At 43.3% G+C, this 265,530-nt stretch overlaps 1 protein-coding gene and 2 pseudogenes across 2 annotated transcripts; 1 reads left to right on the top strand and 2 right to left on the bottom strand.

The window, feature by feature from the left end:
- Nucleotides 1-33,971: 33,971 nt before the first annotated feature.
- Nucleotides 33,972-262,106, top strand: SIL1 (SIL1 nucleotide exchange factor). Of its 2 annotated transcripts, none has more exons than XM_059698515.1 (10): nt 33,972-34,156; nt 98,590-98,682; nt 104,639-104,774; nt 178,750-178,870; nt 188,610-188,709; nt 196,666-196,857; nt 204,162-204,283; nt 258,129-258,225; nt 258,653-258,817; nt 261,582-262,106. In XM_059698515.1, exons 2-10 carry the CDS (start codon nt 98,608-98,610, stop codon nt 261,936-261,938), a joined length of 1,365 nt encoding a protein of 454 aa, XP_059554498.1. In that variant the 5' UTR covers nt 33,972-34,156; nt 98,590-98,607; the 3' UTR covers nt 261,939-262,106. The 2 variants fall into 2 exon arrangements, with proteins under 2 accessions (XP_059554498.1, XP_059554497.1); XM_059698514.1 differs by having other exon boundaries at nt 98,570-98,682.
- On the bottom strand, nt 86,608-86,752 carry LOC132236346 (small nucleolar RNA SNORA48; annotated as a pseudogene).
- Nucleotides 245,140-250,463, bottom strand: LOC132234426 (large ribosomal subunit protein eL33-like; annotated as a pseudogene).
- Nucleotides 262,107-265,530: the final 3,424 nt, after the last annotated feature.

The following is a 265,530-nucleotide window of genomic DNA, read 5'->3' as shown; positions in this document are numbered from 1 at the left end:
TAGTACTCAATAAATATTTGTGTGTTTTTATTTTTGTTTATTGATTTTAGAGAGAGACAGAGGAAGAGAGAAAAAAGAAAGAGAGAGAGAGAAACACTGATTTGTTGTTCTACTTATTTATGCATTCATTGGTTGCTTCTTGTATGTGCCCTGACCGGAGATGGAATTAGCAACCTTGACATAGTGGGACGACTCTCTAACCATCAGAACTACCTGGCCAGGGCCTTAATAAATGTTTGTTAAAAATAATGAGAGGACGGATGGAAGAATGAATGCTGAGCTCTGCATTAGGCACTGAAGTACAAACATTAGCGGTACCATCCCAATACATAAGGAGAGAGGGACACTCAGAAAAATAATCACCTATCAGCCAGCATAGTGACTGTGAGGATGGTAGTTGTAGAAGCTGCAGTGGGTGCCTGAGTCTGCACTGTGAAGACAGGGAAGGCTTTGTTCACTCACTACTTTAACAATTATTCATGGAGAACCCACCAGTACTAGACTCTGGGTTATAGTGGGAAATAAGGTAGGCTTCCAGTTGGGTGTGGGAGTAAATAAAAAGGTAGTAACAAAGAAGATAAATGCTGTCCTGGGGAAATAATAGACAGTGGACACAGAAAGCAGAGGCAGCTCGCCCAGTATGGGGGATTCTGGAAGGTACAGTGGTGAGGTGAGTTTAGGCTGAGATCTGCCTGAAAGGTTAGTAGGAGTCAGCTGGGGAAAAAGGCAGGAAAGAGAGTTCCAGGCTAAGGGAACAGCATGTAAAGCCAAGAGAGAATGGCAAGTTTCAAGGAATTGAGTAACAATTGAGCAAGAGGAGTGGGTGGGAGTGGGGTAGAAGAACTGCCAAAGCCAGGTTAAAAATTATGCTTTTACCTTGATGGCTTGGGAAACCATTGACAATTTTTTTTAAAAATATATTTTATTGATCTTTTACAGAGAGGAAGGGAGAGAGATAGAGAGTTAGAAACATCGATGAGAGAGAAACATCAATCAGCTGCCTCCTGCACATCTCCCACTGGGGATGTGCCCGCAACCAAGGTACATGCCCCTGACCAGAATCGAACCTGGGACCCTTCAGTCCTCTGGCCAACGCTCCATCCACTGAGCCAAACCGGATTTGGCACCATTGACAAATTTTAAGAAGGGAAGTGATAAGATCAAATTTGCATTTTATTTTATTTATATTTAAAATGTTTTTATTGATTTTTAGAGAGAGAGGGAAAAAGAGATAGAAACATCAATGAGAGCAAAACAGATTGGCTGCCTCCTGCACATGCCCTACTAGGGATCAGGCATGTGACCTGACTGGGAATCAACCTGGTGATCCTTTGGTGCAGGGGACCATACCCAACCAACTGAGCCACACTGGCCAGGCACATTTGCATTTGAGAAAAATTACTCTGGGTACAGTGTAGGAAATGGATGATGTAGGGCCAGAGTGGCATTCTAGAGACCAGTGAAGGAGTAGTTCAGGCAAGAAATAGTGGCCTGAATGATAATATCAGTGGGGCTAGAGGTCATGTTTGAGTCAAGACTGAGGATAATTAGTTTTCCTATTGAAAAACTTGGGGAGAGAGGATGCTGGCATTCCAGAGAGAGAAAATGCATACCCAAAGATTTCAAGAACTTGGCATGTTCTGGGAAGCATATGTAGTTATGTATTTTTAGCTTGTAGAGAGGGCAGAGGGGTAGTCGTGGGAGATGAAGTAGGGAGGAGCTAACCTTTGCTGATGAGCCTTCTAATCCCAGGGTGAGACCAGACCTCTTTTGTTAGAGTTGGGAGGACAGGGGAAATCATCCTCTACAGACACCTGAATTATCTGGAGGGTTTCCAGAGGGTTCTGGTCTATCCAGGCATTTTCTGATCAAATACATATCCTGAAAGACAAAGGCAAATAGTATCCAAGGAAGTGAAGGTGGATGTGGGAACTGGAGGAAGCAAGTGGACCAAGAGAGGTAGTGGGGAGAGGGGAAGAGACTGCCTGCTAAGCACAGAGAGGTGAGCAAGGCTGAATGAGATGGGTCCCATCAGAACCTGGAAATTCCTCCTCCAGAATTGTCCAGTCTCTTCACTCACTCTTCTTTGTTCTGTCTCCAGACCTCAAAGGCCTTCTACAGATATCTAATTTTTTTTCCCAAAAGAGAAAACAACTAGTGTAATGTTTAAGAAAATGGGCTCTGCATCTTTCTTGATTTGTAACTTAGAGCAAATCACTTACTGGAGTTATTTTCCTCACCTGTGAAATAGGGACAGTAATAATGTCTTACCTCATAAGTGCTGAAAGGTTGAAATGAGGTAATGTGAACAGAAAGTTTACCTAGTGAAGGCTCTCAATAAATCTTTGCTGTTATTAAGATTTTGCTATGAGCCAAATGGGGTGGTGGGGTGAGGGTGGGGTAAGGTGAGGGGAGAGAGAGAGAGAGGGAGGGGGGGAGGAAGAGAGAGAGAGGGGAGAGAGAGAGAGGGGAGAGAGAGAGAGAAAGAAAGGGATGTAAATGAGGAAGGCTGAGTGGAAGGGGAGTGAGTTCCAACCTATGCAGAATTCTTCAATGGCTTCCATGGCCTATGGGGCAAAATCTTTCACAAAATCTGGTTCCTGCCCCTGTTCTGCTTCATCTGCCACTGCTCCCAACCTCACTTTACAGACTAAACATGACATTACCATCTGTGATTTCAAGAGCATGCAGGTTCTTCACACCTTACATGAGCTGCTCTTGTGGAGACAAAAAAGTACCCTGCCTTCATATCAAATATCAGGAAGCTTTCAGAGACATGGAGCAGATGTTGGGAAGAGGCTCAGGGTGAGTACATTGTGAGGGGGATAGGGGACAAAAGGGGAGAGAGCAGAGAAAGGTAGCATGGCTCAAATAAATGGCATTTGACATAGCACAGTAGCTCTTCAATTAAAATCGTTTCGTCATAACATTGATGAGATGCCATAGGAACTTAACTCTTGATTATATCAATTACCCTATGGTAAAATTGGTTTCATTATTCATCGTTTTGCCAGAAGTCACAGAACCTATCAGCAGGCCAATGGACATGCTTGTTTGGATAGTGAGGCTAAGACTGAAGGAGAGGCAGAAAAGGGGAAATGTTTAGGGGAGTCCCAGCATCTATCTGGCCTTTTACAACTTCCCTTGTTTTCTTTCTCCTTCCTTTAGGGTCCAAGTTCCCTGGAAGGGAAATGCAAGCCTGGGAGTATTGCCTAGAGACTTATTTGTTCCTTTTAGGAGCTAAGGCCCTATGATACAAAGGTCCCATTACTATGCAACATGGTGTGGAAAGTGACTTATAAAGACTTGTGCTGGAGGGTTGTGGGAGCCTACAGGTGCATGTAGCTAACCTGGTCTGCTATGCCACAGGGGCTGCTGTGAGGATTATAGGAGTTAATACATGGAAGCACTTAACGCAGTGCCTGGCAGAGAGAGCTCTCATCACTATTATCCTAGCGTGGACAGGGTCTGTTTCTCCGAGGAAGTTTGGCTACCTTCATTGGATTGTGCTCTCTTAGAAGAAAAGGGTTATTATCTATCTTGTTTTCTGTTATATAGACAATAGCATATCATACTGCTTGGCATAAAATCACTACACATTTGTTGGATAGATGGATTAATAAGTTCCCATTTTCCCAATAAAGAAACCAAGGCTGAGAGTTCAGGGGATTAAAACTATCCAGCTAAGTTAGTGGCAGAGCAGGAACTGATATCGAACCCTCCTAATCAGAAAGATGCAGGCCCAGAGATTTTTTTTTTTCTTAATTGACTTCAGAGAGGGAGGAAGAGGAAGAGAGAGAGAAAAACATCAATGATGAGAGAGAATCATTGATTGGCTGCCTCCTGCACACCCCCCACTGGCGACCAAGCCCACAACTTGAGCATGTGCTTTGACCGGGAATCAAACCATGACCTCCTGGTTCATAGGTCAACACTCAACCACTGAGCCACACAGGGATTCTTAGAGCTCAGTCCCAATGTCCCTGGAGCCCTTCCTTCCTTCCTTCCTTCCTTCCTTCCTTCCTTCCTTCCTTCCTTCCTTCCTTCCTTCCTTCTTCTTTCCCTAAAGCTCTCCTTTTCTTCCTGTCTCTTCCCCTGTAATTAGTTCTTCTCTTTCTAGATTGCAGATTTTGCTGCTTCCTCTTCCCCTTCTTTTCTTCCTTTCCCCTCTCCTTTCATAAGCCTTGCTCTTTCCTCCTAAATTGAAGGGCAGTAATGTAGTAAAACAAATTGCTGTCTGTCAACAGAATACATTTCTTCTGTATTCATTCCCATGCAGAGAAGATTTATCCGGGTCCCTCACCCTGCACTATTATGTAAATGTGGTAATCCAGTGAAAATATGATCTCTGAGGATAAAGTCACCATAAAAACTATCAGTTTCGCACTGGGGTTTGGGTTTGGTTAACTCACTCACTGCCTTGTCTGCCTCCTATTTTTCTCCCTCTTGGGGAAAACTGGACAGGTGGTGACAGCTTATGAAAGATGCTTTCTGCCCCCCTTAGCTCCTCAGAGGTCAGCTGGAGGATCAAATGGTTGTAAAGTGCCCGAGGAATTATAAAGTGCTACATAATTTAAGGATGTTATTATTTCTGTTGTCATGTGGGTCATCTCTGTGCCTCTTCGGTGTGACAGATGTCTACTCTGTCTGCAAGCCTGGGCTAACCCCACACTTGGGGCATCTGGACTCCTTCTGCCAGCTTGTAACTGTAACGAATGCTCTTTTCCCCTCTTTCTAGGTCGCTTCTGGGCACCCCAGAATCACATTGATGTTTGTTTGTCCTAGGAGTGTAATAGGAAGGAAGATTTTGAGGGGGACAAGAATCCTCTGAATAGCCCTCCACATTCTCACCCTGAGGAGCGAAGTGGGGCAGGTTTACAAGAGCCATGGGTAATAGGAAGGAGGCTAGGGTCAAAGCTAGTCTTCAGGGCAGCTGTACTGAGGGCCTCAGGATTGCTTGTGCTGTCCTAGGTTCCTCAGAGCTGTGCTACACTGCCCCCCATTCCCAAAATGCAGATGAGTCTGGTGGTTAAGAGTCCAATATCTGCGGCCTGGGTTTGAGCACCAGTCTGCTACTTTCAAATTATTTCCCCTCATTAGAAAATGGCAGTAATAATACTATCTGCCTCATAGAGTTGTTGAAGTAATAAATAAAGCAAAGTTTGTGAGGCACTTAGCATGTAGTAACATAATTTTGTTGTTATTGTTTTGTGTTTTTTAAAAAATATATTTTTATTGACTTTAGAGAGGAAGGGAGAGGGAAAGAGAGACAGAAACATCAATGATGAAAGAGAATCACCAATCGGCTGCCTCCCACACGCCCACCACCAAGGATCAAACTCACAGTCCGGGCACACGCTCCCGACCAGAATTGAACCCAGGATCCCTTAGTCCACAGACCGATGCTCCATCCACTGAGCCAAATCAGCTAGGGCTTGTTGTTGTTTTAAGTGTTGCTCAGAAGGCTTTCTACATCATGGGCCCTGACCCTCAAAGACCTGGCCATGGATGGGGATACAGACCTTGCCTAGCCACCTCCTCCAGGAAAGAGCCTGTAGGTCTGGGTTGTGCCTGCTTCCCTTGGGCTGAGGCTGTTTCAGCCTAGCTGCTCCTGGAGACTGGAGTTAAGAGACTGGAGGAGGCAATGGAAAGGCAAGAAGAGTCTTGGGGAGGTGGGTGTCTCTTATGTAGAAATTGCAAGAGTCAGAGCTGAAAGTAGGGGAGGTAGCGGGGGTGGGGGGAGGAGGGAAGAAGATAGGATGTCTCTAAACTGCCGGAATCTGGATGGGACTACAGCTCTAGGGTCCTGGCACTTTCTGCCACCCCCAGTCTTGGGGATGAGTCAGTAGAGGGAGGAATGATGGAGGTGTCATGCTCCACCTACAGAAATCAGGCTGTTCCCCAAAACAAGGTTGGTGGGAGGGAGAAAGAGATGCAGAGGCTTAGGGGCTGAGAAGAGCTAGGAACAAGCGGAGACTGGAGGCACTCCTAAGGCTCTGCTCACCTATTGAGAGACCAGGGAGGCAGGCCCCATCTCCTACCTATTGTGCCAGCATCACTGCCCATCCTGGCCAAGAGTAATCAATCCACAACTGCTCTTGACTTCTGCCTCTGTGCTGGGTTGGCTCTATCCAGTTTTCTCCACAAGAGAGTGCTTCACATGATTTTGGTCACACACAGTGGGGGAGGGGACAAGGGTTCACTAGTCCCGTTTCACCTGGCCAACCTTTAAAGCAGTGATGGCGAACCTATGACACGCGTGCCAGAGGTGACACGCGAACTCATTTTTTTGGTTGATTTTTCTTTGTTAAATGGCATTTAAATATATAAAATAGATATCAAAAATATAAGTCTTTGTTTTACTATGGTTGCAGATATAAAAAAATTTCTATATGTGACACGGCACCAGAGTTAAGTTAGGGTTTTTCAAAATGCTGACACGCCGAGCTCAAAAGGTTCACCATCACTGTTTTACAGCCTCCCTCTGCCCCTGAGCAACTTTTCTGTGATTCTATTTCCTCCCTCCCTCCCTCCCTCCCTCCCTCTCTCTCTCTCTCTCTCTCTCTCTCTCTCTCTCTCTCTCTCTTTCTCTTTCTCTTTCTCTTTCTGTCTTTTACAAAATGCCCAATCCCTCAGCCTTCTCCCTCCTCAAAGTCAGGGACTTCTTTCTCTATGTCCTTGGAGCTCAACCAAAAGTTAGGCATATATGTATGGATGTGGCTTTGGCCCACAAACACTGTTTCTTCTTCTTCCATTCTCTAGTTACTCCTGTTCCTTGACTCTTTTTTATGGTTTTCATTTAGTGAGCACCAACTATGTGCCAGGTATCTTTACAAGATAATTTATTTAATCCTCATGATGACCTAATGCACATTTTTGCAGATGAGAAAATGTGCTCGCTCGGTGAGGTTAAGTAACTTGTCCAAAATCACAGTCAACAGGTGCTAGAACTGACATTTGCCAGCAAAGCCCTCAGACCTTGTTATAAGAATAATATTATTCTTTTTGTTGTTGTTGTTAATCTTCACTTGAGGATATTTTTCCATTGATTTTTAGAGAGAGTAGAAGTGGGGGGAGAGACAGAAAGAGAGAAACATCGGTGTGAGAGAGGCAGATCAATTAGTTGCCTCCCATAGGAGCCCTGACCAGGGCCGGGGATCTAGCCTGCAACTGAGGTATGTACCCTGGAATCAAACTTGGGACCCTTCAGTCCGTGAGCCAATGCACTATCCACTGAGCCAAACTGGCTAGGGCTAGAATAATATTATTCTTATAAGTACCGCGCGCTAACTGATTGCGCCACTGGAGCTCCAATAATATTATTCTTTTAAAATACAATAATCAGACTTTTTGGTTGTAACAATTACATGCAGATTTTTTAGTAAATTTTTGAGTTGCCCATTGAGATATATATATATATATATATATATATATATATATATATATATCTCCTATATAATAAAAGGCTAATATGCAAATTGTCCCCAAGAGCGGGAGTTCGACTGACAGGGAGTTAGACATGCGCTGACCACCAGGGGGTGGTGCGGAACATGGCAGGCATTGGCAACGCAGCGCTGGCAGTGGGCTGCAGTGGACGCACTGCCAGTAGGCCCTGACAAGAGTGAGACCGTGGCAGGATGGTGGAGCAGGTGAGCAGGTGGCGTCAGGCCAAGGCAGGTAGGTGCAAAGGGAGGCCTCAGCTGGCAGCAGCTAGGGATCCTACCTGTGCACAATTTTGTGCACTGGGCCTCTAGTATATATATATAATATCTTTATTGAAATACTGCTGGCCTGGTGCACAAATTCGTTCACAGGTGGGGTCCCTCAGGGTGGCCTGTGGGGATTGGGCCAAAACCCACAGTCCAATGCCGCCTGCTGCTTCTGCCTGCCACTCGCACTCATCCCGGCCCTGCTCTGCCTGCTGGGGGCTTGCACCCAGTCAGTCCCAATAGGGAGATGTTTGCACTGCTACAGTTGTGCTCACCAGCCATGAGCTCTGCATCTGATGCCCACCCAAGGGGGGGTGGGGGTGGGGTCCTGGGATGCAATAGGCCCTCCGGGTAGGCAGTGGGATGACCTTGCCAGCTGGGGATCCGGATCCATCCCGTTGATGTTAGCGCCAGTTGTCAGGAGCCATCCGGCAGCTGCTTTTATATCCTTTCTTCCTTAAGGAGTGTCTAGAGAGGGGAAGCGGCTGTGATGCTAGAGGCTGACTTCCAGGAAGCCAGTGGTGCTGTCAGGATCGTGCTGGTGGTGTCAGTCCGTTGGTGCCTGGCCAGTTCTCCGGAGATTGTACCTGCAGGACTACTGAGGGAGCGAGTGGCTGCTGCCCAGCTGGTGGGCCACCGGGACAGGTAGGTCAGCTGAGTGGCACTCTTGCTGTGGGAGTGCATTGACCATCAGGGGCAGCTCCTGCATTGAGCATCTGCCCCCTGGTGGTCAGTGCGCATCATAGCGAGTGGTCGGCCAGTTGTTCGGTCATTTGGTAGCTTGGTCGTTTAGGCTTTTATATATCTAGATAATGTACATACTATACAATTAATTTAAAATGCATAATTCATTGTTTTTTTAGTGTATTTCAGAGTTGTGCAGCCATCACCACAATCAGTCTTAGAACATTTTTATCAACCCAGAAAGAAACCCCATATCCTTTTGGAGTCAGTTCCCATTCAACCCTCAGCCTTAGTGAACAATTTCAATCATCCTTTCGCATTTAGAAGGAGGGAGTTAAGTTCACTTCTCCAATCTATATCCCCAGCTCCCATATTCTTACTCTCTCACCAGCTCTTAGGAAGCTTATAGGAAGCTAAAAACCACAGGCAGGAAAACTTTCTACTAATCTATTTTCTGTTTCTATAGATTTGCCTGTTCTGGACGTTTCCTATAAATGGAATCATACATATGTGGTCTTTTGGACTGGCTTCTTTCATTTAGCATAATGTTCTCAAGGTTCATTTATGTCTCAACATTTATCAATACTTCATTTCTTTTCATTGCCAAACAATATTTAATTACTATTAAAGAAATGGAGTAATAATATTCCATTGTATGGATATTGTTTGAATACACCATATAATATCACGTTATATTTATCCATTTATCAGTTGATAGGAATTTGGATTGCTTTCTCTTTATGACTGTTATAAATAATGTTACTGTGAACATTCATGTATAAATTTTTGTGTGAACACCTGTTTTAAATTCCCTTGGGTATATATCTAGGAGTGGAATTGCTGGGCCATATGGTAACTCTATGTTCAACCTTTTGAGGAAATGACAGACCGTTTTTCAAAGCAGCTGCACCATTTTCAATCCTACCAGCAACGTATAAGGGTTTCAATTTCTTCACATTCTGTTCAACACTTATTGTTATCTATCTTTTTTTAATTATAGCCATCCTAGTGGTATGAAGTAGTGGCTCACTGTGGTTTTATTTTTCATTTCTCTGATGACTAATGATGTTGAACATCTTTTTATGTGCTTATTTCCATTTGCAAATCTTTCTTAGTGAAATGTCTATTCAGATCCTTTGTGCATTTTTAAATTGGGTTGTCTTTTTATTGAGTTGCAAGAGTTCCTTAGATAGCCTACTTTCAAGTTCCATATCAGATATTGATTTGCAAATATTCTCTCCCATTTTGTAGGTTGTCTTTTCACTTTCTTGATGGTATCCTTACAAAAATATTTAACATTAATGAAATCCAATGTAGCTTTTCTTTTTTTGGTAGCTTGTGCTTTAGTTGTCATATCTAAGAAGGCTTTGCCTAACCCAAAGCCATGAAGATTTACTCATATTTTCTTCTGAAAGTTTTATAGTTTTAGCTTTTACATGTAAGTCTATGATTTATTTTGAGCTCATTTTTATGTATGGTATGAGGAAGGGGTCCCAGTTCATTCTTTTGCATGTGGATATCCAGTTTTCCCAGCATTCTTTGTTGAAAAGACTCTTTTTTCACCATTGAATTATCTTGACATCTTTGTTGAAAATCAACTATCAATCTGAGGGTTTACTCTGGAGTCTCAAGTCTACTGCATTGATTTACATGTCTATCCTTATGGCAGTAACACCCGGCCTTGATTATTATAGATTTGTAGTAGGTTTTAAAATCAGAAAGTGTGAGTACTCCAACTTTATTCTTCTTTTTTAAGATTGTTGTGCTATTCTGAGTCTCTTGCATTTCCATACGATTTTTTTTAGGATTGTCTTGTCAATTTCTGCAAAGAAGCTAGATGGAATTTTGTTAGGAATTGTGTTGAATCTGTAGATCAATTTGGAGGATAAAGCACTTGCTCTTACCCAGGACATTGTACCAGCTATCAATCCCAATGCAAAAGGAGATAGGAGGAGCATACAGAGGAGAGAGAAAGGGGGAGGGGCAGCAAAAGGAGAAGGAGAAAGAGAGAAAGGAGAATAAAAGGAGTAGGCATACATATGGAGCAAGTGGGAATGAATCTAGATGCAGGGAGGGCCCAGGCCAATCAAGAAGCCAAATCTTGGGAACACTAAATTCTTCCTTACCAGATACATCTTCCATTAACCAATTTCCATCCATATGTCAGTAAATGGTATAGCTTCTTTCTTCTCAAGATCATTGCTTCCTTTCCCCTAGGATTTCTTCCAAATACCTGGAGATTATTGAATGCCTTATATGCCTTGATTTGTGGGATTTAATGAAAGCTCCCTGTCGAAAAGCCCCATGTCTCAAAAGAGGAAATAAATGAATCTCATCCACACCCCCCTTTCTGCAGTAAGAAGAGTTATAGCCCCTTCTTGGTGAATAGCAGGGAAGTTGGCCTGCCTTCGGGCCTCTGGTATATGGAGGGTGTGCCTGGGTCTCCAAAGGTGCTCTGAGGTGTGCAATGGTTTAAGGGATGGGGTGACACTTTTTTATAGCTTAATGATCTGGCAAACTCAGTTAGGTCCAAAGTGTGTTACTACAATCATACTTTCTGTACCTCACCTAGACCATCTTTCTTGCTAAGAGCTGGTGAAAGAGTAGGAATATGGGAGCTGGGGATATAGGCTGGAGAAGTAAACTTAACTCCCTCCTACTAAATGGGAAAGGATGATTGAAATTGTTCATTTAGCAAATAATTTAACCTGCTGTAGGAAATCTAATTAAATGACAATTCTTATCGCAACCCCTGAGAAGAGCAGCTCTGGGCTTTGTGAAGACCAGGGCACAGTCTCTTCTGAACCCAGTCAAACAATCATCACCAATAGGAAGCTAAAAGCCACAGGCAGGAAAACTTCACTAGGTTTCCCTGTCTCTTCCCACCTATTCACCCATCCCTCATATCATCAGTCAATTATCTGGTTAGTTGAGCCTTTTCTCTGCTCATTGTAATATAAATAGCAAGCATTTTATGGGCCCTCATTAAGCAATGTGATCAGTATCAATTACCTAATGAGACTCTGGAAAGTCATGATTTAAAATTCTGTCCTTAATTGTGACTCAGCTTTGTCTAGAGCCAATGTATAATTGTAGTGACATCCAAACTAATGGCACTCCAGGTGTGGGGCCTCTGCTCCCAATCTGGGTTTGCCCCTGGGGAAAATTTATCCTCTGCCTAGGTTCAGGAGGTGATGGGTAGATCTGCCCAGTTCTGCCCTGTAGCCTCATGGATCCTGGGCATGGAAGAAGGAGGGTGAGTCCAGAGGAAAGAGCAGGGACAGAGGAGATTATTAGCTCTTGAGGACAGGGACTTTTGTCTGTTTTGTTCTCTGCTATTTCCGTAGACTACTTGGCACATAATAGTAGGGGCTCCATAAATATTCGAATGAAGGAATAGAATACTGGGATGGTCCCTTTAGCCAGCAAGCCCTTCTCTTTGCAAGTTTAGATGTAGTTCCCTGAAGACAAAGAGATTTTTGCGTTTAGTGATGATCTTTCTAGCCTGAAGATTTAATAATTTTGCCCCATTTGGCTTGGTGGCATCAGACATAAGTATTCAATATTGACAGTCTGGAGTGTTTCATCTTTCTCTCTAAACACCCCCTGTCCCCACCAGACAGCCTGGTTAAGGATTATAGCCTGGCATTTCCCCAGAGAAACAGAGGTGGTTCCTTTTCTTCCTCACTTTTCTTAGCTCCTCTCCCTTTGATAAGAAGCAACTTGAAGGCACTTGCCAAATTTATTTGTCAATTTTCAGTTGTCAATTATTCTGTGCCTCAGCAGCATTTAATCCAATTGATCACACCCTTGCTTTGGAAACACTTTCTTCGCTTGGCTTCCTGGGCACTAACTTTCTCATGGTTTTCTTCCTGCTTTCCCAGTAGCTCCTTCCCCTATCTTCATGCCCTTTACCTGTTCAATGTGCCAAGAATCCAACTTTTGTCCACACTCATTTCTAGAGATCTTCTGTAGCATCAAGCTTTTTTTTCTATGTCCCAACTCTCTCAATTAATTAATTAATTAATTAATTGATTAAGGTATTACATATGTGTCCTTATCCCCCATTGCTCCCCCCCCCCACTCATACCTTCATGCCCCTGGTGTCTGTATCCATTGGTTAGGCTTATATGCATGCATACAAGTCCTTTGGTTGATCTCTCCCCCTTACTCCCACCCTCCCCTACTTTCCCTCTAAGGTTTGACTGTCTGATCGATGCTTCTGTCTCTGGATCTGTTTTGTTCATCAATTTATGTTGTTCATTATTTAGCATCAAGCTTTAAGTACTTTCTATACTGAAGACCTCTAGTTTATATCTCTAGTTTGGACCTCTCCTCTGAGTTCCAGACTCAGATATCTTTTTATTTTGTTGCTCAAATTGTTCCAATTTTGATTACTGAGAGATCTTTCAGTTGCTCTTATTCCCTGTGACATATCTTCATCATTGGGTTTTTGTTTGAACCCTTGCTTTCTTTCTGGAACTGCAAGATACTTTAGGGCAGTGGTTGGCAAACTGCGGACCCTTGAGTGTGGCTCTTCCACAAAATACCACATGCGGGCATGCACGTACAGTGTGATTGAAACTTTGTGGCCACATTAGGGGCCAAAGAGCCGCATGTGGCTTGTGAGCTGCAGTTTGCCAACCACTGCTTTAGGCTCATCTATAAACACTGAGTGGCCAGATTATTATGACAACCTGACGTTTGTAGGCAAATTAGCTATAATTTTGCACTGAAGTTGCTGGAGGGCCAGACCATTATAAATAGGGAGGCAGGTTGTTTACCACTACAGTATGAGTGATTTTTTTCTGAAGATATGGGTAAACAATGCGATTTAACAGCCTTTGAACGTGGGATATACATTATTATGACCGGCCAGATTATTATGACTACCCCATCAGTACTTCATTGGGCCACCTTTTGCCTTCAATACTGCGGCGAATCTTCTTGGCATTGACTCCACGAGATGCTGAAAGGTGATGTGAGTAGTCTGACACCATGCCTGATGAATAGCACTGTCCAGTTCTGTGAGATTTGATGGTTGTGGAACCAGCTGCCTGATGGCTCTTTTAACTTCGTCCCACAAATGCTCAATTGGATTGAGATCTGGTGATTGTAGGGGCCACCTAAGCAAGGTAAAGTCTCCCTCATGTTCTTGAAACCACTCCTGCACAATACGAGCACCGTGGCATGGAGCATTGTCTTGTTGGAAGAAGCCATCTCCATTGGGTACGCCAACATGATAGTATGAACTTGATCAGCAACGATACTTAGGTCTGTTGTTCTATTCAGACATTGTTCCACACAAATTGAAGGGCCCAAATGATGCCAGGAAAACATGCCCAAACCATAGCACTGCCCCACCAGCTTGAAGGGTTGTACTCATGCATGTGGGGTGCATGCTTTCATGCTGTTTCCGCCAAATTCTCACTCTGCCATCTGCATGATGCAACTGGAAACGTGATTCATTGGACCACATGACTTTTTTCCAATGCTCGACTGTCCAATCCTTGTGTTCCTGTGTGAATTGGAGACGTTTTATCTTGGTAACTGCAGACAGCAAAGGTGTTTGAACAGGCCTTCGGCTTCCATATCCCATACGATGCAGTGTACGGCTAATTTGCCTACAAACGTCAGGTGGTCATAATAATCTGGTCACTCACGTTCAAATATATTCCACGTTCAAAGACTGTTAAATCGCATTGTTTACCCATATCTTCAGAAAAAAAATCACTTCTACTGTCGTGGTAAACAACCTGCTTCCCTATTTACAATGGTCTGACCCTTTACCAACTTCACTGTGAAATTATAGCTAATTTGCCTACAAACATCAGGTGGTCATAATAATCTGGCCACTCAGTGTTTATAAAAGCCTAAGCAACTGTTATAGCAGAACGACTAGAACGACTGGTCGCTATGACGTGCACTGAGCAGGCAGGCAGGTGAGTGGTTAAGGGCAAGCGGTCCCGGATTACGAGAGGGCACAAACCGGGCTTAGGGACCCCCCCCCCCCGTGCACAAATTTTGTGCACTGGGCCTCTAGTATTATATATTTCACACCACAGCCCTAGAATCAGGCATTTCTCCAAGAAGCTCTGGTTTCTTTTATAAAAAAAAGTTTCACTACCTAAAATTATATTATTTCTTTGCATTCTAGCTGTATCTCCCACTAGAACATTAGGTCCTTAAACAGGACCTTTTCTGTTTGTTCACTGCTATTATAATACATATATTATATATATACATATATATATACATATATATATTAAATGTAATAATACTTATTATATATAAACTATCTCTATTATCTAGAATGTTATCTGGCACACAGGAAGATATCAATAAAAGTTTAGTGAATGCATGAATAAATGAATAAGGCCAAGAACTATGCCTTTTATATACATGCATTCTTCATGGTACTTTGACACTTGTAAGAATTTGATCAAAGAACATATGAATAGATAGATGGACATATGAATGTATGAATAAAAATGAATAAATGAATGACTATAAACAGGTGGATGAATTATTGGATGTATAAATGAATTGAGAAACGGATAGAAGTTGGTGTTACCATTGTGTACTCCAGTTATTCATGACAGAAACTGGGTGGTAAGGGGCCTCATTGTTGATTCCTTTCACACTTTTCTCTCCCACATTCAATCAACTGCTAAGTCCTACCAATTTTACATTTCAAATATTTCTTAAATCCATTTCCTGTTATTCATTTCAATTGCTATTGCCCTAGTGCAGGCTCTCTTCATCTCTTGCCTGGATGCTGCGACAGCCTCCTCACTCATCTCTGTGCCTTTAGCCTTGTTCCCACCCCCACCACCATCCACATTCCATCCACATAGTTAGAGGGATCATTCTAAAATACAACTACACCTGTGTCACTCCTCTGCTTAAATCCTTAGTGTGAAATCTAAACTTTTTAGCATGATATAAAGTACCTATGATGACCTGGATCTTAGTCATCTCTCTAGCCTCTCTTCTGTCATTTTCCACTGTGCACTGCTTTGTATGCCTCAGAAATACCAAACTGCTTGTAGTTCCCACCAGGGATCATGGTGCTTCCCTGCTCTGTCCTTTGCTCATACTAGTTCCCCTGCCTGGAATGCCCTTTTCCTCACATCCACCGCTCAGAATTCTGTGATGATGCTTATTAGCAGGGCCAGGACTAGCATGCAAAATTTAAGGAGAGTTGTGCGAGAGTGAATACATCCTTAAATTTTGTGCCTTAAATACCTCGCTTGACTTACCCTAATGCTTTTCTAGTATCTTCTTCTGGACTGAGAGCTTCCTGAGAGCAAGAACTTTCTCTTTTATTCCTATAATCTCTAACACAATGACTGGTGCCTAGCAGATGCTCAGTAAATGTGGTGGTGGGGGGGGGGTGGAGGGAGGAGAGGGTGGATTAGAGGTCCACTGCCTGGGCCTTCAAATCTAGACCCTATCTCTTACTAGCAATGGGAATCTGAACAAGTTTCTCAGTTTCCTCATTTGTGGAAAAGAAATAATATCTCCAATATAGGATTGTTTTTCCATTTTAGGGGAAATTATTCATTTCATCAAAAATTTAAAATTTGTTGACCTAAATTTCTTTTAAAAAAATGTTTGTATTGATCTTTAGAGAGAGAGGAAATGAAAGGGATAAAAACATCGGTGAGAGAGAAACATCATCGATAGGCTGCCTCCTGTATGTCTCCTACCTAAAATTCTTTATAGTATTTCCTCATGACTAAATTTTCTACTCTACCTGTAGATATGTCCCCTTAAATTTTTTTTTTTTTTTTTTAGCTCAGCTGGCATGGCTCAGTGGTTGAGTGTTGATATATGAACCAGGAGGTCACAGTTCATTCCTAGTCAGGTCATATGCCCAGGTTGCAGGCTTGATCTGTGCAAGAGGCAGCCACTCAATGATTCTCTCTCATCATTGATATTTCTATATCTCTCCCTCTCCCTTCCTCTATGAAATCAATATATGTAAAACAATTTTTAAATTATGAGTATCTTTTGAAAAATATGTTTTTATTGATGTCAGAGAGAGGAAGGGAGAGGAAGGGTGAAGGAGAGAGGTATAGCAGCATCAATGATGAGAATCATTGATTGGCAGCCTTCTGCATGCCCTCTACTGGAGATTGAACAGGGGCATATGCCCTGTCCAAGAATCGAACTGTGACCTCCTATTTCATGGGCCGACACTCAACTACTGAGCAACACCAGCTAGGCATGAGTATCTTTTTCTTTTATTTTAATTTTAAAAATATGTTTTTATTGATTTCAGGGAGAGGGATAGTGAGATGGAAACATCGATGGGAGAGAGAAACATCGGTCTGCTGCCTCTTGCACGTTCCCAATTCAAGATTGAGCCTGCAACCCAGGCATGTGCCCTGACCAGGAATTGAACTGGTGACCTCTTGGTTAATGGGTCGATGCTCAACCACTGAGCCACACTGGTTGGGATCTTTTTATTTATTTTTTAATTAATTTTTAGAGAGGGAAAGGCAGAGAGAAAAACATTGACAGGAGGGAGATACATCACTCAGTTGCCTCCCGCATGTGCCCCAACTGGGGATTGAACCCACAACCTGGGTGTGTAGCCTGATGGGGAATCGAACCCATCACCTTTTGGTGTATGGGACAGTGCTCCAACCAACTGTGCCACACAGGCCAAGACTAAACATTTTTTATATAAACAATATTTATGCCTTCTCTTTTTCTTTCTTTTCTTTTTAGAGAGAGGGGGAGGGAGAGATAGAAACATCGATAAGAGAGAAACATCAATATGATCCGCTGCCTCCTGCATGCCCCCCGCTGGGGATTGAGCCCACAACCTGGGCACGTGCCCTGACTGGGAATCGAACCAGTGACCTCCTGATACATGGGTCTATGTTCAACCACTGAGCTACACCAGTTGGGCTTTTTCTTTTTTTAAATTTTATTTTTCAATTACAATTTACATTCAATATTATTTTATATTAGTTACAGGTGTATAACATAGTAGTTAGACAATTATGTAATTTATGAAGTAATCCCCTGATAATTCAAGTACTCGGCACCATACATAGTTATTACAATATTATTGACTGTATTCTCTATTCTGTACTTTACATCCCTATGGCTGTTTTGTGATTACCAATCTGTACTTCTTAACCCCTTCACCTTTTTCACCCAGCCCCCAACTCCCTCCCATTAAGGCAGCCATCAGTTTGTTCTCTGTATTAGTTTCTGTTTTGTTTGCTCATTTATTTTGTTCTTTACATTCAATTTGTAAGTGAAATCATATGATATTTGTCTTTCTCTGACTTATTTCACTCAGCATAATACCTTCTCGTTCCATCTATGCCTTCTCTCTTTAAAAAAAAAAATGTTATTTCAGAGAGGACGGGCGAGGGAGAGGAGATAGAAACATCAATGATGAGAGAGAATCACTGATCAGCTGCCTTCTGCACACCCCCCACTGGGGATCAAGCGTGCAACCCAGGCATGTGCCCTTAACCAGAATCGAACCCTGGACCCTTCAGTCCTCAGGCTGATGATCTAGCCACTGAGCCAAACCAGCTAGCTCCATGTCCTCTCTTTTTGTTGCTGGAGCTTATTAAAAAGTTTTTTTGATCTTCTACAGTACCTCTATTTCTAATTCATTAATTTTTGCTTTTGTCTTATGATTTCCTCCTTCTACTTTTATTTTTTTCCAGCTTTTGCCCTTTAAGTACCATTTTACTTGCCATCCACAATTAATTTTCTTTCTTTTCCTTTTTATTTTATTTTTTGTTAATCTTTACCTGACGATATTTTTTCCCATTGATTTTTAGAGAGTGGAAGGGAGGGGAGAGGAGTAGTGAGAAAGAGGAGATCAAATCTGCAACTCAGGTATGTGCTCTTGACTGGGAATTGAATCCACAACCCTCCAGTGTGCAGGCCAATGCTCTAACCACTTAGCCGGCCAGGGCACTAATTTTCATTTCTAAATATCTCCATTTTTATTTCGTTTTTGACCCATGAGTCTGAAAGTGTTTCCAAATGTATAGGGCCCTTGTTATCTTTCTGTTATTAAGTTCCATTTTGTTTTTAGAAAGTAGTCTATTGATTTTTTTTTAACATATCTGATGAGATCTGCTCTCTGGTCTTGTATGTGACCCATTTTTTAGGTGTTCCATGGGTGCTTGACAAGATAATTGTTGGCTGCCTGATAGGGTTATTGTGAAGATAAATATTAGATAATACCTATAAAGCACTTAAAGTAGAGCTTGACACTTAGTAAGATGTCAAGAAGGGGTGGCTTTCTTTGTTGTTGTTTTGTTATTGTTGACGGATGGCAGTCTCAGTTCCTCTGTATATCACTAGGTGTCCTGGGAACTAGGAAAGTTGAGCTTTCTCCTTCAAGCTAGTGCTCTACAGTTCAGTGTCTATACTGGCTACAGGATCAATTAATCTTTGACACACAGAAAACACTATTTGGCTCCTTATAGTAGAAAAAGATCAGCATTCGAGTCAGACTGACCAGTGGCCCCTCACTAGCTGTGTGACACTTCTCCTCCCCCAAACGTCACTTTCCTTACTTGGATATTTTCTTGGACTTGGGCTGGCACAACCTTTGATAGCCTTGGTTTGTGTGTATTTTTCCCTCTCACTGAGCCTGCAGGGACAGAGAGGAAGGGAAGTTAGGGTTATAATGTTGAAGCCATGTCCACTCTCCTTCCTTGGACTTCTCTCCTTAGGAAACCTTCTTCTCATCCCTGACAGGCTTCTCTGATGCTCCTCCCTAGAACGCAGCTTGAAATAAGCCCTGACTGAGGGAGAGGGAAGGGAAGAGGATATTGACATATGCAAATTAGCACCCAGCCTCCTGCCAAGTTAGTGTGACACATGTCACCTTGGAGAGAATTTCTCTTTTATCTTTTACATGAAGCAGCCCAGTTAATTTTTCAGGCCACTAGTTACCATATTCCATAGATGACAGCTCCGTAGACCCTCAGTGAGAGCATTGTCCTTGGTGGCCACAGAAACTTGGGATTTGCCTCTGCTTATTTCTTGGGTCCCAGGTGAGATGAACATCTCAGCGGCACTGACTTTGATTTCTCCTACTTGCTCTCCTTTAAACCGCAGTCCCAAGTATGCCAAGTGGGTTGGCTTGTTTTCCTATCTTTGAATCCAAGGTAGAGGAGGCATGAAACACACAGAGGGCAGAGCCAAAGGGGGCAGAATAAGGGAAGCTCTCGACAGAGGGGTTTCCAAAACACCCTCAGGCAAAAATAGTCGCTTTGCCTCTATTCTCCCCACTACCTCTAGTTCATTTGCCTCCTACTCTAATTCCCACACAGAGATCAGACAAGATTGATTATCTCTACTTCTGTCTCCAGTCTGCCAGAGTAAACTATAGAACCATGCTCACTGGCTTCAATGTCTGATTTTCAGCCACAATCAGATCTTCAATGTCCCTTTGTAATCTTCCTTCTCTTTCATTCTCCTGTTATGGGTATTTGGGCCAGTTTTAGCTATTATGAATAAAGTTGCTATGGATAGTTTCATACATGTCTTTCTGTGGACATGTTTTCCTTTTTTTGAGTAAATATCTAGGAGTGGAATTGCAGGTTATAGGGCACTTGTAGGTATCTATTTAACTTTATAAAAAAGTGACAACAATTTTTCAAAATATTATACAAGTGGTGTCTTTATTAAAAAGATCTCTGGCCCTAGCAGGTTTGGCTCAGTGGATAGAGCTTCAGCCTGTGTACTGAAGTGTCCCAGGTTTGATTCCGGTCAAGGGCACATGCCCAGGTTGAGGGCTTGATCCCCAGTGTGGGGCATGCAGGAGGCAGCCTATCAGTGATTCTCTCTCATCATTGATGTTTCTAGCTCTCTCTCCCTCTCCCTTCTTCTCTGAAATCAGTAATATATATTATATATAAATGATTAAATATAAAGATATTTGGCCTTGGCTGGTGTGGCTCAGTTGGTTGGTGTGTTGTCCTGTACAACAAAAGGTGGCAGGTTCTATTCCCGGTCAAGGCACATACCCAGGTTTTGGGTTCCATTCCCAGTTGGGGGCATGTGTGGGAGGCAACCAATGGTTTTTCTCTCACATCAATGCCCCCCCCCCCCCCGGCCCTTTACCCTTCCTCTCTCTTTCAAATCAATGGAAACAAATCCTCAAGTGAAGATTGAAAAAAAAGAAAAAGATCTCTGGGTTCTGTGCTGGACTTACTGAATCAGAATATTCCAGGAAGAAAGGCCAGATAACTGTATTTATAGAAAGTTCCCCATATGATTTAAAAATATATGTTTTATTGATTTCAGAAAGAGGAAGGAAGAGGGAGAGAGAGATAGAAACATCGATGAGAAAGAAACATCAACATGATCAGCTGCTTCCTGCATGCCCCCCGCCAGGGATTGAACACACAACCCTGGCATGTGCCTCGACGGGGAACGGAACTGGTAACCCTCCTGGTGCATTGGGTGATGCTCAACCAGCCGGATCCCATATCATTTTAATACAGCTAGTTTACTAATTGGCATTTGGAAATCACTGGACAACACTTTTTACTTTTTTGTTTTCTGTTCCTTCTTCAATAAATGTTATTCTGGCTTCCATGTCCCATGCATACTGGTTGCAAATAATGAAATAGTTGACTAGCTTTGGTTTAAGCCAGTGATTTTCAACCTTTTTCATCTCAGGGCACACATAAAATCATTATTAAAATTCTGTGGCACACCAAAAAATAGATCATATTTTTTGCTGATCTGACAAAAAATGGTATAATTTTGATTCACTCACACCAGATGGCTGTTGTTGTGTTGGGTGTTGTCATTTTTTAATTTGACAATCTAAGGGAAAAGAGTTCAGTGCCTCTGACTAAGTAGTCAGGTATTGCACGTATTAAAAATTCTTGCGGCACACCAGTTGAAAATCACTGATTTAAGCAATAAGGACATTTCTTTATCGCACATAACAAGAAATCCAGAGGCAAGTAGCTTCAGGCTTGGTTAATTTAGCCACTCAGTAATGTCATAAAGGATCCAGGCTTTTCCATTTGCCACCCTCAGGGTATTTGTTCCATTCTGGGGCTTGTCCCCTCACAATATAATATGGCTGCCACAGCATGAGCTCACATGACAATTTCCAAGGCAGGAAGTAAAAGAGTTGAAGCTCTCTATTGTATTGAGGAGGAAAATCTTTACAGAAACTTCCAGACTTTCTCCTAAGTCTCATTGTCCAGAAGTAGGTCACTTGTTTACCCTTAGGTTTAAAGGGGTGGGGAAAGGGGCTCTGAGAAAATCTTTGGCATTTTTGAGCCCCTGTAGTTGGGAGGGAGTCCTAACCAGTAAGGAAGAAGGGTGGGAAAATTGCTTTTGGGTAAGTAATCAATAGTGTCTCCCCCAAGACCTCACTAAAACTGCTCTTAGAAAATCACCTTATCTGCTAGATCCAATGACTTCTCCCAGTTTTCCTTGTACTTGACTTCTCTGTGATGTTTTACATTGGTAGCCTCTCTCTTGAAACTTGTTTTCTGCTATACATTCTCTCTACTTCTTTGATCACTTCTCCTTAGCCTCCACTCCACTACCTTTCTGTTCTGTATGGGTTGGTGTTACCCTGGGTTTTTAACCAGGCACTGTTTGGGGGCACTTCTAAGTATTCTAAACCAAGCAATCTACCCTGACCATGTGACCAAGATCCAATGAGATCTGTTTGTGGCCTATCCTTTGAACTTTTGTATTTGGCCATGGACTTCCTTTCCTCTATGGTTCTGATTCTCCCTCTGCCATGTCTCTGTCTCTTCTTTCCATTACAGAGCTATTCTCTTGATAAGGTTCTTACCAGCTTTTTCTTGAGGACAAATTTTTAAAAATAAATTATTTATAACCTCCTATAGGATAGACCCTAGAACTAAAGGGGGGTCCTTTGTATTCCCACACTCTCTGGAATTTTGGAATAGAAGCCAGATTGTTCCAGAACATAAAGGGATGGTGAATTTGGAGTACCAGAGTTAGAGAGAAGAGAGAGAGAGAGAGAGAGAGAGAGAGAGAGAGAGAGAGAGAGAGAGAGAGAGAAGAGAGAGAGAGAGAGAGAGGAGAATCTTCAAAGTTGGGTGATAGAAGAGTTGAGAAGGACCTACCACTTAACCTATAGAATATGCAAATTGTCCCATGGGCAGGAGTTAGATGTGCACTGACCACCAGGGGGTGGTGTGGATCATGGCAGGCTACGGTGATGCGGTGCTGGCAGGTGGCGGCAATGGAGATGCTGCAGGCCCTTATGGGCCCTGATGAGAGTGGGACTGTGGCGGGATGGTGGAGCAGGTGAGTGGATGGTGCCAGGCCAAGGTGGGTGCAAGCTGGAGCCCCGATCACCCTGCCGGTCACCCCACAGGTTGGCCCTGATCACCAGCTAGGCCTAGGGACCCTACCTGTGCATGAATTTTGTGCACCAGGCTTCTAGTGACTACATAAAAGAATTTGTATAGACATTCTAGAGCTGACTTTTTAAGTGAAACAATGCATTGTGACCCTCCCTGTGACTGTACAAATTTTTATTGAAAACTTCTGAAGCCACCATATATGTGTTGTTACAGACACCAGTGATAGGGGCCACAGGTTTAAGAGGCTGGAAGTGTGGACAGCCCCACATCTGAGTCACATCTGACTATCAGAGCCTCTCTGATAGCTCAACCTCTGACCTCAAGCCACTTCCAGCCTACTTTCCTTGTATTAGCCAGAGTGATCTTTCTAGGACACAAACCCAGGTTATTTCCATGTTTAAATCATGTAATGGCTTCTTGATCAGTGTTACTTAAGCCTGGAGACACATTCTCAGGGTCTTCAGTACCCTTTAAGATATTGATTTTTTAATTTCAGAATCAATTAGAAAATGTAAGCATAGTCTGTAATACTCTGATGATCACCTTATAACCAAACACTTTGAGGAGTTTTTAGTGTTGGTTATACTTGTATTTATTGATTGAGTAGGTGCCAAGTGATCTTCTGAAATGACAGCATTTAACTTTTAATGCTGTAATTATTTTTATCTCATTGTTCACGGTTATATCCTCAGCACCTAGAACAGTGCATGGAACATTGTAGGTGTTTAAAAAAGATTTCTGCAATAAATGAATGAATGAAGTGTCTCAGACTGAGTTCAGATATCCTTGGGGATTCTCTAGTTTGAGATCTCAGCATGGCATGTGAGGCTCTTCACTTCACAATCAAGCCCAGAATACCCAACTAGTAATTTTACTATACAGCCTGGGCAGGATATGGAGGCGTAGTCCTTTTTAGAAAGTAAAAAAAAAAAATAAAAGTACAAAGGATTTATGTATGTTTAGACAGGGCAGACATGATATGCAAATGACTTGCAAATATAATGCAAATGACACAAGTCCTCATGCAAATGAGCATCCTGTCTTTGGCATCAACTGCAGGGTTATTCACGAATTTGCCTGTAGAACAGGCAATAAATCTTTTGAGGGCTTAGATTCTTTAGTGGGAATGTGTGTGTATTGGGGAGGTGGGGTAGTGGGAAAGTTTCTCTCAGAGGAGTCAGTGTGGTGCTGTAAGCCTGCAGCTTAGTATGAAGCCTAATACAGTATGCAGCTTTATATGAATTTGTACCTATTATGATATTCCAAAGCCTGGCCTTTCAGAATTGGCAGAAGGTGGGGGCAACAAAATTCAACTCCTTATACCCTTTCAACTTTTTGGCTATCTCACATTTTCTGTCCCACCCATCTCCCACCATCCAAACTCTGGTTTACCAGAGTAGAGAATAGGTAGCCAGAAATCCCTGGTCCCAGGTTTTCATCATGAGGACCACCAAAGAGCCTGTGATAAGAACTCTTGTAAATCATAGCTGAAGGAGTGTAAGAAGATGACGTGGAGTTCTGCATTTCCTAACCTCATGACAAGAATTTAGCTGAGATTCTGCTTAGACCTATTAGAAAAGATGGTTGGTTACAAGAAGCCTGGGGGCTTTCTGAGAAATATAGCTGCTTAATTTCAATGCCAGTGATGTAGTATCTGACAAAATTGGAAGCTTACTTGTAAATCGAAAGGAAAAAAAAAAGTCAACTATGATAATTTTCATTATTAAAACATGTTTTTCCCTGTCTTTGATGTGAAAGAAGAAATTTGGCTACACAGATTCTTCTCCAATAATTATAAAATATTGGGCAAATGAAATAAAAGAACCTCTAGCAGACATATTTTAACATAACTCAAAATCTGTTTTTCTCTCTGACACTTTGCTTTGTAATCAGATGTGGACTTAAATTCTCACCTTCTACGTATAAAAATGTGGGCAACCTACTCAACTTTCCTGAGGCTCAGTTTCCTCATCTGTAAAATAGGAATAATAGTAGAATCCTCATGAGGTTGCTGTAAAGGTTAAATGAAATACAGTGGGGCCTTGACTTACGAGTTTAATTCGTTCCGTGATGGAGCGCGTAACTCAAATTACTCGTATGTCAAATCATAAAGTGAACGAGTGAGACACGTGATGTTGTGGCGTTCACTGTGACGTTCGCTGCGCCAACTAGCGGTGGGTATCTGAAGCTGGCTCGTAACCCGAATTTTAGCTCGCAACTCAAAGCAAAAAATCGGCCGAGAGACAGCTCGTATCTCGAAAAACTCGTTAGTTGGGACACTCGTAAGGCAAGGCCCCGCTGTAATGCATATACTTAGCACAGTGCCTGGCTCTTAGTAAGCATTCAATAAATGCAGCTACTTGCAATGGTCATCTGTGGATTTGTTGCTTAGAATCCATTCACTCTCCATCTGATAACCATGTTCCATTTTCTTCTGAAGAACCATCATTCTGTCCTCAGTTCATGAAGTTCTAATGAAACTGACTCCATCCTCAGCACCAGAAGTAGAAAATATGACTTAGGTTTAAATCAATTATACCATTCCATCCTTCAGGCCATATTGATTAATTAAAAAATGGGCCTTAACCGGTTTGGCTTAGTGGATAGAGCATCAGCCTGCAGACTGAAAGGTCCTGGGTTCGATTCCAGTCCAGGGCAGGTACTTTGGTTGCGGGCACATCCCCAGTAGGGAGTGTGTAGGAGGCAGCTGATCGATGTTTCTCTCTTATTGATGTTTCTAACTCTCTATCTCTCTCTCTTCCTCTCTGTAAAAAATCAATAAAGTATATTAAAAAAAATAATCACTAAAAAAAAAATGGGAACATACATAGAGTTACCATATGACCCAACAATTCCAGTACTAGATATATAGTCAAGGGAATTGAAAACAGGTGTTCAAGTAAAAATGTGTACACTAATGTTCATAGAAGCATTAATTATGACAGTAAAAAAATGGAAACAGGGTAGTTATGCATATGTCGTCAGTTTGGCTCAAATAAACTTTTATAAAATTATTTTAAAAAACAGAAACAACCCAAATGTCCATCATCTGATGAATGGATAAACAAAGTGTTGGTATATACATACAATAGCAACATTATTCATCATAACAAGAAAGTACTGATTCATGCTACAACTGAAAATATTATGCTAAGTGAAGGAAGACAAACACAAAAGGCCATATGTTATATGGTTCCATTTATATGAAATATCCAGGTAAGCAAATCTACACAAACAGAAAGTACATTAGTGATTGCTAGGAATTAGAGGTAGGGAGAATGGGGATTAACTGTTAATGGGTATGGAGTTTCTCTTTGAAGTGATGAAAATGTTTTGGAATTAGATAGTGGTGATCATTGTAAAGCATTGTGAGCATACTAAAACTATTGAATTGCATATTTTAAAAAGATGAATTTTATAGTATGTGAATTAAAACTAAAATAAAAAAGGTCACATGACTCAAGTAGGCCAATGAGAGCCAGTAAGACTCAACCCAATTCTTTGGAGCCATGAAGGGAGCAAACCAGTTCCCTTCTTGCAGGACTCCAACTTGAGAGAATATAGTCTTAAACTGCTGACCTATTTTGCTATATGTAGAACCTGAGATTAACTCCTCCAAGTCAACTGATAGAAGAGCCAAGAAATGAATGAATCAATATCAAGACCAGGTTATACGTTGTAGCAAGAATGACTAATCATCCCAATTTGCATGTGACTTTCCTGATTTTAGCACTGCAAGTCCTGTGTCCCATTTTGGTCACCCTAGTTAGAGCTCTAAATCAGCTGTGCTTGAAACTCAGAACTCTGCCAGTGGACTATCCAATTACATGAGTCAATAAATTCTCCTTTGTTTTAGCAAGTGTCATGGGTTGGGTTTCCCAGAGGCTGGCACTGAGACAGAGTTTAGGGTTTAAGATGTTTATTAGGGAATAACTCCTATGAAATGAAGAAGACAGAAGCAGAATATTGGGCAGAGGAAGAAGTCAAAATGTGATGTAGGACCTTGGCCAATCCAGCAGAGAGCTATGGAATTAGTATTGTCCTTTAGAAGGTGCTACATTGAGTCTAAATGGCTGGGCCATAATACTCTTTCCTGCTTCTTTTCACCAGCAAATTCTAGTCTCGGCCTACATATATATATATTTTTTAATTTTAATTGATTTTAAAGAGAGATAGGGAGAGAGAGAGACAGAATCATCTAGTTATTGTTCCATTTATTTTATGCATTCATTCATTGCTTCTTGTATGTGCCCTGACTGGGGATTAAACCTGAAATCTTGGCACATTGGGACAACACTAACCAATTGAGCTACTTGGTCAGGGCCAAATGTTTCCTTTTTGAAACAAATGTTTTCCTTTCCTGAAGCCCTCAATGATGTTAAGTGCCTTGGGGTATGTGTTGCAATTTGATTAATTATTAATTATTGTTATTATTATTTTTTATGTCTGTCTTACTTGTAGCCCATTTGTTTCTTGAAGGAAGAGACTATTCTCGTTATCTATAGTTAACAAACTACCCAAATCTTAGTGGCTTAAAACAGAGCTTGGCAAAATTTGGGCCATGTGCAGATCCAGCCCACAGCCTGTTTTTCTATAACTGAAAACCTAAGAATTTTTTAAAACATTTTTATGGGATTGTTAACAAACAAACAAAGAAACAAACAAGAATAATATGTGACATGGCCCACAAAACCTACAACATTTACCATCTGATCCTTTATAGGAAAAGTTTGCCAGTCCTAAATGTCGACCTATTGAAGGTCAGGGCACATGCCTGGCTTGTAGGCTTGATCCCCAGTCGGGGCATGAAAGAGGCAGCTGATTGATGATTCTCGCTCATCATTGATGTTTCTATCTTTCCCTCCCTCTCCCTCTCTGAAATATATATATATATATATATATATATATATATATATATATATATATATTAATATGTTAGTGGCCCAGTGCATTAATTCATGCACATTGAAAGGAAATTAATTAGGAGAAATATTTTAATATTGCTATTCGCTCTTTTTCTATAATAGAAGTGTTAGAGATGAAAGAAAATTAGTAAAATGTACATGAAAATAATATATAAATTGATTAATAAATAAACAATAACATGATATAACAATAAATATTTTCCATGAAATTTTTACTGTCAGAATCTTCATTTATCATTAATTTTTAAAAATATGCCAGGTATTCTGGAAAATTTATATCATTTGGACAAACTTTACCTTTGCTGCAACATTGAGTAAATTTCCCATCAGATGGTGTTTCATCAGAGAAATTTAGTGAGAGGCAAAATTGACATGTAACAGTAATTCCACCACAACTATGTTCAATAATTGCATCCTCATTTACTTCATTTTTTGCTGGGAAGGCAGTTCCTACCAGTATTGGTAGTACTTGTTGATAACAGTTTTTCAGACATAGTCTGTCGACGATGCCGCTTTTTTTCGGCCACAGAGATACATTGTGCCAATAGCTGGTCTTCAGACATATTTTGGTGACAATGCCACTTTGTTTCGGCTGCAGAGGTATGTTGTGCCAATAGTTGGTCTTCGGATATATTCTGTCGATGATACCGGCTTCTTTTGGCTGCAGAGGTACAATTGGGGCCAGCTGGCCGGGGAGTGACAGTGGGAGATTGGTCTGCCTGGAAGGGACCGCAGGAGGGCTTCAGGGCATGTCCAGCCCATCACCCCGGCAGCCCCAGCTCCTGCCTCCAGCCTTGCAGCCCTGCAGCCCTGCCTGGCACCCTGCCTTGGCCTGGCACCACCCACTCACCTGCTCCACCATCCCACCGTGGTCCCACTCTCATCGGGGCCCATCGGGGCTGGCAGCACCTCCACTGCATCGCTGATGCCCGCCATGTTCCATGCCACCCTCTGGTGGTCAGCGCATGTCATAGCGAGCGATCAAACTCCCGGTCTCCTGGTCAAACTCCCAAGGAGACAATTTGCATATTAGGTTTTTATATATATATATATAGACACTCACACACACACACACACACACACACACACACACACACACAACAACAACAACTATTTTGTTACATCTCATTGTGTGTCAGGTATTCAGGAAGGGTTTGGCTGAATGACCCTCTGCTCTATGTGATATTGACTGGGACCTTTTAGTGACACTCAGCTGGAGCCTGGTCTGGTCTGGACAGTCCAAAAAGGCTTCATTTATGTCTGGTACCTTGGCAAGATGGCTGAAAGGCTGGGTTCACCTGGGCCTCTCTTCCTTTCTATGCTGTCTCTTCCTCTGGGTGATTGGACTAATTAAACCAGGGGTCCTCAAACTACGGCCCACGGGCCACATGCGGCCCGCTGAAAACATTTAGCTCTTAGCACAGCACCTGGCATAAGGACTCAATAAATTATTAACTAATGGACACACTCTAGGAGGTAGAGTCTGACCTATTTGTAATATGGAAATATTAGATTTGGAGCTAAAGGTCTACTTGGACCCTTAGAAGCCTTTGTTCTACATGTTCCATTTTGGGGCTACTACCATGGGCCCAGCACTGTCATGCATCTCTAGGAGTATTTGAACTTCAGTTTCTATTTTGGTTAATGAGGGTCAATAAACCCCGCATCCCACAGGATTTCTATGAGAATTAAATGGTATGACAAGTGTAAGAAAGTGTTATAAACTGTAAAGTTCTATTTAATGTTAGGTTGTTATTATTGTCATTGATCCCCTGAGTTGGGTGTGGACAAGGCCAAAGGCTCTAGATCCCTGCCCTGGAGAAGGACCCCTCAACTCCACTCCATTCTCCAACTCTTACCTCTGCCAGTTCCTGAGGAATAGACATTATGAGAATGAAGCAGTGTTCCTATGGCTATGCAACCCAGTTTCAGCTAGGGAAGATTTATTTCCCCACAGTGGTTCTAATGATGGTTCGATGGGTCTCATGATTCCATAATGATCTTGGTGCCAATGCCTCCCACCCTAGGCGTCTCTCCAGAGGCTGTGGGGAAATGCTTAGGCACACTAGCTAAACAAATAAGAATGATTAGTTGCATGTGACTAGCCTCTTGTCGCCTGAGCCAGCCTATTGTGTGCTCCAACATATGAAGCAATAAAGATGCCGCTGAGAAAAACTACATTGAATTTGTCATCCTCACCCTGCTCAGAGGATGCAATTTTCCTTTCCCCAGAAGAGCTTCCCTGAAACCTGTCCCAGAGACACTTCATACTGTTCATTTCCTGTGCATCTCATTTTTGACTGGAAGGAGGGTTTGTCTGCCTGAGTAATACCTCTTTTTCCAACCTTTCCACAAAAGCTCCTATACAGCCTGGGCATGATGTGTAATGTATGTGGCATGTATAGGTCAAGGAGTGGGATAATTACTTAGATTTAGGGACATAAAGCAGGATCTCCCGTGTGAGTTTGTGAGTATATACATTTCTGTGATTTAACTTTGCCCAGCCTCTAGCACAGTGGTTCTCAACCTTCTGGCTCTTTAAATACAGTTTCTCATGTTGTGACCCAACCATAAAATTATTTTTCGTTGCTACTTCATAACTGTAATGTTGCTACTGTTATGAATCGTCATGTAAATATCTGATATGCAGGATGGTCTTAGGTGACTCCTGTGAAAGGGTCGTTCGACTGCCAGGGGGGTCACGACCCACAGGTTGAGAACCGCTGCTCTAGCACAATGTATGTATAACCAAAAAGGCATGGAAAAGAGTAGTACCAGTAGCTAAGAACTATTCGGCACTTACTTTGCCAGGCTTTATACATATCATCTTATTTAATCTCTATTTTATAGATAAGGAAACACCCCTCTAAGGTTGCTTAGGGCAGTGGTTCTCAACCTTGGCTGCACGTTAGAATCACCTGGGAATCTTTTTAAAATCCTGACTTCTGGGCCTCATCCTCCAGAAATTCTGTTTCTTTGTTATGGGGTGGGGCCACAACTGTTTTAGACCATGAAGAAAGTCACTTTGCAGGAAGAAAATGAAGCATATATACAAAAAAAGGAGCCTAAAGGAGCCACACCACAAGATGGAGGGAGAGAGAGACAATCATGCAGATTTCCAAGAGGCTGGTCTGGAAGCTCCTGGAGCCCAACTGCATTTCTGTTCATCAATCCCATCTCTGTTTTGTTCTCCCTAAGTATGAACAGACCTTTGTGACTCTATTAACCAATAGCATATGGCAGAATGATGCTATGTAACTTCTGAGATTAGGTCATAAAAATACCATGCATTTTTACGTATTTGTTCTCTTGCGATGAACAGCCACCAAGTTGTGAGGAGGCCAAGCAGCTATTGGAAGAGGTTACTTGTCAGTGTCCTGGCTGACTGTACCAGCTGAGATCCCAATCAACAGCCAGCATCAAACTGCCAGCCATGCTAGTGAGCATCTTAATTTAGTCAAGTCACCCCAGCTGACAGTACATGGAACAGAGTCAATCTTCCCAACCAAGCCCTACTCAAATGCTAGATAAATAGAACTTTCTATGATGAATGATAAAAATGTTCTCTAATATGAACCACCCAATATGGTAGACATTAATCATATGTGGCTATTGAGCACTTTAAATGTGGGTATTGTGACTGAAAAACTGAGTTTTAAATTTTATTTAATTAACTTTAATAAAAACACTACATGTGGCTATTGGCTACTGTATTGAATAGTACAGTTCTGAAGAATTCAGAGAGGAGTTTTTGTTTTATCTCTAAACGGGGATATAATCATCTACCTGGGCTGCCTGGAGCAAACAAGATGATGAATGTGAAAGTTTTACTCACATAAAGGAGACAGCAATGTGAACTAGAGGGCTCATTCTTACAGCTCTTTGCTAATATTTTTGTTTCATGGCCCTTGCTGAGCTGTTTTGATTTGATTTGTTTACATTTCTGTGTCTCTCATCAGAACCTGAACTCTTTGAGGTTAAGAACCTGGTGGGACTGTTTCACACCTGAATTCTCACAGCCACTGGCAGGCATGTGACTTGATCCTCATGTTTGGAGTGCACAAAATGTTTGGAGTCCAGAAGAGATTCCTGGCAGCAGGATTTAAAGTATATGGTGAAAGCTAGTGGGGAATAGAGGAGTAGGAGCAGAGAGGAGAAGGCAGAACAATAGTGGCGAGACAGAGAGCTAGGGATCCTGCTCCCCACACTCTACATTCTAATCTAGGCTCATCTGGAGAGAGCAGGGAGCCAATTCCTGAGGCTGGGATATCAGGCTTGTGGGAGATTAATCGAGAAAGGCTGATCAGAGGAGAAATGATTTACTCAAAACATTTTGCTTGCTGAGAAAGGCCAGCTTGATCATATAAAGCTCTGCCTAACCAGGTGATGTGGTTTCCATTGATTGATGGTGGCCAGGTTGTAGATGATTCCTTAAGCTCTCTAATCTTCCAAGCTTTTGCTCTCCTGGGGAGGGGAAGAGGGAATGTGGAAGATCTCTAACAGAACTGCAAGGTAGAACCGGTTGTTTGTTACCTTATTTAAAAGGAAAATGTAAACTTATTTCTGCTCCATTCCAAGAGTAATACAGGGAAATAAAGAGAAGAGACTACTGTGACTCTACCCACCCATCCATCCACCCAGTATGGCCTCTAGGGTTCAAACTTCCCACCTTTATAGTGATCCTCCCTGTTTGGGGGCCATGAAAATAGAGGCTGTCTGCTTAGGCTTGGCCCTACACACTGATTTCAGCATCTCAGGAGACTTGAGCGCAGAGCTAGTTTCCCTGGGAAGGTTCTCAGTCAGGACTTTCCAAGGTCTGGGCCTGGGGGGACACATAATTTCCCTTCCCACACATTTGAGGTGGTTAGATCTATCCCAAGAAGGAAGCCGGGCTTATGAGTGCTGGCAGCTCTGTGTCCAGCTGGACACTTTTCTTGGCCTATACATTTATTTATTCATTCTAAGATTTGAGATTATTCTATTTTTAAGCATCTTGCAGCACTTTATAACTTTCATCAAGCTTGATTGTAATTTACATGTTCAGTAATTTATCACTGATGCAAAAGATATTTGTTGAACTTTTATTATCTGTCCTTTGGTACCAGGCAAAGGAACAAGTTAGAATTATTCCTGGTTCCAGCTATGCTTGCTGGTATCCTGAATGTTCCCTAGGAAAAGTGAGCTATTCTCTGTCCTTTCCCACCCAGTCTCAGGGATGTGTCCTATCTAGACCTTTCTAATAAACTGGCACTACTCATTCAACCATTGCTCAGGGGCTTGTTTTTCTCCCTCCCCGGGCTACTAATCAAGGTTGGTTCAGTGGCTGCAAAGTCAGTCTCCCACCTTATTGAAGTAAACATAATAAAATGAACTGCTAGAATCTCACATAATACTTAGGAAAGGGAAAGGAACTCCAGAGACAGGCTGTTGGCTTGCTCATGGGGAATACCTGCTGTTTGGGGAGGTCACTGCTTGTTTGGATGCTACTTTTCTCCACTCCTGAATGACCAGGTATCACTATCTGCACTCTGCCGGCCTGAAGGAGCACCCCATTTTATTGGTCAAGTGAGGTAAGGGGAAGGCCTCACAGAGTAGTATCATGAAAAGAGAACAGGGCTTTTGGAGGCACCCAAATCTGGCTTGAATTTCTCGTTCTACCACTTTCTGACTGTCTGACCTTGTATAAATCCTTTAACTTCTTTACACCTCTGCTTCCCTATCTATGAAAAGGGGATGGCAATTCTGCTATTAGAAACGTACAGAAGTAAGTACAATGTAGATGCAAGCAGTTGGCACCTGTAAAATAACAGTGAGTGCAGAGCAGATTACAGGTGCAGGTGACTTTTATTTTCAAAATATTTGGTCGTTGTCAAAAATTCACACAGTACACAGATATATAAAGTAGGTGACTTGCAGGTGGCCTATTCTGCATGCATTTTCAAAGGACTATTTATTGAGTCTCTCGGCTTTATCCCAAACGAAGACACACCAGCTTGATTTATTTTTACTCCCCACACCCTCCTTTTCGAGGATCCTTCCCCTAGAAAGAAATTAGGCTGTTAGGCAATCACAGAAGAAAATTCCAAGTTCTATTTTGATTTAGCTTAGAAGCAAAACCAAGCCCGCGGACTTCTTTTCTAGTCCGCCCTCTTTCGGCGGAGGGATACAGGAAAAAAGACAGTTCCAGCAGATTTGCGTAGGGAGACGCTGGGCGGGGGAAAGGGGCCGGAACTTAACAGAAAACCGGAAACGGGCGGGGCTAATTATTCTAGTGCCGCCAGCTTCCGCGAGGCGGCCGCCCGCCGCTCTGGAAGGCGGCCATTGGGTGAGGCGACGAACGACGTAGTAGCCGGGCGCTCACGGGTTCAGCCTGTCGCCGTGGCGTCTGCGCATCTGAAGCTGGTTGCTGCTGCGGCCGCCTGGAATTGTGGGGGTTGTGTCTACCCCTCGGCTGCCCGGCAGGAAGCCGAAGGTAGGGGCGGTGAGGGCCGTCCAGCCCTGGCGCTGGGCGGGGGGCTCAGGGCACTGCCCGGCCTCCTCCCGCCAATGGCCCCGGCGCCTTCCCAGCGCTGTCTGGGGCCCCCACACGTCTTCCCTAGTGTCTCCGAAGCGGGACGTCCCAGTGGGACCTGCGCTCCTCTTTTAGTGTCCGCAGACCTGTTCTCCCAGCCCAACGGCCGCCTTCCCCGCCTTTCCCACGCAGAACGTCTCTAGAAATCCTTCTTAAATGGCAGGAGATGAGGCCGTGGGGGTCCGAGACTGGCTCTCTGGCCCCGCATCTGTTTTAGTCTCCCTCCCTGCTCTCGTCTCCTGGCCTCAGTTTGTGCCTCTGTCTCTAACCGCTCCAGTGTTGACACTGGTTCTTGGTCGAGACCGCTGTCATCTCTTCACCATATGGAATTACGCGCTACCCCCGTGGTATTTCTACTCCTGTCTTGTGTTTTTCTTCTTCCTGGTGGAGGAAGTCATGCCTTTAAAGTAAGGGGTCACAGACGTTGGTGTGTCTCAAATACCTTGGAAATTGTGCCTATCCCTTGTCTCAACTTAGGTATTTTGGATAACGTGGAGCTCGAGCACCCGCAGTCCTCCCCAGATGGTTCTGATTCGGGTGGTCCCGAAATCCTGGCTTTCAGATTCTTTGTTTCGGAAGCTAGGATAGGTGAGCCCCTGTAATGTGGCTTCAGGTGGGAAAGACCAGGTGTCAGGAAATGCCCTGCACCTGAGAGGCCCGTGGGGGCTTCCTTTGCACTGTAGAGCTGGAGGGCGGCTTGATGCCTTTAAACATATATATTGAGGACGCATACAGTTTTCTAATAAATATTTTTCAGTGCCTGGCTTCAACCAAGCCCAGCTGGCTTTCTGATCTCAATTAAACAAAACTACAAACTGCTTTGGGCTTTGGGGTATTCTATTAACCCAGACTAGGTGGGCAGGAGGAGACTGAACTTCCATGTCTGCTAACAGAAGAAACTGATGTGTTTATAAACTAATAGTGTTTGTTTTGACAGTGCAAAAGATGTTTCATATCTGTGTGTCTTTTTAGCTCTCACCCCACCCAAGCTTTTTTCTTTTTTGGTAAAAACGTAGTCAGATTTGGGGATTGAAGAGGATTTTGCTGGGATCTAGGGAATGAGGGTATCACGATTGATGTTTGTCTACATGGATCAGGACTTGGTCTGTGATTTCAGTTGAGAACATGGCCTTTAGGTTTTTTAAGAAGGTGTTGCCACATCAGATTTAGTTTAACCTTTCCTCTGGGTGTATAGTGAATTTAATCTACTAACATGTGTTGTTCTGATGGAATTGGCTACAGAAAAGATTGGCCCCATTTTACAGATGGTGGGAATAGAGATGATGAGGTAACCCAGGAATGAAAAGTTGCCTTGTACTGTGAGTCATGCTCCCCCTGCTCCCCACTCCCCACTCCTCACCCTCTTTCTGCTGTCTTTGAAGGCCAGCTATTCTCTATAGAGGCCAACTTTGAACTCTGGTTTATTTCACTGGCTCCAAGAAATTAAGTGAAACTGAAAAGTAACAAAATGGGTTTTAAAAAATAAACAGGCCAGTATTTAATGCTTTGGTAAGTGTTCTCCTGTAGAGTGGTATGTGTAGGTGTAGGTGGTGGGGGTTGAGGGTGGCATCATTTAATGTGATATGGCCTTTATCCAAAGCAGTTTTGAAAATTCACTTCTGAAATTGTTTCCAGAGACATTAATACATAGCACCATACTGTATTTAAAAAAAATTTGTTGTTACCTCAAATAGGCACCTGATTTGTTTACAGATGATTTAATAGTTCTTTTGAAGTGGACATAATGCTTTTTTGGAGTGTGGTAAACCTGAGTTTTGATTCTGAGTCTAGTCTATCATTTATTACCTATTCGACCTTAGACAAGTTATTTCACCTCTTAGGCTTGGTTTTCCACTGCATAAAAATGGGAATAATACTTTGAAGAGTGGTGTGCTCTCCTAGGGGCACACCCACTCGAATCGCCTTTTTGAGTGAATTTTCTTTCTCCTAAACTTTTTTAAAAAATTGTTTTTATTGATTTCAGAGAGAGGAATGGAGAGGGGGAGAGGTAGAGAGGGATAGAAACATCAGTGATGAAAGAGAATAATTGATCAGCTGCCTCCTGCAAACCAGGAATGGAACTGTGACCTCCTGTTTCATAGGCCAACGCTCAACCACTGAGCCCCACTGGCCGGGCTCTCCTAAGCTCTTAAGAGTCCCCAAGAGACTTGCAACCAGGGGAGCAGTGAGCATTGGCAGCTCATCCCGGGCTAAACCCCTGATCCTGGCCCCAAGGCTCTCTTTTCTCTGACACCAGTGAGCTGACAGCACCCTCCCCTTGGCTCACTTTTCCATAACATTTCTGGGGAGCCAAAGGCCCTGCCTAGGCTCTCTCCTGTTGCTTCTTCTATCCTAGGTCCTTCATTATTTCACCGTTCCCAGCTTTAATAAATGTACTCTCAAAAAACAAATGCTTTGAAGAGTAGTTAAATGAAGTAATACACATGAAAGGTCTTGGGAATAGGAATGCAATAACTGTTTTCATCATCAAAGAATGAAGATTGGCTATTAATGAGATTATTAAAAAATGACAATCTGTAAAGGCAAGTTTTTTTAAAAAATATATTTTATTGATTTTTTACAGAGAGGAAGGGAGAGAGATAGAGAGTTAGAAATATCGAAGAGAGAGAAACATCGATTAGCCGCCTCCTGCACATCTCCTACTGGGGATATGCCCGCAACCCAGGTACATGCCCTTGACCGGAATCGAACCCAGGACCTCAGCCTGCAGGCTGATGCTCCATCCACTGAGCCAAACCGATTTCGGCTGTAAAGGCAAGTTTTATCTTTTTCCAAATAGATGATGCCTTCCAGTTCTCTCTTTATTATGTTTGTGGACTCATGTTCTTCTCATCTAGCTTCTTGTGTGTGTTTTTTCTTCATTATTTTCTATCTTTTTCTAACTGAAGCTTTGCTTTGGAGGCTGTCTGCCAGTGTCTTGGAGTAAGCCGCTTTCAGGAGCGCTAATCTGAACATTTTTACAGTGTCATCCCCTTAGTCGTGTGTTCCTGCGGATTTTTCTCTGGGGCCTCAGGTGGTGCTGAGGTCATACCCTGTAGTTCTCTATCTCCTGGATTTGGTGTTAATTTGGAGACCTGTCCTTGTGGAGCTAATCTTTTCTTTCTAAGCGAGGATGAATACTTTATCCCTCTCTGAGTTGGTTTTAAGCTTCAAGACAGTCTTCCACAGCATAGAGCTTCTTATTTTAATTATATGTGGCCCAAAGGAATATCCTGCCCTTTTCTTCATTTACTGGTACTTTCACAAAGGGTTTCACTGCTGAATAGGGGAGGAGAATACTAGTAGCCTGTTGCTATTCAGGCTGGGCTTGGGGTAACCTCTGATTCCAAATATCAACAATAATTGAGTTTGTCTTTGGGACAAAAAAACCTCTAAACCAGTGGTTCTCAACCTTGGCTGCACATTAGAATCACCTGGGAATCTTTTTAAAATCCTGATTTCTGGGCCTCATCCTCCAGAAATTCTGTTTCTTTGTTTTGGGGTGGAGCCACAACATTAGTAACAAAGAAACAGAACTAGTCAAGGTACTCAGGACACATGTGAAGAATCTCCCAGAATTTTCCTGGCTTGTTAAGGATTTACACCTGGTGTCCTCACTTATGCAATTTTCTACCTTGGAGACAGTGAGAATTCAATAGCAGTAGAACTATGTTCAGCCCAGACTGGTAGTTCTTTCAGGTTCTCTGAGGCAGTTCATTGACAAGGATAATGGCTGTGATGGCTGGTTATGTCTGCCCTCATTCATATTCATTCCTATTCATTCTCTCTCTCTCTGCTTTTTGCTTTTATTAGCATCTATTATATGCTGGATTTACCCCTGGCCCATAAAGTTTTTTGTTTCTCCAGTTTCACCTGGGATATCTTTTTCTTCTGTGCAAATCCCTCTTCTGGATTAGGAACAATATGCTCTTTTTCAGTAATTTCATTGTGGCAGGGAAAGCTCATATAGGGGTTTATCCATTCATGATCTCTGTAACTTCTGCACCCCATCTTGGGTGCTTTTGTTCACTTAGATGTGGTCATTAAGCACCTAAACGTCAAGTTCAGCATTACTCTCTGCATTTTTAAGCATGTGCAGCAAAAATTTAGCACTCTTTTTGGACTATTGACCCTGTGTCCTGTCCTACCATTTGACCTGGGCATACCTACCAGTTCCACCATTGTAATGGCAGAATGGCACACTTTGCTTATGCAAAGTGACATCTTTCAGATACTTGGTGGCTTCTCAGGTAGGCTTCTCATGCATATCCTTCTTGGTGGCTTCTCCTGCATATCCTTGATGGCCTTGCCCTCAGTCTCTTAATAGTGCCCTTGGCTTTGGTGTTTGAGGCTTTGAGAAGTGTCTTAGTAAGTTATAGGCTGCTATAACAGAATGCCATAGACTGGGTAGCTTAAATAACAAACATTTATTTCTCACACAGTTCTAGAGTCTGGCATGGTCAGGTTCTTGATGAGAGCCCTTCTTTTGGTTCACAGTAACTGCCTTCTTGCTGTATCCTCATGTGGCTCAGAGAGTAGAGTGAGCCCTGGTTTGGTCAGCTCTCTGAAAGGGCACTAATCCCCTCATGGGGCCTCCACCCACACGATCTACTCTAACTTTAACTACCTCCAAAGGCTCATCTCCAAAAACAGATCACATTGGGAATTAGGGCTTCAACATATGTATTTGGAGGGGGATAGACACATTCAGTCCATAACAAGAAGGAAGTGGCATAGTCAATGCATGAGAACCATTCCATGCCAATGCCTTGGTGGAGGTTAGGGGCAGAGAGCTCTGAGTCTAGGGCTGGGCAAATGGCATATTTCAATCTTGGCTCAGGAATGCTGCTGAAATACAGTAAATCCTTCATGACAACCATCATGTTTCTTCGGGTTGCCTCATTAGTGAAATTAAAATGCTTGTATTGATCTCTCTATGAGGAGGGTGAACAACCATCCTAGTTTTCCCAGGACTGAGGGATTTCCCACATGTGGGACTTTAGTGTCTAAACCAGGAAAGTCTGGGGCAAACCAGTACAAGTTAGTTATCCTACCCATGACTATTATGCAAATTAATGACAGTCTTTATGGAAACTGGGTCAACCCTTTGAACATCAAATGTTTCTTAACCTTTTGCTTATTATCACTTTTTGAGACTTTTTCTAATCCCCCCATGCCATCTGAATTGTAATACCACAGATATACTATATATTTGTTTATGTACTGTAATATCTATGATTTTTCTTCCCCAGCAATCAGTTTTCACCCCCTTGGGGGTGATATTGCCCTCATTGAGAATGAATGTCTTATATCCTCTCTCTGATCTTTAATAATAAAAGTGTAATATGCAAATTGAGTGAACGACTGAACAGCAGAATGACCATAGCATCTGGATGACCACATTATGACACCCACTGGCGCCAGGCCAGCCAAGGCAGGTGCAATGCAGTTGGTCAGGGGCCCGGCCATTGCCCCATGATCGCCCTGCAGAAGGAGGCCTGGCCACCGGCCAGTGGGGTGATCAATTGGAGGGCTCCACGATTGCCCCAAAGAGGGAGGCCCAGGCCACTGACCAGTGGTCTGTAACGAGTGGGCGGTGCCTCCCTCTGTGGGGGCAATGGATCATGGGGCTCCCAGACTGTGAGAGGGCTGAGCCCCCCCTCCCCCCCTCCACCAGTGCAGGAATTTCGTGTGCCGGGCCTCTAACATAGTCATTAAGGCTTGTTTTCTATATAGTAGATCCAGCTGTTACTACAAGCTTTTTCAATGCCTCAAACACCAAACTAGTAAAGCCAGGAAAGCATTATCTCCTCTAATTCCCACAGTAGTCTTGTAAGATAGTTGGTATTATCCCTATTTTATAGATGAAGAAACAGGCTCAGTGAGGTTAAGTTCTGCAGCGAGGCTTTAAACTCAGTTCTGACTCCAAAGTTCTATTGCACCGTGCTACTGTCTCCCCCCAACCCCCTCACCAGGAGTCTTGCAGTTAACAGGGCATTTGACCAATCAGCTTATTTTCTCAAGGCACTACTAAGTACCACGCCCAGAGGAAGATGTTGGGGACACTAATGTGAAACAGTTCTTGCTGCTGAAGAGCTCACTGTTTTTCCAGGGTGGGAATGCCTTAGGGCGAAGAGCCCTTATTATTTTTTCCTGCTTGGGTTGTAGCTAAGCCATGGCTGGTTGTCATGGAAAGATTTGAGCTAGTTGGCCTTTAGGAGGGTCAAAACTGAATTCTACCTTACTACAGGGTGAGGCAACATTAGGTTTATGTGAAATAATGCAATAATTAATAGTAAATTCTGTATTTTGCATACTCATAACTGTAAACTTACTTTTGCCCCACTCTGTATATCTATTTTCCAACCAGCTGAGCTGTTTTTTATTTCTGAGCATAGTGCGTTTAGGATGTAACCAAAAGAATAAACTCCTTAGCCACTACATATTTGTGAGCATAAGGATTTCTGTTTTGCTTATTGATGTTCTTTTTCTTGGCTAATCCTCACCTGAGGATATTTTTCCCCATTGATTTTTTTTAAAAATATATTTTATTGATTTTTTACAGAGAGGAAGGGAGAGAGATAGAGAGCTAGAAACATCGATGAGAGAGAAACATCGATCAGCTGCCTCCTGCACATCTCCTACTGGGGATATGCCTGCAACCCAGGTACATGCCCTCGACCGGAATCGAACCTGGGACCTTTCAGTCTGCAGGCCGACACTCTATCCACTGAGCCAAACCGGTTTCGGCTTCCCCATTGATTTTTTTAGAGAGAGTGGAAGGCAAGGACTGAGGGTGGCGGAAGAGGGAGAGAATATCATCAGTGTGAGAGAGATACATTGATTAGTTGCCTCTGGCATGTGCCCCAACTGGGGCTGGGGATCAACCTGCAACGCAGAAATTGAACCAGCGACTCCTCAGTTCCCAGGATGATGCTCTAACTGTACTGAACAACACTGGCCAGGGCATTTTTTAAAAAGTGTTTTAAGTTTTTATTGATTTAAGAGAAGAAGGGAGAGGGAGATAGAGATAGAAACATCAGTGATGAGATCGAATCATAGATCAGCTGCCTCTTATGCACCCCCCTCTGGGGATTGAGCCTGCAAGTTGGGCATGTGCCCTGACTGGGAAAATGGAACTGTGACCATCTGGTTCATAGGTGTACCATCAACTGTTGAGCCACACTGGCTGAGCTTATTGATATTCTTAATAATTTGGAGCAGTTGTTTGCCCTTTTGTGAAGTTATTCATGTTATCTATTGAGAGATTTGGAGAAGAAATGGGATGTGGGTGGAGGTGAAGATGGGAGGAATGAGTTTTACCTGGACTTCTCCAGAGAGGCTGGAATTAAGTTTATCCTTTACTAGGGGCCCAGTGCACGAATTCGTGCACCTTGAAAGGAACCATGGGCCACAAGGCTGCAGTGGGCACAGGGGTGGGTCTTGGCCCATCCTCTCCGCCCCTGCCCGGCCCCTCCCACCACAGCCCGAGGTCCCCTGTCTGCCAGCAGCAGGTGTGAGCAGGGGGAGGTGGAGAAGCCCTGAGGGGTGATTGAGGCCCGCTGGTAGCCCCTACCCTGCTCCTTTAGCACCTGGGAGTGGTGCTACTCCCAGTGGCCCCTACTGCCGCCACTGCCAGTCACTTTTTTTTTTTTTAAATATATTTTATTGATTTTTTACAGAGAGGAAGGGAGAGAGATAGAGAGTTAGGAACATCGATGAGAGAGAAACATCGATCAGCTGTCTCCTGCACATCTCCTACTGGGGATATGCCCGCAACCCAGGTACATGCCCTTGACCGGAATCGAACCTGGGACCTTTCAGTCCTCAGGCCGACGCTCTATCCACTGAGCCAAACCGGTTTCGGCGCCAGTCACTATTTTTGGTGCGATCAGGGCTGGGCTGGCGCCGGCAGCGGGTGCAAGCACTGGGTGGGACCACGGCGTGTGGGGCTGACACCTGCCATGTTCTGCACTCGCCACCTGGTGGTCAGCACATGTCATAGCGAGCAGTCAAACTGCTGGTTGGAGTGCCTGCCTGACTGGACAGTTTGCATATTAGGCTTTAATATATATAGATTGGTTTTATTTTCTTTCCAATCTTGGACTTTCGAGGTGGTCCATTTACCATCTGCTTTTCTGTTGCCTCCTAAGCCTTTTTTCACAGCTGAACCTCCTGGACTGGAGGTTGGAGCCTTTGGGGAGTGTCTGATGTTTAGCTCATGTCACATGTCATATGCACAGAGAAACTGGAAGGAGTATGTTTTTGGGGTCTGCTTGCTGGCTGTGCTTTCACAGAGAGAGTTCTTGATTACGCCTTTTAATGACCACTTGTCATCCCAGGTAGAGGGATATCACAGCAGTCACTGAACGATCCATGTCTAGTCACTTCTCTGTGCATGTATTCTGCCTCTTCTGTCTTGTGAGGGGAGGAGTTCTAGAAACTGGAATAATCTGAGATGCATTGCAAAGGTCTGGTGAGGAAGACTAATGCCATTTTAAATGGACATTTCTTTACTTTTGGCAATAGTTTCATGCATATACCTTACATTTCTGTGAGGCTCCCAAGGTGAGCAGCAGCCACCTGACCAAACTCTATATTAGCAGGCTACAGTTCACTGGAAGTTACATAAGGTAGGGCAGTCAATATCTATAAGATTGATTGTCATGCTTTGAATCCAGTGGATAGTAGACATTGGAGGTTTAAGGGGCCAGCTTATAAGCAAGGTATTTAAGGTTGAATTTTGTGACCCTACCCATCTGATAGTTATGGGGAGTTGGGTTTGATTGTATTCATGAAGCAAAGTCTCCATCTGTGGGTTCAGGTCCTAAAGTCTAAAATAGTATATCTGGACTGGAAGAAATCATCCTCGGGGTCTTCATATTAGTTTCATTGAAGAAATCAGGCTGTGTCTGGTTCATTTGTAGTTCCTTGGGTGAATGAAAAGTCAATAGATAGTCTTTCAGGTCTGTCATTGCTTAATGTTGTAGTTTTGCATTTGGTGGATTCTTATTTGACTACTAGAGGCCCAGTGCACAAAATTCATGCATGGGTAGAGTCCCTAGGCCTGGCTGGCGATCAGGTCCTACTGGGGCCTTCCAGCTGCCGGCTGGGGCCTTCCTTTGTTTTGTGCCGCCCCCTGGTGGTCAGTGCATGTCATAGCGGGCGATCGATTGAACTCCCTGTCTCCCAGTTGAACTCCTGAGGGGACACTTTGCATATTAGCCTTTTATATATATATATAGACTAGGGGCCCGGTGCATGAAATTCGTGCACTGGGTGTGTATGTGTGTGGTGGGGGGAGTGTCCCTCAGCCCAGCCTGCCCCCTCTCACATACTGGGAGCCCTCAGGCATTGACCCCCATCACCCTACAATCTCAGGATCGGCCCCTTGCCCAGGCCTGACGCCTCTGGCCTAGGCGTCCGGCCCGGGCAGCAGGGACCCACAGCTGCAGCGGCCCCGCAATCGTGGGCTTCGCTTTAGGCCCAGGCAAGGGGCCGCTAGCTCCTGGGACTGCCAGCTTCGACCGTGCCCAGCTCCCATCGCTGGCTCCACCCCTACTTCCTGCTATCACTGGCCAGGGCGGAAAAGGCACCTGATTCTACTGTCAGTGGCAGGGGGCTTCTTCCTGCTTTCCCTTTCGCCTCCCTGCATTGTGCCTACATATGCAAATTAACCGCCATCTTGTTGACAGTTAACTGCCAATCTTAGTTGGCAGTTAATTTGCATATAGCCCTGATTAGCCAATGAAAAGGGTATCGTCGTACACCAATTACCATTTTTCTCTTTTATTAGTGTTGATGACAAAACTGAGCCTCAGAGAAATGAAATGGGTGGTATACCTTTTTTAGGGCCATCAGTGTATTAATGGCAGAGCTGAGACTCAAGCCAAAGGGCTCACAGAGGGTGGCCATAGAATTTGTTAGGATTATTTAAAGCCTTGTAAAGATACAAGAGACAATTGCAGTTAAAAATCTCCAGAGAGCCAAAACCGGTTTGGCTCAGTGGATAGAGCGTCGGCCTACGGACTGAAAGGTCCCAGGTTCGATTCCGGTCAAGGGCATGTACCTGGGTTGCGGGCATATCCCCAGTAGGAGATGTGCAGGAGGCAGCTGATCGATGTTTCTCTCTCATCGATGTTTCTGGCTCTCTATCTCTCTCCCTTCCTCTCTGTAAAAAATCAATAAAATATATTAAAAAAAAAAAAATCTCCAGAGAGAGAGAAGACCCCTCCACTGACTCTCTTGTCCATTATACTTACAATCCTCACTGTTGAGGGTTTTAGCTTTCATGCCGATTTTTCTCCTATTTGTGTTGAAGTTTTCCTCTTGCTCTCATCCCTGATGAAATAGATTTGAAGTTTCCCCATTTTAGAAACAAAGAAATAGCTCTCAGGCCTGACTGCTGTGTGTTCTGTAAAGAACAGGGCCAATGCATCAGTGGACCTTTTCTGGCGACCCAAGCAAACCTTTAATGTATCTCAAAGAAAAAGAAACTGAAGGAATGAATGATAGGTCAGAGTGGTTTAAAAACACTTTGGAGTCAGCTCACTTGGTTTCATATTCTGCTATCTACTTAATAGCTATCAGATAGAGAAGTTACTTACTTTTCTCTAAGCCTTAATTTCATGATCTGTAGAATGGGAAGAGTAATACTTGCTTTTGTAGCCAATTAGTTGAGAGAATACATATGAAAAGTGCTTCCTCTGGCACAATGTAACTGCTCTGTATTATCATCAGTAATGACAACAGCAGCAGTTGCCAGTTCCTGATCCAAGACTTGGTTAGAGGATAAATTATGCTGACAAGTAAGTTTTATTTTAATCATCACATCATTGTCTGTCTGTCTTTGTTGGTTGGTTTATTATTCATATCAATAGTCACAGGTAGCTCATACTGAATAACTACAAGTTGTGAATAGTTAGGAACTTTGCAGCTTCCTGCCGTCATTTTCCTTATTCCACTCATTTCTTACCTTTCTGAGGGTCTCTTTAACCGCTGATTTAGCCAGCAGGTCCTGTTTCCTGGGCAGTGTCTGACAAGGGATTTTAATGGAGCATGGGTGGCTAGTCCATAGCCTGCCTGGGGCCCTCTGACAATGTGTTCTTGTCTCTTGCCTCTGCTCTTCAGAAGACATGAAGCAATTACTTCATTAAGGGAACTTTGACATCTGTCATGGCTTTCTTCTGATTTGTATGTCCATTTGTGGTCCTTGCGCAAGGTCTGGGAGGCACAGTTAAATACCCTAACCTGGACTTTATCAAGTTGACTCTCTTTCCCTTTGAGATTTACAACTGGTTCAGTGTAGAATTGGGGGTAGGAGTGGGAAGAAGCCCCTAAATCTACTACCCCCACATTATATTGATCTCAAGCTGAGTTAAAAAACAACAACAACACCCTGCAAGCACCATAAAGATAGCCTGAATGAAACAAAGGAAAACCTCACTATTTGGGGGGAAGACTAGTCTGAATTGGTTTAAAAAAAACAAATTAAAATATTTTCAAAGAAATGCCATTGTCTTAAATTTTTGCAACCATATGCAGTATTTAGCTTACTTAGTCTTTCTCCTCTTTCCTGTAACTGCTCCAGAGTTATTACCAGAGCCCCCTCCTATCTCCTGCTTCAGCTTCCTCCAGGACATTGTGTGCCGTTGCCACTTGGGGTCTTCCTAAATACTGTGCTGAAAGAGAACACTCATGTTTAGAAGCCTCAGTGGCACCTACTGGCTGCTGAATAAATTCCAGTGTTTAGTAGTCCTGGGGTTCCATGCCTATCATGATGTATCCCTGTCCTACTACTTTAATTATATCCTCTACCATTACCCACATGTACACTTTGCTCCTGATAAACTGGTCCGTGTGGTCCTCTAAGCATGCCTCTGCCAGTTCTTGTGCCCAGAGTAACCTCTCCTTAGTTTCCTACTTTAAGCTGCACAGTTGCCTTCTTCAGCAAGCCTTGACAGGGACCTTCTTATTTGTATCCACATAGAAACTCTTTGATTATAGAATTCAGCGTACTTTATCCTGTTTAGTTTTTTTGTCTCTTATTATATGAGCTTCTCAAGGACATGGGCTATGCTTTATTTTGTGTGTGTGGAGCATAATGCTGAGTATAACATGGACATAACAAATGCTTGTTGAATGAATACGTGAAAGCTTGAGATATAATAGTCCTGTTCAAATCCCAGTTCTTCCTTGAAACATTCTTTGATTCCCAGCCAGAGAGGGAAGGGAGAGGGAGAGAAAGATAGAAATCTCCTGATTTCAGAGAAGAAAGGAGAGGGAGAGAGAGATAGGAACATCAATAATGAGAGAATATATCTGTCCAATTTTCCCAACACCATTTATTGAAGAGACTATCTTGGCTCCATTGTATGTTCTTGCCTCCTTTGTCAAATATTAATTGAGCATATTGGTTCGGGCCGATTTCTGGGCTCTCTATTCTATTCCATTGATCTATATGCCTATTCTTGTGCCAGTACCAGGCAGTTTTGAGAACAGTGGCTTTGTAATACATCTTGATATCTGGTATTGAGATCCCACCTACTTTGTTCTTTTTCAGGATTGCTGCAGCTATTCGGGGTCTTTTTTTATTCCAGATGAATTTTTGGAGAGTTCGTTCTAGATCTCTGAAGTATGCTGTTGGTATTTTAATGGGAAGTGCGTTGAATTATAGATTGCTTTGGGTAGTATGGACATTTTAATGATGTTGATTCTACCAATCCGTGAACACGGTATGTTCTTCCATCTGTTTATGTCTTCCTCTATATCTTTTTTCAACGTCCTGTAGTTTTCTGAGTAGAGGTCTTTTACCTCTTTAGTTAAGTTTATTCCTAGGTAGCTTAGTTTTTTTGGTGCGATGGTAAACGGGATTGTTTTTATAATCTCTCTTTCTGAAAGTTCACTATTGGTGTATAGAAATGCCTCAGATTTCTTGGGGTTAATTTTGTATCCTGCTACATTGCCAAATTCATGTATTAAGTCTAGTAGCTTTTTGATGGAGTCTCTAGGGTTTTGTATGTATAATATCATGTCGTCTGCAAATAAGGACAGTTTTACTTCCTCTTTTCCAATTTGGATGCCTTTTATTTCTTCTTCTTGCCTAATTGCAATGGCTAACACTTCCAGTACTATGTTGACAGGAGTGGTGAGAGGGGGCATCCCTGTCTTGTTCCTGTTCTTAGGGGAAATGGTGTTAGTTTTTGTCCATTGAGTATGATGCTGGCTGTGGGCCTGTCATATATGGCTTTTATTATGTTGAGGTATGATCCTTCTACTCCCACCTTACTGAGAGTTTTTATCAAAAATGGGTGTTGAATTTTGTCAAATGCTTTCTCTGCATCAATTGATATGACCATGTGGTTTTTTTCTTTCAATTTGTTTATGTGATGTATCACGTTAAATAATGAGAGAATAATTGATCGGCTGCCTCCTGCACGCCCCACATTGGGGATCAAGCCTGCAACCTGGGTATTATGTCCTTATCGGGAATCAAACTGTGACCAACTGGTTCATAGGTTGAGGCTCAGCCATGGAGCCATGCAAGCTGGGCAAGCAGTTCAGTTCTTAAGAGTAAATCTTATTTTTCCAACTGGATTAGGAATTCCTGGAGGGCAGACACTGTCCCTCATTCCTCTCTGTGTACCCAGCCCTCAGCACAGTTCCTAGCTTATAGAGGGTGTTTAATAAATGCTTGTGAATGTAGGAATCCTGCTACTTGGTCAGCTATTGTTCCTACCAGTTGATCAGCCTCCTTTGTCTTCACTGGTGAGGGGTCTCCAGCTCAGATGTTTCAGGGCCAGGTAGAGAACAGTCAGTGTGAGGCATTAGAGAATGGTGGGCCGGTGTCAAACTGGAGTGCTCATGTGCTCTGTGGGGGCAGCTGCTACTCAGCCCATCATTATAGGTAAATGTGGCTCTATAGCCTCATCATCTCATGTTATAAGAAAAGTCAGAAATCCAGATTTTTGTGAAACCCCTAGGGCAGGGGTCCTCAAACTTTTTAAATAGGGGGCCAGTTCACTGTCCCTCGGACCGTTGGAGGGCCGGACTATAGTTTAAAAAAAAACTATGAACAAATTCCTATGCACACTGCACATACCTTATTTTGAAGTAAAAAAAACAAAACGGGAACAAATACAATATTTGTATTTGCATGTGGCCTGCGGGCCGTAGTTTGAGGACCCCTGCCCTAGGGGCTACCAAAGCATGTCTGTGGTTGAGATTTGAACTATAGGCTACCTATTTGTGACCTATGGATAGAGGCTTGGATTTTACACATTTAAATTTCTTGTATAAGAAGCAAGGGAGGGGAGGGCATGACCTGAACACTTTCGGGGGAGTTGTGGTGAAAACCTAGCTTTGGTTGAGAGTGTCCTGTAATTTTCTGTGGGTAGCTAATTAGTCTCTTCAGCTGAGCCTTGCAGAGCCCCATCTATGGTCTGGTTTTATTATCCATTGTATTCTGTCCCTAAAAATATGGTGATTTATTTTATTTATTTATTTTTGCCCAGCCTCCAATGAGGGAGGTTTGACTATTGTTCCTGCTTCTATTTCTAAGGCCCTGGTGCTCAGGCTGATACAGCGTGAAGTCCCAGAGATCATTCCTGTTAATTGCTTCTCTGAGAAGGCACTCTGGGTAAATAAAAAAAAATCAAAATGGAACTACATTATACAAAATCATTGCCTAATTGTGGTCAGCCACAGGGCAAAGCAGTACACTAGCCATGAGGAAATCTGCACCTTCATGGAACCTTTTGCAGGGCAATATCTTATCCTCTGGCTGGCCTGCTCTTTTCATAGGCCCTGGCAGTGCTTGCTTGTTTGGTTCTAGGTTTCAAAGTGTCGCCACCAGTGCTTTCCCCATCTGAGGCAGAAACTAGCTGATTGGAAATATCTCTGGAAGAATATATGAGAAACTGAAAAGAGAGGGTATCTTTGGTGAGGGATTCTGGGTGGCTGGAGAATGGGGGAGGAGGGAGGCTGACTTTTCACTGTATACCTTTGTGTGCTTTTTCAGATTGGAACCATGTGCATATATTGTCTTATTTTTTTAATGTACCTGAGCAGACCCAAGTGTAGTCTCTTCTTCAGAATTCACGCTGTTCTCACTTTATTCCTGAGTATGGGTTTCTCTGCAAACACCTACATCGAGTCACTACAGATTATGTTTTCAAGGTGACAGTTTGCTTCTGTGCTCTCCAGAAGTGTCTTAGGGTTTTTCACCTGGCAGTCTTTTGAATAATAATCAGTTCTAAAGTATGTTCAATAATTTACTGTTTTCAAAGGCTTTCAGATGCATTATTTAGTCTGTTCCTTACAACATCTACTAGTATATTTCATGGAGGTAAAAAATTGAGGTTTGAAGAGTCTAAATGACTTAGGGTCATACAGTACTAGTCATGGTAGAGCAGTGACTAATCCAAGTAGTCTCATTTTTTTTTCTAATCCTCTCCTGAGGATATGTTTATTGATTTGAGAGAGAGAGAGAGGGAGGGAGAGAGAGAGAGGAAGAGACAGAAAGAAACATCGATGAGCTGCCTCCAGTACACACCCTGACTAGGGATTGAACCTGCAATCTAGGTATGTGCTTTGACTGGGAATCAAAACTGCAACATTTTTGAGGAACAGGATGATGCTCTAACCAGCCAAGCCACCAGCTGGGGCCAGGTAGCCTTATTTCATATTCATGCCCCTAGCTCTTAGTTCTTGTGGCAGTGAGGTAGTGCTCTTTTTTTGGAATTCTCTTAATGGACTTCCAGAGCTGTTTCATTTGGGGTAAAAGTGGAGATGTGATGTTCCCTCTTTCTTCTTTTGGTTCAAGCCTTTATCATATTAGGACACTCAAGTTATGTAGGCCTGTGTTCTGGAAAGCAGTGTCAGTAGGAGGTTTCTACATTTTCTAGATGGGGCTTCTTTGGGGCAGTACCTTTCAGGGAAGCTTGAATTGATAGCCTGATTTCCTATTTCTTGCTGAGTATTATTGCTGCTATTAGGCAGAGGGCTTTGTTTCCAGGTTACAAATCTTTCTGGCAAAGAAGTAAGGAATAGAATTGGAAGGACTCATGTAGTCCTTGGATATAATTTAATGCTCCTGAGAGAGTAAACATTGGATTAATATCCTGACAACATATGGCTTGGCATGTAGGACACTCCTGGGAGACCCTCCTTACCACACATAGCCTGCCTTTGCCAATGGCCCCTTCCCACAGGTCTTTCTAGCAGCTGTTGTGCACCTGGGTGAATCATCAGCTTTCCTAAGCTTCAAAAAAAATGTTAACTGATGAAAGTTCTCATATATACAGCAAAAATAAACAGACAACCCTGAGAGACTTACTGAGAGAGAAAGACAGTATGTTTTAGTACTACTTTGCTTCCCCTGAGTTTGTTGAGGGTATTTACTCCCTTTAGAAACACGGGCTGATTCTCACCACTGGTCTCTTAAAAATACAACATTGAATATCATCTTGCCTTTTTTACTCTGCTGCCCCTGACATCCTGGGGATGGAAGATCTCTGGAAGTTCTAGAGAGGCAGCGAGCAACATGGAAGGAAGTCTCTGTTTGCTACTGATGACCAAACAGAAATCCTTTTTATCTTTTCTATTCTTACTTAACTCAGAATTAGATTACCTTCAAAGATAATTCTGTGCATTATGGTCACAATTCAAGAGTAGGAGAGGCTCCTGGTACCTCCTTTGACATCTCTGAAGAGGACTTGTTGGGGACACGTACAGATCATGCTCAGGTTGGCTGTTCCAAAGAGAGTTGTCCCAGAGATAGGTACCAGCTGATGGCTTAGTTAGGCTCTCACTGGTGACAGCTTTGTAGGTCTGGAAACTCAACTAATTTACCCAGGGTTAAGTTCTAGTGGGCTGTCTCAAGCACAGGTTCATGAGACCATCAAGACATAGTTCCAGTTAACTATAACTCTAAGAAACTGCCTAGTTGGTTTGTGTGGATAGGTAGGACCATTATCTCCTCTATAGAAAAATTTAGCTGGGAAGTCAGTTCACCCCGGAGGAAAACAAGGTGAAGTATAGTGGAAAGCTCTTGGCTGTAGCATCAGATATACCCAGATTTAAACCATGTACTAGCTATAAGACTTCAGATGAATTACTTAACCTCTCTGTTCCTATTTCTTCATCTGTAACAACCCTATGTTCATAGCAGGACTATTTACAATAGCTAAGATCTGGAAACAGCCCAAGTGCACATCAGTAGATAAAACTGTGGTACATTTACACAATGTAACTACTCAGCAGTGTAAAAAAAAAAAGAAATCTTCTTACCTTTTATGACAACATGGAAAGGACCTGGAGATTATTATGCTAAGTGAAATAAACCAGTCAGAGAAAGACAAATACCATATGGTTTCACTTATATGTGGAATCTAATGAACAAAATAAACTGACAAAATACAAACAGAGGCATGGATACATGGAATAGATTGACAGCTGTCAGGAAAGGGTTGGGGAGCTGGATAAAAGGAGGTGAAGGGATTAAACAAAAACAAACAAACAAAAAAACAGCCCTAGCTGACTTGGCTCAGTGGATAGAGCATCAGCCTGTGAACTGAAGGGTCCCAGGTTCGATTCCGGCCAAGGGCACATGCCTGGGTTGCAGGTTTGATCCCCAGTTGGGGGTGTGCAGGAGGCAGCCAATCAATGATTCTCTCATCATTGATGTTTCTATCCTCCCTTTCTCTCTGAAATCAATAAAGAATATATTATAAATAGGAACAAACCACAACAACACATAGACAAAAGCAACACTGATGTTAGCCAAAGATAAAGGGGGGTGGGAAGTAGGTGGAGGTGGGCAAAAGGGTGGTGGGAATGGGCACAGAAAGAGACTTTGCTTGGGGCGATGGGTGAGTGAGACAGATGATTAAGTGTGCAAATGATGCTTTGTTGAATTGTACACTTGAAACCTGTATGGTTTTGTGAACCACTGTCACCCCAATAAATTCAATAATAAAAAAGAAAAAAACACCAAAAAACCTCCAAAACCAACCCTGCAAAAATATGCTTCTCAGTCTGTTAGGGCACCAGGAATGTCCCCTAAATGTATACACACACTTTCAATAATTATAAAGGCAGTGTTATTAAAATACATTTCATTTTCAAATTTGAGCTGTAAGCTGTTAAAGTGTGTATTCATTTTTTGGGGACATCCTATATTTGAGAGAGAATAATTTTTTAATCCTCACTGGGGGATATTTTTTCCATGATTTTAGAGAGAGTGGAAAGGAGGGGGAAAGGGGATAGAAGAGAGAGAGTGAGTAACATCAGTGTTAGAGAGCCATAACATTGGTTGCCTCCCCAATGCTCCTCCAACTGGGGTAGGGAACCTGCAACCCAGGTATTTATCCTTGACTAGAGTCGAACCCACAGCCCTTCAGTTTGCAGGTCGATGGTCTAACCACTGATCCATGCTGGCCAGGATGAGAGAGAATAATTTTTATTGTGTAGTTTCCCTTTTATGTATTCTTTGAAGACCATAGCCCTTCTTTTATCTTAGGTTACAATAGGAAAAAGTAGTTTCTAGCTCTCATCAATCCTTTCCAACCTAAGGAGCCTTTCTGGTTACCATTCAATCTATAATGCTTTGTTGAGCACCCATTATGTGTCAGGTACTGCTCGGCCATGGGAATATAATGGTGAGTGAGACAGATACGGTCCTTGCCCTCAGTGACACTACTCCAAATCACCTCCTTAGATGGGTTTCTTCTGTGGATAACTGGTCTTGTTCATTCTTTGTTGCTTATACTAATTTCCTTCTGAGAGGGTAATCTTTTCCCTAGACCTAGGGGACAGTGACCCTTTGTGCTGCCTGGGCCTTGCCTGGTGGCTTGTCTGCTACCAAGCGATGTGCTGAGGTTGAAGGAGAAAGCCCCATGGGCTCCTATTGCCTCGGACATACATGTCCCAAGAGCCTGCACTTGGCACTCTTGAATGTTTCTTTTCTCCTTACACACAGATTATAGTGTTCACTGGTAATTTAAATTCAAATAACCTTCCACCTTCTCTCTGCCTTAAAAAAAAAAGAAAAAAGAAAGAAAGAAAGAAAGCCTTGTGTATTATAGGGTAGAGAACAAAGCAGGCCAGGCCCAGTCTCCTGGTGGGCTTTGTTTTATCGAGTGTGTGTGTGTGTATGTGTGTGTGTGTTTTGGTTGTTTTTGTTAATCTTTACCTGAGGATAGTTTTCCCATTGACTTTTAGAGAGAGGGAAAGGGAAGGGAAGAGAGAGAGATATATAGAGATAAACAAAGATATGAGGGAAATACATTGATTGGTTGCCTCCTGCATGTGCCCCAACCAGGTCTGGGATTGAACCTGCAACCCAGGTATGTACCCTTGACTGGGAATCAAACTCTTGACCTTTTGGTGTGTGTGTGTGTATGTGGGGGGGGGGGGGGGGGCGGGGTGTGTGTGTCGATGCTGATGCTCTAACCACTAAGCAATCGACCAGGGCTCATGTCTTTTTTATATAGCCTTGCTAAGGGTTGCCTTTACTTTAATAAGGCTAATGTGTGATTCAGGCATATTGATATTGTGCAGTAATAGAATCTCAAGTCGTCCTCTACCTTGTTGTCATAATTATTATGACAGGTAGATTCTGGGCTTTGGCTGACAGGAAGTGGAACTTGTTTCTCCACTTTAGACTCTGGACTATATCATGGCCCCTAGTGGGCCCTGGATAAAGAAGGCCCAGCTGCCAGGTTGATAGATTTCTCAGTTTCAAAATACAGGCCTGAAGACTGCCTTACCCTCCTTCCTCCTCCTTTCCCTCTTGCCAATTTTACCAGCAGTTGCCAAGAAGTGTGTGGGGGAAGCAGGTAGAATGGCTCTCTGGGAACCATTTATTTGAGAACTCCCAGTGGATAAATGCATTTTCCTCTCCTCTTGCTGTGGTGTGTTGCATTGTGATTTGGTACTGCTTGTCCCTCTGCAGTAGTGAGGCTTGTATATGATTCCTTCAGCTCTGTTGGAGTTTTCAACAATAAATTGCTTGCTTGTTGGTTTTTTCCCCAAATTCCATTACCTTCCCAGGAGGGGGGGAGTGTGTCGACAATTAGGGACCTAGTTGACCCTCTGTTTCTGGCTCTGTGACTACTGCAAGCATGGTGTCTGAGCCCAAATAAGCTATGTTTCCCACTCTTGCTGGGACTGGGCACTTGCTTCAACGGATTTAGCTTTAAGAGTCATACTAGACCCAGCCATTGTGGCTCAGTGGTTGAACATTGACCTGTGATCCAGGAAGTCACGGTTCGATTCCTGGTCAGGGCACATGCCCAGTTTGCAGACTTGATTCTCTCTCATCGATGTTTCTATTTCTCTCTTCCTCTCCCTTCCTCTCTAAAATCAATAAAAAATTATATTTTTATAAAAGAGTCATACTTGAGGTTTGGCTGGAAAGGAGAGAGCACTATGTGATTATTGCTTATGTACTAGTTAAACCTATCAGCCAACAGATGTCAGGTTCAGGAAAAAAGTGCAATAATCTATAATAAGAGCGTAATATGCAAATCGTTCAGACGACCACACTATGACACGCACTGGCGCCAGGCCAGCCAAGGCGGGTGCGATGCGATTGGTCGGTGGGGCCCGCCATTGCCCCGTGATTGCCCCGCAGAGGGAGGCCCAGGCCACCCTCTGCAGGAGGATTGATCTGGCGGGGGGAGGGGATGAGGGGGCCGCGGGGGGGAGCTCCACGATGGATCACTCCAAAGAGGGAGGCCCAGGCTACCTGGTAGGTGGAACTGTGGCAGGTGTGCGGGGGCCCTCCCTCTGTGGGGCGATCAGTTGCTGGGCTCCTGGACTGCAAGAGGGTGCAGGCTGAGCTGAGCGATGCCCCCTCCCCGAGTGCATGAAGTTCATGCACCTGGCCTCTAGTGCTATTATAATGGCATAATAATTATTTATCATTATAATAATCAGCTGGCATAGTTTTTGATAAGAGGCAGATCCTGAAATGAGTGCAGGGGAAGGGTTAACCTTGCAGGAGATGCTGTGTGGATGTGTATGATTCAAGTATTGAGTTGGTACCCTCTCTGCATAGCCAGAGGAGCTATGGAGACTTCAGCTGGGGTTGTTTGCCCTGCAGGTACTGCCTCTCTCATGGTGTGATAAGCACACACCATTCCTTGGTTTAAGTGCTCTAGGTTGCTGGATTATCACCCTAGCACCCAGCAGCACTGGATTCTGGGAAAGGTGGATTTCGTTTCCCAGTCCATTTGGGATTTTTCAGAATAGCCAGCCTTTTCCCCATAGCTACAAATATTGAACTCTATTCCCAGCAGTGAGCTGTGCCCCATACCTGACATAAGTCAGTTGTACATACTGGCTGTGCTCATGGAAAGAGAGCCTCTCCTTACCCCAGAGCTTGCCAGAGCTGCATTCCCATTCTGAGTAGGAAGGTGATATTGAAGGGGAAGGAGCAGAGCTGGGCTCTTAAGTGACTCACAAAGGCAGCACTGGAGTAGGAGAAAGAGTCTTTGGATTCAGGCACACCTGGGTGTACTCCTGACCTTGCCATTCATTAGCAGTTGAACAGATTGTTTAAGCTTGTTGAGCCTCAGCTGCCCATCTATGTTTTGTGCTCATCTATGTCTCATTTGTTTTTCACTAACAGTCCTGTCTCTGACGTATCTGTCACCATACCTGCCACTAAACAGTGCTCAGTAAATGCTTCTGATCCCCTACCTACTCCCTGCTGCCTACTCTGAGTAGTAAAAGGGAAAGGACAAGACTTCAGTTAGAGCTTTATGTGAGCTTATTTAGGCCCTGGTGTTGCTTCTCTGAGCCATGATCCTAGAAGCTGCCTCATCGGGGAGACTTAGATATTTAATGTTTGGGCACATTTCTGCTTTATCCAAGGAATAAAAAAGGATTTAGAATCCCTCAAGGAAGGGTTTACCTGCTTATGCCTCAGGCCCCTGGAGCCTTTGGGTGGTTCATTTGGGGGCATTGCTTACCCTTGGGAAGTACTTGTTTTTTTCAGAGATTGCTAGTTGTTTGGCTCAGTCTCTTTACTGGACAACGTTTTAAGTTTTACTGGATAAAGGTTTAAGTGTTTCTATCTGGCCGGCCTTTGCTGTGGACTTTTATTTTGGAAGCCTGGAGTACTCAGACAAGGTGATATCTTTTTTTTTTTTTTTTGGCTATAGGCCAGCTTATCACTATGGCTACCATCAGCCTGAAGAATGGCTGGACATAGAAAGTAACTTCTGTCAGAAATTTGGGGAAGAAAAAGAGGGGAGGGGAAAGAATAATTTTGCCTGAGGTTCCACAAGGGGAGAACAGCTTCTCTAAGCAGAACCATTTGATTTGGTAGAGCTTCATTTTCCTTCTCTCTGAAATTTTGTTCTTTCAGTGAAGAACTGTTATATATATATATATATAGAGCAACTGTTACATTCCACAGTAGAACAAGCCCAGAGATATTGTTGTGACCAGATCAGATAACAGTACCTGCTCAGAGTGTATTGATGAACATAGACATTAATAAAAGTATAATCACACATACGTGTATAATTACAATTGTAATAAGTGTATTGAAAAAAAGGAATGTGTTCACTAATAGTTTGGAAGCCGATGTATATCTTTCTATGCATGTATACATAATACATGATTTTATGAGAATGAACAAAAAGAAGAAAAGGAATGTGGTGTGAGAACATTTGAGAGATTTGACTTGGTTTTGGGTTAAGAGGGTATCAGGGAATGCTTCCTTGAGGAATGATGTTTTAGTTACCTTGTGAAGAATAAACGGGTGCTTATGAAATAACTCCTTATGTGTTTGAGCCTGAGGGTCCAGCCCTAGGGTAGGGGTGGGAGGGACAAAGAAGCATGACTGAGGAATTGAAAAAAAAAGTGTGGCAGGAGCACAGACAGTGAGAAGAGATAGATACAAGAAGAGGCTGGAGGACTGGCAAGGGCAGGCCAGGTCAGCCATGGTAAGGCATTTTGTATTTACCTGGAGAACAGAGGAAGTCTTTGGTGGTGAGATGACTGCATTTGTAGTATGAACAGATCACTCTATCAGATGTGGATTTTGATGCGGGAGTGAATGAAGATCAGAAAACAAACATTACTGTAATAGGTTGCTGTTTTCTTTCAGTCAGCTAAATGGTAATCTTGAGACCGACTCCCTGAAATAGAAACATCATGAGTCTGGCACATAGTAGGTGCTCAGTGAATGGTGAATGTTATAATGGCTTCAAATAATTCAAATCCATCTGGGAGAGAAGCTACAGGTGGGACCATAGGTGCGGAGAAAGGCTGGCTAAAGGCATGGAACAATGAGATTGAATTTGGCTTGTTAGGGAAAGTTTTGGGGGAGGGTATTTGATGAGTGACTGCTTCAGTTAGAGAGAAAGCAATGGGCAGAAGGCTTGAGTGGTAACCAGGAAGAACTGCTGTTTCTTTTCCCTGTCAGGGAAGAGTGTGAAGTTATTAGAGCAAAGTGTCTGAGAATCCTGGCTCTTTTAAGTCTGGCTAACCTGTGTTTCAGCTCTGGGTCTGCTGCATACATCCTGTGTGGCCTTGGGCAAATCATTTCCCCTCCTTAATTGTCTTTGGTGTCCACATCTGTACCATGGAAATAGTAATAACTATTTGTAGTGTTGGTTGAGGATTAAATAAAATAATGTATGTAAAACACTTAGCATAGTGCTTTTCATATAGTACATATTCAATAACTGATACATTTAAAAACAAGCATTTCTTTTGGGAGATAAAACTCTTCTAAACTTTTGTGGCCAGATACATTTTTTTGAAAAATCAGTCTGCATCTTGGAATCATTATCAACTTCCCTCAATAAAATCTTAAGGAGCATGCCACTCTCCCGCCTCATACTCTCTGCTGACTTAGCATCATGCTTAGAATAAAGTTCTCATTCCTTAATGAGATAATGAAAAGCTATGGTTTGCTCTGAAAGAAATAGGCATGCCTAAGCATTTGATTGTCCTGATATGTAACCTGTATTGTGGACAGGAAGCCACTGCAGGACAGAATATGGAGAGCCAGAAAGGTTTTCTTTGGTAAAGATGTCAGACTAGGGTGCATTTTATTTCCCTATTTGTTTAATTTGCACACAGAATATATATGAAAAACGGGGCTAGATTCAGAGGAAGGAGGGGTGAAAATTGGTAGAACAAATATCAATAACAAGATATGTAGATGACACCATATTACTGGTAGGAAGTAGCAGTGACTTCTGATGAAAGTGGAGGAAGAAGGTGCCAAAGCAAATTTGCACTTGAATATCAAGAAGACAAAAATCATGACTACAGAAGAAGAAATACACAACTTTAACATAGACAATGAATTCAGTGAAATTGGAGGTAGCAGCCAAGAAATCAGGAGAAGGATGAGACTCAGAAGGGCAGCAGTGGAAAAGTCAAGAGCAAAGATGATTGTTAGAGACCAAGGCTAAGATCACCCACACCCTTGTATTCCTGATTGCTATGTATGGATACAAAAGTTGGACAGTAGAGAAGGCTAATAGAAGAAAAAAAAGGATTCGTTTGAAATATGATAGGAAGGAGAGCTCAGATACCCTGTCTGAAAGATGAACACGTGGGTCCTAGAGCAAATTAAGCCTGAAACATTGCTGGAGGCAAAAATGATAAAACTGAAACTGTCCTACTTTGGGCACATCCTGAGAAGGTAGCAGGGTTCTTTGGAAAAGATAGTAATGCTGAGAAAAATAGAAGACAGCAGGAAAAGAGGAAGACCAAATATGAGATGGATTGATTCCATAGAAGTCATAGGCATGAGTATACAGGAGCTGAGCAGGGCTGTTGAGGAGAGTACATTGTGGACATCACTCATTCATAGGGTAGCCAGCAGTGATTCAACAGCATGTAATTAAACAACCCTACCCTAGTTACAAGCCTTTGCTTGCATGCCTTGGCAGCTGCATTTCCTACACTCTGCCCTGCACCTTCAATGTTTTGGCCACAGTGACCTTTCTGCTTTTTGAAAAGAGGGGCCTTTGCTCCAACTATACCCTCTGCTTGGAATATTCTACCCTCATCTTTACTTGATTGGCTCCTTGTTATTCACATCTCAGGTCTGCTGTTACTTAGGAGAAAGGATCTTCCTTCCTTTCCTCTGGTATAAAGTAACTACTTCTGTCACCCTAACACAGCCATCTGATATTTTTCTTGTTTATTTTCTCCTTGTTTACTCTCTGTCTACACCCCCCCCCCCAAACCCCCAAACAGAATATAAGTTCCAGGAGAGTAGGGACCATGTCTGTCATGTTCACAGCTATATTCCCAGTGCTAGGAGCAGTGCCTGTCATATAGTAGTAGATGATGAAACAACATTTGTTGAATGAATCAGTTTGTGAATAAGAATGGATTCTGTAATTACTCAGAACCTGAGTACAAAGGTGTTCCTATTCATACTGTTGTTGTTTTTTTAATCCTTACCCAAGGATATATTTTTCCCATTGATTTTGTGAGAGAGTGGAAGGGAGGTAGGGGAGAGAAACATCAATGTGAGAGAGATACATCAATTGGTTGCTGGGATCGAGCCTGCAACCCAGGTACCTGCCCTTGACTGGGAATTGAACCCCTGACCCTTTGGTTTGCAGGCTGCTGCTCCAAGCACTGAGAAACACTGGCCAGCGCCATACTATTTTGCTATCTATCTATTTATTTATTTTGGATTATTCTGGTAACTCATCTGATTTTTTTAAAAAAATCCTTAATGTTTAAAGTACTACAAGTGTCTCCCCCCCCCCCCCATTAATCTCTCCCCGGCCACCCCCACCCCCCAGCACATGCCCTCTGTGTCCATTAGTTATGCTTATATGCATGCATACAAGTCCTTTGGTTGATCCCTTACCTCTCTTGCCTTCCCTCTGAGGTTTGACGGTCTGTTCGATGCTTCTCTGTCTCTGGATCTATTTTTGTTCATCAATTTCTGTTGTTGATTATATTCCAGAAATGAGTGAAATCATGTGATATTTATCTTTCTTCGACTGGCTTATTTCGCTTAGCATAATGCTCTCCATGTCCATCCATGCTGTGGCAAATGGTAAAAGTTCCTTCTTTTTTACAGCAGTGTAGTATTCCATTGTGTAGATGTATCATAGTTTTTTAATCCACTCACCTGCTGATGGGCACTTAGGCTGTTTCCAAATCTTAGCTATTGTAAACTGTACTGCTGTGAACATAGGGGTGCATAGATCCTTTCTGATTGGTGTTTCTGATTTCTTGGGATATATTCCTAGAAGTGGGATTTCTGGGTCAAATGGCAGTTCCATTTTTCATTTTTTGAAGAAACTCCATACTGTTTTCCACAGTGGCTGCACCAGTCTGCATTACCACCAGCAATGCATGAGGGTTTCTTTTTCTCCACATCTTCACCAGCACTTATCCTTTGTTGATTTGTTGATGATAGCCATTCTGACAGGTGTGAGATGGTACCTCATTATTATTTTGATTTGCATCTCTCGGATGATTAGTGATTTTGAGCATGTTTTCATGTCTCTTGGCCTTCTGTATGTCTACTTTCTAAAAGTCTTTTTAGGACCTTTGCCCATTTTTTGATTGGATTGTTTAACTTCCTTTTGTTAAGATGTATGAGTTCCCTATAAATTTTGGAGATTGGACCCTTATCGCATATAACATTGGCAAATATGTTTTCCCATGCAGTGGGCTTTCTTGTTGTTTTGTTGATTATTATTATTATTTTTTTTTTGCTGTGCAGAAGCTTTTTATTTTGATGTAGTCCCATTTCTTTATTTTCTCCTTAGTTTCCATTGCCCTTGGAGCTGTATTGGTAAAGATATTGCTACAACATATGTCTGATATTTTGCTGCCTATGGATTCTTCAAAGTTTAAAAAAAAATTTTTTTTTATTGATTTCAGAGAGGAAGGGAGAGGGAGAGAGAGATAGAAACATCATTGATGAGAGAGAATCACCAAACAGCTGCCTCCTGCACAACCCCAACTGGGAATCGAGCCTGCAACCCGGCATGTGCCCTTGACCAGAATCGAACCAGGGATCCCCGAGTCCGCAGGCCGATGCTCTATCCACTGAGCCAAACTGGCTAGGGCTCTTCAAGATTTTTATGGTTTCCCATCTTATGTGTAAATTCTTTATCTATTTTGAAGCCCTAACCGGTTTGGCTCAGTGGGTAGAACGTCAGCCCTGCGGACTGAAAGGTCCCAGGTTCGATTCTGGTCAAGGGCATGTACCTCGATGTGTCTCTCTCATCGATGTTTCTAACTCTCTACCCCTCTCTCTTCCTCTCTGTAAAAAAAAAAAAAATCAATGAAATTCTTTATCTATTTTGAGTTTATTTTTGTATGTGGTGTAAGTTGGTGGTCTCGTTTCATTTTTTTGCATGTATCTGTCCAATTTTCCCAACACCATTTATTGAAGAGACTGTCTTGATTCCATTGTATGCTCTTCTCTCCTTTGTCAAATACTAATTGAGCATAATGGCTTGGGTTGATTTCTGGGTTTTCTGTTTTGTTCCATTGGTCTACTGTATATGTCTGTTCTTGTGCTAATACCAGGCAGTTTTGAGAACAGTGGCTTTGTAATATAGCTTGATATCTGATATTGTAATCCCTCCAACATTATTTTTCTTTCTGAGGATTGCTGCAGATATTTGGGGTCTTTTTTAATTTCATATTAATTTTTGGAGAGTTGATCTAGGTCTGTGAAATATGCCGTTGGTATTTTAATGGGGATTGCATTGAATCTATATATTGCTTTGGGTAGTATGGACATTTTAATGATGTTGATTCTACCAATCCATGAACACGGTATATTCTTCCATTTTTTAATGTCTTCCTCTATCTCTGTTTTCATTGTCCTGTAGGTTTCTGAGTACAGGTCTTTTACCTCCTGAAGTTTATTCCTAGTTATCTTAATTTTTTTGTTGCAATGGTAAATGGGATTGTTTTTTTAGTTTCTCTTTCTTTGAGTTCATTATTGGTGTATAAAAAAGCCACAGATTTCTGGGTGTTAATTTTATATCCTACATTGTCAACTTATTTATTAAGTTTAGTAGTTTTTGGATGGAGTCTTTAGGGTTTTCTATGTACAGTATCATGTCATCTGTGAATAATAACAGTTTTATTCCTTTCCCAATTTGGATGCCTTTTATTTCTTCTTCTTGTTTAATCGCTATGGCTAGCACTTCCAGTGCTATGTCGAATAGCAGTGGTGAAAGTGGGCATCCCTATCTTGTTCCTTTTCTTTGGGGAAATGGCTTAGTTTTTGCCCATTGAGTATGATGTTGGCTGTGGGTTTGTCATATAAGGCTTTTATTATGTTGAGGTATGATCCCTCTATTCCCACTTTGCTGAGAGTTTTTATCAAGAAAGGGTGTTGGATTTTGTCAAATGCTTTTTCTGCATCAATTGATATGATTATGTGATTTTTGTCTCTCAATTTGTTTATGTGATGTATCATGTTTATTGATTTGCAGATATTGTACCATCCTTGCATCCCCAGAATAAATCCCACTTGTTCATGGTGTATGATCTTTCTGATGTAATGCTGGATCTGATTTGCTAGAATTTTGTTGAGGATTTTGGCATCTATGTTCATGAGGGATGTTGGCCTGTAATTACCTTTCTTTATAGTGTCTTTATCTGGTTTTGGGATTAGGATAATGCTGGCTTCATAGAAAGAGCTTGGAAGTGTTCCTCCCTCTTGAATTTTTTGGAATAGTCTAAGGCGGGTAGGTTTTAGTTCTTCTTTGATGTCTGGCCCAGGGCTTTTGTTTGCTGGAAGTTTTTTGATTACTGCTTCAATTTCCTCCATTTTTTAATTCTTTTTGGTTGAGTTTTGGAAGGTCGTATTTTTCTAGGAATATGTCCTATTTTTCTAGGAATATGTCTAGGTTGACCAGTTTGTTGGATTAGAGTTGTTCATAGTATTTTGTTACAGTCCTTTGTATTTCTGTGGAATCTGTTGTTACTTTGCCTCTTTCATTTCTGATTTTGTTTTTTTTTGTTTTTTTAATTAAATCTTTATTGTTCAGATTATTACATTTGTTCCTCTTTTTTTTTTCCCCCCATAACTCCCCTCCTCCCAGTTCCCGCCCCACCCTCCGCCCTCACTCCCCTCCCACTGTCCTCATCCATAGGTGCATGATTTTTGTCCAGTCTCTTCCCACATCTCCCACACCCCTTTCCCCCCCAAGAATAGTCAGTCCATTCCCTTTCTATGTCCCTGATTCTATTATAATCAACAGTTCATTCTGTTCATCAGATTATTTATTCACTTGATTCTTAGATTCACTTGTTGATAGATGCATATTTGTTGTTCATAATTTGTATCTTTACCTTTTTCTTCCTCTTCCTCTTCTTAAAGGATACCTTTCAGCATTTCATATAATCCTGGTTTGGTGGTGATGAACTCCTTTAGCTTTTCCTTATCTGTGAAGCTCTTTATCTGACCTTCAATTCTGAATGATAGCTTTGCTGGATAAAGTAATCTTGGTTGTAGGTTCTTGGTATTCATCACTTTGAATATTTCTTGCCACTCCCTTCTGGCCTGCAAAGTTTCTGTTGAGAAATCAGCTGACAGTCGTATGGGTATTCCCTTGTAGGTAACTGAGTTTCTTTCTCTTGCTGTTTTTAAGATTCTCTCTTTATCTTTTGCTCTTGGCATTTTAATGATGATGTGTCTTGGTGTGGTCCTCTTTGGATTCCTTTTGTTTGGGGTTCTCCGTGCTTCTTGGACCTGTAAGTCCATTTCTTTCACCAGGTGGGGGAAGTTTTCTGTCATTATTTCTTCAAATAGGTTTTCAATATCTTGCTCTCTCTCATCTTCTGGCACCCCTATAATTCTGATGTTGGTACGCTTGAAGCTGTCCCAGAGGCTCCTTACACTATCCTCGCATTTTTGGATTCTTTTTTCATTTTGCTTTTCCGGTTGGATGTTTTTTGCTTCCTCGCATTTCAAATCATTGACTTGATTCTTGCGCTCCTCTGGTCTGCTGTCGGGCATCTGTATAATATTTGTTATTTCAGTCCGTGTGTGCTTAATTTCTAGTTGGTTCCCCAATATAAGATCGAGGGTCTTATTAGTTTTCGTGTAGATCTCATTAAGTTTATTGGCAGCTTCTAAACAGTTCTTGAGAGACCTTAAAAGTGTGGTTCTGAACTCTATATCTTCCTTTGACAATTTTGTCCTGTTTCTTTGTCTCCGCATTTTGTTATGCTTCCTTGGTGCACCCCCTAGTGGTCTTTGTTCGCAGTTTTATAGTTAAATCTTGATTGTTGTAGCTAATTCCAGGGAGGGTTTGACCTCCAGGCCAAGTGGCTATGAGAATCAGCTGTGTCAGCAGTGAGAGAACTTCTGTCCTCTAGGGAGGTGCTAATCTAGCCTTTGCCTGAGGCTATCCGGCAAATGCCTCTGTGCAGGGCTTGGGCGGGGCGGGTCGCACAGGATCAACAGGGTGGGCCGGAGAGAGCAGTTATGGCGGCTCTCAGTCCTGTCCCCAGGGGCTCTGCCCCTCTGAGTCCCAGCACCCGCTGCAAAGCTCGGAGAGAAAGCTGCACTCGCTCTGACCAAAGCCAGACAGTCCCGCTTCTCCCGTTTGAGTCTGGGTCCCTAAAGACTCGCCCGAATCTGGTGCTCAGAGTCTGCGACTCCCTCCCGATTGAAAACAACAACCGTGCCCTCCGCCGCCAGCCCGCTCCGCGCACTCCGCACCTCAGAATTTGACTTCAGCACTGCGCCTCCTCTGAGTGTCCGTGTGCGTTTCTCTTTCCTCCTAGTTGTAGGACTTCCACTCAGCCAGCGTTCCTGTGGTTCTGGGTGATGTCCCTTCCGTTTTTTGGTTTCACTTTTGAAGTAGTTGTTCAAAGCAGCAAACTCCGGCGTTAACCTATGCCGCCATCTTGGTTCTTCCATTTCTGATTTTGTTTATTTGGGTCCTCTCTCTTTGCTTCTTGGTGAGCCTGGCTAGGGGTTCATCAATCTTTATCTTTTCAAAGAACCAGCTCTTAGTTTTATTGATCTTTTGCTTTTATTTTTGTCTCTGTGTGATTTATTTCTGCTTTGATCTTTATTATTTCCTTCCTTCTGGTCACTCCGGGCTTTTCTTGTTGCTGTCTTTCTAATTCTTTAAGTTGTAGAGTTAGATAATTTATTATCTTTTTTTTTTTTTAGGTAGGCCTGTAATGCTATGAGCTTCCCTCTCAGGACTGCTTTCACGGTGTCCCATAGATTTTGGATTGTTGTATTATCATTGTCATTTGTTTCCAGGATGTTTTTAATTTCTTCTTTGATGTCTTTGGTAACCCAATAATTGTTTAATAACATGCTATTTAGTCTCTAAGTGTTTGAATTTTTTGATTGTTTTTATTGTAGTTGATTTCTATTATTATGCCATTGTGGTCTGAGAAGATACCTGATATGATCTCAGTGTTCTTGAATTTGGAGAGACTTTGCCTGTGTCCCAATATGTGGTCTGTCTTTAAAAATGTCCTATGTGCACTTGAGAAGAATGTATATTCTGTAGCTTTGGGGTGGAATGTTCTGAAGATGTCAATTAAGTCCATCTGATCTAGTGAAAAGTTTAGTATTGCTGTTTCTTTGTTGAGTTTTTTGTCTAGAGGATTTACTAGTATCCAGTGTTGTCAATGGGGTTTTGAAGTCCTCTACTATGATTGTATTGCTGTCAATTTCTCCCTTGCTATCTTCCAAAAGTTTTTTTATATATTTGTGTGCTCATATTGGGTGCATATATGTTTACCAGAGTTATATTCTCTTGTTGTATCGATCCCTTTAATATTATGAAGTGACTTTTCTTATCTCTTGTTATGGCCTTCACTTTGAGTTCTATTTTGTCAGATATAACTATTGCTACCCCAGCTTTTTTTTTCATTTCCACTTGCCTGGAGAATATTTTTCCATCCCTTCACTTCCAGTCTGTATGATGTGGGTCTCTTGTAGGCAGCATATACTTTATATGGGTCATGTTTTCTTTCTTTTTTTAAAAAAAATATATTTCTTTATTGATTTCAGAGAGGAGGGGAGAGTGAGAGAGAGATAGAAACACCAGTGATGAGAGAGAATCACTGATCAGCTGCCTCCCACATGCTCTCCACCGGGGATCGAGCCCGAAACCCGGGCACATGCCCCTGGCTGGAATCGAACCTGGGACCCTTCAGTCAGCAGGTTGATGCTCTGTCCACTGTGCCAAACCAGCCAGGGTGGGGTATGTTTTCTTATCCTTTAAGCCACTCTATGTCTTTTGATTGGATCATTTAATCCATTTATGTTTAAGGTTATTAATGATAGATACTTGTTTGTAGTAATTTTTATTCTTTATGCTTGTGTTCCTTCTTCCCTTTCTACTTTTTACAACAATCCCTTTAGCATTTTTTTGCATTGCTGGCTTAGTAGTGATAAACTCCCTTAGTCTTTTTTTGTCTGCGAAGCTCCTGATTTCCCCTTTAATTTTGAATGATAGCCTTGCTGGATAGAGTATTCTTAGATTCAGTCCCTTGCTTTGCATCACTTTGTATACTTCATTTCATTCTTTTTTGGCCTGATGTGTTTTTGTTGAGAAATCATTTCATAATCTAATGGGAGATTTCTTGTAGGTAACTCTCTGTCTCTGTCTTGCAGTCTTTAAGATTCTCTCTTTGTTGTTAACATTTGCCATTGTAATTATGACGTGTCTTGGTTTGGGTCTTTTTGGGTTCATCTTGATTGGGACTCTTTGTGCTTGTGTGACTTTTTCTCCCCCAGATCAGGAAAGTTTTCTGTCATTATTTCTTCAAGTAGGTTTTCTAATCCTTGCTCCTCTTCTTGTCGTTCTGGCACCCCTATTATATGTATGTTACTTTGTTTCATGTTGTCCCAAAGCTCCCTTAGACTCTCCTTCTGGTTTCTATTTTTTTTTTCTCCAATGCCATTCAGATTGGGTGTGTTTTCTGCCCTGTCTTCTAACTCACTAATTCAGTCCTCCACTTCTTCTAGTCTACTGTTGAAACCTTCCATTGTGTTTTTTATTGTAGCTATATCATTCTTGATTTCCTCTTGATTCTTACATAAGTTGTTGATTTTTCTCATCCAGCTGGTTTAAACTGTATGACCCTTGCTCTGAATTCTGTTTCTTACATGTCACATGCCTCCTTTTCATTTAGTTCCTTTTCTGACGATGCCTCCTTTTCTTCCCTTTGGGGGTTGTTTCTTTTCTCCCCATCTTTGCTCTTACCAAAGGGTCCAGGTGCTGAGTTGCGTGGGGCCTCCGGTTGAAGCGGTGGGCTTGGCGTGAGGGTAGTGCACTCTGGGACTTGCAGGAGCCTGCGGCCAGGGAGGCTGGCATCCCGGAGTCTATGGGTCTGCAGATGATGTAGCAGGTCTTTGGCTGGAGTGGGGTCCAGTATGGTGTCTGAGGTCAGTCTGGGTAGTGGTAAGGCTGGGCTCCTAGTCACAGCAGCTCTCCCCTTCAATATGGCATGGTTTCTGTGCCAGAGCCAGCCACCCTTGGAGTGCTTGCAGTGGTAGCAGGGGCTCCCCATCTAGTAGAGCCGGGTCTGCCAGCCCCTAAGACTCCTGCAGGTTCTAACCATCACACACACACACACACACACACTCTCACACACTCCCCTTGCGCTCCCTCACTGCCGTCCTCCTAGCCCCCATTTTGCCTTTCTCATCTGATCCTGTTTTGCTTTTTTAAATAAATGTAATCAAGATGGCTTTCTTGTTCATTACTATTAAGTGTTTCCCTGCCCTATCCCCTCCCCCCATATTAATTGGAGCCTTTTCAGGAGAGGCTATTTTTCCCTGGCTTCATTTTATGTGGCCTTTCTTCCTGGTATTTTGTTATTAAAAAGGGGAGTTTGTGGTTGCCGAGCTTTGGGCATTGATTTTTAGGTTTTCTGTTTATAAGGAAGCAAACTTTAGTGCATTTATTTGGAATAAAACAAAAACAAAAGCTTACCAAGATATGGCAAATTTATCTCTGATTTCCTACTGACACTTTTTGCAATACTACCTAAGTTCTTTGGCAAAGGCATTAGATAGGAATTGACAAATTGACAGTGGCCAGATAGAAACAACTTGTGTAATGCGAGTGAGTAGCAGAATGAGACATGGAGAGGTCAGCAGGGATAGTGCTGCTTCTTGGCAGTGGCTTAGTTTTTTTATGGAAAATATTAGTATGAGTGAGATCCTTGCAGAGGGCCTGTAACTTAGGGAACTACAAGAACTGTAGGGAAGGGGGCTGCTTGTGTGCCCATCTGGTGAGGCCTAGGCAATCCTTTTTCTTTACTTTGTGAGGGAAGTTCTCCAAGTTCCTTGGAGAAAGGAGGAAGTAGGACTCCATCCACCTTTGTAGAGATTTCAGTTCTCAATATTATTAGTGTTAGAAAACCTGGTCCTGGATTTAGAGTATAAAATCCCAGGCCTCAATATGGGCAGGAGAGGGTGTCTGGAGCCAGCAGAGATGGACTTATATTCCTTTAAAGGTTCTGTATTTTTTGAGAACTATTGCCCTGCAGAATTGTTACCCTGCAGATACTCATTTCCAAGGCTCCCACTCAAAGCTGCCTTCTCTTCTCCTTTCTTTAAATAGATGGTTACCTTAATCTTCCTTAGATATTATCGACTCTTCACTATTTATAAAGCTCTCAAATGAAGGACATTGCACAGCCTCCTTGTCAGCTCTCTCCTTTGCTTATTTTCCTTATTCGAGACACCTTGTGTCTAATTCAGAGTATTTGGTCACTCTTGCTGTGACTTTAAAGTTAGTGTCTTAACTTGCTATAGTTACTGACCATCCTCTCTCTATTCATCTGGAGCAATGCTTTTCAACTGGTGTGCTGCAAGAATTTTTAAAACATGCAAAACCTCAACATTTAGTCAGGGGCACTGACCTCTTTTCCTTTAGATTGTCAAATAAAGAAATGACAACAGCCTACACAATGGCTGTCTGGTATAAATGAATCAAAAGCATACCTGTTTTTTTTGCCACATCAGCAAAATATATATTTTTTGGTGTGCAACAGAATTTTAGTAATTAGTTTATGTGTTCCATGAGATGAAGGGTGAAAAGCTCTGATCTGAGGTAATCTTTAATTTATGTTTAATTAACATATATAAGTTCACTTTTAGTGAGCCCCCCTTCCCAGCCCCCATTTATATGCAAGAATTTCAGCTGTAAGCCAGTAAGACAAATATTTGAAGATTCTGATCCCAGAAGATGGCTTTTTGGTAGACAAGTGAGCTCCTTTTTCTGGACTAAAAAATTCATCATTAAGCCTTTTCTCACTTCTTTCACTTATTCCTCTCTTTAGCCTTTTCTAAGCTAAATATGACTTCTATTCCTTTAATTTTATTTTTACTTGCTCTATTTCTTAGTCTTTGCATTGTTTCTGCTATTTTTTTTAAATTTTTATTCAAAGGAGTGTTCTCTTTTAGAATCTCTCATAGCTTTCTTCCTGCCAGGTTTGTAGATAACATGTTAGGCATGTTCCCCTCCGCCCCCCGTCCCCCAACTTATTTTTTTGTGATTGTAGAAATGTGTTTGGGTAAAATGCACTGTTACACTATTCCCATTTTGACTGTAATACATAATTCTGTAAAGGTGAATGAACCAGGGAGCCCCCAAAACAGAGATGCTCCTAACCTTTAGAGGTGGTGCTGGCCTAAGTTTCTGTGATGCCTAATCAGGCTACATTTTATTTTTTTGGTTAAAAAATAAACAAACTGCATCTTTTTATTTTTGATTTACATTGACTTTCTCTTCTTAAATCCTGAATAACTTTTAAAAAATATATATATTTTATTGATTTTTTATAGAGAGGAAGGGAGAGGGACAGAGAGTCAGAAACATCGATGAGAGAGAAACATCGATCAGCTGCCTCCTGCACACCCCCCACTGGGGATGTGCCCGCAACCACAGTACATGCCCTTGACCGGAATCGAACCTGGGACCCTTCAGTCCACAGGCCGATGCTCTTTCTCTATCCACTGAGCCAAATAGGTTATGGCCTGAATAACTTTTTAAAAAACAGTTGCTAATCTTTGTGTTCACAAGAATTTGGAGGATCAGGCCTCTTAGCCTACCTCTATATTCTTCACCTGTGCTTCTGATAGAATAATAAACTGTGATGGTAACAGCTCTCAAATGTTTCTCTTCTCTTACACACACACACCTACACATATGAACATGTTCATTTTCTGAGGAATGGACACTTCTCTAAGAGGAATTCATTCTGTTTAATGCAAATGCCCTTCATTACATCAAAATTCAGTAGTCTTTGAAAAGGATAGAATTAGTGAGCCGCCCCTCCCGCCCCCTGCCAAAGGCCTCAAGCTCTTAAAATAAACCTTAAAAAAAACCTACTACTCAGAGAACTTCAGCAAAGCAGACAAATTTGCAACCTCAATGTAGTAAGACTCTTCTTTCTTCAATTTATTTCTCTCAATTTATTTTAACATCCCCTTTCATGGTCTTACCTTTCTAGAAAGTGTATTCCAGCCTTCCTTTTTGGCTCTTAGCAGAAGCAGCAGCAGGGCTTCTGGCTCTAATTTATAGTGTACATTTCCTTTCTATTCCCTCTCTTTCGCCCCCTGTTGCACACCTCCCAGCTTCCTGCTGACTTCTCCTCAGTAAGAACAGTGTCACCTCCAGTGACATATAGTTTTGGAATCTGATGTCAGTGGTACTAGCTTAGTGATTTGGGAGCCCATTTTGTGCATGTGCTGCTAGATGAGGAAATGGGGGCTTTCTTTGTCTTTGGTACCGTATTTCTTTCCCCTTGCCTGATTAGCCTCCAAGAGCCCTGTTGCCAGGGGAAATGGAGAACTCTTTACCATGGTTAATTCAGTATTCTATGAAGTTATAAAATAGTAGTTCAGAGCAAGATGTCAGGGAGTCTCAAAGTTTCTATGGAAGAAGTGACCTTTTAGTGACATTTTCTTCAACATCTTTGGGGCCCATTTGAAGAGGGCTAAAGCAATAATTAGGACTTAAGCAAAGAAAACTACTTTGGAGCCAGAATCTATATATATAAAAGCCTAAGCGACCGAACGACCCGTTGACCAGTTGCTCAATGCAGAAGCTGCCCCATGGTGGTCGGTGTGCTCCCACAGCGGGAGCACCGCTTAGCTGACCGACGGGTGCCAGATGCAGGGCTCACGGCTGGCGAGCCCCACTGCAGCGGTGCGAGCCTATCCCGATCGGTACTGACTGGGCGTGAGCCTGTGGCAGGCACAGCATGGCCAGGATGAGCTGAAGTTGTAGGCAGGAGCCGCAGGCAGCATTGGACTGCTGGTTTTGGTCTGATCCCTGCAGGCCATGCTGAGGGACACCACTGGTGCACAGTGCACCGGGCCTCTAGTATTTTATAAGAAGCCTCCTGCACCCCCCCTGCACACTCCCATGAGCCTGAGCTCACAGAAAATCAGAGACATAATAAATAGGATTTTGAGCTTTGTTCTCTTCATACTTATTCCTTTCCTTTTTGCATTATTATTTTTGGGTTTTCTTCCCGATATTGGGTATTCTCTGTTATTTCCCTGGTGATAGAATGAGGATCTTAGTGACAGCCTGCTGAGATTTAGGCAGGTAGAGTGAGCAGAGGTTGGCTGCCTTTAAGAACTGCTAAATGCAGGGGTTTTGGTTCATCTGGGGAAGGGATAAATTTTCTTTCTAGATCCATTTGCATTCCCCCAAGGATTCTTTGGGACTGACTGTATATTCCAGATGTTTCTCTCTGAGAAATGAAAAATTTTCTGGATGAAATGAAAGAGCATTTTTAAAAAAAAATATATTTTATTTTTCACAGAGAGGAAGGGAAGGAGACAGAGAGTTAGAAACATCGATGAGAGAGAAACATTGATCAGCCGCCCCCTGCACACCCCCGACTGGGGATGTGCCCACAACCAAGGCACATGCCCCTGGCCAGAATTGAACCCGGGACCCTTCAGCCCGCAGGGCGATGCTCTATCCACTGAGCCAAACCGGTCAGGGCACAAAAAAGCATTTTTGCCAGTTTTTCTGAGTAGTCAGAGGCTCAAGTCAAAGATATGTGGACTTGTCTTATTTTTTGTTAATAATCCTCACCCAAGGATATTTCTTCCATTGATTTTTAGAGAGTGGAAGGAGCAAGGGAAGGAGTGGGAGAGAGTTAGAGATGAGAGAGAAACATTGATGTGAGAGGGACACATCAATTAGTTGCCTCCTGCACATGCCCCGACTGGGGTGGGGATTGAACATGCAAACTAGGTACGTGCCATTGACAGGGAATCAAACCCGCAACCCTTCAATGTGCAGGCTGATGCTCTAACCACTGAGAACACTGTCCAGGGCAGCATTTGTCTTTTTTTTAAAAAAGTTACATTATTATTGATTTCAGAGAGGAAGGGAGAGGGAGAGAGAGATAGAAACATCAATGATGAGATAATCATTGATTGGCTGTCTCCTGCATGCACTCTACTGGGGATTGAGCCTGCAACCCAGGCATGTGCCCTTGACCAGAATCAAACCTGGGACCCTTCAGTCTGCAGGCCAATGCTCTATCCACTGAGCAAATTCAGCTAGGGCACATTTGTCCTCTTAAGGTTTTCTTTAGGTAACAGTAAATTTGGGCCACAGTTCATTTGGGAGGCCCACAGTTCATTTGGGAGGCCATTGGTTTTTTATTTTTATTTTTTGCTTTTAATATTTATTTATTTATTTATTTATTTTTATTTATATTTATTTATTTATTTTTATTTATTTATTTTAGAGATAGAGAGGAAGGGAGAGGAGAAGAAAGAGAAAGAAACATCAGTGTGAGAGTGACATTGATAGGGTGCCTCCTGCACCCCCCCAGTCTCTAACCAGGGCAAGTATCCTGACCAGGAATCAAACTGGTGACCTTTTGGTGCTGCGACTATACTCAACTAACTGAGCCACCTGGCCAAGGCAGGAGGCAGGCAGTTTGATTTATTAGTTAAGAGCTTGGGCTTTGGAGTCAGATCGGTTTTCTTATTTTGTCTCTGCCACTAATTAGCTTGTGACCTTGGAAAAATGACTTAACCTCGCTGAGTTTTAGTTTCCTCATCTGCAATGGGATAATGATAGTACCTATGACTTAGGGTTGTTGTGAGCCCAATATATAGGGAGTAAATACTCTTTAAATGTTAGCTGTAATTGTTATTTTGAGATACTGATGGAAAATCAGAGTGTGAGGCTTCCTGGCAAGGGAAAAGGAGGAAGTTGCTAGAAGAACCTTGCAATTGAGGGAGAGATAAAAGTATCTAGCAAAAAAGAAAAGTTGGAGAACTCTGGATACTCTATTGAGTTACCTATTATTTTACTACATTAGTAAGTCCCAAGTCTTTGCTAATTCACCACCGTGGTTGTTTGCCCAGAAACCCCAAGTTGGTTACTGGCTCCTCAGCCAAGATTGAATAGCCCCAGCAGCCCCAGTGTCTTCCATTACCAAAACATCGTTGTTTTCACAAAACATACTGCTATATTTCACCACGTGTACTTTGAAGTGTTATAAATAATTAAAGCTGAACCATACTTGTCAGAATAAGTTCAAAAAGTGCATTTTGGAGCTGTACCTTTGCCCTGACAATGTGTTTATTGGCTTGCCTATTAATTCCAGTATTGCTTAACTCAAGGCACCTCTGCATCAGCCTGTTCAAATCAACACTCATCCTGAAGGTTTAGAGAGAGGGGCTCAGTGTGACTCCTCTCTTGTCCCTGGGAAGTCATCAAGTGATGAACAGGGGGAAAGGAGGAGACTGAATTGCTTGTGGCTGATGCTCCTTCTCATATGTCTGACGTGTGAAAAAGAATACATTGAAGCTGTATGGTGCAGAGCAACAGAGGTTAGGAGCCTCTCAGTGTTTTGGAAAATAGTCAAGTACAAGTAAATTAGATGAAAACCTTTGTTAAATAATTTGGTTTGTTTTCACATCAAAATGTTGGACTCTGGGCTATTTCTCTCCTTACCTGATAATTAGAACAATAAGATGTTACTTTGGCCTCTGATAAAGCTTTGCTGTGATATGGGGTAAGGAAAGAGGCTTGTCTGGGGACACTGCACAGACGGTTTGTCAATGCTGATTACTTCAAGCCTTGGCAGGGTAACCCAGCAGAGTGCTCAGGTCTGTCTTGGGGAGGCTGTGTGCAGAAAGGAGCAAGGCATAGGGCTTGAGAATGCAGGCCTGGAGTCACAAGGACCCAGATTCAAAGCTTCACTTTGCCACTACTTGTTTGTTTCCTGTGGCTGCTATAACAAGTAAACATAAACTTGGTGGCTTAAAATGGCAGGTGTATATTCTCTTCTAGTTCTAGAGGCACAAGTCTGAAGTCAGTATCACTGGGCTGAAATTGAAGTGTTGTCAGAGTGGCATTTCTTCCAGAAGCCTTAGGTCAGACTCTGTTCTTTGCTTCTTCTAGGTTCTGGTGGCTGCTGGCATTCCTTGGCTTGTGGCCACATCACTCCACTCTTTAAGTTCAGCATCTTCAAATCTCTGTGCTCTGTCTTCATATTACCTTCTCTTGTGTACTGTGTCAAATCTTCCTCTGCCTCTTTCTTATAAGGACATTGTGATTGTATTTAGGGTCTACCCAGATAATCCCAAATAATAATTTTTTAAGACACTTAATCAAATCTGCAAAGACCTTTTTTCCTTATAAGGTAACGTTTATAAGTTCTAGGCATTAGGACCTGATATTTTTGGAAGGCTATTTACCACATTGGGTAATTTCACTAATATATGTTTGTTTCCTTATCTGTAAAATAAAAATGGTAACTGTATCTTCTGCACCTGTTTCTATGAAGCTTAAGTGACACCTTGTATGCCAAACACTTGTCACAATGCCAGGTGTATAGTTGTGCCTAGTACTTAGTATTATTATTATAAACATATATGTTATACATTATTATTGTTTAGCCATCTTCTGTCAAAGGGAGAGGAATAGTTCCTTAAGAGTTATTTGATTTGAGACAGTTTCTTCCCCACCTCTACCCACCATGGCCCACACAGCCCTAGAGTCTTTGGTTATTACTCCCCACAGTCAGCAGATGTGTGCCCAAGATCACCTTTTTACCCAGTCCTCCATTTTCCAGCATGAGCTGGTCTTTGGGAAAAGGCTTTTACCCTTCAGATCTGAATGTTTGTGTCCCTAAAAATTTATATATTGAAGTCCTAACCCTTAGCGTGGCAGTATTTAGAGTAAGGACGTAATTAAGGTTAAAAGAAGGTGGCTATGAATAAGCCAGAAAGAACACCCTTACTAGAAACCAAAGGAGCCAGAACCTTGATCCTGAACTTCTCCAAAACTGTGAGAAAAATAAATGTCTGTTGTTTAAGCCACCAAGTCTATGGTATTTTGTTATGGGAGCCTTAGCAGACTAATATAGGGGGTATCACTTGGCTTATACCCACTTGTGCCCAGATACTTAAGGAGAAGCTTGGAATCTGGAAGTATTTTCATTTACTGTTCAAGGCAGTTTGCTGTGTTGCTGCTTTCCCATGGATAATTGTAACTCCATGATGAAGCATGGAAGAATATTATTTTTACAGCGGTATTTAGTAGCTGATAGCTATTAGCCAAAAGGTACATGTCCCTAGTGAGGTACTGTAAATACATTTTATCTGTTCTATTGCCTGCTATTTCACGAAAACATCCCTGAAGCATTTTAATCTTGTTTTTCATAGTTGTCTTCAAGTGAGGAATTGTTCTGATTTGCAACTTTGGGGGATAATTACTATGTTCATTAATTTCTGTTCTTATCTTTCCTTCCATTTATTACTGGTTTCTTGAGAAAGTTTTTCCCTAAATATACACGAACTGAGATAGGTCACTTGATTAAAGGGGTATTTTACAACACTGGTTTCTCTGGCTCCCTTGGCACACTGATGGGAGGGCTGTGTCAGCATCTTCATAGCTGGGGTGACAGTCTCTGCTCTGGGCTTAGATGAATAAGAGGCTTTTGTGGCGGGTGGGGCTCTGACCTCAAGCTCTATTGCAGAATTCCGCCCCCCCCCCCGGGGGGGGGTATTCCTGGGCAAGGGGCAGAAGAGGCTCACCTGGTGTTTTTATCAGAGATTCATCGTAGATATGAATCAAGCATGGGTTATGTATAGGACATTGTGCATGGCACTGTGACAGATACGGTTTTTGGCTTATAGGGCTGCTCAGTACATACCAGTGCTGATTAAGTGAATGTGTGGCTGGATGTAGTGGCCTCAGTATTCAGAGAGACTGAAGGGGCAAACCAGGGAGACAGTGACTGGGGGCTAGTGGGTGAAGAGTGCTGTAACCTCTATGGAAATGTAACAGAATTAGGAGCTGCTTCTTGAGGGCCATGATGACCTAGCTCTTGGAACTGCAAGAGGAAGTAGTAGAGGAGGAAGGCTGTGTTGAGAATGGTTAATTTTGCATTTAATTTTTTAAAAATATTTTGACCTTGTGAGTCACCTCTTCTTTTCATTGTTATGTATGTTCTATGTAAGTGCACATGCTTCATAAAATGTGGTCACCCAAGACAGTTGAAGGAAAAAATGGAAAAATAGTTTAGACAAGTTGGCTAAGGATAGGGCAGAGGCAGAGATATATGTGAGTGAGATGCCTGGGAAAAGAACTCTTTGAAGAAGGTGAGAAAGCAAAAGCCAGAAAAAGAATTTGAATTAATACGGAACTGAATGGGAGCCCAGCTTAGAGAAGTTTGATCTGGGCTAGATATCCAGGGAAATAGCACTGGAGGGAATTTTGTCTGTAAGAATGAGGAGGGATAGACAGCAGTTAGCTTGGGATACTGGGGGAAAGGGAACACTGGGAAGAATGGTATAATTTTCTTACCTCCCACTCCATGCGTCTCTCAATTATGACGTGTCATGTCATGTGGCAATTATATGTTTATATGCTTTTTCTCCTAAAAAGTAGGTGAGGGAGCTTGATTATCTCTGTATCTCAGTTACTTAATACTTCAGTTACTTAATAGTGTTCATCACATAGCAGGTGCTGCACAGAACATGCTTGAAGTTAAGGCCTCAGTAAACTACCCATTATGGACTGAAGTATGAGGGATAGGGATAGGGATGGGGTAGAGGGGAGATGAGCACATAATTGGCTTTAGGGGTGACTCAGGATAAAACTGAGAAGTGAGCCTGACACAGAATCTAAGTCATCCTTCAAGAATTTACTAGCCCAGCTGGTGTGGCTCAATGGTTGAACATTGACCTATGAACCAGGAGGTCATGGTTTGATTCCCTGTCAGGGCATATGCCCGGGTTGTGGGCTCAAACCCCAGTTTGGAACATACAGGAGGCAGCTGATCAATGATTCTCTCTCATCATTGATGTTTCTATCTCTCCCTCTCTTCCTCTCCCTTTCTGAAATCAATAAAAAATATTAAAAAACACACACGAAGTTACTAAATATTTCTTTTGTGTCAAGCATTGAGTTAGCTGGGCAGAATGGATGTGGTTCGTGTCATTATGATGCTTAAGGCCTAGCAGGGGAGGACATCTATATAAGAAAATGTAATAAATGCTATAATCAGAGAAGTACAAGTGCTGTGGCAGTACCTAATCTGGACTAGTGGGGAGAGCCTCCTAGAGGAAGTGTCTTATGGGATAAGTAGGAATTTGCCAAATAAAGAGGAGGGGAAACAGAGTTCAACAGAGGGTCCAACATGTGCAAAGGCCTGAAGGTAGGAGACCAGCTGTCTTAGGGCATTGGGAAAAAAGTTCCTTAAGAGCCATTTGTACACAGGAAGAGGAAAGAGATAAAGCTGAAGATGCTGATCTGGGTTGGATTATGGAGGGCCTGGTTATGGAATTTGGCCTTTATCCTGAATGCCTTGGAAAATCATTGAATGTTTTCAAGTAGGAGAGGGTAGGAGCAAATCATGCTCTGGCTGTAGAATAGGCCCTCTAACATTTAATCAAGGTGGATACTTGTAATTTGCTGATCTTCTACCACAAGATCCTTTGATACTGCAGCAGAGTCTGCCCATTTGCTAAATCACTGTCTGAGTGCAGGAGCCTGAAGTGTGTGTGGAGAGTGAGGCCTACCGCAGGCCTGAGTCCCTGGTATCTGATCTCAGGCCCAGTGCCCAAGGCTGTGTTGCTTAACGTATGGTTTTCAGGACAGTAGCTCTCACTTCAGCCCTTTCACAGGAGCTTAAAATTCCTCAGCCACTGTACATTCTTCTGCTCTGTGCTCTCAACAAATTGAAAATTTTTATGACAATGTGAAATCAATGGGAAAAGTTTTGAAAAGTAGGATTGAGAAATAAAGACTTCTTTGCCTTTTCTCTCTGCAAGGGAATTTGAAAAATATAGAAATTCTGAGTTATATGTTAAATATCCTTGGGGTTTCATTTCCTTTCCTTTTGAAAGTGTTTTACATTAACCAAAATCCAACGGAGATGCTTGTGGGAAGATAATTCCTTTTGGCTGGAGCTTAAGCTCTACATTGTGAGTTTTTTAATTTTCTTTCGTCAGTAGTGGGTTGGGGACCCAACAGTGTAGTCACCAGAGCTCATCACAATCCTGTTGCTGGACGAGTTATCCCTGTGAATCTGTATGTTTGCCCCTTGCACCTACCTAGTGAAAGCCGAATTAAATCAATTTTAAATCAAGGAGATGAATGATGAATTTTTTTCTTAGAACAGAAACTAAATAAGGTCCCAAAGTACTAGATACAATAAAAAGTGAAGTTTTTATTTGCAGGTGTGCTATTAGGCATGGCTTTAATGTCAGGAAAACAGGAGGTTCTTTTAAAGTAGTATTTGGAAATAGGCCATCCTCAGAGAGATGAAGAAGAGTGCTTTTTTCTCTGCCCCTCTTCTCTTTTGTAGTTTGCATATGCCTGTGTGTTTTCAGTACCTTGTACAGGTACATAGTACCTGTAGGTGCTTGGATACATTTGAATAAAGGAAAGGATGGTTTTGATCAGGTCCTTTTTTCTCTCCTGTTGCTCCTTCCTTCCAGCTCCTCAGCTTGCCATTTGTTCATTTCTTCATCCATTTATTCATTCAACATACATTTATTTCTTCTGGGCTAGTTTGTGGGCCAATGATAAGGAATGGGATGAAGGGAAGTTTCCATTGAGTTGAGACTGAAAGGCATGGCCAGATTTCCCCTTCTTTAATATCTATTTTGTCCTTTGAAATTTATTTCTAAGCTACTATCAGCACTAACATCATCCTCTTGAAAATTGCCTTTTTACAGCTGCTTTGGTGGAAGGAAATAGCTTCCCTTATGATGAGGGAAGGCGGCAGAGTAGGCATTAAGACTCTTCCACTTAGTGGCTACCCCCATACTATGTTTCCATGGGGTGGGGTTTTGGGGAGCCAAGCTTGCCTCACCTGGGATTTCATTCTCCTAATCATATGTCTGGCTCTGGGCTCCAAAGGCATTGGAATCTCCAGAGGACTCATGCAAGGCACCATACCCTTCCTGCAGCCCACATTACAGTTGCTACTGTGATGGAATGGGCTCCTTGAGTGCAGAAAGTGGATTTTATTGAGAATATTTCAGAGGGGCTTAGAAGGCTGGATTTTGGATATTCCAGAAACCCCGAGCTGAACAAATAGATTCATTAAAGCTGTGTGCCTTCTGTTTCCCCATTGTTCTACTCGGCCTGGGTCTTGCTTCATTGAAAGCCTGCTTGGGTTGCCCTCACCTGAGAGGTGGGGGGTGGCTCACAGCAATTTGGGCAGGTGAGTAGGAAAGGAGATAGTAGATAAAATTGACAGTAGTTGGTGATGGATGGGTAGAGGGTGGAAAGCAAGATTGGGGAGAAAGGAGGGAGGTATTGAGGAGAGCTCCTTGGATTTCTGGCTTGTGCAGTAGAGCTAGGCAATGCTAGAGGATCACGAGTGTGGGGAGAAGAACTTGAACTTAGCTTTGAACTTTACTGAGTGTGAAACATACCAGAGGATAATAGAGCAGGTGTATCCTTTAGGGAGAGGTGACACAAAAACTGTGTCTAGAATCTTAGGCTGCTTTCCTGTTCAAGTTATCCACTGGGGTTTTAGGCCACTGTGCAGGGGTAATACCATCTTACTCCAGATTCTACCGGTTCTTTTTATTAATAGATGCTGGGAATTTGCAAGAGCAAACAAACCACTGAACTGTAAGGCTAATAATTTGTTCATATGCAGAGTTCACAAATAATGGTGACCCTCTTATCTTAGCAGGTTTATAACAAGCTTCCTTTCCCCCTCTCTAATCTCCCTTTTACCAAGGGGCTCTTTTGAAAAGGAGATTCCAGAAATTTGCTAAGACAGGGCAATGAGCTATGTGTTTGAAACTCATCTGGCCTTTCTGCAAAAAGAGTTCTTGTGTATCGTTATGCTATACCCCATAAGCATTTTGCTCCAGCTGTTGTTGGAATAAATAAATGCTTGTTCCCAATTTCATGCCTCCAGGTCATCAAAACACACTTGTCTCCGGATGCCTTTCTCATTGCCTTAGTTTGGCTGATTCTTTTTCCCCTTTTAATCTTTAAAGCTCACCTCTTCCAGGAAATTCTCCTTGGCCTCTAGCTTCTGACTGAGATAACTGTTCTCTCATGCCTCAGAGACCTCCAGCTATTTCTCTCAGGCTCTTTTAACCCTGTAGTAGTTATAGTGCTTATTTGCTTACTGTGTAATTACTAATTTACTCATCTATCTCCATTGCCCATCTGGAAGCTCTTGGAGAACAGGATCCCTATTTACTTAGTCTTTGTATCCCTAGCTCTTGGCACATGTCTGGGATGCAGCAAGTCTCAATAAATATGTGTTGAAAGAGAAATAATCTGCTGGTTTGAGGTGGTGTCAACTGGATATATGTTCTGTAGTAGGCAGTAAGGATTTCTTCATCTTTTCAAAGTGTACAGATTTTTGGTCTTTTGGTAACTCTCCTATATGGGTCTTTCAAAAAATATTTTTCTGGATTTGTGTGGTTGCTAACAGCTCATCTGGGGTTGAAATGGCTTTGGTGTGGGTGTGAAACTGCAGGTAGTAAGTGAGCAGTGTGTTTGCATGGGTATAGTGCTCTTCTGTTTTTCTGGATGTTCTCCACGTTTTCATGAGCTACAACCCAAACATCTGGATTCTCTGAAGTGAGGGCTTGTGCCTAGTTGTTGATTGGAATAGTTGCCTTTCAGGGTAAAAGTCTATAATATTAACCAAGCTTCTTCTACAGTGTTTTCTGTGTTGGCATAACCAGGGGCTGCAGTGACTGTTTTAAAGAGAGCTGCCACAAGTGGAATCCCTGAGCCGTGAGAGTCAGGATAGAATGATTGGGAAGAATTGCCTCCTACTTTGTGGCAGGGCAGGCCCTTTAGGCAAAATAGAAGAAGGTGTAGGGAAGGTGATGAGTTACAGAGACAAAAAAGTAAGCTCAACCGAGAGGTGAGGTGGTAGTTTCATAAGGAAACTAGGAAGAACTTGGGCCTCTGCTGTAAAGGTGAGGCAGGGGGAGGGCCTTTTGGCATCTCTCACACCCTTGATACTCTTAAAATGATAGTCTTACTCATGACCCAGAGCATCTGCTGCCTATAATGTGGGCTCCAGATGCTTACTGATCCTTGGCCAAACGTGTGGGTAGCTGGCATGTCATCCCCTTTTAGCAAATCTGGTGCTGTGAGAAGACTAGCTGGCAAGTCATCCCCATGGATCCTACCACGGCAGGAGAGACTTCCTGGGGTCCCACTGGCATCCCCATCACAAGCTCACTCACTGGAACTCAGAGTCCCTTGGTAGGCTCCAGTGTCAATGTTGCTGTTGGCTGAGCTATACCCCTGTCAGTTGCGGGCTGATGACTCCTGGCAGGCTGGGATTTGGTTGGTGGCATCTTGCAGAGCCCCTTGACCCTACCTGCTGTTGTATCCATCTTGTATACATCCTTGCATGTCTCATGATATACCACTCTTAAGAAGAACAGATACTAGATGGGTGTATGTGTGCTTTAAAACAACAACAAAACTTTAAAAAAATAAATTGTAGCCCTGACTGGTGTTGCTCAGTGGTTAGAGTGTTGGCTTGTGCATTGAAGGGTTGCAGGTTTGATTCCTAGTCAAGGGCATGTATCTTAGTATACTGCTACCCTTCTTAACAGGCCCTGTTATGACTAGTAGGCCCTGGGGTATGTGGTATGAGGGTACCTATTCGAAACTCTGGCCTTGAAGTTGGGCCAGGTCAACTTTTCCATACCTTTTTTTTTTTTTTTTTGCATTTTCTCAGATATATCTTCCTCCTCCTCCTCCTCCTCTCCTCCTCCTCCTTCTTTTATTGTCTAAAGTTTTACATATACTTTTACCCCAATTGATCCCCCCCCCATCCATTCCCACCCCCGAGGGCAAGCCCCTACGCCCCAGTGTCTGTCCATTGGTTGTGCTAATATGCATGCATACAAGTCCTTTGGTTGCTCTCTAACCACACCCCCCTTACCATTTGTCTCTGGATCTATTCTTGTCCATACCTTTTTTTGTCTCTATAGCTCCATCTTGGCCACTTGTCTAGGCAGCCAGTCAAAGAGTTGATGCAGAATGGAAGCTGCACTGGCAAAAGGGCCAAGTTGATAAGTTGGTCTTTAAGCCTGCAGTTTTTCCTTTGTGCTCTCTCTTTCCTTGGGTTACTGGGTGGATGCTCTATTCTTGGGGGTTGCTGAACAAGAACAAGGCCTTGAGCCATCCCAGGGGCCAAATCAAGTCAGCAGACAAGGGAGCTGGTTCTATATTGAGAATAATATTTAAATATTTTCTTATATACCTAGCATTTCAGGAAGAAAGACTCCATTGAGCTCAGCTTTCCATAATTCTAATTTCTTACTTGATCATAGAGGTGGCCACACACACGTTTTTTCAAAGTAATAATTCATATATGTGTGCTTCTGTTTACAGATATTTTATGTACCTGTTTTCATATATCATCAGTCTATATTTTCACCTATTTTAATGACAGTATTTTCCATTGTGCTCTTTCAGATAACCCTTTTTTAGGTTGTTGATTTTATTCAGTCAACAAATATTTATTGCCCAGGCACTAGTGCTGAGCAATGAAGATAACAGCAGTGGGTTAGGTGGACAATTGTCCCTGCCCTTGTGGAGCTCCTAGTCAGGAGGGTTCTAATTATTACAGGCCTGTGAAATGGCACTTTCCTGACCACCTAACACAGCCTTGGAGAGGATGAAGAGGTTGTGTAGTTCTAGCCTGGCTCCTATCGCTGCCTTTTTAAAAGCAAGGGAGGCCTTGGCATGACAGTGGCAGTTCTGCTTATAACTGGGCTTTCAGGGAAGCCCAGCATGAGGAGCCCTGGGACCATGCAGATCAGCTCTGAAATGGGACTGCTGCATCAGGGAAGACTGCCGTTTCCTAGGCAATAATACTCTGCTTAATATTTTTAGTGTGTGGTCATGGCAAAACTAAATGTGGTTTCTGATCCCAAATTGGTAATAAATGTAGGCATATTTAGAGTCAGAAACAATGCATTTAAAATTCTCTGCTGCTTAATTGTCCCGCCAAGTGCTGAGTTTAGGTTTCTTTATTTCTTAGCTACCTACTCAGACTCCCACCATCTCTCAGAGAAGGCTCCCGGATTTTCTCTGGGTGTTAGGTGGGATTGTGAAAGCCATGAGTTAAGGCTCCCTGAGCTGTGTTGAGAGGTATCTGATTTTTGTGTTTCCGCCCACCTATATAAATGTGTACATTAAAAAAATTCATCTACCTTTTAAGTTTTTAAGAACCTGGGATTATAAATAGTCTTGGACTCTCAGGCATGTTAAAAATAAAATACGATCTTTCAGTTACTGACTTACCTGGAAGACATAGCCAATGCCAACGTGGTGGTAGTGAGTTCTGGGCTTGTGACCCATGCTGCTGCTGTTTCTGTAAGTAAATGCTATTTCCTTGAGGTTCCTCAATTAGTTTAAGGAGCACCCTAATTGTTGCTCATCTCATCATTTCAAAGTCATAATTTGTGTCTCAACTTGTAGGACAGTATCCATTTTTTCATGGCATAGTCCTTAAGAGGGCTTTTGTTTTTAACATTGTACTGTCTGAGACTCAAATGTGAAAAGCCATGCTATCTATTGGTTGCGAACAGGACATCACCTGAGGCAGTGTTGGTATCTTTTCTATATTCCATTTCATAGTATGGTGCCCAGTGTGGTTAGGGGACTGAGGCTGATGCTAAAATATCTTTCTGAGGTACCTGTTTCTAGGGTGTGATTGCTGAATACTTGTAATCCAAAGTGCCAGGGTGACTAGCAGAATAAGGATTGGTGTGCATATTGATTTGCAGATAGTCCATTCGATGCTGTGGACTGGAAGTCATAACTTCCCTATCATAGTCCTACTAAGAGGCCTTGACCTTCTCTATAAGCATGAAGACAGCAGGGGTAAGGACTGATGAACTCTGATGGGTTGTGTGGATAAATGTGTGAAAGTCCCTGGTATTTGGAAGCAGGCTATAGAGAAAGCCCGTTGTGTCGACGTCAGGTGATCTAGTTACTATTTTAAAAGGAGAGGGAAAGAGAAGGCCCTGGATGACAGCTGACCCTGTCTAGTATAGTCTAAGCAGTCTAGGTCTGTCCCAGCTGCTCCTGCCCTCCCTCCTCCACCATAGAAGTAGGAGATCAGCAGCAGAATTTGGAGACAGGCCTGAATCACCAGGAAGCTGGGCTCTAAAGTGGCTGTTCTCAGCCTGAAGTGGCTGTTCTTCAGTGGGCACTGATGCAGTGAAGTCAGCCAGTATCCAGAGGTTTCAATGGAAATGACTCTGTAGCCACCTAGAGTATAGTTCAGGTGTGTGTAGGCAGACCTGTGGCTCAGGAAAACTGGGTTCTGAGGAGAGGCTTGATTATTAGAGCAGAAGACAACTTTTTTTTTTTTTTTTTTTTACATATTTTATTGATTTTTTTACAGAGAGGAAGGGAGAGGGAAAGAGAGTTAGAAACATCAATGAGAGAGAAGCATTGATCAGCTGCCTCCTGCACACCTGCTACTGGGGATGTGCCCACAACCAAGGTACATGCCCTTGACCAGAATCGAACCTGGGACCCTTCAGTCCCCAGGCCGACGCTCTATCCAGTGAGCCAAACCAGCCAGGGCCAGAAGACAACTTTTTTTAAAAAAAATATATATTTTATTGATTTTTTACAGAGAGGAAGGGAGAGGGATAGAGAGTTAGAAACATCGATGAGAGAGAAACATCGATCAGCTGCCTCCTGCCCACCCCCTATTGGGGATGTGCACGCAACCAAGGTACATGCCCTTGACCAGAATCAAACCTGGGACCCTTGAGTCCGCAGGCTGATGCTCTATCCACTGAGCCAAACGGGTCAGGGCAAGAAGACAACTTTTGATGAGGGTGAAGCTTTCGTTGCATTTGTTTATCTTGACCTTTGCTTAGAACAGCGGTTCTCAATCTGTGGGTCGCGACCCCTTTGAGGGTCGAACGACCCTTTCACAGGGGTCGCCTAAGACCATTGGAAAACACATATATAATTACATATTGTTTTTGTGATTAATCACTATGCTTTAATTATGTTCAATTTGTAACAATGAAAATACATCCTGCATATCAGATATTTACATGACGATTCATAACAGTAGCAAAATTACAGTTATGAAGTAGCAACAAAAATAATTTTATGGTTGGGGGTCACCACAACATGAGGAACTGTATTAAAGGGTCGTGGCATTAGGAAGTTTGAGAACCACTGGCTTAGAATATGCTCTAACAATAGTTGATACAAGCTTCTTGAGTCCTCACTTTGTGTCAGGCACTGTGCTGTATGCTTCAAATCATTTCAATACTGACAACCATCTTACAAAATAGTTACTGTCAAGTGTCTTTTCAGATGAAGGAATTGAATCTTGGGGAGGTTAAGCCCATAGCACAAAGTCCCATAGCTATTTGGGGAGACCTGGGTCGAAATCCAGGGCCCACATTTTCATTACATGGGAGTGGAGGTGGAGTAGAGAGGAGCTTCTGGTAGCATTTGTTGATATCATCAGACACAGTCGTATCACTCTCAGGACCTCAGTCATGGCCAGGAAACAAGTATAAGGAATTGGTCTCCTTGCCCACAATCTACTAGGAACTTGCAATCTATGGCCTACTGGAAAGTACATTGGCCAGGTCTGGGGTGTTTCTGTAATTTCCCTGGCTAGTTACTGGTGAGCTTAGGTAAGCCCCATTCGCCTTTTGGGCTCCATTTTCTTTATCTGCTATGTAAAAATAATCTTGTCCTATATATTTTCTGGATGGGGAATAATGGCATATCAGGATTATAGACTAGTTGGAAATGAGCTTGGATATTGTCTTGGCCAACTTACTTACTTACTTACTTATTTATTTATTTATTTATTTATTTATTTATTTATTTATTTATTTATTTACCTCAGGCATGAAACACCTCTGGCCACCGATACAGACATCAAGCTAGGATGAACTAAGGACTGTACATCTGCTTTGCCCCTGATTTATATAACAGCAACACCATCAATCAAGTGTCTCCTTGCCCATTGCCAGGGGGTTCTTGGCCAACTTTTACCCCATATAGTTCTCTTTTCCTCCCTGATGAGTTCTTTCCAAACAGTTAGGTATATATGAGGGGAGTGCATGGTGCTGGGCTCTGTGAGGGGGAGCAAGGATGCTTTTGCTTTCTGTACACTAGGAAACCTGAATGATGGAAGGTGAAGAGGCCAAGCCGTACAGGGTGCCAGTGACCTCGATGCAATTTGAGTTACGGGCATTCTTCCTCTTAAATGTGTGTGTCTCTGCTGTGGTCAGGGCTGAGCCAAGGGCATTCAATAATCAAAATATGTGTGTATGCATGTGCACACGTGTGCATGTGTGTGATGTGCAGAAACTTGGGGAGAGGTGGGTCTCTCTACAAGAAGGCCCTGTTAGGCTCATTTAAAAATTTCTCTCCTGATACAAAATGTATGCCTTTTTATTCTCACTGTTGCGGAAGAAATAGAATGAGTCCAGTTTCTGTGGCTGGTTTCATAGACCACAGAACGGCAGCATGGTCTGTGGAAAGAACATGAGTTTTGGGGCCACACTGGTTTTGAATCCTGACCCTACTATTCTCTGGTTGTGTAAACTTGGTCAAGTTACTTAACCCCTCTGAATTTCAGTTCCCTCATGGGCAACATGAGCAGCATATTAGATCCCCATCAGAGGGTGGTTGGGAGGAGCAAATGCGTACAGTGGTTCTCAACCTTCCTAATGTCGCAACCCTTTAATACAGTTCCTCATGTTGTGGTGACCCCCAATTTCATTGTTACAAATTGAACATAATTAAAGCATAGTGATTCATCACAAAAACAATATGTAATTATATATGTGTTTTCCGATGGTCTTAGGTGACCCCTGTGAAAGGGTCGCGACCCACAGGTTGAGAACCGCTGGTTTAGAACTTTGCATAGAAAGTGCTCTGTAAATGTTGACTATGTTATTATATGACATAATTTATTTTCCTCTGGGCTGCCCAGATACTGCATTTGAATACTAGGGGACTAGGTGTCACAGGTATTTCTCTCCATCTCTCCCTGCAGGTGTTACAATTATGATTAGTATAGCTCTAACAAGTATAAGGACTAAAGCTTCTGAGCAGTCTGAGGCATGGCTGAAAGCTCAGAGAAGGTGGAGTTTTGTCTGATGGGAGTTTGCTCTTGTAGAGTTTGCTTCCCTGCCCCTCTCTCTGCTGGTGTGAATGTGCCCACCACTGTCCAAGGATTCGTGTGTTGAGAGGTAGCTCTACACCATCATAGGAACTTATTATATGGCATCAGAGAATACCTCTGTAGGACCACTGGAGTCACTTTTTTTCTCTGTTATTTTTATGACTAGTGAAAATGTTGGGGGGAAAAATGAATTTAGAGAAGTGGCTCCAAATCTCCAAACTTCAGTGGACCCACTCGACATTTCAAAGTGTTCTACTCATGTGTCTGTGTCTCTTCACATGTGTATCCTTTTGGAAGGCAGCTGTGCTCATTACTATACCACCAATGCCAACTTGTACCCTCTTTTGAAGGTTTCCTGGCAGCCTCATTGCCAAATCCAGGGGATTTTTTCATCCTCGCTCTAACTGATCTCTTGACATTGTTGCCCATAACTTGATTTTCTCCTCTCTTGACCTGTTTAATTCTTCACTATTCTTGTTGTTCCTTGTTGCTCCTTTTTTTCTAACCTCAAGCCCTGCCTTGAAGACATTTCTTAGCACATTGTTTCTCTCTAAAGTTTCTCCCTGAGACAGGGATTTTATGCTTGTTGCCTCAGTTATTACCTCTGTTTTGATGACACCAAAATTCTTGTGCTGCATTAGCTCTCACTACCTTTTTGTCTTTAATAGGTATGCAGTCGCCAGGGCCTTCCTGGATCCACTGACAAGCTATGTGCCTAAAGGCATTGAACTCTGGTCATTTTTTATATAAATAGATTTTGAGTGCTTGCTGTGTCTTCTGGATCATTAGCAGTCCAAATGAAGAATGAGTTTTAAGCTTTGTTCCAGCATTCAGATTCTTTGAGAGCTGTGACTGAGTAGGACAGGTCTGGAAAGGGCTAGGCTTGACTCGCTTTTATTTAATCACTGTTTGTCACTTGATTTCTTTTGGATGGAACCACTGTCTTTTGTCTTTGAGATTGCAGTTTTTGCTAATATGCTTAGCTATGTTCTTAAAGATCTGTCCTCTTCCCTACTGGGATAGGGATAAGATTGGTTATATCCCCTACTTTTTGGAGTGTAGAGTACTGAAGAGGGACCAGGAATGCCACATTCCTATTCCATTCCATCCCATGTTGCGCTCCTTCTAGGGCTCCAGTTGTAGCTGGGCCCGTGGAGACCTTTTTGATTCCATGTGCTCTCTTCCATGTGGAGTCAATACTTACTTGTTCCTGTGTTGCCACTGGAAAGGCCCTTCTTGGGCTCTCCCTTGCAGGCTGCAGAAGTGGATTTTGGCTTTGTAGCTCTCTGGTCAGGCAGAGGCTTGGGTTAGTTGTGAACTTTCTATCCTCCACCAACCTCCTCTAATTACTTTTCTGTAGGGCAGCGGTTCTCAACCTGTGGGTCGCGACCCCTTTGGCGGTTGAATGACCTTTTACAGGGGTCGCCTAAGACCATCCTGCATATCAGATATTTACATTACGATTCATAACAGTAGCAACATTACAGTTATGAAGTAGCAACGAAAATAATTTTATGGTTGGGTCACAACATAAGCAACTGCATTTAAAGGGCCAGAAGGTTGAGAACCACTGCTATAGGGCGTGGCTCTAGAGTTAAGCCTCAGATTGACCTGTGGCAGAGCCACAAACAAGTCCAGTTTAGAGGGTGGAGCCCTCTTAGCATAATTAAGCTTGACCTTATGGCTGCCCCCTAGATCCTTCCTAGGTAGCTAATGGGCTGTGGGAGATGCAGCAAGGCTGCCAAAACAAGTGAAACTCACAAGAACATTGTAACTATGTTGACCTCTACCTTATTTTTCTCTGACTATAAAATAAAGCCTCAGCTTGCTGGCTGGATCCTTCTCTGTGGCCTCATCCAGGCATAGGTGATACACTGAGCCCCAGCTATATTTCTCTTTGTCTTTTCTTTAATCCTTCGCCCTGCCCCGCCTCAGGCTCACTGAATCCTTGGCTGTGCTGGCGCTGCACACTTTCCCTCTTAGGTACCTTGGATTTGTTGAGAGCAGTCCCCATGTGCTTGGTCTGAGTCTTGACTTTAATATTTGGGGCAGATACTGTTCCCATTACATAAGTGGTCAGTGGTTTAAGGATGGTCCAAGTCCAACCTTCTGGCCAGGTAGGGGTTGGACAGGTTAGAAGCCATATTCTTTTGCTGTTCAAAGGCTCTTTTATTTATTTTTAATTTTTTAATTTTTTAAAATTAAATCTTTATTGCTGAGATTATTACATTTGTTCCCCCCCCCCATAACTCCCCTCCACCCAGTTCCCACCCCACCCTCCTCCCTCACTCCCCACCCACTGTCCTCATCCGTAGGTGCACGATTTTTGTCCAGTCTCTTCCCGCATCTCCCTCACCCCTTTCCCCACCAAGAATAGCCAGTCTACTCCCTTTCTATGCCCCTGATTCTATTATAATCACCAGTTCATTCTGTTCATCAGATTATTCACTTGATTTTCAGATTCACTTGTTGATAGATGTGTATTTGTTGTTCACAATTTGTATATTTACCTTTTTCTTCTTCTTCCTCTTCTTAAAGGATACCTTTCAGCATTTCATATAATCCTGGTTTGGTGGTGATGAACTCCTTTAGCTTTTTCTTATCTGTGAAGCTCTTTATCTGACCTTCAATTCTGAATGATAGCTTTGCTGGATAAAGTAATCTTGGTTGTAGGTTCTTGGCATTCATCACTTTGAATATTTCTTGCCACTCCCTTCTGGCCTGCAAAGTTTCTGTTGAGAAATCAGCTGACATTCGTATGGGTACTCCCTTGTAGGTGACTGATTTTCTTTCTCTTGCTGCTTTTAAGATTCTCTCTTTATCTTTTGCTCTTGGCATTTTAATTATGATGTGTCTTGGTGTGGTCCTCTTTGGATTCCTTTTGTTTGGGGTTCTCTGCGCTTCCTGGACTTATAAGTCTATTTCTTTCACCAGGTAGGGGAAGTTTTCTGTCATTATTTCTTCAAATAGGTTTTCAATATCTTGCTCTTTCTCATCTTCTGGCACCCCTATAATTCTGATGTTGGTACGCTTGAAGCTGTCCCAGAGGCTCCTTACACTATCTTTGTATTTTTGGATTCTTTTTTCATTTTGCTTTTCTGGTTGGGTATTTTTTGCTTCTTCGTATTTCAAATCGTTGACTTGACTCTTGCAATCCTCTGGTCTGCTGTTGGGAGTCTGTATAGTATTTGTTATTTCAGTCCGTGTATGCTTAATTTCTAGTTGGTCCTTTATCACAACCTCGAGGGTCTCATTAGATTTCTTGTAGATCTCATTAAGCTTATTGGCAGGTTCTAGAAAATTCTTGAAAAACCTTAAAAGTGTGGTTTTGAACTCTATATCCAGTAGTTTGCGTTCCTCCATTTCTGTCATTTGTGTCCTTTTTCTTTGTCTCCGCATTTTTTATGCTTCCCTGTGTTGATAGAGTGGTTTTCTGTGCTAAGTGTCCTCTAGGGCCCAGTGGTTCAGCTTCCCCAATTACCTGAGGAGGACACTCTTGGTGCACCCCCTTGTGGTCTTTGTGCATAGTCTTGCTGTAGTTAAGCCTTGATTGTTGTAGGTATCACTGGGAGGAATTGACCTCTAGGCCAATTGGCTGTGAGAATCAGCTGTGTCTGCAGTGGGAGAACTTCTGTGCTGGAGGCACCCCTCTGGGGCAAGACTTGCTTCAATGGGGCTTTGGTGCTCCCTGAGTCTGCCCCCTGAGTGTGTCCTTTATGGTTCCACGGAGCTGTAAACTGGATGGTCCCACTCTGACCTCTGGGTTTCCTGGCTCCTGGATCTCTAGGGTGGTGCTAATCTAGCCTTTGCCAGAGGCTATCCAGCAAAAGCCTCCCTGCAGGTCTTGGGCGGGGCAGGTCCCACGGGTTCAACAGGGTGGGGCTAGCAGTTATGGCTGCTCTCAGTCCTGCTCTCAGAGGCTCTGCTTCTCAATGTCCCGGTAATCTCTGCAAGCCCCTCTGAGAGAAAGCTGCCCTCGAGTTCCGACCAATGCCAGACAGTCCTGCTTCTCCCGTATGAGTCTGGGTTCCTAGAGACTTGCCCGGAACTGGAGCTCAGAATCTGAGACTCCCTCCAGATTGAAAACGACAACCGGGCCCTCAGCTGCCAGCCCGCTCCGCATGCACCTTAGTATTTTACTTCCGCACTGCGCCTCCTCTGAGTCTCGGTATGCTTTTCTCTTTCCTTCTAGTTGTAGAATTTCCACTCAGCCAGCCTTCCTGTGGTTCTGGATGATGTCTTTTCCATCTTTTAGTTGTATTTTTGAAGTGGTTGTTCGAGGCACCAAACTCAGGTGTTTATCTATGCCGCCATCTTGGTTTCTCTCCTCAAAGGCTCTTTTAATTGCTGTCTACTTACTGACTTTTTGTTTAGTTTATATCTTGGGGGGAGGATGGGAGAAGCCTGTTTGTCTGACTATTCCAAATTTATTTCTCTTTCAAATTATTCTTTAAAAATCCATTTCTTTTTTTTAGCCATTGCACATTGTTCTCTGTTGTCAGGACTGTCCTTTCAGTGTTCTCTTTCCATTGTTTCTTCCGCTTCATATTTGCCTGCTCAAATTAGGCAGTGAGTTTCTGTTTGTGTAGAGGTGAGTGACTGTGTGTATGTGTGTGTGTGTGTATGTTTATATGAGTTTGTACAGCCCATAAATAGCAATAAATGTGTGTGTGTGGGAAGAGCTCATCCTCTAACTTTCAGTTTGTAAAGCAGAAGATTGTTTTACAGCTGTTCCTGCAGCTGGCATTACAATATAATTGTGGTGAAGATCTCTGGACATTAGTATGCTGTGAAAAGCACTGAGTGGGCTGGGTCTGCCATGGGGCTCAGGCGAAAACTGGCTTGGGTCTCTGTTTTTAGCTGTGGTGGGGATCAGGGTGTCTTTCTCTAATATTTGTTTCCTTTTCCTCCTGGAGTAGATACCCAACAAAGGCTTTGGTCCTAAAGTTTGAGGTGTGGAGCCAGCTAGAGGGTGTGTAGATTCTGCAGGAGGCAGGAGCTCTGAAGAGTGGTTCCAGGGTGTCTGGCCTGGGCCTGACTGCCTTTGGGTCCAGGGGAAAGTCATCATCTCTGCTCTAATGAGGTGTGATAACTAGGTGTCAGGTATTGTACCAAGAACTTTCCATGCATTGTTTTATTTAATCCTCCCCAACATCTTTTTGAATTAAGAGCCCTTATATATCCATTTTACAGATGAAGAAACTGAGGCCTAGTGAAGTAGTATCCAAGGTCAGATAGTTAGGGATTGGCAGAGCCAACAATTGGCCTTAGGTCTGTCTGATTTTAAATCCAGGTACTACACTTTCTACCTAATGGTTTTATCTCTTTGCTTTAATTTTCTCCTTATAAGATGAATGTAGGAATTCTTGCTCTTTTACTTTTCCCAAAAGAATTGGGGAAACAAATACATGGACATACGCTGTAGGTTAAGAATGTGTACATTTTATAAGATGGAGTCCCAAGTGCTCCTAGGCAGGCTGCTGAGGTTGCTCTGCCTGCTGAGGATACTTGTGACCTTTTCATGTTCTCCCTGTATTCCAGTCCTGAGACTGGAGGGCAGCCACTGTCGATGGGGTCTGCCAGCAGTCCCAGTCTTCCTCCCTTTGTTGGCTTCCTACATCCTTTCCTGCCTTGAGAGAAGACAAAAGTTATGGGAAGATGTCTTATTTACATAGGGCCCAGTCCCCTCCCTCAGTCCTGTCTGAATTGAGTGGAGGACATGAGGCGCCAAGGGAGGTAAGGGCTAGCCAGTCCATGGGCTGCCTCCCACCCATGTCCCTATCTGCTCCGGCTGCAGTAAACTGGCAATTCAAATGGCTGAGAACATCCAGCCTCAATTTAAGTGGAGGTACAGCCTACAAATGGCCAGTTTTGAGAGGAAAATCGTCATCTCAAGTACCCTATTATCTCTTTTGTCCCAAAGCCCAAGAATATTTAAGGAAAGAATTACCGATGGAACATTGAAATATGTTCCCTTGTACTGAATGATAGTGTTTTAAGTCAGAAGAAGGACATAAATGTAAAGGTGTAGGTCTGTCCTCAATTGAGAGCCAAGGATGACAGATGGGAGGGTTTGTTCTGCTGGTGTACAGGGGCAGATGATTAGGTGAACCAGGGTTAGTGGGTGGTAAGTGGTTTGGGGAGGGCACTAACCTCAGGTTGTGTGCCAAATTATGCCTCAGTGGGATGCCATGACTTTGGCTTTATTTTTGTCAGGATCTTAGGCTTTTGTTGCTGTTGCTGTCCAGGTCTCTGCTTGATGAGGTGGACCATCCTGGCAGAACATACCTGTGTGCCACTTCCCGTTTTCCTCTTTCCCCCTACCCCCAACATAAAGCCCAGGAAAAACAGTATTTGCTTTCTACCTGCTATATCCTGAATACGGAGGAGACCAGGTGACATGGATGCAGGGCAGGTCTTAAGAGGATAGAGGACACCATTACCCATGCCCTATGTACCCTCTGGTGCCCCCCTGCAAAGCTTGGGAAATTGTGTCACACTTTTCTCCCAGCCTCGCTTCTCTCATGCACCTACCCACCCTCCATATTCTCTCTCCCTGTTTCATGGAAAAATATATGGAGGCAGTGCATTCATTAGTCAGGTGGAAATGAAGGATCCATTTGCAATTGATCTCTCATTCTTAGTATTGGCAGAAAATGCTTCTGAGGGTGTACGTGTGTATGTGTGTGGGGGGGGGTAGGGGAGGTGGAGGCACTGGGAGCCCTGTAGAAGCTGCCATTTCTCTTTTCCCCCACTCCCCTTACGGCTCTAGGAGTGAGGAAGCTGCTGTTTGTGAATCATTTGCCCCCGGTCTCTTCTTCCTTTGTCCCTTCTGGGCCTCCTGCTCCTGTTAATTTTTCTTCTTTGCCCTTGATTTCTTTATTCTCATTTATCTCTTCCTCCTCATCTTTTTTCATCAGAACCAGTTTCAGGGTTTATTATTATCAGGAGGGAGCATCTAACTGTGTGTGTGTGCGTGTGTGTGTGTGTGTGTGTGTGTGTGTGTGTATGTATATATATGTGTGTGTATGTGTATATATATATGGACAATCTCATGTAGGGGACAGGAAATCTGTGACTTTGGGACATTCTTTGTTCTCTCTTATTGTATGTTGTCCTCATAATGTTGTGAGTCCCCAGTTTCATTTTTTTATTCCCCTTTTCCCCACAGCCAAGGCCACAGGGGTAAGAAAGGTATCTTGGAATTCATCTCCCTTTCCAACTTTCTCACTCCTGATGTGGAAGCCTCATTCCCTTGTTCATCCTCATCCAGCCTGGTCCCCCCGCCTCCTCACACCAAGGCATGGCCAGGCACCTGTCCAGAACCTAGTGCCATGCTGTGAACTCATTCCCTGTCTTTCAGTATGATTGGTGCCCCAGGGAGCCAGGTTGCTGAGGGAAGCTCATGTGGCACTCAGCCGATCCATTTTGTCGACAAAAAAGGAGGGGAGAAGCTGGCAGAAAGAAAAGGCTTTTGCTGCTGGGTGAGTGTAGCAGCTATTTATAGCACCCAAGCCTTTGCTTTTCCATTTGGCTGTGCTTTTTTAGCTTAGTGCTGGTCCAGCAGGGCTGTTTTCTTTCATGGCTCCAGATGTCCTTAGGGAAAGATTCCGTCTGCCCCTGAAAAGGGGTGAAAGGGTGGGCTGGGCAAGTGGGTAATAACTTCTGAGAGTGGATGCAGGCAGGGCTTTTGTCCAATTATGTCACAGGACCAATTTATTGAGATGGAACATGGAAAAGTGTGGTAAGAACAGGAAAGAGAAAAGGTAAACATCATACTCCTAAGAAATGTTTTCCCATAATTAAGCCTCTATTGAGTAAATTGCCTAATGAGGTGTATTGGGTCTGAGTGATCAACACAAAAACCTTTTATTTTTATTTATTTTTTAAAGTTTTGTTGTTTTTTACTTAGGGATAGGATATTTTTATAAAATATATTTTTATTGATTTCAGAGAGGAAGAGAGAGATAGAAACATCAGTGATGAGAGAGAATCATTGATCAGCTGCCTCCTGCACATCCCTCTACTGGGGATCAAGCCCGCAACCCGGGCATATGCCCTTGACCGAAATCAAACCTGCAACCCTTTAGTCCGCAGGCAGACACTCTATCCACTGAAACAAGCCGGCTAGGCAACAGACAAACTTTTTAAAAGGGTCTGGGCAGCCACCCTGGTTTCCTATGCTGAGTCATTCCCTCACTCTGCGGAAGACATCGTTCTCTTATCTATTTCCACCTTTTAGCTATTGTGAATAATACTGTTAACATTCACATGGAAATATATGTTTGAGTCACTGTTTTCATATCTTTTGTGTAGAATATATACCTACGGCTGGAATTACTGGATCATACGGTAATTCTATGCTTTGATTTTTGGGAAACTGCCAAATTGTGTCCTATAGCAGCTGTACCATTTTGTATTTCCACCAGCTATGTATGAGAGTTTCAGTTTCTCTACATCCTTGTTAACATTTATTGCTTTATTTTTTTTATTGTTGTTTAATTTTAGTGGATTTAAAGTGTTATCGAATTGTGGCTTTGATTTGTATTCCTCAGTGATTAATGATGTTGATTATCTTTTCATATCCCTGTTGGCATTTGTGTATCTTTTTTGGAGAAAATCCTTTGTCCATTTTAATTTGGGTTGCTTGTCTTTTTTCTTGAGCTGTTCATATATTCTGGGTATTAAACTTTGATCAGATATGTGATTTGCAAATATTTTCTCCCATTTTGTGAGTTGTCTTTTCATTCCCTTGATATTGTCCTTTGATACACAAAAGTATTTTAATTTTGATGAGTTTAATTTATCTATTTTTTTTATCACCTATGTTTTTGGTGTCATATTTAAGAAACTACTGCCAAATCTAAGGTTATTATGATTTCCTCTATGTTTTCTTCTTAAATTTAGGTCTTTGATCCATTTTGAGTTACTTTTTAAAGATTTTTTATTGATTTTTAGAGAGAGAGAGAGAGAGAGAGAGAGAGAGAGACATACATCGATGTGAGAGCAGAACATCGATTAGCTGTCTCCTGCACACCCCCAAGCAGGGATTGAGCCTGGGATCGAGCCCGCAACCCAGGCATGTGCCCTGACCAGGAATTGAACCAGTACCATTTGGTGCATGGGATGATGCCCAACCAACTGGGCCACAGGGCTATTAACACATATTGAGTTACTTTTTTGTATATGGTATAAAGGAAGGGTCCACTTCATTTTTTTTTTTTTAAGATTTTTTTTTTAATATATTTTATTGATTTTTTACAGAGAGGAAGGGAGAGAGATAGAGAGTTAGAAACATCGATGAGAGAGAAACATCGATCAGCTGCCTCCTGCACATCTCCCACTGGGGATATGCCCGCACCCAGGTACATGCCCTTGACCGGAATCGAACCCGGGACCTCTCAGTCCACAGGCCGATGCTCTATCCACTGAGCCAAACCGGTTTCGGCAAGATTTTTAAAATTGATTTTTAGAGAGGGAGGGAGGTAGAGAAACATGGATGTGAGAGCCATATCAATTGGCTGCCTCCTGCATGCCTCGTACCAGGGATCGAGCCTATAATCCCGGCATGCGCCCTGATTGGGAATCAAACCAGCTACCTTTCAGTGCATGGGACAATGCCCATCCAGCTGAGCCACACAGACCAGGGTTGTCCAGTTCATTATTTTGCATGTGGATATCCAATTGTCCCAGGACAGTTTGTTTAAGAGTCTGTTCTTTCTGTATTGAATGTTCTTGGCAACCTTGATGAAAATAATTGACCATATATGTGGTTATTTCTGGGCTCTGAATTGTATCCTATTGGTTCATATGTCTGTCCTCATGCAGTACCATACTGTTTTCATTACTATAGCTTTGTAGTAAGTTTTGAAATCAGGAAGTGTGAGTCCTCCAACTTTTTTTTTCTCCAAGATTTTTTGGCTGCTGTGAAATTCCACATATATTTTAGGATAGTTTTTTTCACTTCTGTAAAAAAATATCATTAGAATTTTGATAGGGATTGCATTGAATCTCCATATTGCTTTGGTAGTATTGTAACCTTAACTCTCCAATCCATGAACATGGGATGTCTTTTTATTTTTGTGTCATTTTAATTTTAACAGCTATTAGGGTCTGTACTTTTATTTGTCTGGCTGTTTGAAAAGTGACGTGAAAGGCTTTGTAGCTTGAAAATATTGAACTATGTTGGTTTAGGGATGCTGATGGCATCTGTCTTCAGGCATAACTGCAGGTATGGTTTAGAAGTCAATGGTTATAAAGGCTTATGCAGATTTGGGCCCATGTCTGTCCACATACCAATCAAGGGTTAGTTTCCTTTTCTCCTTACCATAGCCAGTACCACCCAGTACAACCTGATAAGTTGATAATGAGGAAGGAAGGGACCAGGGCTGTTACAGCTCATGTAAGAGTTCTGGTGGCTTAGTTCCAACAAAGGCATGTCTCCCCTTGGGTGGCTAGACTCCTTATCAGAGATGGAGGCTTCATTTACATTGATCTATTCCTGTGGTAGAAGACCTATAATACCTCTATGTGGGAAATGTCTGACATGACATTCATTGAACAAGTGACATCATGGGAATCACAGTGCTGGGGGATCAGGCATCAGGGAATTAGGCACCAGCTTCCTATTGATCTTCTGTTTTCTGTGTTTATATTCATCAGGTCTCTTTATGCCTCTTCAGGGCCTGCCCCTATCTAGGATGGCTCCTCTGGGCATGCTGCTTGGACTACTGATAGTCTCCTGCTTCACCTTCTGCTTCAGTCATCAGAACCAAGTAAGTACCTTATCACAAGAGGGATCTTTTTTTGGTCCTCTATGCCACCAGGGCTGCTGTGGAAGTGGGGTGAGCTTTTATGTTTCTTATATGAATGTGGCCAGCGCTGAGTCATGGAGTCTGTGTATTTCTTTCCCTCTATCCCTGAATCCCCTGACCTCTGTTTAAACTTCATGATATAATTTCCCTTTGGGGAACATATGGTGATGATGATAATAATCTATAGTAATAAAAGCGTAATATGCTAGTTAGGCCGGACATCCTTCCAAACATCCTTCCGGACGACCTTCTGGACGAAGCTGCGGTGGTGGGGGCCGAGGCAGAGGCGGCTGAGGTGGTGGCGGGGGCTGAGGCAGCCACTGTGGTAGTGGGGGCCGAGCCCCTTGCACGAATTTCATGCAGCAGGTCTCTAGTTTTAATAATAAGAAGTTTACCATGTACTAGGTGTTGTCATTAAGTGCTTTATGTCTATTCTCATTTACCCCTCCCCAATAATACTATGAAATAGACAACTACAATTATTATCCTCATTTTGAGAAGGAGGAGACTAAGATTCAGAGATTTTAAATAACTTGGCCAAAATCATACAACCAGTTTGTGGCAGAGCTGGGAAGGTCAAGATTCTCTCCAAAGCTGGCTGATTGTATGCTGAGCACCATGTAAGAATGGTTCTTCCTCTACTTCTCTCTTCTTGTGCTTTCTCAAGTCTGTCTATAACTCTGTATCCTTTTTCCCAGCCTCCCTTTATTAACATAGACCCCATTGCTTAGGGTTTCTGTTATTGCCACAGGCTGGAGCAAAATGCCCAAGAAGGTCCTGAGCTTGAGCAGGCTTCTGGCTCCCTTTCCCCTGGCCTGCCTCAGTAACAGCCTGCCCTTGACCATCTCCCAGTGCCCTCTTTTTTCCCTCCCTTGGGAAGCCTTGATTGTCAGCTTCATCCACTTCTGGCCACCTTCCCTAACCCCGGGGGCTCCCACTAAATGGTGGGTAAAGTGCTGGAAGCTTTGGAGCAGGAGGGCTTGAAGTGCAAATGACAAATGAGATGAATTTAATAACAATCCAGCTCAGCTGAAGTTCACCTCTGACTTGTGACAAGCTTCCACCTTCTCTCTGAAGTCATGTTTCTCTCTGCATTTCTCCCCGCTTTGAGGAGCAGGAGACAACGTACAGTTAGGAGTCTTGAATCCTTTTGAACTTTTAATGTCCTCTGACTAATCTTGTTGATACTGGGGTTTTGGTCTCTTCTTCAAGAAAAATGAGAATGAGATTCCATTGGCCCCTGATGGTGGCACTGGCCACAGCATGAGGGTTGGGGCTGTCTTTGACCTGACCCAGAAAAGCACCCAAGTGTCTCAGGAGATTAGGGCTATTCCCCCTACCCCAAACCTGCATCCCACAAGGATCCAGGTGCTCCCCATTGTGAGCTTTAGCAGATGTACAATTAACAAAAGCATGCTGATGAATTTACTTACGGACCGTGTGTCAATAAGTCCCTTTTGGATAAGAGTCCAACCAAATAGATAAGCTTTCAAAGCCATAATTATTCTGGCCCATATATATTAGTTCTATTGACTCTATTTTCAGAAAAATGTTAATACTGACTTTCATCACCAGAAGCTGCTTTTATCCTTATGTCTGTTCCTAAGCTATATCAGTTTGTCATCATCTTTCATCATGTGCTAAGCACAAGTAGGAGTTGAAGCATCTTTTCTCTCATACTATAAAAATTGCTGCCCTGCTGGGGCATTTAAAATCCAAATTATACAGCCAGCCACCTTCACAACAGTGAAAGTGGTTAGTGGGGGAGGTGGGGATGGTCAGGATCCTTTTTTCAGAGTTCAACAACTGCTCCTGGAGACCTGGAATTGTCCTCCCTGAGGGCATTTGTGAAGGTTAATGGCCACCCAGGAAAAGTTGGCTGTGTGTATCATGGCATGATCTGGAGTCAGCCTCCCTTCCTGGCTCTTGCTGTGGCACCTGAGGTGCCATATCTTAGGTCTGTGTAGATGCTGAAGTGATATGGTTGCATTTATCTGAATAAGAGGCGCCTTCAAAAAGGTGGTGAGTAATGAGGGAGGTAGTGGAACCCAGTGGAAGGAACACAGACCTTGGTAACGTCCTTTTGGCATTTGACCATTTCTGAGCTTTGTTTCCTTATCTTAAGAGGGTTGGTATGTCCCTCTTAAGATTTTAGTGTAGATCAAATGTGATTATATATAAAGTACCTAACATTTGGGATTGGCACAGTCAGGTCAATGGATGGTCAGTAAATGTCAACTATTATTTTCAGTAAGGGGGTAGCTGCTTCTAGGGTTTAATTTAGGGCTCTGTCAGACACACTCCTGTCCCAAAATCTTGCCCTGGCAGTCTGTCTCTATTACAGCATCTATCATCCTACCATTAGAGATTCGTTCATTCTCTTGGATCTTGAAGCCTTTGATATTTAAGAATTTCTTATACAGATACAAGCGCAAGGAAGTGTGACATAGTAAGCTGTTGTCAGCTAACACCTTAGCTGGGATTTCTTGCAGTCAGCTGAGAGGAAATTGGTATTTGGAGTGATGGTGTCAGGGAGAAGAGAGGGCTGAGGATTTCAGCATGGAAGGGAGCCTCCCCTAAGAAGCCAGCTGAGAGGGCACCAAAGCATGGGATTTACTTCAGAGCTGACCAAGGGCTGTCTGGCTTCTCTCACCTCTTGGTCCTTCTCTCCTGTTCAAGACACTGCCCAGGCAGAGAGAGGCTAGTCTTGCTTTTTCTTTTCTTTGAGACTGTGGTTTCTCACTTGGTCCATGAAAACCCTCTCTTGGCAAGGGGGCTGTGCTGATAGACATGCTAAGTTAATCTCATGGCCCTCACTTCATTTCCTCAGTATCTAGGGTACAGCCATTAGGACACATGACACAGAAGTGAGTCAGAAATGATGCCTGGGCTTTGGAGCCAGGCAGTCCTGACCTTAAATCTCTGTTCTGCTTTACCCAGCAGTGTGATTTTTCACAGACCCCATATCCATACTCATCTGTAAAATGGGTATAAATGTATGTGCATCACAGATGAAACTTGGACGAGTTGTGAGCACAGAAGGCACTTTAGCCCAGTGCTGGGCATATGGTAAGGGCTTAGTAAATGGTAGCTGCTGTTACCATTACAAGCTCATCCCTATGATGTTGCTTTTCCTCAAAACCTATTATGGAATTCCTTTCTTGAACTGACTAATTTATGGTATATTCATATGACTGAACCTCTGTCAGTGCTTGCCAGATGTGATTTGGGCAAACAGTCCAAAGCCAGATTTGGTGATCAGACAGGGGAGCATCAGTTTTGTAATACACCCACTAAAAACTGAGGTATGCTGTAAAATAATGATAGACTGTGTGTGTGTGTGTGTGTACGAGTAGCTGTGGCTTAACATCTGGCTCAAAAGTGATAGCAAGAGGAAATAGAAAAAACACACATTTTGAGCAGTGACAGGATTGTTGCAAAAAATGTGTGGCCACAGACTTGAAGCATGTGGCTCAGTGTTTCATGATTCTCCTAACCCTCCTTCTTGAACCTACTCTGATAACCTTATTTTAAAAATCTAGAAAAAAAAGGGCTCTGGATACTTAATGGACAAGGTGGTCTTTTTCTGGAATGTGTGGCTAGGACCTGGCTTCCAGCAGACTCAGCTAATTTGGGTTTGTCTTAGTCCAAGGCATCCAAAAGACATATCTGCTTGTGAGAGGGGAAGGAGGCATTCCTTCCTTCCTTTGTTCTGTGATTACAAACTAAGCCCTTTGCTAAGCATGGAGGATATAGTGGTGAAAGAGGCTGACAGAGTCTGTCCTCAGAAACTCAGCTGTTGGAAGCTTGATATCCATGCCCTCAGAATGCAGGGTGCCACATGCCAGTCTGTCTGCTCTTTAGTATGACAAGCACATTTTCTTTCCTGTTCCTAGTTTTCTTTGAGCTCAGATTTGTGCAAACTTCAGGTTGAAGGGGTAGGTGGGGTTTGTGGGGCCAGGCTGCCTAGGTGACCACAACCTAAACCTGATCTGCCTAAATGATGCCATATGGTGTAGTCTCTGTTGGATATCATAGCACAGACTCATCTAATCTGGAAACTATGACTACCTTTATAAGTAATAAGAATAACAGCTACTGTGTACACAGGGCTAATGGTTTACAAGGTAGTACTTCATCTGATATACGAGCTAATGTTGTTATTATCTCCACATCATAAATGTGGAAACTGATGCTTAGAAAGTTAAGTAACTTTCCTGATGTCACAAGAAACTGGGATTTGAACTTTAGGTGATCTGATGCTGAGCTTGAGTTCTTAACTATTATGCTATAGTGAGTGCCTCTCTTTACTTATGACATATTTTGAAAGGCTCTTCTTGCCCAAGGTAGTTTCCTTACCAGTTCTTAATAAGATCTAAAATCCTGCCATCTGAATTTCATGCCTTTATTTCTTGTTAAAATGTGAAATCCTTAGGCTTTACATTGTTATCATCAACACCTTAACATCTTAACCTTTCCTCTGACATTGAATTAAAGATGGGATCTGAGAGACCCAGGCAGGTGGGGATGCATATCTGGAGCTGGGGCACTGCTTGAAAGGGATGCATTGTTACCTCCCAATTTAAGGTTAGAATTGTTGGAAACAAAAAATGAAATCTATGTAAAGTAACTAGCACAGTTTTGGGTTCATAAGAGGAATCCATTAAAAATACTTATTATTAGTGGAAGAATTGGGAGGTGTAGGAAAAGTGATCATGGGGGAGGTGGGAGGGCTGAAATAACATCCCTGTGTGCTAGTGTGGGTTCCTCCTTGCCCTCCCAAATGTAATTTCCCAGAGCTCTGAACCCTCTGGTTCCAATTTCCTGAGGCATTATAGCTTTTATGCAAGAACAGGTTTAAAAATGGGACAGGAAGGCTGGGAAGGAGCAAAATGAATAATACTTTGTATTTATCTTGCATCTTTGTCTCCTGAGCTCAAAGTACTCCATTGACACCATTTCATTAGTCCTCCATGCTCTCCATGGGGTGGAAGGAAACAGGTTTTATGAAGAGATTTCCAACCTGGGCTTCTTCCTCCCTCAGGCCAATTGGACTACCAGCTTCTCACTTGTACCTCTTACACATGGGTTGGAATGTCCCAAGTGATCATTTATGCCCTGTAGGCATCCTAGGGAATTACCAGGTCCTTTCTGTGCCATGCTAGGCTGCTTAGGAATCAATTGGGCCTCAGCTGCCAGCTTTTGTACATCTGGGGTGGCCATTTGAGCCTTATCTCCTGTTCATATATGTTTTTTTCCTTTTTATAAATATATATATTTAAATTGTAAGAGTAATAGATATGAATTTTATTTATTTTAATTTTTAAAAAATGTATTTTTATTGATTTCAGAGAGGAAAGGAGAGGGAGAATGAGATAGAAACATTAATGATGAGAGAGAATCATCGATCAGCTGCCTCCTGCACTCCCCACACTGGGGATCGAGCCCGCAACCACGGCATGTGCCCTTTACCAGAATCAAATCCGGGGCCCTTCATTTCGCAGGCCGACACTCCATCCACTGAGCCAAACCAGCCAGGGCATAGATATGAATTTTTAACATCCAACAGTGTATAGTAGCATATCAGGTAAAAAGTAAAAAGGCGCTTATTGTCTCTTTTTCCCAACCTCTGTTCCCAGTAAGTTTCCTTAACCCCCTGGAGATATTATGGAACTTTGTGGACTTTTTCTGTATGCATGTATAAAAATGCTGTATACACGCAACACATACTCTGTTCATTTAACCGTATTGTTTCACTTATATTGATTGGTTCTGAGGCTAACCTCGTGAAAGGTCCAAACATGGCCGGAGAGGGGAGGAGGAGCATAGAGGGAGAGAGTACCATCCTAGGCCATTTTCTTTCTGCTTGCCTGGTGCTTACCTGTGGTTGGTCATGCTCTGTTTTTTTTCTCTGAAGGAGTTTGCGCTGACCAATCCAGAGAAGAGCACCACCAAAGAAACAGCGAGAAAGGAAACCACAGCAGAGGAGGAGCTGGACCCTGAAGTCCTGGAGGTGTTTCACCCAAGCCCTGAGTGGCAGGCCCTTCGGCCAGGTACTAAGCCCGCCCTACCCCCATGAAACACTCTAAATTCAAATTGTATATGTCCTTTGTCCCCACAGGGCTCCTTTGAAGGAGCAGCCACTCTTTGGCCCGCTGGAGGGGAACAGTGTGGTCCATCACAGTGGTGGCTGCTGCTGCTGGGCTCAGGGACCTTCATTTTCCAGCAGAACAGAGATTTCAGCCTCTAAGTGCCCTGGAAGGAAGGCAGGTGGTGGGTGGCCAAGCTTTCTGAGCAAGTGATTGAAAACGTTCTTTCCTTGCACTTCTGAAGCACAGGAGAGGCAGTGACATGTGCCTTGCTCTGCAAATGCTATTTTGGGCTCTTCTGCTCGGCTCAGTGCTGCTGAAATATTGTTCACAGGAGAGTCCTGAGCATTGGTGCAGGGCAGGAGTGTTCTTTTGCGAAAGGAACCTGTGCCAAGAAACAGGGGCTGATCCTGGCCTGGTTTTTAAATGGGGCGTCCTCAGAAAGAACAACTTTCTAACCCTTTTTTGAGTCCAGCCCAAGGTTTAAAATAATAATGAAAGCCCTGGCTGGTGTGGCTCAGTTGGTTGGATCTCATTCCATACAATGAAATGTCACGATTTTGATTCCCTATCAGGGCACATACCTAGGTTGTAGGTTTGATCCCCGCCTTGGTTAGGGCTCATGCGGGAGGCAGCCAATCAAATGTTTCTGTCTCTCTCTTCCCCTCCCTCCCTCCCTTTCCCTTCCCCTCTCTCTAAAAATCAATGAAAATGTCCTCAGGTGAGGATTAAAAAAAAAAAAGATAATAATAATAATGAAAGTAGCCAGCAATTGTGTTTATCATATTCAGGTACTGTGTTAGGTGCTTCATGTGTATAATCTTGTTCCATCTTCACATAATAGGACCTATTATTTTCCTATAAAAGCATTGAGGCTCAGAGAGGTTATGTAATTTGACCTGTGTTATTCAGCTAACTTGTCCTATGTCATTGATCCTATAGCCTGGACCTACCTTCTTCCCATTTGTCCTAGTCCCAACTGTCCTTGTTCCACCATGATGACACTTGGGCCTGTTCTGAGGAGTAGGTGTTTGCATTCTGCACTGTGGCAAGGTAGATGGTAAGTCCTGGCAGCTGCCACAGTGTAGTTGCATCAGTTCCTTGCTGATATTCATCACCATATCCTCCCTGCCTCCATTGCTGCTGTGTTGGCGGGGACAGCATTTGCTGTGCCAGCCAACTTTCTGGTGATAATATCACTCCTGCTGGGCTTGCATAGGAGTAGTTGATGCCACAGAAGAGTGATGAAGCACCAAGAAAGCCAAGTAGGAACTAATGGTGTTAGTAGAGGGAAGTTTTAGGAACAGAAGTACTGGGTTCAGCAGACCCAACCTCTGACTGCCCTCCCCTAGCTTCCTTGAGAACTGAGCCCCCTGGTCCTTGAAGACTCAAACTAGAGTTGTTTTCATGGGTAAGGAGTAGAAGATGTGGGCTGTATCTACTAGTTTTATGTGATTAAAAGTGCTTGTACCACTTCAACCAGGCAAGTGCCTGGAGCAGATGGAGATCAGTATCCTGTGGCTCCCACTCCTGCCCTCTCTAATTTTGTGGCACCTTCAAGGCCTGGTCTGCATTGCAGAACAAGCCTGAAAATTCTGACCCAGGGCCCCTGCCCAGTCTTTTGGCCAGTGGTGCTACTGTTAATGGCTAAATATAGAGCCCTCTCTGTAGCCTTGGGGATGGAGAACCAGGGCTTGTATGACAAGGGCAGGCTGAGGGCTCTGAGTGCCTCCTGGAGAATTAGAGTGGAGCATTGATTTTTACATCTAACTTGATGCCCCATTGACATCTCTCTCTGTTTTCTAGTTTCTCAAGAGCCCTTTGTAAATTATTCTGCCTCAGATTTTCCCTAGAAGCTGTCCCAAAGGCTGGTGTGTTTTGTTGAACATAGACACTTAGGCACTACAACCCAGGGGGCAAAGCAACTCTGGTTTCAGTAGTGTCTGCCCCATCTTAAGAGTATTATTCTGAGTCTGGTGCTAGAAAGTCTGATTAATGGAGATAGATAAGACTCTCTTAGGCCCTGGTATAGGATTGAGGTGTTCTGTGTGTATATTGAGAAGGTTTTGCATGTATGTTTGTTGATAGGAAATTGACTTCTTTTTTTTTTTAAATTAAATCTTTATTGTTCAGATTATTACAGTTGTTCCTCTCCCCCCCCCCGCCCTTAGCTCCCTTCCACCCAGTTCCCACCCCACCGTCTGCTCTTACCCCCCCCCCACTCTGTCCTCATCCATAGGTGTACGATTTTTGTCCAGTCTCTTCCCACACTCCACACCCCTTTCCCCCCGCAAGAATCGTCAGTCCACTCCCTTTCTATGCCCCTGATTCTATTATATTCACCAGTTTATTCTGTCCATCAGATTATTTATTCACTTGATTTTTAGATTCACTTGTTGATAGATGTGTATTTGTTGTTCATAATTTGTATCTTTACCTTTTTCTTCTCCTTCCTCTTCTTAAAGGATACCTTTCAGCATTTCATATAATCCTGGTTTGGTGGTGATGAACTCCTTTAGCTTTTTCTTATCTGTGAAGCTCTTTTTTTTCCTTAAATAAGTCATTATTTATTTATTTATTTGTTATTTTATTTTTATATATTTTATTGATTTTTTTACAGAGAAGTAGGGAGAGGGGATAGAGAGTTAGAAACATCGATGAGAGAGAAACAACGATCAGCTGCCTCTTGCACAACTCCTACAGGGGATGTGCCCGCAACCAAGGTACATGCCCTTGGCCGGAATCGAACCCGGGATTTTCAATCCGCAGGCCGACGCTCTATCCACTGAGCCAAACCAGTTAGGGTGAAGCTCTTTATCTGACCTTCAATTCTGAATGATAGCTTTGCTGGGTAAAGTAACCTTGTAGGTTCTTGCTATTCATCACTTTGAATACTTCTTGCCATTCCCTTTTGGCCTGCATAGTTTCTGTTGAGAAATCAGCTGACAATTGTATGGGTACTCCCTTGTAGGTAACTGACCATTTTTCTCTTGCTGCTTTTAAGATTCTTTCTTTGTGCCGGAACCAGTTTGGCTCAGTGGATAGAGCGTCAGCCTGCGGACTCAAGGGTCCCGGGTTCGATTCCAGTCAAGGGCATGTACCTTGGTTGTGGGCACATCCCCAATGGGGGGCGTGCAGGAGGCAGCTGATCGATGCTTCTTTCTCATCGATGTTTCTAGCTCTCCCTCTCCCTTCCTCTCTGTAAAAAAATCAATAAAATAAAAAAATAAAAAAGATTCTTTCTTTGTCTTTTGCTCTTGGCATTTTAATTATGATGTGTTTTGGTGTGGTCCTCTTTGGATTCCTTTTGTTTGGGGTTCTCTGCGCTTCCTGGACTTGTGAGTCTATTTCTTTCACCAGGTAGGGGAAGTTTTCTGTCATTATTTCTTCAAATAGGTTTTCAATATCTTGCTCTCTCTCTTCTTCTGCCACCCCCATAATTCGGATGTTGGTACGCTTGAAATTGTCCCAGAGGCTCCTTATATTATCTTCATATTTTTGGATTCTTTTTTCTTTTTGTTTTTCTGGTTGGGTGTTTTTTGCTTCTTCATGTTTCAAATCTTTGACTTGATTCTTGGGATCCTCTTGTCTGCTGTTGGATCTCTGTAAATTATTCTTTATTTCAGTCAGTGTATGCTTAATTTCTAGTTGGTCCTTTTTCATAACCTTGAGGGTCTTACTAGATTTCTTGAGGGTCTCACTAAATTTATCAGCAATTTCTAGAAAATTCTTGAAAAACCTTATAACCATAGTTTTGAACTGTATATCCAATAGTTTGCTTTCCTCCATTTCTGTCGTTTGTGACCTGTTTCTTTGTCTCCACATTTTTTATGCTTCCCTGTGTTGATAGAGTGGCTTTCTGTGCTAGGTGTCCTATAGGGCCCAGTGGCTCAGCCTCCCCAATTACCTGAGGTGGACACTCTTGGTGCACCCCTTTGTGGGTTTTGTGCACAATCTTGTTGTAGTTAAGCCTTGATTGTTGTAGGTATCACTGGGAGGAATTGACCTCCAGGCCAATTGGCTGTGAAGACCAACTGTGTCTACAATGGAAGAGCTGCTGTGCAGGAGACACCCTTATGGGGCAGGACTTGCTTCAGTGGGGCTTTGGTGCTCACTGAGTCTGCCCCCTCAGTGTGTCCTTTATGGATCTGAGGAGTTTGTAATCTGGATGGTCCCACTCTGACCACTGGGTACACTGGCTCTTGGATCTCCAAGAAGGTGCAAAGTCAGCCAGTGCCTGGGGCTACAGAGAGATCTGCAAATTCCTCCTCTTTGTATTGGGTTTGGAAGTGCTCAGACGAGGCCCAGCTGTGAAGCAAGGCAGGCTGGTGCTGGTGTGGCCTTGGGCCTTTTATTGATAGCTTTGGGGCTCCCTGACCCAGTTGCAGCTTGTTTGACAGATTTTAGGCTGAGAAAGGACAGGCCAGTCATATGCAAAAACCACTGTGCACAGCTGGGTGGGGTTGTAAATTGAGTAGGGCGGGGTCTCAGGGAATCTCCAGGGCAGAGCAAACAGCAGTGGCTGCCAGTCAGCCCTGCACCGGGGAGGTCCCAGTACAGGAACAATGACCCTTGCGAGCACCTCCGTCTGAAAGAAAGCCAACCCCACATTCCTGCCCCGATGCCAGGCAGTCCAGTTTCTCCCTGTATGTGTCTGGGTCCCCCCAAGTCTCGCCCAGCACTGGAGCTCAGAGCAAGTGGGAGCTTGTATTTCCCTCCCGATTAAAAAAGCGGCACACCCAGGTGCCAGCCCATTCTGCACCTCCTACCAGTCTCAATGCGCTTTCTTCTTTACCTCTCTAGTTGTAGTACTTCCACTCAGCCAGCTTTCCCTACTGATGTGGATGATAGTTGTTATGTATTTTAGTTGTAATTTTGATGTGGTTGTGGGAGGCAGCAAGTACAGGTGTTTACCTATGCCACCATCTTGGTTCTCTGAAGTGCTGATTTTAAATGGTAATTTTTCCATTAGTGCCACCCCTTCAACTTGATTGTTTTATTATATGCCAGTGACGGGACATGAGTATGTAGTCTTCCTGTCTTTTGTGCCTTAGATGGGGAAGAGAATTTCTGGTGAAGAGAGACTTCCCTCAAGAAATGCTCTCCCTCTCTCCCTCTACAGAGGTTTTCAAAAAAATATATTTTTATTGATTTCAGAGAGGAAGGAGGAGGGAGAGAGAGAGATAAACATCAGTGATGAGAGAGGCTCATTGATTGGCTGCCTCCTGCACTCCCCGCACTGGGGATCGAGCCCACAACCCGGGCATGTGCCCTTGACCAGAATTGAATTTGGGACCCTTCATCCACAGGCTGATGCTCTTATCCACCAAACCAAACCGGCTAGGGCTCTACCCACCAAACCAAACCGGCTAGATTTTTGATGAGGGAACAGAAGGGGTTAGCACAGCATTTCCTGCCAGAGTCAGGGACATGGCATAAGAAGATGGTGGTGTGTCTTTTGGGGATTTTTAAGAAAATGGTAAAGTGGCTAGCTTATGTTGAACCTAGTTTAGTATCATCTGTCTCTGAAGGGAGGATCTCATCTCTGTTGTCCCCAGGCCTCCAAGGAGGAGATACTAGGGTACGTGGTCTGGGCTCATTTGAAGGCAGATTTATAGTTATGTGTTGGAATACCAGGGGACCAACCCATGACTTCATGGGTCTTCCCACCAGGCCAGGTGGGAATTAGGCCCCAGCCACTCAGCCCTGGAGCAGCTGCAGGTCACTCTCCTGAAGTAAGCCTGCCTCTTTTATTACTGTCAGCATCCTCACTGTGAGCCTCTTGTTCCTGGAAGTGATTTTCTTCTCTCTCTCTCTCTCTCTCTCTCTCTCTCTCTCTCTCTCTCTCTCTCTCTCTTCTGGTTTATTTTGGGATCTGTCTCACCTTATGGAAGCACAGAAAGCATTTAAATGTGGATTCAGCATCAACTGTTCACAAGCAAGCAGAGGAAAGCTGTTTGCTGGCAAGTCCTGTGGGTTCTGGGCATGGAACTCAGGAGTTTGTCCTGGGACTGAGGACCCCTAAAACCTAGGACATTGTGTCTATGTACTTGTTATTATGAAAGCTGGTCACAGCCATGAATAGTGGGGCTTGTGCTCCCTGGGTATTTTCTGAGATCCTATTTTGTGCCAGACACTGTATTGGTAGCTGGAAATACAGATAATAGATCACATTTAGTAAGCATCAACTGTGCCAGGCATTCTTTGAGGGCAGGTGCTATAACCACCTTTATTTTTATAGACAAAACTGAATTTCAGGGAGGAGAACTGACTTAGCCAAATGACCAATAAATGGTAGAGTCAGAATTCAAACTTAGTTTTGTCTGACCCTAAGCTTGGGCTCCTAACCACTGTGCCATCTGTCTCTTTGGATAGCAAATGGGACATGCCCCTGCCTTCCAGCAGCTCATAGTCTCACAGAGGACACAGAGACAGAAAAAGGCACTGAAGTGTTTTTGGATGTTTTGGTGGAAGTGTCTCAGTAAGGGCACAAGGGAGGGGGAAGGCAAGGGCCTTCTATCTCTACCCTTGAGATCTTGCTGGAGCAGTGAGTCAAATTCTAGGATGATAAACTTCCACCCTCATCTTTAGTTCTCTATTTGAGCTGTGTGGTCTTGGTCAGGTTGATTGGAATCTTTGAACCGTAGTTTCCTCATCTGAAAATGGGGATGAAAATACCTACTTCACAAAGATGACGTAAGACTGAACAACATTAACATGTATAAAATGTTTCACACAGGGCCTGGCATATAGGAAATATTCAAGAAGTGGTTATAGTTGTCATTTGAAAAAATATACCTTTGCTGGCTCCCTTTCCTTGAAGACCTGAAGGAGAAGTGGAGGTGACAAGACAGCCTGGGCAAAGGGCTCCCTTGTCTTGCCCCATGTGGGCTCAGGGAAGCTCAAACCTAGGGTTTCTTATTGACCTGAGCTGACTTTCAGGAGGCCATGAGAGCCTCTGAAATATTAGCATTAGCACAAAGAGCTCTTTTGATGGGAGCACGCAGGAAGTCTGTGCAAGGACACGTTCATGTGAGGGGGTTAAAAAAAAAAGGGAAAAAAATCCAAATCATCAACTGATGAGAGCAATCCAAGAATTATAGAGCACCAGCCATCTGGTCAGATCATTTCAGATCTGCACAAGCAATGGGAGGGAATTGAATTGTATAAACCTCATTTATAGTAGACCAACTACTCTGTTTCAAGTATTTAAGAGAGGAGTCTGATTTCCTGAAGGCCCTAGACATCTGTCTGAAGGAGCACTTGTCTCTGTGAAGCCTTTAGTTCCTTGCAGCTTGGATGGGGCTGTGTGATTCTCTAATCCTCCAAAACCAACTGAATGTTCAACAATTCACTTCACTTCTGATACTATCTACCTGGACTTAGTGTCAGATCCCACAGTTTAATGGCTTAGTGCCCCATCTCTACTTCAGATGTGTCGAAAGTTCCAGGCCACTTGAACTTTTTTGATTGATCAGCTATAAATTAGGGGTCCCCACAACCCCCTTCTCAGGTTTGACAATTTGCTAGAACAGCTTGAAGAACTCAGGAAAAACACTTTACTGATTTATTGTAAGGGTACAACTCAGGAACAGCCAAATAGAAGAGATGTATAGGGTAAGATATGGGGAAAGAGATTCATAGCTTTCATGCCCTCTCTGGGCACACCACCCTCCCAGCACTTCTGTGTGTTCACCCAGCCGGAAGCTCTCTGACCTTATTCTTTAGGAGATTTTATGGAAGTTTCATTATATAGCTATGATTGATTAAACTATTGGCCATTGGTGATTGAACTTAATCTCCAGCCCCTCTCCCCTCCCTGGAGGTAAGGGGATGGGGCTAAAAGTTCCAGCCTTCTAATCATAGCTTGGTCTTTCTGGTGATCAGCTCCCACCTTAAAATTATTTAAAGGCCCCTCACCAAGAGTCATCTCATTGGCATAAACTTGGGAATTAAAAAAGATAACATTCAGGAAATTCCAAGGGTTTTAGGAACTCTGTGCCAGAAACCAGGGATGAAGATCAGATATATTTTTTATTATACCACAGGCTGCAGTTGAGGTAGTACTAAGGGGCAAAGCTCCCAGTACTCTCTGTTCCCTCCCCAGCTCTGTGGTTTGGAGGGAGGTGACCTTCCTTTTCTCTCCTGGTCTGGAGGGATCTTCTTATGGGTCATTTCATTCCCCAGGATGATCTACAAGAGTATGATCTGCTTTTGTTCTTCACACACAGGCACAGTCCCTCCCCAAGGCCCATGAGCAGTGGTGTTCATACCTAAGCTCCTGTGGCTCATCAGAGTGGTACAGTGAGACTTCTTGGCTGCCACCAGGAGGTAATCACCTGAGGGAAAGGTATAGGATGGGGCCTCTGTTGAATGATCTTTCACCCTGGCTCAAGTGCAGTGCTGGAAAAGTGTAGCAGGAGCTGGATAGAGGAAACAGCATGTCTTTTGTGTGTGTGTGTGTGTGTGTGTGTGTTGTGGGATAGTTTGTCTCCTCTCTTGAACACAAGTTGCTGTCTTCAGCAACTTTTTAGGATGAGATGTTCAACAGAGCTTATCATTGGTGCCTCTTCCTTCTGCACAATGCTTTCTTCACCAACTTTGAAGGCTTTCAAGTCTCCTGAGGATTCTCCAGTAACTTATTTGTTCTTTTCCTCTTATACTTCCGGCCCATTTCCCCCATTATTGCCACCTCCCCAGCCTTCGTTCATAATTCTCCACTCTGAGCATCTCCTTTGCTCCTTGGTAATATGAGTTAGTCAGGGGGAACTCTCTAGGGCAGTGATGGCAAACCTATGACACGCGTGTCAGAGGTGACATGAGAACTCATTTTTTTGGTTGATTTTTCTTTGTTAAATGGCATTTAAATATATAAAATAAATATCAAAATATAAGTCTTTGTTTTACTATGGTTGCAAATATCAAAAAATTTCTATATGTGACACGGCACCAGAGTTAAGTTAGGGTTTTTCAAAATGCTGACACGCCGAGCTCAAAAGGTTCGCCATCACTGGTTTAGATCTTTTTACTTCAGAGAGATCTCATTTCCCATATGTGGAATTCTCTCAGGATGGCTGACCACTGCCCTGTAGCAATCAAATCCCATACCCCACTGGGGGAACAGATGGAGGCCAGGGCAGGAAGGCCTGTGACCTCCTTGGCAGCCACTGCCAAGGCTGAGCCCACTTTGAGACTAGCTGGCCGAGCTCTGCACTGGCACCTGAGCATCTCTGTCTGGGGTTTGGCCTTCATTACAAGGATGGAGCAGGCCAGGGTCCAGTTTGCAATCTGTGGGCTTGAGTGGGAAGGGAGAGCAGCTGTTTGCCGTCTGCTTTCTAATAAGTATTTGTATGTTTAATCCTCTCCCTGGGCCCCTATCTTCTTCTTCCTCTGTTTCCTCCATCCACCTATTCTCTCTGAGGTTTAATAAAGAGTGTTTAGCAGAGTTGCATAGTTTCAGCTCTCAAAGATTGGATGCCCAAACTGGCTGAAATGAAAAACATTTCATTTCAGTCTGGAGTAGGAATAATGGAAAACTAGCTACCAAAACCAGTTTTAGCCTTCATACCTAGGGCTTGGCTTTAGTTTAGACAATCTATGAAGCCCTGACTTCCCTTCTTTCTCTAATATTGGCCTCATCCTGCTGGCTAAGACTGTCCAAGCTATCTCCAAGGATGGGACTATTTAGGGCTGAGACTAGCTCTCAAGGGCTGGACTGGAGCTGGAATGAGAGGTCCTTTTCTAGAACCTGTTCCATTCTTAGTTTTGTCACAGCACTGGAGGTAGGAACTAACCAGTAACTTAAGAGGAGATAATATTTGAGTAGGTAGAGAATAGGACAGGCATTAAACATGAGTGGAGGGGGAATGACATGAATAGAGACATAAAAGTGAGAATATATCTACTTGGCTGGAGAGGCAGGGATCTGTAGGGGAATAATGGGATGGTGGTAATGGGAAGTATAGAGGAGCCCTGGGAGGGAGGGGAGATGAGGAGAACTGACAAGGCAGTAGATCTAAAGATGTGAAAGTAAGTGTAAACTCTGAGTGAGTAGTTGAGTTCATTCAGGGGCTGTGCTATGAATGGGAGATGAAATGAAGAAAGACAATATAAACTCCAGGGTTTGAGAATAGTAGAAAGAGAGAACTAAAATGGTAATTTTAGAGATAGCCACATTAAAAAAACTTATTTATTTCATATTACATTTGTTGAACTCTTATAATGTTTCAGGTATAGTGCTTGATGCAGGAGATACCATGGTGGGAATTGACCGAGACTTGCCTATGTAGGCTTGTGGTGTAGGAGGACCCCCAGACAGGAATATAGCTCTGTGAGAACACAGAGGAGGGGCCTTGAAGGAAAGATTTCCCAGAGGTAGGGACATTGAAGCTGAGTAGAGAGAGATTTTGTGTATGTTGGAAGGCAGAGGGCAGACGAAGTGTTTGACATATTTGAATTCCAGCGAGGAGATAACTTATTAGGCAAAATTGTTTAGGTGGCAGATGCAAAGTGTTGGCCTTGTGAATATGTTGAGCCTTAGAAATTAGAAGCAGAGGCTAGAAGAAAACAAGGAAAAGTGTGAGAGATATAGAAGGAACTTAAGGAAGCTTTCATTAGATGTCTTCAGTTTTCTGAGCCAAGCCAAGGATGGGGCTTCTACCTTGGATGATGAAAGACAAGGATTCGATTGGGTGCTTGAAGAATGGAGATGTTAGGAAGAACCTTTGTGAGGAGGTGCTTAGATAATCAGGAGGTTAGAACTAACCATTGCCCAGCATCAGGAAGTGCCCAGTTGACATCTGACATTCTGACTTGGTGGTGGGCCAGGATCAGTGGGTTTGGTGACTTTCTAGAGCAATTTGATCCCTGGGCAGTGGATAGCTGGAGTGTGAGGAATGATGGATAGATCATTAAGGGATTGTCTTTGGAGATCTTGTCTGTCTGGCCTATGGGGCAAGCTGAGAGCTTTACTGGAAATTCCTATGAACCTGCTCCAGTCTTCCCTCTTCTGTAACAGGCAACGTCAAGACTCTTGGAGGCTCCTGCAATGCCCAGGGTCACAGAGGGGGTGATACCTCAGCAGTGACTGACTGATCTTCTAGGCCAGTGGTCGGCAAACTCATTACTCAACAGAGCCAAATATCAACAGTACAACGATTGAAATTTCTTTTGAGAGCCAAATTTTTTAAACTTAAAGTATATAGGTAGGTACATTGTTATTAACTTAATTAGGGTACTCCTAAGCTGGCCTTTGCTAAAAACATCCTCAGACTGATTGAGGTACATTCGCTGAGGTCGACCCCTTTCAACTCTCCCATCCTCAACTCATGCATGAATTGCACGTGCCTCCCCCGCACTGCGTATCCCTCCGCCCGCCTGCGCCATCTCCCGCCGACAACCCCCACTTCTTCTAACGCCAGTTCTTCAAAATAGACTCACCCAGGCTGAAAACCGACTTCTGCGCATGGGCCACGAAGTTTCAATCGCACTGGACATGCTCGCCCGCACATGGTATTTTGTGGAAGAGCCACACTAAAGGAGCCAAAGAGTGATTTGCCAACCACTGTTCTAGGCAGATTTGAAAAGAACTTGAATGAATCAGAGCTTATGTCAGGGATGGGCAAACTTTTTGACTCGAGGGCAACAATGGGTTCTTAAACTGGACCGGAGGGCCGGAACAAAAGCATGGATGGAGTGTTTGTGTGAACTAATATAAATTCAAAGTAAACATCATTACATAAAAGGGTACGGTCTTTTTTTTTTTTTTTTTTTTTTTTAGTTTTATTCATTTCAAACAGGCCGAATCCGGCCCGCGGGCCGTAGTTTGCCCACGGCTGGCTTATGTGCAGAGGGCTCTTTTGCAAGCCTTTTGTTGCTTGTGCTCTAATCCAGCTGATTATATTTCTGTTCATGTTAGGGTTTTGTTTTGTTAATGTTCATAAACTAATAGGTTGTTGATCTTGCCTTATTTTCTGTAATATGTTGGTTTAGGCAAACAAAGATTGAGCTGTATTTTAATTTCTTTAATTCGAGAATAGTGTTTCTGTTCTGTATAATGCAGTTGTTTGGAAAGAGAGAACTATTTCTTTGAATTAAAGTTTTCAGTTTTATCCCTCTATCTAAGCACCAGTTATCTGTGGCCATAATTAGTTTATCTGGGCGGAGATGCATTTTTATGGAATAGTAATATGGTGTATTTGTACGTTTTTCTTTTTGCCTAGGAAAAAAGAAAACTTTCTGTCTCCCACTCCAGAAGCCCCCTGAAAATCGCACCAACATCATCTTGTTTTTTCATCCTGGTTTTGCCAAGTCAGGCTTTTAGACAGAGGGCGAAGAGATTGTCTAATATCTCATGGTCAAGAATGACGGAGGCAGCCAGGAACTGTAGCCTAGCTGTTAGAGAAGGGAGGAAAACTAACATTTTTGGAGAAAGCACCTTGTGCTTGGTGCTTTGTGTACATTACTTAAGGGGGCTTCAAAGTGCTCCATAAAGGTCTCTTGGAGCTCATGGTTGGTCAGTGAAGGGGGGGCGGGGGGGCGTGGGGCGGCTCAGATCCCATTGCTTTTTCTAGGATTTCCTTTCTTCTGATGATAGAAACTATAGGCTCATTGATTGAAAGTAGTTATTTGAGGTCTAGGTGGGAACAAAACAATTTTGGGGGAAATTATTCAAGAGAATGCAGAATTATTCAAGCTGCCCTATCTTCATTTCCTAGATTAGATCTCAGGGTCTCAGGGATAGATCCAGGTTTCCCTAAACACAAAGGAGTAAGTAGTCCTGTGTACAGAGTAATTTGAGGGCTATAAACTGGCTTTAGATTCCCACTGGGTTAGACTGCAGATAGAGAGGCTGGAGGAATTGTTCTCTAAATACCATTCTCATTTTAACCTCCAATATTTGATCAAAATGGCTAGCTGAGAATACCTTGAGTCAGGTATAGAATGGTAGATTTCAAAGGGAAGCAGCTTTTTCTTGCACAAAGCTGGTAGTAATAAGGATAGCCAAATGAAATATTTGATTTACAGGAGCGCATCTTAGTGATGGGGTTGGGGTATGCTTGGCAGGGGTATGTGGGTGTGTGTGAAGGGAAGTTGGAAGAAGTAAGAGAAGACAAATCAAAGGAAGGCTGAGTCTTCACCTATTTGCTGGCATCATCTAACACTGCTTATGCATGTCAGTGAAAGTCTTGGTTCTGTAGTGACAGTTTGAACTGAATGTTCTTTCTCTCTCTCTTGCTCTCTGTTTTTCTCTCTCATTTTTATGCTCTCAGCTCTTCTCCCTTGTTGCCTCCCTTGCCCTCTTGCCTTCTTTCTTCCCTTGCTGTAATGGCCTTTACCTGCGGCTGAGTGGCAGGTTACAGGTATGGATAGACATGGAGGTGTATAGCTGGTGGAATATTTTCTCAATTCTGTCAACATCAAAAAAATTACTTCCAAGCCAGTTCTTTCAGCCACATATTTTGCTGATCAGTTAGAATGTGAGGAAAAACACATTAGCATTGCCAGAGAAGGGATTTGGGAAAAATCACGTCGGTGGAACTGAGTGATCTAAAGTCATAAGCATAAAAAACAAATCCTGGAGTGCAGCTGGAGTTCTTCCTGGCTTGTTTCCCACAGCCCTGTCCATTGACACACACCCCCTGTGCTACATGAATGAGTTATGTATCAACTTTGCCGAAGAGCCTAATGCTGAAGAGGAGGTACCGGCTTGTGTTGGCTCTCATTGGACGCTTCTAGGCATGACATAGAAAAGAAGTAACCTCAGTAGGGTGCATTTTTTTAAAAAAATATATTTTTTATTTATTTCAGAGAGAGAAAGGGAGAGAGAGGGAGAGAGAGAAAGAAACATCAGTGATGAGAGAGAATCTTTGATCAGCTGCTTCCTGCATGCCCCCTACTGGGGATTGAGCCCACAACCTGGGCCTGTGCCCTAACCAGGAATGGAACTGCAACCTCCTGGTACACAGGACTGCACTCAGCAAGCTGAGCCACACCTGCTGGGCTTTTTTTTCTGTTCTCTTCTTTCCGCTCCTGTCACCTCCGACCCTTTCCCTCCCCTCCCCTCCCCTTCTTTTTTTTTTTTCTTTTCTTTTTTGTCCTGTTACCACAGTGTCTCAATATACTAGCAACTCCCTTGGAAGAGAGTTCTCTTGATTTGAGCACAATTACATGCTCATATATTTCCCATCTGCCGGTACTAGTCAGGAGTGAGGTCTCAGGAGAACAACGACCTCATCTTTGTCCTTAGCCCAGGAAGGCATTTCTTGTCAAGAGAAAGAAATTTATGGATGTATAGTAGAACTTGGAAATTAAATCAAATTAAATTTGGTTAGTTTGTTTCCTTTGAAAAAAGACAAAATTCTAGAATACCCTTTCTTCAAAGAGGCGTGTCCTTTAGAGAGGGGATTGATGGAGGGCAGAATCCAGGCTGTATTTTGGCATCTGGTTGTTGTCACAGTTACTTGAAAATATAGACAATAGAGTGTTGTAGAGTCAGTCTACCTGGGTTCACACCTCAGCTCTGCCTTTTATAGGTGGGTAGTCTTGGGCAAATTACTTAATTCCACTAAGGTTTAATGAAATATCCTATAATAATAATATCTGTAAAATAGGGATAGTAATAATAACTACCTCAGAGGGTTATCCTAAGTAGTAAATAAGACAAGCATATAAAGTGTTTACTCTAGTGCCAGGTGCATAGTTATAGCTCAATAAATATTAGCCTCTGTTGTAATAAAAATGAGTGGATACCAGACAAACCTAAATTGAGGTATGATCTAAAGAATAATTGACCAGTACTCTTCAATTATGTCCAAGTCAAGAAAAACAAAGACTGAAGAGCTATCACAGATCGGAGGAAACTAAGGTGATGTGACAACTAAATGCATTGTGGTATCCTAGGTTAGGTTCTGGGACAGAAAGAAAGAATACTAAAGGAAAAACTGGTGAAATCTGAATAAAGTATTTAGTTTAGTTACCACTGTTGTACCAATGTTAATTTCTTAGTTTTAATAATTGTTTTATGGTTACATTAGATGTTAATATCAGGGAAAGCTGGGGGAAAGGCATATAGGAATTCTGGAGTCTTTTTTTAATCTTTTCTCTAAGTCTAAAATTATTTCAAGATTTAAAATTAAAATAAATGATTATCCCAGTGACCTGTTAAGTAAAGGAGAAACTGACCAGGGTAGAGCCGTGCATAGCAGATCACACCTGCCTCTGTCTCGCCTTTTGTGTCAGAGGGAGGGCTCTTACTAAGGGGCCCTAACGCCTGCCTCTTTAGCACCCACACAACTGCTGCATCCTGACTAGAGGTCAGTTTTAGGAAGATAATTGGTCAGTTAACTGTTCAGACACAGCCAGATCTGATCCTGCATTGGTGCTGTAGAGGGACTGGGAAGGAGGCCACTCATTTGGCAGGGCTGAATGGTCAGGGCACTTGTCCCTGTGCCTTGGAATATAAATGAGTTCTTTCTGTTTTATCCCTCTGTCTAAGCACCAATCACTATGGCAATATGTTTGCAGGTTGTGATGCTTACCCCTATGCTCATGCTTACTGTTTGATCATCCAGAAGAAAGAAAAATAAGTTCAAACCCAGCTCTACAATAATTTATCGTTTTCTTTCCTGTTTTAAGTGCCTTGCTTTTGCACAAAGCAGGTATTTTGCTTGTTCTTGGGTGCAGAAGGTACATGTGCTTTTCTTATGACTGATGTGGCCATCTCTGTTATGCCAATAGCATGGTTTGTAGAAGAAAGCCATTATTATCATTGGGAGAATGTGAATCTTGGAGTTTTTATTTTTGCATTGAAGTCAGCTGTCACAGGGGTCTGGGAAGCATAAAGTCTTTCATTCCAGCACACAACTCCCTTACAAGTATTTATCCTTGGACGACCATATTTTCTAAGTTAAAAAAAAATCAATGCTAAAAATTGTTCTTTGTATTCTAACTCAATGACTAAGGTATACTGCTTTTTGGTATTGATTTACGGATTTTATTGTCAAATCCTTGGGATGTGTGTGGATTACTCAATAGTGTGACGAATGGCTGGGCTCTGAATTATGTACTGTATTATGGGGAGTTCATAAACCATATTTCTCTATAGATTACTTTAGGCATAAGACTGGTGAACTGTCATTTCTCTTTTAGTCACATGTGACTAAAAAAGAAAAGGAGGGGAATGGTGGTATGAGGCAGAAGTGTTTGGCTCAAGATTAAACAGCAAACTACCTTTGAAGGCTTGTGAATGCAAAGGCTTGAAGTGGACAGACCTTGGGTATGGATTGGGAGGATTGGGACTACTGGGGCTAGAGGAGAGAGAGAGACTGCCTCAAATCATACCTTTGCTGCATCTTTGCTCAGGCTGTAGTACCAGTGGAAAGACAGCTTCTACTCTTTTGGGGCTTCTGTTCAATCAAATAACAAGTGGCCTGAGGCCAGGGAATCCTGGACCCTAAGTAGGCCTTCCACGCTCCTGCTCCCCATCCCCCACCAGCTATTTGTGCTGATGGATGAGCAAACCCTTTACAGACAGTTTGGCACTGCTTGGCTTGTGGAGATCGTCTGTCTCTTTTGAATGAGCAACTTTATGTTTATGGCTCCTTTTCCCTGTACAGAAATTGCTTCTGCCTTCTGATGGAAATGTTTACTTTTCCTAGGGAAAGGCACTGTTCTTTGGGGTAATATCTGCTGGCCCAACCCCATCCCTTGTGGGAGTATAAGCCTCTGCCCAAGGGTGAACTAGAGGAGGTGGCCGTTGGAGCGTGCACGGTTGCCACTGGGGCAGCCATCTGCCAGTTTTTCGGCTCACAGCCTGCCTCTGAGCTGGCTGTTGGGAGTGTGCACTCTTGGGCCTACATGCATTATGCACAGCCTATTCCCTAAATGGGCTTTTTAAGTGTATATAATTCCTTTCTACTCTGTTCTTGTATAGTCTGCCTCAGGGCACCATTCAGAATCTCCTCTAATTATGCTAGAGCTCAGCTTCTAGTGTCTAGCATTTAGAGTTTCTGGTAATCGCTGATTTTTTGTTTTTGTTTTTGTTTGGATAGATTTCTAAAATTGCAGTGAGTGATTGATTTATGATTATAGGAAGATTTGTTTTTTTATAGGGAAATTATCAACACTGAGATGATACAGTTTCATGGCAGTGGTATTTTGACTTTAACCAGAGTCCCAGTCTAGCTCTTTTAGCTTCTTCCAGAATGGACCCTTTGCAATTTTGCTCTAGTATTAGAATGAAATCTGTGCTTCTAATTACAGACCACCACCTTCTACACATATTGCTCCCCTCCTCCCCATTTTCCCTTCCTGAGATGGAGGAGTTTTTACACATGCTGCTTAGAAAAAGGAAATTCATAATGTGACTCAGTCCTCACCCACAGATCTAGGATTCTGCCATCCAGTAAATGTTGGCAGACAGGCTATGTGTATAAAAAGCATGTCATGCCTCCCTGTCCCTGTTCTGCTCACCTCATTGTGTATGCCTCTTGGGTGGAGTTTGGGGTGTCCAGCTTCTTGTCTCTTCTACTTTTCCTTCCAAGCAACCCCTGCTTCTCCTATAGGGCTGTCCTTTAGTATCTGTGAGGTATAATGAAGTCACATTCCAGGAACCTCATAGACATGAGAATTCAAGTTCTGCGGTCTTTGAGCGCTTGCTCTGTGCCTACCCCTGTGTTGAGTACAGTGAGAATGTAGCATAGTGCCTTGACCTTAATCACTAGAGTTCACATAGGAATCCATTTTGAATAGGAAAGTAGGTAGCCCCATCATTCCACTCACATGTCTGGATGTACAGGTGTCTTCGTGTCTGTCATTACAGCATTGACCTAAGTCATTGAGGCTTCCAGGCTAGTGCCAGGTGACATTGGCTCTCCTTTGCCTTCTGATGGGGGAGAGAAAAGGAAAAAGGAACACTGGGTTCTGGAAAATCCTTGGTTATGAAGACTTGGTTAAATATGTTTTCTTCTCACTCATGCCTAGGATGGTCAAAAGAACCTAAGATAACAGAGTAAAGGGCACAGTGAGACTTTGGGAGACCAGAAACAATAAGAAATCTATAGGGGCAGAGAGAGAGTTGCTGGCCTACCACCCTGTTAGAACAAGAGAAAGGAGTCTCTTTCTCAACCTGGCCATCCAGGGAGGCCCATGCTGGGCCCACTGCAGCCTAGGAGAGAGTGGTGAGTCCCTCAGAGACTGCTCCCTAGGAATATTGTTACTGCCTCTGAGGCTTATATTCCCCTCTTCATATAACTACACAACCACAGGAAAGCAAAGGTTACTGAGCTACTTGGCTCCTGCATCAAGGATACTTAACTACGTGGGAAGAGAGTTAAGGTAAGTCTGAGTCAGACCACATGTGGTTTCTTTTTAGCTTAGCCAATGGGAAGCTCTTGTTTTAGGAATAGCCTCCCCATCCCCTGAGTCTGTGTAGGTGTGTCTGTTGCTGAGCCTCTCCCTCTTGTCTGATCTTTGTAGGTTTTTCTCCCCATCTTGGGCCTTAGCAAACTGACCTGCTGAAAGATTCTGGAGCCTTCTCAGGCCTGCAGCATATAGGGCTTAGCAATGACAAGATCAGTTGTAGAGCTGCATTTATTGGATGTCCTTTAAAATGAACTTTCCCATACTCCATAAGTGCCCCATGGGGGCCTCTTCAAGGGTCTTGGCTTCCCTTGAAATTCATGCCTGTGTTGACTCCCACACACAGTCCTCTGTGTGTGTGTTGATAAATTGGGAAAGGGAGTGCGGATTTGCTTTTCTCTGCACCATAAATACAGTGCTGCTAATTTCATTCTTCACATTCTGTCTCTGAGATGAGCAGGGTCCTCTGTGCCCATGTTTATTTAGTACTGCTGTGTTGCTGGACTCTCCTGGCAAAAATTAGGCTAATGTCTCCAGTGACTGCATTAGCCACTGAAATGAGGCTCTAAATTGACGGTACAACACCCAGTCTCTCTCCAAGCTATCACTTTGTTCTGGTTTTATTATTCAAATCATTCTCTCAATGATTCTCTGCAGACTGACGGGCATGCAGGTTCAGTGCAGCACATTGTACTAGCTGAAAGACAAGATCACCTTTTAAGAGGAGGGAGAAAGGAAAGTGGGAAAATGCAAAAGATGAATGCTGTGGTGCAGAGAATCAGGAGTTTGTCTGTTCTAAGAGCTACTTGGCTGGCCTGTGCAATGCCTAGAGATAAGAGAGGAAGGGATCAGACCTAGGATGGGGTGAAAAGGGTAGTAGGGGGGTAGGGTAATGTCATTGCGTTAGCAGCATCTGTGCCTTAAAAGTTCCCCACACTTCCTCCTCCCCTTTCATGTTTACTGAGCTCTTAAATGGATGCCTGACAGAGTGTTGAGAACTCCGGGGTGGGAAACCAAAGATCAACAGGATAGAATCTTTCCTTCAAGAAGCTGTTAGTCTTATAGTTTCACTGTCATGGGTGTATGGGTGAGAGGACTGAGAGAAAGATTTAGGTTTTTGATTTTTGCGTTGTGGCAGTCAGACGCTTAGAGAGTTGGGAATTTGGGTCTTACATGTTTGCTTAAATTTTTTTTCTTTTCTTTTTGCCTGAAAGAAATGTTTTTAAAGCAGAAAACTTGGAAAATACATAAAAGCACAAAGGGAAACAACAACAGCAAAACCACCCGTATTCCATTATGCAGATGTAATGATAACATTATAACTTACTTTCTTTCAGTTGTGTTTACAGAAGTGTCGTCATTCTGTCCATAGTATTTTGAGGCTGATCTTTCCCTTTAGAAACTGGGAGCTACATTTTGCAGTTTTGAAAGTTAGAGACTCCAGCATGTAATGAGGTACGCATTGAACATTTTCCAAGTGTTGGTCTTTATCAGTTGTCTGAATATACCAAATTATGCTTAATTGATTATTACTATTGTACATTTAGGTGGTTTCTAGGTTTTCATTATTTTTAAAAAAATATATTTTATTGATTTTTTTACAGAGAGGAAGGAAGAGGGATAGAGAGTTAGAAACATCGATGAGAGAGAAACATCGATCAGCTGCCTCCTGCACACCCCCCACTGGGGATGTGCCCACAACCAAGGTACATGCCTTTGACTAGAATTGAACCTGGGACCCTTCAGTCCACAGGCCAACGCTCTATCCACTGAGCCAAACTGGTTACGGCAGGTTTTCATTATTATAAATAATTCTACAGTGGACATATTTATATATGTACTAGAGGCCTGGTGCATGAATTTGTGCACAGGTGTGGGGGGTCTAGCTGGCCTGCCCCTATCAGGGCCGATCGGGCTGGGTGGCTTGGGGGAGGGGATGCCAGAGGTTGGCGGGCTGCCTCTGCCCCTGATTGGGATGGGGGCGCTGATCTGGGGCGGGGCCGGCCCGGGGGAGGGGCCAAGGCTGGTTGGCCAGCCGGCCGGCCCCACCCCCTACTTGAACTCCTCATCGAACTCCTGGTTGATCTCCCGGTCAAGGGGATAATATACATATTAGCCTTTTATTATATAGGATATACTAGGGGCCCAGTGCATGAATTCATGACCCTTGAAAGGAACTGTGGGCTGTGAGGCTGCAGTGGGCAGAGGACGGGTCTCAGCCCATCCTCTGTGACCCTCCTGCCACAGTCTTGGGTTCCCTGTCTGCCGGCAGCCCCACTCCTGCCACCGCCGCTCCTATGCGCTGATGGCACTGGGTCCGCTGGCTCTGGAGTGATTGGGGCCGGTGCCAGCAGTGGGTGCGAGAGGCAGCTGCTGGCCCTGGTCACCCCTCAGGAGCAGGGGGAGGTGGAGAAGCCCTGAGGAGCGATCAGGACTGGCAGCCACCACTCGCACCCACTGACAGCAGGTGTGAGCACCTGGAAGGACCGCAGCGTGCAGGACCAAAGAATTTTCAGTAACCACCAGAGGATCTCTCTAAATTTTCAGTAACCACCTGATGACAAAGACCGGTGCCCCGCCTTGGTCTGGCACCCCCCATCACCTGCTCCACCATCCTGCTGTGGCTGATGCTTGCCGTGTTCTGCATGCACCCCCTGGTGGTCAGTGCACATCATAGTGACCAGTTGTTCAATAGTTTGGTTTGGTTGTTCTGCTGTTCGGTCTATTTGCATATTAGGGTTTTATGTATATATATAGATTTTATGTGCTCTCTGACTATGTTCTTAGAAGAGATTCACCAAAGAAGTGCTCATCTTTTATGATTCTCTTGCCCAGCATCTCAGCTGGAACAACCTCTTGTCTGGGCTAAGATAACACCATGGTTTTAAAAAAATTTTTTTTTTCTTTATTGATTAAGGTATTACATATGTGTTCTTATTGCCCCATTGCCTCCCCACCCCCACCCCCCCCGACTCATGCCCTCACCCCCCTGTTGTCTGTGTCCATTGGTTAGGCTTATATGCATGTATACAAGTCCTTTGGTTGATCTCTCCCCCTTACCCCCACCCTCCTCTACCTTCCCTCTGAGTTTTGATGGTCTGATAAATGCTTCTGTCTCTGGATCTGTTTTTGTTCATCATTTTATATTGTTCATTATATTCCATAAATGAGTGAGATCATGTGATATTTATCTTTTTCTGACTGGCTTATTTCACTTAGCATAATGCTCTCTAGTTCCAGCTATGCTGTTGCAAATGGTAAGAATTCCTTCTTTTTTACTGCAGTGTAGTATTCCATTGTGTAGATGTACCACAGTTTTTTAATCCACTCATCTGCTGATGGGCACTTAGGTTGTTTCCAAATCTTAGCTATGGTGAATAGTGCTGCTATGAACATAAGGGTGCGTATATCCTTTCTGATTGGTGGTTCTAGTTTATTGGGATATATTCCTAGAAGTGGGATCATTGGATCAAATGGGAGTTACATTTTTAAAGAGGCGAAATAATAACAGATCCCACATAAATACAAAGGATTGTTAAGAAATACTATGAACAACTCTATTCCAACAAACTAGACAACCTGGAGGAAATGGACATATTCCTAGAAAAATACAACCTTCCAAAACTCCATCAGGAAGAATCTAAAAATCTCAGTAGGCCAATAACTATGGAAGAAATGGAAGCAGTCATCAAAAAGCTTCCAGCAAACAAAAGCCCGGGGCCAGACGGCTTCACAGGGGAGTTTTACCAAATATTCAAGGAAGAACTAAAACCTATCCTCCTCAGACTATTCCAAAAAATTCAAGAGGAAGGAACACTTCCAAGCTCATTCTATGAAGCTAGCATTACCCTAATACCAAAAACAGATAAAGGCAACACAATGAAAGAGAATTAGAGGCCAATATCCCTCATGAACATAAATGCCAAAATCCTCAACAAAATTCTAGCAAATTGGATCCAGCATTACACAGAAAGATCATACACCATGACCAAGTAGGATTTATCCCGGGGATGCAAGGATGGTACAATATCCACAAATCAATAAATGTGATACATCGCATAAACACATTGAGAGATAAAAATCTCAGTCATATCAATTGATGCAGAAAAAGCATTTAACAAAACCCAGCACCCTTTCTTGATAAAAACTCTCAGCAAGGTGAGAATAGAAGCATCATACCTCAACATAATAAAAGCCATATATGACAAACCCACAGCCAACATCATACTCAATGAGCAAAAAACTAAAACCATTTTCCCTAAGAACAGGAACAAGACAGGGATGCTCACTCTCCCCACTCCTGTTCGACATAGTACTGGAAGTACTAGCCATTGTGATCAGACAAGAAGAAATAAAAGGCATCCAAATTGGAAAAGAAGTAAAACTGTCCTTATTCGCAGATGACATGATACTGTACATAGAAAACCCTAAGCAGTGGTTCTCAACCTTCTGGCCCTTTAAATACAGTTTCTCATGTTGTGACCCAACCATAAAATCATTTTCGTTGCTACTTCATAACTGTAATGTTGCTGCTGTTATGAATCGTAATGTAAATATCTGATATGCAGGATGGTCTTATGCGACCCCTGTGAAAGGGTCGTTTGATCGCCAAAGGGGTTGTGACCCACAGGTTGAGAACCGCTGCCCTAAAGACTCCATCAAAAAATCATGAAACTTAATAAATGAATTCAGCAATGTAGCAGGATACAAAATTAATGCCAAGAAACCTATTGCATTTATATACACCAATTGTGAACTTAGAGAAAGAGAAATTAAAAAAGCAATTCCAGAGAAACCAAGATGGCCGCATAGGTAAACACGGGAAATTGCTGCCTCGCACAATTACTTCAAAAATACAACTAAAAGATAAAATGGACATCATCCAGAACCACAGGAAGGCTGGCTGAGTGGAAATTCTGCAGCTAGAAGGAAAGAGAAAAGCACACTGAGACTCAGAGCAGGTGTGGAAGTGAAGTGCAGAGGTATGGAGGGGCACATGGAAAGGGCTGGCAACTGTGGACACGATTGTCTTTTTCAATCGGGAGGGAGTCTCAAGCTCCCAACTGCTCTGAACTCCAGTTCTGGGCGAGTCTCTGGAGACCCAGACTCATACGGGGAGAAACTGGACTTTCTGGCATCGGTTGGAACTCGAGGGCAGCTTTCTCTCAGAGGTGTGTGCAGCGATTACCAGGACACTGAGACCTGGGGCCTCTTAGGGTAGGACTGAGGAGCAGCCATAGCTGCTTGCTCCACCCTGTTGATCCCCTGAGACCCCGCCCCACCCAAGCTGTGAGCAGAGGCTTTTGCATATGAAAGGCCTGGCCCTTTGCAATCTGAAAATTACCTAACAAACTGCAGCTGGGTCAGAGAGACCCAGAATTTCCAAAAGAGGGCCCAAGGCCCCACAGCAGCTTGCATTGCTTCACAGCTGGGCCTCATCTGGGCATCTCCAAACCCCAAACAAAGAAGAGGAATCTGCAGATCTCTCCATAGCTCCTGCTGGGTAGCCTCAGGCAGAGGCTAAATTAGCACCTCCTTAGAGATCCAAGAGCCAGTGTACCCAGTGGTCAGAGTGGGACCATCCAGATTACAACTCCTCAGATCCATAAGGGACACACTCAGGGGGCAGACTCAGTGAGCACCAAAGCCCCACTGAAGCAAGTCTTGTCCCATAAGGGTGTCTCCAGCACATAAGTTCTCCCACTGTAGACACAGCTGATTCTCACAGCCAACTGGCCTGGAGGTCAATTCGTCCCAGTGATACCTACAACAATCAAGGCTTAACTACAACAAGACTGTGCACAAAGCCCACAAAGGGGTGCACCAAGAGTGTCCACCTCAGGTGATTGGGGCGGCTGAGCCACTTGGCCCTATAGGACACCTAGCACAGAAAGCCACTCTATCAACACAGGGAAGCATAAAAAATGTGGAGACAAAGAAACAGGTCATGAATGACAGAAATGGAGGAAAGCAAACTATTGGATATAGAGTTCAAAACCACGGTTATAAGGTTTTTCAGGAATTTTCTAGAAACCGCCGATAAATTTAGTGAGACCCTCAAGAAATCTAGTAAGACCCTCAAGGTTATGAAAAAGGACCAACTAGAAATTAAGCATACACTGACTGAAATAAAGAATATTATACAGAGTTCCAACAGCAGACTGGATGATCCCAAGAATCAAGTCAAAGATTTGAAATACGAAGAAGCAAAAAACACCCAACCAGAAAAACAAAAAGAAAAAATAATCCAGCCCTGACCGGTTTGGCTCAGTGGATAGAGCATCGGCCTGTGGACCGAAGGGTCCTGGGTTCGATTCCAATCAAGGGCATGTACGTTGGTTGCGGGCACATCTCCAGTAGGGTGCCGGGAGCTGGTCCATCCTTGCTGTTTCAAGGGACCTGGCATATATGGCATATGGTTCTTAATATGTTTGCTCACCTTCTTGGCGCTGTGTTTTAACCAAGGTCACCTCTCCGAGAAAGGTTGAATCCCCAGGTAGGGATTTTCCCCTGAAGTTAGGGAGGGAATAAAACCCCTCAACTAAGTGCCAGGCGGGTAATTAATCCCTTTAACTACGAACAATCATGCTTAAACTACATAATCTTTTCTCCCTGGAATGGAGATAAGAAACGCCCTAACCTTTGTAATAGAGATTGATAGGATTAAATCAACTGGTATAAATACAGTTGTAACAAGACAGAAAGACTCAGAACTTAGAACAGAATCAAGAAGACAGAGCCTACACGGAGCCTAGAGACAGAAGAACTTCGCTGGAGAGAGCATGCTGGAGGATCCTGGAGAGGGACTGGCCTCGGAGCCTAGAGACAGAGCCTAGCGGGAGAACATGGCAAGGGATCCTGGACTGAACCTGACTACAGAGATTGGCAGGAGAACCTGACTGGAACCTGGACACTGAACCTGACTGGAGAGCCTGGACAGAACCTGGCTGGAGAACCTAGCGAGGGAACATGGCTACAGAACCTCGCTGGAGATCCGAAGCAGAGCCTCTCTGGAGATCAAGACCAGAACTTGGCTGGAGATCCTGGCTAGGCTGCTGATCAACTGAACGCTGTCTCCGTATCATTCCTTCTTCACCGACTCCGTCCATGCCTTTGGGAACCCCTGGACCCGCTGGGGTTGGACCCCGGCATATGGCGCCCGAACAGGGACCCCTAGGTAAGCCCCACTCTCAGGATGGATAGGACTCCACCATAGGAAAAGGGTGGATAGTCTTCGCCGACTCCGTCCACACCTTTGGGAACCCCTGGAACAGGATTCCCCTAGGTAAGCCCCTCTCCCCCATTGTGAACCCCCACACTCGGGACGGATCAGACTCCACCGTAGGAAGAGGGTGGATAGTCTTCGCCGAATCCGTCCACACCTTTGGGAACCCCTGGAACAGGATTCCCTTAGGTAAGCCCCCCCCCATTGAGAACCCCACACTCGGGACGGATAGGACTCCAACAGGGTGCTACAGACCCCCCTATAGACGATAAGTAGGGTAAGAAGGTGGATAGTACAGAACTTAGATTGAGAAGATGTGCCATACTGAGTCCAAAGAAAGAAGACTCTGTATTGATCTTTAGATTAAGAAGATGTGCCATACTGAGTCTAAAGAAAAAAGACTCCGTATTGATCTTTTAACATATATGCTTGTTAGCAGAGGAATTAAGGTTACTCCCAGTCAGACAGAACATTTTATACAAGAAATACGTCCATGCTTTTCTGAGGAAGGAAAGGTGCCGGAAAGGTAAATGTAGAGGCATGGGAGAAGGTAGGCCCAAGGAGCCTTATCCTTAACCTCACTGCAGCCTTTCCACCCTGGGAAAGTGCAGGATTGGCAAGCTCTCCCTGGGGTGATAGATCAGGACTCAGGTAATAGCAGAAAGCGCCAATCCTACTCTTAAAATGGATACAAGAGAGCGTTTCAGGTTTTTCTTTTTAATGCTTGCTTTTAAAAAAATAAAAAAGGGGGAATTTGCCGGGAGCTGGTCCATCCTTGCTGTTTCAAGGGACCTGGCATATATGGCATATGGTTCTTAATATGTTTGCTCACCTTCTTGGCGCTGTGTTTTAACCAAGGTCACCTCTCCGAGAAAGGTTGAATCCCCAGGTAGGGATTTTCCCCTGAAGTTAGGGAGGGAATAAAACCCCTCAACTAAGTGCCAGGCGGGTAATTAATCCCTTTAACTACGAACAATCATGCTTAAACTACATAATCTTTTCTCCCTGGAATGGAGATAAGAAACGCCCTAACCTTTGTAATAGAGATTGATAGGATTAAATCAACTGGTATAAATACAGTTGTAACAAGACAGAAAGACTCAGAACTTAGAACAGAATCAAGAAGACAGAGCCTACACGGAGCCTAGAGACAGAAGAACTTCGCTGGAGAGAGCATGCTGGAGGATCCTGGAGAGGGACTGGCCTCGGAGCCTAGAGACAGAGCCTAGCGGGAGAACATGGCAAGGGATCCTGGACTGAACCTGACTACAGAGATTGGCAGGAGAACCTGACTGGAACCTGGACACTGAACCTGACTGGAGAGCCTGGACAGAACCTGGCTGGAGAACCTAGCGAGGGAACATGGCTACAGAACCTCGCTGGAGATCCGAAGCAGAGCCTCTCTGGAGATCAAGACCAGAACTTGGCTGGAGATCCTGGCTAGGCTGCTGATCAACTGAACGCTGTCTCCGTGTCATTCCTTCTTCGCCGACTCCGTCCACACCTTTGGGGACCCCTGGACCTGCTGGGGCAGGACCCCGGCAGTAGGGGGTGTGCAGGAGGCAGCTGGTCGATGTTTCTCTCTCATTGAGGTTTCTAATTCTCTATCCCTCCCCCTTCCTCTCTATAAAAAATCAATAAAATATATATATTTAAAAAAAGAAAGAAAAAATAATCCAAAAATATGAAGATAGTGTAAGGAGCCTCTGGGACAACTTCAAGCGTACCAACATCCGAATTATGGGGATGCCAGAAGAAGAGAGAGAGCAAGATATTGAAAACCTATTTGAAGAAATAATGACAGAAAACTTCCCCTACCTGGTGAAAGAAATAGACTTACAAGTCCAGGAAGTGCAGAGAACCCTGAACAAAAGGAATTCAAAGAGGACCACACCAAGACACATCATAACTAAAATGCCAAGAGCAAAAGACAAAGAGAGAATCTTAAAAGCAGCAAGAGAAAAACAGTCAGTTACCTACAAGGGAGTACCCATACAATTGTCAGCTGATTTCTCAACAGAAACTATGCAGGCCAGAAGGGAGTGGCAAGAAGTATTCAAAGTGATGAATAGCAAGAACCTACAACCAAGATTACTTTACCCAGCAAAGCTTTAATTCAGAATTGAAGGTCAGATAAAGAGCTTCACAGATAAGAAAAAGCTAAAGGAGTTCATCACCAGCAAACCAGGATTATATGAAGTGCTGAAAGGTATCCTTTAAGAAGAGGAAGAAGAAAAAGGTAAAGATACAAATTATGAACAGCAAATGCACATCTATCAACAAGTGAATCTAAAAATCAAGTGAATAAATAATCTGATGAACAGAATAAATTGGTGAATATAATAGAATCAGGGGCATAGAAAGGGAGTGGACTGACTATTCTCGGGCGGGGGGGGGGAAAGGAGTGTGGGGTGCGGGAAGAGACTGGACAAAAATTGTACACCTATGGATGAGGACAGTGGGGTGGGGGGGTAAGGGCAGAGGGTAGGGTGGGAACCGGATGGAGTGGAGCTATGGGGGGAAAAAAGAGGAACAACTGTAATAATCTGAACAATAAAGATTTAATTGAAAAAAGAGAAAAAAAGCAATTCCATTTACCATCGCACCAAAAAAATGAAGATACCTAGGAATAAACTTAACTAAGGAGGTAAAAGACCTGTATGTGGAAAACTACAGGACACTGAAAAAAGAGATAGAAGAAGACATATACAGATGGGAGAATATACCATGTTCATGGATTGGTACAATCAACATCATTAAAATGTCCATACTACCCAAAGCAATCTATAGATGCACTTCACTCCCCATTAAAATACCAACGGCATATCTCACAGACCTAGAACGAACTCTCCAAAAATCCATCTGGAATAAAAAAAAGACCTAGAATAGCTGTAGCAATCCTGAGAAAGAAGAACAAAGTAGGTAGGATCTCAGTATTAGATATCAAGCTGTATTACAAAGCCACTGTTCTCAAAACTGCCTGGTACTGGCACAAGAACAGACATATAGATCAATGGAATAGAATAGAGAACCCAGAAATGAACCCAAACCACTATGCTCAATTAATATTTGACAAAGGAGGCAAGAACATACAATGGAGTCAAGACAGTCTCTTCAATAAATGGTGTTGGGAAAATTGGACAGATACATTCAAAAAAATGAAACTAGACCACCAACTTAGACCATATACAAAAATAAACTCAAAATGGATAAAGGACTTAGACATAAGATGGGAAACCATAAAAATACTAGAAGAATCCACAGGCAGCAAAATATCAGACATATGCCAAAGCAATTTCTTCACCGATACAGCTCCTAGGGCAATGGAAACTAAAGAGAAAATAAACAAATGGGACTACATCAAAATAAAAAGCTTTTGCACAGCAAAAGAAACCATCAACAAAACAACAAGAAAGCCAACTACATGGGAGAACATATTTGCCAATGTTACCACCGATAAGGGTTTAATCTTCCAACATTTACAGGGAACTCATACAACTTAACAAAAGGAAGATAAACAACCCAATAAAAAAAGGGGCAACGGACCTAAATACTCTTCGAAAGAAGGCATAAGGAAGGCCAACAGACATATGAAAACATACTCAAAGTCTCACTAATCATTGGAGAGATGCAAATCAATACGACAATTCGGTACCATCTCACACCTGTCAGAATGGCTATCATCAACAAATCAACAAACGACAAGTCCTGGCGATGATGTAGAGAGAAAGGAACCCTCGTGCACTGCTGGTGGGAATGCAGACTCGTGCAGCCACTGTGAAGAACACCATAGTTTTGAGTATCTCTCAAACCTGTTCTGCATCACATATTAGATGCCCTGGGATTTCCTCTCTCTATGGTTCTTGGGCACTTCTCTTTTTACCAGGAAATAGCTGGCTCCAGGGGATACTGGTTATCAAGCACAGAACACATGTTTTCATTGTTTTGTGCTGAAACTGTAGGATCCCCAGGGACAGGGACTTTGTCATCAACCTTCTTGATAATAAACAGATATCGAGTGTCTGCCCACCTGTGTCCAGCCTAATGCCATATAAGGGACAAATACAAAACAGCTCCCTACCCTCAAGGAACTTACTGATTGGATAATGGGATCAACATAAAACAATCCACACACATTTATTGAGCCTTGCTATATTATATGTACTTGTGCCAGGTTGTTAGGGGAATAGAAGAGGCTGAGATGCTGTTCTCCTTCTTAAGGAAGCTGCAGTACATATAAGTAAGAGCTATATAGAGCCCTAGCCAATTTTGTTCAATTGTTAGAGTGTCGGCCTGGAGACCAAAGAGTCTTGGGTTCAATTCACAGTCAAGGGTATGTACCTGAATTGCAGGTTTCCCCATCCCTGATTGGGGCAACTGTGGGAAGCAACCAGTCAGTGTCTCTCTCTCACATCAATGTTTCTCTCTCTCTCATTCTCTCTTTCTCTCTCTCTCCCTCCCTCCCTCCCTTCTACTCTCCCTAAAAAACAATGGAAAAATATCCACAGGTGAGGGTTTAAAAAAATAAAAGAACTATCTATAAAAATAAAAGTGTAATATGCTAATTAGACCGGACAGCCAAATGACCTTCTGACGTCCTTCTGGATGCCCTTCTGGACGACATTCTGGACGAAGCTGGGGCTGTGAGGGCCGAGTCAAGCCACTGTGGCTGCGAGGGCTGAGCCCCTTGCATGAATTTCGTGCATCGGACCTCTAGTGTAGATATAAAGTTAACTAGCTACACAGGTCAATAAATATCTAGTTATACAGATAGCAAGTGTTTCAGAGATTCAGAGATTGGGTGCTTTGGAGAGGAAGATCATTCATTATGAGTCAGAATAGTTAGATAAAACTCAGAAGATAGGATACTAGTCAGTGCTTGTAAAAGAGCTGGCATAGGTGTGGAGTAGGAAGGATTTTCCAGGTGGGAGGAACAGCTTGCAAAGGGATAGTGGCAATAATGACTATCTTACGGAGAAGACCAGTTGCACAGCAGCACAGGAGCAGATGACGGGTGGAAATTTCAGAGAGGTGAGTGAGAGTTTAGGCTGCATACTGAGAGACCTGAAAGTTATGGACTGCAGAGCAGGACTAGGACTAGTGAATGGGAAAAACTTCTTAATATGTCTCTGATTAAAGGGCAGGTAAGAAGGTCTTGATTTCTTTTAGTGACAAAGTGTCCCCAGGTTCAGTCCTTGGACTTCTACTCTTCTCTATCTACACTTATGTCCTTGGTGATCTCATCTAGCTTAATGGCTTTACATTTCATTTGTATGCTGATGATGGCCAGATTTTTAAAATGTTTTTTTAAAATATAAATTTTTAATATGTTTTATTGATTTCAGAGGAAGAAGGAGAGAGAAATATAAATATAAATGATCAGAGAGAATCATTGACTGCCTGCCTCCTGCACGCCTCCTACTGGGAATTGAGCCCACAACCCAGGCATATGCCCTGACTGGGAAATCGAACTCTGACTTCCTGGTTCATGGGTCAACACTCAACCACTGAGCCACAGCAGCTGGACCAGGCTTTTTTTTTTTTTTTTTTTTTTTAAATCTCCAGTCCATATTTCTCTGAATTCTAGACCCATCTATCTATCGGCCTATGAGATAGTTTTCTGTGGATGTTCAATAGTCATCTCAAACTTACATGTCTAAAACTAAGCTCCTATAACCTTCCTCATCTCAATTAATGGCAACTATCTCCTTTCAGTTACTAAACCAACATCCTCATTGCCATTTTTTACTCCTTTTTTCTCTTAAACACCTACATTCTAATTATCTGCCAGTAAATCTTACAGCTCTACCTTCAGAATATATCCAGAATCTGACCACTTCTCATTACCTACCCCTAGGACCACCATTATCTTTCACCTGAATTATTGTAGTAGGTTCCTAACTGGTGTTCCTCCTTCTGCCCTTATCACCTACGTCTAGTTATCAACACAGCAGCTAGAGTGATACTTTTGTCATGTGTATAAAATACCTTTTGGCTTTCCTTCTATAAAGTAATAGTCAAAGTCACTTCCATGGCCTTCACAGCCCTATGGTATGGCTCACCACTACCTTTGTTATTTCATCTCCTACTACTTTCTCTCACATTCCCTTTCCCTCCAGCCACCTTGGCCTCCCTCATGTTCTGTGAATGAACCAAGCTCCTCATACTTTGGGACCTAGAATGCTCTTCTCCTAAATAGGTTGGTGGCTAGCTTCCTCATTTCTCTTAGGTCTTTATGCAGAAGTGACCTTTTCTTCCAGTGGCCAGAACTGGAATGATTTAAACAATAAAATAAGTAACATAGTATTGGGTTATAACTTAGAGTATGAAATAAATATACATGAGCCTGAACTCATATTAACAAATGATTGAATGAATGAATAAAGATAAACCTCTCTTACATTAATATTGCAATAATATATATGGATGCTCCTTCCCCCAGGAGGTGGGGCTAAAAAATTTTGAGTGTAGTCTGGACTTAGTGACTCATTTCTAAAGAATAGGTTATGGAGCCCTGCCTGGTGTGGCTCAGTTGGTTGGGCAATGTCCCGTGCACCGAAAGGTTGACAATTTAATTCCCTGTCAGCACATGCCCGGGTTACAGGCTCGATCCCTGGTAGGGGATGTGTAGGAGGCAGTTGATCGATGTTTCACTTTCACATAGATGTTTCTCTCTTCCTCTTCCTTCCTCTCTAAAATCAAGTTTAAAATCTTAAAAAATAAAAAGAATAGGTTATGAAAGGGAAAAATAGTAATTTTACAATGGAGAAACCCAGTAAGCATAGGATGTGAGAACAAGAGTTACTCACCTCTGTGGTATTCTTCCTCAAAAACGAGTAACCCCAGTGTCATCTGGAGGAAAAAAAAAATCAGACAAATCCATATTGAGGGACATTCTTCAAAATAGTTGGACAATACTTCTCAAACTATCATGGCTATAATAAATAAGGAAAGACCAAGACATTATTATTGACCAGAGAAGATGATATCCAAATGCAATGTCATACTCCGAATTGTGTGTTGGAACAGAAAAGAGAACATTAATGGAAAAAATGGTGCAGTATAAAGAGTCTCGAGTTCATTTGCTAGCAATGTACCAATGTTGGTTTCTTAATATTGACAAGTGTACCACAGTAATGTAAGATGATAATGTTAATGGCACTGAAATTGGGTGAGAGGTATATAGGAATTGTCGGAACTCTCAGTATTATTTTTATAAGTTTTTCATAAGTAAAAAATTATTTTTTTTAAAAAAGAGTGATCTTTTCAAATAAAGTCTTCCCTGGCCACTATCTGAAAAAAAGTTTTTTCCCTTCTTGACATCTCATATCCCTTTTTCTGCATTATTTTCCTCTTAAGCACTTATTTATTTAATATAATACATTTTACTATGCTGTTTATCGTCTACAATGTAAGTGCTGAGAGAATAGGGATTTTGGTCTGTCTTGCTCACATCTGGGTCTTCAAGGCCCAGAACTGTGCTTTGTTTGTAGCGGATGTTCAGTAAATAGTTATTAATGAATGAAAGAATGAATTCCTCATCCTGCCCATGTGGCTTAGTTGGTTAAGCATTGCCTAGTGCTCTAAAAGATCACTGGTTCCATTCCTGGTCAGGGCACATGTCCAGTTAGTAAGTTCAATCTCCAGTGGGGAGGAGTCATGCAGGAGGCAGCCGATATCTCTCCCTCTCTAAAATCATTATAAACATATTTTTTTAAAAAAATGAATTCTTCTGTTTTACTCTTTTGTCCTTAAGTTGCATGAGGGTTTTTTGTATGGGCCTACCTTTCTCTTTTGAGGTTTCTAGTAGTTTCCCATTCCAATAGGGGAAATGACACTTATTTCTTTTCTACTTTAGCTCACATGGAAATGAGAGTCATATCAGAGATGGGTGTGTGCTGCTAATGTGTTCACCCACCAGTTGGAAGAAAAAGTAAATGGCTTCATTTACTACTTTGCTGGCAGCAATTGCTTCTCCTAACAGTGGGGGCTGGTTAATGAGAGACACCTTCTTCCTTTTACCCTCTTCCCCTATGTTTAAACCTGTGATCCAGGACTGGCTGGCTCAACATGACAAATGTGGAAAGTGTGTGGACAGTGAGGGAAGCATGGGAATCTTTGATCTGGACAAATAAAACCAGTGAAGGAAAATTCATTTAATCTTGAATACATATTGAACGCTAAATACTTGAAAGGTGAAGACAGTGGGAATGTGGACTGGTTCAACAAATTCTAGTCAGTAGAACCTGACAGCACTACTTGACCTCAAGGGGACTAAACTTAGGACAAACTAAAGAAAACATACTTCACACAATAAGTAATAAATAGGTTGGTTAAAAGTATGAATTAAGCCTTAGCCAGTTTTCTCAGTGACAGAGTGTCGGCCTCTGGATCACAGGTTTGATTCCTGGTCAAAGGCACGTACCTTGGTTGTGGGTTTGCTCCCGCTCCCCTCTCCTCTGGTCAGGGTGTGTTTGGAGACCAGTCCATGTGTGTCTCTCACATCAGTGTTTCTCTGTCTCCCTCCTTTTCGCTCTCAGTAAAAATCAATGGACAAAATATCCTTGAATGAGGATTTTTTTCTTAAAGTATGAGTTAAAAAAATATTTTAGCAAAAATGTGTGGATGATAATGGTGTAATGGGCAAGAGATGTAAAGAGGGACTTGGGGACTTCCATTGAAACATCATGTAGAAGGACCAACCTCTTGCATATTCAGCACCCATCCCAGGAAGTCCTATGGGTTTCTCTGATACTTTTATGGAGGTGGTTTTGGGTGGAGAATTGTATTGTCAGTACCTCTTCAGGTGCAAGAAGTGGGGGAATGTTGGAAGAGAGATGAGTCTGACAAAGCTCTGGAGGACTGGGGGCAGCGCCTGTTTTTTCCTGGGTTGGATCTTGATTTATCTTACAATATATTTAAAGCCTCCAAATAACACACTTCCCAAAGAATGGTGTCACGCTGAATTGAGGCCTGAAGAGGTCATCAGGAACAGCAAAGCTGTAAGATAAAAGATATTTCCCTTGTGCCTGACAATCTTCATCTCCTGTTGTTTTCAGATTCCCCTTGTTTGAGCCCAAAGATGCAGCAGTTTTGCTTTCTGTTTTTGATGCTGTGCCCATCACACCTGTGGTGCTCTCTGAACAAAGGCTTGCTCCCTGCTGGGCACAGGAATAGGGCCTGGGCCTAGGGCTAGATTTGTTTTGGAGGCAAATAAGCAAAGTATCTTGCATCCCCTTCCATTTTGCTGTCTTAAGGCAGAGGCCAAGGGTCCCCTCCCTTTGCAAGTAGAGCAGAATGTACTTTCTTAAAAACTATTCAGAATCACAGTCAAGTTCAATTATCTGCAGAAATAGACATATAAAAGGAAAACTTACAAAGGAGAAATTTGTACCAAAGAACAGGCTACATTTTTGTAAAAAATATTTTTTTTCTCTTTTAAGGACATACTGTTTAAAGTCTGAGTGTCCAGGAAAGAAGAAAAATAAACCAAAGTACTTACAGATTCTTGAGTGTAAATATGAAATATCAGTGATCATATGCTCTTCACCACCAATGCATCCTGCCCAGGGGCTTTCCCTCTTTGACCTTCTTCCTAAACTCTACTCTCCCACCCTCATTAGATGATGAGGCAAGAAAGATGGCCTCAAAAACCTTAGGTGCTATAAGTCCTGAGATCTGCCTGTCTGCTGTTCCAGCCAAACTAGATGGCCTAAGTTCTCACACAGCTGATTTATTCCCCCATCTCTGGGTCATGGTATGAACCCTTTCCCCCTTCTGTAGGGTCATACTACAATTTGTAGCTTTGTAACAAATTACCACAGACTTATTCTCACCATCTGTAGGTCAGAAGTCCAGATACTGGTTAACTGGGTCTTCTGCTTAGGGTCTCATTGGCTGAAATCGGGGTGTCACTAGGCTGTGTTCCTTTCTGGGGGCTTTGGGGAAGCATCTGCTTTCAAGACCATTCAGGTTGTTGCTAATGTGTCTTTGGAATCAATTCCTAGGAACCAGATTTCTGGTCAAAGGTAAATGCAGTTATAACTTTATTAGATGTTGCCAAATTCCCTTCCTTCGGGGTTGTATCATTCTGCATTTCCATCAGCTTTCTATGTAAGTGTCTGTTTTCCTAAAGTCTCACCTGCAGATAGTGAGAAATGGTTTTCTACTGTAGTTTTGTTTTACCTTTCTCATATTCTGAATGAAGTTGAGCATCTTTTTATATGGTTAAGGGCCATTTTTATATTTTTTCTGTGAACTGCCTGTTCATATCTTCACTCCTTTTTTCTATAGGATTATTGGTCTTTTTCTTCTTTATTTTTAAAAGCTCTTTATATATTAGGAATATTAACACTTTGTCTATAATATTAAGTTGCAATTTTCCCCAGTTTGTCATTTTTCTTTTTACTTTGCTTATGATATTTTCCATGTTTTTAAAATTTTTATAAACTTAATATTTTATATTACTTTTGTATTTTGAATCATAGTTAGAAAAGTTATTCACTACTCCCAGGTTATAGAGGAATTCATCTATGTTTTATCCTGGTATTTTTATAGTTTAATTTTTTACATTAAATATGGTTTGTTTGTAATTTTTCCTGTTGTGTAGGTATTAGGTATGGAGTTAATTTTATCTTTTTCCGTATGTCTGTTAAATATCCCAAATTTGTCCTTTTCCCATAGATTTGAGATGTTACCCTTATTGTGTACTAAATTTTCATACGCAGTTGAATTGTTTTTTCTTGTTCCATTGCTAGTTCTGTCATTCGTGTGCCAATTACCACACCATATAGCAGGGGTCCTCAAACTTTTTAAACAGGGGGCCAGTTCACTGTCCCTCAGACCATTGGAGGGCCGGACTATAGTTTAAAAAAAAACTATGAACAAATTCCTATGCACACTGCACATATCTTATTTTGAAGTAAAAAACAAAACGGGAACAAATATTTGTATTTGCATGTGGCCCGCGGGCCGTAGTTTGAAGACCCCTACCATATAGACTTTGCAATATATTTTATTATCTAGTATATCTTCCTAGTTTTATTTCTGTGCATTCCTATGTGTGTGTGTTTGTGTGTGTGTGAGATGAGCTCCAGAAGAGAGCCAAGGATTGATGTCTGAGAAATTTCAAATCTTACAGATAGGTAAAAAAGGATAAGCTGGCAAAGGAATCTATGGAGGGAAAGACTCTAGAGGTAGCAGGTAATCAGAAGTGTGCAGTCTGAAGGAGCTGAGGGCAGAAAGAATACTTTAAATTGAGATACTGATCTCGTGTCTGGTGCTGCCACTAAATCTCATGAGATGAGAAAGAAGCACCAGTGGTTGTCACTGGGTGGGAGTAGAGTGGGTGGGCTGTGGAGTGAGTGTGAGGTGAGGAGGTATATTCAAGTGTAGACAACCCTTGAGAAGTTTCGCAGTATAAGAAAAAGGAGGAGACGGAAGATGGCGGCGATATAGGCAGACGCGTCCCAGGTCGTGTCCGGGAGCAAATGGAATGAGCAGCTGAAACTAGTAACACCCACACCGAATTGGCGAAATTGCTCAGCTGGTGAGACGGTTTGCAGCCGGGAAGAGCAGAACTCCCCTGGAAAGGTAAAAAAACCAGGGATTTGGGCAGGAAAGTTTGCCAGACCTCTGAGCCCAGAGGGTCGGAGGGAGACCGCGTGGCAGACAGCCGCGTCCCTTGGGACAGGCACAGCCCCTGACAGGGGAAAGGAGAACCGCGGGATTCCTGGCGCCGCCAGGGAAATTGAGAGCTGGGTTCTGTGATCACGGAGGACTGAGCCTAAAGGGGGCAGCCTGAAGAGCTGACCTGACCATGCAGTCCCAGTAAGAGGAGAAGCTTACAGAAACCAAGCCTTCCCCGTTTCCGTGGCCGGTGTTTGTTTGTTTGTTCTCACTGAATCCTGTTCATGGGACATTTCGGATACAGACACTCACCTGTGCTGAAGAGAGGGAGAGTGTGCGGAGGAGTGGAATCTGGGGAGAGACTGGGGAGAGAGGGGGAGCCGGGAGAGGTGGCAGCGAATTGAGTGCTGAGACACCCCTGAGCCCAGGACTGGGGCAGCCATTCTCTCCAGAGAGTGAGACTCCTCCCCCCAGCCCCCAGGCAAGGAGCACAGCCACACCCAGATTCCACCCTGTACGAGATCAAGGATTAAAATAACCTTATCAGTCCCTGGGAGTTAACAGGGTCTGGCCTATAGAGGGATTTTCAATCCCAGCAACAACACAGCGCCGGTAACTAACTATTACGCAGTCAGCTCTGGGCAGTGAACTTCCACTGGTCAGAGAGGCCCTATAGCCTCAGAGGCCAACCCCAGAACACTGCCACCCAGAGGCTGACCCACAAACTGACTCTTTGCTAAACACAAAATAAGGCAGTCTGGGAAATAAATGCGGCCTGCTTTACAATAAGGACTGTGGTTTACAACACAGAGGAACAGTATATCGCAGGGAAACTCAACACTCTCCCGAATACCTGGCGGGTCTAAGGCGAGCCACACTGAAGAATAGAAGAACCGAAGGACCTTCACTACTGCAATTTTTTTTTCTTTTTTTCACCTTTTAACTAAGAAAAAGGAAAGGAAATTAGAAAAGGTCGTACTCAGAAGGCATGTATAGAAGTTTTTCTTTTCTTTATATCTTTGTAAAGAAATCGAGGTAAAATTCACATAATATAAAGTTGATCATTTTGAAGTGAGCAATTCAGTGGTATTTAGTACATTGCAATCACCACCTCTAGTTACAAAACAATTTCATCACCTCCGAGGGAAACGCCATACCTATTAAGGAGTTATTTCCCATTGCTTCCTTGTCCTATCTCTTGTCAACCACCAAACTCTTTTAAAATATATATATATATATATATATATATATGTGTGTATATACATACATATATATATACATATATATATATATATATATATATATATATATATATATATATATACATATATATATATATATATTTCATTGATTTTTTACAGAGAGGAAGGGAGAGGGATAGAGTTAGAAGCATCAGTGAAAGAGAAACATCATGAGAGAGAAACATTAATCAGCTGCCTCTTGCACACCCCCCAATGGGGATGTGCCTGCAACCAAGGTACATGCTCTTGACCAGAATCAAACCTGGGACCCTTTAGTCCGCAGGCCGACGCTCTATCCACTGAGCCAAACCAGTTAGGGCAACTACCAAACTCTTTTTTATCTTTATGGATTTACCTGTTCTGGATATTTCATATAACTGGGTCATATAATATGTGACTTTTCTATGTCTGATTTCTTTCACTTAGCATATGTTTTCAAAGTTCATCCATGTTGAAGAAACTGGAGACTGTGTGTAAATGCTGATGGCTTAGTACACAAGGAGAGATGGAAAACTCAGGAGAGAGGGTGGGTAAGAAGTAAGGTACTTCAAAAGGTGGGCAGCAATCAAGGTTCAACTACAATAGGAGGATGTACACAGTCTACATGGTGGGCACACCTGGAGTTCCCAGCTCAGTTGACCTGGGATATTCTGTCACTGGACCTTACAGAACACCTACTACATAAGGCTACCCTACCAAGTCTGGGAGACTTAGCAGCTCTATCTAATACATAGAAACAAACACCGGGGAACTGTCAAAATGAGGAGACAAAGAAACCTGTCCCAAAGAAAAGAGCAGAATTCCAAAAAAAGAACTAAACAAAATGGAGACATGCATTCTATCAGATGCAGAGTTCTCAAAACACTGGTTATAAGGATGCTTAGTGAACTTAGGGGAAGAGTAGGTTAACTTAGTAGAACATCAACAAAGAGATAGGAAACATTACAAATGGAACTAGAAAACAAAAAAGAACTAGTCAGAAATGAAAAATACATTAACTGAAATGGAAAATATATTACAGGGAATCAACAAGGGAATAGATGAAGCAGAGGATTAAATCAGAGATTTGGAGGATAAGGATGCAAAAAACACCTAATCAGAACAGCAAAAAGAAAAGAGGATTAAAAAAAGAGGATAGTAGCCCTAACCAGTTTGGCTCAGTGGATAGAGCATCGGTCTGTGGACTGAAGGGTCCCTGGCTCGATTCTGGTCAAGGGCATGTACCTTGGTTGCAGGCACATCCCCAGGAGGCAGCTGATCGATGTTTCTCTCTCATCGATGTTTCTAATTCTCTATTCCTCTCCCTTCCTCTCTGTAAAAAAATCAATAAAATATAGTTTTTAAAAAAGAGGATAGTATAAGGAGTCTCTGGGACAACTTCAAGTGTACCAACATTTTTATAAAGGTGGTGCCAGAAGGGGAAAAGAGAGAGAGTAAGGAATTGAAGGAGAAACTAAGATGGCAGCATAGATAAACACCGGGAAATTGCCGCCTCCCACAATAATTGAAAAACACTGCAAAGGACAGAGCGGACATCATCCAGAACAACAGGAAGGCTGGCTGAGTGTAAATTCTACAACTAGAAGGAAAGAAAAGCACACAGAGCCAGAGGAGCTGCGGAGGTGAAGTGCAGAGGTACGGCGGCTCGCGCGCGTGGAAAGGGGGTGGCACCTGAGGACGCGGCTGTCTTTTTGAATCACAAGCTCCTGACTGCTCTGAACTCCGGTTCTGGGAAGTCTCTGGGGACCCAGGACTCATACGGAGAGAAGCTGCACTGTCGGGCAGCGGGCGAACTTGAGGGCGGCTTTCCCTCAGAGGTGCTTGCAGCAATTATCGGGTCACTGAGACGCTCGACTCCTTAGGGCTGGGCGGAGAATCAGCCATAGCTGCTTGCTACACCCTTTGATTCCCTGAGACCCCGCCCCACCCAGGCTGCGGCAGAGGCTTTTGCATGTGAATGTACCTAACTGCAGCCAAGCCAGGCAGACCCAGAACTTCCAAGAGAAGGCCCAAGGCCCCGCAGCGGCTTGCATTGCTTCACAGCTGAGCCTCTTCGTGGCTCCTGCTGTGTGGCCTCAGGCAGAGGCTGAATTAGCACCTCCTTAGATCCAGGAGCCACTGTACCCAGTGGTCAGAGGGGGACCATCCAGATTGCAACTCCTCAGATCCATAAGGGACACACTCAGGGAGCAGACTCAGTGAGCACCAAAGCCCCACTGAAGCAAGTCTTGCCCCAGAAGGGTGTCTTCAGCACAGAAGTTCTCCCACTTCAGACACAGCTGATTCTCACAGCCAATTGGCCTGGAGGTCAATTCCTCCCAGTGATCCTACAACAACCAAGGCACCAAGAGTGCACCAAGAGTGTCCACCTCAGGTAACTGGGGAGGCTGAGCCACTGGGCCCTACAGGACACCTGGCGCGCAGGGCCACTCTATCAACACAGGGAAGCAGCCAAAATGCGGAGACAAAGAAACAGGTCACAAATGGCAGAAATGGAGGAAAGCAAACGACTGGATATAGAGTTCAAGGCCACGTTTATAAGGTTTTTCAAGAATTTTATGGAAACCGCCGATAAATTTAATGAATCCCTCAATAAGTATAGTGAGACCATGGAGGACATGAAAAAGGACCAACTAGAAATTAAGCATACACTGACTGAAATAAAGAATAATTTACAGAGATCCAACAGCAGACAAGAGGATCCCAAGAATCAAGTCAAAGATTTGAAATACAAAGAAACAAAAAATACCCAACCGAAAAAGAAAAAAGAAAAGAGATTCCAAAAATATGAAGATAGTGTAAGGAACCTCTGGGACAACTTCAAGCGTAACAACATCAGAATTATAGGGGTACCAGAAGGAGAGAGAGGGCAAGATATTGAAAACCTTTTTGAAGAAATAATGACAGAAAACTTCCCCTACCTGGTGAAAGAAATGGACTTACAAGTCCAGGAAGCACAGAGAACCCCAATCAAAAGGAATCCAAAGAGGACCACACCAAGACACATCATAATTAAAATGCCAAGAGCAAAAGACAAAGAGAGAATCTTAAAAGCAGCAAGAGAAAGAAACCCAGTTACCTACAAGGGAGTACCCATACAACTGTCAGCTGATTTCTCAACAGAAATCATTCAGGCCAGAAGAGAGTGGCAAGAAATATTCAAAGTGATGAATAGCAAGAACCTGCAACCAAGATTACTTTATCCAGCAAAGCTATCATTCAGAATAGAAGGTCAGATAAAGAGCTTCACAGTTAAGAAAAAGCTAAAGGAGTTCATCACCACCAAACCAGCATTATATGAAATGCTGAAAGGTATTCTTTAAGAAGAGGAAGAAGAAAAAGGAACTCTTACCATTTGCCACAGCATGGATGGAACTGGAGAGCGGATAAATACCACAGGATCTCACTCATTTGTGGAATATAATGAACAACATAAACTGATGAACAAGGACTGATCCAGGGATGGAGAGGCATTGATTGGACTGTCGGGCCTTGGAGGGAAGGTAGGGGAGGGTAGGGGTAAGGGGGAAAGATCAACCAAAGGACTTTTATGCAAGCATATAGGCCTAACCAATGGACACGGACAACGGGGGGGGGGGGGCGGTGAGGGCATGAGCGGGGGGGCGGGCGTAGAGGGTAACGTGGGGACAAGGACACATATGTAATATCTTAATCAATAAAAAATATATTTAAAAAAAAAGGAATTGAAAACCTATGTGAAAAAAATGACAGAAAACTTCCTAACCTGGTGAAAAAAATAGACATACAAGATCAGGAAGTGTGGAGAATCCCAAACAAGTTGAAAAGAGGATCACATCAGTTATGCACATCATAATTGAAATGCAAAAGGTTAAAGACAAAGAGAATCTTAAAAGCAGTGCAGTTAGTTATCTACAAGGGAGCTCCTATAAAATTGTCAGCTGACTTCTCAACAGAAACTTTGAAGGCCAGAAAAGCAAGGACCTACAACCAAGATTACTCTACCCAGCAAAGCTATCATTTAGAATTGAAGGACAGATAAAGAGTTTCCCAGACAAGAAAAACCTAAAGGAGTTCATCACCATCAAACCAGTATTACAAGAAATGTTAAAGGGTCTTTTTTAAGATGGTAGGGGAATTGGGGAAATCAGTGAAAAAGGTGAAGGGATTAAGAAGTACAACTTGGTAGTTGTAGAATAGTCACAGGGATGTAAAGTGCAGCATAGGGAATATAGTCAATAATAATGTAATAACTTTGGTGTCAGATGGGTAATAGATTATTAGGCTGATAACTTAGTAAGTTATATAATGTCTAATCACTTGGTTGTACACCTGAAACTAATATAATATTGTGTGTCAACTGTAATTCAAAATAAATTCTTTAAAGTAAATATATAATGGTTGTATATTTCTGTCATAATCAGAAAACATATAGCATAAAGTTTCTTCCAGTGGCAGGTGCTCTTACTCATATCCCCCCCCCCCCCTTCATCACACCCTCTCACATGAAGCTCACAGCAAGGCTCATTTTATAGTAATTTATAGATTTACTTCATCCCCCTCTTCTTGTTCCTGAATCAGTAGTAGTTGGTATCATTTGAATCCTTGAGCCCTTACAGGGCCTGGCCAAATGCCCATGATCAGTGGCTGCTTCATCAGTGTTTATTGAGCTGGGCTGCCATGCTCCAGGAATATCTGGGTATTCCGGGGCTTTAGTGCTCCTGTGGTTTGGGAGGGATTGAAGCCTGTCCATTTTCCTCAGCAGGCGCTGTATGCCTGCCTTCTGGGGATAGCGAATGGCTCTTAATTCATGACCAGCTTCCTGACTAGGATTCCCAATGATTATGATTTATAAGAATGTGAATGGAAATCTCATCTGTGTTCTTACTGTTTCCTCGAGGAATCCATTCTCACAAAGTATCCTAGGCTTTAACCTAGCATTAGATGAATTCAATTCAGCAATCCATCAAGATATAAAGTAATTGAAATGTGGATTGGTGTCTGCCAAGAGTGGCAGGAGGAAATGATGAAAGTGTTTTTTTTTGGCAAAAGTGGCTGAATTGTCCATCCCCTAGGGCAGTGGTCGGCAAACTGCAGCTCGGCAAACCGCGGCTCCCGAGCCACATGCAGCTCTTTGGCCCCTTGAGTGTGGCTCTTCCACAAAATACCACGTGCGGGCGCACATGTACTGTGCGATTGAAACTTCATGGCCCATGCGCAGAATTCGGTATTTTGTGGAAGAGCCGGTATTTTGTGGAAGAGCCACACTCAAGGGGCCAAAGAGCCGCATGTGGTTCGCGAGTCCCGGTTTGCCGTCCACGGCCCTAGGGAATCCATTATTCTACCAGTCCACCAATTCTTCTGTTGAGCTTTAGGATATCTGCTTCGAAGGTACTTCCAGGACTCAAGTTGTTATAAATTCTGGTCTTTTTTTTTTTCTTGTTGTTTGTTTGATTTTTAGATTCTGGTCTTTGCATCAAGGGACTTTTGTAACACATAATGGGAGACTTTTCTTTTGGCCTAATGTGCTTTCATGGAAGTAAGCAGCAGAGGTGTTGACAGTTAGAATTTGGTTGTTTCTGAAGTACTGTCAGGCCCAGCATGTCCTCAGCCTGGCTCAGAGGTAGAGGGAGGGAGTTAATATCGGGTAGTAGAAGAAGAAATGTTTTTGAAGTTAGACAAACAACCAGCTACTTTAGACAGGATCCAGAATGTCTGGTAGTTTGATGTTTGCTTAATATTTGTAGAGTTGGACTAGTTGTATAGTCAAAGTATTCTCATCTGTAAAATGGGAATACCTACCCCATATGATTGTTGTGAAAATGAAGTAAGATATGTAGAGCAGCTATTCCAGTTCCTAGCACCAATTGGCAATCGGTAACTGCTAGTTTCTTCTCTTCTGCCCCTTTCCTCTTATCCCCTTAAAGGTTAGAAATTTTATCATTTACTATGTACATACTTACCAGGCTACAATGAGAATGGCTAGAGCTGATTTCACTTTTTAGCAGATGTAGCATCCGTTCCCATCTATGGTTGTCTTCTGTGGTCCTTGTTGCTGTCTACATGATCTATGAAGGCTCTGCTCGCAGAGCAAAACAGTGTGGTACAATGGAGAGAGCCAAAGGCTAGGGCAAGTTACTTGAGTTCTTTGTCACCTATTTTTTTTTATCTGCAAAAAAAGTAATATTTATTCTGCCTACAATTTATATTGTAGTCCAAATTACTTCTTTCTGAGAGGACATTGTCTTATCCCCATTGTTCTTGAGGATTTCTGTGTCCTGTTGCATGCCTTTCTTCCTATTGCCCTGCCTGGACTGATTTTATCTCTTGAATGCCTGTCTTAGGATGGGAATTTATCAAGTGAACTATCATTGATACCATATTGTAATAGGAATGGTTAATACTGTGCTTAAAGTGTGGTAGTGCAACTCTTTTATGAGGCTGCCTGCTAATTAAAAAAAAACTTTAAGTAGCTTTTAGTAAAATACATATATGTATAAAAGACTATTTAAACATAAATTAAAATTAATTTAAACTCTCTGTGGGTGTGGAATTCGGGAAAACAAATATAATATCCACCTGGCTACTTTGGTTACAGGACCTAAACATTAAATGTAATTTTGAGTGTCCTGGCAGTTAAAAGAAAAGGGGAAATATAATGAATCACATAATTACCATCTAATAAAATAGCCAATAATTATATTGGTTGTCTGCTGAGAAAGAAACTTTTTCCTGCTACTAGTAAGAACAGATCTAAAAGCATTTTTATACTACATTAAACCATGTGCTGGACAGTGTCTTTAACAATATTTTTTTCAGAAAATGTGGAAATGTTTGTGTTTTTTACAGTTCGTTCTTATAAGTAGATCCTGAGCAAAAACTATGGTTGAATGAATGGGGTTGAATGAATTTGTTTTGTAGGGGACAAATCCAGTGAGCAGTCTTTTTTTTTAACTAAGATATGATATAGAATCCACTAAGCAGAATGGTGAAAGAGACTGTCCTTTTGAATTCCTTCCTCAGATATCTGCTCTGTCAAGGTTGGTTTTGGCAGGGACTTGAATAGTAGTCAGATTAAGACTGAAAACTCTAGTCAGGAATTGGCACATTCTAATCAGTTAGTGTTTCATCTTTGAAGACAAACTTAGCCCACAACTCTTTATGTAGAATGATCCATTTGTGTTCATGCTGTAAGCATTGTGGCAATGTTGGATTGGACACATGTTGACTTTTTAATGAATTGTTTAACTGTTTTCATTAGTGTGTCCAATGGTGGTAAATCTGTATCCAGAAAGTTTTGTGTTAATGAATAGCTTTATTTGGAGACAAATATATCATTGGCAATCCATTGCCAAGTGTAATATCATCCATCAAAAGCCCGCCAAACCAGCCCCCCCAAGTGAAAATGGTAGCTTTCAGTTACATAGCAAAGTCTTTTGTTTGATATCAGAAGTATAAATATAGGCCTAGGAGACTTGCTCAGAGAAATGATAGTTGTGGCTATCCGTGAGAAGATAGATAGTCCAGGTTTTCCCGTCTGTTCTCTTTGGATTTTCTCTTCTTGGGATTTTGAAGTTGTTGTGGGAAAGAAAAAAGTTATTGGAAAATGTTGGTGTAGCCAGTGAGCATTCGATAATGGAGATGATTCCTTCAGACCTCAGAAGTGAGGGAAAACCACAAGGCCAGATATGAGTAAAGTGATTACGAAGTGATTTTCTTACTTTGTTGAACCTTTTTGCTTCAATTAGTCTCATAAGAAGCTATTCAATAGAGTTTAATTTTCCATTTAGTTCTTTTTGCCACTACGTGAACTAAAGAAATTCAGGGCAGTTCATTATTACTTTGTCCCTTGTTAGTAAGTTATTTTCTATCCTGTTCCACTCCATCAACAAAAGGGATATCTGAATTATTTGGGAAGGCAGGGTATTCTGTACTTGTTTTTATCCTTTATTTATCTATGCATTCAGTTACACTCAGCCTTTATTTCAGTTATGGAGATGGCCCTTGAGCATTTTTTGTTTCAGGGAGTAGGTATCTGTTATAACAATTAGCTCTGAAGAGAGGGGAATTAACCATCATTCTTGCCCTCAGAAGAGATATAGTACTAATGGATCCCTGGCCTCCTATCTGACTCCTCTGGAGAGCCACTGCTCTTATTTACTCCTTGGCTCAGGGTCTCTTGAATTGGAACTGGCAGGAGGTAACTCTGTTTGTAAACCAGATTTCAGTCCCCTAGAGGGGCCTCTGCTACAAGGCCTCAGGATTCCAGCTTATGTTTGTGCTGCCCATCATGCCTCTCAAAGCCCTTTCCATATGATGTTTGGGCCCTCACAGTACTTCAGGGATGTGCCATTTGTGAAATAAAGATAGTCTGCACTGTTTGATATAATAGTCACTAGCCATTTGTAACAATTTAAATTAATTAAAATTAAATCAAATTTAAAGTTTAGTTCCTTAGCTTCATTAGTCACATTTCAGTTGCTCAGTAGCCATATGTGACCAGAGCTTTGATGGACAGCATGAATTTAGAACACTTCTATCATCACAGAATGTTCTATTGGACATTGCTTGTCTAAAATGTGTGATGGTTGATGCTAGTCTGCCTTAATTACTGCTGATGTGGAAACAGAACCTCCTCTTCTACACTGTCTATTGAATAGCTGCTTGATGATCACTATTATTTTGCTGTTTTATTAATTTAAAGTCTTCAAGTGAAAAGTGCTAGCTAAACTTATTGGCAACAATGCCAGCTTCTCTGTCTCTTGTTGCCTGTAATTTTGTGTGTGTGCCATGTGGTGGTGGTTCTCAATCAATTGGAAATGGTTGTGCGGCTAAGCTTCACAGCAGAGAAGTTGTAACTGATCATGTGGGTGGCTTCTGCAGACTGGGTCTTGCCTTCTCCTATTGCTCTGATGTTCCCCAGCAGGGAGACATGGAGAAAGTAGGTCTGGTGAAATCTGGAGGCTTAGGTAGGAAGATGCATTGGTTTTCAGGACCTATAGTGTGAAAATCAAGTCCAAAGCATTCCAGAATAGTTAAAATGATTCCAGAAATTAAATCTCCCCCCACCCCAAACCTCAGTGAGAAATTAAAAAGCTTTTTGTCTATTATAATTTTTGTCCATTGTAATTCTTTGTAATTTATTTCAGGCAAGGTGAAGTTAGCCAAATATTAAGACATAAGACTGTATAGTAAGCAAATATTGTTTGTTGTGTACCCAGAAATGTGAGATTTTACATGGAAAAATATAGCCACATTGCATAAGTGACTCGAGAGAGACATCTTTGTTGTACTGAAGGTCACAGGCCCAAACAAAATCTTTCCAAATCACAGAACTAGCTATGTGCCTCCTTGCTTTGTGTTTTAGTTTGTGTGGGGTGTTAGAGGTAATGAGAGCAGTGGAAGGCACATTTATTGTTATTTTTTAAAATATATTTTTATTGATTTCGAGGGGAAGGAAGAGGGAGAGAAACATCAAAAGATGTTTTAAGAGAAACATTGAAAGAATCATTGATCGGTTGCCTCCTGCACACCCCCTAATGGGTATTGTGCTCTCAACCCAGTCATGTTCCCTGACTGGGAATTGAATTGGACCTCCTGGTTCATAGGTTGATGCTCAACCACTGAGCCATACTAGCTGGGCCATCATTGATGTTTCTACCTCTCCCTCTTTGAAATCAATAAAAGTATTTATATATGTGTATGTGTATGTGTATGTGTATGTGTATGTGTATGTGTATGTATATGTATCTACACTAATAAAAGAGAAACATGGTAATTGGCGTATGACCACTACCCTTCCCATTGGCTAATCAGCAAGATATGCAAATTAACTGACAGCCAAGATGGCGGCCGGCAGCCAGGCAGCTTGAAACTAACATGAGGCTTGCTTGCTTCAGTGACGGAGGACTCCAACGTTCCCCGCCTGCGGCTGCAGGCCTCTGAGCCTGCAGTTTAAGAAACTATGTAACAAATACCGCCGGACTTCAGCCAGTAGGATCACAACATTGTAAGCAAAGGCCAGGAACCTACTTTCAGCAGCAGAGGCCTAAGAGCTGGAGCCAAGCCTCAAGCTAAAGCTGGCCCAGAATAAAAAAAAAAAAAAAAAAGGAAAAAAGGAGCAGTTGGGAGCTTCAGTCACCCCCAGCCTGAAAACAGCCCTCAGCTCCTCACCCAGACTGGACAGGCACCCCAGTGGGGACCCCCACCCTGAAGGGTGTGTGATCAGCTGCAAACAGCCATCATCCCTCACCCAGGCTGGCCAGGCACCCCAGTGGGGACCCCCACCCTGATCCAGGACACCCTTCAGGGCAAACCAGCCAGCCCCCACCCGTGCACCAGGCCTCTATTCTATATAGTAAAAGGGTAATATGTCTCCCAGCACCGGGATCAGTGGAGCCGCGAGGCCTCCCGGCACCGGGATCAGCAGGACAGGGGGCAGCACCCAACCCCCTGATTGCCCTGCTCTGTGTGTGACAGGGTGTGGCACTCCAACCCCCCCCCCCCCCCCGCACCTCCCACGGGCCCTGCTCTGTGTGTGACAGGGTAGAGCCATAACCTCCCCATCGGCCCTGCCCTGAGTGTGAGAGTGGTGGCACCCCAACCCCCTGATCGGCCCTGCTCTGTGGGTGATAGAGGGCAGTGCCCCAACCCCCTCCGCCCCCCCACAGGCCCTCCTCTGTGTGTGATGGGGTAGAGCCATAACCTCCCCATCAGCCCTGCCCTGAGTGTGACAGTGGCGGCGCCCCAACCCCCTGATTGGCCCTGTTCTGTGGGTGATAGAGGGTGGCGCCCCAACCCGCTGATCCACCCTGCTCTGTGTGTGACAGGGGACGGTTCCCCAACTCCCCTTTCGGCCCTACTCTGTGAGTGACAGGGGGGAGCTCCTCAACCCCCTGATGGGCCCTGCTCTGTGCGTGACAGGGGGGAGCTCCCCAACCCCCTGATGGGTCCTGCTCTGTGTGTGACAGGGGGGAGCTCCCCAACCCCCTGATGGGCCCTGCTCTGTGCATGACAGGGTACGGAGCCCCAACCCCCTTGATGGGCCCTGCTGTGTGCGTGACAGGGGGCAGCACCCCAACCCCCTGATTGGCCCTGCTCTGTGCGTGACAGGGGGTGGCGCCGCAACCTCCCCATCGACCCTGCCTTGAGTGTGACAGGGGGCGGTGCCCCAACCCCCCAATTGGCCCTACCCTGAGCCCGACCAGGGGCTGCACCTAGGGATTGGGCCTGCCCTTTGCCTCCCGGGAGCAGGCCTAAGCCAGCAGGTCGTTATCTCCCGAGGGGTCCCAGACTGCGAGAGGGCACAGGCCGGGCTGAGGGACCCCCCTCCCCCCCGAGTGCACAAATTTTTGTGCACCGGGCCTCTAGTATGTATATGTATATGTGTATATATGGGATGGAAACGTTAGTGATGAGAGGAGAGAATCATTGATTGGCTGCTTCCTGCACTTCCCTACTGGGGATCAAGCCCACAACCTTGGCATGTGCCCTTGACCAGAATCAAACCCAGGACCCTTCAGTTCGCAGGCCAAACTGGCTAGGGCAATAAAAGTATATTTAAAAAAGAGATTAAATAATAAATTCCCAGACAGAATTAAAAAAAATTGTTAGATTGGAATCACAGTCTAGACAAGAACAGTTTGGGGAGGTATAGTTTCATTGTAGGTTGGAATATAGCATCCTTTTCCTGGATTTGGGCATGTTAGGATTTCAGTTATGAAAGCTGATGGGAGCTCAGAGAAACACCAGTCCCATTTGGTAGATGGTGTCTTAGGTGATCATTGTTCTTCTATGCCTCAGCATCTGTCTGTAGATCATAGAATGCTCTTTCACTGAGCCTGCACTCAGCTGCTGTCGTTTCCGGGGACATATACCATACTGGGAACTGTATATTCAAGTAAAAAGAAAAAAAATCAATGTCCCTGGCCACTGTGAGCTTATAATTGAAAGTTGTGGAGAACATTTAACTGACGCCTATGACCACATATGTAAAATATCTAAAAGTGTGAAATAATGAGGAAATCTTGGGTGCTGGATAATAGAAATTTGGAGGAAATTGAAATATATGTCATAGTCTTATACTTTAGGTAGGTTTGAAGTAACTTATTTATTTTAGAAACAAAGAAGGAATTATGCATTTTGTTAACAAAGAAAGGTATCATGTATTTAGCAAGATGAAATCCCAGAAAAAATTCGTTTAGGTTGTGGAGGAGAGGGGATGGCTGAAGAACCATAATTAGCCCTGAGAAAGGGATTGCTTTTTAAATTTCTTTCTCGAGGCTCTTTTATTTCTCACTTTGGGTCACAATGGTCTCTGAAGAAGAGTGACCATTAGTCATACCGGTGGAAGGGAAATTGGTTTCTTAGTCACTGTGCTGGTGAAAAAATGGGATGGCTATAAATTGGACCTTTTTGACATCATGTCCCCAGTTTTTCAGATGCCTGCCCACCTGTCACAGGCCCTAGGAATAATCATTTACTCTTCTAAATGGAGATGTTCTGAGCTACCACAGGTCAGTGATTGATTGCAGGATGAGCACTGTGCAAATGCCTGTATCAAGCTTTTGCTGTTCCTGAGGTCTATATATTCAGCCATTTTAGTGGCTTTCCATGTAATAATGCATTTGACTTTTAGCTTCTGTGCTAAAGTAATGGTAACATATTCTGTTTTCCATTTGTTTATTTATGACTTGTTTTGTATCCTTGCAAAACTTGATATAGGTACAAAGCTTCAGAAATGTACACATACCAGAGTAATAGATAACTCTGATTTGGTTACAAGGCAATGATTTAAGTTGACAGATTTAGCTGATAACATAAAACACAAGAGAGAAATAGGATCAGTTTATAAATGTCAGCAGAACCCCTGAGAGAGAGTTGCTGCGTTGGAGCTGACTCTAGTACTGTTGTTTTGTCTAATATATTATAAAGTGGAATAAAGTGATGTCTGTGAAAATCTGGCTGACCAAGATTAAAAGAACAGGGCTGTAAATTATTTGCTTCCTTTATATCACTTTTAAGCAACTTTCAGAAGGGACTAAAGGACATTAGGGTTCTTGGTGTGTCAAGCAGCCAAGGAAATAGATGGGCCTGCTTGTGGCAAGTTCTATTGGGAATCACAACTTGCCAGTTCTCCATGCCCCACTATGCCTTTGTTCTGGGATAATGGAACCGTAGAATAAAGGAGATTGTGAAGTCCAGATTTTGGGAAGTTAGACCTTCTGGAAGATCATTATAGGTTCTGTCACTATGCCAGCCATAGTTGTACAAAATTATGATATGAAATATTTTAGTGATTTGTAAAAATTAAAATCAATTCAGCATAATTGAAACACAAGATCATGAAAAATAAATATCACAGCTTTACCTTAACATTTATTCCCCATAAATGCACCATCATTTATGTGGCATTATCTTGTGATTGTGTTTTATTCCCTGTAATGCGCTCTGTTATTGATGTCTGCAGAGCCCGGGGAAGTGGTGGGGAGTGCTTAGGGCATCGAAGAATAGTTGATTTTTAGAGAACTAGTTTTAGTTTTGTATAGTTAGTAGGACTGGACATAAAAACTAAGCACACATATGATTTTCATGCCTCTCAGTGGCTGCCACACATTCAGAAAAGTCCTTGGAGTATTGCTTGTAGTCTGTCCTTGTTTTTGCTCCCTGAGTTGCAGAGGAAAAATACAGTGCCAGAAGATGAAAAATTTTAAAAAGTAATGTGTTCATGCATTTGCCTCCAAACAGAACTGCAGTGAACCCTGTCTGATTTGGTCAGGACACCCTCCTTTCAGAGGTTTAAGTGGATAGTGCTCACAAACTTTGGTTGCTGATTTGTGCTTTTCAGTCATGAAGGACATTTAGCATTATCTCAATTTGTTTGGCTTTCACAACAAAATACCATAGACTGGGTTGCTTACAAACAACAGAAATTTATTTTTCACAGTTCTGGAAGCTGGGAAATTCAAGAACATGGCACTAGCAGATTTAGTGTCTGGTGAGAGCTCGTTCTGGTTGTCTTGTTGCTGTGGCCTCACTTGGTGGAAGGGGCAAGGAAACTCTCTGAGGTCTCTTCTATAAAGGCACTAATCCCATTTATGAGGACTCCACCCTCATGACCTAATAAAAAGCCCTACATCACTGATGACAGTCTCATTTTCTTTATTTTATAAGTCATTTGCTGTTTTTACTTAGAGACCCAAATAATCTCTTCTTTTCCCTTAAAATCCACTAATTTTACTAGAATATGTCTTGCTGTTGGACATTCCTGGTCAGTATTTACAACAGGTACACAGTATGCTCTCTCATTACATAGTTTTTTGAAAATATATTTTTATTTTAGGAAACTTTCCTTGAATTACAGTTTTTGGTATTTTTTCTCTTCTCGTTTGGACGTTCTTTATCTGATATTGGATCTTCTTTGTGTATCTTCATTATCAGTTTCTAATAAAGTTTACTTTCTTTTTTTCTTCAACTTTTCCTTTCACCTTCTATGTGTCTTAAGGGATTTTCTGTTGTGATTAGTCTTCCAAATTTTCCTTGAGTTCTGGCACTTCATTTCTTATTTTTGTTCTTGAATATCTTATATCATTTAAACTATATATTTAACTCATTTTTGAAAGGCGATTTCTTTCTGGCTTGATTTGATTATCTGTAAGGATGTTATCCTTTTCCTTAACCATTTTTTCTTTCTTATAACAACTTTACTGTGTAGGATTTGGCCTCAGTCCTTTTCCATTGCTTGTTTTTTTTATGTGAAATTAGATTTCTTTTAACTTTAGAAAGAAGCATGGCTTTAATTACCTTTTCTAAATTTATAGTGCTCTCTCTCCTGTTGTTTTCAATAGTTTGAAAACCTGGCAGCTTGTTCTATGAGGTTTCCTGGCCCTCTTTTCTCCTCTAACTTGTATCTGGATCTTCTCTTTCCTTTATTGTTGTTGTTCATTTCTGCTCAATTTTGATTCAACGACTAGATGTGTCTTCTCATTGTGGGACCCAGTCCTGATATGTAACACTGGTTGATTAAATTTTAGAGGTTAGTGGGGCTAGACTGCTCTAGCCCTTGAGAACTTACCACAGGCTTCCTGCACTTGCCCACTATTGGACTGGGAAAAATCCCTCCTAGGGTCAACTGCTGTTCTCCCATTGGCCTACTATGTTTTTTAGTGAATATTTTCTTTTTTCTTTCTCAAGTCTGAAAGACACCTCATTGCTCCCTGTGTTTTCCCATATAGAGACTGATACCATGCAGATCTCATGTCATTTGGTGATTTAACTTCATCTGTTTCTGTTTTAGGGTTTGTAGGTATTTTTTTCATTTAGTTTTGAGATAAATGTTGCTTATGGGTTTGGCCTTGCTATCAGAGTCTATTTTTATGTGGGGATTTGGATAGATTAAAAAACCAGCAATAAAACTAGCTGCTGCCACATTAACATATATGTTCTTCAAGAAGAAATATAAAATCACATATTTGCAACTTGTTCTTTTTGCTTAGTTTTAGTCATCTTTTTATGTCAGTCTCTCTCCTCTTTGTTGAAGACTATTGTAGCCCATGCTGTATTATGTGACAAATCTCCTACTGATAGACATTGTGTTGTTTCTCATTGTTTACAATTATTAAAATGCTATAGTGAGCATTCTAGTCATACCTTATTGTGCACTTCTGCAAATTCTCTATTGGATTAATTCCTAGAAGTGGAATCTGCTGGGTCAAAAGGAAAGAACAGTTACAGTTTTGTTTTGTTTTTTAATAAATATTTATTGTTCAGATTATTACAGTTATTCCTCTTTTTCCCCCCATAGCTCCCCTCTACCCGGTTCCCATCCCACCCCACCCCCTGACCTTACCCCCCCCACTGTTCTCGTCCATTGGTGTACGATTTTTGTCCAGTCTCTTCCTGCACCCCCCACACCCCCTTCCTCGCCGAGAATTGTCAGTCCACTCCCTTTCTATGCCCCTGATTCTATTCTATTCACCAGTTTATTCTGTTCATCAGATTATTTATTCACTCAATTTTTTGATTCACTTGTTGATAGATGTGCATTTGTTGTTCATAATTTGTATCTTTACCTTTTTCTTTTTCTTCCTCTTATTAAAGGATACCCCCCAGCATTTCATATAATACTGGTTTGGTGGTGATGAACTCCTTTAGCTTTTTCTTATCTGTGAAGCTCTTTATCTGACCTTCAATTCTAAATGATAGCTTTGCTGGGTAGAGTAATCTTGGTTATAGGTTCTTGCTATTCATCATTTTGACTATTTCTTGCCACATGCTTCTGGCCTGCATAGTTTCTGTTGAGAAACCAGCTGACAGTCGTATGGGTACTCCCTTGTAGGTAACTAACTGTTTTTCTCTTGCTGCTTTTCTGATTCTCTTTGTCTTTTGCCCTTGGCATTTTATTTTTTATTTATTTTTAAAAAATATATTTTATTGATTTTTTTACAGAGAAGAAGGGAGAGAGCTAGAGAGCTAGAAACATCGATGAGAGAGAAACATCGATCAGTTGCCTCCCGCACACTCCCTACTGGGTATGTGCCCGCAACCAGGTTACATGCCCTTGACCGGAATCGAATCTGGGACCCTTGAGTCCTCAGTCCGATGCTCTATCCGCTGAGCCAAACCGGTTAGGTGCCCTTGGCATTTTAATTATGATGTGTCTTGGTGTGGTCCTCTTTGGATTCCTTTTGTTTGGGGTTCTCTGCGCTTCCTGGACTTGTAAGTCTATTTCTTTCACCAGGAAGGGCAAGTTTTCTGTCATTATTTCTTCAAATAGGTTTTCAATATCTTGCTCTCTCTCTTCTTCTGGGACCCCCATAATTCGGATGTTGGTACGCTTGAAGTTGTCCCAGAGGCTCCTTGCACTGTCTTCATATTTTTGGATTCTTTTTTCCTTTTGCTTTTCCGGTTGGGTGTTTTTTGCTTCTTTGTATTTCAAGTCTTTGACTTGATTCTTGGGATCCTCTAGTCCAGTAGTTGGCAAAATGCGGCTCAGCAAACCACGGCTCATGAGCCACATGCGGCTCTTCCACAAAATACCCTCTCTTCCACAAAGTACTGACTTCTGCGCATGGGCCACGAAATTTCAATCGCACTGTACGTGCGTGCCCTCACGTGGCATTTTGTGGAAGAGCCACACTCAAGAGGCCAAAGAGCTGCATGTGGCTCGTGAGCCACGTTTTGCCAACCACGGTTCTAGTCTACTGTTGGATCTCTGTATATTATTCTTTATTTCAGTCAGTGTATGCTTAATTTCTAAGTGGTCTTTTTCCATATTCTTGAGGGTCTCACTATATTTCTTGGAGGTTTCTAGAAGATTCTTGAGTTACCTTATAACCGTGGTTTTTAACTCTATATCCAGTAGTTTGCTTTCCTCCATTTTTTTCATTTGTGACCTGTTTCTTTGTCTCTGCATTTTGGCTGCTTCCCTGTGTTGATAGAGTGGCTTTGTGTGCTAGGTGTCCTATAGGGCTCAGTGGCTCAGCCTCCCTAATTACCTGAGGTGGACACTCTTGATGTACCCTTTTGTGGGCTGTGTGCACAGTCTTGTTTTAGTTAAGCCTTGATTGCTGTTGGTATCACTGGGAGGAATTGACCTCCAGGCCAATTGGCTGTGAGGACCAGTTGTGTCTACAATGGGAGAACTTCTGTGCTGGAGACACCCTTATGGGACAAGACTTGCTTCAGTGGGGCTTTGGTGCTCACTGAGTCTGCCCCCTCAGTGTGTCTCTTATGGATCTGAAGATTTGTAATCTGGATGGTCTCACTCTGACCACTGGGTACACTGGCTCTTGGATCTCCAAGGAGGTGCAAAGTCAGCCACTGCCTGTGGCCACCCAGCAGGAGCTACAGAGAGATCTGCAGATTCCTCCTCTTTGTTTGGGGTTTGGAGGTGCCCAGATGAGGCCCAGCTGTGAAGCAATGCAGGGTGCTGACGAGCCTTAGGCCTTCTTTTGAAAGCTCTGGAATTCTCTGACCCAGCTGCATTTTGACAGGTTTTTAGGCAGATAAAGGCCAGGCCATTGGTGTGCAAAAGCCTCTGCGCACAGCTTGGGTAGGGTTGTAAATTGGGTGGGGTGGTGTCTCAGGGAGTTACCAGGGCCGAGCAAACAGCAATGGCTGCCATTCAGCCCCACTTCGGAGAGGTTCCTGCGTCTCTGTGTCCTGTGCCCCTGTGTAGGAACAATGATCACTGCAAGCACCTCTGCGAGAAAGCCGCCCTCACGTTCCAGCCCAATGCCAGACAGTCCAGTTTCTCCCTGTATGAGCCTGGGTCCCCAGATTCTGTCCCGGAACTGGAGTTCAGAGCTGTCGGGAGCTTGTATCTCCCTTCCGATTGAAAAAGACAACAGCGTACCCAGCTGCCAGCCCCTTTCGCGTGCCTCCATACCTCCTCTCTTCACACCTCTGCACCTCCTACCGACTCAGTGCGCTTTTCTCTTTCCTTGTAGTTGTAGAATTTCCCCTCAGCCAGCCTTCCCGTGGTTCTCGATGATATTCGTTTTGTCTTTTAGTTGTAGTTTTAATGTGGTTGTGCGTGGCAGCAAGTTCAAATGTTTACCTGTGCCGCCATCTTGGTTGTCCTTCCAACAGTTAACAGTTTTAATAGATCTTTCCAGATGCTCATAGACTTTGTACTAATTTATATCCTTACCTACAGAGTTTATTAGAATGCCTGTTGCTGTGTGGCCTTGCCAATTATTGGCTCAAAGGCTCTCCAAGGTATGCATGTTTATGTGTGTGTTCGGAGAGTGATTTACAGACCTTTTTAAGAAACTGGTGAAAGATATGGACCTTTTCAGAAAAGTGTAATTTTACACTTAAATATTTCACATACAATTTCAGCGTCTTCACCAACTGGTCTCAGGTGACATTGTTCTTATTGCTGCCTTAATCACCAGCTCTCTCTTGTTTCTGCTTGGTGGACTTGGGAACACTTGAAAGTTTAATGATAAAGAGTAGTTGTTGACTGTGACCAGTAGTTCATCCACCAGAACCCATTATCAGAGGTGATAATACTTTGAAGTCCATAAGGAAGTCTGATGTGTGTAGTTTACTAACAGTTAAGAAGTAAACCATGTTTCTCTTCCATTCTATTTCCATCTCTTACCGTTTCTGTCTGTGTACGTAGTTCTTAGTCTTTATACCTCTCTTTCATTTTCTTTGTGGGCTGAGGAGTGATACTGTGGAATTGAAACATTTAAAACTACATGCTGTATTTACTAAATTAAGTTTTATTTTACCCTTGTCCCAAATTAAAGACTGTTTTTCGCAGGAATCCATTCCTCTGCTCCGCATTTCAGAAAGAGAAAATTGTTTGCTTTTATTCCCATAAAATCACTCATCTTTGTTTGGGAACATATACACAATGGGCATTTACTGTGTACTAGGTACTCTGTTTAGAAACATAAGGAATATAAAGATGTATTGACTTCAGGAAGACTATAATCTACTGGGGAAAATTTGACATGTATTATATTTTTATCGATTTGTTTCCCTTATCAGACCAATGATTTCCTTAAGGGTAGAGAGGCCATGTCTCATCCTTGATTTTCCTATAACCTGGCATGTTGTAGGTGGTCATTAAATGTCTGGTTAATGAGTAACAAGAACCCAAATGACTAAGAGAAAATGAATGGAAGAAGTGTCATTAGAGAGGAATGAGCAAGACACTGTGGAGATTGAAAGGAAGGACAATGTATAAGACTGCATGGAATTGTTCAAGCTTTGCCATTAAAAATGGACTTGAATTGACAGGCTTAAAGCAAGCAAAGAGGCAGTATCAGGGACCAGGAAAGCATGGGATGCATTTGACCAGAGCATGGGGGCAGGTACTGGTGGGTGAGGGGAGATGAGACAGAGAACATCAGGCAGAGGCCTTATTGGATTAGGTAGGATTTGAACACTTGCAGGGGGTATTGATGTTTTGGAGGACAGCATAGAACCACTGGTTTTTAAGAAGGGAAGTGTCAACAGAGTTGTCCTTGGGGATGCTTTGCCTGGCTGCCTGCAGGAAGTCTGGCACAGCGAGGGACCATTTATCTTTTTAATGGCGATTAGGTCTCATGACCTAAGGTTCCTTCTAGCTCACAATGCTGGTGTTTCTGGAGTTCTGTGGGATTTGCCTTCTCTTTTTGGAATTTTTAAATGGGAAGTGGAAAGAATATGTCCTGGAGAAGGCTTTTTGGGAGGTGATTTCTATCAAAAGGGATCTAGATCAGAAGTACTCAGTAGGGAGTGAATATGCTCATGAGTAGGAGGAAACACAAAGGTCAGAACTTCCAAGTACTGCCGGAGTCCCTGTAGGAAACTTGAGAGTGTGTAGCAGATCGAGTGTACATAGTCAAGTGACAATTGCAGAATTCACATTAGGTGCTCAGGATTGGGAGCCTTGGGAGAACCGCAGGTCGGGGGCAGCATCAGCTGTAGTTATGATGGGATAGAGGTGTGGAATGGGCTGCTTGCCAGAAGTATTCACATCAGCAAGTTTGCTGAAGTGCCAACCTGGTGCTCAGCGGCCTGAAACATCCAGGCCTCATTGCTCAAGCTTGGGTGGGTACCTGCCTGCACAGTCCTCCGAGAAGCAGGAAGCCAGACCAGGGCAGCTGCTTTTAGAAGCTTTAAGGTACATTGTTGCACTAGGAGCTTACGCCTGTGATTAAGTTTATCAGGAAAGCTGAAACCTTTCTTTCTTGTTGCTGACTGGCAGTTGTTCTCATTTAAATCGTCCCCATTTTGCCTAAATTATGCTGTTGGATATGGCTTCTTTGATTTCTGTTCTGATGTCTTGGGGAATGGGAAAGAGACTGCCCATTTAAGTGGGTTTGGTTGGCCAGCTAGTGGCCCCAGCCAAGGAAAGCTGTAGTGGGTGTTTTCAGTGTGGTACAGGTATGATTTAACTAGCTCATTTGCTGCTCTCTTAATTTGGATGTCGTGAAGCCTTCACTATTATTGAACTCTTTGCAGCCTTAGCAAAGGAGGCAGTCTGTATGTAAATTCTACAAAAATCATGTACTAATCTCTTCAGAACTCAATCAGGTATATACTGAGAGCCTATTAACACTCATTCTGACTATCTATCATGGTCTTATAGTTGGGAAAACTCAGGCAAAGAACCAGGCAAACATTGTTATTGAGAACTTTCTGGAGTCAACCTAAACATCTCACATATATTCTCTTTTACTCCTCACAGTGAACTCTATGAAGTGGGTACTCTGAGCCACTTTCTGTATATAGACCACAGAGGTTATTTTCCCAAGGTTTTTAAGTGGTGGAACTGGACCCAGAACCTGAGTCTTCCTTAGCCTATGCCCTCCATCACTAGACTGGACAACTGCCCAGGTCACGCAAAATGTTAAAGGCTTTAACTGCAGTGCTGGCAAAGAAAGCAAAGCACAGCACCACTTAGTAGGTATCTTAATACTGATGATCCAAAATTTTAAGCTAAGAGGCAACAAATTGGAATCGTCACTACACTTTGATAGGTGGAAGAAGGCTCAGGTGACTGACCTTATTTTGTTGCTCAACTCGCCTATGTTTAAGGGAGGCCCTCCCACAATGGGGGTGAGAGGAAGGACTTAGGACCAGATGTTTCTTTGCCTGCCTGCTTTGTTGCTCCATCTTCCTCTTTTCCCACTCTGATTTGCATTCAGTTCCCCCTCCCCCAAAAGAGATTAAGAGTTCCATACTTTAGAGCTGATCTAGAGAGAAATTGTGTACTAGGGATTTTGCTTCACTCATACCTATAGATTTTCCTCTCTTTCCACTGCAGGGAGCATCTAAGCTAAGGAGCTTTTGCAGTAAGTACTTGGGAAATTGTAGAGGTCAAGAATAGCTGATACTGTTTCTGTAATACTTCATAACACCATGTTTTGCTGTAGCTGTAACAGGTACTGTAAAAGAGAACAAATAGAGCCAATTCTGATGTCAGGATCCCCAGGGATTGATGGGGTGGGGAAAAAGGATTAAAAATTAAAGCACAATATCTTGGCACTATGCTTTTTTAACCCTCTTATTAAATTAGGACTTCTGTTTGAAGGAAATAGAACAAAGAATATGCTTAAAATACAATCTTTGTGTTTTAAATTTGACTAATGAGTGGTTTTAGCACTTTCATTTGGTTCTCAGTCAACCTGTGTTCAAAGTGTTAATTAACCAATAAATATTAGGAAAAACAAGAGTCAGAAATGGTTGCCACTCCTGCTAATGAGCTGCTAATGATATTGTCTGGATGGGAAATGCAGGGATTTGGAATCCCCTAAAGTCTTCTCCAAAAAACGAGCAGTAATGGAGCTAAAGCCCCTGACCCCTGGGAAATAGGCACATTTAACTACTTCATTTTCAATTTGTCATTTTTCTCCCACCTCATTGCCAGTATCTCATGGTTAACACCAATTATACTGAGAATTTTTAAATGCAGTTTAATTTGACTCAATTCCTAAGTGGTTTAGAGAGCTGAAGTACTGTAGCTGTGGTGTGGTTTATTTCTAACTGCCTGGCCCTTTGGTCTCTTGGTGATTCCCTATCTCTTGTAATTTTACTGATACTTTTCTTCGTCTTCTCACTCCTAACACATACACTTACACACTGTTGAAAATAGATTGAAGTATGAATATACTCAAGATTTTGTAGTGATGAAAGAGTATGTGGTAAGTGGGAAGCATATCTTTAAGAAAAAGAAAAAAAACGAACTAGTAGACCACAGGAGTTAATGTTTTATTGAAAGCCAGATCCCCAGCGGGGATGTAAAAGCCCAAATGCTCTGATTAAGGGGCTGTGCTGTACCTATGAACCTCATTGGGCTGTCTTCTAAGCTAAAGAAGGGCATGGCATACATACATCGAGGGTAGAGCTAGAAGGGGAATAGAGGCAATCAGTGGACTAGGAAACAGATTGGGAGGCCCATTATAGGTCTCTGGGTGAAAGTAGCCCCTCTGCCCCTCATTCTGTTCTCCGTACTCCATTTCTGGTTTTATTAAAATGTAGTGTTCTGACAGGTTCCCTGGGCTGATGGAGGAGCCACTGCAAATATTTCAAGGTGTGGTGCTTTACTGAGAGGGCCATGATAGGATTTCTAGTTTTTCTGGTCAAAATACTATCATTCCTTACTACTGTCTTATTCTTCCCATTCCTGACCCATTTTCCCTAGTTCAGGCTTTATTATGTCTGACTAGGTCAAGTATAATAGCTTTCCAACTGGCCTCCTTGCTTCTTTTCTCCCTGTTTTATATGCTGAGCTCTAATTACTTCAAATGGAGTTACTTATTATCCCCTGAATATGCCTACTTCTTTGCTTGCTTGAAAGATGTTCTCTGGACTTGGAACTCTAAATCTGGTTACCTCTCTTCCTTCTTTCCTTCATATTCTTCAGTGGCAGTAGTTGGTCTTGCTCATATGGTAGCCTTCCCTGTGTTCAGCACAGAAAGTGGCCCTCTGTGGGTGCGTAGTTAGCTGTGGGTGGGAGAAAGAATGCCTAGAAAAGGCAGCCTGTTGCCCAGTCCTCAGTAAATGCTTGTTGACCAGCCAGTTGTGGAAAGAGCCTCTTCTCCTAGATATGAATACTTTGAGCCTTGATCCTGATGGCTGTTCACAGAGTACCTCTTCAACTGTAACACAGGAAGTTTTCTAAGTATCATTGCTAGTTCTTGTCCTTGAAGAGCCCTGCTTTTATGAATTGGGTATTTAGAGGTTGGTGACCAGCCGTTGTCTGTCCATGAGGCCTGAGAAGGAGACATTGGTTAGGCCACAGCAGATCAGATTTTGGAAAGTGTAGTTTTAGAGAGTAGTGGGTGTTGTCAGGATAGCTGTTCCCTGAGGATAACTGCAGAGTTTCTTGTTTTGAGGAGCTTTAATTCAGGTGAGAAATTTGTACCCTTGCTTGGAAGCCATGCCAGAGAACTCTGCTAAGGCCCTGTGCAGATTCTGTGACTCAGGGTGAAAAGTCAGTTTGGAGAATATTTTTATTTTCTTCTCATTTTTTCATTGTTTAGTCCTTTTAGAATATGCATAAATGCAACTACCATCTGGACTTGTTCACTCTATGTTTTGCTGTTTAAAAAAGGACTTCATTTGCGCTTTCCTTAAAAAATAATAGCATTAAGCATTACTTCAGAGTTCAGCACCCTAGAGAGGTCTGTACACATTTTTTTATTACTGGTTCAGTTCAAGTTCTGCCTTGGAGATAGTATAGATGCTCATTTGTGTGAAGCAGGGATCTTGCCAGCACTTGTTTGGGGGTTTTGAATTAAAAAAGCAGGTGGAAAGGGCCATGGTAGTCATGGCAACCAGACCTAAAAAAGTCTCAGTTCTGACCAGCCCTGGTCAGGAGCTTGGAGGCCCCCAGAGAGGTGAGGGCATTGCTTCCTATTCTGTATTCTATCTATTCCTTCTTGTCTGGGGAGTGGGGGCAGAGGGCTGGCATTCAAGCTGATCTTTCTAGAGGCCTACTGTGTACCTGGTGTTGAACCTGAGCTGTGGGCACAAGTAATTGGTCTCTGCCCTTCAGAAACTCAGCATTATTGGGAATTTTTACTCTTGTTAACACATACCTACAGGGCTTGATAAATAAAATAACTTTGTTTCATCCCGGTTGACATTTACCTTTTGGAGGCTGTGTTTCCTGAAGCACTTTTAACTTCTGAGCACTGATACAGTGTTTTCTTATTTGTTCTTCACAACAGTCTTACACATTAGGGAAAGCAGACAGGGAGAGAGTTTTTTCATTTGACACAGAAAGGCCTGGAGATTTAGACAGAAAAAGAAATTTGGCTAAAATCACCCAACACTCGAAGACAGAGCTAAATGGATAGCAGAGTTCCAGGACTCTTGGTTGCATGGCCGCAGCAGCCCTTGATTTTCTGCCATTGTGTCCAGTTATGATTTGAAAGAGCCTAGACGTCCCTGGAGGAGTTTTCAGGCAGGAGTCTACAGAGGACACCTCGTATGTCTTTCCCCTTTCAAAGCCATATAACTACCGGGGCAAAGAAACATGAGCACTGTGGCATCCATTGCAGACAGCCCTCTCCACAGAAGCAGGGCAGTCAGGCTGCACAGCTTCATTGTGGGCGCCCAACTGAGGAGGGCACTGCCATGAAGTCCTGGAGAGGCAAGTTTATTTTTATTTTTTATCTTCACCAGAGGATATTTTTCCATTGAATTTTAGAGAAAGTGGAAGGGAGGGGGAGAGATAGAAGGAGAGAGAAATATTGATGTTACAGAGACGCATCAATTGGTTGCCTCCCACGTGCGCCCTACTGGGCCCAAGCCTGCAACCTTTGACCGGAATCAAACCTGCGACCCTCCAGTCCTGGGACACTCTATCCACTGAGCCAAACCAGCTATGAGAGGCAAGTTTTTAATCACTGGGCACTGGGATGAGTTGGGACAAAAACTGAGTCAGGCAACATTTGTCAATAGATAGAACTTTACCAGCAGTCACAAATGACTGTGGGCTGAATTTCATTGATGGATATATTTTGTTTGGCTTTTACATTTTAAAATTCAAATGCGTTCGAGGGGGGGCATTTTTCTTAGCCCTTTTCACTCCCTATTGTCTCACAGATGGCCCTCCTTACTTACCTCTCTTACTTGCCTGCTTCTGGTGAGCATTAGTGTTTGCACTTGCCTCTTGGATCACTATTTATGTACCCTTCTACCAGGGTTTCTCTTGCCCAGGTGATTCATGGCCTCAGCTTTTCTAGGCCCATTTTCTTCTTCCTACTTTGTCCAGAACTGTCCTTCTAGGGCTGTATTTAAGTTCTGTACTTAGCTCTCTATACTGGCCTCTAGAAGTACTTGCTGTCACCTTGGACTGCATCTGATAATTGCTCTTTTGGGATTCAAAAGGGTCTTTATCCAAAGAAATGATTTTTTAAAACAACTTTATTGAGATAAAATTTATGTGCCATAAAATTCACTCATGTAAAGTGTACAATGGGAATAATTCTCAAATGTCCCTAGACGATTCTAGACTGTGATGTTTCATGGACCAGAAAAACTTTAAAAGAACATTTTGAGCAACCAGAGGCCAACTTTTTTACTCTGAGTTAAGGGCCTTAACATAAAAATAGCCCACTATCATCCATCATCATCATTATCTCATTTTATGAAAGGACATTTTAACACTAAAAAGATATAGAAACTTTATAATTTCAATAAAACGAACTATTCTTTATATTGGACATGTTTAACTTCCTTGTTTCAGGACCATTAGACTGAATTGCCACAATAAACAAATCACCTCAAAACTCAGCTTAAAAAAACAGTAATTTCTTTTTGTATAGCTCTGACTCTTAGAGCTGTAGTAATAATTCACATACCCTTTAGATGCCCCCCCAGATAAACAATTAAACCCAACCACGATGTGGAGGAGTGAGAGCCACAAAGTATAATACTAATAAATGAACCAAATATTACAAATTAGAAAAACTAGTCTAAGTGAAATGATATTTTGACTAGAAATACTATAAAACTAAAGACAGGTACTGTAAAACCAAAGACAAAAAAAAATCTGTATATAAATGCTGTGATCTAGTTTGGTAAATATGTTTCTCATAGGGGTATGGATTAGCAATTTTGAAACTAGCTTATATGTATACTAGAATTGAACAACACATAAATATGTTGCAGATAATAAGAACCAGATTTCTCACTGTTGGAGAAAGAAGTTAGAAATAAGGAAAGGGGGAAGACAAATGAACTCTGTGGTATTAGATTGGAATATGAGATATGTAAGTTTAACTTAGTTTTAAATAGATATACAAGTATATATGTATACTAGTGCCCCGGTGCACGGATTTGTGCACATTGAAAGGAAACTAATTAGAAGGTGGCTGGCGGGGTGGGATTGGGCAAGTTGGGCTGGACACACCCTGGAGCCAACCTCCCATGGTCCCTCCCCAGCCAGCCGCACCTGGGGTGAAGCCGCAGCTCGAAGGGTGTCTGAGGAGTGAGTGGGGTCCCTCTGACAGGTGGGGCCCCTTGGCCTGGCCTGCAGGGATTGGGCCGAAACTGGCTCTCCGACATCCCTTGAGGGGTCCCAGATTGTGAGAGGACGGTTCTCAGGTGAGGCACCTTGGAATCTGGCTCCCTCTCTCTGGTTCCAGGATGCATCACCTGAGAACCACTGCTGCCAAGTCACCACAGCTTGGCAACTCCTGTGTTGAGCGTCTGCCCCCTGGTGGTCAATGCACGTTATAGCTATTGGTTGGAGCATCTGCGTCACTGGTGGTCATTGCACATCATCTGGTCAGATGGTCGCTTAGCCTTTTATATATAGATAATGCATATATGTATATGTATACACATATATAAATTTCTTAGCTTTGTCCATTGAAAGGGTCTAGAAGCAATGACAACCTATTAGTAATGAGCACACTTAGCACTCAAATCTTGGTTTCTAAAAACTGTTCTCCAATAAAAGAAACTAGGGTTCTTTGATCCCAGGGCTGGGGAGATGAAAATACAAGATGAACTTGGAACATCTTATGATAACAGAAAGTAAGGAAGTATCTGAAAAAAAGAAAATGATAGGGGCAGGGACTTATTAAAGGAACACAAGAGCCAATGTGAAGGAACTCCTAATTGCCAAAGCTGAAACAATTTGAGTAACAAAATAAATAATGATAGTATTTATAGAATAAAGTATCTATGAGTCCATAGTAGTATAAGTAAATAATTAAGTAGATGGAGGAGTGACAGCTTTTCCTTGCAGTGAAATTTTGATTAATGTGTGAGGAAGGAGGGAAGTAGAAAATTACCATTAGATCATCACCACAGTGGTAATTGTTGCAGATGGATTCCCCTAATGATGTGGTTTGAGGAGAAAAAAAGGGATTCGTATAATCTCAAAGTATTTCCCCATGATTTTAAAAAAACAATTCAGTGGTTTTTATTATAAGCACAATATTGTGCAATCATCACCACTGTCTAATTTTAGAACATTTTTGTCACCCACAAAAATGAACCTCATGCCCATTAGTGGTCATTCACCATTCTCCCTTCCCACTAGCCCTTGACAACTATTAATGTACGATGTCTCTTGACTTATCTATTCTGGACATTTCATTTAAAAGGAATCATATGATATGTAGCTTCTTGTATCTGACTTTTTTCACTCAGCATAAAGTATTTAAGGTTCATCCATGTTGTAGTATATATCAGCATTTCATTCCTTTTAATTGCTGAATATTATTTCACTATATGGATATACTATATTTTGTTTATTCCTTTATAAGTTGACGGACATTTAGATTGTTTTCACATTTTGGCTATTATAAATAACTAGAGGCCCAGTGCACGAATATGTGTACGGGTGGGGTCTAGCTGGCCCTTGATGGGGGGGGGCCCAGTGGCAGTTGGCCAGCTGGCCCTACCCCCTGGTCCAACTCCCTGTTGAACTCCTGGTGGAGGGGATAATTTGCATATTAGCCTTTTTATTATACAGGATGCTGTAGTGAGGATTAATATATAAGTTTTGTGTGAACATGTTTTTAGTTTTCTTGGGTACATACCTAGATGTGGAATTGTTGATTTCACGTAGTTACTCTATTTAACTTTTTGAGAAACTGTCAAATTATTTTCCATAGTTTGGTAGTTTGTATTTATTTTGGTTTGCTGCAGTGGAAAAGCTCAGTAGAGATTACTTTTCTTAGTTGATCAAGGCCAGTAAGAAGACATATTGACATCACAGATTTTGTGATATGATGCACTGAGAACACCACTGCATCATTTCTGTGATGCTTCTGACAAGGATGTATGACCTTAGTTTAATCATGAGAACATACCAGGTAGTCCTGAATAACTGATCAATATTCCTCAGGGTGTCAGAGTCATAAAAGACAGGGGAAGACTGAGAAACTATTGCAGGATACTAGGGAGAAATAACCAAAGGCCATAAGGGATGCTGGAACCAAAAAGGACATTAGTGGAAACACTAGTAAGGTTTGAAAAGGATCTTTTTTTTTTTTTTAAATACACTTCACTGATTTTTCACAGAGAAGAAGGGAGAGGGACAGAGAGCTAGAAACATCGATGAGAGAGATCGATCAGCATCTCTCTCCTGCATGCCCCCCAGTGGGGACGCACCTGCAACGAAGGCACATGCCCCCGACCAGAACGAACCCGGGACCCTTGAGTCCGCAGGCCAACGCTCCATCCACCGAGCCAAATCAGCTCGGCTGAAAAGGATCTTTATAGTTTGGTGAATGTTATTGTTAATTTCCTTGTTCTGATAATTGTCTATGGCTAAGATATTAACATTTGGAAAGGCTATGTTAGCAATATTTGGAAACTCTATACTATTTTTGTAACTTTTGTGTAAGTTAAAGGTGGTTCAAATTAAAAAGTTAAAAGAAACCCAGTCTTTTATTCTTACTCACATGTCTGCACGTCAGCTATACTTGGCTGACCATGGCTGGGCTTAGCTGAGTTTAGCTCCAGTCTGTAGTTTGAATTCAGGTCTGCTCCGTGGGCCTCTCATCCTTTTCGGACTGTAATACTAGTAGAGCATGGTCTTCTCATGATGATGGCACATTTGCTAACATCCCACTGGCCAAGGCACATCACAAGCAAGTCCAAAATTAACAGCTGTAAAAGTCCACTTTACCATTCTAATCTTCCCTTACTGTGTAAGAGGGGCTGCATGGCAAAGGGTGTGAATATACACAGGGGGGGAAGGTAAGAACATTTGTGACAATATGCAGTGTACCACAGGTTCTCCCCTCTACTCCCGATGAGGAAAGTAGAAGTGTTACCTGGGTCTTGGTCTGTAATTGAAATCAGTGACAGAGAGTCCCAATGAAAGTCACAGCTCAAGTGTGAAGTGGCTTTACTTAATCTGGACAAGGTTTCTATTTATTATGGACAGAGCTTCCCCAGGGAGCCAGTGGGGGAAACAGATACTGTAGACCTCTTTGCCTTTCTAGATCCCCATCTTATTTTGTGCCTGTGCCCTTGCCTTCTGCCTCCCACCCCCTCAATCCCTAACTCTTTACTTGCATGTATCTTGCGACTTTTTGCCTCTGCTGTGCTCTTCCCCAGTTTTGCGATCCCTTCACAGAGGCCCTGGAAGGAAGCAGGTCAGATTCCACTCTCTCTTTAACTTGGCCTTTTTCCCAGTGGGGTGGAAACATTTGAAAATACTGTATTTTCTGCTGCCACTGCTGCTGCCATGGTTGGTTTCATGTATTTGAAATAAGCGTAACCTGTATTTTAAGTTAATGCTATTGTGCTTGCTCTTGCCCCCTGTGGTGGCTTGTGTGAAGGGAGTAATTTTGGAATTTTCCCAAATTAAATAAATTGATTCACATAAGATACTAGTCTCTTCCTTGGCCAGCTTAGCCTGGTATAACCTATTACGTTTTTTAAACTTATAAAGTCACGTACTTTTTTCCTTTTCCATTTCTAATTTTGATCAAAAGTCTGAAAATTTAAGATGCTGCTATTGTTATTAGTAGCAGTAGTATTAGTACTATTACTATTAAAAATAACTATTTACATGATTACTAATTATTATGAATCTACTTGCCATAGTGAAAATCCTTGTTGACCTTTCCACATACTTCTAGATCAGTTAGGATTTTCTCTCACACTTAATTTTTCACTCAACAAATAATTATTGAGGGTTTACTATATGCTAGGCCCTGTGACAGGTTTTGGGGATAAAATAGTGAGCATTTATGTTAACCAGTTAAATTAAAAAAAACACACCACACACAACACCTAAAATATAATGACTGAATGAGGTAAAGTGCTATTTAAAAAAAAGGGGGGGTCATGGTGCTGTGAAAGCCTTTAAGGCAGGGGTAGGGAACCTTTTTTGCCAAGGTCCATTTGGATATTTATAATATCATTTGCTTAATATAATTCACTTAATATAAATTTATGTTGCTATAAAAAAAGCTCCTAGATTTATTGAATTTTGAGTCCTGCCTGTGGTTGCCTTGGCAGGGCCACACAAAATGATTTCTCAGGCCTTAATATGGCTTGGGGGCCAGACATTCCCCACCCCTGCTTTAGAGGGCAGCTGGATCTGGTTTGGGAAATAGAAGATGCACTCAGAGAGAGTGACTCTTAGCTGGGATTGAAAGGGGAAGGAGTTGGAAGCTAGGGTTGGAAAGAGCATTCTGGTCAAAGGCAACAGGAATGGAATGGCCCCATGGTAGGAAGTAGCATGGTTCTTTCATGGAATGGAAAATGGCCAGTGTATCCTAGAGCAGCGATCGCCAACCTTTTGGACCTCATGGACCACAGTGGTCCACGGACCACCGGTTGGTGACCACTACCCTAGAGCATCAGGAGTGAGTTGTGGACAAGCCTGAAGGGGCAGGCAAGGACTAGATACTAAAGGGCCGCATTGACCAGCAGGAGGACTTCCATCTTTATTCTAAGAATAGTAGGAGGCCATTAAAAGGTTTGAAGCAGGGAATGACATAGTCAGATTTGTATTTTGGAAAAAAAAAATAAAATCATTCATTGTAAAGAATACATGGATAGGGAGGTAGGAGTAGGTAAGGTGGGTCAGTTAGGAGGCTCCGGCACTGTCTACAAGAGAGGTGGTGATGGTTTGAACAAGAGCAGTGATGGGGAGGACAGAGAGAAGGGTATGAATTCAAGAAACATATAGCAGGAAAAATTACCAGGTTTTGGAGATAAATTGAGTATGGAGTAGTAGTTGGTAAAGTAGAGAAATATGAGGATGACCTGCTCTCAATTTTTATCTCATTTAATTCCCAACTTAACCATATTCAGGAAGCCTTCCCAGAGAAAGATTTCTTCACTCTACCTGAACATATTTTTTAATATGTTTTTATTGATTTCAGAGAGAGGAAGGGAGAGGGTGAGAGAGAGAGATAGAAACATCAATGAGAGAGAGAAACATTGATCAGCTGGTTCTGGTATGCTGCAGTCTGGGGATCGAACCCATACACTGACCGGAATCAAACTGGCGACCTCCTGGTGTCTGGGACAATGCTCAACCCACTGAGCAACACAGGCAGGGCTGAACATATGTTTTGTCCCTTGAAGCATTTGGGATAGGTTTGAGGTTAGAAGAGGATTATTATGCACATACACTCAGGTACTTAAGTTCCCATTTATTTTTAGCCAAAGTTACAGAAACTCCCGGCTGATGTGGGATGGCAGGAACAGAACAGCATGTCTTGGCATGATGTTTCCTTGGCTCCCTGGTTCTGTGATGGAAGCACAGTGGTTGGTGGAACTTGAAGTTCACTATGGTCCTGCTAGAATTGAGAAAAACTGAATTCATATACATTGTTACCCTTTTATATTCAGGGTTTACTGGATCATTTTGAGAGAATTTGTGCTATGTCTTTCCCTTTAAGGAATGTTCACAGATTGTTTTTCTCAACACCCCCCCCACACACACCTCCTTTGATTCTTGAATGAAGCTCAGCACCATCAAGGCAGTGCCATCCTCTGCCGGGAAAAAAGCAGATTCAAAGATCAGGTGTGTTAGAACAGAATCTCTGCTTCTAGATTTCCAATCCCCTAAAGAGCTCTCCCCCTGAAAATCTCTATTTCTGTGGCCATTAACATTCCTCTTTTGTATTCCTAGAATCTATCTACCACAGTGGTTGGGTGTATAGTAGTTGCTTCATAAATATCAGTTGCATGAATAAATAAGTGTAACATTCCATTTGTAGAATGTGATCTTGCAAGTTGCTTTATAATTATCCTTGGTAATTTTGTACAATATGTATGAATAGCCCATTCATTTACAACACTTATTTGCCCAGCAGGTGGGTCAGCTCTTCTGATATAGGTGGGTATAGGTTTTTAATTTTTCTTGGTTCCAATACCTGCCTCCTTGGCTTGCCATGTCCTCCTACCTTTCAATCTCTTGCTTCTTCCTTCTTATAAACATTAAGTGTCACAAATTTTATGTGACAAGCTCTGGCCTAGAGGCTGGGGAAATTAAAAAAGGAGGAGATATAGTCCCTGTGCTCAGGCAGGAGAGAGACTCATAGAGGGAGCCTGATTAAATTGATGAGGTGGTGAGGTGTAAGTTTGCTGGAATGGCATACTGTCTGGGGTTCTGTCAGAGGAGGGTCAGAAAGGATGTAGTGGAGGAGGCAGTAATGTAGCCATGTCCTAAGGGTAAGTAGGTATTCACTATTCATCTACTGTACAAAGCAAAAGGCTTATTATAGCTTAATTTAAAGAAAACTGAATTTTTTAAAATTAAATCTTTATTGTTCAGATTATTACATTTGTTCCTCTTTTTTCCCACCATAACTCCCTTCCTCCCAGTTCCCACCCCACCCTCCGCCCTCACTCCCCACCCACTGTCCTCATCCATAGGTGCACGATTTTTGTCCAGTCTCTTTCCGCATCTCCCACACCCCTTTTCCCCCCCAAGAATAATCAGTCTCTTCCCTTTCTATGTCCCTGATTCTATTATAATCACCAGTTCATTCTGTTCATCAGATTATTTATTCACTTGATTCTTAGATTCACTTATTGATAGATGTGTATTTGTTGTTCATAATTTGTATCTTTACCTTTTTCTTCTTCTTCCTCTTCTTAAAGGATACCTTTCAGCATTTCATATAATCCTGGTTTGGTGGTGATGAACTCCTTTAGCTTTTCCTTATCTGTGAAGCTCTTTATCTGACCTTCAGTTCTGAATGATAGCTTTGCTGGATAAAGTAATCTTGGTTGTAGGTTCTTGGTATTCATCACTTTGAATATTTCTTGCCATTCCCTTCTGGCCTGCAAAGTTTCTGTTGAGAAATCAGCTGACAGTCGTATGGGTACTCCCTTGTAGGTGACTGATTTTCTTTCTCTTGCTGCTTTTAAGATTCTCTCTTTGTCTTTTGCTCTTGGCATTTTAATTATGATGTGTCTTGGTGTGGTCCTCTTTGGATTCCTTTTGTTTGGGGTTCTCTGCGCTTCCTGGACCTGTAAGTCTATTTCTTTCACCAGGTGGGGGAAGTTTTCTGTCATTATTTCTTCAAATAGGTTTTCAATATCTTGCTCTCTCTCATCTTCTGGCACCCCTATAATTCTGATGTTGGTACGCTTGAAGCTGTCCCAGAGGCTCCTTACACTATTTTCGTATTCTTTTTTCATTTTGCTTTTCTGGTTGGGTGTTTTTTGCTTCTTCGCATTTCAAATCTTTGCCTTGATTCTTGCGCTCCTCTGGTCTGCTGTTGGGAGTCTGTATAGTATTCATTATTTCAGTCCGTGTATGCTTAATTTCTAGTTGGTTCTTTATCATAACATCGAGGGTCTCATTAGATTTCTTGAGGATCTCACTACATTTATCGACGGCTTCTAAACAGTTCTTAAGAGACCTTGAAAGTGTGGCTCTGAATTCAATATCCTCCATTGACAGTTTTGTCCTATTTCTTTGTCTCCGCATTTTTTATGCTTTCTTGGTGCACCCCCTAGTAGTCTTTGTGCCCAGTCTTGTTGTAGTCAAGCCTTGATTGTTGTCGGCAATACCGGGGGTGATTTGACCTTCAGGCTAACTGGCTATGAGAGTCCGCTGTGTCTGTAGTGGGAGGGCTTCTGTGCTGGATCTCTAGGGCAGTGCTAATCTAGCGTTTGCCTGAGGCTATCTGGCAAATGGCTCTGCGCTGGGCTTGGGTGGGGCGGGTCCCTGGGGATATACAGGGCGGGCGGAGCAAGCAGTTATGGCTGCTCTCAGTTCCGTCCCTAGGGGCTCTGCCTCACAGAGTCCCAGCAACTGCTGCAAACCTCGGAGAGAAAGCTGCCTTCGAGTTCCGACCGAAGCCAGACAGTCCCGCTTCTCCCGTTTGAGTCGGGTCCCCAGAGACTCACCCGGATCTGGAGCTCAGAGTCTGAAACTCCCTCCCGATTGAAAACAACAACCGCGCCCTCCGCCGCCAGCCCGCTCTGCGCGCACTCCTCCGCACCTTAGTATTTCATTTCAGCACTGCGCCTCCTCTGAGTCTGGGTATGATATTCTCTTTCCTCCTAGTTGTAGAATTTCCACTCAGCCAGCCTTCCTGTGGTTCTGGATGATGTCCGTTCCGTCGTTTAGTTGTTTTTTGAAGTGGTTGTTCGAGGCAGCAATCTCCGGCGTTAACCTATGCCGCCATCTTGGTTTCTCTACTTGACTTTTTTAAAAATATGCAGGTTCTAATTAAGGATTATTAGTCTCTGGATGAAAGTATAGATACCTTTGCCGACTTTGCTTCATCTCTTTATTGGATGTGCATTAGCAAAAGAAGAATTGTGATTGGTGTGTGTGTGTGTGTGTGTGTGTGTGTGTGTGTGTGTGTGAGAGAGAGAGAGAGAGAGAGAGAGAGAGAGAGAGAGAGAGAAGAGAAGAGAAGAGAAGAGAAGAGAAAGGAGAAGAGAGGGAGGGTAGGAGGAGATATGGATGGATCCAGGTAGCTGAATACCACAGAGTTTGTTCTTCATGAACTAATAAGTCCTATTGACTTGTTAGCAAGCCATTCCATCAGTGTCCTTCTGAGGACTGTATATCTCATGAGCCTTCTCTCTTCTTGGCTTTTAGGCCAGGCTGTCCCTGTGGGATCCCATGTGAGGCTGAATCTCCAGACTGGGGCAAGAGAAGTGAAACTCCAAAATGAAGACAAGTTTCAAAATACTTTGAAAGGGACAAAAAAAGGCAAAAGGTAAGCATCATTCCTAGGGATTGGGAGACTAACAACACTGATGTTGTAATAATGAAAGTAATGACAATGCAATGTTTCTTACAGTAATGAATGCAGTGCAAATTCATGTGACTTTTAAATATATTTGTAATATTTAATAGATTAGAATTTGTGATAAACCTCTTTTATGGAAGTTTACTTCAATGGATCTTTGGAAAGAAATAGTTTGCAAAGCAAATTGATACTTTAAAAAAGGCAGTAGGGTGAATGCTTAACCTATTTTAAAATGAAGCTGTTGAGGGAGGAGAAGATGGCAGCTGGCAGGATGACAGTGAGGAAGAGAGTATGAGAGAGTGAGGGAGCGAAAGGGGAGTGTGTGGACGTGTGTGGTGCATATGTGTGTGAGCGAGGGACAGTTAGATCCTGCAAGACTTTTGGGGGCTGGTGGACTGGGCTCTCTTGGATGGGGAGCCCCTGCTCCTGCTGTGGGCACTCCTGAGCGGCCAGTGCTGGCACAGAAACCACACTATCTTGAAGGGCAGAGCTTCTGTGACTAGGATCCCAGCCTCACCACCACCCAGACTGACCTCAGATGAAAACTGAGACCCTACAGCCACTTTGGACAAAGACCTGCTACCATAGCTGCAGACTCATGTATGACTCCACCCATACCTACCAGTCTCAGGCTACTGTGAGTCCTGGAGTGTGTTCCCCTCCCGCCTATCCCCAGAAGCACAGGTCCCACACATCCTGAGCCATCCCTCTTACTGTCGGCGCATGCAGACCCTGCCCGGACTGTGGCAGCCACATCTCCCGCGCACCCCTGCTTGTCAGTGCATGTGACACTCCTGCTAAGCCCACAGCCACAGTTCAGGCCCCTCACAACTGGGCACCTGGAGCCTTCAGCAGCAGCAGAAATGGGGAGACAAGGAAGCAACCCCCAAAGGAAAGAAAAGGAGAAATCACCAAAAAAGAAAAAAAAAAAAAAGAACTAAAAGAAATGGAGGTATGCAATATGTCTGAGAAAGAATTCAGAGTTATGGTCATACAGTTCATAAACCGGATGGACGAGAAAATCAACCTATGTATGAACCAAGGAGAAATCAAAAGTGATATAGCTATGATAAAAGGCTTCAACAGTAGACTAAGAGAAGTGAAGGACCAAATTAGTGAGCTAGAAGATAGGGTAGAGAAACAAGCCCAATCTGAACAGCAATTGGCGAAAAAAATTAGAAAGCAAGAGGAGAGCCTAAGGGAGCTTGGGGATAACATGAAACGAAGTAACATACGTATAATAGGGGTGGCAGAAGGACAAGAAGAGCAGCAAAGATTAGAGAATCTATTTGAAGAAGTAATGACAGGAAAACTTCCCTAATATGGGGAAGAAAAAAGTCACCCAAGCACAGAGTCCCAAACAAGATGAACCCCAAAAGACCCACCCCAAGACATGTGGTAATTACAATGGCAAATGTTAATAACAAAGAGAGAATTTTAAAGGCTGCAAAAGAGAGAAAGGGAGTTACCTATAAAGGATCCCCCATTAGATTATCAAATGAATTCTCAACAGAAACACATCAGGCTAGAAGGGAATGGAATGAAGTATACAGAGTAATGCAAAGCAAGGGACTGAATCCATGAATACTCTATCCAGCAAGGCTATCATTCAAAATTGAAGGGGCAATCAGGAGTTTCACAGACAAAAAGGGCTAAGGGAGTTTATCACTACCAAGCCAGCAATGCAAGAAATGGTAAAGGGACTGCTGTACAAAGAGGAAGAAAAAAAGGGGAATAAGGAACACAGGCACCAAATTATAAATGGCTGCAAACAAGGACCTTTCAATAATAACTTTAAATGTAAATAGACTAAATGCTCCAATCAAAAGACATCAAGGAGTTGAATGGGTAAGAACACATGACCTATATATATGCTGTCTATAAGAGACCCATCTCAGAATAAAAGACTCACACAGATTGAAAGTGAAGGAATGGAAAAATATCAGGCAAATGGTAATGAAAAAAAAAATAGGGTAGCAATACTTATATCTGACTAAATAGACATCAAGGTGAAGACCATAACAAGAGATAAGGAAGGCCACTTCATAATACTAAAGGGATCAATACAACAAGAGGATATAACTCTGGTAAACATATATGCGCCCAATGCAGGAGCACCCAAATACATGAAGAAAACTTCTGGATGATATCAAGGGAGAGATCAACAGCAATATGATCATTGTAGGGGACTTTAATACTCTGCTGACATCACTGGATAAATCGTCTAGACAAAAAATCAGCAAAGAAACAGCAATCTTAAATGACTCACTAGATCAGATGGACTTAATTTACATCTTCAGAACATTCCACCCCAGAGCTACAGAATATACATTCTTCTCAAGTACACATGGGACATTTTCAAAGATAGACCATATATTGGGTCACAGGCAAAGTCTCTCCAAATTCAAGAACATTGAGATCATATCAAGCATCTTCTCAGACCATAATGGCATAATATTAGAAATCAACTACAATAAAAACACCAAAAAATTCAAACACTTGGAGACTGAATAGCGTGTTATTAAACAATGATTGGGTTACCAAAGAGATCAAAGAAGAAATTAAAAACATCCTGGAAATGAATGACAATGAAAACACAACAATCCAAAACCTATGGGACACAGTGAAAGCAGTCCTGAGAGGGAAGCTCAGCATTACAGGCCTACCTCAAAAAACAAGAAAAAATGGTAATAAATTACCTAACTCTACAACTTAAAGAATTAGGAAGACAACAACAACAAAAAGCCCAGAGAGAGCAGAAGGAAGAAAATAATAAAGATAAAAGCATAAATAAATGACACAGAGACCACAAAACAATACAAAAGATCAATGAAACCAAGAGCTGGCTCTTTGAAAGGATAAACAAGATTGATGAACCTCTAGTCAGGCTCACCAGGAAGCAAAGAGAGAGGACCCAAACAAACAATATCAGAAATGAAAGAGCGAAATAACAGACTCCACAGAAAGATAAAGGATTGTTAAAAAATACTATGAACAACTCTACTCCAACAAACTAAACAACCTAGAGGAAATGGACATATTCCTAGAAAAATACGACCTTCTAAAACTCAACCAAAAAGAATTAAAAAAATCTCAACAGGTTGATAACTAAGGAGGAAATTGAAGCAATCATCAAAAAACTTCCAGCAAACAAAAGCCCTAGGCCAGACGACTTCACAGGGGAGTTTTACCAAACAGTCAAAGAACTAAAACCTATCCTCAGATTATTCCAAGAAACTCAAGAGGAAGGCACACTTCCAAGCTCTTTCTATGAAGCCAGCATTACCCCAATCCCCAAACCAGATAAGGACACTACAAAGAAAAAGAATTACAGGCCAACATCCCTGATGAACATAGATGCTAAAATACTCAACAAAATTCTAGCAAATCAGATCTGGTATTACATTGGAAAGATCATACACCATGGATTTATTCCAGGAATGCAAGACTGGTACAATATCTGTAAATCAGTAAAGATGATACATCACATAAACAAATGGAGAGACAAAAATCACATAATCATATCAATTGATGCAGAAAAGGCGTTTGACAAAATCCAACACCCTTTTCTGATAAAAACTCTCAGCAAAGTAGGAATAGAGGGATCATACCTCAACATAATAAAAGCCTTGTATGACAAACCTACAGCCAACATCATCCTCAATGGGCAAAAACTAAAACCATTTCCCCTAAGAACAGGAACAAGACAGGGATGCCCACTCTCACCACTCCTGTTCAACATAGTACTAGCTGTAGTGATCAGACAAGAAGAAGAAATAAAAGGCATCAAATTGGAAAAGAAGAAGTAAAATTGTTATTTTTCGTAGATGACATGATAGTGTACATAGAAAACCCTAAAGACTCCATCAAAAAACTACTAGAATTAATAAATGAATTCGGTAACGTAGCAGGATACAAAATAAATACCCAGAAATCTATGGCTTTTTTATACACCAGTAATGAACTCACAGAGAAATTAAAAAAGCATTCCCATTTACCATTGCAACAAAATATTAAAATACCTGGGAATAAATTTAACCAAGGAGGTAAAGGACCTGTATTCAGAAAATTACAGGACGCTGAAAAAAAAAGAGATAGAGGAAGACATAAACAAATGGAAGAATATACCGTGTTCATGGATTGGTAGAATCAATATCATTAAAATGTCCATACTACCCAAAGCAATCTATAGATTCAGTGCAGTCCCCATTAAAATTCTAGTGGCATACTTCAAAGAGCTAGAGCAAACTCTCCAAAAATTCATATGGAATAAAAAAAAGACTCTGAATAGCTGCAGCAATATTGAGAAAGAAGAACAAAGTTGGCAGGATCACAATACTAGACATGAAGCTATACTACAAAGTCACTGTGCTCAAAACTGCCTGGTACTGGTACAAGAACAGACATATAGATCAATGGAACAGAACAGAGAACCCAGAAATCAGCCCAAACCATTATACTCAATATTTGACAAAGGAGGGAAAAGCATACCATGGAGTCAAGACAGCCTCTTCAATAAATGGTGTTGGGAAAATTGGACAGATACATGCAAAAAAAAATGAAACTAGACCACCAACTTAACACCATACACGAAAATAAACTTAAAATGCATAAATGCATAAAGAACTTAAACATAAGATGGGAAACCATAAAAATCTTAGAAGAAACCATAGGCAGCGAAATAGCAGATGTTTGTTGTAGCAATATCTTTACCGATACAGCTCCTAGGGCAGGGGTGGGCAACCGCTGGCACGCGTGCCAAACATGGCACGCCAGTAACTTTTGCTGACACACGAAACCCTCTCTTATAATCTTCCATTTACAATTTTTTTCTTAATATCGACTTTTTTATTTTTCAGATAAATTCAGTGTAGGTGCATCTTAGATAAATAAATAATTTTACATAACAAGTTATCTTAAACACCACAGGCATGAATTGACGAGAGAGGGGAAGAGCAATTTCTATGCCTCTGCCTTAACTCTCCCTGCCTTCCTAGATCCGACCAGTGTTTTGGTTTCATCCACATACACTTGTGAATCTTTGTTCTCAGTGATGAATTTTGTTAAGTCTCGTAATAGGAGTAGCCTGGCGGATGAAAGTAGTAGCTCGTGCATATCTCTGAGTGTCACGAAATATAAACCTGATGTAAAATCTCTGTCATCAGTGATGCAGCAGCAAAAGTCCCACTGTTAATATCAAACAGAGTCATAAAGTTTTCTGTCGGACTATCAGTGTACATGTATACATTAAAAAATAAATGCATTTTTCATCATCATATACTGTGTTTCTGTCGCTCAAATGAATTTTATTATTTCTTCAAGGTTCTTCACGTACATACACCTTAAGAGATATCAAGTAGGAATAACATGTTCTCAAAAAATTAGAGTTGGCACGCAGAAGGATTTTGAGTCAGAGATTTTGCTGGTTTTGGCACACACTCACGAAAAGGTTGCCCACCCCTGTCCTAGGGCAATGGAAACTAAGGAGAAAATAAACAAGTGGTACTACATCAAAATAAGCTTCTGCACAGCAGAAGAAACCATCAACAAAACAACAAGAAAGCCAACTGAATGGGAGAACATATTTGCCAATGTTATCTCCAATAAGAGTTAAATCTCCAAAATTTATAGGGAACTCATATAATTTAACAAAAGGAAGATAAACAATTCAATCAAAAAATGTGCAAAGGACCTAAATAGACACTTTTTGAAAGTGGATATACAGAAGGCCAAGAGACATATGAAAACTTGCTCGGAGTCACTAATCATCCAAGAGATGCAAATCAAAACAGCAGTGAGGTACCATCTCACAGAATGGCTGTCATCAACAGACCAACAAATGATAGTGCTGGCAAGGATGTGGAGAAGAAGGAACCCTCTTGTGCCACTGTGGAAAACAGTATGGAGTTTCCTCAAAAAATTAAAAATGGAACTTGCATTTGACCCAGTAATCCCACTTCTAGGAATATATCCCAAGAAAACAGAAACACCAATAGGAAAGGATATATGCACCCCTATGTTCATAGCAGCCCGATTTACAATAGCTAAGATTTGAAAACAGCCTAAGTGCCCATGAGCAGATGAGTGGATTAAAAAACTGTGGTACATCTACACAATGGAATACTACACTGCTGTAAAAAAGAAAGAACTCTTACCATTTTCAACAGCATGGATGGACATTGAGAACATTACACTAAGCGAAGTAAGCCAGTCAGAGAAAGATAAATATCACATGATCTCCTTCATTTGTGGTATATAATGAACAACATAAACTGATGAACAAAAATAGAACCAAAATCATAGAAGCATCGTACAGACTATCCAACCTATGATGGAAGGTGGGGTGTGAGGGGGTATGAGATCAACCAAAGGACTTGTATGCATGCATATGAGCATAATCCATGGGCACAGATGGGGGAGATGGGGGGGGTGAAGGCATGTGCTGGGGGGTGGGGGTGGCCAGGGAGTGGTCAGTGGGGGGGAAAGGAGACTTATGTAATACTTTAAACAATAAAGAATTTAATTTTTTTTAAAAGCTGTTTTTCCCCAGTACTTTAAGAGCATCCCAACAATTAATGCGCTGATTACAGATGAATCATCTATTCATTAAAACAGGCCTGTTAGACCTTCTGCTTTGTAATAATATTTCCTTGGTGAACAATAAAATTGCATTTTAAAGTCTTTAATTCAGACTAACTTTTCCTCTTGTTAGTACATATTAAATTAAAACAAGCTCTCTTATAGTATAAAAGTTCTCCAATGGTAAGAGGTTGCCTTGTTTTTTAATAACCAGCTTATTTGATTATTTGATTTCTGGCAATTTATAGTCTCTATTTTGCTGTTAGTTGCCTTGAATTACCAAGTTTTCTGTTTTCTATTTCCTGCATGAGGGACAAGGAGGTTAAAGCATGGGATTGCAAGGGTTGCTAGAATTCTGCAGTTGGAAAGGTCGGTGTTAATACCAGCCATGAAGTTTCTAACATAGAGACCAGCAAATTATAGCCTGTAGCCCATTTTGGGACTGCTGCCTGTTTTTATATGGCCCACAGCTAAGTTGTTTTTTAACATTGTTTAATGGTTGGAAAAAGAAAACAAAAGGAGCATATTTCATGACTCATGAAAATTGTGTGAAATTCAGATTTCAGTGTCCATAAAAAGTTTTATTAGAACACTAGAGGCCCAGTGCACGGGTAGGGTCCCTAGGCCTGGCCAATGATCAGGACTGATTGGGGCCTTCCAGCCGCCAGCCAGGACCTTCCTTCCCTGGCTGCTGGCCGCCGGCTGGGGCCTTCCTTCATTCTGCACTGCCCCTTGGTGGTCAGCTCATGTCATAGCAAGCGATCGAACTCCTGGTCTCCCAGTCGAACTCCCGAGGGGACACTTTGCATATTAGTCTTTTATGTATAGAGATGGCCATACTCGTTTAAGTATTTTCTATGGCTGATTTCTTGTGACACTGGCAGAGTTGTGTAGTTGGGACAATCACCATAAGGCCCACAAAGCCTCAAGTATTATCTGGTCATTACAGGTAGTTAGCTGCCCCTGTTTTAATGCATGTTAAGCATTGAGAATCAGTTGTGGATTGAGTGGAATTAGTGTTATTCAGCCCTTGTATAATTATTAACAATATTTTACAATTAGATATGGGGCAGAAAGGGACTTTAGAGGCCCAGTTTTTACCTGAGTATTTTTCTTGATATACCTGACCAAAAAGTCACTGAGCCTGTCCATATGCACCTTCGGTCATGTGGCACTCACAGTCCCACAAAGCAACCTGTTCATATTTGGGTAGTTTTTACTGTTGGAAAATTTGACTTTATTTGTGATAGATAAGGAGATATTTGTCCTCCTTAATGTCACCCCGAACTGGGAAAATCGTTATTTTTCTATATACACCTATACCTACGGTGACCCAGGTCATAATGATTAATTTCTCATAGCCATCTAAGAAATAATCAAATCTCATTGTTGTAACCCTGTCAACCTCCCTCCATCCCCAGCACACATATATACACATATGTCAGGGTCCCAAAGTATTTCAGGAGGTCTTTTTTCACATATAAGGCAAGTCTTCTTGTTTTCTAAATAAAAAGCCCATTTTTTTTCTTGGTTTAAGAATATTGAATTAGGAACTGGATAAATGTGGAGTCTTTTATTTGTTGTTTTTAATACCATGGGAAGTTATTTCTCCATACCTGACTGTAGATCATCAGTAGGAGCACTTGCTACTTTGTCTGTTGTTCACATCTTTTCAGAATAGAAGTAAAGCCATCCAAATGGTCTGTGATAGACACACCATAAGAGAAAGATTTGTCTCCACTCCTGACTCTACTTTTCTCTTTTGAAATGTTTCTGAGAGCTCTGCCCTGGGATGGCTGCCAAGATACACTGGACATGTCCTTTTTCTTCTCAGCATTTATAACCAGTGGAAAACCTGTCTGCACAGGAGCCCAAAGCATTGAAAAGGTGGTGTGGGTGTTTACTGCTGTGAGCTCAGGAGTCTCTGGCTGTGTTTGGTGGTGACTTCCTTCTTCTGGAGTCAACCTCTTCCTGTGCTCCTCCAATTCCACTTCACAGTGTCTTCCTGGCTCTTTAGCACTGGAATGGAACAGAGTCCAAAGGACAGGGCTAATTTCCAAAATTGTTGTAGTATTTTGTTTATCCCCCTGGGGAACAAGACCCACCCCTTTCCATCAGATTGCCAAAGAAGTTAGTGATCCCACAGAGTTAAATACTTCTTCCTCCACCTTGATATATCTCCTGGGTTATCCTTAATGCTTCCCCTTCCAACTCCCCAGCGCTGGACAGACTTGTCAAGCACAGTTCACATTCCATACATCCCTTTGTCCATCTTACTTTTGTTCCCACCTCTGTTCACTGAACTGAAATAACTGCCCGTGCTAAAACCTGCCCCCACTCCCCACCCCATGAATGCCTTCTCCTCAGTCAAGATGAATGGTTGTGGCTTGAATTAGTTCCAGTGGTCTCTGTGAGGATATCATTCTGTAGGTTTTGCCAGGTTCCCTAGATTACATCCACATTGGTTTCTTTCTTCCTTCTTTTTGGAGACTAGCTCTGGAAGGTAACTGACCTTGATTCTAGTCTTTGGCATCTTAAATCCATTCCTTTATCAGGTTGACACATAACTTCTGCATCTACTCTGTGCTCAGGGGTTGGTCTTAAAGGTATGAATTTAGCCTGTTTTTGTGTAGATAGGCTGGCTTTTCAAATCAGGTCAGGCACATGCTTGGGGGGGGGGGGGGGGGCTCAGGTCTCTGTTGGTTTATTTCCTAAAAGAATATAAATAGGGTCTATGTTATTCTCTCTGTATTCAGTACCCTTTAGGAGGTCCTGCCCTGGCATGTGCTGAGAGAGGAGCATTGCAGAAACATTCTAGACTTGTTTTGCCTGAGTAGCTGGCTGAGAGCTTTCTGTCCATGGTGGGCCTTTGTCCTGTCCCATGCCATTTCCTCCTCTTTCATGAAATGACCCCATCTTCAGCTGTGTCTTTCCTCCTCTAGCTTCAAGGTAAGATTACCCTGTTGGACTTCTGGCTGACTGAAGGTAAAGGTAGGGTAGGGCACTTTGAGTTAGAGCTGGCCTGGTTTAGCTTGCCTTGAAGTACCAGCCACCCACGGGAGGGGGCAGGGTTCTTTCTTGGGAAAGATGGTGTCTCCCTCCTAACTCCCAACTTCTCTTCGGACAGGCTGGACATCAACACTAACACCTATACATCCCAGGACCTCAAGAGTGCACTGGCAAAATTCAAGGAAGGGGCAGAGATGGAGAGTTCAAAGGAAGACAAGGTATGTGACATTCTCCAGGGAGTTAGTATAAGTCTGCAGGATGGCCTTGAAGGGAATCACTTTTTCCCTTTTGCAGTAATACATGGGATAATAATAACAATAATATTATAAAATAATTTAAACAGAAGTTAATGCCAATATAACCCTTTATAGACTACTGAAAAAATGCTGGGGCATTTCTGTCATCGCTTAGGTTAGGATCCAACTTCCAATTACACGTTCGGGAAAATTGAGGTACAAAGTAGAGATAGCCATACTCTCCATTATCACAGACATGAGTGAAAAGAGTAGAAATTAAAATTCAGATCTCACTTGCACTTGGATTACTACAGGTTTAAAGGACAGAGGTGTTGGACCAGGAAGGAAGAAGCCTGGGTCCTTGTCCTTATCCTTTGAACACGTAGCAAATGTATTTCCTTTTCCAGGCCTTAAGGTTTCTTAAATACGGTACAACACAGGGCTTGGATAAGAGGATGGCTGAGGTGTCCACCAGGTCTCAACTCTAAACTCTACAAGCTAAGGGAATGAGAAGGAACAAGAGGCAGAATTGCAGCTCCTTGGCTAGGCCTCTGATATCTGGGAGGGCTTGTAGGTACAGACCTATACCAGAAAGAAATTTTACTCTTAGATGGATCTCATGAGCTCATGTAACAGCCAGAAAATGTCACAGATCATTTTTTACATTTCCAGTCGAGTCCTGTCTTTGAAAGAATCTCCTTAGATGACTGCCTTGGAGACCTTTTTAAGTTTTCCCTCCCTCTTCTTCTCTTTTGCTTTGTCTACCTCTTTGCTTTGCCTGCTCTCACCTCACAATCCTGGCAGAATTTTAGAGGGGCAGCATAGGGTTCTTGACAGCTTGTATGTTAGTGGAGAAAGCCTTAGGTCCCTCATATCCTTTAGAGCAGCCGTGGGCAAACTACGGCCCGTTTGAAATGAATAAAACTAAAAAAAAAAAAAAGACCGTACCCTTTTATGTAATGATGTTTACTTTGAATTTATATTAGTTCACACAAACACTCCATCCATGCTTTTGTTCCGGCCCTCCGGTCCAGTTTAAGAACCCATTGTGGCCCTCGAGTCAAAAAGTTTGCCCACCCCTGCTTTAGAGCTAAGTATTTCTGAGACAAATGAGACTTTTTTTTTAAAATGTGGGGAGGACATAATTAGGATGTGTTAGTATGCAAGCCATGTCTCCATGTCTCTACTTATCTTACCAGTAACATCTCCCAGCTTAGTGAGTGTATATGTGACGAAGTGATTATCAGGATAGCAGTAGCAGCAGCAATGGTTGAAGGAAGATGATGCATAAATATCCATCCTACCACAGGTGTATTTTAACTGAAGGGGTGAGAAAAAGCAAATCCTCTACCTGGTGAAGGTAAGGCCAACAGAGGAGAGCAGTGCATGCCTAGATACATGGAACAGAGAGATTAGTGTTCCTGTGGCCAGGGTTAGGGATTATTCCATGTGGGGCTAATGGGAACATAAAAGCCAGCCTTTGTTCATGTCTTCTGCATTGATGGAAGAACCACTGTACCTCTGTCTCTTCTCTTTGTTCTCTTTAATGATATTCTTCCTCCATAAATAAGTTAGTATAGAAAAGTATGAATATTATGAAAATATTTTTAAATGCGAAAGCAAGAGATTACATTTTCAGGGTGTTTTGTTTATTTGCAATTAAAAATAACCCTTTCTTTTTGTAAGGAGAGATCCCAATCCCAGTACCCAAATGCACGATCCCAATCCTGTATTTCTGGTTTGAGTCATTTTCTGTTTGGACTGATTCTGCTCACTGCCAGTGCACTGGGAGTGGCAAATAAATTGACTTTAAGTAGATTGGAGAGTTTCTTACATGTCCTAAACTTATGACTGCAGATGCCATCATACTTTTTGTTTATCAGTATTTACTTGGCTTGGGTTGGTGAACACACAATACAATCCTATATAATAAAAGCCTAGGGACCCTACCCATGTACGACTTTCATGCATCGGGCCTCTAATCTATATATCTATATCTATCTATCTATATCTATATCTATCTATCTATCTATCTATCTATCTATCTATCTATCTATCTATCCCTAATAAGCAAATAGCCCGAACGGCTGAACAACTGAACAACCAGTCGCTATGATATGCGCTGACCACCAAGGGACACACGTGGAACATGGTGGGCATTGGCAGCAGGTGGCAGAGTGCAGAACATGGTGGGCATTGGCTGTGGCGGGATGGTGGAGCAGGTGAGCAGGGGTGCCAGACCAAGGTGGGGTGCTGGTCGCTGTCATCGGGGCAAGCCTCTGGTAGTTACTGAAAATTCTTTGCTCCCGCATACCACAATCCCGCCAGGTGCTCGCACCTACTGCTAGCACCGGCCCCGCTCACACCTGCTGCCGGTGCCGGACCTGCTTGCACCTGCTGCTGGCGCTGGAGCCACTGCTTGCACTCACTGCCAGCACCTAGTGCCGGCCCCAATCGTTCAGTGCCATCAGTGGGTGCGAGCGGTGGCTGCCAGCCCCAATCGCCCCTGAGGGCTTCTCCACCTCCCCCTACTCCTGAGGGGCCAGCAGCCGCTTCTCACACCCGCTGCTGGCGTTGGCCCCACTCGCACCTGCTGCCAGCGCTAAAGCCGCCACTTGCACTTGCTGCTGGTGCCGGCCCCACTCCCACCCGCAGCCCGTGCCAGAGCCGCCACTTGCACCTGCTGCCAGTCCTGATTGCTTGGTGCCGTCAGTGGGTGCAAGTGGCAGCTGCTGGTCCCAAACGCCCCTGAGGGCTTCTCCACCTCCCCCTGCTCCTTAGGGGCAATCAGGTCAGCAGCTGACGCTTGCACCCGCTGACAGTGCCAGCCCTGCTTGCACCCGCTGCTGGTGCTGGCCCCAGTTGCTCCACGCTGTCAGCAGGTGCAAGCAGGGCTGGCATTGTCAGTGCCTGGGAGTGCATGGGAGTGGTGGCAGCGGGAACGGGGCTGCCAGCAGACTGGACCAGGGGGCATGCAGGAGAGGCTGGGCAGGGTGCGGAGGATTGGCTGAGACTCACCCCTGTGCCCACCGCAGCCTCGCAGCCCACAGTTCCTTTCAAGGTGCACGAATTTGTGCACTGGGCCCTTACTATACAGATAAAGTATTACAGAATTGTATCCCTGAAAGTTATATAATTGTATTAACCAATGTCACCCCAATAAATTCAATAAAAAAATTTAAACCCAGGTTGTGTGGTGGTTTGCAAATACAGGATTGTGCTTTTGCTATTTTTAAAAACAGTACTGTCAGATATTGTGCCATATCCTGTCAGTTGAGAGAATGTTTTTTGAGCTTTATTTTTTTTGGAGGGAAGGGTATCAATTCTGTTGTGTCATTGGTACTTGAGTAGACTTAAGTGAATCAGTCCTTCTCAGAGTCACTTGCTTCATGAAAAAGCTCTGTTTTGCCCAACAGATTTGGGCTGTTATTGTTGAAACTGATCCCTTTATTCCTCTATTACCATACAAATTTCTTGATGCTTTATGTTTTATCATGTCAGATGTTGTTCACCTGTATACTATAAATTGCTGCATTTTAAAATATGGCCTTAAACTTTTGATTCTGGACAAGATGAAGAAGACTCATTTCTCTTTATTCTTCCTACTAAAGGACAACTAAAAACCCTGGACATAATACTAAAAGTAAATATAAGAACACTCTAAAAGGTTGGAAGAAGGAGGCAGACTGGCTAGGGACGTAGGCACTTGATGAATGACCTGGCAGTGAGTTCCTTGGGCTTTCATGTTTCCCTTTATATATCCCAGAGTGGGCACTAGAGAAGCCTACATCTCAGAAATGCCAACAGGTACATAGAAAATAGCCCTAATAAAAGCCTGTTCTTTCGAGAGAAAGAACCAGGCAAAGGGCAGCCTAGTAGGACAAAAAACTTTTGGACAATACCTGTCCCACTTTAGCCAAAGAGCATGGAAATCTTCCCATCTTAACCCTCAGTGCCAGTGGAAGTTGAATGGGGAACGTGGATTTCAATCTTCCACGTGGTGGTAACAAACTGCACTCTCATTCCTCCACCAGAGTGGTGTCAGCAAAACTTGAATGGGGAGCCTGAACTTGCACTCCTCCTGTTGGCAGTGAGATGGTGTTAGGCTGTAATCTGTTACCACCACCAAGGTGGTGTCAGTGAGAGTTGAGGCAGAATTTTCTACCTTCTGCCCAGTGTTAAAAGACTATTCTTTGCTTCCTTCACTGGTGTGCTACCAGTAGAGACCAGTGTTTTTCATCCTTCACATGGGGTAGTGTGATCTCCTGTTAGTGTGGGATCAACAGAGGCCAAGAAGAGAGCCTGAAAGTTGCCCCCTGTCTGGCAGCACCAAGGAAGTTTTGCACTTCTCCTCGCTGAGGTAATGCCAGTGGAGGGTGGGGGTGAATGGAGAGTCTATACTTTCACCCTTTACCTGGTGGCAGTGAGGCAGTGTGATGCAGTATTGTGCTCCCAACTCTGAGGCAATGTCAGTGAGAGTAACTGAGGAGGCCAACTTTTCACCCCTAGACCAGCAGCAATGAGGCAATGCTTCAGTCCCCCATAAGGGTGCTGTCAGTAGAGGCTAAGGAAGGAATTCTACTCCCTGTGTCCAGTGCCCAGTGGTGGCAGATGATGTTTTGTTTTGTTTTTTTCTCCTAACTAGAGAGTATGGTAGGGTTGTGGAGAGAAGGGAGCTAGAGAAAGGGATTTTGCAAATGAAGTCCTGGTCATGCTTTCTATGAGAAACTGACCAGAGTTAACACAGCAAAAGATTTAAGAACTGAACTGTAGTTTGGAATACTGCCCAGGTGTTTAGATTAGCTTCTGGTTAGCACACAAAAGAAGTAGACCAAAATAACACTGCAAAAGCTCTGAAAATTTGTTTTGTAGTCACAGCTATACATGAAGGCCAGAACCAGCATATTAAACCTAAACAATGTGATTGCCTACTGAAAAGGAAGATTCAGAGTCTTAAGATCAGAGTGTCCAGGATACAGTAAAAAAAAAAAAAATAAAAAAAAATCACTCATCATACCAATAATCAGGAAAATCAAAACATATTTTAGGAAAGACAACAGAGATACCAGCAGTGAGATGACTCAGAAGTTGGAATTATCTAACAAGGATTTTAAAGCAGCTATCATTAAAAGAAGCAATATGAACACTCTTTAAACAAATGACAACCTCAGCAAATAAATAGAAGATATAAAAAAATTAAATGGAATTTTAGAACTGAAAAATACAGCAATTTTTAAAAAATTAATGGGTAGGCTTAATATAAAATAGAGATGAGAGAGAAAAACATCAGGGAACCTGAAGACAGATAAATATTTCTTAATCGAAAGAAGAAAAAAATAGATTGGAAAAATGAACAGAGATTTTAGGAACCTATAGGACTATAGGCTTTTGAGATTGGTGCTCTTTTTATTGAGCTTTGGAGATATTGTGTTTTCATCAACATTGATGCAAGACCCTCCACTAGTAAAAAGATTACAACTAGCTGAAGGCTCAGATGATGTTTAGCATTTTTAGCAGTAAAATATTTTTTTACATTAAGGTTTGTACATCATTTCTTTTCAGATATAATGCTATTGCACACTTAATAGGCTACAATATGATATAAACATAACTTTTATATGCATTGGGAAGCCAAAAAATTTGTGTGACTCACTTTATTGTGATATTTGCTTTATTGTATGATCTGAAACTGAATCTGCAATATCTCCTTGGTATGCCTGTGTAACAAAAGATCTAACATTTGTGTCCCTGGAGTTTCAGAAGGAAAGAAAGAAGAATGTAAGACTAAAAAAATAATCAAAGAAATAAAGATGGAAAAATTCCCAGAGATGATGAAATGCATAAACCCATGGATTCATGAAACTGAATAATATAATAGCCAAAACCCTGGAATAACTCAAATTTTCTTCAAGAGGTGAATGGTTACAAACAAACAAATATCTATACAGTGGAATACTACTCAGCATTAAAAAGAAATGAACCATTGATATATGCAGTAACGTGGATATATCTCAAATTCATTATGTTCACTAAAAAAGCACCAATCTCAAAAGGTTATAGGCTTTGTAATTCCATATATATAACATTCTCCAAATGTCAGAATTATAGAGATGGAGAACAAATCAATGGTTGCCAGAGCATAAGGACAAAAGGGAGTGGATGGGAGGATGAGGTACACCTATAAAGGAGTACAATGGCCCTGGTTGGTTTGGCTCAGTGGACAGAGCCTTGGCCCACAGACTAAAGGGTCTGGGGTTTGATTCTGGTCAGGGGCATGTACTTCAGTTACAGGCTTGGGTTGCAGGCTCGATTCCCAGCCTCTGTCGGGAGCGTGCGGGAGGCAACCAATTGATGTGTCCTTCTCACATCAACGTTTCTCTCTATCTCCCTCTCCCTTCCATTTACTCTAAAAAAATCAATGGAAAAATATCCTCCCATGAGGATTAAATAAAAATAAAGGGACAGAATAGAGGTAGAGATGGACAGTTCTGTAGCTTCATTGTTCTGGTGGTCACGTGAATCTGTATATTGAACAAAATGGTTTAAAATAATATAGACACACACATGCAAATGTGTACATATAAAAGCTGGTGAAATCTGAATAAGACTTGTAGTCATATTAACAGTATTGTACCTAAGTCATTTTCTTGGTTTGGATATTGTGCTATTGTAATGTATGGTGTTACCATTGGGGGAAGCTGAAAGAAGGATACATGGCACTCTCTGTACTATTTTTGTAATTTACTGTGAGTATTTAATTACTGCAAAATAAACAGCTTTTTTTCCTTAAAAAAAGGGGGCGGCCTTTCTGAGGTCCAGTTACACATCATTTTTGTGAGGCAGAGGCCACTAGTTTCTTATTCTGCTCGCTTGCTTGTCATCCTACAGTTCGTTGCCTGGCAGAGTTCTCTAGCAGGGTGTAGGGAGAGCATCTTTCTGCTATAAGCAGAATATGGCATCCTATAGATGTGATTACTCTGCTAGGAGCTTGGTCTTTTAAAAGAGAGGCTGATTCATTCCTTTGGTTGGTGTTTCTATGGCGTGTTTATAACTGGAGAAAAACCCAAAGGTAATAAATAGATGAGCAATTTGGAACTGACAGCTGCTCATCATCCTGCTTTTTATAAATATTCGTGCCTTTTAATTTTTCTCAAACGATAGAAACACAAACCACTGTGACATTTCAGACTCTTTATAAGCACTATCCTCTAAAAGTGGGAAGAAAACAAGGAGTGTCACAGGTATAAAATATCTAATTAAAATCTTTTATTCACCTCCAACATCACTTCATTTTTAAAACCTTTGTATGAGTGTGGGGTAAGGAGGGATTGAGAGAAAATTGTTTGAGATTTGAGTATAGTACATATAGTAATTTAGCCACTTGAAACAGTTGAACAAATTGTACACCTGTAGTTAGATTGACAGTAATGACGGTGATTTAACTTTCATCAGCAAATTGCTCCCACTCTGACATCTCTTTACCTACAGTTTTCTACATCTGGGTTTCCCTATAATGTTGCTGGATTGGGCAGGACAAAGCCAAGATATTCTATGATTGTAGAATATAGAGAACCAAGGTGTCGATTATTCCACCTTAGACCTCAGCATTTCCTTGTAATGTTAAGGATTGAAAGTGAGCTTGTATTGCTTCCCCTGACCTCAGTGATTACAACAACAAGACTTTTCAATCTTCCTGAACATTGGAAATCAAATTGGAATAAGAGAACCTTGGAAAATCTTGAGTGTGTTTTTTAGGGCGAAGGGCTATATGAGTAGACTCTGAAAGCATCTTAGAAGATAGCAGGATTTCTAATAGCAGACATGAACGAAAATTTTGAGTGTTGGAGAAGCAGTTCTTTGAGGAGGAGCATCCATGATAGACCACAGGAGTCTTGGAAAGATATCGCCAATTGATTTAATTATTTCTTTGCTTCCTAGGCAAGGCAGGCTGAGGTTAAACGTCTCTTCCGCCCCATTGAGGAGCTAAAAAGGGACTTTGCGGAGTTGAATGTTGTCATTGAGACTGACATGCAGATCATGGTACGGCTAATCAACAAATTCAATAGTTCCAGCTCCAGCCTGGAGGAGAAGATTGCTGCACTCTTTGATCTTGAATATTATGTCCATCAGGTATTGTATTTCATTGTCCATAAGTCTGATTTTTTAACTGACAGCTTCCCCCCCAACCCCCCGTCCTAAGCTCTTGGAAAATACATCAGCATCTATACTTCTCTCCCAGCATGTACTGTATTTTTAATCTATGTCAGTATCTATTGTTGTAAGATACATTCTTTTTTTCTTTCTTAATCCTCACCCAAGGATATGTTTTTATTGATTTTAGAGAGGAAGGGAGAGAGAAAATGAAGGAAACATCAATGTGAGAAAGAAACATCAATTGGTTTCCTTCCATACCTGTCCTAACTGGGGATAGAACCCGTAAATTATGAGCCCTGACCAGAAATTGAACTTGGTGCATGGGACAATACTCCCAACCAGTGAGCCACATGGCCAGGTCAAAATGCTCTTAGAGGCCAGAGCCAACCTCTTTTTCATTTGGAGGATTACCTCCTTTATTTTTCAACACTGAGGATACAGCAGAAGTAAAGTAGATGTGGTCCCTGTTACATGTAGATTACAATTTTGTAAGAGGGAATCTACACTAATAAAAGAGAAAAATGGTAATTGGCGTACGGCGATACCCTTTTCATTGGCTAATCAGGGCTATATGCAAATTAACTGCCAACTAAGATTGGCAATTAACTGCCAACTAAGATTGGCAGTTAACTGCCAACAAGATGGCGGTTAATTTGCATATGTAGGCACAATGCAGGGAGGCGAAAGGGAAAGCAGGAAGAAGCCCCCTGCCACTGACAGTGATCGGAAACCCAGGGGGGAGCTAAGAGCTGGGGGGCAGGTGCCTTTTCCGCCCTGGCCAGTGATAGCAGGAAGTAGGGGTGGAGCCAGCGATGGGAGCTGGGCACGGTCGAAGCTGGCAGTCCCAGGAGCTAGGGGTCCCTTGCCTGGGCCTAAAGCGAAGCCCACGATCGCGGGGCCACTGCAGCTGTGGGTCCCCGCTGCCCGGGCCGGACACCTAGGCCAGAGGCGTTAGGCCTGGGCAGGGGCGGAGCCTGCAACTGCGGGGAGCTGGGGGTCCCCTGCCCAGGCCTGACACCTCTGCCGGAGGCCTCAGGCTTGGTCAAGGGGCCAATCCGGTGATTGGTGATCGGAGGGTGATGAGGGTCAACTCCTCTGGCCGAGGCATCAGGCCTGGGCGGGGGGCTGAGCCGGGGATTGGGGGGATATGATGGTCCCCTTGCCCAGGCCTGAAGCCTGGGTCAGAGGCGTCAGGCTTGGGCGGGGGGTGGAGCAAGCAATCAGAGGGAGATGGGGGTCCCCTGCCCAGGCATGATTCCTGGGACAGAGGCCTCAGGCCTGGGCGGGGGCCAGAGCCAGTGATCAGGGGGAGATGGGGGTCCCCTGTCCAAGCCTGACGCCTCTGGCAGAGGTGTCAGGCTTGGGCAAGGGGCCGATCAGGCGATTGGAGGGTGATGGGGGTCTACGCCTCTGGCTGAGGCATCAGGCCTGGGCAAGGGGCAGAGCCAGCAATCGGAGGGGTCTGGGGGTCCCCTGCCCAGGCCTGATGCCTGGGCCAGAGGCATCAGGCCTGGGCTGGGGCAGAACCAGTGATGGGGGGAAATGAGGATCCCCTGCCCAGGCCTGACGCCTCTGGCAGAGGCGTCAGGCCTGGGCAAGGGGCCGATCCTGCGATTGGAGGGTGATGGGGGTCAATGCCTGAGGGCTCCCAGTATGTGAGAGGGGGCAGGCTGGGCTGAGGGACACTCCCCGCCCCCACACACCCAGTGCACGAATTTCGTGTACTGGGCCCCTAGTCTATATATATAAAAGCCTAAGCGACTGGTATGACCAGTTCACAAAATGACCAGTCAACAGGTCACTATGATGCGCACTGACCACCAGGGGGCAGACACTAAATGCAGGAGCTGCCCCCTGGTGGTCAGTGCACTCCCACAGCCAACCTCGTGCAGCCGGCCAACCTCCCGTGGTCCTTAACCCCAGCCCAATGGCCCCGATCAGGACTGGCCGAGATGCCCTGATTGGCCCCCATTGCCAGCGAGGCTGAGGGACCCCACATGTGCACAAATTAGTGCACCGGGCCTCTAGTAATTAAATAAATAAATAAACAGTGATCAAATTGATGAGAGAATTTAAAATTGTGTTGAGGACTCCAGAGGGTAATGTAGGAGTATATGACAGGGAAATTTAGCCTAGTTGGGGGCATTGAGAAGGCTTCCCTGAGTATGTGACATTTAAGCTGAGCAATAAAGGATGAATAGGAGTTGGCTAGGCAAAGAGCGGAGATTAAAGCAGGGGATGGCAAACTATGGCCCAAATCTGCCCCACTGCCAACTTAGATAAATAAAGTTTTTTTGGGACGCAGCCACACCTATTTGTTTATGTATTGTTTTATTGTTTTGGGCTGTATCTAAGCTACAGTGGCAGAGTTGAGTAGTTGTGACAGAAACCATATGGCTCAGAGAGTCAACAATATTTATTATCAGGCCCTTTAGAAAAAGTTTGCCAACCCTCGGATTAGGCCATTCCAGGCAGAGGAAACATCATGTGCAAAGATTCTGAGTTAGAGAAGAGCTTGGTGAAATTGAGGACCTGGAAAAGATGAGAGCATAGTGACCAGGGGATGGGGTAGCAGAGATAAAGTGGGAAGGTTAGGGAGTCAGAGCGCTGGCGTTGGCAATGCCATGCTCTTTATGATTTTATCCTTGATCCTAAGAACCACTGGAGAGTTTGAAGCAGGGAAATGACTGATCAGACTTGTGTCATAATAGTTAACATTTATGGAGCATTATCATATAATTGGCTCATATTCAAGTGTTTTGTACACATTAATGTATTGGCTTCTACAGCTGCCTTATGAGTAGGCACTGCACTGATATTAACCCCATTTTATAACTGAGGCAAATGAGGTCACACTTATAATTTCCCAAAGTCACCCAGTTAGTGGTAGAGCTGGGATTTGCAACAAAGCCTTACTGACCCCAAACTCTGTGCGCTTAACCTTTTGGCCACTCTGCCTTTTACAGAATACTGATACCATTTGAATAAAGCCTGAAAGGGAGTGAGTCTAAGGAAAAGGAACCAAGAGAAGCCATTTATTTATTCAATCAATTAATTTATTTGGTGTCTGTTAAGTCCCAGACAATGTTCCAGGTACTTAGGATATATCTCTTACCTTCTAGCTGAAACAGATAGACAATAAATATAACTCATAAGTAAATTATATATAATATGTTTAAAGGTGATAAATACTATGAAAAAATAAAAAGAGCAGGGAAGGGAAGGAGCCTCTTGGGCAAGAGAAACAGGAAATACCCTTAGCTCTAAAGTAGGAGCATGTCTAATATATTTGAGGAACCACAAGGAAGTCGGTGTGGCTGGAGCTGAGAGAAGAGGGAGAGAGGTAGATGAAACTCAGAGAGGTGATGGGAGGAAGATCATGGAGCTCCTTGTAGGTCATGGAAAAGAATGAAATTGGACATTATTAAAGGATGACATGCTCTGACTTATTTTTAAAGGATCTCTCTGGCTGCTCTATTGAGAATTAGACAAGAGGCAGCGGTGGGGTGGTCATGGGTAGAAGCAGGGAAACCAGATAGGAGGCAGTTGCAGTAATCCAGCCTAGGGGTAATGCTGCCCGGTGTAATCATAATCAAAGGCTTTTTGAGATCCTCACCAAGACATAGATCTTCATCATCCTCCCACACACGACAGCATCCTTGTTCTCTATAAACTAGGCTAAAAACATTCTCTCTTTAGGATTTGTCAGCCTTTGTGGTGAGAGAGGATAAGTGTGTACTGTATCTGCAGGAATTATGGGATGGCCACTTCATCTTCTTTCTCTGCTCATAACTCTTTTTCAGTCTGCAAATAACAGGGCTGTGATCTCCTTAGAGGGGAAAAAAAAGGACCTGGTTCTCTTTTCTTTTTCTAGTCTTTCTCTTCAGGGTGAAAAAACAAACATTCTAATAGCATTTCTATTATAGATATTTAAAGCACTGAGGATCCTAGGGGTTATTGGCTAAGTCAGTCCTGCTTTGATGTTGACAGCTTTTATTTTTTCTCATCTTAACGTACTTGGATAGATCTTCAGTTACCAGGTTTCTGTAAGCTCTTCCTTTAGTTGCAGCATAAAAAGCCAAAATGACTAGAAAGCTTAGCAGAGGGGAGTGAGTACACAAAAGGGCTCTGACAGATTTCTGTTTTCCCAAAAGCCAGGTGATATCCTATTCTGCTTTCATAGGGCACTAGTTAAACAGTTGGACATTGTCCACCTCAGCCTGAGGTTAGCCTGGTAACCACCCAGTCCCCTGTTAGAGGCCAAACTTGCCCTGTTGACAGAAGAGTCATAAATGTTTTGGGTCATTAGCCTTTTAATTGGAAATATAAGGTCCTTGGCTTGGGATGGTATGTCAGGTTTCCATGCAACAGTGTTAAGTTGTGATTAAAGAAGACACAGCTTAGCCTCGAGGTCCAGTTGCAGTGGGGAATTAGGGTGATGTAGCACTAGCTTTGAGGAAGATAGGCTGTTCCTTGCCAGGAACTTCACCAGCCTACTCCTATTCTAGATTCACTGATGGGTGGTTTTGAGAGCCGTGGGCTTCAAGGACCCAAAATGGATCTGCCCAAGTTCCTCATAGCCGTGTTTGAATTATTAAACAGGGTTTGTGAAAAGCAAAACCATGGGTGTGGAAAACAGTTAGTGAGTTATTTATGAGGAGCAGTTTCTGTCTGCCCATCCACCCTGGGGCAGTGTGTTTACCTTCTCTCACACCATGACTCCTCAATTACTTACCACCATTTCTTCCTTTCTTGGTTTCCTTTTCTCTCATTGTCTTATCAGTGTTGTGGTTCTCTTTTTTCCTCCTGAGTGTTGACATAGTTCTCTTCTACCCCCTTCTTTAGCACTCCCTTCTTCTACCTTGACTTCCTTCCTACCTGTCCCACCCTATTCTGAAGGTATCCTTGGAAAAGTTCTGCCCCAGACCCAGATTTTGGAGCTTGATCTTCTGGGCGTGCAGTGAGCAGAATGACTTCTTTTTTTCTCATCTCTAGTGAAATAACAAATGAGAAAACATCTGGAGAAAACTGAAATGCTTATGTAAATGTCAGCATGTATAATACCCTGAGCATCTTTGTAGTAATAAAGATAATCTAGCATAGAACCTTTGTGACTCTGGGCTCTGTTATTTTGGGGCTTTCAGAGTGGCAGCTGTTTTTGTAGGAACTCATACAAGCTTTGATATGTAGCCATTCCTAGGCATAGAGTGACAGGCCTCTGAGCCATGGTTTTGTATGCAAAAGACCTGGAGGAAGGAGGATCAGAGGAGAGGTGATGAATTCTTGGATTTTAAAAACAGAGTATGTAAGGAAGGCTCAGTAAGTATTATTTATGGCAGAAAAATCCCAGCCCTGTTTTGGGGCCTTTATGGCAGTGCGAACTCCATACTTACTTCATGTCCCTGGTTAGGCTATTTCTTCAGGTCTGTGATACCAGGGACCCATCCATTTTGTTGGCACAGATACTCCAGATTGCCCCCCCCCCCTTTTTTTTAACTTACAGTGGAGTTTATCGCAGTAACATATTTTTCTGATCAAATGCATTCACTGGTTTAATGTTTGTTTATTGAGCACCTAACTATATGCTTAGTGCTATTCTAGTCATTAGACCAGTGATGGCGAACCTTTTGAGCTCGGCGTGTTAGCATTTTGAAAAACCCTAACTTAACTCTGGTGCCGTGTCACATATAGAAATTTTTTTTATATTTGCAACCATAGTAAAACAAAGACTTATATTTTTGATATTTATTTTATATATTTAAATGCCATTTAACAAAGAAAAATCAACCAAAAAAATGAGTTCACGTGTCACCTCTGACACGTGTGTCATAGGTTCGCCATCACTGCACTAGACCTACAATAGTGGGCAGATAAAAACCTCTGCTCTGTGGAGTTTATATGAATGTATAAGAATGATCTTCTAAGTGGTGAAAACAGGCTAGGCCCACCCCAAAGCGAGCAGAATACAGTTCTTTAAACTTGATTTCTCTGTTAGAGCCCTCTTCCAGTTTGAAGGACACAGGTAGGAAAGGGCTCTGTGGCATCTGGAGGATAAAGGTGGGTAGCAGTCACATTGTTGTTGGGCTCTACCCTCCTGGGATTTCCTGATGATTTGTAGAGTGGGATCAGCCTGTGGGCAAGAGGCAGCTTTTGTAGCAACAAAGATATTTTCAAGGGATACTTGAAGCTACTCCATGAAGAAACTGGCATCCAGTCACCTTTCTGAGAAAGCTCTTCTTGTTCCAGGATTTTTTATTTGTATTTATTTCAGAGAGGAAGGGAGAGGAAGAGAGAAACATCAGTGATGAGAGAGAATTATTGATTGGCTGTCTCCTGCATGCCCCCTACTGGGGATTTAGCCCACAGCCCGAGCATGCACCCTTGACTGGAATCGAACCCAGAACCTTTCAGTCCTTAGGCTGATGCTCTATCCACTGAGCTAAACCCAGTGAGGGCTTGTTCCGGGATTCTAATGAAGTTGGGAAATGAGATATCCCCTCTTTCATAGAATAAAAGATAGAGTGTCTGGACTTGAGGCTTTGGAACTTAAATGATAGCCTACCCGGTGCTGAACGACAGAACTTTATGTAATAATGGAAGTGTTATGCACTGTCCAATAAGTAGCACTAGCCAGTATTGCAGGTCTAGATTAAAGCCTTTGAGGGTGAGGCTTTTGTGCAGATTTTATCATGATTGTCCAGATTCAGTCAACCTTGGCTGTATGAAGTGAGGAAGAGGGAAGAGAAGGGTATTATTCTTTCTTCTTCCTATTACTCTGCCAAATCCCCCTCCCCCTGCAATGGAGCTCCTTTTATAGTCCCTGACTCCTAATTAAAATAAGCTTTTTTAAAAAATGTCTGTTGCCTCCACTGCCCCCATTTGGGGTTAGACATCAGTAGGAAGCATGGCACCATTTAGTAGTGTTGATGATGTTGGATCTTTGTGTTAATAGCTTGTACGTTAGGAGTACGCTTTATGATTCGTTACAGTATTAGAATTTTCCAGGACATGTTTGACCTAAGCAATGAATAGGTGCCATTTCTACCAGTTCCCATACAGGTGCTCATAAATCATGTTAGTTTAATTAGTAGTTCTCAAATTTAAGATTATTTAAAAATTTAGTTTGTTTTTATAAACTCTTTCCTTGTTAGTTAGAAAGGCAACCATTGCTTTTTACTTGACTTTTTAGTTTGTTTTTGAATAGTCACTAAAAGAAAGGCTATAGAAGAGCTCTTCTTTCCTTGATGACGATACAGTACTAAGCAATGCCCTTGTTGCAGATGGATAATGCACAGGACCTGCTTTCCTTCGGTGGCCTTCAAGTGGTGATCAATGGGCTGAATAGCACAGAGCCCCTGGTGAAGGAGTATGCTGCATTTGTGCTGGGAGCTGCCTTTTCCAGGTGAGCAACGATACAGGAGGGTGGGGGCAAGGGGGAGAGATCAACCAAAGGACTTGTATGCATGCATATAAGCATACCCAATGGACACAGACACCAGGGTGGTGAGGGCATGAGCGGAGGGAGGGAGGGCAATGGGGAGGTAAGAACACATATGTAATACCTTAATCAATAAAGAAAAATAAAGGGGGGGGGGGAAGAATGGACTTCTCATCAGCCAGGATTGTTTGGGCCCTTCAGGTGAATTCTAGCTTTACTCTTAGATGGAATGGCCCAGAAAAAGGTACACTTAAACTTATGTATATCCCTATTTCTATTTCACTCTAAACTCAAACTAGAGTAAGAGGAGTTTGATTCTGCTCTTATTCCAAGTAGATAAGCATTTTCACCCAGGATGTCACCATTTCTGATTCTGTGTTCCCCCTCATCTTATATATATATATATGGATATTTAAGGACATATTTTAGATCACATTCTCTGTTTTACACAAAGCTAATAAAAAGTTATATCAATCATAGAGGAAGGGAGATGTACTCCCAAGAGTTGATCCTTTTGGAAGTGAAGCTACTTACATACATTTGGTAATGAATAAGTTATGAACCTGACCAAGGAGGGTCTTTTGGGTAGAAAGTGTCTTCTTCCTAGTTGTCTGGAACCAGTCAACATGCAATCAGGTTATCAGACCCTCTGAGTTGGGAGTTGTTTAAATTTTAATTAGTCTAGCTAGTGCTAGAAGACTGATCTCTCCAAAGAGTTGATGCATTAAGGTATGTGGGCACCACTTTGTTATACTCACGCTAAAAATGTCAAGATGTCTTTAAGCTATAGTTGGTCTATTGGACCTATAGTTGCTTCCAGTTTTGAAAATCTCCTAAGACCATTTGTTTCTCTAAAACAGAATCCAATATTCTGATTCTTGCTATAAGGGAATGGCTGGTGACTATTAGGGTTGTCTTGCTTGGATGCAGGGATTGTGATGTTGTAGGAAATAGGCTATTCTGAATGTCTTTACCATTGGAGACTTTGTTTTGAAAAGACTTCTTTGCCTTTCATCCATACTTATCTTTATTTAATTCGAATCTGTCTGATGTCCTCTCATTCTAAAAAGCTTCAGCATCTTTTCTTAGTAAATTATGGGCAAAGCAGGGAAGACCAGAAAAATTGTTCCATGAGGAGAGACTGAGAGCACTGCAGGCCTTTGTTTCTCTCATCACTAACCTGCCTTGATCTTGAAGCCCTGCTTGTTCTGTGGTTGAGTTTTTGGCAGTCAAAGCTGTAGCTTCCAAGGGACTCCATTTTCCTTGGTCTCCCAGGATGCTTGTGCATCCACTGAAAAAGTAGAGAATCTAAGTTTGTCATTGATAGCTGTGATTTCAGCCCCGGAGAGGTCCCAGGTCTTATCCTCATAAGGCTTTAGAAGATTGAGAACTTACTGAGGCTCACTTTTTGTTTCTTAAGCCATAAAAGAACTAAATCAAACATTATTAACATCTTTTCCCAGACCCTTTTTGGAAATCTTTTTCCTAATCCCAAGTATTTCTTTCCATTTTCAATATAAACAAATGATCCTACTTCTTTCCTTGCCATTGCTTCTGGAAACACATTTCTTGGGGGAAACTGTGTAGTATTTTGATGTCACGTCTTAACTAAAGGAGACCAAGTGACTTGAGAAGTATGTATTAACCTTCCTGGGGGCTGTGCCAATATGTGGTATTATTAAGACTTTTCTGTGATTGTATGAGGGTAAGACTGTATTAACATTTATGCAGTATCACTAAAATTTAAATAGAGATAAATATAAAATATTGCAGTTTATTGTTTTGGTGGCAAGCATACAGCTATATTCAAAACATTCTAGCTGGGCTTTTGATGGCTCACTGGAGGGCCATTGCAGTGACAACATGGTATGGTGACAGAGCTTTTGGAAGCCAGCAGCAGGCTGGAAATGTCAATGTTTTATGAAAGGTAAGAATATGTCTATGCAGAGAGACAGGTTTCAGTGCTGTAGTCTGATATTCATTATTTCCTTTTAATGTCCTAAGTATTGGTTCTGCAGCTTCTTCCCTGTCCCCAGCCTGTAGGTGCACACAACACTACACTTATATCACACACACACACACACACACACACACACACACAATGATTGGATGAGCTTGCTCTTTGTCAAGAGGCTATTCAAGGGATGGTGAGCACATTGGAATCACGGAGTCCCAGGGTTTGGGGCTGTTATTTAGAAGTCATTCCTTCTAGTTTTCTGCTGATGGGCAAGAATACTGCTCAGTCATTCCAAACATTTGAGCAATTGGGAGGACTAGGCACATCACTTTACCTAGAGTTAGAATATCTAGTTCAAGTCCAGTTTCTACATTTTCTGGATGTTTGCCTATTGGCAAGTAATTTCACCTTTCTAATCCTTACCATTTGCATTTATTAACTAGGAAAAAAATAGGTGTCCTCTGCATTTCATAAGGTTAAGTGGATATGATATAACATATACAGTAAGTCCTGTGAAAATGCTTATAAAGCACCTGTCAGTGATAAGGGATATATAACATCATCATACTCATCATATGTCCTTTTTATTTTGAGTTTTCACTATGAGGCAATTATTCCTTTTGTTTTTACAGTACAAACCTTTACTTCCTTATTTTCTCTTCTGTTAAGGTGCTTAAGCTCTACCCTTAGCATAACTCTTGGTGCTAATCTTACTGTTTCATGAGGGTAAGCAAATAATCTTGCTGCTTTCTTTGCCTACCTGTCTTAATTGTTTAATAAGGCCTCCACACACATCTCTGGATGAAGAAATCTCTTCCTTGGTGTTAAATATGAAGCGGTTATTCCAAGATCAAATAGAAAGAATTAACATAAATGTAGTTGATGTGATACTGAATGTTAAATGGTCACTGAAATAGTTTGTTCCCTTATTTAAATATTATTAATACTTATTTATGGGTTGCACACATACTCATTTTCTGATGTTTGTTGCCCATGTATAAGGCAGGTCAAACTCTTGCATAAGAAGATAAGTGGAAATAGGAGTCTGATGCTTTTGGCAGTTTCATCTTTTTATGGTTTCTTCTTCTTCTCTTTTTTTAAAACCTCTTTTCATCTTCAAGTCAGTTATTTTCAGTGGCTTTTCTATGACCTGATTTCATCTCATGATGGCACCTGTATGTGTCTGTCTACATCTGACCTACCAGGAGTCTGTGGAGTCCCGAATAGGTCATTTGTATTTCTGTGTATAGGAAATCTCAGAAAGGCCTTGTGAATTTCAGAGGCCATGCAGCCTTCTGTAATCTGGTTTTTCTTTAACATTCTCAGCAAACTGTATGCCTCCTTTTGTTTTCTTTTTTATTCCTATATGTAACCTTGACCTTTATAAATATATATTTTATTGATTTCAGAGAGAGAGAGGAAAGATAGAAATATCAATGAGAGAGAATCACTGATTGGATGTCTCCTGTATGCCCCCTACTGGGGATTGAGCCTGAAACCCAGGCATCAAAGCTCCGACCAGGAATCAAACTATGGCTTCCTGGTTCATTGATTGACCCTCAACCACTGAGCCACACCAGCTGGGCTGTAACCTTGACCTTTTAACTGTTAATGTTAAATTATCAAGAAATTGATGTGCTCACACTAGGGAGCATTGACTTTTGCTGTTCTCTTGCCCTTGCCTCAGTCACTTTTGGTGTTCTACATCCACCTTTAATAAGTCTCAAGTCTCATTCTTATATGAATTATTATGCAATCACATGGGCTTCTTTAGCAGGTTTTGGGTTAAATAAATCTCTTTATAAAATGAATGTCTTCCCTGTTCTTGACCCTGTACCCTCTCACCCCTTTATTGACTTTCTGGTTTCCTCAGTTGTACTCTTCTCATTGAAGTTTTTTTGCTTGTTTGTTTGTTTTTTAGTTAGACCAACAGCTTTATTAAAAAAGTGAAGACAAAATAAATTAAGTAGGTAAATAAAGAAGAGGACAGCAAAGTTTCCCTACTCCCATAATTCTTGTCACGCCGGCCTCAGGCTTGGGGCATCCAGGCGTCCTGCAGCCCAAGAGCCTCACTGAAGTTTTACCAACTCATTTTTAACCATTCAACCATTGTCTTGTCTTCATCTATTGGCTTCCAATTTCCAGATTTCTTTCTTGACATACACAGCAAATTTCAGTGCTCATCTGGAGTTTACTGGGGTCAACATTCTCAACATTGTCTTTATCTTTACTTCTGTGATCCACTAGATATCTTAAAACTCGCTTCCCATTGTTTCCAACATCTCATGTTGTCACTTCCATTGTCTCTTCACATTTTTATCTCTCCTTTTAAACATGGGTTTTGTCCTTATTGTGACCTCCAGAATCTGCACATCTTTCTGTTTTCCCTTCACCATCAGTACTCCTCACTCCCTTCCCTCTCTTTAGGCTCCTTCTTCTTAGCCTATAAGTGTTCTCAGTTACCTCTCCACTGACCCCCGTGCCACCATTAACTTGTTAATCCAATTGCCTCTAACCTGACAACCTGTACTTTCCTTTCCTTCCAAACTTCTTGAAAGGGTAGACAAAAGGGGATCCAAATAAGCGCATGTGAGTGTTATGTTCCTGCCATCCCTGAACATTTTCAAGAGTATTTTGGAATCATTGACATCTCTGTAGCAGTCTATAGTGTCAACCACTGCTTTCTTTTGGAAATTTTACTTCTTGGCTGCCACAGGATTGTAGTCCCTATATATCAGTAATTAATTACTCCCTCTTCTTTTCCTTCATGGCAACACCATCTTCTTACTATCTCCTAATTATAGCTATTCACCAAGATTTTTCTGGCCTTGTCTTCTTTCTCTATTTTCTCTGCCAGTCCTACCTTTTCCCATGGTTTCAAATACTACCTCATTGTGGGTTGAACAATATCTGTGTTGAAGTCCAGCTCTTCTCCTCAGGTTTCATCCTCCATTTCCACCAGACTACCTAATTGCACCTCAAAGTAAGGATAAGAAAATGGAATTCATTTTTGTCTCTTTCACAAACTAGATTTTTCCTCCCACGTTCTCTCTCTCTCTCTCTTTTTTTTTTTTTTTTAATCTATTCTTGGCAGTATGATTGTCGTAGTTACCCAAGCTTGAAACTTCTGAGTGATATTTGAGTCTTATTTCCCCTTATTTAGTTGGTGAATGAATCCGGCGGATTTTTATTTCCTCTGTTGTAATCTACTAAACAACTTTTTAAAAAATAAAAATCTATTTTAAGGAATCTTGATATTATGAGGGAAGCAGTGTGTTCTGGGAGGGGATTCCCTCTCCTACTGCTAGGAAATGAGCCATCAGTAGTCTAAAGTAAGCATAGTAATCCCATTCTCCATGGAAATAGATTGACTTAGAGATGGACATGGAACCCAGTTCTGATCAATGAGACATAAAGAGATGTTTGCTGGGAAGGCTGGGAAGGATTTTGTTCTCTTATAATAAGGTAAGGAGACCCTGCCCACTCTTCCTGCCTTATAGTTGTCTTGGAGCTACAGCAGTTGGCTTCTACTACTGAAGCGAAAAGCACAAGGATAAAAAGCCTTCATGCTGAGGAGCGTAATAGAGAGTAAAGACTGAAGTTGACTAGGTCCTTTATGATATAGTTCAGCCACTATCCTGATTTTGGAACCATCTACTTCTAGACCTTTGTGAGAGAGAATTAAATGTGTGCTTTTAATTAATTAATTTATTTATTTATAAAGGGATAGAGAGTTAGAAACATCAATGAAAGAGAAACATTGATCAGCTGCCTCCTGCGCACCCCCTCCTGTGGATGTTCCCTTGACTGGAATCCAATCTGGGACCCTTCAGTCCACAGGCCGATGCTCTATCCACTGAGCCAAACAGGTTAGGGCTAAATGTGTGCTTTTTAAAAAACAGTGTCATTACTTTGTTACTTGCAACTGAATATAGAAGGCTAGAGATTGGGATGAGGTCAGATATTTTAGATGCCAGCATTTGAATAAACATCCAAATGTGACCTCTAGGACTAGTTCTGACTTCTTGACTCCAGGAGCTAAATTTTCACGCTCCTGCCCTGGCCAGTTGATTGGAGTGTCATCCCATACACCAAAAGGTTGTGGGTTTGATTCCCAGTCAGGGCACATACCTAGGTTGCAGGTTTGATCCCCAGTCAAGGCACATACAGCAGCAACCGATCAATGTTTCTCCCACATCAATGTTTCTCTCTCTGTGTCGCTCCCTGCCCTCTTTCTAAAAATAAATAAAAACATATCCTCAAGTGAGCATAAAACATTCTTTTTTACACTTCTTCAGTAAGAGGGGAGATGCTCAAACCATTTATTTTTATTTTTAAAAATATATTTTTATTGACTTCAGAGAGGAAGGGAGAGGGAGAGAGAGCTAGAAACATCTTATATAATAAAAGCCTAATATGCTGATTGTCCGACTGTTATTCGACCATTCAACTAGTTGCTATGATGTGCACTGACTACCAGGGGGCAGATGCTCCGTCCAGTAGGTGAGCTTGCTGCTGGGGTCCGGCCGATCAGGACTGGGCAAGATGGGCTGGACACGCCCTGGAGCCCTTATGCGGTCCCTTCCAGGCCCCAATCATGCACCAGTGGGGTCCCTTGGCCTGGCCTGCACCCTCTTGCAATCCTGGACCCCTTGGGGGATGTCAGAGAGCCAGTTTCAGCCTTATCCCCACAGGCCAGGTGAGGGACCCCACCAGTGCACGAATCTGTGCACTGTGCCTCTAGTCAGTGATAAAAGAGAATCATTGATTGGCTACCTCCTGCATGCCCCCTCCTGGGGATCGAGCCCGCAACCTGGGCATGTGCCCTTGACCAGAATCGAACCTAGGACCTTCAGTCCATAGGCCGATAATATATCCACTGAGCCAAACCAGCTAGGGCTGCTCAAACCATTTTGTATCTATTAAATTGATTAGCATATTAACCGAGATTGACCATAGCTGTAGCTCTTAAAGCTACATTCAAAGTCATTTCTTTTTTCTAATGGCAATTAATGACAAATGGAAAATGAACTCTAAGCCTGACCAGTCACCCTGAGTATTATAGAAACCAAGACTTCATTTTGGGGAAATAGGTATCCCTTTGCTTAACTTGTCCCTTTAGCATTTAAAATAAAAATCTATCTTTGTGATGTGCTCCTGCCTCCTCCACATCCTCTGTGTGGCTGCCATCAGATTTTTTGTTGTTATTCACTACCTCGTTCTTAATTTCTTCCCTGGATAACTCCAGTCAGAAAAGTTCTTTCCTTTCAACTTCATTAGCTATTGTTGTTTGGACTCCTAAACTAACTCTTTAATATATGCAGTTCTCTGTGTATGCCAGGTCTTTTCTCTGTGTCTCCCCTTTCTCTCCAATCCCCCAAAAAGTGAAAGCTTCATGAGAATGGAAACTGGTACCTAAGTCTACCCACAGCAGCTTAAAGCATTTCAAGGTACAAACTAAATGGCCTAACACAAAAGGTGAAATCACCAGAAATTGGTGAGAGGAATGAAGTCACTAAGAGCAGGGAAGCCTTTTCTTTTTCTCTTCTATTTTGCTTGATTTTTAAAATAATGCGTATGTATTGTTTAAAATTTAATTACAAATATAAGTAATGAAACAAAATAGAACTGGGAGATTTCTGTATCTAGCAAATGGTGGTTTACATTTCCCAAGAAGCATTCTTGGTTCAGAATATCTGAAGATAACTGGATTAATATTTAAACATTTCTTTAAATGCTCAATTCAGCTGACAAACTGTAGGGCCACTGCTTTGCATAACTAAAGGGAAAATGAATAACATCATATTCTTTATACAATGGCCCTGCAAGAAAGAGAGAGAAGGCTTAAAGACAAATATAACGGAAAGCACAAATCCTAAGAGATATGGAACACGGAAACTTACAGCTGTTCTGGGGACATTTGCCATTCCCTAGTGGCCAAGAGCTTTTGGTTTTAACAGGCTTTGTAACTTGGGGAACAGGAGACAAAGCCTACAGCCCGTGAAAGGGAAAATTAGGAAGATGAAAATCTCCCACTCAAAAGGAGATATTAAGGCAATTTGGCTTTGAATAGAAGGGAGAGAAATTCTCCAGAAAATTCTTTACCCAGTACAGCCCTAAAGTGCATTTAGGCTGGAAAATAATATTCCTTTTGTGGCCTGTAAATATTCAACCTGAGAATTTAGTCTAAAGTGGTCTCGATAAATAATAAACTGGAAAAAATGTTTGCAACTTATATTAGCAACATAGTATTAATATTACTAATATATATAAAGAACACCTAAAAATAGACAAGAAACATACTAATTACCCTGTAGAAAAATGGGGTAGGTACACACAACTTATAGAATAAAAGAAATGTAAATGACTTAACCATGTGAAAAAATGCTCAACCTCATTCATAAGATAAAGACCAATTAAAACTATAGTGAAATACTGTTTCTCACCTATCATATTTTCAGAAGTCCAAAATATGATAGCTTCTCTTTTGGTTTGTGGTTACCATGTCCTTCATATATACCAAGCTATATTTATAGCCATCTGTTTAAAGTTGATGATCACTTAAGTTTGAACACATTCTAAAATCACTACCATTTTTAGTCACCCCCTCCATGTTTCGGTCATTTGTTTACTTCTTTTGTGTGTGTGTATGTGTGTGTATTTCTTAATTTAGTGTTGTAGTTATACATGATCTTTCTACTTTTGCCTTTTAACCTTTGTACCAGCTTTATTGTTTGTTGATCCACTGCTTTTATTATGTTTGCCTTTGTCATATAGTTTTTTTCTCTGTGATATTTTCTTACTCATATTTTTATCTTTCTTTTTCTTTTTTAAAGTTAGAGAATCTTTTTTTTTTTTTATTGAATTTTCACAGAGAGGAAGGGAGAGGGATAGAGTCAGAAACATTGATGAGAAAGCTGCCTCCTACACACCTCCCACTGGGGATGTGCCCGCAACCAAGGCACATGCCCTTGACCGGAATCGAACCTGGGACCTTTCAGTCCGCAGGCTGACGCTCTACCCACTGAGCCAAACCGGTCAGGGCTATCTTTTTCTTTTTAAAAAGTGGCGATAAGCCCAGCCAGGGTGGCTCAGTGGTTGAGGGTTGACCCATGAACCAAGAGGTTACTAGTTTGATTCCTGGTCAGGGCACATGCCTGGGTTGTGGCTCAACCCCCAGTAGGTAGTGTGCAAGGGAGCACCAATTGATGATGTTTCTCTTGCATAGTTGTTAGTATCTCTCTATCCCTCTCCTTCCTATCTCTTTAAAAATTAATTCAAAATGTATTTTTTAAAAAGTGGTGATAAACTCATTCAGCCCTTTCTTATCTGGGTAGTGCTTTATCTCTCTTTCAATTCTAAATGATAGCCTTTGCTGGGTAGAGTAATCTTAGTTGTAGGTCTTTGCTTTTCATCACTTTGAATATTTTATGCCATTCCCTTCTGGCCTGCAAAGTTTCTTATGAAAAATCACCTGATAGTCTTATGGGAGCTCCCTTTTACAAAACGAATTGCTTTTCTTTTGCTACTTTTAAGGGTCTCTCTCTGTCTTTAACTTTTGGTAGTTTAACTATGATGTGTCTTGCTGTGGGCCTCTTTGGGTTCATCTTGTTTGGGAGTTTATATGTTTCCTGGATCTGTATGTCTGTTTCTTTCACCAGGTTAGGGATGTTTTCAGTCATTATTTCTTCAAATAGGTTTTTAGTCTCTTGCTCTTGCTCTTCTCCAGAATGCTGAATGTCTCAGAGGCTTCCTGCTCTGTGACTGCAAGCTCAGGGTAGTTGAGGCTGTCATAGAGTCATTCCTTTGCAGAGCACCCAGAAAATGGGAAGGATATAGAGGGCCAAAGGCTCTTTTAAAAAGCCAGCTGGATGCCCTAGCTGGCTTGGCCCAGTGGATAAGGCATCAGCCTGCGGACTGAAGGGTCCCATGTTTGGTTCCGGCCAAGGGCACATGCCTGGGTTGTGGGCTCGATCCCCAGTGTGGGGTGTAGAGGAGGCATTCTCTCTCATCATTGATGTTTCTATCTCTCTCTCTCCTTCTTTCTTCCTCTCTGAAATCAATAAAGAAATATATTTTTTAAACAAAAGCCAGCTGGAAAGTGTATGAAAAATAAAATGTAAGTCACATGTCCAAATCCCAGGAGTCCTCCCCAAGTTACTTTTTGTGGTTAGATAATTTCAGTTCTCATGTCAAGGAGTTGAGGATAAAGGCTGCCCCAGTAGGGTTTCTGGTTAACATTAAAATTGGAGTACTGGAGGGCAACCTGACTTTGCCTCACAGAGGTCACTCTGGTATCTTTATTCTGAGTGAGTGTTTTTCATAATCCTCATTGTCTTGGTGGAAAAGTCTTTGGGGTAAGCTTATGCCCACATTGGGGTGGGCACTAAGATTCAAAGAGAAGCAAAGGCTAAGCAGAATGTGGGCCCAGTGGTGAACTTACTGGGTAGTTCTTAACCAGGGAGAGAGGACAGGAAGAGGCAAGCCCTGGCGCATACCGGTGGCATTTAACATGAAATTCCTGTTGCCCAGATGCTTTTGCCAAAAAGCTATGGACAGTGATCAGTAGTTGAATTCCCCTCAGTGCCTCTGTTGAAGTGATTTGTTCAAGACCACAGAGCCAGCTAGTTGGCAGCCAGAATGAGAAGATGAGTCAGAAGCTCTGATTTTTCAGGCTAATATATAGCCTACAGGTAGCATTTCCTGCCCAGTCAGAGAACTTCTGGGATCTGGAACACCGTGCTCCTGCAAAATTCTGATAAAGCCCCCCTCTCCAGCCCTATAACACAAAATGAGCTTTACCTTAAATGAGCTACAGTTTTACTTTTTGCAAAGGTGAGAAACTGTTGGGGGGGCTTATCAAACTAGATGAGGTGATGCCTGGGTGCTAGCTGGGGCAATGGGTGTCTTATACAAAGTTGTCCAACCTTCCTGTCCTCCCTCCCTTTACTTTTTTCTTCCCCTCTCTTCTTTGTTACTACAGCCCATCTCCAGATATTCATAATGACCATCTCTTGGTATGGCTAATCTTGGCCTTGTGTTCTTGAAGTCTGAACCCAAAGATTCACTAAAATTGCATGGCTAAGAGAGTATAAGATTCTAGTTTCCCCTATGGAATGTGACCATACTTCTCTGTAATATATTGGTAAATTTTTAGATTAGTGTCTGTGATTTTATTTACTTAAATTTAAGTTTTATGTCTTTAACTCTGATTTGATAATATATTCATACTAGAGGCCCGGTGCATGGCATTGGTGCACTGGTGGGGGGAGGGGGCGGGGCGTGACCTGCAGGGATTGGCCCGCTGTGGGAGCACAACTCACCCCAATCAGCTGAGCGCCTGTGGACCCACTGCGGGAGCAGCCACTCATCCCAGTCAGCCAAGCAGTGCTCCCACTGTGGGAGCGCACTGACCACCAGGGGGCAGCTCCTGCGTTGAGTGTCTGCCCCCTGGTGGTCAGTGTGCATCATAGTGACTGGTCAACCGATTGTTCTGGTCATTCCGATTGTTCTGGTCGTTCCGCTGTTCGGTCACTGGGCTTTTATTATATAGGATGGTTCAAAATTCAAAGGTCACAAAAGGTCCATAGTAAAAACACTTCATCCCTGTGCCGTCCAGCTTCCCTCCCTCAAGACAGCCAATGTTGCCAGTGTCTTCTAGAGTTTCATACATATTTAAGCACATACACCTATATAGTGGTTTTCCCCCTACTTTTATACAAAGTGTAGGTTACTACATATATATGATCCTACAATTTGCTTTTTCCATTTAACAATATATCTTGGTTATCACTATTAGTTCATAAAGAGCTTCTTAGGAGATGACTTGTTTTTAATAAATACAGAATGACTCAGGTGGAAGCTTTTGGAGTAATATGTGCATTGACCAGTGTTTAAGAATGACAGTGCTCTAATTAATCAGAATTAGGCAAAAGTTATTGTTTACATTAAGGATATTTTTTATTGTTGTGTCTAAGAAGTGATTACTGATAGGTTTTCAGAGCCACTATGACTCACAAAGCATCTTTAATAATAAGTTTGGAATGACTGTGTCATTCACTTTGTTTGGGAGTTTGTGCAAGTCATGATTTTAGTTTAAAACTGTTAAGGTAATAAAGCAGTCACATATTGGGTCTCCTTGACTGCAGTGTCTCCCCTGCACTGTGTTAGGACCATTTTGTAATACTCAGGTGTAGAGAGCTGTGCTGGTTATACCATGGCCACTAGGCACTTTGGACTCTGGAATGACCAGATGCTTTGTTTTTGCAACTATAGAAAGTAAAAATAAAAAGTTTGACTAAATACCTACTGACATGCTTCCAGACTGACTGGTTGGGCTATGGCCCTTTCATGCCCTTGTTCTTAGTAAAGAGCCAATCCCAGAGGGATGGGGGATCAGTTGGGGGTGGCTGAGAGTGTTTCATCTTGAGTTTTTGCCAAGGCAGCCACTTTAATGCTTCTGGGAGAGCCTGGATGTTTACAGAAGACAAAAAACATATTTCTTGCCCTTTGGTGGTAGTTGTGGTGGGGTGTTGTGAGGGCTTAAAATCCTTAGGACCAGCTTAAGACATTATGGTGCCTGTCCTCCTCCATCTCCTCCCCACAAATAGATAATTCAAAATAAAATAATTTCAAATTTTAAATTGTCCACTAGCCTCAGGATGGGTAACTAGTTAGATTTTTAAAAATATTTTTTTATTTCAGAGAGGAAGGGAGAGGGAGAGAGAGATAGAAACATCAATGATGAGAGAGAATCATTGATTGGCTGCCCCCTGCGTGCCCCCCACTGGGGATCGAGCCCATAACCCCGGCATGTGCCTTTGACCGGAATTGAACCCAGGACACTTCAGTCTACAGGCCAATGCTCTATCCACTGAGCCAAACCAGCCAGGGCTAGATTTTTTTTAAAAAATGTATTAAATATCAAATTGACTCAAATTTTTTTTCTTTATGGTTTTTTTTCTTATTTTTTGAATACTCGTGCTTTGCTGATGCCCAAGGACAAATTGCGTGTCTCTGTTGTATGATCCAACATTGAGAGATTCTAGTTCTCTAGAGGAGCTGTCCTCTTCCTAGAATTTGGGTAGCAGGAATTATTTCAGACTATCAAGAATTTTGAAGTTTTTAAAAATGTTCTTTTGTTTAATAATAATCTTTATCCAGACTGAACACTAAAATAGCTTTGAAATTTTCTTCCAAGAAATCGTTTTCTTTTTGAGTGCTCCATGATGAAATCAGTCTTAATTTCAGTTCAACTAGTGTGTAAAAACACACAGTGATTATTAGTCCCCGAAGGAGACAAGACAGATGGAGCCCAGAATGGAATTGGCTTTATGATTAATTGAATCCTTGAAGAGTTGAAAAGAGTTAGAGCTGATTTGGCCATCACCGCCTTGAGACGTTTGGTGCTGTCCTGAGCCTGAAAGAGGAAAGGGTCACAATAACCCAGATTTATCCTCTATTAAAATGGATTGGATGTGTGCACCAGACGGTTCCCATTTTTAAACCATTGATGCAGGATAATTGGAATAGAAACAAACAAGATTAGAACTGGATTGCAGGTATTTGTGTGAGTTGCCTTCTAAATCAATCAGAGCCTGTGATTTGTTCTGAGTGTGCGTTATCATTAGAGTGAATCACTGAAACACAGTGACGCATCTGGAACTATCCACCAAGAAGCGGAAGCAGAGAGCTGCTTAGGGTTGGGAACTCGGTACAACCGGAGCGGTTTTCTGTCTTTTTTTCTTCCCGGCAGGATGCATCATGTATAGGTTTGAGATGAAATGACTGCCTCTTCTCCAGTGAATAGATGGATGTGTTCTTTTTAATGTTTAGATCAAATGGTCACCTAGGGCAGCTGCTGCCTGTGGGGACTTTGCAATCCAGGGAATGAGAAGGGAAAAGAACTGGTGCTGTGGGGGACTGCAGCCACATTAATCACCCAGTCCATTAGGATGATGGGTGCCTTGCTGCCTTGTCAGGGGGCCTGTTAGCACGTAGAACATTGTCCGTGGAGCTAGAGAGCTTGGGTTTGCCTTCATGGATAGGCTACACTTCCCACGCTAGCAACTAAGCCCAGGTTCCCTCCAAACCCTCTCCCACCACAAACTCTAGGCATGAACATGGGGTGGGATGTGGAGCAGGGGGTCCTGATCCAGAGAGGGACTCTGATCTAGTCCTGAAATCAGTAGTCTGAACACATGGGTCACAGTCTCAGGTCTACAGCCAGCTAACTGACATTTGAGTAATCATTTTCCTTACAAAAGCAAGAGGACTGGATAGCTGAGTTTCTTTCTGGCTGGAGAGTGCTCCATTGTCCCTTTTCTTTCTGAGTTTTCTTTCAGGTGCTGGTGCCTGTGCCAAGTCCCTGGCAGCCTGCTGTGTTTAGGCCCATAGAAGTCCCATCTGATAGGCAAGCCTCTTCCTTACCTTCCAACTATTTTTTTCTTTTCTTTTCATTTTTATGTTTTGAGCTCTTGTGAGTCAGACTGCAGGCAGCTCATTTACATGGGAGTCAGCCAGAAGGAAAGCCACTTGAAGTCTACTTTCATTTTGCTGTGGGTGGTGTTTTCCTGTTGAATTGCTAACCAGGCAGGTCAGAGGGAAATCATAAGGGATTTCACTCATCCCTAGAAGGGGCTGAAAAAAATCTTCTTGATGATTTCTCAACTCTGGCATATCTAAAAAGGCATTGCCCCCAAGGAAAGGGGGTGAGGTTTCTTGGTCCAGAATCAGAGAAAGTGAAACCGAGGCCCATGCTACACCCTCAGGCCACTGTAGAGCTATGAACTGAGCCCTGCTTCTCCTCCCTATTTCCCACTGCCATGTCCAGCAGTTACCTTGGCCCCACTAGCTCCTCCAGCTATAGCTTCCACTGCTGCCATTGCGTCAGGCACAAAGGAGTTTAATTTGCCTATTTTATTGGAGTCCACATTGTGAAAAATAGCTCCTGAAAAGTATCTCATTCCCTTGTGTCCGATACAGCCTTTGTTCTTGTCAAAGGCATCTCCTCCCTTTCCAGCTCAGCCTCAGCTGGACCCCAAGAGCAAGCAGTGCTCAGTAAATGTTCCTTCTTGCTTTTGTGTGGAGAAGTGGGCATGGGAAGTGGAGTGGCAGTCCTGCTTTAGGGGTCCTGATTCTCCAGACCTGAAAGGCCTCAAGCATGTATGGCAATGAGAGGAATTGGTGGTACATTGTCAGTCTTGCCTGGAACTAAGTAATCCAGGTTTTAAAGAGCACATTTCTCTTTTTTGTGCTTGATCCTGGATCTTACCTCCCATCTGCCCAGAGAAATACTTCTCCTTGGAGTCTTGGAAGTGCAGCTGTTCTATTCAGTGACAAGAGGATTGGCTAAACATGTAAGCCTGCTGGCTGGTTATGTAAGGTGGAAGGGAAACCTAGTGTCTGCCTTAGCCTTCCATTCTCCAGACTTTTGTTGGAACCTATCCTCTGGGGCAGGGAAAAATTCTAGCCACCTTTGCTAATCCCCCAACAAAGCCCAGTGTGACAGGGAGCTCTTATTTTAGCCTCTAGGATGACACATACTACTTGCGGCTCTTGTATCCCATCTGTCTGTCCAGTGCCCAGTGCTTTGGCAGGGTATGTGTCAGAGAGATGGCTGAATGAGCTGCTCCCAGCAGAAGCTCTTGTCCAGGAGTGATTAGGATTGGTCTTTAGGAGGAGGTGTGCCAACTAAGCTTGTGTCTCACAGAGACTGACTCTTTCTGCTTGGGCATCAGCATTGTTCACATTTACAGTTTCTCCCATGCCTTCCTTTCCCTCTTTTCTTGGGTGCAGTGTTCTCTACTGTGACTAGGTTCATGGACTAGCTCTACTGGGGAGGGCTGGTGGAACATGGGAGACACAATACGGTGAAATGGGTGATGGTAAAGCAGACATATATTTGGACGTATATCTCCTGAATGTCTCCATAAAGGGACCTGTATAAACGAACCTTTACTTGCCCCGCTCCTGCCCCTCTCTGTGTAGCACCTCAGCCTCTGGACTACTAGAAAAGTGTGATTCTTGATTGCAAGCTGGAAGGAGAGCAGTAATTCAGGTAGCAGTCATGGCTGAGGGCTTCCCAACAAGAAGGAAGTTTTTGGAGTAGTACTAGATGCCTGCCCCTTTTCCCACACGACCACCACCACCATGGCTGTGTTGTTAAGAAGTAACTGTCTGCTAAACATCCCAAAAGAACCATACTGAGGAAGCCCCACAGGAAGCAGAGATGCCATCTAAGGATGCAGAGGGACTTAGAGGCCAGGAGCACCTGGGTCCCACTGATCTGCACAATGACTTCGGCTAAAGCCCTTGGCCTCTCTGTCTCTATGCTGAAAGTGGGGAATGTTATATACCTCCTGGGACCATGGAGAGAGAGGATATTATTCCTATAAACTGCTCCGATTGTCTTGGTAGAAAAATGCTGTATCTCTGCCAATTGTTGTAAATAGTGACACTTGAAAATCAATAGGGCATTATTTTAAGAAGTTGCAAATACTGCCCATGCCTGTTTATTTTTCAATTTATTCTCACCTTTTTCTAATGAAGGGAGGGACAGATGCTGCCTGCCCTCCACACCTCACTGATGGTTGAGAAGAATAACCAAAAGATGAGCATAGCCAGACTGTGACCTGGGCAAAGGCATTTGGTGGCTGTGCTTATTGCCATGGTGAAAAGACCCAGAGAAGCCAGCTCATATGACAAGTGTTTACTGAATTTCAACTCAGTTATGTTCTAAGGAGATAGAAAGATATATCTGGCATATTTACTGCCCTCAGTATGTTTAGAGTCTAGACCAAGGCATGAAGAATGTTTAGAAATAACCAGAGCACCTGCAATATTCCAGACCCTGAACTAAGTTTTACATACATTTTTTCACTGACTTTGTCAAAGTAAGCACTATTATGATTAAGTACAGTTATCATTTACATTTTATACATGAGGAAACTGGCCTACAGAGGTCAAGTACTTCCCTTGAGTCACATAGCCAGATTGTGGTTAGATCTAAGACATGAACCTAGGCAGTGTGATAAAAAGCCAAGCTGTAAACAACTGTGCCATACTAAACAATGAGGAGTGTAGGGAAAGGGGGAGGGGGAGGGAGACACTGAGAGGCAGAGAGAGGGTGGGAGGAGGGAAGAATGGATATGGAGAGGGGCTGAAGGAGCAGGAGAAAGGTTGAAAGAGAGAGATAGCTAGATATCTGGGTTCCTATTGTTTTCTCTGCAGTGAGTGATAATCAGCTTACTCTTTGCCTTTAGATCCATCCCCAGAAGGAAAATCAGGATGTGTATCAGGAAAGGACAGTAGATAAGAAACTTGACTTTGGTGGCTCACCAATCCCATGAAATGCTCCTGTCAAACACTCCCATCATGAGGTGGACTTTGTTCCCTGGGGAAGATAGTTTGGGGTTCCTTCCCTCCTTTTTTTTGATAAATTGGGTTCTGGTTCCTCTGTAGTTGAATTATCCAGTGGAGTCCTTTATTCATTTGCCCCTCCTCACCAAGGGGAAGGAATTGAGAGTGTGAGTGCCCTTCTCAGCTTATGGTCCTGAGCTCAGAATGCTTCCCAAAAGAAATCATCTTCTGCCCTGGCCAGGTGGTTCAGTTGGTTGGAGCATTGTCCCGTAAGGTTGAGGTTTGGATTCCCAGTCAGGGCACATATCCAGGTTCAATTCAGGGAAGGTCACATGTGGAAGGCAACCAGTGGTTGTTTCACTCTCACATCTCTCTCTCACACACAAATATCTCCCCCCCAACACACACACACACACACACACACACACACACACTTCTCTCTCTCTAATAAAAAAATTCATCTCATCTCCTTATTTCTTGAGACAGGCACACAGGATGAATTCCTGATCCAAATGTGAGGCTGCCAGTGCAGCGTTATACCCACTACACTAGAAGAACCCTGCCATCGGGGAGAGGGTCAAGCACAGTATTTTTAGCAAGCAATCCGTTATTGTTTCTTCAGGCACTTTAAAAATAAATACCACCCTTTCTTTCTAATTGGCACCATTTGTCATCTTCTGTCCTTGCTTTTCACACACTGAACAGTTCATGAATATTTATTTACTCTCCTAGAGGCAACTCTATGTATGTGCACACACACGCATGTGCATACATGCCTCTCAAGCTCATTCTTGTCCTCTTTCTTTTCCTATCATAAATAGTGACACCCCTAGCCAGTTTGGCTTAGTGGATAGAGCATCGGCCTGCGGACTGAAGGGTCCTGGGTTCGATTCCGGTCAAGGGTACATGCAGGCTGGAGTCCTGATGGAGGGCCTGCAGGAAGCAGCCCATCAATGATTCTCATCATTAATATTTCTGTCTCTCTCCCTCTATCCCTTCCTCTCCGAAATCAATAAAAACATATTTTTAAAAAAATGGTGACGTAGTGGAAGGCAGGGAATGGAAAGTGGGGCCCTTGACTTTGAACTCTTTTCTTTGATGCTATAACTGACAAGTTCCCACACCTCTGTTCCACATTCCTCCTTATCTGTGAGGTTACCACTCCCCCCTATCCTCGTTGCAAAATTGTCTGCCGTTTTTCAGAATTCAGCCAACTTTGAGGTCCCATACCATATCTCCACCCTCTTTACTTGGTTGGTGAACTGCCTCTCCTCAGCAGTCACGTCTAGGATCCCTGCGGTGCTTTGATGAGATACACTGGCTTGGACATTCAGCTCTTCAAATTTGTTGTTGTTGTTGTTGGCAAAGGCTAGGTGAGAGGAATAGGGAGCTAGCTATCACCTCCTGCTTTCTTAGTAAAGCCTCTACTTGTCAGCCACACTGACACATAAGCCCTAGCAGTTCTGAACAACAAAAGAACCCGGAGCCTGCCTCAGGGACATTGTGCTGAGCTGAGGACTCTGAAAAGAATCTTCCTCTTGTGGCTCGGAGTGACTGAAAGGACAGGATGATTGTCCGAGCATTTGGATGAGGGAGTTTACTATTGTTGATGTGCACTTCTCAGATACGTTTCATCTAGCACCCGGGATGCATTTCCCCATGCTCCTTGGAAGACTACATTTTTTACCTCTTAATAGCTCCTCTAGACCAGAAATGATTATAGATGTCATCTTATTTTCACCTCTGTCTCCAGCAAGGAAGCCCTCTCTCCTAGCCCGTCACAACACTTACCTCTTCTGGCCTTAAAACTTACTTATTCATTCAAAAATATGAGGGCCTATTATGTGCTAGGCACTCTGCTGTGTTGGGTATATGATAGTGAACAAGACAGATTGGTCTCGCTTCTTAAATAGTTTACCTTTTAGTTAGAAAAATAATTTTTAAAAGTCAGTTACTACATCATTAAAATCAAGAGCTTTTATTTCAAAGAATACCATCAAGAAAGTTTTAAGAAAATTTTTTTTTAAATAAATCAGTTTAGAAAATTTTAAAAAATAAATTACCCATTTAAAAAATATTTTTTTATTGATTTCAGAGGGGAAGGAAGAGGGAGAGAGATTGGCTGCCTCCTGCATGGCCTCACACTGGGGATCAAGGCTGCAACCCAGGCATGTGCCCTGACCGGGTATTGAACCATGACCTCCTGGTTCATAGGTCGATGCCCAACTACTGAGCCCCGCTGTCTGAGCAGAAATTACCCCTTTTAAAAAAAAAAAAAAGAAAGAAAGAAAAGAAAGTTTATGACAAACTGCAGAATGAGAGAAAAAATTTACAAATCATATATCTGATAAAGGGCTCTAGAATATGTAAAGAATTCTTACAATTTAATAACAAAAAAGACAACCCAATAAAAAAAACAGGCAAAGGATCTGAATAGATAGCTGTCCAAAGAAGATATACACTGGCCAATAAGCACATGAAAAGATGTTCAACATCACTAGCCACCAGGGAAATGCAAATCAAAGCCACAATGAGGTACCACTTTACACTCACTAGAATGATTATTATAAAAAAGGCAGATAATAACAAGTATTGGTGAGAATGGAGAAATAGGACTGCTAGTGGGAATGTAAAATGATCCACCACTTTGGAAAACAATCTGTCAGTTCCTCAACTGATTAAACAGTGTTACCATGTGACCCAGCACTTCCACTCCTAGGTGTATACCTACAACAAGTGAAAACATATATCCATACAAAAACTTATACATGATTGTGTGTAGAAGTATTATTCATAATATCCAAAAAGCAGAAACAATCCAAATGTTCCTCAACTGATAAATACATGTGGTTTAGCTATACAATGGAATATTATTTGATAATAAAAAAATGAAGTACTGATATATGCTGCACATGGATGAAACTTTAAAATATGCTAAGTGAAAAAAGCCAGTCAGAAAGGACTACATATTGTATTATTTCACTTATATAAAATGTCCAGACTAGGTAAACTTATAGAGCCAGAAAGTAGATTAGTGTTTTTGCCTAATCCTGGGAGGGAGGGTTTTGGGGAGGAATAGAATGGCTGCTAACAAGTATGGCTTTTGGGGGAAGGGTGGGTGGTGCAAATGCTTAAAAATTGATTGTAGTGATGGGTGCACAGCTCTAAATATAATAAAAGTTACTGGATTTTACACTTTAAATGGAAGAATTGTATAATATGTGAATTATATTTCGACAAAGATGTTTTAAAAAGTCAGCAATAAATGTTATGAAGAAAATAAAATAGGATTATATAGGAATTTTTTAGATGGGTTAGAGAAGCCTCTCTAAAGAGATGCCATTCCGGCTCAGCTGGTGTAGGTCAGTTGGTTAGGCATCGTCCAGTGCACCAGGGCATATGCTCAGGTTGTGGGCTCAGTCCTCAGCAGGGGGCACGCAAGAGGCAGCCAGCCAGTGTTTCATTCTTACATGGTGTGTTCCTCTGTCCCTCCCCCTTCTCTCTAAAAAAATAAATCAATTAAAATATTTAAAAGAAAGAGAGAGACAGACAGACAAACAGATGCCATTATGGTCTCAACACAAATGTAAGATGGAGTCAGATATGCACACATTAGGCTAAAAGTTTTCCAGGCAGAGGGAATAGCTGGTGCAAGGGCCCTGAGGCGGGGAAAATTTTGGCTAGTTGATGAAGCAGCCAGAAGGCCAATGTTGCCAGAGTAGTACGAGACGGGGAAACTACGACATGAGGTTCAGAAGTTGGCAGTGTACCTAGAGACCAAGGTAAGATATATTTGGATTGTATTCTAAGGGTAATGGGAAGCCACTGATGGCTCTTAATCATGGGAGTTATAACATCAGATTTACATTTTTTAATAATCCCTCTGGTTGCTTTTAAGATAGGAATTCTCTGTTTTCGAAATGTAGAGCTTCCAACCTTTTTATTTTACACCTCTCATGGTAGAAAATTCTTAGTGTCTCATTCAAGTCACCCCTTCTGATCAGAATCCTGGGTGGTAGATCTGATGGCCATGAAACCCCTTCATAACTTCATCCTGAGATTGTCGCTTTTCAGGCTCAGGACCATGGTGTCTACTTGATTTTACAGTGCTGTGGCTGGCCCTAGCCATGGTATCCTGATCCCAAAACAAAGAGGGCAATCCTAGCACCTCCACTGGCTAGCAGCACACCCACTTCCTTCCTCTGAGATTGGGGGCATTCTGGAGGGTAAGCAATGCGGAGTGCTATGTGGAAGTCCCATAACTCAGTGTCAAGGTTGGAATAAACTGTTCTTATGACTCCAGTTAGCTCCTGACAGGCCATGTAATATGGTGAATTAGAATATAAGACTTGGATTTGAATCTGGACTCCACTACTCATTAGCTGTCTAATCTTGAGCAAGTTTTCTCATCTAAAATTAGGATAATTACACCTACCTAGTGTTGGTTATTGTAGACGATTAAATGTGCTAATACATCTAAAGCATTTAGAAATGTGCCTGACAAGTGCTGATCAGAGTGTTAACTGCTGTTATTATCCTCTCTTTGTTCAACCTAAAGTTATCTCAGTGAGTCAGCTTAGGTCGGAGGTATACATTTCTGGGGAAGGCAATGAATAGCACTATCATTAGAGATATACTTTCTCTGCAAATAGTTTTTTAAAATTTCATATATATTATTTCCTCTGACTCTAAAAGTAATAAATTCTCAATGTAACCTTTCCAAACATTAAATTAATATGTAATGTAGAAATTTGAAATTATATCAAAAGGCTGTTACAGAGAAGAACTGCCCAATAGTAGTTTATTCACTCTTGCAACAAATATTTAATAGGTAAGTGCCTGCTATATGCATCCTCTGAGGGTTATTGTAAAAAGTAAGGGAAATAATATACAAACAGTACCTAGCACATGCTGACCACTGGTAAGTGCTCATTAATGGTAGCTTCTATTATTGTTGTCATTGTCATCCAGGAAACCTTTTCTTGATGAGAGCTGGGACATCTGAGCCATGAAGGTCATTTTTCTCTCTGGTGTATCATTCCAGACCTTAGAGACTTCATGCTTTAGGTGGCCTGTAGCCCTCATACCAGACCAAATTCTTCCATTGCTGTGTCATTTGCAGGGAACATCCCTGTAAACATCTCCTTCTTGTCATTTATTAGCTTGTTATTGTTGTACAACCAATTCCAAATTTAATGGGTTAAAACAACAGTAATTATTATTTCTCATGGTTTCTGTGGATCAGGATTTGAAAGTGTAGTCAAGATTTCGGCTTGGACTGGGTTTGCAGGATGTGCTTCCAACGCACATGCCTGGCAAGTTGCTGCTAGCTGTTGGTGGGAGGTCTCTCTCTCAGTTCCTCTCCATGTGAGCCTCTTGGCTATCCCTGTGGTTCCTTCCAGAGTGAGCAGTGTAAGAGACAAAGGCAGAAGTATCAATGCTGCTTATGACATAGCCTCAGAAGTTAGCACCATCACCTCTTCTCTCTATTCTTTTGATCACACAGATCAGTCATGGTTCAGTGTGGGAGAGAACTATGCAAAGGCATAAATACCAGAAGGCAAGGATCATTGGTGGCTATTTTGGAGACTGGCTACCATATACCTGCTATCTAAGGATGCTGTCCTAGGCATTATGGGAGAGGATCCCAGGCATCCAGGGCCTGGCCCAGTCACCTTATAGATATTTGTCTAAGAGGTAGGCAGTGCTCACTGTATCTTGCAGAGCCCACACCCCTCCCTCATGCTCTGGCTTCATGACGCTGAGCTGCCCAGCTCAGTAACTGCATCCTGGCTAAAGTGGTGGCATGTCATGGGGAGGACAGTGGTTTCATTTCTGAGTTTTTGATCATGATTATGGATGAAGTGCATGACTAGAAGACTGCTGTCTTACAAGTCTGCCAATGGCTTGTGCATCCAGACTCCAGATTTCTTGAAGTGGACTGCCCAGCTAACTAGCCTCTTCCTGCAGGCTTCTTGCTTTCAGGGGAGAGTCCATTTTTGATTCCTTGAAATCTAGTCATTTCAAGATGAGGGGAGATATATTATATCAAAAAGGGGCTATTTTCATTCTGTAGTTTCTTTCATGTGTTCAGTAAGTGGGAAAGGTAGGAGCTCTTTGGTAAGAGCCTAGGGTTAGGCTCTGGATAGACAGCTTGACACTGAGCATCATGGGCAAGTTTCTTAACCAATCTAAGCCTCAGCTTCCTCAGCTAAGAAATGGAGAAGACAGTGGTGCTCACAGACTCATTATAAGGATTAAATGAGATAATATATGTATAGTATGAGTAAAGCTCCTAGTACAGAGCACAATATATGGTAAAGAAATACAATAAGAGCTGTCACTAATATTACTTATGTCAGTAAAATCATCATCATCATCATGCTCGTTGACCCTAAGAGAGACCAAATGAGGGAAAGGGACGTACAAAGCAACACAAAGGGAATCTGGGCTTCGGAGCCAGGTCTGCTTCCATTTTCTAGTATTCATACTTTCCATGTTGAATGTTTTTCCATATGACGCCTGAACCACAAATAGAAGTTTGGGCAACTCCCAATTATCCCTTGTGTGAATAATTCACTCTGTATGTATAATCTGTATGCCTGGCTAGTTTCCCAAATCAGCTGAGTAGATTATTCTCTTCTTTCAATTATTCAATAGTACAAGTAATTGGGAGCTGGCATTAGAGCGTGAATGCTGTGAGGCCATCTCCTGTTCTCAGTTGCTCAGCCCTGTCCGTAGTGATGTTTCAGAGGCGCACAGAAGCTGTAGAGCAGAGCCCAAGGGAGAGGACAGAGGTGATGACAGGCATGCGGGTAAAGAATGAGAGCCCTGGAATACACTCTGGGGGTGGGAGTGGGGGTGAGGGGTGGGGCAAAGCTGCCAACTGCAGAGCAGGAGAGCCCAGGAAGAACTGTTTACAAAGGCAGCCTTCTCTCTTTCCTTGGCCGGAGGGAGAGGCCCTATTTGGAGCTAAAGGTCATGCTTCCCTGAGGAATTCTTTGGGTTTCAGTGTGACTCTGAAATGTTAGATCTTTCTGGAGTCTTTTAAAATGTGATTGACCACCCTCTTTCCTTCTGTTTGCTGCTCTATGTGGCATCAGGGAACTGCACTAGGAGACCCAAGGAGCTTCTCCTGTCTGTAAAGAAGGGTCTTTGCATACAAAATAGGATATGTAGTAATGGTCCATTCATATAAAAAGCAAATGCATGAAGCTTTATGTGTAAATTTCTAGTACATATATATTTTTAAAATCAGCTCTTATTTCAAAGTGTGAGGAATGCGATCATCAGAAAGAGGGACTTTTTCTTTCTATTTTGTACCTTCTGTGCTATTTGAATTTTTTTTAGCATGAACTTATTTCCTAACTAAAAGATATAATGAAATGAAGACATACAAGAGAACTGGATTTTCTGGCATCAGCCCTTTGAACTCCCATGGTATATAATCTATAATTAACTGTGGACTCAACCGTTTGCTCAGATCCTTTAGCCAGGTGGCCACTGAGGCATTATTCATGAATACCACGTCCAGGCTCTCAGAGTCCTGTTCTCCTTGTTGGGGGCTACACAGGTACTTGTCTACCCCTAATTACTGGTGCCTTGGACCGAAGGTTGACATCTTTCCTCCTGCTTTTATGGCTCTTCTTTCTTCTCCTTCCCTGAGTACTCAGGAACCATTTGCCCTGGATCTGCTAGACCTGAAGTTATCAAAATAGTCCCCTCTTTGCCTCTGGGGAGGAGGATTAAACTCTTGATTTAAGTACTATTTTGATGTATGTGGTTTGTCCAAGTTCAGTAGTTTGAATGAGGGAAAAGGTTAGTTGCTGTTTGAACTGTTTCTCTTGGTTAAAAAAAACCCCACACACCTTCATTTAGTTTGTGGCTCAATAAAAGTTGTTTGAACTCAGTTTGGGGTTCATAGTTATAGAGGTTCACTCCAGGTTTTGGCTGGTGATTGGTTCCAGCATAGGAAGGGCAGGGGCAAAGTGGGAGGCAGAAGCTTTCTTTCCTGGGGCTCTTAACAGCAGCAGTAAATTATGGTGTGTGTGGAACAAGAGTAGAGCCAGCTCAAAGGGCTCTGGGCCATAGGGCCATCAATGGGCAACTGCTTTTCAGGCTGGCTGGAGGTTCTTACACTGGGCCCAGCATGGCTGCACTGAACCAGACCTGCAAACATGGCTCCAGAGTACCAGGTACAGCCAGAGCATTTAGTTGCTCCACATGGCAACTAGGCTTTGTTTTCCTGCATTTCTAGAGAAGGCCTCAGTGGCAGAAAGAATTTGGTAGCCACATGTTGGTCAGTGTCACTGCTTAGGCCAGACTCCCCATTAATGGTAAAGTTGATGGAATCACTTAAGAATGTGCAGAGCTTGGGAGCTGAAGCCTAGAGATGCCTCTGCTTGGTCGGGCTCCTGAGGGTCCCTGAGGTCTCCTGTCCCGAGCTGGCCTTGGGACAAAGGGGCCTCTTAAATATGTCTCAGATCTCCCCAGGGACCCTCGCAGTGCTCCTTCTGGGCTTTTGAAGAAAAGATCTGATATATGTGACTTGAAGGAGGTCTAAATTCCGAGAGTTCTTTGAGACGGAGAGCTGCTTTAATAATAAGCCAGAGAGACTGCTGAGACTATTGGCTGGAGCCTGATGAGGGATTTAGGAGAGTGTACAGTGGGTCCTGGAGGTGAGGGAGACCATAGACCTCTCTTCTTTTGACCCAGATTAGGGGAAGAGCCCCACTGTGAGCCCTTCGTGCTAGATACTGAGCAAGTGATGGCTTTTGTGGCAGTGGGGATGTGGTGGGTTTTTTATTTCTGTACCTAAAATACCTGCTTCCCCTCTCCAGGAGGTAGGAGTATCTTGGATTGGAGAGCAGCTCTATAGAACCATTGGTGTGAATGGAAGTGGTTCTGGGCTAACCCTTATCCCCATCCTTGGTTCCTTATCAATGGTGCTGAACTGAGGTTTCCAGATTGGGGGAAGTTTATCTTCCATTGTTTGTGCTATGGGAAGGAGATTCAAGTTAGTGGGTTCACAAGGCCTCCAAGGAGTTGGCTGCTGAGGGCTTTATGCTTTAGTACTGTGTGGGCTTCCTAAGTATGGAGCTGTTTAGTATCTGCATGGTCCTGTGCTTTGGCCTTGGGGACAGGGCTACAAGGATGAGCTGCTGTGAAAGGGATAAGCAGCAGGGCCTTTGGAGCACTCAAAGTTGGTAGGGTCATACTGGATCTCTGCAAGCAGACTGTTACATCCCTGGACTGACTTCCAACCTAGCCCCAACCAACCAGTTATTAACCAGTATCATGGCTTGAGGTGATATAAAACAGTGTGGTGAGCTTTGAAACAGTTGATTAATATTTTTGGTCTTTCAACACATTCTTCCATCTTCCTTTTTTGGAAAACACTTCCTTTATGAATCTCTTCATCAGAACCATGTGGTCAGGTGATGCCGTTAATCTTTATGCTCCACCTCTTCAGTTAGGGCTAGTCATATGACCTAGACTAGCCTCTTCCATATAGATATATAGAGAGAGTGCTTGATCCATGGGTGGGCAGTCAAAGTCCTGTCGTGGAATTGTATACCATGTGAGAGGGAGAACTCTTTATGCTGGGACTGGTACGTTCAGGGGATGCCAGTGGTCATCCCTGCCTAGAGAAAAAGCAGTCTCATCAAGAGAGGGAAGCAAAGCTAAGAGATAGAGCATGAGAGAACCTGGCATATTGCTTGAGCCTCTGGACCCAATTGTGCTTTTACTTTTGTCACCATTCTTCATGATGGGACCCAACAAACTTTCTTTTTCCCTTAGATGAATCTGAATTCAGTTTGGGACCTTTAAAAACAGGCTTAAGTAATACAAAACAGATTCCAGCTGATTTGTTTGCTTCCAGATTGCTAATTTATGTTCAGGAAAGCTGCTTCCTTAGTGGAACCCTGAGTCCAACACTGTGTTTTATACACAGTGCACTCCATGTTTCTTCTGTGGGTAACTGCACCCTCACCATCTGCCACCAACCCTTAGGAAAGGAGTGGAGGCCTGAGCCTGGGTCTTCCAGCCTGCCTATTGGTGTCAGTGAAGCTTGTCATTCATGTATGCATTTTCCACCTCCTTCTGCTTCTACAGGGATAAATATAATATGTCAGTCTCACTTTGCAGGGACCTTGCTAAACATGCCAATGGTGGGGAATTTATCGGTCTACCTCAGGCTGCCATCTTTCAGATGTAGACAGGGGACCATACTCCCATGGCATAATACTTGCAGCTGAGAGTCTTATTATCTCCCTTTGAAATCTGCCTGTTCCCTGTTACCCAGCTTGAGCTGGTGCTGAATTTATTGTGCCTAAAACATCAGGTCAGTGTTAGAGGTTTCTTGCCCACTGCTTATTTCCCAGGCTACTTGCACCAGCTGCAAGGCCCTCATGAGGCTGTTAGGTGTCTCTCTGTGGCAGATTCATTGTTCCATATTTTTATTTAATTACTTACTTTTACAGCTCTTAGAATAAATCTAATTATCCATCTGTTATGCTACATTATGCCCCTGCAGTTCATGCAATTCTTTCTCATTGTCTGATATTTGTCAACTTGACCTTGCCCTCTTCCAGCGTCCGTGCTCCTTTCTTGGTTCTCTGCCACCTCCTCAGTGGATCCCAAGCATGTCCGCCCATCAGGGCCCCTAGGCAGAGTATTGCTGAAGGAAAAACGTGACCAAGGACCCATCTCTGATGCCATGCTGACCTGACATAGGTCTTGAAAGTTGAATTGGTATTAGATTTCCAGAAGAGAAAGCAGAGGTTCTAGCCTGGGGTTTCTGGTCTTTAGCTAGAGGATTGGGGTCAAGGACAGCCAGGTTAGGCTGAAAGGAGATGACAGTGTCCACCTGTGGACACATCTGTGACTACCTCACTCTGGCTGGCAAGCACTGTCAAACATTAGAATTGAGTCATGGCTGACCTTAGACACAGCAGAGGTGGAAATTATCACGGGAGGTTGATTTCAGGAACCACGTGGAGGAAACTGCCCCCAAAATCCCCTCCCCCGCCCCCCCGCTGCTGTCTAAAGTTCTATTAACACCATTGGGAATTCCTTCTTTGTGTTTTTATTTGTTTGTTTGTTTTTAAGTACATCTATTAGTTCTCTGTGGGCAAATGCAGATACTCCTAGGAGGGCCAGGGGGGTCATTGAATACCTCTACTATAACCCTTTTCTCTAGCAGGCAGGGCTGTGATGGGGACACATGAGGGACTTGGTTAAGGGAATCAAACTAGAAGGGGAGGGGAAGAGAAGGCAAAATCTACAACATTGGCTGAGGTCTACCCTATGTGAGTTCTTGGAGAGATAAGTTGCTCTGAAGGGGTGAGAGGTCATTTGCCCAACCCATTTACATACCTAGTTATGGGGCTGAGCAAATCCAGGCCTTGGTGTCCCACCAGGGGACAGCACTGAGACAGCCTTATTCCTTGAGGCAGCTCCTGCTAACTGAGTACCAGGCATTGGATTACACTGTCTAGAGAGTGAGGTTACAGGTGAGCAGGTAACAAGGCACAGTCCATGTCCTTAATGGAGTTGATGGTTTATCAGGGATAACAGACTTTGTGTTGAGCAAAGTGAAGGTGAAAGGGGCCCCCAGGGATGCACAGGAAGAGCCAGGTGGTCAGCAAAAGGCTTCTCTAAGGAAATGTTTGGACTGAGACTTGGAGGAGTAGGAACTAGCCAGATGAAGATGGGCAGGGATGGAGAAGAGTGGGGGAAGGGCACTCCAGGCAGAGGCAGTAGAGAGCACAGCACATTTGATTTGTGACATAGGGTCATTTTCAGCAGATTCCTGAATGGAAGCACTGAGGCTGCTACTGTTGCTGCTTCCAAATCATGCACCCTTGGGGCCAGGGAAGGATCTGTATGTGGCTGATAGGATTTCTGTGATCAGAGGCTCAGTGCCTCATCCTCCAAGGTGCCCACTGCCCCAGGCAGGGTCTGCTACTGAATACAGACTCCTCTTCCCTCCCACTTCCCATCTACTACCCTGCCTCTGGCCGTGGCCCCGCATTAAAGGACTTCCAACTTGGATATGGGTCCAGGCTGGAGTTCATTATAGCCCTGTGGCCAGGCCCTCCATTTCCCCTTCCAGGTTAAGACTTGGCAGGCATCAAGGACTGCAAGAAACATCCCACAGGCCTTCTGCCTTAATGATCTTACTCTTGCCCTCAGTCTGCATGGTCTCCTTAGCGGAGCTTTTCTTACAGATCCTCTGATGACTTTTTACAAGCTTTTCCTCATTCCAGTAAGCAGGATTCGGTGACTAATTGCTGGTATTTTTTCCCCTCAAGACTCTATTTATATAGGCTGTCATGTTGTGGGTGGGGGCTGCTGTTTCCTGCTATTGCCATCATTAGACTGAAGCCTGTGTGGCATTGATGTCCACACTTTATTTTTATTCTTGCATTTCTTGTCATTTCGACATTTGGTTCTTTGAACATCTAACATCCCTTTTATGCTTCTCATCTCCCACAGAAGATTGTTGTATTTTGTCCCCACTGAAGCTACAGATTCCTTTTGTCAGATTTCTTACTTTCTTCTTTATTGTATTTTGATCAGTGCAGCTATGTAGGTCTGGGTTTTATTGGAAGCTTTTCATCTTCTTGGCAGTGGCCCTCAGAGCTTGGGTCTTCTAGCAAAAACTGGGCTCTGCCTAAGGCCCCTGAAGCAGGCCTTTCCTTGACAGGGCTAGAGAGAGTCCAGCGTGTCATCTGACCAGGGACTCTCTAGCCTAGTATTTTTCAAACTTAAGCATACATTAGAAGTACCTGGAAGGGTTGTTAAAATACAGATTGCCAGGCCCCTCCCTAAAGTTTCTAATTCAGTAAATCTGGGCTGGGACCCGAGAATTTTTATTTCACACAGTTTCCCAAGTGATGCTGGTGCTTTTGGTCCAGAGGCCATACTTTGAAAATTACCGTTTTAGTGTGATTCTTCCTTTACCTTGAGCCAGAGTGTCCAGGGCCCTACGGAGGAGAGAATAATAGAGGACCAAGTTCCCTGTTCTATAAAACTAAATGATGACAGATGTTGGCAATGTCACTGTAATATTTAAACACGTTTAAATATTATCTGTGACCCTCCCCTCAAAGGGAACCAGTGCAGAGGAAGCCAGGTAGACGGCATTTGCCTCCAGGAGTTGAAGATGGAACTGTAGCTGATGGGTGGGTTAATGTGTGAAGTCTAAGACCAGGAGAAGAGCCACTAGCAGAGCAGGGCAGCCCAGGCCATCTGGTGCACTTCTCAGGAGCTGCTGCAATCAAGGCCTGTTAACGCAGCCCTGGAGTGGCTCTTGGGACTGAAGGTATGTGTGTGGCGGGTGGGGGTGGGGGTGGGGGTGGGGAGGACGGGGGTGGGGTGGCGGGGGGATTAGTTTGGAGGGAGGAGAAGCTAAGTCTGCCCTTTTGGTGTTTTTTTCCTCTGTATGCCTCTCTTCCACCATCTGACTCAGGCATTTATAGAAATATCTGGGGCTTTAAGTAGAAGGCTGGTCCTGATAGTACTATTAACATTGAACCTTATGTGCAGGGACTGTTACATTCAATATCTCATTTAATCCTTTCAACGACCTTATGAAATAATCCTTATTTCACAGATGAGGAAGCTTGGGCAAAGATGGGTTAGTTAAGTCATGCAGAAAGGAGGTCCAAGATTCAAACTTTGGTCTGTCTGGCTCCAGAGCCCATGGTCTTTACCACTGTGAGACTGCCTCTTTGGACTCTACCATCATGATGTTTCTCTTTGGGCTGCATCTTCCCCGTACACCCCCACCCTCCACCCCCCTCTCCCTTCACCAATGGGTACTTAGCTTTGTTGTGTTCCCAGGATCCCTTAAGCTTAATGTCCAGTGTCCAGGACTGTGAAAGTATTTTATTCACCTTTGTATCTTCCATAAACCCTAACACAAAGCCTTATATAGAAGCTGACTATATGTTCGGTCTATGCCTCTTGTCCCACTTCCTCCTTTCACTCTTACACATGATCGATTTTTTCCAACCCAGGAGCAGTGGCATTGCTCCTGGTTTGGTGTAGCTCAGTTGGTTGGAGCGTCATCCTATGCACCGAAGGTGGAGGGTTCGATTCCCAGTCAGGCCACATACCCAGGTTGTGGGTTCAATCCCTGCTGTAGTGCGTGTGGGAAAGAGCCAGTCGATTTTTCTCTCTCACATTGATGTTTCTCTCTCCCTCTCCCCCTCCCTCTCTCTAAAATAAAAAAATAAAAAATTAACACAGGACCCTGAAAGACAGTCAACATTAAAAACTTTTAATTAAAAAAAAAGACTCAAATCCCAGAGAGTGAAATTTTAAGCACTTTTATAGACCAATGGGCAAGAAGATTTAGAGAAGCATTCTGCTCAGCATCTCACAAACCTACCACATAGGACTATTTCTAAGACTTGAGGCCTTTGAAGGTCATCAGGCCTGTCTCAGATTCATAGGTGCAGGAGGTGCACCGTGGTTTCGGAAAGTGTCTTACAAACAAGGCCAGAAAAGGGGAGGGCAGTGCAAAAAGCTTTTGCTTTCCCACTTTTCTCAGGCAGAAGTGAGCCCCTGCCTACCACTTGGCTGTCCTCAACTCCCCTAGCCTTCTGCAGCAAAGAGCTAATGGGTTGGTCCTCTCCACAGTGCTGAATTCAAACTCTGGTGGGACCCATGTGCTTTCTTGTCTGGGGTTCTGCTCACCTCAGGCCTACTCCCATACCCTGGATATGGGACCATGCAAGTCACATACCAGGCGGTGGCTTTGCTCCATTTGCAGGCCATTGAAAACTGCTCTACATACATCAGTTTACACTTGAATTTGTTTAAGGTTTTTTTCCTTTAGGTTGTAATCTAAAATTCAGCCAGACAGGCTTTAATGAGCACTAAATTGTCAAGCCTTTTGTTTCCCTTGATATTCAAGCCATAGAGATTTTGTGTTTGATTCAGCAACAATTGCTGAATCTTAAACAAATCATTTACATTTTGACATTAACTATTTTATGAGTGTAACTTTTTCGTTGGCATTAGAATGATTCTAGCAGAAGGCTTTAAAGATTTATTGGAAAAAGAGTTAAAAGAGTTTGTGGAATATGATTCCTAACATTTTCTTTGAAAAAAAAAAAAAGAATTTTATCTGACTTCACTTGGTTAATACATACAGATATTTTATTTTTTTATGCATTCATTGGCTGCTTCTTTTTTTTAAATTAAATCTTTATTCAGATTATTACAGTTGTTCCACTTTTTCCCCCCATAGCTCCCCTCCACATGGTTCCCACCCCACCCTCTGCCCTTACTACCCCTCCGCCCCCCCGCCACTGTCCTCATCCATAGGTGTACGATTTTTGTCCAGTCTCTTCCTGCACCCCCCACACCTCAACCCCCAGCCCCCCGGGAATAGTCCACTCCCTTTTATGCCCCTGATTCTATTATATTCACCAGTTCATTCTGTTCATCAGATTATTTATTCACTTGATTTTTAGATTCACTTGTTGATAGATGTGTATTTGTTGTTCACAATTTGTATCTTTACCTTTTTCTTCTTCTTCCTCTTCTTAAAGGATACCTTTCAGCATTTCATATAATACTGGTTTGGTGGTGATGAACTCCTTTAGCTTTTTCTTATCTGTGAAGCTCTTTATCTGACCTTCAATTCTGAATGATAGCTTTGCTGGGTAAAGTAATCTTGGTTGTAGATTCTTGCTACTCATCACTTTGAATACTTCTTGCCACTCCCTTCTGGCCTGCATAGTTTCTGTTGAGAAATCAGCTGACAGTTGTATGGGTACTCCCTTGTAGGTAACTGACTGTTTTTCTCTTGCTGCTTTTAAGATTCTCTCTTTGTCTTTTGCTCTTGGCATTTTAATTATGATGTGTCTTGGTGTGGTCCTCTTTGGATTCCTTTTGTTTGGGGTTCTCTGTGCTTCCTGGACTTGTAAGTCTATTTCTTTCACCAGGTAGGGGAAGTTTTCTGTCATTATTTCTTCAAATAGGTTTTCAATATCTTGCTCTCTCTCTTCTTCTGGCACCCCATAATTCAGATGTTGGTACGCTTGAAGTTGTCCCAGAGGCTCCTTACACTATCTTCATATTTTTGGATTCTGTTTTCTTTTTGTTTTTCCGGTTGGGTGTTTTTTGCTTCTTCATATTTCAAATCTTTGACTTGATTCTTGGGATCCTCTAGTCTGCTGTTGGAACTCTGTATATTATTCTTTATTTCAGTCAGTGTATGTGTAATTTCTAGTTGGTCCTTTTTCATAACCTCGAGGGTCTCACTAGATTTCTTGAGGGTCTCACTAAATTTATTGGCGGTTTCTAGAAAATTCTTGAGAAACCTTATAAGTGTGGTTTTGAACTCTATATCCAGTAGTTTACTTTCCTCCATTTCTGTCTTTTGTGACCTGTTTCTTTGTCTCTGCATTTTTTATGCTTCCCTGTGTTGATAGAGTGGCTTTCTGTGCTAGGTGTCCTATAGGACCCAGTGGCTCAACCTCCCCAATTACCTGAGGTGGACACTCTTGGTGCACTCCTTTGTGGGTTTTGTGCACAGTCTTGTTGTAGTTAAGCCTTGCTTGTTGTAGTTATCACTGGGAGGATTTGACCTCCAGGCCAGTTGGCTGTGAGAATCAGCTGTGTCTGCAGTGGGAGAACTTCTGTGCTGGAGACACCCTTATGGGGCAAGACTTGCTTCAATGGGGCTTTGGTGCTCACTGAGTCTGCCCCCTGAGTGTGTCCCTTATGGATCTGAGGAGTTGTAATCTGGATGGTCCCACTCTGACCACTGGGTACACTGGCTCTTGGGTCTCTAAGGAGGTGCTAATTTAGCCTCTTCCTGAGGCTACCCAGCAGGAGCTATGGAGAGATCTGCAGATTCCTCTTCTTTGTTTGGGGTTTGGAGGTGCCCAGATGAGGCCCAGCTGTGAGGCAATGCAAGCTGCTGTGGGGCCTTGGGCCTTCTTTTGTTAGTTCTGGGTCTCTCTGACCCAGCTGCAGTTTGTTAGGTAATTTTCAGACTGCAAAGGGCCAGGCCTTTCATATGCAAATGCCTCTGTGCACAGCTTGGGTGGGGTGGGGTCTCGGGGTCAACAGGGCAGAGCAAGCAGCTATGGCTGCTCCTCAGTCCTACCCTAAGAGGCCCCGCGTCTCAGTGTCCCGGTAATCGCTGTAGGCACCTCTGAGAGAAAGCCGCCCTCATGTTCCAACCGATGCCAGACAGTCCAGTTTCTCCCCGTATGAGTCTGGGCCCCCAGAGACTCGCCCGGAACTGGAGTTTAGAGCAGTCGGGAGCTTGAGACTCCCTCCCGATTGAAAAAGACAACCGTGTCCTCAGTTGCCAGCCCTTTCCATGTGCACCTCCGTACCTCTGCACTTTACTTCCACACCTCCTCTGAGTCCCAGTGTGCTTTTCTCTTTCCTTCTAGTTGTAGAATTTCCACTAAGCCAGCCTTCCTGTGGTTCTGGATGATGTCCGTTTTGTCTTTTAGTTGTATTTTTGAAGTGGTTGTGTGAGGCAGCAATTTCCGGTGTTTACCTATGCTGCCATCTTGGTTTCCTTTTCTACATACAGATATTTTAGACTTTCTGTTTCTATCTTAATGACTTTTGATCTTGACAAGATCATTTTTTCAGGATACCTTCCTGGTCAAGCCCTCCATTTTTTCAGGTTATACCTAATATTGAAGTCACCCCTCTTGCACAGTGACTTGTCTAATAGAGTACCTCTCTGCATGTTTCTGCTGGCTGTTAATTTTGTATAATAGGGGCAGGAACTATTTCATTCTTTGCTCTGGCCCCAAGATGCTTAGCTGAGGACCCTGTGCACTCTAGGCCCAATCAGGATTTGTCGACCAGCGAACTGGGAAAATAGCCTCAGACAAATAGCATGTTTTCAAACGAAACCATCTATCATTCTGTCTCTGGAAGCTGTGAGTAATTGGGGGTTTTCTGCAGTTCTTAAAGATCTCCACAGAGTGGAAAGGCTTCACTTTCCTTTTGAGCCTCCAATTTCAGTGTTGGTGAGTCAGGCCTCCCAGTTTATTTCTGCATCATGTGAAGCTCTGAGTACTTCTTAACCTAGAGGAGACCTGGTGAGCCCCGAGCCTGGCCAGAGAGTCAGCAGATGCACTCCACACAGTTTTCTATTACAACATGAGAGATGTGGCTAGGGGCAGGAAACCCATGCTGTCTAGTCATGAGACTGGCCACATGAAATGGAGCTGGCCATGGAGGCCACGTTGATCCACCCCATGGAACACCAGGAGCCTGGTGCTGCACTTGTCTCTCAGAACTAGAACTAATTTTTCATAGAGTGCTTTCCAAATACCAATGATGCAATGTATTTGGTTGGTTCACCATATTATTCACCATATTCAAACTGTCAGAAACCTTAAACATCTGAGCAAAACCTCATCAAAGGATTTTTTGGGGACTTGTTATGTATGTTGCACAGCTGAGAGATTTGTAGTCTATATGACTTCCAAATCCTGTAATCGAAGCATTTCAATGTTGTCATTTTCAGCTATAGACCATCCCACGATTATTGCCTTTTCTTTTGCTACTAAGAGATGGCTTATTCATAAACATTTCTGCAGTTGTGCAGCAAAAGCAAAATAGGCCCTGCTTGATTCCATCTGCTGTGATTGAGGAGATGAGTTGGGAAGGATTGACTTCCTAGCACACATCTTAGAACTCTTGAAAGCAAGATCTGGGTGAGTAAGGAAGTTCTTCCTGAGCTACTAAGGTTTGTTGAGAGAGGTGTATTGCCTGCAGCTTGGAACAAGGATTGGCCAGGTGATTATCCTTGGAACCCTCTTATCCTGTGGGATCTGGACTGCTCTGCTCTTCCTCAGCCCCCAGCACCTACAGGGACAGTTATATCACCAGCTGGAATAGATGACCTAATGTAGCACCCTCTCTGTGTTCTCTAATAAACTTGATAAATCTCTGTGTGTGAAAAATCTCCTATGTTTTAGCCCAATTTTCTTCTGCTTAACCCTGTTACTCCTACCTCGCCTCCCTCAGACTGCCCGAGATAATTACTTAGAGATATTCTTTGAATAATTATAGGCCACAGATAATTTCTCTTTAGCCCTCTCTCTTCCATGTTCCCCACCCTGTGGTCTCCCTTTAGCTAGTTCTAATTAGCTTCTTTGATCCTTCCTCCCAGTTGTTCACTCTAGCTTATCAATTACATTTCTCCCCCATGAATGCTTTCTGTACTGGCTTTGTCTATTCTAGCCAGAGGAGCTGAGAATGAGAATCTAGAGCCATGCAGTGGGAGGTGGTACATTCTTCTTTGTTCCCCACCACAGGTGGGCCCTCCCACTTCTGAGAAGAATGAAAACCCAGGTGCTCTGTCTTTCTTAGCAGAAAAGTAAAAATTGCCAGGGTCCAACCCCAGCGGGTCCAGGGGTTCCCAAAGGCGTAGACGGAGTCGGCGAAGAAGGAATGACACGGAGACAGCGTTCAGTTGATCAGCAGCCTAGCCAGGATCTCCAACCAAGTTCTGGTCTCGATCTCCAGAGAGGTTCTGCTTAGGATCTCCAGCCAGGTTCTGTAGCCATGTTCCCTCGCTAGGTTCTCCAGCCAGGTTCTGTCTGAGATCTCCAGCCAGGTTCGGTCACCAGGTTCTAGTCAGGTTCTCTTGCCAATTTCTGTAGTCAGGTTCAGTCCAGGATCTTTTGCCATGTTCTCTCCAGCGAAGTTCTTCTGTCTGTAGGTTCTGTGTAGGTTCTGTCTGTAGGTTCTCTCTTCTTAGTTCTGTCTTGTAAGTTCTGTCTCTTGCTGTCTTGTTACATCTGTATTTATACCAGTTGATTCAATCCTATCAATCTCTATTACAAAGGTTAGGGCGTTTCTTATCTCCATTCCAGGGAGTAAAGATTATGTAGCTTAAGCATGATTGTTCATAGTTAAAGTGATTAATTACCCGCCTGGCATTTAGTTGAGGGGTTTTATTCCCTCCCTAACTTCAGGGGAAAATCCCTACCTGGGGAAACAACCTTTCTCAGAGAGGAGACCTTGGTTAAAACACATAGTGCCAAGAAGGTGAGCAAACATTTTAAGAACAGTATGTCATATATGCCAGGTCCCTTGAAACAGCAAGCATGGACCGGCTCCCGGCAAAAAATAGTAATTCGCATTAAATTGTATACCATATTTTTCCATGTATAAGATGCTATTCTCAGAAAACTACAGGACATTGAAAAAAGAGATAGAGGAAGACAAACAAATGGAAGAACATACCGTGTTCATGGATTGGTAGAATCAACATCATTAAAATGTCCATACTACCCAAAGCAATTTATAGGTTCAATGCAATCCCCATTAAAATACCAACAACATATTTTACAAACCAGAACAAACTCTCCAAAAATTCATATGGAATAAAAAAAGACCCTGAATAGCCACAGAAATCCTGAGAAAGAAGAACAAAGTTGGAGGGATCACAATACCAGATATCAAGCTATATTACAAAGCCACGGTTCTCAAAACTGCCTGGTATGGGCATAAGAACAGACATATAGACCAATGGAACAGAATAGAGAACGCAGAAATAGACCCAAGCCATTATGCTCAATTAATATTTGACAAAGGAGGCAAGAGCATACAATGGACTCAAGACAGTCTCTTTAATAAATGGTGCTGGGAAATTTGGTCAGATACATGCAAAAAAAAAAAAATGAAACTAGATCACCAACTTACATCATACATAAAAACAAATTCAAAGTGGTTAAAGGAGTTATATGTAAGATGGGAAGCCATAAAAATCTTAGAAGACTCCATAGACAGCAAAATATCAGACATATGTCATAGCAATATCTTTACCAATACAACTCCTAGGGCAATGGAAACTTAGGAGAAAATAAACAAATGGGACTTCATCAAAATAAAAAGCTTCTGCACAGCAAAAGAAACCATCAACAAAACAAGAAAGCCCACTGCATGGGAGAACATATTTGCCAATGCTATTTCAGATAAGGGTTTAATCTCCAAAATTTACAGGGAACTCATACAACTTAACAAAAGGAAGATAAACAATCCAATCAAAAAATGGGCAAAGGATCTATATGGACACTTTTTGAAAAAGAACATACAGAAGGCAGAGAGACATATGAAAACATGTTCAAAGTCACTAATCATCCAAGAGATGCAAATCAAAATGACAATGCAGTACCATCTCATACCTCTGACAATGGCTATCATCAACAAACGACAAGTGCTGGTGAGGATGTGGAGAAAAAGGAACCCTTGTACACTGCTGGTGGGAATGCAGACTTGTGCAGCTACTGTGGAAAACAGTATGGAGTTCCCTCAAAAAGTTAAAAATGGATCTCCTATTTGACCCAATAATCCCACTTCTAGGAATATATCCCAAGAAACCAGAAACACCAATCAGAAAGGATATATGCTCCCCTATGTTCACAGCAGCACAATTTACAATAGCTAAGATTTGGAAACAGCCTAAGTGCCCATCAGCAGATAAGTGGATTAAAAAACTGTGGTACATCTACACAATGGAATAGTACGCTGCTGTAAAAAAGAAGGAACTTTTACCATTTGCAATAGCATGGGTGGAAGTGGAGAGCATTATGCTAAGCGAAATAAGCCAGTCAGAGAAAGATAGATATCACATGATCTCACTCATATGTGGGATATAATGATCAATGTAAACTGATGGACAAAAACAGATTCAGAGACGAGATAACACTGAACAAACCATCCAACTTCAGAGAGAAAGTGGCGGGGGGCGGGGGGGGGGGAACGTGGGCAGAGGCAGAGGGGAGATTAGAGATCAACCAAAGAACTTGTATGCATGCATATTAGCATAATCAGTGAACACAGACACTGGGGCAGTGGGTGCTTCTCCTCAGGGGTGTGAGTGATGCGGGGTGGGGGGGGTGTCAATTGGGGAAAAAGGAGACACATGTAATACTTTAAACAATTTAAAAAAAAAGCTAGAAAAAAAAGATGCTTTTTTCCCCCCCTAAAATTGTTAGACTGAAAATCGAGGGGCGTCTTATACACGGAAGTCAGCCAAGGAGGGAGCCTCACAGGTGCATAGCTACCCATACCTTGTCAAACAGGCTTCCTCCAATCATGGGTCTTATTGTTACTGATGTCACCTGATGCCATACTTGGAGGTGGAGGAGGAGAGTGCACAGATACAACAGGGACCAGAGCATTCTGAGCCCATAAAGATGTCAAAAAATAAAAAGATAAATACCAGTAAGCGATGGTCTTACTCTGCAAAATTCAAACTGAATGTAATAGCTATGCAAAAGCACATGGAAATAGAACTGCAGAGAGACAATTTGGACCTCCTCCCACTGAGTGTATGACCAGACAGTGGAGAAAACAGGAAGAACAACTCCTTAAGATGCCAAAAAAGAAGAAGGCCTTCAGAGGAAAACCAGCAAAAGGGCAAACGTAGAGCAGAGGCTTAAGACCTGGATTGTGGAGCAGCGCCGGCGTGGCTTATGTGTGTCAACCAGCTTATTCAGTGTCAGGCAAGAATGTTTGCAAGCGAAATGCACGTTGTTGATTTTACAGGAAAGGCAAAATGGTGCTTCCATTTCATGAGGAGAGAAGGGTTGGCCATGAGAACACAAACAAAAGTTAGCTCAGAAAATGCCACCAGTTTATGAGATGACCTCACATATATAGACATTGACTCAGAAGACAGCAGTGATACAATAGAAGTTGAAGGAATTGATGTGTCTGGAACTAATAGTGATGAAGACGAGAGCAGTGATGCAGCAGAGGCTGAATAAAGTGATATGCTGCATAATATCATAGTACTGGTATGTAAACATTACCTGTGGTGATTACTAAATAAAAATGTGTTCTGTTTTATGTTTAAAATATTGATTTCTTAACTTTGGGTTGGAAAAATGAGGGCCATCTTATACATGGGGGCGTCTTATACACATAAAAATACAGTAATATATTGTGGTAAAACAACTATTATTTGAATGCTTGGTATTTGCTAGGAATTGTGCTGATCTCTTCATATAATATCACATTTCCTTTCTACAACAGTCCATGAGATAAATATTATTATTAATATCTGTTTTACAGATGAAGAGATAGAGGTTCAAAGAGGTTTAGTAACTTATCCCAGTAGTACAGATTGAAGATGCTGAAACTAGGACTTGAACCCAAGTCTCTTCTCTGACTCCAGAGCAACTTATTCACTAGTTTGTTTACTGAGTTTGGGCTTTTTGGTAAAACAAAAGTCCAGACCATTGGCTCCTAGCCCACAAAAAAACAAACACACTAACCCTGGGATGAGATGCCCTAATGTGGAAGAGGCTTTCTAAATTGAGATTATAAAACTGGTATAGAAGCAAGTTGGTGTGGCACTATGGGTCTTTACATATCTGAATACCTGGAAATCTCCTTTTCAAAAAATAATACTCTGATAAATTCTTGACTTGCTTTGATTCTTTTTTTTTTAAGAGAACAAATCCATTTTATTTACTTTTCAATAAGTTTAAATCTTTGAGGGGTACGGCATTACATGGATTCTGTGTCTAATGGCCTTAGTGGGAAGGTTGCTTAGGAATTTAGCACGAACCATGCCACTGTTTCCATGAGCATGAGTTACCTTTCCCCAGATTACTCTGGTTTTGTTTGGTTTGCCACCAGGAGTCACTGTGGTGTTCTTTTCTTTGTACACATAAGAAGCACATCTTTGTAGCACATCTCTTGTCTAGATAGAATTCAGTTTCATTTCCAGCATAAACACCTTTAATTTTAAGAAGAGCTGTGTGCTCCCTCTGGCTCTGGAGACCCAGATTATAGCCAGCAAAAATGGCCTTGGACCACAGCCTTCCAGAAATATTTGTCCTTAAAGAAGTTCTGTCTCAGCAGACGTCCACAGTATCCAAGATGGTGGGGGAAAACTTGCTTTGATTCTTAATTCACTTTTCTAAAAGTTTGATCTCTCAAAAGGTTGTGTGTGTGCTTGGTGAATTGAAAGTGTTGGGAACCTGAGCAGAAAGTGGCTATGTTTAGAGAAACCAAGGGAAATGCAGAACTCTCTGAGTTTGAGGGAAAGCAGATTTTGGAAGATCCAGGGAAACGTAGATATAATATCTGACTCAGAGCTTTGAAAGGAAGGATGACTCATAGTCTGGTAAGTGAAATGTGTTAAATACAGTCACAAGTGATTACTGCAAGGAACAAGAGAGGAGACACCTAAAGAAACCAACATGGCTGTATGGAGAGCAGTTAGAGATGAGCTTTTGTCAAAGAGATAAAGAGACCTATAACCAAGACTAGATAGAGAGGAGGGTGTAAAACTCTGAGAGCACTGTCAGGAATGCCAGGTGGGTGAGATCTGGGATGCTAATAATAAAGGTCCTGCCTGAGCAGTTCGTGTTCAGATTGAGAGGCATGGCAAGGAAGGCATTAGCCACCTTCTTCAGTGAGATGATTCAATGTAGCAGATAAAGAGAGGGCATCTCCATCCTCTGTTCTATTTCTCTTTTGCCTTTGACTTCTCTTTTAAGGAAAATGGCCTTCCTGTTAGAAGGAATAAAACAAGCATGGTTAAGAGAAACTTGAGCCCAGGACTGTGAGGAAGAAGGAACAGAGCCACTGGCTTCTATAAATTAGTTAGAATCTTCAAAAATCAAATGAAAATTATGAACATCATCATGAGTCCTATGTGTTTGAATCTTTATGGCATCATGGCGGTTGAGAGAGAAGCAAGGAAATAGGATGGAATAACAGTTTTGGTTTGCAACATGATTTATGAGCATTTCTAAAGAGAAGTGATCTCTTGGAGCTAGCATGAGTTTGGTAAAAGCAGGTCTTAAGCATATTAGCTTAATCCTTCCACAAAAAGGTGCATAAATCTTACACATACCACTTGATAACTTATTAAAAGTAAATATTTCCATATATCCACCACCTGGATCAAGAAATAGAACTTTATCAGAACCCCACGAGATTCGCTTATGCTCCTTCCCAATTCTAATTGCCATTTTCAGAAAGATTTGCCAGCAAGGGAGATTAGACCAAAATTTTTTTATTTTATTGATTTTAGAGAATGAAAAGGAAAGAGAGATGGGGGGGGGGGGGGAGAGAGAGAGAGAGAGAGAGAGAGAGAGAGAGAGAGAGAGAGAGAGAGAGAGAGAGAGAGAGAGAGAGAGAGAGAGAGAGAGAGAGAGAGAGGAGAGAGAGAAAGAGGAGAGAGGGAAAAAGAAAGAAAGAAAAGAAAAGGAAGGGGAGACCAGTTTTGTTGTTCCATCCATTCATGCATTCATTGGTTGATTCTTGTATATGTCCTGACTGGGGATCAAACCCTCAACCTTGGCATATCGGGATGACTCCAAACAACTGTGCTAACTGACCAGGAGATTAGACCAGTGTTATGGACACAGAGAAAGTTTGTGATCCAGGAAAACATTTGGCAGAATTTCACAGTAAACTAATAGGTCAGGTAGAGAAATGATAAAGATGTGGATTTGTAGCTATTTGAACAATCAGACCTAATAAATGTTTACTTATAAATGGCTCAGTGTCAACAGAGTCTTCATTGTAGCTATGTGCCAAAGAACTCATGTCTGACTCTGACCTGTCCAACTTGCATTCAGCTTCTCATGTAAGGACATGGGGGCAGATGACACAGATCATGAGGGATAAGCAACATGTTGGCTATGGGACAGAATGAGAATCCAAAAGAATAGTGGCAGACTAGGAAGAAAAGCCCAAGTAGCAAAGTGACACTTAAAATTTTGTTATTAAATGTTTAATTTTATTTAAAAAAAAATGTTTAATTTCATAAATAACCATACTCATGTTTAAAAAATAAATCTTACCACCCAGAAGCAAATATATGGTGTTATATCACCTATACTGTTTGTAACTTACTTTGTGACACTACTTCCAAAAACCTAGATGTGTCCTGAGGCATTTGGAGTAGAGCGGCACTGGGGCAGAGGGGCTGGGCCCACTGGACACTGGAGGGGTTGTCCAGGCTGGAGCCCTGCGGGGGATTCATCAGTACATGGAGCAGCATCCCCCAGAGCATTGTCAAGAAGGCCATGGAATTCCAGAGTCACACAAAAATGACTTCTGGATCCCATGATGCAAGATTGTGAAAGGGGAGCTTTCTCTAGACCAGTGGTTCTCAACCTTCCTAATGCCACGACCCTTTAATACAGTTCCTCATGTTGTGGTGACCCCCAACCATAAAATTATTTTCGTTGCTACTTCATAACTGTAATTTTGCTACTGTTACGAATCGTCATGTAAATATCTGATATGCAGGATGTATTTTCATTGTTACAAATTGAACATAATTAAAGCATAGTGATTAATCACAAAAACAATATGTAATTATATATGTGTTTTCCGACGGTCTTAGGCGACCCCTGTGAAAGGCTCATTTGACCCCCAAAGGGGTCACGACCCACAGGTTGAGAACCGCTGCTCTAGACAGTTGGTTGCTCCTAAGCTTCAGAAAGGCTGACCTGTCAGAGCAATGATGGGGCCAGTTGGTATGTTTCATGACATTAGATTTCAACTAGGCATCAGAAGTATTTCTCTAGCAATTTGAAGAGTTTAAAACTAGAGTTAAGGCTGCCTTGTTCAATGGTTGGCTCCCTACTGCTCTAGTCTTCAAGTACTAGGCAGCCAGTTTATCAGATATACTATACCAGATAAAAGTTTTGGGCATTGGGTCCAGTTACCCCAGATGCTGGCCCTCAAATCACTATGAGGGCATTTACAAAAATCAGGTTTTGAGCCCATCTTCTGAATTGTGATTCAGTTTGTGTAGTAGTAAGGTTTAGAATCAGAATTTCCAAAAAGTTTTTCATGCTCCTTGGAGAAATGGCTGATTCCATGGCAGGTGCAGGAAAAAGACTTTATTTGTACAAGAACATCTTGGGCCAGAAAGTAAGGAATTGCTCAAAGAATGATGGAAACATGTCAAAAAGACATGGAAGCTAGCACAAAAAAGCTCTGGTGATTAAATGAGGGATAATTTGAGCAATAAAATAAATAATGACAGAAATGGTTATAACCTTTAGAGAAAATAAGAATCCATGAATCCATACTGATATGAATGAATGAGTGAATGAATGAATAAGAAGGAAAATCTCTTTTGAACAGAGCACAACAAATACAGATAGAAGAAATAATGGAGTTTGAATATCATCATGTGACAAGCACCATAGTAATAAGTATTTTGAGCAAGAATTATTGACGAATGCCAGAACTAAGTGGGTGAAAGTTTGATGAGGAACATGCTGTCTTCATATCTCAAAGTGTCTCCCTACAAAATTTTATTAATTTAAAAGAGGCAAATAGTGTCTTTATAATGGAAAAATCTGGCAGATACCACCATGACCAAGTAATGGAAGTGACCACCACCAGTTGTGGGCCTCACTGACATCTCATGCCTCCTGATATGATGCACTGAGAAAGACGTAACATTGCTTTTATGGTATTCCTGTCAGCGTGCATAACCTTAGTCTAATTATGGGGGGAATCAGACTAATCCAGACGGAGGGGCATTCTACAGTTGGCTTGTGCTCTTCAAAACTATCTGTAAAGACAAAGGCTAAGAAAATTATTTTTCTAAAAAGGATATTCTAAGAAGTTGGCAAAATCTGAATATCTATAACTTATGTATCAGTATTAATTTCCAGATTTTGATCATTGTACTGTGGTTATATTCTTGGGAAATATACACTTGATACATTTGGAGTAAAGGGGCATGCATATATGTGCACCTTGCTCTCAAATGTTTCAGGGGGAAAAAATGTGAAAAAAAAAATATATATATATATATATATATATATATATATATAGAGAGAGAGAGAGAGAGAGAGAGAGAGAGAATGAATGAAAAAGCATATGTGTTAAAATGTTAACAATTGGTGACTTTTAAAATATATATATTTTTTATTGATTTCAGAGAGGAAGAGAGTGGGAGAGAGAGATAGAATCCTCAATGATGAGAGAGAATCATTGATTGGCTGCCTCCTACACACCCCTTACTGGGTATCAAGCACACAGCCTGGGCATGTGCCCTGACTGGGAATCAGGTATCGAATCGTGACATCCTGGTTCATAAGTCAATGCTCAACCACTGAGCACACCAGCTGGGCCAATTGGTGACTCTTGATGAGAGTTCTTTTACTATTTTGCAACTTTTCTGTAAGTTACTTTTCCTGTGTAATTTTCTGTAATTTCTTAAGTGTTGTGTCTGTTTTAAGGGAAAAATGTGCCCCAGATGATTGTGATGCAGAGCTATGTTTGAGAGCTACCAGATGTCTGTCAGGAAGATTCTTTGATTGCCTTCCCTCTGAGGCCTTCTTATCTCTCCAGAGGTGGGCAGATTGTGTGTGTGTGTGTGTGTGTGTGTGTGTAAGGAGATCCTAGAGATATTCTTGTAAGAGCTATCATTGTGGTGAATTGTGGATATCCACATTTGCTTACATGACTGGCTTCTGGTTGGGGATTGTATATGAACAGTCCAGTGACACCCTTGCCCTCTCCCAGTAACAGATGGAACTTCTGAAGAGTCCATGTGGTTCCCTTCACACTTAAGTGGTATAAGGCCCATTACAAGCTGGATGTTTTGTTTCTCCTGTGGAAGAGTTGTATGTGGCATTTATTATTTTTGATGAACCTGTTCTGTTTATATTCACGTTGGCTATTGTTTCCATCTTGATGATTAATTAATTGCTTAACCCCATTGATCCCTAGATGGTAGGTTAGTATAGATCCCTAATGAACCCACCTATTCAGGATGGCGCACTCTGCCACTCCTTGTGTTGCACAGATGATCAAGGCCATACTCTAGGGCACAAGCAAGGTCAGGTCACCAGAGCAGAGCCCTTCTCTCTGAGCAAGAAGATGAGCATGTACAGCACCAGGCAGGATTGCAATGAGTGAGCCTGACCGCACAGCCCGCGGTGTGCCCGCTTTCCCCTGCGCAACGTCTGCTCCGGAGCATTTCAGAGGAATGGCGGCTTTTCCCTCTGTTATTAAGCAGTTAAAGAGAAATGACATTGCTGTACGTAGAAATATTGAAGACTCATGAGGGAGAATATACCCCAGTGTGTCTTCAGTGTCCACGGCTTGGACTGGGACTCTGGTGACACGTGCTCTGCTTCAGGGTTCTACCTTCGTGTTTCCTCAGCCATCTAACCCATCGGCCTAATCCTTATTTCCCAGCCCAGAGCTCTGCCTTCTCCAGTTTTTCTCCTCTTTTTTTTTCCCCCCAGCCCTTGTTGTTCTGATTAATCCAGCAGGATTTCTGTGTGTTCTCTGTTTCTGTGCACACACCCCTGGTGCCAGCAGCACCTGCTTTGTGGCTGTGTGACCTGTCCAGCTGCACAAGACCCCACACTGAAAAGGGCCTGGCTTGATTTAATGCTCTGCCCTTGCCACCTGAAATTCCTTACAGTTTTTTAACAAGGGCCCCACATTTTCACTTTGCACTGGGCCTGAAAATTATGAAGCCACTCCTGTACCTAAAGTGGGCAGCATTCTCATGTCCTCTTCCCACTCCCAGCCAGGCTTGGCCGCACACCCTAAGATCGCTCCTTCACCCCCACCCCCAACACTTGCTCAGCTTTGGTTAGCTAAAGTATGACCTTTGACCCTTGGGAGATTACCCACATCGGGCACTCTGACCCAAATGGTTTGGTTTCTGCAAATGTAATCACTTCATTTCTGCAATCCCCACCCCCACCCCCCAAGTCTACAGATTAGCAGCTGCTGCTGCTGTCCCTCTGCACACAGGCAGCTGACTCGCCTGCTGATTGTGAACATCCCAGTAATCCAAGTGCTAATGGTATTTATTCAGTCCAGCCTGCTTAGCCCTGAACAAGGTTTATTCTCATTTATCTCGCCAGAGACAAGCTACGAGCTACGTCCTTAATATCCTTTTGTTGACTTTGAGCACACTGGTGCCACTAATGTCACTAAGAGGCTTGCAGGCCCCTGCTCTTTTAACTCTCTCAATCTCCAACTGTCAGGACATCCATGTCTATCCATCAAGACACCCCGCCCCCCCCAAACCTCACCCCAGGCAAGGGGTGTAGCTCTGGTCCAGATTCTGTAGGCTGGGAGGGGTATGAGGCCAGCTATACGTGCCCCAGGCATCTGGGCTAAATAAAGTTGTGCTCTCAAGGTACTGGTCTGGCCTCTTTGGGTAGCAAACCCACTATAATCATAATCTTTCTGTCACAAAGCTTCAGCTAGCATTTTGGCATTATTAACTATGCTCTCTTTAGCACAGGGTAGTTTTAGCTCTGCCTCACAGGTGAGGATACTGAAGTAAAGGGACTTATCTGAGGTCATCAGCCATTGTTCACAGGATTCTCACCAAGGGTTCTCCAGGCCCTGGCCCTTGTACCTCACTCTAAGCTATTTTGGGTATTTCCTCCCCAAAAGCACACAACAGTGAGCGTAGAGCCCAAGGCAGAGCTGCCTGGGGGGAGAGAGGCTCTGAGAGCATGTTGGTGTCTGACCCTCTGGCCACATTGCTCAAGAAACAACTGGCCTCTGCTGTCCCTGCCTGGATGGGTGGAGGGCCGTCGGAAAAGCAGGCCTTGTCTCTCCCAGGCTCCCTCTGCGGTGCTTCCTCAGCTCCTTGACTGGGCAGCGTAAAAGGCTGTTTTCAGAGGGTGTTGTATTTGACCCTGAGGTGTTCACCGAGCCACTGAAGCCCTGAGCCTCGGTAGGGCCCAGATTTATGTGGGGCCCTCATTTACGCTGATCAGGAGAAGAGGCGGCAGCGCGCGCGGGCCCGGGGTTGCCGAGCCCACGCGGCCACAGGCCCACGTTTTCCCACAGTCTGCTTTACTGACCAGGTCCTTCCGAACTGGTGCAGGAGAACAAGGGGATTAATTGCTTTATGAAAGCGATTTCAGCAAGTGACAAAAGGCATCAGGCTTTCTCTTATCCTCCCTGGTTTCCTTCGCCTGTGCATTAAGCTCTGTTCTCTCGTACTGTAAATGGGCTTTCCCCTTTGGGTTGGGTGGGCCTGGCTACTGCTGGCAAAGCTGTAGGTGCTCTTGGCTTACAGCCACCTTACCTTGTGGAGAAGAGAATTTTTCTCTGTCCTGACTCCAGTGTGGAAGACTGAAGGGCTCTGACTGCCTAGTCCTGGGGGACCCAGCACTGGGCCACAAGCTCTCCCCTGCAGCCTGGGGAGTTGAGATCCACCCCATCAGGACCACAGGAGTGGGAGAAGCAGCAGTCTCGAAGGAAGGAAAGTGTCAGTGCTAGGAGATGGGGAAGAAGGGATGCTGGGCAGGTATAGGCACAGCACCACGTAACCAGAAACAGCCTGACCTGGGAGTGGTGGGCTGTGCCTGGTTCAGTGTGTCTCCTAGCTCAACTCTTGTTCCTCGCCACTGCCCCCTCCCCCTCCCCCACCCCACCTCACTGTCCTGACATGAATCTTGCTCCAGGGCTCTCTCTGGTGTCTGACACCTGGACGCACTTGTTTCCAACTTACGGTTTTCCCCTGGGTGTGGGCTGAAGTAAGAATAGGAGCAGGTTCCATTTGCTGGGTGGTGTCTGGGTCCTATGTCGCCCCATCTTGGTCCCAACCAACAGACCTGCTGGCACTATGTCCAGCGTGGCCTCTTGGTATCAGGTGAGCTGCACCTCTCAGCCCAATTTTTATGACTCTCCAGGGAAGCCTTCCACTGAACAATCCCCTCGCCTCTACACACATGATCATGCTGTCCCCTTCCTGTAGTCTCACCTCTCCTATGCAGCTCTCCTGGCTCTTCTAGAACCCCACAGACCTTAGGTTCAGAGCCACCTGGTCTGGCCTAAAGTTACAAGCCATTCATTTATTCATTCACTTCTAAACCAGTAAATAACATCTGCTGTAAATCCTGGCTTGCTCAGTGTTGAATGATAGAGAGCAGGCTGAGCTTCCCCAAGGATCTGTCCTGCATGGGCCTTCTCGAAGCAATTGCCTGGCAGTGGCTAGCCTCTCCATCTTGCCTAAGACAGAGTCAGGCCCTCTCTGACTTACATTGGGGCTCCCATGGAAGTACCAGGGAAGCCATATCTCCTATTGGCTTTTGGCATCTTTTCTTGCCTCCCAATCAGCTTATTCTTTCTCTGGAGTATCCCAAGTATTTGCCTACACAGTCCATGCCTGCCCCCTTTGCAAGTGCTTTGGCTGATCTCTTCCCTACCCTCTGAGGCTCCTCAGTCTGTTGCATGCTTTCATTTTGTCCATTTATTTTGTTCATCCTATATAATAGCCTAATATGCTAAGTGTCTGGTCGTCTGTTCAACCAATCAAAGCGTAATGTGCTAATGATAACGCTAAGGTCACTCAATCGCTCACTCTGATGTGCACTGACCACCAGGGGGCAGACAGTCACCTGGTAGGTTAGCTTGCTGCTGGGGTCTGGCTGATCGGGACTGGGCTGATCAGGACTGATCGAGACTGGCTGGATATGCCCTGGAGCCCTCCTGCATCCCTGTCCGGCCCAATTGTGCACCAGTGGGGTCCCTCGGCCTGGCTGTGCCCTCTCCGCGGGGGATGTTGGAGATCCGGTCTTGGCCCCAGGCGGAACAACTGGTGACTATGATGCGCACTGACCACCAGGGGGCAGACTCTGCTCAACACAGGAGCTGCCCCCTGGTGGTCAGTGCACTCCCACAGGGGGAGCACCACTCATGGCTAGCAAGCACAGCAGCGGTGGCAGCAGCTCTAAGGATGTCTGACTGCCTGCATGGAGAGCGGGTCTCAGCCGTCAGTTGGACATCCCCCCGAGGGTTCCCTGACTGCAAGAGGATGCAGGCCAGGCTGAGGGACCCCCCGAGTGCATGAATTTCATGCACTGGGCCTCTAGTTAGATATAAGTGAGATCATGTGATACTTGTCTTCCTCTGACTGACTTATTTCACTTAGCATGATAATCTCCAGGTTCCTCCATGCTGTCTCAAAGGGTAAGAGATCCTTATTTTTTACAGCTACATAGCGTTCCATGGTGTAAATGTACCACAGTGTTTAAATCCATTCATCTACTGATGCGCACATGAGCTGTTTCCAGATCTTAGCTATTGTAGATTATGCTGCTATGAACATAGGATTGCATACATTCTTTCTGATTGGTGTTTTAGGTTTTTTAGGCTATCTTACTAGAATTGGGATTACTGGGTCAAATGGCAGTTCCATTTTTAATTTTTTGAGGAAACTCCACACTGTTTTCTATAGTGGCTGTACCAGTCTGCATTCCTACCAGCAGTGTACTAGGGTTCCTTTTTCTCCACATCCTTGCCAGCACTTACTGTTTGTTGATTTATTGATGGTAGCCATTCTGGCAGGTGTGAGGTAGTACCTCATTGTCGTTTTAATTTGCATCTCTCTGATGATTAGGGACGTTGAAACATTTTTCATATGTCTCATGGCCATCTGGATAACCTCTTTGGAGAAGTGTCTATTTAGGTCTTCTGTTCATTTACTTTTTTTATTGGATTGTTTGTCTTCCTTTTGTTGAGTTGTATGAGTACTTTATGCATTTTGGATATTAATCCTTTATCAGATCAGATGTATCATTGGCCAATATATTCTTTTTTTTTTTTTTTTTTTTTGGTAGGAAACGTCTCGTTGACAGCTCAGAGCTTAAAAAATATATATATACACATATATAAAAAACACCTCTGCCCCCTCCCCCCAAGAGTGGGTCCAGGTAGCTCTTTCCCGCAGGGGGCAGGGGAGAGGGCAATGAGGCAGGGCCTGTTTTTTCACAGGCACATGCCCTCCTCTCTCCACATTCCCTGCCTCCAGTTCCAACGTAGGGGGTCCAGGCAGCAAGCCCCTCTGGAAAGGGAGGGGTCCTCCCCAAGCTTCCACCCCCCTTAAGTTGGGCTGCAGGTTAGAGGGCCTCACTGAACTCTTTGGGACCCCCACTCCACTCCCAGATCCATATAGTGGGTCCCTTTTCATTTTGGTGCTGATTTCTTTTGCTGTGCAGAAGCTTTTTAGTTTGATGTAGTCCTATTCATTCATTTTTCCCCCTTTGTTTCTCTTGCCCTGGGTGTTGTATCGTGAAATGTCTGAGATTTTGCTGCCTGTGCTTTCTTCAAGGATTTTTATTGTTTCACAACTTACCTTTAAATCTGTTATCCATTTTGAGTTTATTATTGTGTATGGTGTAAGTTGGTGGTCTAGTTTCATTTTTTTACATGTAGCTGTCCAGTTATCCCAACGCCATTTATTGAAGAGATGTCTTTATTCCATTGTGTGCTCTTGCCTTCTTTATCATGTTGTCTCTCCCCTATACCTTTTGTTGGTGGTAGGGCTGCTGCTCTGGGAGGTGCCCAAGCTGAACCCCATGTGCTCAGGCCAGGCCTCCTTGGATTCCCACTCTGTCCTGAGCTCTGCTCTTACCTTCTCGGGTTGGCTGGGTGATTGTCTCGTCTCTGGGTCTTGTTCTCAGTAGATCTGAGGACAAGGGTGAAGCTTTGTGCTGTGTTTGGAGGGCCTTGTCTCTGCCACTCTGCAGTCCCCTGAGGCTGGGGCATATCAGTGGCCCTCCCCGAGGCTGATGCAGTGTCGGGCCTGGCAGAACCCCCTTCCTTGGGAGGCAGCATTTGCCATTTCTGTGGTCCTTGTCTTTTCCTGGACCCTGCCTGTTGCGGGAGCGTTCCTCGGGCACATGATGGCAGAGACAGCCCTAATTCGCTCACACTTTGATGAAGCAGCTGCCTTTCTCAAGTTGGGGGAGCAGGGGCAGGGGAGAGGTTCAGCTCCCAGTCCCCCATGCATCGGCGCCCACCTGCCTGTCTGGACAGGAGCTGTCAGCCTCACTTCCCCAGAGACCCCAGCCTGTCTCCAGATTGCTCCTCAGACACGAGTGGAGTAACAGTGGGACAGGCTGGCACCCACCCCGCATGTCCTCTCTGTTGAGAGGGACGCAGAGGGACGAAGGCACCTCTCATTTTACAGCAGGAAAACTGGCTTAGGGTGCTGAGTCTGCTTTGAACCTTGAAGCTGGTGCCAGGGAGGGATAGAAGGGGGGCCATCACTATGCCATTCGGCAGCACTTACGGAGTGCCTGCTCTGTGCCAGGGCCCCTCCTGCAAGCAGCAGTGTAAACACTCTTATTACCTGCCTCCATTTTTCTCTGGGGTTTGGACCAGGAGCTTTCTCCCTCTGGTTTTTAACACCCTGCCTCGTGCCATGAGGACCCCCTGCCAAGGTTGGGGTTAGGAGGAACCAGGCCCTTTTGTGGCCTCCAGGAGGCTGGTGGCCATTCTAAGGGAAGGCAGCCAGAGCTGGTGGAGACTTGGTCCCCTCTGTGGCTGTCTGATCTCTGGCCTTGCCCTTCCCTTTGCTGCTGGCCTCAGGCTTTTTGTGTGCCTGCTGCCTTTTTTCTCGGAAGCCTCAGAAGTGGCTGGTGAGGGAGCCTTGACCTTCCTCAAGGGCCTAAACACACAGGTCCCTGTGTTTGGCACTTGCTCTTTAATTGATCACTAATTTGATTTGAGAAAGCAAGGATCCTGCAAAGGGTATCCTGCTGGGGTTCCCTGCCATGTGCCCTCCCTGGCACCCTTCCAGGCCCAGCATCCTTTCATCCAGGAGGGCTGTGCCTGAAGTGTTGGACTCTGATTACTCCGCCCAGCCTAGAATGGGGAGAGGAATTCCAGAGGCAGCCCTGGGTGCTGAGGGTGTTAGCACTGCCTGTTTGTTGGTCGGCACAGTTATGGTATAAATGTGTTTATTCATTCATTCCCTATTGTTCAGGGTCCTCAGCCATGGCAGGCCCTGTGCTCAACGCAGAGGTTACAGGGATATGTAACCTCAGCTGCTCTCAGAGAGTGGAGGGCTGGTGGGGAGGCACTGGGTTGGTCTGTTTCAGGATCTGCATAGGGATGCAGAGGCTCCCTGGATCTTGTGTTTTCTTTTTATCTTCCTACCACAGCGTTCGCTATGTGCTGTGTGTGTGCTCTGCCCAGGAGAGGAGAGAAAAAGAACGGGTTCCTGCCTAGGGGACCCCATTAGTAATTGCCCCACAGTGTGTGATGGGCCTGGGGTCATTGAAAGAGGAGCACCCAACACTGGCTTGGGGAAGGTGGATGGAGGCTTTCCGGAGCAGGGGCATAGATGTAGCACCCTGAGCACCAGAAGGATCTTAAAGTGGTAGATGTGATTTCCATTTTTAAAACACCCCAGCCTGCTGGCTGCTGGGCAGGGGAGACTGGCCTGGGGGCACTTGACCCTGTCGTTTGTGCCATAGGTCATTGTACCCAGGAGGATCCACACTAAGCCTGTTTCCCCATCTCAGTTCTAGCTTGTCCAGAGGGGAGAACCTCCCCCCACCCCCTTGCACACCTTGTTTCTCCCAAGGGATGGCTGGTGTGGTGTCAAGTCTCTGACCACCCAGATCTCTGGGCTGGGCACAGTGGTGTTGCCCCATCTTGGTGAATAGGTGCCAAGTCATGCTTTTCTGTGCTTCCCCTTCCCACCCTCCATAGCAACCCAAAGGTCCAGGTGGAGGCCATCGAGGGTGGAGCCCTGCAGAAGCTGCTGGTCATCCTGGCTACGGAGCAGCCTCTCGCTGCAAAGAAGAAGGTGGGACTCTACTCCTTTCCTCCTCCCAGCCCCCAGCACACCTGTGGAGCCTGGAAGGCACTGGTCCCCTTCCAGGCTGTGCGTGTCACTTCGGGGGGCATAGGCGGAGAGGTCCCACTCACTCAAAGTATCACAGCAGCATCCCAAGGCGTCTGGGGCCCTGGATGTAGTTCCCACCGTGTGGTTTTGAGTCCCACACCCTGGCGGCCTGCACTGGGCCTCGATTTGTCCACTGGGTGATGTTGAAGGTGTCTGGCTCTCCCAGTCCTGAGTTCTGGGGTGTAGCTGTCCCTGAGGGTAGTGGATGGAGCCAGGAAGAATGGGAGCCATGCTGAGATGGTTGGTACACTTACAGCTGCCTTTTCTGGGCCTGGGGCAGGGCCAGCTCTGATTGGCCCCTCACCCATCTGGATGTGTGCCTCCCCAGGTCCTGTTTGCACTGTGCTCCCTACTACGACACTTCCCCTATGCCCAGCAGCAGTTCCTGAAGCTGGGGGGCCTGCAGGTCCTGAGGAGCTTGGTGCAGGAGAAGGGCACAGAGGTGCTGGCTGTGCGCGTGGTCACCCTGCTCTACGACCTGGTCACTGAAAAGGTGAGTCCCCGCTTGCCCTGCCTCCCTCTCACTGTTAGTGTTTGCTTGTGACCATTTGATCCTGGTCCCTCCCATGTCTCTTTCATTCATCCCTTCATCCTCTTTAGTAAGTGCTTTGGAGCAAACATGCCAGTTCTGGTCTGGGTAGACAGGGATGCTGTGGGGCCTCACTTGAGGGCTCCAAACCCAGTATTTCCGAGACATCAGGGAGGATGTCCTGTGGGAAATGACTGCTGAGCTGAAACCTGAGGCTGATGAGGAAGGAGAAAGAGAAGGTGTTGGCAGTGGTCCGAGCAAAGTGTGCAAACTCAGGATCAGTGTGATCGAAGGCCAGAAATCCTCTGGATGAGCCCCTCATTTAAGGCTGAAGCATAGGGTGGGGTGATGAGGAGCAGGAGGGATAGAGCAGCTGTGTCTAGGAGCCATGACAACAGCCAAGGGACCAAGGAGCCAAGGGCTGGAATGATGCTGAATCTTAAGATTCTAGAAACCTGGAGTTGCCTACTCTGAGAGCTTTGGCTCTGGGCAGGGGCTCAGAATGGCTGCCCTGCAAGGCCCTGGGGACCCCAGGTGCTTGCCACCCGGAGGAGACTTGGTGCCTGGCTCACATTGGTCTTTGTGAGACCAAGAAAGTGTCTTCATTATGGATAGAGTAAAACCAGCTAGGCCTGGATTCTTAGTTCATCTGCTGCAGCGAGCATTGGCAGGGCCTTTTCAGCTGCCTGTCATTCTCCCTAGAACAGCCAGGCTGCGGATTGGTGGAGCAGGGCTGGGCAGCTGCTGGAACCGCTGCTGAGTGTTGGAGGCTGAGGGGCCCATCCCTCCTCCCTGCCCCTCCCCCCTGTGCTTTGCTGAGGGTCAGGGCTGTCCATTGCTGCTTCTCTGTCAGCTATTGCTTTTGTGTGCTTGCCCGCTCTGACTCTCTTGGCCTGTCATGTCTCTCAGTCTCCCTCCCTCTCCCCTCTCCCCTCTCCCTCCCTCTCTCACCCTCCCTCCCTTCTTCTTCCCTCCCTGTCTCTCTCCCTCCCTCCCTCTTTTCCCTCTCTCCCTCCCTTTTTCCTCCCTCCCTGTCTCCCTCTCTCTTTCTTTCCTTTTCTCCCTCTCTTCCCCTTTAAGCTGCAGAACCCAGAACAGCAGGCAGCCATGTGGTGCTCACATCCAATTAATAAGGCCCAGGCACAGCTGACATCCTGGATGTGGGCCAACAAGCGTGGAGAAGGACGTGAACATTGGCTGGAGAGAGACCTGATCTCTTCTTCTGTTGCCTTGGGTGTCTCTTCACGGCCCCCAGCCCTGGCATGGCGGGCACTGACATTGGCTCAGTCCTGGAGTCCTGGGGTGCTGTGAAGATCAGGGAGGGACTGGTGTCTCTCGGCAAACAGTGCAGAGACAGCCATCCTCCTGCAGCAGAGGCTTTAGGAAGATGTCAGCATGCTCTATGCTGGAGGCAGTCAGGGCTTCTCTGTTCCCCAGGAGTGAAGAACTAGCCAGACTGGGGATGGTCGTGAGCTTTTCCTGTTCCAGGATGCTGACTCCTCCTGCCCCCCAGCTTCCTCCACCAGCCCCAGTGGGCCCCAAGGCTGTCATGTGGTCTACTGTGGCCCCTCATCTTTGCTGGGCTCCCCTCTTGCCTTCTCTGTACCCTGCATGCCTCATTCTCCCTGGAGTTAGGGCAGAGACTCCTTGCAGGACATTAGTACAGCCCATATGGGCATTGCCACCCCTGCCAACCTCCACCTCTGCGTAGCCTTCCCCTGACCTTTGAAATAAGCTGCCATCTTGTCAGCTTTCAGGTGTTTCCTGCCGCCTCTGGAAGCATTGGTTCCCCCATATTTTGCTGATGGGGCTGGGTTCCTGCCCAGACGTTCCTCAACTCTCCAGACCCTCAGCCTGGAGGCCATCCTCCTGGAGGGACACTCAGGGCTCTGTCTGTTGTGTCCATCAACAAGCATAACCTGCCATTCTTTTTTTTTTTTTTTTTTTTTAAATTTCAGAGAGGAAAGGAGAAGGAGGGAGGGAGAGAGAGGGAGGGGAGAGAGAGAAAGATCAATAATGAGAGAGAATCATTGATCGGTTGCCTCCTGCATGCTCCCTACTGGGGATCGAGCTTGTAACCCCGGGCATGTGTCCTTGACCGGAATTGAACCCGGGACCCTTCAATCTGCAGGCCGATGTTCTACCCACTGAACCAAACCAGCCAGGGCTAACCTGCCATTCTTCAAAAGGAGGTGGGCCCAGGCATTGTTATCACCCTCCTGTATGTGGACCCCCCACTCCATCCTTATCCTTGGACAACGCCCACACATCCCTCACGGCTCAGGGAAGCCCTAGCTGGTTCACATTCCCGCTCCAGCACTGACAGCCGAATGGTCTTGGGCTGGCACCACACTACACTGCTGGACTAAGTTTATTATGCTCTTTAGGAATTAATTACTCCGTTAACTTTTATTCTCCTGCTAGACCCTGAGCTCCTCAAGGGCGGGGACCATGTCTCCATCTTTATGTCTCCAGCATCTGGCACACTGCACAGTTGTTTGGATGAGTGGATGGATGGATAGATAGATAGGTGGGGGAGTATGTGTGAAGCCATGAATCCTGCTGGCCTTCTCCCATGAAGGGCCTTTGAGGTCCAAGGGGATGAAGGAAGAGGGTTCGAACTCACAGGTCAGCCATGTGCCTTCACATCTGAAGGGCAGGGCTGACTGTTCTCTGTGTGTTCTCTCCTCCCCACCCGACCCCTGTCGCCTGGCCATACGGATGGCAGATGTTTGCCGAGGAGGAGGCCAAGCTGACCCAGGAGACGTCCCCAGAGAAGCTGCAGCAATATCGCCAGGTGCACCTCCTGCCAAGCCTGCGAGAACAAGGCTGGTGTGAGATCACTGCCCACCTGCTGGCGCTGCCTGAACATGATGCCCGTGAAAAGGTGCTGCAGACACTGGGTGCCCTCCTGGTCACCTGCTGGGACCACTACCATCAGGACCCCAAGCTCAGCAGGACGCTGGCCAGTCTGCAGGCTGAATACCAGGTGCTAGCCGCCCAGGAGCTCCAAGATGGCGAGGATGAGGGCTACTTCTGGGAACTGCTGGGCTCTATCAACAGTTTGCTGAAGGAGCTGAGATGAGGCTGCCCCCTAAGACTGAGGCTAGACTGGAACTGCTAGGAAGGCTGAGAGGTACCGGTTTGGATGGTTCTTCAGGGGACAGCAGGCAGAATGGAGGGCTTCCCTATTGGGGTCTGGGCGTCAGCGGGGCAGTGCTGGACTGGCCATTAAATGGAGGCATGAAGGTCATTATCTGTCTGTCTACTGTGTTTCTGTGCAGACTGGGCACAGCCCTTGATGACATGCTGCATGGTCAGCCCAGGGCATCTAGGAACAGGCCCCCCAGTTGGGAAGGATCCAGGCTCAGAAGTTGGAAAACTCTGGCTGGGACATAGCTTTTACCACCCAGTAGCTCTGTGACCTTGTCAAGTCACTTAACTTTTCTGAGCCTGTTTCCTCATCTGTCAAAGGTTATGCCATTAAATGAGAGAAAACGCGCATAAAGGACTACCCCAGTGCTTGGCCCCTGTGATGTCCCTCCCCCACCCTGCTATCAGGGGAAGTCTGGGGCTATCTCCCTGCCCCCTCTACCTTGTACCAAGTAATAGATTTCAGGCCATTGGTCCTGGAGTAGCCTGAGGGCATCACCACATGAGGGATGCTGATGGGCTGGGCTGAGTGATTGGTGCTGGGACCTGGTGGTGGAGGGTGCTGGGAGGGGCTTGTTTCACTCTGGGGGCTCTTGGGTAGAGGCCTCACCCTGGGAGAGGAGTGACCTCACTAAAGCTGGTAGTGGGAGCCCAGGCCTGCCTCTCTGTGCCTTTGCCCCTCTGTGTCCGTGCAGAGCTGGGCAGAGCCCACGGAGGAGGCTTTGGAGGCAGGGGCATCCGAATCTGACAAGTCCCTGCCCCCATCTCAGAGAGGCTGGGAGCCTACTGCAGGTTGCCACGGCAACCCCAGCTCCGGGCCTTCCTGATTTGGATTCTGGTGCGTTTGTTTATCAGCCTTTCCCAATGCACCAGAGGCTCACTCCTGCTGTTCAGGCAGCCCCTCCGCCTGCATGTAGAAATCTCAACTTCCCTATGCTGAGGGGACACCGAGTACTTACTTCCCTGAAGTCCCTTTGCTTAGCCTCAGACCTTCTGCTCGCCTCATGCCACAGCACACAGGAGCTTGGAAGAGAGCTGCTGCCTGCCCAGAGCTGCCCACGTGGGCTGGAGGAGGCAGGAGCCTGTTCCACCGGCGTAGGAGGCCGCAGGGTTCCAGCAAAGTGAGGATCAGACCCGAAGCCTATCAGATGTTGGATTCTGCCTCACTGCCTTTAGAATCTCTCAGTAGCTTTCAAAGTACATTTTATAGATGAGAAAATCATGGCTCCGAGAGGCTAAATGATCTGCCTAATGTCACACAGCTTGTGAGAGGCAGAGCTGGGATTTGCTGGGCTGATCACGCTGTGGAAAGTGTGAATGTGTGGCTCGGAAGGGAATTGTGTTTAATTTGACAGACAGTAATGGAGGGCCAGGAGAGATGGCAGAGCAGCTGTTCTATGGCAGAGCGGGGTAGGCTCCAGAAAGGAGGTGCCAGGGCCTGGCTAAGGCCAGTCAAGAGTCACTTTAAAGATGACAGCAGACCCTGCAGGTGGATTTGAGAAAGGCGGAAGGTGAGACATGGGGAGAGCCTGGGTTTGGGGCTGAGTTTGGTCTGAGCGTCCTGGCAGGGGTGAGTGCTGAGGCCGCAGGAGCAGGTGCACCCTGAGCAGGGGCTGGCAGGAATGTGGGCAGCTGTGGAAGGAGACCCTGTGAGATCCTGGGGTACTGTCAGGCTGGGGCTGAGGATCCCCAGCCCTGGAGGCCTCTGTAACCACCAGGGTCTGATCTGAGATATGAGCAGGGGTCTCCTTGGAAGGAGTTAGACTAGTAGAGGCCTAATTGAGGACTTCTATCCACTGGGATGCTACAGAAAGGGGACTTTGGACCAGGAGCTCTTAGGGGATGGGATCGGCGGTCCCTGGGGCTGAGGAAGAGCCTCTGGGGTCTGTGGTGAGGGACACCAGATCAGTGCCAGGCTGCTGCGCCCACAGGTTGAGCAGTGGACTGCTGCTCCCCCCTCCTCCCTCTCCGTACAAACAGGGCATCAAAAATGGTGACGTTTGGTCCACTGGGTGTTCTCATTGGCCTCACCGAGTTAGTGCCGGGTGTCTGATTGCTTGGTCCTGGGCCATGTAGCAGACCCACCTAGGAGACAGGCAGCCATGTGACCAAGGGCTTGGGCTCACGCTGCTTGGGTGTGGGTTCTGGTTCCACCGGTTCATCATTAATTGTGTGCGGGTCTAGAAGGAGCCCTTCTCTGCCCCCTTTGAGTGCCATCCTGGGAACTGTGGCCAAGGAATGTGACCTGGGTTTGAAGTTAGGCAGGAAATGGTAATGGGGGACTCTTAGCCACTAGTACTTGGGGTGATGTGACTTCTTCCTACCAGGGCCTCAAGCTGCTTTCCTCTCCTCCCACCCCTCATGTTGTGGGGCTGTAGGGCTCTTGGCCTCATGGCTGAGAGCTGTGACTTGTGGACTCCTCCTAGGCTCTGGCTGACTGCTGGTTCCCTGCTGCTGGACGGGCTGAGCCAGGGCTTCCGTGTGGGAGGATGATAGGAATGGGGAGTGGGATGGTGGTCCTAGGTCCCCCATCCCATCTCTTAGCAGGCTTGGTTCTTAATAGTTTTCTTGTCCACTCATTCTTTTATTCAGATTGTATTTAGTGAGCACTTACTCAGTGTTAGGCCCCAGGGTAACAGCCCTGCTATCCGGCAGCTCACAGTCTGGTGGGGGACAGTAGTCCCACTGTGACATGGATGTGATGGGGGAAGCCTTGCTCAGTTGGAGCTGAGGAGGTCAGGGAAGGCCTCCCAGAACTGGTAGTAGCCAAACTGAGACCTGAAGGTGCTTGAAACACAAGCCAAGTGAAAGGGGGAAGGGATTTCAGCCCCAGGAAGATGTAGGAAGGCCTGAGGTGAGAGAAAGAGGTCCATTTGAGGAACCCCAAGTGCCGGGAGCCGGTCCATCCTTGCTGTTTCAAGGGACCTGGCATATATAGCATACGGTTCTTAATATGTTTGCTCCCCTTAGCGCTGTGTGTTTTAACCAAGGTCACCTCTCCGAGAAAGGTTGTTTCCCCAGGTAGGAATTTTTCCCTGAAGTCAGGGAGGGGATGAAACTCCTTAACTAAGTGCCAGGCGGGTAGTTAATCACTACAAACAATCATGCTTAAGCTACATAATCTTTACTCCCTGGAATGGAGATAAGAAACGCCCTAACCTTTGTAATAGAGATTGATAGGATTGAATCAACTGGTATAAATACAGATGTAACAAGACAGAAAGAGACAGAACTTAGGAGACAGGGCTTGGAAGACAGGACCAAGAGAGACAGAGCCTAGGCACAGGACCTACACAGAACGTTCTCTAGAGACAGAAGAACTTTGCTGGAGAGAGCATGCCGGAGGATCCTGGACAGGGACTGGCCTCGGAGCCTGGAGGCGGAGCCTGGAGAGAGCATGGCTGGGGATCCTGGACTGAACCTGACTGCGGAGATTGGCAGGAGAGCCTGACTGGAACCTGGTGACTGAGCCTGGCTGGAGAGCCTGGACGGAGCCTGGCTGGAGAACCTAGCAAGACAACATG

The sequence above is a fragment of the Myotis daubentonii genome, chromosome 5 (assembly GCF_963259705.1).
Source record: "Myotis daubentonii chromosome 5, mMyoDau2.1, whole genome shotgun sequence".
Taxonomy (NCBI): domain Eukaryota; kingdom Metazoa; phylum Chordata; class Mammalia; order Chiroptera; family Vespertilionidae; genus Myotis; species Myotis daubentonii.
This window is presented reverse-complemented; position numbering and strand designations above follow the sequence as displayed.

Coding starts and splice junctions, on each gene's coding strand:
- SIL1 (XM_059698514.1), top strand. CDS start 98,578: ATGCCTCTTCAGGGCCTGCCCCTATCTAGGATGGCTCCTCTGGGCATG. Junction 188,710..196,665: donor AGAGTTCAAAGGAAGACAAG/GTATGTGACATT, acceptor TTTGCTTCCTAG/GCAAGGCAGGCTGAGGTTAA. Junction 204,284..258,128: donor CTGGGAGCTGCCTTTTCCAG/GTGAGCAACGAT, acceptor CACCCTCCATAG/CAACCCAAAGGTCCAGGTGG.